The 288,358-nt window shown below is 45.4% G+C and overlaps 1 protein-coding gene across 1 annotated transcript; it reads left to right on the top strand.

Annotated features, from left to right (window-relative positions):
* Nucleotides 1-110,497: 110,497 nt before the first annotated feature.
* LOC147380338 (uncharacterized) lies at nucleotides 110,498-271,950 on the top strand. Its single transcript, XM_086415971.1, has 3 exons — nucleotides 110,498-110,595; nucleotides 115,646-116,389; nucleotides 271,774-271,950. Exons 1-3 carry the CDS (start codon nucleotides 110,498-110,500, stop codon nucleotides 271,853-271,855), a joined length of 924 nt encoding a protein of 307 aa, XP_086272097.1. The 3' UTR covers nucleotides 271,856-271,950.
* Nucleotides 271,951-288,358: the final 16,408 nt, after the last annotated feature.

Here is a 288,358-nt window from a genome sequence, read left to right as displayed (position 1 = left end):
GGATCTTCCATTTCGTCTAAGTGTTTCTACCTCAGCAGTCACAGGGAGAGAGGAAGTGAGGACCCGAGTGGCCCATGCCGCTTGCTTCACCTATGGCCCTCTCTCCTTTCCGTCTCTTCCCATCACGTGAAGGACAGCATGTTTTACTGTCTCCACCTCAGAGGATCTCTGACGTGAGCTACATCAGACTCCCTTGAAGGGCTTGTGAAAGCACTGATGACTCAACCCCATCCCCAGCGCTTCTGATTCAGTAGCTCTGAGATGGGGCCTGAGAAGGTGCACATCTTTTATTTTTTAAGATTTTTTATTTATTTATTTGGCTGCACCGGATCACGGCATGTGGGATCTAATTCCCCAACTGAGGATTGAACCCAGGTCTCCTGCATTAGGAGCACGGGGTCTTAACCACTGGACAACCAGGGAAGTCGCAAAAATGTGCGTTTTTTCTTAAATTTCATGCATTTATTTTATTTATGATTTTTTGGCTGTCCTGGGTCTTTGCTGCTGCAAGGGCATTTCTCTAGTTGTGGTGAAGGGGGGCTGCTCTTCACTGTGGCACACAGGCTTCTCCTGGCAGTGGCTTCTCTCTTGTGGTGCTCAGGCATCGGCAGCTGTGGCATATGAGCTCAGTAGTTGCAGCTCCTGGGCTCTAGATCGAGGGCTCAGCAGTTGTGGCGCATGGGCTTAGTTGCTTCCAGGCACACCGGATCTTCCCAGATTAGGGGTTGAACCCGTGTCTCCTGCATTAGCAGGTGGATTCTCTACCACTGAGCCACCAGGGAAGCCCAAGAATGTGCATTTGTTACAAGCCTCCTGGTGATGTTGTTGCTGCTGGTCTTCTAACCACACTGCAAGAACCACTGGTCTACCTTCTACCCTGATTTCTTGTTCCCCTCAATTTAAAGTGAAATTCTAAGATCTTTTCAGAAGACTTGATACGTGAGTTGTTAGTGGATGCTAAAGGAACTTAAAAAATCCTTTTTCTCAACAAAAATCTTTCTATTGGCCTATAATGTGGGGGTGACTATAATTTATTTGTCCAAACGGGGATACCTTTAATGGTTAGGTGCATTAATATTAATAACAGTAATGCCAAGATCACGAGAGTCATTGGGACTGCCCTAGGCAAACCAGGATGTCTGTTTACCCCATGCTACAGCTCAAGAAAATCGTCTTTGGAACGCAAAGCCATAACTTCCTTGTTCTAGGAGTAAACGGACTCTCCTGGGACAAAGAGGCTGGTGGCTCAAACTTGGAGTTGGAACGCTGCCAGGGAATGTGATTTAAGAGGGAAACAAAAACATAAAGGTTTAATATCTTCAAAACATCATCCCGATTGCATTCATTTGAGTTTCCCACCTATAGCACCAAGGTGACCCAGTGGTAAAGAATACACCCACAATGCAGGATACACAAAACTCAGGTTTGATCCCTGGGTTGGGAAGAGCCCCTGGAGAAGGGAATCGCTATCCACTCTGGTACTCTTGCCATGGAGAATCCCATGGACAGAAAAGCCTGGCAGGCTATACAGTACATGGGGGTCACAAAGAGTCGACCATGACTGAGCTACGAACCACGCACCTATAGCACCAAAGAGCCTGATTATCCTTCAGCCACGAAATAAAAGTCGTTTGCACTTCCTTCCAGGCACAAGCACCACCAGCTCTGTTGGGCATCAGCCCTCTTTTCCATCCCCCAGTGTCCTTAGCTATTTCTGGGCATGCCCCAAGTAGCAGCTCACAGGTGCCCACAAACCAGAATGTCAGTTGCAGCCCCCCACGAGGCCTTCTCCTTCCTCTTCTACTCTGGCTTCTTGTTCCCCTCCGTGGTCCCCAGAGCCACCTGGAGCAGTTTCGCTTCTGCAGCTTCCCATCAAAAGGGCCCCCAGTTCCACGCCAGGATGCTGCCTCCAGATGCTCCCTCGTCTCGGGTACCAGAGTGTGGCCTCTCAACTCCCTGCCGCTCTTTGCGTCCTGGGGCCCAGGGTGGATGAGTTTTGAAGGCAAGGCCAGTAGGAGTTGCTTGATGGTTGGAATACTGGGTGCAAGAGGAGAGAAGTCGAGGATGATTCCAGGGTTTCAATTCACTGTGTGAGATTGTTGTTATTTAGCATGGTTGGGAAGACTGGAAGACTATGGGTGGAGCAGGTTTTCTTTGTGAGGAAAAGGAAAGATCAGTAGTTTCATTTTGGTCATAGTAAAGTCTGTGATGTCACTTGGATATCTAAGATAAGAAAGGGAACAATGGACCTTCCCTTTCAACTTCTACACAGAGTTGAACCGAACTATAAAGATTATTTTCCAATTCCAGCAGGCACTGTTGCCTGCCTGCCTGACGGCCCTGTTTTCTTTTCTCCGTGCAGACTGGCAGAGTGTAGATTTTGCTCCAGTGTCTGACGTCAGCTGTGTGACTGGAGGAAACAGTCTAAACCAGCCAGGTCACCCCATTCTACATGTCACTGAGAAGTAGAGCCATAAGTCTGACACTCAGTTCTGGTCAGTGAGACATGGTGGGGAGCGGGGAAGTCATTTAGGGACTCTGGGGAGTGTTTGCTTTCTTTAAAAAAGATTCACTGGTAGACAGGATATGATAAGGCTGTTGGCACAGATACCCTCACAGTGTGAAGTGCTGTGAAGTTGAAGTTGAAAGGCAAAGTCCATTGTTACCTTTCTTATCTTAGATATCCACAAGACAACACGAACTTAACTATGACCAGGACTTCCCCGGTGGTCCAGTGGTTAAGAATCTGCCTTGCAATGCAGGGGATGCAGGTTCAATTCCTGGTCGGGGAACTAAGATGGAACATGGAGCTAACAGTGTCGTGCTGCAGCGCGACTAACCCAATTGCCACAGTTACAGAACCTACACACTCCCAAGCCTGCATGCTACACCTAGAAAGTACGTGTGCTGCAACGAAAGATCCCACATAATACAACTAAGACCCGACACAGCCAAGTAAATAAATACATATTTTTTAAAAAGAAATGACTTTATTAAAAAAAAAAAAAAGATACATGAAAAGAATTTGGCTTTTCCTCCTGAATGTCCTAGGGCAGCCATCCTGCAAACATGATGTGGGTAAAAGCAAGCTAAGGATGGTCAACCTGAAAGATAGCATTTTCTAGCCCGTTAGTTAACTAACTGGAACCCGTCCCTTCTCTGGATCTCTTCTGCAAGATAATGCACTCTGTGACCAGTTAAGCCATTCTGAGAAGCGTTTTCTTCACTTGCCTGTTAAAGTATCCTAACTGGCACACAAAGCCAGGAGAGAAAGTCAGCCTGCGGAGAACACCTCAGAACCTTCAGGGCAGTGATGAAGATGCCCAGGTGTCACTAGCAATGTCAAGCCGGACCATCCCAGTGCAAGGAACTGACTTGGTTATGAACATGAGCTTGCAGCTGCTGTTTTGTGATAGGTCTGTACTTTTTTCTTTGCTAGAGAGGGCTGGCATTTCACACTGTGAGGGTATCGGTGCCAACAGCCTTATCATCTGTCTACCCAGAGCTCCTCCCTCCTACACAAAACCGTCCTTGGCACAGAGAGTCAAGTCCGTGAATTGCTCTCACACTTCCTGTTCCACTTTGCACTCACAAGCACATGTTAGGAGGCCAGGCAAGTATCATATCCCCAAATTACAGACTGAGAATTAATACTCTGAGGTGATCACAGCCTAGAAATGGCAAAACCCGGACGAGCACCAGGGTCCATTCCAGGCCAGCAGTCTTGGAAGCACACCATGAAATTTGTTTTAAAGTCTAAAATGATGTCTTGTCGTTGTCCTCACTTGGTTATTCTAATTTTGCAGGTGAAGCCTGATTAAAGTGACTAATCGCTGTAAGACTCTCACGTGTCTTGATTCAGACAAAACACATACTAAGTACCTAAGGTCTCTAAGGTCTGTTTGGCTTTCTCTTACTCAAAGTAATAGTAATTTTCCTTCAAATGCCACTTGATCAGGACTGTTTTCCCCCTTACAGTTTTCTTACAAGCGTGTTTTGAGTTTACTTTTAGTGCTGTATATAACAGGACTCATAATCACAGTAATTCCAGAGATGATCAGGTATTTAAATTAATAGAAGTCCTGCTACATATGCAATTAGTTGTGCATGAACCAACATGGTATATATATTCTTTTTCTCGTAAAGCTCTTCATTTGCATGGGAATAAGAACTCTGAACTGGTTTGAAGTGAGAAATTCAGTCCAATTTTACCAGGAAGACAAGTCACACCAGTTCACTTGGTGGGAGAGTGCTTCAATCTGGTTTTGTTGGGAACTAGGTATTTTACCAGGAAGACGAATTTGTTTGCGTAATAGCAGAGAAATTAACAATTTAAGACAAGCACACTATGGCGAACCATAGGCAAGTTCTGAAAAAGTGGTTCTTAATAAGTTAGTTTGAGAGTGACTGGGGAATGTCCTTATTGTTTACTTTTGTTTTGGAGATAAAATGTTCCAGAAATGTTAACAAGCTGGATTTTTCAAAGAGCAAGTCTTTTTTTTTTTTTAATGTTCTAGGAATGTTTGATTTGTCGTTAAGAGTGGTGGGGAAGCGGGTAGATTTTGCCCTGTTTCTCACATCAGGTACTCATCCACCCACCCCTTCCTAGCTCTCCACCTCCAAGATGCTGTACCCCAAATGTCTGGATCGGTGTCGTACTCAGGAGCATTTGACAATGAGTGACTTCCAGCCCCACCTAAACAGCTAGTTAGATATGTGAATCCAATGCCTTTCTTGGGGACTGGGGACTCATCTCATCCCCACCATCACTCTCTCTGGCCAGCAAGCCAGAGCCCTCTGGTCCGAGCATCTAGAACAGGCCTGAGAAGAAAGGAGAGCTTACCAGGACCTCCCCTCCCCCCGACCCAGGCCCTAAACCAAAACTTCCCCTATCAGCTCTGGGGAAGGGAGGTGCTGACTTACCTACTCACCCTTTTGGGCCATTTGAATTTACCATGCTCATGTATTTTCCAAAAATATTTTAGTACATATATCTTTAAATGCTTAACTATTAAAAATACCACTAAGATAAATTTTACACCTCTGGCTGAGGCTGTTTAAAACAAGATAACAGGCCCCCAGTGGAATCGTTTGTGTTAAGCCCCATGTTACCAAGCTGTAATTTAATTAACAGTTTCAGCTCTCCCAGAAATGGAATCTTTAACTAGTCAATCAGGAATTGTCAGATTCCTACACTGGTTAAGGTAGCACTGGTGTGTGCAGAGGGCCTGTGCAATACCCTGCTTTTGCTCCAGCCAAAGCTATGGTTTTTCCAGTAGTCATGTGCAGATGTGAGAGTGGGAACATAATGAAGGCTGAGTGTTGAAGAACTGATGCTTTCGAATTGTGATACTAGAGAAGACTCTTGAGAGTCCCTTGGACTGCCAGGAGATCAAACCAGTCGATCATAAAGGAAATCAGTCCTGAATACTCACTAGAAGGACTGATGCTGAAGCTGAAGTTTCAATAGTTTGGCCACTTGGTTCGAAGAGCCAACTCATTGGAAAAGACCCTGATGCTGGGGAAGACTGAAGGCAGGAGAAGGGGATGGCACAGGATGAGATGGAGAGCATCACTGACTCGATGGACATGGATTTGAGCTGACTCCGGGATAGGTGGTCCAGGACAGAGGAGCCTGGTGTGCTGAAGTCCATGGGGTCACAAAGGGTCAGACCCAAATTATCAATTTGACTTAGCAACTGAATAACAACAACTTAAAAAGTGGCAGTTGGGTTTTTTTTTTTTTTTTTTTTTTTGTCTCTTTGTATCTTTTCTCCAAAATTTGCCCCAACTGCTCATGCAGGCAGTTATTTTTATTTTTAGTCCCATACAGTTTCTTTGAATTTTGTTGCTAGAGGAGAGGTGTGTCCAGGTACAAGCACCGCCACAAAGGGTCCCAGGTCCTAGCCTGTCTCCCTGCCCCCTTGTTTCTGCTCCCTCTGCCTTTAGGACTCTTTCATTTTGTACGGCTCCTCAGAGATGCTCTGTTTCCTAGATTGGATGCTGACTGACTCAAATTACTCTTTGCTCAAATAAACTATTAAAACAGTTAATATACCTCAGTTTAACTTTTCACAAGACTGAGTAAGGCTTTCAGTTCTCAGAGTTTTTCCTCCCAGAACTGAAAAGAATGGGAAGCCATCTCAGAGCGGTGCCTTTCTTCAACTTTCACCTTGCCTCCTTTGCTCATCAGCAAGCCTCCGGTCCAGTCTCGTGCCAGGACACAGGTTCAGTTCAGCTCAGCTCAGTCGTGTCCGACTCTTTGAGACCCCACGAACCGCAGCACACCAGGCCTCCCAGTCTATCACCAACTCCCGGAGTTCACCCAAACCCATGTGCATTGAGTCAGTGATGCCTTCCAGCCACCTCATCCTCTGTTGTCCCCTTCTCCTCCTGCCCCTAATCTTTCCCAACATCAGGGGTTTCTCCAATGGGTCAGCTCTTCACATGAGGTGGCCAAGTATTGGAGTTTCAGCTTCAACATCAGTCTTTCCAATGAACACCCAGGACTGATCTCCTTTAGAATGGACTGGTTGGATCCTCTTGCAGTCCAAGGGACTCGCAAGAGTCTTCTCCAGCACCGCAGTTCAAAAGCATCAATTCTTTGGCACTGAGCTTTCTTTATAGTCCAACTCTCACATCCATACATGACCACTGGAAAAACCATAGCCTTGACCAGATGGACCTTTCTTGGCAAAGTAATGTCTCTGCTTTTCAATATGCTATCTAAGTTGGTCATAACTTTCCTTCCAAGGAGCAAGCATCTTTTATTTATTTTTTTTAATTTTATTTTATTTTTAAACTTCACATAATTGTATTAGTTTTGCCAAATATCAAAATGAATACGCCACAGGTATACATGTGTTCCCCATCCTGAACCCTCCTCCTTCCTCCCTCCCCATACCATCCCTCTGGGTCGTCCCAGTGCACTAGCCCCAAGCATCCAGTATCGTGCATCGAACCTAGACTGGCAACTCGTTTCTTACATGATATTTTACATGTTTCAATGTCATTCTCCCAAATCTTCCCACCCTCTCCCTTCCCCACAGAGTCCATAAGACTGTTCTATACATCAGTGTCTCTTTTGCTGTCTCGTACACCGGGTTATTGTTACCATCTTTCTAAATTCCATATATATGCCTTAGTATACTGTATTGATGTTTTTCCTTCTGGCTTACTTCAATCTGTATAATAGGCTCCAGTTTCATCCACCTCATTAGAACTGATTCAAATGTATTCTTTTTAATGGCTGAGTAATACTCCATTGTGTATATGTACCATAGCTTTCTTATCCATTCATCATGGCCGCAGTCACCATCTGCAGTGATTTTGGAGCCCAGAAAAATAAAGTCTGACACTCTTTCCACTGTTTCCCCATCTATTTCCCATGAAGTGGTGGGACCGAATGCCATGATCTTCGTTTTCTGAATGTTGAGCTTTAAGCCAACTTTTTCTCTCTCCACTTTCACTTTCATCAAGAGGCTTTTGAGTTCCTCTTCACTTTCTGCCATAAGGGTGGTGTCATCTGCATATCTGAGGTGATTGATATTTCTCCCAGCAATCTTGATTCCAGCTTGTGTTTCTTCCAGTCCAGCGTTTCTCATGATGTACTCTGCATATAAGTTAAATAAGCAGGGTGACAATATACAGCCTTGACGTACTCCTTTTCCTATTTGGAACCAGTCTGTTGTTCCATGTCCAGTTCTAACTGTTGCTTCCTGACCTGCATACAGGTTTCTCAAGAGGCAGATCAGGTGGTCTGGTATTCCCATCTCTTTCAGAACTTTCCACAGTTTACTGTGATCCACACAGTCAAAGGCTTTGGCATAGTCAATAAAGCAGAAATAGATGTTTTTCTGGAACCCTCTTGCTTTTTCCATGATCCAGAGGATGTTGGCAATTTGATCTCTGGTTCCTCTGCCTTTTCTAAAACCAGCTTGAACATCAGGAAGTTCATGGTTCACATATTGCTGAAGCCTGGCTTGGAGAATTTTGAGCATTATTCTCTACATGATCACATTTCCCAATCATTAACTCATGTGCCTGCCAAGTTGCTTCAGTTGTGCCTCACTCTTTGTGACCCTATGAACTGTAGCCCACCAGGCTCCTCTGTCAGTGGGATTCTCCAGGCAAGAATACTGGAGTGGGTTGTTATGATGTCCTCCTGTGGATCTTCCCAACCCGGGGACCGAACCTGCATCTCTTATGTCTTCTGCATTGGCAGGTGGGTTCTTTACCACTAGTGCCACCTGGGGAGCCCAATTAACTCTTAAGTCAGCATTTTACTTCAGAAGACAAAGACACAGGGGCTTGTACACGGGTTCAGTATGATAACATAATGAAATAAATATTCGGTCCTCGTCCATTTCCAACACAGAGATCCTAAAATCCTTGCTATTTTCTAGGCAACTAGAGAGATAAAGATGTCCTTTTTTAATAATTATTTGTTTAAAATTTTTTATCTGTCTTTGGCTGCACTGGGTCTTCACTGCTGCACGAGGCTTTCTCTCATCGCCAGGAGTGGGGGCTACTCTCTGGTCGCGGTGCGCGGGCTTTTCACTGCAGTGGTTTCTCTAGTGAAGCACAGGCCCTTGGCGCTTTGGCTCAGTTGTGGCACACGGGCTTAGTTGCCGTGCAGCGTGTGGAATCTCCCTGGACCAGGCTTCAAAACCATGTCCCTGCATTGGCAGGCAGATCCTTAACTGCTGGACCACCAGGGAAGTCCAAGGTGTCTTTTTTTGTTAATGAGATGACTTTTGGTTCCACCTAAGGATGGGAGTAAAGTAACGCTGAAAATTCTCCAAGCCAGGCTTCAGCAATACGTGAACTGTGAACTTCCTGATGTTCAAGCTGGTTTTAGAAGAGGCAGAGGAACCAGAGATCAAATTGCCAACATCCGCTGGATCATGGAAAAAGCAAGAGAGTTCCAGAAAAACATCTATTTCTGCTTTATTGACTATGCCAAAGCCTTTGACTGTGTGGATCACAATAAACTGTGGACAATTCTGAAAGAGATGGGAATACCAGACCACCTGATCTACCTCTTGAGAAACCTGTATGCAGGTCAGGAAGCAACAGTTAGAACTGGACACGGAACAACAGACTGGTTCCAAATAGGAAAAGGAGTACGTCAAGGCTGTATATTGTCACCCTGCTTATTTAACTTATCTGCAGAGTACATTATGAGAAACGCTGGGCTGGAAGAAACACAAGCTGGAATCAAGATTGCCGGGAGAAATATCAATAACCTCAGATACGCAGATGACACCACCCTTATGGCAGAAAGTGAAGAGGAACTCAAAAGCCTCTTGATGAAAGTGAAAGAGGAGAGTGTAAAAGTCGGCTTAAAGCTCAACATTCAGAAACTGAAGATCATGGCATTCGGTCCCATCACTTCATGGGAAATAGATGGGGAAACAATGTCAGACTTTATTTTGGGGCGCTCCAAAATCACTGCAGATGGTGACTGCAGCCATGAAATTAAAAGACACTTACTCCTTGGAAGGAAAGTTATGTCCAACCTAGATAGCATATTCAAAAGCAGAGACATTACTTTGCCAACAAAGGTTTGTCTAGTCAAGGCTATGGTTTTTCCTGTGGTCATGTATGGATGTGAGAGTTGGACTGTGAAGAAAGCTCAGTGCCAAAGAATTGATGCTTTTGAACTGCAGTGCTGGAGAAGACTCTTGCGAGTCCCTTGGACTGCAAGAGGATCCAACCATTCCATTCTAAAGGAGATCAGTCCTGGGTGTTCATTGGAAAGACTGATGTTGAAGCTGAAAGTCCAGTACTTTGGCCACCTCATGCAAAAGGTTGACTCATTGGAAAAGACCCTGATGCTGGGAGGGATTGGGGGCAGGAGAAGGGGACGACAGAGGATGAGATAGATGGATGGCATCACTGACTCAATGGACATGATTCTGAGTGAACTCCGGGAGTTGGTGATGGACAGGGAGGCCTGGCGTGCTGCGATTCATGGGGTCGCAAAGAGTCGGACGCGACTGAGTGACTGAACTGAACTGAACTGAAGGATGGGAGTTGGTTGCCAGGAGAAACTGATCAGAGGTTGGCCCCTCAGGGAGAGGGACTGAAGATTGAATCAGTCACCAATGATGATTTAATCAATGATGCCTATGTAATGAACCAGAGATAGGCTGAGACCTGGGACTCTCTGCTACAGAGTGGCAATGATTGCACCTGGACACAACTTGCCTCAAGCAACAAACAAAGAAATTATATGAGACTAAAAATAACTGCGTGCGTGAGTATACCCATTTGGGGCAAATTCTGGACCCAAAAGATACAAAGAAACCAAAAATCCCACTGCCACTTTTGAGGAGCCTATTCTGGGAGATAGTGAAGGGCAGGGAGGGAAGCCTGCTGTGCTGCAGTCCCTGGGGTCACAAACAGTGGCAAAGAGCCGGCCGGCCAGACCGGACGGAGTGATCAACAAGAGCGAAAGCCTGGTGTTGGGGGGCAAAGCAGGGCACTGCACGTGCCCCCTGCACTCAGCACCACCTAAGGGGTGGGCAGACTGCCCAAGCCACCCCTCTGGCCTGACCCATAGACACACCCCTACCCTCACCCCATATAAGGAACAAGCCTGCTCCCTGGCCAACCCCGGCTGCTCCCAGGCTGGGAGCTAGCAAGCAAGGGAGCCTGTGCTGTTTTCACTCCTCACTGCTGCAGCAGCAGCCCCAATACGCCTTGCCAAAATTTCTTGTCTGGCCTCTAGTCAGTTTCTATTGACTGGGGAAGACCAAGAACTCTGCTCAGTAACAAAGCCTCCAGAAAACCTCCAAAAGATAGGATCTGGAGAGCTTCTGAACTGGTGGACACGTGAAGGTGGGAGAGACAAGGATGCCTAGAAAGGAGGCTCCACGTCCCTTCCGCATGCCTTTCCTCACACGTCGCGTCCATCTGGCTGTTCATATCCTTTTAGGCGTGCGTGCTAAGTTGCTTCAGGCGTGTCCGACTCTGGGCGGACACCCTGTGGGCTGTAGCCTGCCAGGCTCCTCTGTCCATGATATTCTCCAGACAAAAATATTGGGGTAGGTTGCCATGCCCTCCTCCAGGGGATCTTACCAACCCAGGGATCAAACCCTTGTCTTTCACGTCTCCTGCACTGGCAGGCAGGTTTTTTACCACTAGCGCCACCTGGGAAGCCCTTTCCTTTTATAATACACTGATGATTTAGTGAGTTCAGTGTTTCTCTGAGTTCTGTGAGCCACCCTGAAAGTGAAAGTCGCTCAAGCCTTGTCCGACTCTTTGTGACCACATGGACGATACAGTCCATGGAATTCTCTAGGCCAGAATACTGGAGTGGGTAGCCTTTCCCTTCTCCAGGGGATTTTCCCAACCCAGGGATCGAACGCAGGTCTCCCACATTGCAGGTGGATTCTTTACCAGCTGAGCCTCAAGGGAAGCCCACCCTAAGCTACTAGGGTTAGCCACCCTAGTAAATTAATTAAACCCAAGGAAGAGGGTTGTTGGAATCAATCTGCAGCTAATAAACTGACCTTAAGACTGACTTCCCTGATGGCTCAGCCAGCAAGGAACCTGCCTGCCAATGCAGGAGACACAGAAGACTTGGTTCCGATCCCTGGGTCAGGAAGAGCCCCTGGAGGAGGAAACAGCAAGCCACTTCAGTATTCTCGCCTGGAAAATTCCATGGATAGAGGAGCCTGGTGGGCTACAGTCCATGGGATCGCAAAAGAGTTGGATGTGACAGCACAAATGCATGCGAGATGCCCTGACGCTTAAATCTGGAGAAAGATGGGAAGTATCTGACTGGAGTTATGGAGGCTCACGGTGCTTGGAGATCCCCTTTAGGGTGGCCAGAATGGCCCACCCATATTTTGACTGAGTCACAATCACACTGAAGAAATAGAGAAAGAGACAGCCATGAAATGGTGGGTGAACATATCAGGTGTCTGCGATCAATCTGTAGAACTTCAGGTTTGGAAGACGGTAGCAGACCTCCATCTGGGAACACTAGCTGAAGCCCCAAGCCACTAATATGAATGATAGGGGACAGGTCCCTGATATTCTAAAGAGAGATGTAAGGATATCCCCTCATAATTTGCTAAGAGGAGGCTGGACCAATCTTTTGACCTGGAATGCTCCTGTAAACAATATGAGAGAAAGTGAAGAATCTATCAGCCAGATCAGAGTGAGCATTTCTTTGAAGAGCATGGTTGGCTTGGGGTGAAAGGGTATTTTCTACTTCCATGCCCCCCCAAACTCAAGGCAAATAACAGGGCTTCAAGAGAAGCCTACCTAGCTTTGAAAGGATATATGTACCCCAATGTCCATTGCAGCACTGTTAACAATAGCTCAGACATGGAGGCAACCTAAATATCCATTAACAGATGACTGGATAAAGAAGATATGGTACTATGAACAATGGAATATTATTCAGCCATTAAAAAGAATGAAATAATGCCATTTGCAGCAGCATGGATGGGCCTGGAGATGATCATACTAAGTGAAATAAATCAGAGAAAGATAAATCATATTATTATATCACTTATATGCAGAATTTTTAAAAAAAAATGATACAAATGAACATATTTATAAAATAGAAACAGACTCACAGAGTTAGAAAAGGAATTTATGGTTACAGGGGAAGGGAGAGAGGGGGGTTAGATGGGCAGTTTGAGACTGACATGTCCACACTGCTATATTTAAAATTAAATGCCTTTCCATGAAAAAAAGAGAGCGAGGCCTGACTGGAGTGTGGATGGGCTGCCAGGAAGAAAGAAAGGCTGAATATGAGGTTGAGCTTGAAGACATTTAGAGAATGGTTATTGGAAGGCAGAGCCTGGGGGGTGTTGTGGATTGAAGGGGAGTTCTGGGCTGAAAAAGGACTTTGCTTTTCACTTTCACTGTCTTGCTTAATGTGTTCTTTATGAATATATGTTTCTTATCTTCGAAAAAGCCAATCGTACTTACATTCAATTTGTTTAAATGCCACTCTGGCCCCTCATTTAGGAGAGAAAGTCTCAGAATAGTAAGTCAATGCTTCTCAAGCTTCAACATGCATAAAATCCCCTGGAGATCTGGTTGACGATGTATGCTCTGATGCAGTAAATCTGGGGTGTGGCTGAAACTCTGCCTTTCCAACAAGCTCCCAGTGCCCAGAATGCTAATGCGTGGACCACACTTTGAGTAGCAAGGGGTAAGTGACTTGTGCAAGCCTCCCCAGCCAGGGCTAGAATTCTGATTGCCTGCCTTCCCAGAGAAGATGGGCTTACTCTTGCCTTTTACTTTCAGTTTATATTAACTGCCACCATTAATCAGAACCTCATAGGTGGTGGGGAACCACCTGCACTGACTGTTAGGCTTGCTCTTTCCGTGTTGGTGTGGGGAAATGGTTTATTTTATTATTTTTTAACTATTATTGTTATTATTTTGGCTGCACCATGCAGCATGTGAGATCTTAGTTCCCTGACTGCGGCTCGAACCCGGGCCCCCTGCAGTGTGAAGTCTTAGCCACTGGACCTCCAGGGAAGTCTGGAAATGGTTTATTTTAAAGCAATCACAGATGATCCTGTTAAATCTCAGACTTCAGTAGAGCTATGCTTCCCTTAAGCAGTTACATAAGCAGTTATGCAACCGTAGTCCGAGAAAGTGATGTTTTTCTTTTGCCAAGAAGAGCGTGCTAGAAAAGAGCCCTTAAGGTAGTAAAGGCATTTCCTCCTTTCTGAGGCCTCGGAACACCCGAGGGAGCCTTGTCTATCCCACTGCGCTGTCTATCCCCTGGGCCACAAGAACCTTTGCTGTGTGTCTTTCCCCACCCTCTGGGGCCCTTGGTGCCTGACTCTGTGACAACAGTCCCCACAGGCCATCACATCTGGCCCTCCTGACCTCCGTGGGAGGGCTTGTTAGACCCCTTTTACAGATGAGGAAACTGAGGCTTCAATGCATCAAGTATTTGCCTGAAATCACACACCTAGAATTCAAAGCTTTGTCCCTCTGACTCTGGAGTCCACATTGTCACCAGCCCACCATGCTTAGCCTGATGTGGGTCACCACGAGGGTTAGTTAGCCTTGGAGGAACCCCTGGAGCAGTCAACCCAAGGCCTGGTTCTTTTCCCAGCCTTCCCCTTCTGTGATAAGGATTGTGCGTGCGTGCGTGTGTGCTCAGTCGTGTCTGACTCTGCGACCCCATGGACTGTACCCCGCCAGGCTTCTCTGTCCATGCGATTCTCCAGGCAAGAATACTGGAGTGGGAAAAAGGACCCCAGTCGGATGTCAACTAATTACCCTTGGAACTTTCAAAGGTATAATGTGGGGTCTTATGCAAAATTCCAAGCTACCATGCAACATCTTTTAACTGTAATGAGGAGGAGGAATTGTTCCCAACCTTCTTTACATGTTGTGCTTTTTGGTTCAGAAATGCTGAATCTTTCAAGAGATGGTACAACTTTGAGTCCTTGGCTTGACTATACAACTTTGAGCTTCATGGCATGTCAGTTTTGCCATATTTAAAAGAGAGTTATTCTGTGTATAACAGCTCACAGTTGCAAGTACCACATGTGAACAATATGGTAACTTTAAAAAATGTTTGTGTTGTATTTGAAGACTGTTTGCCATAAATCTGAAGTTTGAACTTAATGTATTTCAATTTGGTATGCTAAAAAAAAAGCACTGAATTAGTTTAACAGCCTTTTAAAAAAAAAATCAATACTGTAAGTTTAGAATTTAACTGAAAATATAAAATCCAAATGGTTTCTATATAGTAAATTGAACTGTAAAGATAACTTATGTGTGATTCTGAATACACAGATAAAATGTTTTTAATTCCTCCTTAAAGAAAAAAAAAAATACTGGAGCGGGTTGCCATTTCCCCTACTCCATTTCAACCCAGGGATCAAACTGGCATCTCCTGTATCTCTTGCGTTGGCAGGTGGATTCTTTACCACTGCGCCACCTGGGAAGCACATTGAAGATTGTAGCTTTGTTAATTTTCCTGTGGCTGAACTTAATTTCTACTTTGAACACTCATACCACAAGGTGTAAAAGCAACATCTCAGCCAGTTCAGTTCAAGGCTTACATAGTCCAATCAAGGTTTTTTTCCTCTCTTCCTTCTTAGCTTTGCTTGCTCCTTCTCCTTTTTTTGGTGTGTGTGTGTGTGTGTCTTTATTGAATTTGTTACAACATTGCTTCTGTTTTATGTTTTGGTTTTTTGGCCCCGAGGCATGTGGGATCTTAGTTTCCCTGAGCAGAGATCAAACCTACAACCCTTTCATTGGAAGGCGAAGTCTTAACCACTGGACTGCCAGGGAAGTCCCCTGGTGTGTGTGTGTGCTTTTAATTGATTTATTTGGCTGCACTGGGTCTCTACTGTGGCATGCAGGATCTTTAGTTGTGACACGTGGGATCTAGTTCCCTGACCAGGGATCGAACCCTGGCCCCCTGCGTTGGGAGCGCAGAGTCTTAGCCACTGGACCACCAGGGAAGTCCCTCAACATCACTTTCTTTTTATTTTTTTTTCAACGTCACTTTCTTAAAGACACAGTTCCTGTGCACTTCCACCCAGTCATTCCAGCACTCTTTTACTCCTTGTTTATTTTTATCGGCTGTGTCTCTCTGTCATCACTCCCACGAATGCTTGGCAGTAATGGATGCTCAGTATTAATAAGTACGTGTTCAGTTCAGTTCAGTTCAGTCGCTCAGTCGTGTCCAACTCTTTGAGACCCCATGAATCACAGCACGCCAGGCCTCCCTGCCTATCACCAACTCCTGGAGTTCACTCAGACTCACGTCCATCGAGTCAGTGATGCCATCCAGCCATCTCATCCTCTGTCGTCCCCTTCTCCCCCTGCCCCCAATCCCTCCCAGCATCAAGGTCTTTTCCAATGAGTCAACTCTTTGCATGAGGTGGCCAAAGTACTGGAGTTTCAGCCTCAGCATCCGTGCTTCCAGTGAACACCCAGAACTGATTTCCTTTAGGATGGACTGGTTGGATCTCCATGTAGTCCAAGGGACTCTCAAGAGTCTTCTCCAACACCACAGTTCAAAAGCATCAATTCTTTGGGGCTCAGCTCTTTTTATAGTCCAACTCTCACATCCATACATGACCACTGGAAAAACCATTGCCTTAACTAGGCAGAGCTTTGTTGGCAAAGTAACACCTCTGCTTTTGAATATGCTATCTAGGTTGGTCATAACTTTCCTTCCAAGGAGTAAGCGTCTTTTAATTTGCTAGCTACAATCACCATCTGCAGTGATTTTGGAGCCCAGAAAAATAAAGTCTGACACTGTTTCCACTGTTTCTCCATCTATTTCCTGTGAAGTGATGGGACCAGATGCCATGATCTTCGTTTTCTGAATGTTGAGCTTTAAGCCAACTTTTTCTCTCTCCTCTTTCACTTTCATCAAGAGGCTTTTTAGTTCCTCTTCACTTTCTGCCATAAGGGTGGTGTCATCTGCATATCTAAGGTTATTGATATTTCTCCTGGCAATCTTGGTTCCAGCTTGTGCTTCTTCCAGCCCAGTGTTTCTCATAAATAATTAAAATATCCCCAGGGGGAAGCTACTGGGTCCTCTAGGAATGAGGCACAGGAGGGAAAGTGGGGTTGGGGGGAAGAGCAAAAATCCACTCTTGTCCTTATAATAGGCCCCCAAGGAGGCTTTGGTCACCCAGGCCATTGGGTTTGGGTGTTTTTTTTTTTTACTGCTTGTCCATGTTATGAAGGAATAAAGCATCTGTCTGTGGCTCTGGCTTCCTATCAGAGGAAAGCTGGAGGAGAATGGAAATCCTGAGGACACTGGGGGGCTGGAGAACTTCCAGAGAAAAGAGACTCTCCCCTCCTCCTTCGGGATAGCCCAGGGTGTAGAGAAAACTTGTGAGGTCAAGTGAAAAGGTTTTCTCCTTCCTTCTAGTCCCTTTCTCACCCCTTCCCTATCCCCTGCATCCTCAGGCCCAAAGTTGTCTTCCTTTCCTCTCCCCTCCTCCACCCATAAACAGTAAGACTGGTGGCCCCCATCTATTGAACTTTGTCTGTGGTGCAGGCGGAAGACTTTTTCAAGTGTCAGCAAGGTCCCAGAATGAATAAAGATGTGAACTTCCCCCTCCTGTACAGATTGAAAGGCAGTCTTCATGGTAACATTACCTCACTGGGAAAGGCAACCTGATAGAGACAAGAAGCTTGTTAATCTTTGGGATTCCACCCCTGCCTCCTTTTTAAGAAAAAATGATTTGCTGCTCCAACTGAAAATCGATGCTGACTATGGGTTCTGAATGCAACCAAATCAGAAATGAGGCCAACCAGGCCTGATGCAAGAGCCGTGTGGGATCAGACTGACATTTCTCTTCCATATTGGATGAATAGAGAAAAACGCTGGGGGGGATTTCTCAACAACCAGAGTCTGTTGCACATTTTGTTGCAGACTGGCTGTCCGTGTCTGTTTCCCAGTCCTGCTGTCTAGCCAAGTGGGATTCCTCTTCATGCCGGTTACGTGAGCACAGAGGCTGGCTCTTCCTCCAAGGTCATGAGCAGGTATGAATGTATCACAAGAAAACGGCCCTGTATAATAAACAATTTACCTTTGCCCAGAGAGAGATCTGGTCTTTGCCTTCAGCTCCTCAGAGGTGGTCTCTAAGCCATTGACTCTGATAACAGCAAATGTAGGTCCATTAACCCACAGACAGTAAAGCCAATCTACTGACCCTGCTTGCCATGAAGGAGTTAGGTATTTATTGTAAGGTGCCAAACAAGGAGTCCAGGGCAGCGAATACACAAAATACTCCAACTCAGGGAGGCATTTTAAAAAAATTATTTATTTTAATTGGAGGCTAATTACTTGATAATATTGTAGTGGTTTTTGCCATACATTGACATGAATCAGCCATGGGTATACATGTGTTCCTCATCCTGAACCCCTTTCCCATCCCCCTCCCCATCCCATCCCTCTGGGTCATCCCAGTGCACCAGCCCTGAGCTCCCTGTCTTATGCATCAAACCTGCACTGGTCATCTATTTCACATATGACAATATACATGTTTCAATGCTATCTCTCAAATCATCCCACCCTCACCTTCTCGCACAGAGTCCAAAAGTCTCTTCTTTACATCTTTGTCTCTTTTGCTGTCTCGCATACAGGGTTATCGTTACCATCTTTCTAAATTCCATATATACGCGTTAGTATACTATATTGGTGTTTTTCTTTCTGGCTTACTTCACTTGGTATAATAGGCTCCAGTTTCATCCACCTCATTAGAACTGATTCAAATGCATTCTTTTTAATAGCTGAGTAATATTCCATTGTGTATATGTACCACAGCTTTCTTATCCATTCGTCTGCTGATGGACATCTAGGTTGCTTCCATGTCCTGGCTATTGTAAACAGTGCTGCGATGAACATTGGGGTACACATGTCTCTTTCAATTCTGGTTTTCAGGGAGGCATTTTTAAAGGCCACGTGAGGGAGGGGAGTTACAGGTCTGTAGTCGGCTCATGCACAATTCTCTGGTTGGTTGATTGGTATCAGGGCAGCCTCCCACAGCGGATGGTGGTGGTGGTGACATTACCAGCTGTGAGGTGTAGGTAGGTCTGGGGGCTGAGTGCTCATGTCCATCAAGGAGTTAACATATTCCCTTTGGTGGGGGTTTTTCACATCTGTAAAAACAACTCCAGAAATGTATATCAAATAATGTTATCTTAGTGCTTTGGAGAGGAGCTAAAGCTGAGGACATGGAGGGAGGGGGTCTGTCCCTGGAAAGCCCCACTGAGTCCTGCTCAGTTACATTTGTATTCCTGGACGCCAAGTAGGGACCTCTCCTGACTCCACCCTGTGTGTCTCTTCTCTTGGCTGATTTTAACCTTTATCTGAATGTAATCTAGATTTACATTTAAAGGAGATCATTCCTGGGTGTTCATTGGAAGGACTGATGTTGAAGCTGAAAGTCCAATACTTTGGCTACCTGATGGGAAGAGCTGACTCATTGGAAAAGACCCTGATGCTGGGAAAGATTGAAGGCGGGAGGAGAAGGGGATGACAGAGGATGAGATGGTCAGATGGCATCACTGACTCAATGGACATGGGTTTGAGTAAACTCCAGGAGTCAATGATGGACAGGGAGGCTTGGCGTGCTGCAGTCCACGGGGTCGCAAAGAGTCGGACACGACTGAGAGACTGAACTGAACTGAACCACTAGACCACCAGGGAATTCCCTGGTTTGCTCTACTATCTGTCTTTCCTACTGCCTTTTCTGTTTTTTCTACATCTCAGAAGCACCTAACCCAGTGCTGGAACACTGTTCATGGCTAAGAAATGTTCCCGGAGTTGAACAGATGCAGATTCCCTGCTTTGGAACAAGAACAGTCAGGCTCAGGTTAGAAGAAATAACAGTTGGCAGCCCCAGGGCTAGAACTCAAGTCTTCTGGTCCCTGGTCTGATCCACCTCTGAGCACCGAGGGCCTGACCAGTTTGCTATCACGACCCTGAATTTCTCTCAAACAGCTGTTAAATTTTTGTTGTTAGTGGTGGATTTTTTTTAATTGGATTAATAGCCTTTCTGAGACAAGCTTATTGCAAAGTTAAGTGCAGGAGGGCCTAGAGGAACTATCCCACATTGAAGGTCAGGAAGGGCAGCGGTGAGGAGATACCCCTCATTCAAGGTAAGGAGCAATGGCTGTGCTTTGCTGGAGCAGCGGTGAAGAGATACCCCACACCCAAGGTAAGAGAAACCCAAGTAAGATGGTAGGTGTTGCAAGAGGGCATCAGAGGGCAAACACACTGAAACCATACTCACAGAAAACTAGTCAATCTAATCACACTAGGACCACAGTCTTGTCTAACTCAATGAAACTAAGCTATGCCCGTGGGGCAACCCAAGATGGGCGGGTCATGGTGGAGAGATCTGACAGAATGTGGTCCACTGGAGAAGGGAATGGCAAACCACTTCAGTATTCTTGCCTTGAGAACCCCATGAACAGTATGAAAAGGCAAAATGATAGGATACTGAAAGAGGAACTCCCCAGGTCAGTAGGTGCCCAATATGCTACTGGAGATCAGGGAGAAATAACTCCAGAAAGAATGAAGGGATGGAGCCAAAGCAAAAACAATACCCAGCTGTGGATGTGACTGGTGATAGAAGCAAGGTCCGATGCTGTAAACAGCAATATTGCATAGGAACCTGGAATGTCAGGTCCATGAATCAAGGCAAATTGGAAGTGGTCAAACAGGAGATGGCAAGAGTGAACATTGACATTCTAGGAATCAGCCAATTGAAATGGACTGGAATGGGTGAATTTAACTCAGATGACCATTATATCTACTACTGCAGGCAGGAATCCCTCAGAAGAAATGGAGTGGCCATCATGGTCAACAAAAGAGTCCGAAATGCAGTACTTGGATGCAATCTCAAAAACGACAGAATGATCTCTGTTCGTTTCCAAGGCAAACCATTCAATATCACAGTAATCCAAGTCTATGCCCCAACCAGTAACGCTGAAGAAGCTGAAGTTGAATGGTTCTATGAAGACCTACAAGACCTTTTAGAACTAACACCCAAAAAAGATGTCCTTTTCATCACAGGGACAGGAACGCAAAAGTAGGAAGTCAAGAAACACCTGGAGTAACAGGCAAATTTGGCCTTCGAATACGGAATGAAGCAAGGCAAAGACTAATAGAGTTTTGCCAAGAAAATGCACTGGTCATAACAAACACCCTCTTCCAACAACACAAGAGAAGACTCTATACATGGACATCACCAGATGGTCAACACCAAAATCAGATTGATTATATTCTTTGCAGCCAAAGATGGAGAAGCTCTATACACTCAGCAAAAACAAGACCAGGAGCTGACTGTGGCTCAGACCATGAACTCCTTATTGCCAAATTCAGACTTAAATTGAAGAAAGTAGGGAAAACCACTAGACCATTCAGGTATGACCTAAATCAAATCCCTTATGATTATACAGTGGAAGTGAGAAATAGATTTAAGGGCCTAGATCTGATAGATAGAGTGCCTGATGAACTATGGAATGGGGTTTGTGACATTGTACAGGAGACAGGGATCAAGACCATCCCCATGGAAAAGAAATGCAAAAAAGCAAAATGGCTGTCTGGGGAGGCCTTACAAATAGCTGTGAAAAGAAGAGACGCGAAAAGCAAAGGAGAAAAGGAAAGATATAAGCATCTGAATGCAGAGTTCCAAAGAATAGCAAGAAGAGATAAGAAAGCCTTCCTCAGTGATCAATGCAAAGAAATAGAGGACAACAACAGAATGGGAAAGACTAGGGATCTCTTCAAGAGAATCAGGGATACCAAAGGAACATTTCATGCAAAGATGAGCTCGATAAAGGACAGAAACGGTATGGACCTAACAGAAGCAGAAGATATTAAGAAGAGGTGGCAAGAATACACAGAAGAACTGTACAAAAAGGATCTTCACGACCCAGATAATCACGATGGTGTGATCACTCACCTAGAGCCAGACATCCTGGAATGTGAAGTCAAGTGGGCCTTAGAAAGCATCACTACGAACAAAGCTAGTGGAGGTGATGGAATTCCAGTTGAGCTATTTCAAATCCTGAAAGATGATGCTGTGAAAGTGCTGCACTCAATATGCCAGCAAATTTGGAAAACTCAGCAGTGGCCACAGGACTGGAAAAGGTCAGTTTTCATTGCGATCCCAAAGAAAGGCAATGCCAAAGGATGCTCAAACTAACGCACAATTTCACTCATCTCACACGCTAGTAAAGTAATGCTCAAAATTCTCCAAGCCAGGCTTCAGCAATATGTGAACCGTGAACTTCCTGATGTTCAAGCTGGTTTTAGAAAAGGCAGAGGAACCAGAGATCAAATTGCCAACATCCTCTGGATCATAGAAAAAGCAAGAGAGTTCCAGAAAAACATCTATTTCTGCTTTATTGACTATGCCAAAGCCTTTGACTGTGTGGATCACAATAAACTGTGGACAATTCTGAAAGAGATGGGAATACCAGACCACCTGATCTGCCTCTTGAGAAATTTGTATGCAGGTCAGGAAGCAACAGTTAGAACTGGACATGGAACAACAGACTGGTTCCAAATAGGAAAAGGAGTACGTCAAGGCTGTATATTGTCACCCTGCTTATTTAACTTATATGCAGAGTACATCATGAGAAATGCTGGAGTGGAAGAAACACAAACTGGAATCAAGATTGCCAGGAGAAATATCAATCACCTCAGATATGCAGATGACACCACCCTTATGGCAGAAAGTGAAGAGGAACTCAAAAGCCTCTTGATGAAAGTGAAAGTGGAGAGAGAAAAAGTTGGCTTAAAGCTCAACATTCAGAAAACAAAGATCATGGCATCCGGTCCCACCACTTCATGGGAAATAGATGAGGAAACAGTGGAAACAGCGTCAGACTTTATTTTTCTGGGCTCCAAAATCACTGCAGATGGTGACTGGAGCCATGAAATTAAAAGACACTTACTACTTGGAAGGAAAGTTATGACCAACCTAGATAGCATATTCAAAAGCAGAGACATTACTTTGCCAACAAAGGTCCATCTAGTCAAGGCTATGGTTTTTCCTGTGGTCATGTATGGATGTGAGAGTTGGACTGTGAAGAAGGCTGAGTGCTGAAGAATTGATGCTTTTGAACTGTGGTGTTGGAGAAGACTCTTGAGAGTCCCTTGGACTGCAAGGAGATCCAACCAGTCCATTCTGAAGGAGATCCGGCCCTGGGATTTATTTGGAAGGAATGATGCTAAAGCTGAAAGTCCAGTACTTTGGCCACCTCATGGGAAGAGTTGACTCAATGGAAAAGACTCTGATGCTGGGAGGGATTGGGGGCAAGAGGAGAAGGGAGCGACAGAGGATGAGATGGCTGGATGGCATCACTGACTCAATGGACGTGAGTCTGAGTGAACTCCAGGAGTTAGTGATCCACATGGAGGCCTGGCGTGCTTCGATTCGTGGGGTCACAAAGAGTCGGACAGGACTGAGCGACTGATCTGATCTGATCTGATTATATCCATCAATTTCTGTTCGAATGTGACTTCTCAAATGTTAAATGACTTCTGAAACCTCTGAATTTATTCTTCCTAGGAGCTCCATGGACCCAGTTTAACTTTTGTATAAGAAGATTTTTAAATATTCAGAAAAGTACAAAGAATTTCTTAGTGAACCCATCACTTAGATTCACCAAGGATCGTTTGCCCTCTTTGCTTCTCATTTTTTTTAACGTAATTTCCTGAAACATTTTAAAGTAAATTACAAACATCATAGCATCTCAAACCTAAATAAAAAGGACAGCATCTTTCAGAACCATAATTCTTTTGTCACACATACAAAAATTAATTCCTTAATACCATTATGGACGGAGAAGCCTGGTAGGCTGCAGTCCATGGGGTCACAAAGAGTCGGACACGACTGAGCGACTTCACTTTCACTTTTCACTTTCATGCACTGGAGAAGGAAATGGCAACCCACTCCAGTGTTCTTGCCTGGAGAATCCCAGGGACGGGGGAGCCTGGTGGGCTGCCATCTATGGGGTCGCACAGAGTCGGACATGACTGAAGTGACTGCAGCAGCAGCAGCAGCAGCAGCAGCAGCAGCAATACCATTTTATACACAACCTCTATTTGAATTTTCCCAATTGTCCTTAAAAAACCACTTTATTACAGTTGATTTGAGTTCATGTAGAACAATTCCATGCTTTTTCTTTGTTAAATGTCAGTGTTTTATTGAGACAGCTAGATCAGTCTTTCTGCAAAATGTCTCACATTCTGGATTTGGTTGGTTGCTCCTCATGGAGTCATTTAACCTGTCCCCTTCTTGGGCTTCCCACGTGGTGCTAATGGTAAAGAACCTGCCTGCCGATGCAAGAGACATAAAAGACACGAGTTCCATTCCCGGGTCAGGAAGATCCCCTGGAGAAGGAAATGGCAACCCACTCCAGTTCTTGCCTGAGGAATCCCGACACAGGAGCCTGCCTGGCAGGCTACAATCCATAGCGTTGCAGAGAGCTAGACACCACTGAAGCCACTTAGCACAGACACAGTTCTACTTCTTGTCAACAGTAATGTAGACCTAAAATCCTGCTCAGGCTTAATAAAAATATTAAGCATTTTTGGTAAGAATACTTCAAAGATGATGTCTTGTGCTTTGTGTTTCAACATACCAGGGTGCTCGAAATATCTGGCTGCCCCATTGCTAATATGATGCTAAGATCTGATGAGTTCCGGTAATGAAAGCCTAATTCCTCATGGAAGAACTCTTTCCCTCTTTCAACCAGCAAGTTATCTCTGGCAAGGTGCTTGACACTCTGCTCCCCATCAGTCTTTCACCCAAAGGTTTTCTCATCTAATGATGAGTGTTGCCTGAATCAATTATTTTATTAGAGTTTGCAAAATGGTAATTTTAATACTGTGATTTTTTTACATTTATTAACTGGCTTTTTCTCATTATTCAGGCCTATTTGGTCACTCTGAAATATATTTCCTAAAGTAAAGGCAAGATAAATGTTCAATTATTTTCCTTCAATGATCAATTTTCAGAGTATGGAGCTGGACCCATAGCTACCTCCGATGGTGACAGACACATTATTCTGGAGGGCAGGGAAGGGGACTTCCTCTTTTGATTAATATCATAGTGAGTTCATGGTTTGGGAAGGCAATTATTTTAGGTCTCATTCTAGGGTCTCAAATACAAATAGGATGACAGTTGGCCTCTGTATCCTTGGGTTCTGTATTTGTGGATTCAAATAGCCATGGATCAGAAATATTCCAAAGGAAAGAAAATTCCAGAAAGTTCCAAAAATCAAAACTTGCATTTACTGTGCAACAGCAACTAACATTTACCTTGTACTTGCAACTATCTACACATTGTTTACACTGTATTAAGTTTTATAAGTGATCTAAAGTAAAAGTGAAGTCTCTCAGTTGTGTCTGACTCTTTGTGACCCCATGGACTGTAGCCTGCCAGGCTCCTCCATCCATGGGGTTTTCCAGGCAAGAGTACTAGAGTGGGCTGCTGTTTCCTTCTTCAGGGGATCTTCCCACCCCAAGGATCGAACCTGGGTCTCCCACATTGCAGACAGGTGCTTTACCATCTGAGCCACCAGGTAAGCCCTATCTAAAGATGAATTAAAGTATATAGGAGGATGTGGGGAGTTTATATGCAACTACTACCCCATTTTGTATAACTGATTTGAGCATCCTTGGATTTTCGTATCTGTGGGAGGTCCTGAAACCAGTCTCCTGCAGGTGCGTTCGTTCCGCTTCTCTGGAGAACTCTAATTCTCTTTGCTAACCAGGATGTACCTTCTCATACATATTATGTTGTGCCTCTCTCCACAATGAACTTGATACATGATCGGGTACCTGCACACTGAACTTTCCAGTGTTCTGGGCACTCTCCTCTAGACTGGATGAACTTGGTGCACAAGAGTCTGTGATTCTATACATCCTGACACTGTATTTTCAGGTTTTAAATTTACGGTGCCCCTTCTCTGCCCCATGGCTTTAATGGCTTCCTGCCTCCCTCAGCAGAAAGTCCACAGGAGTCCACGTGTCCCTCCCTCACCTTCTCACGGGCCTGCTGTCTGCCCCACCCACCTCTTACCCTCTAACCGTTCTCTCCTGCTTCCAGTCAGTGGGCTTTCTGCTGCTCCTCAGCCTCACCATCTCCCTCCCACCTCAAGCCCTTTCTCTTTGCTGTTTGCTCTGGGCTCACTCCACAACTCCTCCTCGAATGTTTCTGCAATACTGTGGCTTATAATAAAAAATATATGTTTGGTCTTTGTCCTCATCCCTTGGACAAACTTCCTAAAACCGTTGGAATTTCCTAAGTGATGAGTGATGAAAGAAAAGAAAGTGAAGTCGCTCAGTCGTGTCCGACTCTTTGCGACCCCTTGGACTGTAGCCCACCAGGCTCCTCCATCCATGGGATTCTCCAGGCAAGAGTACTGGAGTGGATTGCTGTTTTCTGCTACAGGGGATCTTCCTGACCCAGGGATCAAACCTGGGTCTCCTGCATTTCAGGCAGACACTTTATCGTCTGAGCCACCAGGGAAGCACCAAGAGGGATAAAGCTGTCTTGCTATTAATAACAAACCCATTTCAACCCTGACTGAGTTAATGAGGTGACGTTTGGAAAGCCCCCAAGGATGTGGGCTGGATGCCAGGGGAACCAACCACGTGCTGGGAGGTTGTAACTGTCAAGTTCTACCTCCCTGACCTCCTGGGAGGGGAGAGAGGTTAAAGGTCACATCAATCACCAATGGCCAGTGGTTTAATCAGTCACACCTGTGTAATGAAACCCCCCATAAAACCCCAGAAGGATGGTGTTTGAAGAGCTTCTGAGCCAGTGAACACGTGGAGAAGCCAGGAGAGTGATGTGCCCAGGGGAAGGTTGGAGTCTACAGCCCTTCCTACGTGCCTTGCCCTCTGCAGTTCTTCCATCTGGCTGTTCCTGAGTTATATATCCTTTCATAATAAACCAGTCATCTAGTAAGACTACAGATGTTAGTAACTTATTATTATCAGTATTAGGTTATGCTATCAGTAATATATTAAGAATTAACATATATAGATGCTAGTAATTCCTAAATTCAAATCTTGGACTGAAAAACATTTTTATAATTGTACGTAGTCTTCAATATCTAGAAACGTATCCAGGGATGAAATTAAAAGATGCTTGCTTCCTTGGAAGAAAATCTGTGACAAAACAAGACTGCGTATTAAAAAGGAGAGACCTCACTTTGCCAGCAAAGGTCTGTCTAGTCCAAGCTGTGGTTTTTCCAGTCGTCATGTTTGGATGTGAGAGTTGGAGCATAAAGAAGGCTAAATGCCAAAGAATTGATGCTTTTGAACTGTGGTGTTGGAGAAGCCTCTTGAGAGCCCCTTGGACTACAAGGAGATCCAACCAGTCGCTCCTAAAGGAAATCAACCCTGAATGTTCATTGGAAAGACTGATGCTGAAGCTGAAGCTCTAATACTTTAGCTTGCTGATGCGAAGAGCCAATTCATTAGAGAAGACCCTGATGCTGGAAAAGATTGAGGGCAAGAGAAGCGGGTAGCCAAGGATGAGATGGTTGGATGGCATCACTGACTCCATGGATATGCGTTTGGGCAAACTCAGCGAAGGACAGGGAATCCTGGTGTGCTGCAGTTCATGGGGTCGAAGAGTCAGACACAACTTAATGAATGAGCAACAAGTAAGACAACTTACAGAGTAAGAGTGCAGAAGTATGTCAGTTACAAATCACAGGAATTGCTGTCGAACATGGTTCGTTTCATCATTTTTCCACACAAAAGTAATTTTAAAAATAAAATCATGATCAATATTATCTCTGTATTAGTTATGTATTCCTGCTGTCAACTGAAAAAAAAACACACTACCTAAAAGTTGAGAATCATGTTGTGTTTGGTGGACTTTCTCAGGACCTCACACCTCTCAGATTACTCTGAGGGACTGCTCAGAAGAAGTAAGGGAGGAGCTGGATTATATGAGAAGCTGAAGTTGAACGGTTCTATGAAGACCTACAAGACCTTTTAGAACTAACACCCAAAAAAGATGTCCTTTTCATTATAGGAGACTGGAATGCAAAAGTAGGAAGTCAAGAAACACCTGGAGTAACAGGCAAATTTGGCCTTCGAATACGGAATGAAGCAGGGCAAAGGCTAATAGAGTTTTGCCAAGAAAATGCACTGATCATAACAAACACCCTCTTCCAACAACACAAGAGAAGACTCTACACATGGACATCACCAGATGGTCAACACTGAAATCAGATTGATTATATTCTTTGCAGCCAAAGATGGAGAAGCTCTATACACTCAGCAAAAACAAGACCAGGAGCTGACTGTGGCTCAGATCATGAACTCCTTACTGCCAAATTCAGACTTAAATTGAAGAAAGTAGGGAAAACCACTAGACCATTCAGGTATGACCTAAATCAAATCCCTTATGATTATACAGTGGAAGTGAGAAATAGATTTAAGGGCCTAGATCTGATAGATAGAGTGCCTGATGAACTATGGAATGGGGTTTGTGACATTGTACAGGAGACAGGGATCAAGACCATCCCCATGGAAAAGAAATGCAAAAAAGCAAAATGGCTGTCTGGGGAGGCCTTACAAATAGCTGTGAAAAGAAGAGAAGCAAAAAGCAAAGGAGAAAAGGAAAGATAGAAGCATCTGAATGCAGAGTTCCAAAGAATAGCAAGAAGAGATAAGAAAGCCTTCCTCAGTGATCAATGCAAAGAAATAGAAGAAAACAACAGAATGGGAAAGACTAGAGATCTCTTCAAGAAAATTAGAGATACCAAGGGAACATTTCATGCAAAGATGGGCTTGATAAAGGACAGAAATGGTATGGACCTAACAGAAGCAGAAGATATTAAGAAGAGGTGGCAAGAATACACAGAAGAACTGTACAAAAAGGATCTTCACGACCCAGATAATCACGATGGTGTGATCACTCACCTAGAGCCAGACATCCTGGAATGTGAAGTCAAGTGGGCCTTAGGAAGCATCACTACAAACATAGCTAGTGGAGGTGATAGAATTCCAGTTGAGCTATTCCAAATCCTGAAAGATGATGCTGTGAAAGTGCTACACTCATATGCCAGCAAATCTGGAAAACTCAGCAGTAGCCACAGGACTGGAAAAGGTCAGTTTTCATTGCAATCCCAAAGAAAGGCAATGCCAAAGAATGCTCAAACTACCGCACAATTTCACTCATCTCACACGCTAGTAAAGTAATGCTCAAAATTCTCCAAGCCAGGCTTCAGCAATATGTGAACTGTGAACTTCCTGATGTTCAAGCTGGTTTTAGAAAAGGCAGAGGAACCAGAGATCAAATTGCCAACATCCTCTGGATCATAGAAAAGGCAAGAGAGTTCCAGAAAAACATCTATTTCTGCTTTATTGACTATGCCAAAGCCTTTGACTGTGTGGATCACAATAAACTGTGGACAATTCTGAAAGAGATGGGAATACCAGACCACCTGATCTGCCTCTTGAGAAATTTGTATGCAGGTCAGGAAGCAACAGTTAGAAATGGACATGGAACAACTGCTGCTGCTGCTAAGTCACTTCAGTCGTGTCTGACTCCGTGTGACCCCATGGACTATAGCCCACCAGGCTCCCCCGTCCCTGGGATTCTCCAGGCAAAAACACTGGAGTGGGTTGCCATTTCCTTCTCCAATGCATGAAAGTGAAAAGTGAAAGTGAAGTCGCTCAGTCATGTCCGACTCTTTGTGACCCCACGGACTGCAGCCCACCAGGCTCCTCGGTCCATGGGATTTTCCAGGCAAGAGTACTGGAGTGGGGTGCCATTGCCTTCTCCGACATGGAACAACAGACTGGTTCCAAATCTGGAAAGGAGTACGTCAAGGCTGTATATTGTCACCCTGCTTATTTAACTTATCTGCAGAGTACATCATGAGAAACACTGGACTGGAAGAAACACAAGGGGAATCAAGATTGCCGGGAGAAATATCAATAACCTCAAATATGCAGATGACACCACTCTTACGGCAGAAAGTGAAGAGGAACTCAAAAGCCTCTTGATGAAAGTGAAAGTGGAGAGTGAAAAAGTTGGCTTAAAGCTCAACATTCAGAAAACGAAGATCATGGCATCCAGTCCCATCACTTCATGGCAAATAGATGGGGAAACAGTGGAAACAGTGTCAGACTTTATTTTTCTGGGCTCCAAAATCACTACAGATGGTGACTGCAGCCATGAAATTAAAAGACACTTACTCCTTGGAAGGAAAGTTATGACCAACCTAGATAGCATATTCAAAAGCAGAGACATTACTTTGCCAACAAAGGTCCATCTAGTCAAGGCTATGGTTTTTCCTGTGGTCATGTATGGATGTGAGAGTTGGACTGTGAAGAAGGCTGAGCGCCAAAGAATTGATGCTTTTGAACTGTGTTGTTGAAGACTCTTGAAAGTCCCTCGACTGCAAGGAGATCCAACCAGTCCATTCTGAAGGAGATCAGTCCTGAGATTTCTTTGGAAGGAATGATGCTAAAGCTGAAAGTCCAGTACTTTGGCCACCTCATGTGAAGAGTTGACTCATTGGAAAAGACTCTGATGCTGGGAGGGATTGGGGGCAGGAGGAGAAGGGGACGACAGAGGATGAGATGGCTGGATGGCATCACTGACTCGATGGATGTGAGTTTGAGTGAACTCCGGGAGTTGGTGGTAGACAGGGAGGCCTGGCGTGCTGCGATTCATGGGGTCGCAAAGAGTCGGACACGACTGAGTGACTGAACTGAACTGAACTGAACTGGGATATATAACGGTTTATGCAACAAAGACCTGGACGTCACAATGAAAAGCAAAAGATGACTGTTAATAAAGAAAACCAGATACCTCAAAGAGTTTAATCTTTTCTGTGTATGGGAAGAACCAAGAGTCTGTGCTCACTGAAATCATTCCTCGAATCTGCACCTTAGCTACCCAGGGCCAGCATCCTGTTCTTTCCCAGGACACCCTGTTCTGAGTCCCCTCCGGCACACGGTTGGAGTGGCCGCAGTGACGGAGCACTTGCCACTGCTTCGTCTCCATCTTCAGGTCCCTTAGGGCTCACTGTCCAGGCAGCTTCATGGTTGCAGCATCCTTTGTTTACTGATCTGGCAGGGAGCCCTTTATCCTTCTCAGTTCTAACAAATCACCTCTTACGTATGCAATGGCTTAAAACAGCAATGATGATGATTTATGATCTTTCAAGATTTCAAGAGTGGCTTGGCCGTGCACTTCTGGATTAAGGTCCCTCTTAAACTGGGGCTTGAGTTACGCCTTGACCAGAGTTACAGGATGGGCTTCCGTCGTGGCTTCTGACGTGGTTGCAGGTTGGCACAGTCTCCACTCCTCTGTGCTTGAGCCTCTACAAGGGCTGCTTGAGCGTATCTTCAGAGCATGGCAGCTGACTCCCCTGAGAGCCAGTGACCCAGGAGAGCAGAGCAGAGCTGCAGTGTAGCTTATGAGCCAGACCTGGAAGCCACATGCCAGATTCACGGTCGTCTATTGATCACGTAGACCGGCCCAGGGTAGAAGGGGACTGCACAAATATGTGGACAGCAGAATGTAAGGATTCATAGAGAGGGCCCGTCTTACAAAGCTGGCTACCAGCCTCATATTATTACAATATAAGAACGTTACCAGAGTTAAACTAGACCTCTGATGATAACCCCAGAACTACTAAAACAAAAAAGAAAAATTAGCTTCATACAAAAAGTCTGAGAAGAAAAATAACAGGACATTTATCAGAAGTTTCCGATCTCTTTTGGTATGCACAGAACTGCACTTGAAATTTTCTTCAGATTCAGAAATGAGAGACGCTAAGAAGAATGAAACTGCCTCTTCCCAGCTAATACGTGTATTGTCTGTATATTTTACATCTCACGTGAGATGCATGTACCAGGAAACTAGGTGGCTGTTAGGAATTGTGGCCAAACTCTTTTGCCAGTGTTGTGAAAAGAAACATTAAGGATATTATTTTTTAGTATAAGCATAACTACTTTTTCATCTCTACAGACATTGATATGCTATATGCTAAAAGTTGATTACATTTGTGATTTTTCAGTAGTGTATAAAGTATATATGCCTGTGTGCTCAGTCGTGTCTGACTCTTTGTGACCCCATGGACTGTAGCCCGCCAGACTCCTCTGTCCATGGGAGTTTCTAGGCAAGGATACTGGAGTAGGTTGGCATTTCCTCATCCAAGGGATCTTCCCAACCCAGGGATCGAACTCATGTCTCCTATGTTAGAAGGTGGATTCTTTACTACTGAGCCACCTGGGCAGTCACATACGTGGTGGCTTCTGTTCACAAAGAGGTCAACTGTTTTATTTTCTTTATTCTTTGGAAGCATTTGAATTTAGACTGATGGTTGCACAGTCCGGTCTGCAATTTTTTTTTTTTTACCACACTGCGTGGTGGCATGTGGGATCTTAATTCCCCAACCAAGGATTGAATCCATGCCCCCTGCATTGAAAGGTGATGTTTTAACCACTGGCATGCCAGGGAAGTCCCCGGTCAGCAATTTTTAAGACAGACTTTCCATGGGGCTACTTATGCTGGCATTTTTGTGTCAAGATCAGAGAGGTCTCTCTCACATTTCTATCCAAACTTGATGACTTTTTTGGGGACAGATATAAAGAGGCCTTATAATGCAAAATCAGGCCACTTTAATAGCACACCATAGTCTCAGGAAATTCGTTCAGTAAATCTGATAGAAACCCAGACCATCACTCTTAATGTACAGTAAAGTCACATCCAACATGCATTTACATATAACTCACATCACATGGGGTTTTCCTCGTGGCTAAGTGATTAAGAATCTGACTGCGGTGAAAAAGATGCAGGAGACATGGGTTCGATCCCTGGGTCCGGAAGATCTCCTGGAGGAGGAAATGGCAACCCATTTCAGCATTCTTGCCTGGAAAATCCCATGGACAGAGAAGCCTGGTGGGCTACAGTCCATGGGGTCTCAAGAATCGGACACAAGTGAGCGTACAAGCACATAGTATCAATTACAAATGCATATTGGGGGCAGAGAGAAACAGAGAGAGAACATGAACTTAACTCATGAAGGAGATTTTTGCCTGCTATCCCTGTCAATAAATATATGGCCTAGAGTAGAAAAAAGACTGGAGGTTTGACTTAAATATTCCTTCAGAAGATCTCAGTTCCTTGGTAACTCTCAGTGTGAGGATCTCACCTTGTGAGTGCGATCCTACTATTTTACGTACATATTTATTTCTGTATAATAAGGCCCTGAATACCCAAGCAATTACTTCCACTGAGGCTCAGCTGAAAACAAGCACACAGAAGCTGCAATTGGCTCATCTCTCGGGACAGGGCAAAGGACTGTTTTGGACAGCTGATGTATCACTCACCAACATACTGTGTCAAGTTGGGCTCTTATTAAGAACTGGAGTTCATGAGGGTAATCTTGGCAATACTAAATTCTAGCCTTCTATATAGCACTTGAAACTAAGTTCCTGGGAAAACAGATTGCTTGATTTTTTTTCCTTTTTTTTTTTTTTAATAATTTTATCTATTTCTTTGTTGCTGTTCTGGGTCTTTGCTGTCAGGACTTTTTTCTATTTGTGGTGAGCAGGCGCCACTCTCTAGTTGCAGCATGTGGGCTTCTCAAGGCTGTGGTTTCTCTTGTTGCAAAACTCGGGCTCCAGGGCATGAGGGCTTCGGTGGTTGCAGCCGCTGGGCTCTAGCGCTCAGGCTCAGTAGTCGTGGCGCGCAGGCTTCGTTGCTGCACGGCCTGTGGGATCTTCCCGGGCCAGGGAGTGAACCCCTGGTGCCTGCATTGGCAGGGGGATTGTCTACCACTGAGCCACCAGGGAAGCCTGGATTGCTGTTTTTATCCTGAATAATGGCTGTATCAGTCAGGGCTCTCCAGAGAAAGAGAAGCAATAGGATGTATGTGTGTGTATATATATATAAAATGAAGGGAAGTCGTTCAGTCGTGTCCGACTCTTTGTGACCCCATGGACTGTGGCCTACCAGGCTCCTCCGTCCATGGGATTCTCCAGGCAAGAATACTGGAGTGGGTTGCCATTTCCTTCTCCAGGGGATCTTCCCAACTAAGGGATCAAACCCGGGTCTCCCACATTGGAGGCAGACACTTTAAGCTCTGAGCCACCAGGGAAGCCCCATATATATATATATATATACATACACATGTATTTAAGTATTTATGTGTGTGTCTTATACATGAAATAGATTGATTTTAAGAAATTGGCTCCTTTTTAAAAATTTATTTAACTTTTTCAAGTACTTTTTAATTGAAATATAGTTGACTGTATCTCTTACATCTCCTGAATTGCAGGCAGATTCTTTACCACTACACCACCACCACTGCTGCTGCTGCTGCTAAGTCGCTTCAGTAGTGTCCGACTCTGTGTGACCCCATAGACGGCCGCCTACCAGGCTCCCCTGTCCCTGGGATTCTCCAGGCAAGAACACTGGAGTGGGTTGCCATTTCCTTCTCCAATGCATGAAAGTGAAAAGTGAAAGGGAAGTCGCTCAGTCGTGTCTGACTCTTCACGACCCCATGGACTGCAGCCCACCAGGCTCCTCCGTCCATGGGATTTTCCAGGCAAGAGTACTGGAGTGGGTCACTACACCACCGGGGAAGCCCTATTCTCTCTCTCTATATATATATACACACACACACACACATACATACATATATACTGTGCTTAGTTGCTCAGTCGTGTCCAACTCTTTGCAACCCTGTGGACTGTAGCCCACCCTGTGAACAGGCTCCTCTGTCCAAGGGGATTCTTCAGGCAGGAACACTGGAGTGGGTAGCCTGTCCCTTGTGGCTCAGCTGGTAAAGAGTCTACCTGCAATGCAGGAGATTCCAGTTTGATTCCTGGGTTGGAAAGAGCCCCTGAAAAAGGGATAAGCTACCCATTTTTCTTGGGCTTCCCTGGTGGCTCAGACAGTAAAGAATCCACCTGCAATGAGGGAGACCTGGGTTTGATCCTTGAATTGGGAAGATCCCCTGGAGGAGGGCATGGCAATCCACTCCAGTATTCTTGCCTGGAGAATCCCCCTGGACAGAGGTGCCTGGTGGGCTACAGTCCATGGGGTTTCAAAGAGTCAAACACGACTGAGTGACTAAGGACGGCATATACATATGTGTGTGTGCACACACACACAGGGCTTCCCCAGTGGTGTAGTTGTAAAATATCTGCCTGCAATTCAGGACATGCAAGAGACGCATGTTCAGTCCCTGGGTTGAAAAGATCTCCTGGAGAAGGAAATGGCAACCCACTCCAGCATCCTTGCCTGGGACATCCCATGAGCAGAGGAGCCTGGCAGCTACAGTCTATGGGGTCGCAAAGAGTTGGACATGACTGAGTGACTGAGCACACAGGCATATATAAAATTAATGCTTTATATGTATATATAATTCTTTATGTATTTATATGTACAACTCTCTAGTTGGGGTGCAAGTGCTTCTCATTGTGATGGCTTCTCTTGTTGCAGAGCGTGGGCTCTAGAGCTCTTGGGCTTCAGTAATTGTTGTGTGTGGGATTAGTTGCCCCACAGCATGGGGGTCTTCCCCAACAGGGGATGGAACCTGTGTCCCCTACATTGGCAGGCAGATTGTTAACCATTGGACCACTGGGGAAGTCCCTTGTGGTTTTAACTTGCATTTCTCTGTTAATTAGTGATGTTGAGCATCTTTTGATGTGGTTATGGGGGCTGTCAAATCCTAAATATGCAGGGCAGGCTGAAGACCCAGGGAAGAGGTCATGTTACAATCTTGAGTCTGAAGTCAGGTTGGAGGCAGAATTCCTTCCTCTTCTGGAGACCTCAGTCATTTCTCTTAAGATCTTCAACAGACTGATTAATGCTCATCCACTTGTGCAGGGTAATCTACTTTATTCAAGGTCTACTGATTTAAATATTGGTCACAACTAAAAAAATACCTCCACAGCAGCATCTAGACTGCTAGTTAAGGAAGCAACTGTTACCATACCCAAGTTGACACATGAAATTAACCACTGCAATGCCTCGAAGGGAATCCATTGAATGACAGTCCCTTCATTGACTGGATTCCATTGTCTGTCATTAAAAGCGATAATTCCTTTTTGACACATTGTTGTTCAGTCACTAAGTCATGATCCTGACTCTTTATGACCCCATGGTCACACATGTCTGACTCTTTGTGACCCCTTCAGCATACCAGGCTTCCCTGTCCTTCACCATCTCTGGAGTTGGCTCAAACTCATATCCACTGAGTTGGTGATACCCCCTCAATCATCTCATCCTCTGTCGTCCCCTTCTCCTCCTGCCTCAGTCTTTCCCAGCATCAAGATCCTGTCCAGTGAGTCGACTCTTCACATCAGGTAACCAACGTATTAGAGCTTCAGCTTCAGCATCAGTCCTTCTGATGAATATTCAGGACTGATTTCCTTTAGGACTGACTGCATTGACTTCTGACATACAAAACTGAAATCCAAAAGATGGAGGAAGATACTAACTCCTTTCCCTTAGAGCCATCAAGACATAGGCCTTGAAACTCTCCATGGACAATACCTGTATTTTTGGAAGTAGGAACAGATGAATTGGGAGCCCGCAGAGAATTCTAAAACAGAACCAAAGGGCGTGATGTCTGCTGACACTTTCCTACAGGAGCTGAAGCTTGGGCCCTATGGGGCTCCTGGGCATGCAGGCCTTTTTGTCCCCTATTTCTTGTAGGCAAAACTCCAGCCTCCATGACCTTCCCTGAGTTCCAAAGAGCAGATTCGAACAATTGCAATCAAGGGAGGAGCAGCCACGAAACCACATGAGGCAAGATTAAAAGGCCCAGAGAACTCATCAAGATTAGGAGACCCGCCACCTGAGACCCTGCGCACACTCTCATCTTGTCAGCAACGCCACCCTTTAGAGATAGTTGGATGGCATCACCGACTCAGTGGACCTGAGTTTGAGCAAACTCTGGGAGATGGTGAAGGGCAGGGAAGCCTGGCATGCTGCAGTCCACAGGGTCACAAAGAGTCGAACACGACTGAGCAACAACTACCCTTTTGAAACTTTGCAGAAGGAAGAAGATTGCAAGAGCGTTAGTTACTGCCTTGATCCTCATCACATACCCTTGCCTGGCTATATAACCTCTTCCTTATTCACCAGGGAGGGGAGCACAGTTCTTGAAGCCCTAGCCTACTCTGTGCCCCCTTTGCCTGGCAAAGAAACAAAACCACTCTTTCTTTCTCCTCTATAACTCTGGCTCTGTATTTCTGTTTGGCCTCAGTGCCCAGAGAACCAAGATTTTGGCAGTGCTAAGGGCAGCAGGCAGAGAAGGCGATGGCACCCCACTCCAGTACTCTTGCGTGGAAAATCCCATGGACGGAGGAGCCTGGTGGGCTGCAGTCCATGGGGTCGTGAAGAGTCGGACACGACTGAGTGACTTCACTTTCACTTTTCACTTTCATGCATTGGAGAAGGCAATGGCAACCCACTCCAGTGTTCTTGCCTGGAGAATCCCAGGGACGGGGGAGCCTGGTGGGCTGCCGTCTATGGGGTCGCACAGAATCGTACACGACTGAACCGACTTAGCAGCAGCAGCAGCAGCAGCAAGGGCAGCTGGAGCAGAAAGCCCGAGGGAAGGAGCGTCTGCCAGATGACAGAGGCTAGGGAGCATTTTGTAAGGGGGTCCTGAGGCCATCCTGCATGGAGCCATCTTGGCAAAGGGGCTGCTAAGGAATCCTCAAATAGGCCCTATTCAATAGATTTGATCCTTTTAAGAACAGAAATTCTAGCGGGAACTCTAGGGTCTCTTTGTAAACTATTAACTACAGCTCAGCAGAATGCAGAGCAGGATGGGTGTGAAACAAATCTGATTCTGTATTTATTAATAATTTATATCTAACTCTGTGTTTGTTGTTGTTTAATCGCTAAGGCGTGTCCCACTCTTTAGGACCCCTCTGGACTGCACCCTGCCAGGTTCCTCTGTCCATGGAATTTTCCAGGCAATAATACTGGAGTGGGTTGCCATCTCCTCCTCCAGGGGATCATCACAACCCAGGGATCAAACTCTCATCTCTCACGTCTCCTGCATTGCCAGGCGAATTCTTTTACCACTGAGCCACCAGGGAAGCCCAATAATTTATATAAATATATTTATTTAACTTTACTTAATTTGTTGTGTGATCTCATGGTGGAATCAGCCTGGTCAAACTTTCACAGATATAAGTATTTGACACCAAGCCAAGAACTCTCAACAACCAATAAAAGGTTGATTTCACCTTTGCCCTAGGATTGGAGGGATTTGTCTCACATTAAAATATTTCTCCTCCACACTCACAACCGTCCTCTGAATCCATCTTCCTATTGAGCAGGCAAATGGAGAAGAATGAATGCATGGAGGAGGCATCAGCCGAGTGGGGCCCCCTCCCAGATCCACAGGGATCTGTCTTCTCTCCTGTAACTGATTGGCATCGGCAACATTCCAATGTTAATGAGGATCCTGCCCTTACCCCGGAGCAGAGCTTTCTTATTAACACTTGGCTATAATTCTGGAGTCCCAGCAGGAAACTGAAGGTACACTCCCTTGGAATTCTGAAATGAACTTTGTAACAAAGCATTGGTTTTGAAGTAGCTACAGGGTTAATGGATGCACAGAGGTGTGGAGGAACCCTGAGAGGTCAGTAACAATAGTAGAGCTAAGGCAAAGAAGAGACATCACTTTGCAGACCAAGGTCCGTGGAGTCAAAGCTCTGGTTTTTCCAGTAGTCATGTTTGGGTGCGAGAGTAGGAGCATAAAGAAGGCTGAGCACCGAAGAACTGATGCTTTCAAATTGTGGTGCTGGAGAAGACTCTTGAGAGTCTCTTGGACTGCAAGGAGATCAAACCAGTCAATACTAAGGAAATCAACCCTGAATATTCATTGGCAGGACTGTTGCTGAAGCTGAAGCTCCAGTACTTTGGCCACCTGATGCGAAGAACTGACTCACGGGAAAAGACCCTCATGCTGGAAAGGGAGAAGGGGGCGGCAGAGGAGTGAGATGGTTAGATAGCATCACCTACACGATGGATATGAATTTGAGCAAACTCTGGGAGATGGTGGAAGACAGAGGAGCCTGGCATGCTACAGTCCATGAGGTGGCAAAGAGTTGGACGGGACTTGGCTAGGGACTGAACAACAACAGAAGGAAAGAAACTGTTACTGAGCCTTGTTGAGAGCTGGAGCCAGAGACAGGAGACACACTTGCTGCAGGAAGTGGGCCCAGGAAAGTGGGAGGGCCAGGAAGTACAGGGAAGAAACACCCTGGCCTCTCTCTCCTCCAGGTCTCATCTCTTGATACCTCCCATGGGCCAAGCCCACAGGAAGCCAGGAGAGAGGGAAACTCAGATAAAGCCCAGGGGTCAGCCCCAGGGCACAGTGTGGGGCTAAGAAAGGCAGGCAACGGGACGGGTCTGGAGGGGCAAATGGAGAATAACCCACACAGCCTTGAAAGTGTTTCACATGCTTAAACACATCCTTAACAACCAGAGTCCTAGTGATTCCAAGCAAGACCTTTTGGGATTCCTGGGCATAAAAGCCTTTCTTTCTTTCTGTCCCTCACTTCTTTCTTTCTGTCCCTCACTTCTTTCTTTAAAAAAAAAAATATTTCTTTTTGGCTGCATTGGGTCTTTGTTGCTTCATGGTGAGAGCTTTTCTCCAGCTGTGGTTGTGGGGTTCTCATTGTGGTAGCTTCTCTGGTCCATGGCGGAGCATGGACTCCCGGGCACTCAGGCATCAGTATTTGTGGTGCACAGGCGCAGTTGTCCCACAGCAGCTGGGATCTTCCCCGACCAGGGATCGAACCTGTGTCCCCTGCATTGGCAGGCGGATTCTTAACCACTGAACCACCAGGAAAGCCCCCCTCCCTGCCACGCCTATTTCTTGATTACAGAAAATAGGCTTCATTCAGCCTCCATGACTGTCCCAAGTTCCAATGGGCAGGGTCAAGCTGTTGTTAATTAGGAAAGGGAGAGAATATGAGACAGGGAGAAACAGTCAAGAGAAGCAATGGTGCAGACTTGGGACAGGATCCTGGTTCCTCATCAAGGGATACACACAACAGTATGAGCTGTTTTGCAGATACTGAAGCCGCCACCAGGTGGGAGAGTTCACGATATGCTGCCCACAAGTATGTAGACCCCAGAACTGTTGGAACCAGAAGATTGATGGTGCTGACTCCCACTTACCTCACCACCAACCACTCAGAACAATGTCCATGGGCTTTCCCGGGTGGTGCAGTGGCTGAGACTCTGTGCTGCCAATGGAGGGGGCCTGGGTTCAATCCCTGGTCAGAGAACTAGAGCTGACATGCTGTAACCAAGACTCAGTGCAACCAAATAAAATAAATGAAAAAAAAATTTTTTTAAAGAACAATGTCCATGAGCAGATCACGCCCTCTTTAAAGTATTACTGTAAAACTTCACTGCCCACTTCAGGGTGAGACAAACAGTTTTGAGGGCATTAGCCCACTGTGGACTGCTCCCCCCTCTTTTTCTGCAAAGAAATAAATCTATTCTTCTTCACCTAAAACTCTGTCTCTGGGATCTAATTTGGTGTTGGGGTGCAGAACCTGGGTTTGGGTTCATTAGGAAGCATCTCCCCTTCCCCCAACAAATCGGCTTAAAGTGGGTTGTCACCTGCATCTGTTCACCTAGAAACAGCGGAATCTCCTAAGAAGGTGTGAGTCTCCCAGTGGCAGTGTCCTTGAAGAGACAGGTTTTGGGTGGGGGGCGGCGCGTACCTTGGGGCCCAGTGTCACTAAAAAGAGTGCCTGCACATCAAAGTCACACATGCAGGGTTTATCAGGGGTGGCTCTTGAGAGAAGAGGAGAAAGAAAAGCAAAATGGGGGAAAAGAAATATTAAATAAAAAAGGGATTCACCACCCCTTGAAGTGTGGGTAGCCTGGACCACTCAAAACCCTCCCCACGGGGAACAGTGAGTGCTACTGAGAATGTGGAGAAACTGGAACCCTTGTTCATTGCTGGTGGAGGTGTAAAATGGAGCAGTCCTTGTGCAAGACAGTGTAACATGGCTTTACCATGTGATCCAGCAATTCTATTGCTGGGTGTGCACCCAAAAGAACTGAAAGCAGATCCTTGTTACCCCAGTGTTCATGGCAGTGTTATTCACAATGGCTGAAGGTATTAATAGAAACACCCCATATGGCCATGAGCAGATGATGGGTCCCTGCACTGGGAGCGTAGAATCTTAGGCACCGGACCACCGGGGAAGTCCCTTTTTTTTTTTTTAACATAAAGAGAGGAAATTAAGCTTTTGAGCGTTGAGGTATCCATTTTAGAAGACATCTTTTTGAACAAGAGTATTGCCTGCTGTGTGACACAGCTATTAGCTAAAGAACCAGATAAGGAACTAGACCCATGCAGGTCCCCTTTGAGAAAACCCTGGACAACCGGGGTGACTAATTGCTTCAGTGACCCCTGCCTGTGGATGAGTGGATAAACAATAGACGATATATCCATACCATGGAACATTAGTCAACTTTTCTAAAAAGAAATAAAGTCCGGACATTGGTAAAGCTCTGGGCTAAGAATGCATGCAGGCACTTGCCCCACAGAAACTTCCCCAATGGGACCAGAACCAGAATTTATTACTCACGGAGGGTTCACAGCACACCACGGCCCATGCAGCAAGCTCATGGGTTGAGAGGGTGCAAGAGACCCTGAGTGCAGACATGGGGTGCTGCCTTTATCAGGGTGTCTAAGGCTTTGCAGGTTCACTCATTGTTGGTTAATTTGAGCAGGAATCAGAAGCTGGCAGCACAGAGGCAGGTCACTAATTAGTTACCCTGGTTGTCCAGGGTTTTCTCAAAGGGGACCTGCATGGGTCCAGTTCCTTATCTGGTTCTTTAGCTAATAGCTGTGTCACACAGCACGCAATATGCTTGTTCAAAAAAATGTCTTCTAAAATGGATACCTCAATGCTCAAAAGCTTAATGTCCTCTCTTTATTTAAAAAAAAAAAAAGGGACTTCCCTGGTGGTCTGGTAAATAAGACTCCGAGCTCCCAATGCAGGGGACCCAGGTTTGATCCTTGGTCAGGGAGCTAGATCCCCAACTAAGACCTGGCACGGACAAATAAGAATTATAAATAAATAAATAAATAAATTATTTTAAATCTCTCTTTATTTAAAAAAACAAAAGCTTAATATTGGGTATTTACACTGCATGCCACAACACGGATAAGCCTTAAAGGCAGTACGCTCAGTGCAATGAGCCAGTCACAGAGGGAAAAATACTGTATGATCCCACATATCCAGGGTACCCAGAATGGGCAAATTCATGGACACAGAAAGTAAAACAGAGGTTACCGGGGCGCTGAGGGGACAGGAGATTGGGCAGTTACTGTTTAACGGGTATAGAGTTTCAGTTTTCGATGATGAAAAGTTCTAGAGCTGGATGGTGGTGATTGATGATGGTACAAGATGAATGTACTCAATGCCATCAAGTTGTACATTTAAAAATTGTTAAAATGGTACATTTTATAAAATGGACATTTTATCACACACATTAAAAAAAAATTAAAATGAAACCTGCCCAGCAGCTTCCAAGACGGATGTGCAGCCAAGTCCTGTCTTCGGGGCAGAAGCCGCCCCAGAGTGGGCCTGCCTTACTCCAGCATCCCCCACCCCCCCGCATGTGGAACCTCTGGGCCCAGGCACTGAACCTGGCTTCCTTCTGTGGTCCCCAACCTGGGCTGAATACACCGGGAAGTCATTAGATCACCTTCTAAAATGGATACCTCAACACCTCAACACTCAAAAGCTTTATGTCCTGTCTTTATAAAAAATAAAAAGGGACTTCCCTGGTGGTCCAGTGGCTAAGACTCCAAGCTCCCAATGCAGGAGGCCTGCGTTCAATCCCTGTGCAGGGAACTAGGTCCCACATGCCCCAGCTAAGACCTGGCACAGACAAATAAAAATAATAAATAAATTATTTAAAATCTTTATTAAAAAAAATCTCTCTTTATTAAAAAAGTTCCCACTTTTCCAAAGTCCTTTGCTTGCTTGCATTCCTGACCCCAGGCTCTTTCTGCTTTCCAAGCCCTGTCTTCCCAGCCTTCCCGCCTCCCTCTCCTCGGCTCAGGTCCCCACCCTGCCAACCCAATTGCCCATCTGACTTTTTATCCCCCAAGCTAGAGCAGGGCTGCAGAAGCCTTAGCTGAGATTTTGGGAAAACCTCTGCCCTACCAGTTGGTAAAAGATATTCCTGCAGTGCGGGAGACCTGGGTTAAATCCCTGGATTGGGAAGATCCCCTGGAAAAGGAAATGGCAACCCACCCACTCCAGGATTCTTGCCTGGAGAATCCCATGGACAGAGGAGCCTGGTGGGCTGCAGTCCATGGGGTCGCAAAGGACCGGACAGACCAACCCACTAACACTCTCACTTTCACTGTTTCCCACTGGTTGCCCCACGCAAGTGGGACTGTGCCTTCCAGCTCACCCGACCCCCTCTGCCCAGAACTCAGTGGCCAACAGCCTGGGCCACGCTGCTCTTCCAGGACTCCCACCATCATCAAAGTGAGCAGCTCAGCAGGGGTGGATCAGAGTGCCAACTTCAGAGCCAGGGGGCCTGGGCTCCACTGCTTCACAGCTGTGCAGCTTTGGGCAACAGTTTAACCTCTCTGTGCCTCCATATTGTCATCTGTGACAGTGCTAACACGTGTGCCCATCAGAGGCTCTCTGTTGGGAAGCTGAGGGCCACTGTGTCATTTGATCCTCTCTGCCCATCCTTCCTACCTGCTGCAGTCTCTCATATCACGGACCGCCCCCCTCCACCAACCCCATCTCCTGTCTGAGTTCCTTACCAACTAAGTACAAACTGTGGGAAAGCACTGACTCCATCGCCCACCTTGCCTCCTCTCTCCCTTCAGTCATCCAGAGCTTTCCCTATCCTTGGAATGACAGCTCAAGTTCCATTTTTTTTTTCTAGACCCTTCCCCAGGCCCTCTAGCAGGGCTGAGCTCTTCCTCTCTGAGGCCCCTCTGCCTTGATGGCCCAGGGGTGCTCCACAAGAGAACTTTTCCTCTTTATTTTGCCTAAGTGAAAACGAACTGCCTGCATGGAGGTTCTGTCCTCATTTACCTTTGCTTCTGTGCCCTCGATCAGAAGATGAAGACAAGGGGCTATAGCAGACGCTGTGGGTGCCCTGCCCCGATTCCCGTGGCAAGGAAAGTCATCCTGTGGGTGTTGACCGTGGTCACATCTAAAGCTTCTCCAGAGAAATGCCCTCCAGGCTCAGGAGCGCAGAGCAGGGGAGGCTGTGTCCCTTCAACCCCACCCCCTCTGCAGCCAGTGATGCCCCCCGCCACAGGCGGACAAAAGGCCAGCCCCCTTGCTGTCAGTGGAACCAGCTCTGGGGTGCCACTCATGGCAGAGCTTCCGGTGGGATCAGCCTGAAGTTAGTCTCTAGCTACAGCCACGCTTTGCTTAGTCAACCATCTCCCTACCCCATCCTGCTTCCCTTGCCCGCGTTCCCTGAAAGCCACTCCCCAAGAAAGCCTAGAACAAGAATCCCTCTCAGGCTCTGCTTCTGAGGAGAAGCAGCAGACATTGATTAACCTGTGCACGCTTTGTGCTAAGCATTGTTCCAAGCACTTTACCTACTCTACTGCATTCAAAGCCCATCCATTAATAATGAACAAGGTCTAAGACTTTGATTTCTCCGTAACCCCTACAACTCAGTGAATTCCTGCTGACTGACTGCAGCTATGAAATTAAAAGACGCTTACTCCTTGGCAGGAAAGTTATGACCAACCTAGACAGCATATTAAAAAGCAGAGACATTACTTTACCAACAAAGGTCTGTCTAGTCAAGGCTATGGTTTTTCCAGGAGTCATGTATGGATGTGAGAGTTGGACTATAAAGAAATCTGAGCGCAGAAGAATTGATGCTTTTGAACTATGCTGTTGGAGAAGATTCTTGAGAGTCCCTTGGACTGCAAGGAGATCCAACCCGTCCATCCTAAAGGAAATCAGTTCATTGGAAGGACTGATGTTGAAGCTGAAACTCCAATACTTTGGCCACCTGATGCGAAGAGCTGACTCTTTGGAAAAGACCTTGATGCTGGGAAAGATTGAAGGCGGGAGGAAAAGGGGACAACAGAGGATGAGATGGTTGGATGGCATCACCGACTCAATGGACATGAGTTTGGGTAAACTCTGGGAGTTGGTGATGGACAGGGAGGCCTGGCGTGCTGCGGTCCACGGGGTTGCAAAGAGTCGGACGTGACTGAGTGACTGAACTGAACTGTATTGACAGCCTTCTATCATTATATCTATATCTAGTCTATGTATTATATCCTGGCTCCTCCATTGTCCATTCTCTCTTTTGGTAAAATTCTGGTCTTCCTCAATCCCTTCACTCTCCTTGCCTGTAGACTGAATGGGACTGACCGGTTCCCCAGATTCAGGGGTGGGCACATGATCCGGGCCTAGCCAATCAGGGCATTCCATTTCTATGGCCGCAGTCATTGGCTCAGGGATAGGCACATGATCCCAGCCAGACCAATAAAAATCAGTTCCTGTCATTTCACTGGACCTACTGGGAAAGAGATGTCATCTTCCCACCAGGATTGGTTAACTGGGAGGATGGGAGGCCAGGGCTACCTGCAGCCGTATTGCACCATGTGGAAAACCTGCTGCTAGGTGAAACCATCCAGGAGGAAAGGAGAGCCAAAGCAAGTGGCAGATATGGATCCCTGTTACTGTCTAAGCGCATGGATCAGCCACTTCAGCCTTTTAGTTTTTAGGCCAATAAATTCTCTTTTCTGCTTAATCAGATTTTGGTCACTCCCACTGAAATTATCCTGATTAGTACAAATTGGTACAAATTAGTACAAATTTCTTAAGAAGATACCAGTAAACATATACGGAACACTATTATGTAACAGGGCCACCCTTACTTATGTTAATTGATTTCATCACCTCGTAAATTTTCAAAATCACTTTGCCAAAACCTCCTGATAACGGTGGCAAATCAATCTCTTTGCTCACATGGAAGAATTTTGAAAAACTGTTGTTCCACCATATGCTTTTTCTGTTGCTGTTATTTCCTTAAAAAAATTTTTTTATTGGCGTATATTTGCTTTATAGTGTTGGGTTAGTTTCTGCTGCACAACAATGCCATATGCTTTTTAAAGTTTTTAGCATTAAAAAAAATCATTTTCATGCTAAGTTTAAGTTTTTGCAAATGTAATTTCTCCCATATTGTTGTTGTTTAGTTGTTAAGTCGTGTCTAACTCTTTTGCCACCCCGTGGACTGTAGCCCACCAGGCTCTTCTGTCCATGGGATTTCCCCAGCAAGAATACTGGAATGGGTTGCCATTTCCTTCTCCAGGGGATTTCCCAGACCCAGGGAGCAAGCTGGAGTCTCCTGCATCAGCAGGTGGATTCTTTACCACTGGGAAGAATGACATTTTCAAATAAAACTCATACATTACTTTTTCAGGTATGAAGTTCCACTATGCAAGATGAATACATTCTGGCAATCTGCCTGCCCAGCAACACTGTAGTTATAGTTAACCATTCTGTATTGTACACATGGCTTTGTTAAGAGGGTAGATCTCACCTCAAGTGTTCTTACCACAAAGAAACAAAATCTCTCAGATCACTTTTATTTTATTATTATCATTATTGGCTACACTACATAGTTTGTGGGATCTTCGTTCCCCAACTAGGGATCTAACCTGGGCCCTCAGCTCTGAAATCACCTGGGTCCTAACCACCGGACCGGTAGGCAAGTTCCTCTCTCTGATCACTTTTAAAAGCATCTGGGGAATTCCCTGGCAGTCCAGTGGCTAGGACTCTGCACTTTCACTGCTAAGGGCCCGAGTTTGTTCCCTGGTTGGAGGACAAAGATCCAGCAAGCTGCAAGGCATGGCCAAATAAATAAACAAATATAAAAGTTGGTGGAACCTTAATAGTGAAAGTGAAGTCACTCAGTCGTGTCCGACTCTTTGTGACCCATGGATTGTAGTTGGCCAGGCTCCTCCGTCCATGGGATTTTCCAGGCAAGAATACTGGAGTGGGTTGCCATTTCTTTCTCCAGGGGATCTTCCTGACCCAGGGATCAAACTCGGGTCTCCCACATTACAAGCAGACTCTACCATCTGAGCCACCAGGGAATCCCTTAATACCCCAGTGATTTAATAACCATCACGAATCATTTACAAAATAGGTAACAAACTCTTTTATTAATGACAGTCAGAAATTTTGCTTCCTTTCCCCCTTCTGTTCCACATCCCCTATAGAGTTCTAGCTATATATTTGAGGATCTTTGTTGAACACCCATCATTTCTCTCCAATGAAATGCGTAAGTTTAAATATCTTCCACTTCCTATGATCATAAGTCTATAAGGTTTAACTTTTCTTTAATTTGTATTACTTTACAATTACTGTGATCAGTAGTATCCAATCAATTAAAACAATATGCAAAATAGTATATAAAACAATATACAAAAATATTGATAATTATGATATAAAACAAAAAATAATTTTATTAGAAATACATAGCTTAGTGAAATGAGTGACTTTATTCGTAACAGTGAATTCGTCCCATTGGTGATAAAAATTCCTAACTGCTAGGGGACTTCCCTGATGGTCCAGTGGTTAAGCTTCCACTGCAGATGACATGAGTTCAACCCCTGTTCAGGGAACTACGTTCCCACATGCCATGTGGTGCAGCCAAAAATTTAAAAAAACATACTGCTGGAATGAGTCAGGCTTTGGCATGAACTCTATCCCCACTTTTCACATAGAAAACTACTGTGGAAAACTACCCAGCAATTAAAAAAAAAATTTTGATTCATGCAACAACTTGAATGAATTTCAAGGATATTATGATGACTGGAAAAGCCAGTCTCAAAACGTCAGATATTGTATAATTCCATGTATATGACATTCTCAAAGTGGCAATATTCAGAGACAAGATGTCAGGGGTTAGGGATGGTAGGGGGAGGGGCGGTCGTGAGGATAAAGGAGAAGCAAATGGAGGTGTTTTGTGGTGATGGCACAGTTCTGTACTGTGATTGTGGCAGCAGTGATGTGAATCCACACACTCAGTAAAAGAGTGTAAACTACCCCACACGACACCGGCATCAATTTCCTGGTTTTGATCTTGCACTGCAGCTACAGAAGTTTAACCACTGGGGGAAGCTGGGTGAAGGATATGTTGAACCTCTCTGTATTACCTTTGCAGCTTTCTATGAATCTATATTAATAATTAAAAAGAAAAAAGATGTAGGGACTTCCTTGGTAGTCTAGTTAAGATTCTGCATTTCCACTGCAGGGGGCAGGGTTCAATCCCTGGTCAGAGAACTAAGATCCCTAATGCCATGTGGTGCAGGCAGATTAAAAAAAAGAAAAAGATGCATGTACTGAGAAGCCAGCTTCACATAAATCAGGAGATGGTTTGGGAGAAGTTTTGTTACAGCCCTGTCATCTGATTCTTTAAATTCCTTCATCACTATTTTCCAGAAATCATTTAGTGACCTTCCATAAAAATCAATTTTAATGCTGTATTAATGGGCAGTTCACTTAGGTCCTTCTCTAATTTTGTGTAAAATAATGCACGGGGACTTCCTTAGAGGTCCCATGGTTAAGACTCTGCACTTTCAATGCAAGAGACCTGGGTTCAGTTCCTGATCAGGGAACTAAGATCCCACATGCTGTGTGGCATAGCCAAAAAATTAAAAAAAAAAAAAAGTTGAAAACAAAACTCAGGCATATTTTTTTAATTAAAATAAAAAACACACACAGTGCATGGGAAGTGACCGGATTTGTCAGGACTTGTGACCCGGGCATCAGTCAGTTCTCCTGGGCCACAGAGACACTGCCGTTTCCCCCTTGTTTGGTGCCCCTGGGGACCCCCTGCTTCCGGGGATGGGGCACTCTCATGAGACTGAGAGTGGCTGACACAGATGTTTCCTCTGTAAAGTAGGAGAGGAGTCATTGTAACGGGGGTGAGAGACTGAAAACCAGCTTGCTGCTTCATCCACGCTAGTGGTCAGGCAGATCAGCCTTGGAGGAGGGAGTAAATGGAAGTTAAAGATCCAGAAGCTTTCTCCCCTTTGGAAAGTTACCAAGACACACCATCACCCCAGGGTAAAGTCGGACCCTACTCAAAGATCCTACTAATAGTCTTGTTTTTATATCAGCGGGAAAGACGTCCTTGTGTGTGTGTGTGTGTGTTAGTCGCTCAGTCGTGTCAGACTCTTCGTGACCCCGTGGACTGTAGCCTTCAAGGCTCCCCTCTCCGTGGAATTAGTCAGTCAAGAATACTGGAGTGGGTAGCCATTCCCTTCTCCAGGGGATCGTCCCGACCCAGAAGAAGTTATAACATGGGTAAGTGCAAAATCAGGCATTGGTTGGCCTCAGAAGTTGCCTTGTATGTTATAATGTCGAACACTGTTAGTACTACCTGCTGAGCACAAAAGTACTGGAAAGGACCACTTGTACAAAAATACAAAGAAAACAACCATCCATTTTTTACTTACCACCCCCACGCAGGGAAGCCTGCAGTCCATGGGGTCTCAAAGAATCAGACAGGACTTAGCAACCCCCAGCAGAGAACTCCAAGTTCAGCTGGCGCAGGATTGCGTGCTGTGACCAGCAGGTGGCAGCACCACTTCACTCTTGGTGGCCTTGTTGATGGCTGACTCATTGATTTGGGGGAAATTCCGAGTGTAGATTAAAATGAAATGGAAGCAAAGTTTGCAGCTCTTTCCTTCTCTCCCACTTCGTCTTTTTTTTTCCCTCAGAGGTGGGCAGCCTCAACATCCAGCTCTCACTAATGTGGTTTCCTTGAATAACACGTCTCTGATGCCAAAGAGGAATTTAGCTTTCAGTTTTGGCTATGAGAGGGTGAAGAATAAATAGATGACTGTAAAAACTCACTGATGGCTCAAGTGCGCCCAGCACTGAGCCTGTCGCCTGGATCACCTCATTCAAGCCTCGCGGTAAGGTAAGGAGGCAAGCTCTGTTTTGACAACAGTGGTTCAGGCTTGGGGCACCTGGATCCCGTTTTATGGATTTACTCTTTTAATAGCTAACCCAAAGTGTTTTGCGAAATGTTCATAAAATGTTACATCATCAGTGTTTCTCATTGGAAGTTTATTGTTTATAAACCTTTATTGGATAATTTGGATAATACCATCTGTTCTGGTTGACTATAATAAAATGGGATGAAAATCAAATGATCCATAACTCTTACGTATGATATTTTCATTTATAACTATTATATACATATGTAATATTTATGGGCTTCCCTGGTGGCTTTCCCTGGTAAAGAATCCACCTGCAATGCGGGAGACCTAGGTTCTATCCCTGGGTTTGGGAAAAATCTCCTGGAGACGGGCATGGCAACCACTCCAGAATTCTGGACTGGAGAATCCCATGGACAGAGGAGCCTGGCAGGCTGCAGACCTTGGGGTCACAAAGAGTCAGACACAACTGAGCGACAAACAAACACGCACATAATATTTATATTTATTATATAAATATATACATGTGTGTGCGTGGTATGCACTGGCTGGCGAGGCCAGTGGGTTCTAATCCTCAGCAGATGTGTGACCTGGCTCCTTCCCAGGTGAAAGGCCATTACCAAATATCACTGCATGGTAAAAGATTACCAAACCCAACAATTAGGTTCACCTGGTAGTACCAGCTAAACCCCTACCATGCAGATAAAGACATCATGATACAAAGAAGTGGTGATTTGAGACTTCCCTGGTGGTCCAGTGGTTAGGACTCCAAGCTTCCAATGCAGCGGGCACAGACTCAAACCCTCGTCAGGGAACTAAGATCCCACATGCCGAACGGCACAGCCCAGAAAAAAAAGAAGTGGTAATTTATTTAAGACTCACAGCTGTTGTTCAGTTGCTAATTTTTGGTAAGTCTTTTTCGACTCCATGGACTCTAGCCCACCAGGCTTCTCTGTTCATGGAAGTTTCCAGGCAAGACTACTGGAGTGGGTTGCATTTCCTTCTCCAGGGGATCTTCCTGACTTAGGGACTGAACCCACGTCTCCCATATTGGCAGACGGATTCTTTACTGCTGAGCCACCTGGGAAGCCCCAAGACATGTAGTAACAGCCTAATTCCCTGTCCCTTCCAGATGTACAGCTCTGACCTTGTGGATTTAAGAAAAAAAGAGAAACTCTGAATACAGGCTTCTCGTTTATTTCTTGATAAATGTCATCTTTCTGATTTGGACTTTGTGACAATTTAGACTTCCTTATAACTATTAAATCTGTCATCTAACTGATAATCTATCAAATGCTGTGCTGCTTAGAAATTTGATAATGTCTTCTATGTCCTCTTCTTTGTGGCCAAGTTTAAGAACAGAGCTTACTGATCGTTCACAAATTTCATTTACGATCATAAGTGAAAGTGAAGTCACTCAGTCGTGTCTGACTCTTTACGACCCCATGTACTGTAGCCTACCATGCTCCTCCGTCCAAGGGATTTTCCAGGCAAGAGTACTGGAGTGGGTTGCCATTTCCTTCTCCAGGAGATCTTCCCAATCCAGGGATCGAACCCAGGTCTCCCACATTATAGGCAGATGCTTTACCATCTGAGCCACCAGGGAAATCCTATTTAAGATCATACTGACACATTAAATGCAGGACTGGTTACATAATTTGTGGGGTCCAGTGCAAAAGGAAAATGTAGGGCCTCTTGTTATTCAGAATTTCAGAATTTCAAGATGGAGACAAAAGAACTGTAAACAAAGGGTGGGCCCTTCTGGGTGTGAGACTCTGCAAGACTACGCAGATCTCACACCCATGAAACCAGCCCTGGCTAAGCTTCTTTTCTAATGGCTTAGGCAAGTGAGATTTTATTCTTTCCGTGATTACACGGAAGATCCAGAGGCAAATTGCAGGACTTCTGCCCTTCTCACTTCTTTCCCACTCTTTTTAACATCCAACTTTCTCCTCCTGACACAGAATAGCTGCAGAACCTCAAACCATTGCATCCACATTCCAAGTGGGAAGAATGAGGCATGACGAAAAACAAAGAGCAAAATGCTTCACCTTTTAAGCATTTGCCTTTTTAATTCAGGAAGCTAAAACCTCTTCGGAGATTTCTGCCTACATCTCTTTGGCCAGAACTATCACATGGTCCCTTAGCTGCAAGGGAGGCTTGGAATAAGAGTGTCGCATTCCAGCAAAAGAGACACAGATGTATAAAACAGTCTTTTGAACTCTGTGGGAGAGGGCGAGGGTGGGATGATTTGGGAGAATGGCATTGAAACATGTATATTACCATATGTGAAACGGATTGCCAGTCCAGGTTTGATGCATGAGACAGGGTGCTCGGGGCTGGTGCACTGGGATGACCCTGAGGGATGGGATGGGGAGGGAGGTGGGAAGGGGGTTCAGGATGGGGAACACATGTATACATGTGGTGGATTCATGTCAATGTATGGCAAAAACCATCACAATATTGTAAAGTAATTAGCCTCCAATTAAAATAAATAAATTTATATATTTTTTAAAAAGTGTGTACCATTCTCCAGCCTCAAATTGAGAATGGGGTGCAAATAACTGTGGGAAGTATTTCAATGATGCATTTTGCAGAACAAATTACCCCAAAACGTCATAGCTTAAAGCAAGAATTTTATTTTTTATAACCTAGAAAGTCAAGCATTTGGGCAGGGCTCAGCTGGGTGATATTAATGAGGGTCATTCAATCTGTGCAAGAGTCCAGAACAGCTTCCCCCATCTATCTGGCACTCTGGTGGTCAGACTTCTTACACGGCAACTTGGGGCCCCCAGAAGGTGTTCCCAGAGACTGTTCCGGTCTCAGGGCAGAAGTTGCACAGCCTTGATGACTGTGTTTTGCATTTCAAGAGGTCACTTGCACTGGGACTCTCTTTTTTAAAATTTTTCATTAGAGTATAGGTGATTTACAATGTTGCATTAGATTCTACGGTACAGCTAAGTGAATCAGTTATACGTATAGATATATCCACTCTTTTTTAGATTCTTTTCCCATGTAGTTCATTACAGAGTTGTTGTTGTTCAGTCGCTCAAGTCGTGTCCAACTCTGCATCCCCTTGAACAGAGGTACGCCAGGCCCTCACTATCCTTCCCTGTCCTTCACTATCTCCCTGAGTTTGCTCAAATTCATGTCCATTGAGTCAGTGATGCCATCCAACCATCTCATCCTTGTCACCCCCTTCTCCTCTTGCCTCAATCTTTCCCAGCATCAGGGTTTTTTCCAATGAGTCAGCTCTTCGCATCAGCAAGCCAAGGTATTGGAGCTTCAGCTTCAGTATCAGTCCAGCCCATGAATATTCAGGGTTGATTTCCTTTAGGACTGACTGGTTTGATCTTGCAGTCCAAGGGACTGTCAACATTACAGAGTATTGGGTAGAACCCCCTCTGTTATATAGTAGATCTTTATTGAAAAGAAAAGTGAAAATGTTAGTTGCTCAGTTGTGTCCGACTCTTGCAATCCTGTGGACTGTAGCCTGTCAGGCTCCTGTGTACATGAAATTCTCCAGGCAAGAATACTGGAGTGAGTTGCCATTTCATTCTCCAGGGGATCTTCCTGACCCAAGGATCAAACCCGGGTCTCCTGCATTGTGGGCAGATCCTTTACCGTCTGAACCACTGTAGCTCTAGGCTTTTATTAGTTTTTATTTTATATATGGTAGTGTGTATGTACCAACTCCAGTTTCCCAAATATTTCCTCTCCCCTACTCCCCTTCCCTCGCTTTCCCCCTTGGTAACTGTAAGTTTCTTTTCTATATCTTTGCACTGGACTCTTAATCAACCTGTCAAATCCAAGAGAAGACATAGGCCCAGCAGTGTAATAAAGCCTGCTCAGACTGGCCAGCAACATTGTCAGAAATTTTGCAAATCAAACACTGACTTGAAATAAGTCACAGTGGAAGTATTTACACCACAGAAATTGGGAAACACTGCAAATCAGGACTTCTCCCTTTAGAAATCCGGTTGTTAGGCATTTAATGGGATAACACTGCATGGACTTTATCTCTCTACAGGAAAAGTATCAAAACATTTTCAGCCATGTTTTATACCATCCACAGCAAGCCAACCTCAGTATCCTCCAGATAAGCTTTCTCTGGTCCAGCCCACATTTCTGTACGGTCCATGGGGATATCATGGAAGATCTTGTCAACTGCTTTCTACAATTCATGACCCACTAGTCTAGGAACTCCATACAAAAACAAAACTCAGCTGTTTGGGGCTCAACTTGTTCCAAAAGAACCATGCCAACTCCTAGCATCCCCACTGTCTTTCCATGTCCTCAGTAACTTGTTCTAGAATTTTTTTATTAGCTTGTTTATTTTTGACTTTATTTATTTTTGGCTGTGCTGCATCTGTGTTGCTGCACAGGCTTTTCTCTAGTGGTGACAAGCGGGGGCTCCTCTCCAGTTGTGGTGTGCGGGCCTCTCACTGTGGCTTCTCTCGTTGCAGAGCGAGGGCTCTAGGGTGCAGGGACGTCAGGAGTTGCAGCACGTGGGCTCAGCAGTTGTGGCTCCCAGGCTCTAGAGCACAGACTCAGTGCTTGTGGTGCATAATCTTAGTTGCTCCTTGGCATGTGGGATCTTCCTAGACCAGGGATCGAACCCGTGCCTGCTGCATTGGCAGGTGGATTCGCTGCCACTGAGCCACGAGGGAAGCCCCTCGAGTCTTTTTTTTTCAAGAATTATTTTGGTGTATGATTCCTAAAAGCCTCCTCTTTAATTTCTCCTCTCTTGAAAATTAAGACAAATTATTTTTTTAAACCTTTAAGTATATGGTATAATACACATACCAAAAAAAGACATAAACTATAAATAATTAATAACCATACAAATCAAACACTCACAGCACTGCCCATAGTCGGTAAGCCGGGTGCTGGGGGACTCCCAGAGACGCCCAGTATGCATCCCTCCCGAGAGGAGCCCCCTTGTGAACCACTTTCCTGGCTTTAGCGGAATGTACGCCTCTGTGTTCTTCATGGTTCCAGCTATTTTCTGCGTATGCCTAAGTCACATCGCTGAATAATTGAATGCTTGATGACTGGAACTAGACTCTGGATAACTGGGACAGACTTTGCCCACATCTGACCTTTCAGGGCCTCGTCCTTTCTCCACAGTTTGTCAAAGATTAATGAGACTGATTTCACAACCGTTGTGGTATAATCTTTCAGAAAATTTTAGGCCCAAACTGTCTAAATCCTGGATGTGTTGTCATGAGATTTCATCAGTACTAAACAAAATGCTAACTTCTCAGGAAATAAGAGATTGAAAATTTAAATATGGTTTCTGCTGAGCTAAGTCTTGGGTTTCTTGATCATCAATCAAATCTACTTAGAGAAAAGAAAAATAATTGTCAAAAGTATTAGAGTATATATAAAACATTATCTATAAATATGTATTATGTATCACACGGAGAAGGCAATGGCACCCCACTCCAGTACTCTTGCCTGGAAAATCCCATGGACGGAGGAGCCTGGTAGGCTGCAGTCCATGGGGTCGAGAAGAGTCGGACACGACTGAGCGACTTCACTTTCACTTTTCACTTTCCTACATTGGAGAAGGCAATGGCAACCTACTCCAGTGTTCTTGCCTGGAGAATCCCAGGGACGGGGGAGCCTGGTGGGCTGCCGTCTATGGGGTCGCACGGAGTCGGACACGACTGAAGTGACTTAGCAGCAGCATGTATCACACATAACTACAGGTATTATACAACACTGTTTATATTTGCATTCTTCCCATATTTAGCCCTCTAGTTCCCACCCTGCGTTTTTGTTTTGAATTTTTGACCACACCCCACAGCCCAGCATGTGGGGCCCTAGCTCCCTGCCAGGGTTGGAAGCTGCACCCCTGCATTGGAAAGCAGAGTCTCCACCACTGGACTGCTAGTTTCACATGCTTCTCAGTGCAGCTGTGTTGACAAAACGCTCTCCTTAACCAAACTTTAGTTTGGTCAAGTTTCTCTGAGCCCTCCTTTCAATGAGGCGTTTACCTTGGTCCCCTCCAGCCCCTCAGTTTTAGCAAGAATCCTACTAAGCCTGCTTGTAGGCTTGCTCCTTGGAAGAAAAGCTATGACCAACCTAGACAGCATATTAAAAAGCAGAGACATTACTTTGCCAACAAAGGTCCATCTAGTCAAGGCCATGGTTTTTCCAGTAGTCATGTATGGACGTGAGAGTTGGACTATAAAGAAAGCTGAGCACTGAAGAATTGATGCTTTTGAACTGTGGTGTTGGAGGAGACTGCTAAGAGTCCCCTGGACTGCAAGGAGATCCAACCAGTCCATCCTAAAGGAAATCAGTCCTGAATATTCATTGGAAGAACTGATGTTGAAGCTGAAACTCCAATACTTTGGCCACCTGATGTGACCTGAGGCATTTGAAAAGACCCTGATGCTGGGAAGGATTGAAGGTGGGAGGAGAAGGGGATGACAGAGGATGAGATGGTTGGATGGCGTCACCAAATCGATGGGAGTAAACTCCAGGGGTTGGTGGTGGACAGGGAAGCCTGGCGTGCTGCAGTCCATGGGGTTGCAAAGAGTCAGACACAACTGAGCGACTTTTACTCACCACTCTAATAGGACCTCATCTTAAAGTGGAGTTGCTCAGTCGTGTAAGACTCAGTGATTGCATGGACTGTAACCCACCAGGCTCCTCCGTCCGTGGAATTTTCCAGGCAAGAGGACTGGAGTAGGTTGCTATTTCCTTCTCCAGGGGATCTTCCCGACCCAGGGATCAAACCACATTGCAGGCAGATGCTTTACCCTCTGAGCCACCAGGGGTTTTAATTTACATCTTTTTCCTTTTCTTTTGACCACGGTCATGTGATTTGCAGGATCTTACTTCCCTGCGTGTGTACTAGGTAGATTTAGCTGTGTCTGACTCTGCGACCCCGTGGACTGTAGCCCGCCAGGCTCCTCTGTCCGTGGGATTGCTCCCAAGATCCAACCTGGGATCCAGAGTCCTGATCACTAGACCGCCAGGAAATTCCCTTAATTTACATCTCAATTTCACAGACAGAGACTGCGTTTCCACAGAAGGTCACATTCACAGACACCCATGCCCAAATCTGTGTCGATTCTCTAGAGCCACCACCACAAAAAACCATAAACTATGAAGCTCAAAGACCAGAAATGTATTGTCTTACTGTTCTGGAGGCTAGAAGTCCGAATTCAAGATGCCTGTAGGGCTGTCTCCTCCTGAGGGCCGTCAGGGAGCAGCCTCCATGGCTCTGTCCTTGGCTTGTATTGGTTTGGCCAAAAACTTTGGTTCAGGTTTTTCCATAACATCCTCCGGAAAAACGGGAACGAACTTTTCTGGCCAACTCACTAGATGGCTGCCTCCTCCCTGAGTCTCTTCACATGGTCTTCCCTCCACGCCTGTCAGGATTCAACAATAACCTTTTTAAAAATAATAATAATGTTATTTATTTATTTCGGGCTGTGCTGGGTCTTCGCTGCTTTTCTCTCGCTGTGGTCCGTGGGTGCTACCCTTCTTTGCGGTGTGTGGGCTTCTCTTGTTGTGGAGCTCAGGCTCCAGGGCGTGTGGGCTTCAGCAGTTGCAGCTCCCAGGCTCTAGGGCACAGGCTCAATAGTTGTGGTACACACGGGCCTAGTTGCTCCGAGGCGTGTGGTATCTTCCTGGATCAGGGATTGAACCCGTGCCTCCTGCATTGGCAGGTGGACTCTTTACCGCTCAGCCGCCAGGGAAACCCCAACATAGCCTTTTGCAGGGGATCAATTCGAGCCTTAATAGTCCTTTGGTGTGGACTTTCAAGCTAAGGTCTTCCCTGGTGGCTCAGCTGGTAAAGAATCCGCCTGCAATGCAGGAAACCTGGGTTCGATCCCTGGGTTGGGAAGATCCCCTGGAGAAGAGAAAGGCTACCCACTCCAGTATTCTGGCCTGGAGAATTCCATGCACTGTATAGTCCATACGGTTGCAAAGAGTCCGACATGACTGAGCGACTTGCACGTTTCACGTTCGTGCTAAGAGGATGTCCCAAGTGCCTACAGCTGACCATCTTGAGAGCTCTGTGCAGGCAGGAGCAGGGATTTATCGTAACATTCTATACAATAATCATAAAAGAAGAAAGACCTGCGGTTTCTGTGCTACCTAATGAGCTATCTTCTTGTTGTTTATTTTTTATGCTGCACAACACACAACACAGTTCACCATACAGAACAGGGCTTCAGTCGAGGTCCGCGGCGCTCAGCACGTTTTATTTTCTGTGTACCCAGGCAGCAGAGTCACTGTCTGGCCTTTATAACAGAGGATGTGGCACAGGCTGGTAACTGGGAGGTTAGACTTTTCCTTTTTTAAATATTTATTTATGTGCCTGTTCCAGGTCTTTGCTGCAGCAGATTCTTGTGAACAAGGCCTTAGTTGCGGCAAGTGCGATCTAGTTCCCTGACCAGGGATCAAACCCGGACCCCCTGCATTGGGAGCACGGAGTCTTAGCCACTGGATCACAAGGGAAGTCCCTAGATTTTCATATTGAACAGACTCGGTGCAAATCCTAGCTTTGTCTTGTTTTGACTCAGTGGCCCTGGATTAATCCCCCAAGCCTCTATTTGCTCATCCATAGAATGAGAACCATAAGGGTATTTACTCCACATGGTTGTTTTGAGGAAAATTTTACTTCATTTCAGTTCAGTTCAGTCGCCCCGTCGTGTCCGACTCTTCGCGACCCCATGAATCGAGCACGCCAGGCCTCCCTGTCCATCACCAACTCCCGGAGTTCACTCAAACTCATGTCCATCGAGTTGGTGATGCCATCCAGCCATCTCATCCTCTGTCATCCCCTTCTCCTCTTGCCCCCAATCCCTCCCAGCATCAGAGTCTTTTCCAATGAGTCAACTCTTCCCATGAGGTGGCCAAAGTACTGGAGTTTCAGCTTTAGCATCATTCCTTCCAAAGAACACCCAGGGCTGATCTCCTTTAGAATGGACTGGTTTATTTAGTGCAGATGCAGTTGTCAGAACTGTGCCTGGCGCCTGCAGGTGCTTACTCAGTGCTGACCCCTGGTGGACACACGTGAAAGCGTTCCCAGTCCAGCGATGTGCTTGAAAGGATCAGTCGCTCAGTTGACTCTGCAATCCCATGGACTGTAGCCCGCCAGGCTCCTCTGTCCATGCGATGCTCCAGGCAAGAATACCGAAGTGGGGTGCCATTTCCTTCTCCAGGGGCTCTTCTCGACCCAAGGATCGAAGCTGGGTCTCCCGCATCACAGGGAGATTCTTTACTGTCTGAGCCACCAGCGAAGCCCTTTCAGTATTTGTGTGGATCATGGAACATGGTAAAGAATCTGCCTGCCAATGAGGAGGCATAAGCGACACAGGTTCGATCCCTGGGTCGGGAAGATCCCCTGGAGTAGAAAATGGCAACCCACTCCAGTATTCTTGCCTGGAGCATCCCATGGACAGAGGAGCCTGGCGGTCTACAGTCCATGGCATTGCAGAGTCAGACACGACTGAGCAACTTAGCACATGCAACGTGGGGCAGTCCGGCTTTTCCTCTGCCAAGTCCAGCCCTCACTGACTTGCCTAGCTGTTAGGCGCACCAGACAACTTTCCCACGATGCTGTGAGCTTGAATGTCATAGGAAGCTCCTCGCTGTATTCATCTGAAGACTGTGTTCATCTCATGGGATAGTTCATTTCTGTGGTTACGAACTTCGGCTTGTTTGATCTTGGAATCCAGGTCTTTGTGACTACAATTGTTTCATGATTAAATGTGAAGAGAAAAAACATCAGAGGGGAGGAAGAGGGGGAGAACCATTTGGCAGGAGACACTCACAGGGAGAGTGAGTGGGTGGGGTCTTGACTACCTAATAACCCCAATGAGAGGGTGGAGAACCTTTGTTCTGCGTCTATGGCAAGTCAGAACACAGAGTGATGCGGTTCCTTGGCAAGATTCCACTGGCTGTGGCAAGGGGACTGGGAGTTAACAGATAAGCCGTTTACATTCCTGATGGGCTGAGTGGATTCCTCACCTACACCACCCCCACCCACCCACACTCTGCAGGAGTCTGATGAGCCTGGATACATAGAGAGCCTGCAGAATAAGTGTAGGGTCAACCCCAGATCAAAATGGATCTTGGCTTCTGAAAGGCAAAGATGAAAGAGGCAGGCAAAAGGGCGCTGGCTCCAGACCCTACGCTGGCACGCTCATCACTTGCAGGAGAACAATGTGACCGGGGCTTGTGGGGAGGATCTTTGCTACACGGGCTTGACTCTCAGATTTCCTGGAAGGGCTGCGGCCAGTGGAGTAAGGGGTCAAGACTGATGGGGCGAAATACAGCTTTGGTGTTTAGTCGATAAGTCGTGTCCAACTCTTTTGTGACCCCATGGACTGTAGCCTGCCAGGCTCCTTTGTCCAGGGGATTTCCCCAGGCAAGAATACTGGAGTAGGCTGCCATTTCCTTCAGGGGATCTTCCCGACCCAGGGATGGAATGTGCGTCTCCTGCATTGGCAGAGGGGTTCTTTACCACTGACCCACCAAAATACAGCTAGTTGGGTACAATTCTCTCACTTTATTTATTTTTAGGCTGTGGGGTTCTAGTTCCCCGACCTGGAATCAAATCTGGACCCCTGGCAGTGCAAGTGGGGAGTCCCAACAACTGGACTGCCAGGGAATTCCCACCATCCTCTCACTTGTTAAAATGATCAGGGTAAGAGTCACTGTTTCTGACTTGCTGTGTCAGGCCCCGAATGAGGTGATTTCGTACGTGATCTCTGGCCCTTATAGCTCACAAGGTGGACCCCATGGGTCCATTTATCTATGATGGTGAAATCAACCAACCCAAAGTGACGTGAAGCCACGGTCACTTTATTATGCTCGAAGATTCCCTGGGTCAGGATTTGGAAAAAGCAGCCTGGGGACTGCTAGTCTTTGCTCTGTCATGTCTGGGGCCTTAGTTGACATGCTCCAACACCAGTTCTTTGATAACCACTGGTGTCCTCAAACACGATTCAGTTCTGACACTACCTACCTGGGGTGAGCACAGATGCTGTGAGTTAAGACCAAAGTCCTTTGCAGAGTCGTCCCCACTCATCAGACGCCAGCCATAAAGCCACCTGCACTTCTGTTCAGCCAGCTACACCTTTGATGCTTCCCACAACCTCCAGAGGTTTGATCATTTTTTTTGAAGCATTTTGTTACTTTATTTATTTACTTCTTGGCCAACTGGTGTGGTCAGCAGGACCACACCAGAGAACTTCTTTTCTCCATGAGTTATTTAGAAGTGTATTATTTAAATTCCAAGTATTTGGGAATTTCTCAAATACATTTCTGGTATTGGTTTATAATTTAATTTCATTGTGGTCAGAGGTCATACTTCATGTAATTTCAATCCTTTTAAACTTACTGAGGCTGAAATCTATTTTGTCTGAAATTGACATAGACACTCTAGTTTTCTTATGATTAGTGTTTTAATGACATATATATTTTTTTCACTTTATTTTTCATTTTTCTTTTAACAGCAGAAATGTTTTGTGTTGGGGTATGGCTGATTAACAACACTGTGATAGTTTCAGGTGGACAGTGAAGGGACTCAGCCATGCATATATGTGTATCCATTCTCCCCCAAACCCCCGTCCCATCCAGGCTGACACGTCTCACTGGGCAGTGTTCCATGTGCTACACAGTAGGTTTTTGCTGGTTATCTATTTAAGTATAGCAGTGTGTACATGGCCTTCCCAAAGCCCCTAATTACCCCTCCCCCGGTGTTTTCATGATACGTATTTTTCACCCTTTTACTTTTACCCTATCTGTGTTCCCGCCAATCCTCATGCTCGTTGCTGTCCTATGTTTTACCCGTACATGTACCCACAACTATTAGTATTGTTTTTGCTTTAGACAGTCATTTTTCTTTTTGGCCTCTTTCCACGGCTTGTGGGATCTGAGTTTTACCGAACAGGGAGTGAAATTTGGGCCATGGCAGTGAAAGCTTAGAGTCCTAATCCCTAGGGATCACCAGGGGCCTCCCTGGAGTCAACAGTTTGCAGCCCAGCATTTCTGCCCCCTCCCAGCTAGGTCATGCCTCTGTCTCCTTCCACGTGAAATCTCTAGGTCCTCTTTTACCCTTTCTTCCCGGCTTGTCCACATCGTCCAAAGCTGAAAGCCTCTTCAGTAGGCTCCCAGTGAGGAGGAAGTTCCCAAGGTGTGCTCCTAGGAGCAGCGACTCAACTCAAAAGCTGTCCTCGTCTTGAAGGGCCGTCGTAACAGAATCCCACAGACTGCGTGGCTCGAGCAACAGAAGCTTCCTTTCTCACGGCTCTGGAGGCTGGGGCCTGGTCTGGATTCTCGGTGAGGGCCCTCTTCCTGGCTTGCAGACCCCTGCCTCCTGGCTTGCAGACCCCTGCCTCCTGGCTGTGTGCTCTCGTGGAGGGGGAGAGAGCTAGCTCTGCATGTAGCGCGTAAGGACACTAACCCCATCACGGGGCCCCACCCTCTCAGGCCACTGTTGTTCAGTCGCTGTCATGTCCAACTCTTTGCAGGTCCATGGACTGCAACATGCCAGGCTTCCCTGTCTCCCAGAGTTTCTCAGACTCCTGTCCATTGAGTTGGTGATGCCCTCCAACCATTTCCTCCTCTGCCCTCTTGTGACCTAGTCTAAATCTCATCAGTTCACAAAGGCCCTGCCTCTACATACCACCACATTGGGAGTTAGAGCCTCGTATACCAGTTTTAGGAAGGCACCGTTTCGTCCACAGCACTGATGGATTCATTTAGAAGCTGACCAAGCTTTTAAGCTGGAGCAACATCTCCTCCTGGACCAGCTGGCAGTACAAATAGGGAAACAATCAATTTTTTCAAAGAGCTTTCTATTCAGATTTCCCAATCTCCCATTTTTCCTTATGCAAAGTAGAATAGAAGGGCTTGAAAGATAGGCGGGTGGTGGTTTAGTCGCTAAGGTGTGTTTGACTCTTGTGACCCCATGGACTGTAGCCCACCAGGCTCCTCTACCCAGGGGATTCTCCAGTCAAGAATACCAGAGTGTGTTGCCATTTCCTTCTCCAGGGGATCTTTCCAACCCAGGAATCAAACTCAGGCCTCCTGCATTTCAGGCAGATGCTTTACCGACTGAGCCACCAGGAAAGCTCTTACTGGCTGTTTGAACCCTGGTCTCTCTGTTTACTAGCTGTGTGACCTTAGGCATGTACTTAACTTCTCTGTGCCAATAACAGTACCTACCTTACAGTATATTGGAGGGAGGGGCCGTTATATGACATAAGAAGGTAAAGTGCTTGGCATTTAACTAGTCTTAAAAAATGTTAACTAGTATTCTTCCTGTCTAATAGTAGAAGTAAGCTGGTTGAAAAAATATAAAATGTAGTCCCTTGTTGAAAGAGTATAAAATGTAGAAAAAGAAAGAGAAAGGGGAAGATTAGAGTGGGAAGGATAAACTGGGGTGGAAGAGAGGTTAGGACAAGTTCCTGGAAGGACTCACAGCCCTGCTCCAAAGCACTGTTATAGAAATACGATGCAATCCCCACATGTGAGCATGAATCTAAATACACGTGTATAATGATTTTAATTTTTCTAGTAGCCACATTAAAAAAGCAAAAAGAGGGAATGTTCCTGGTGGTCCAGTGAAAGACTTGGCGTTTTCACTAACGGGGCTCAGGTTCAGTACCTGGTCGGGGAACTAAGATCCCACAAGCCACACAGTATGGCCAAAAAAAAAAAATGTAAAAAGAATTTGGTGAAATTAATTTTAATATTTTATTAAACCCAATTTCTGTAACCCATTATATAATAATATATTTTATCCAACCCAATATTTAACCTTAACATATTGACTACTGTATGAAATCAATCTAAAATTATTTATGTGTTATTTTACATTCTTTCGTCATACTGTCTTTGAAGTGCAGGGTGTATTTTATGCTTACAGTAGATTTTTTTTCTTTTCCATGATTGTACCAGTGTATTTGCATATTTGAGCTGCTTCAGTTATTTTGCTATTATGAGTGGTGGACATATGGACATCCTTGCACATAAACTGGTCTGCTAATTTCCACAGAAGTGTAATTCCCAGGTCAAAGAGTAGAACATTTTTAGAATCTTTTAGACTAGATGTACATTGCAAGCTGCTTTCCAGAAAACTTTCCTCTGTTTACCTTGCCATCAGCTATGAATTGTTACCATCAAAAAACACAACATTGTTGACTTGAATTGTAGCAAACAGTTTTGAAACTTTGCCTTGTGTCTGCATACTAAGTCACTCAGTCGTGTCTGACTCTGTGCAACCCTGTGGGCTATAGTCCTCCAGTCTCCTCTGTCCATGGAATTCTCCAGGCGAGAATTTGGAGTGGCTTGCTGTGCCCTCCCCCAAGGGGTTTTCCTGACTCAGGGATCGAACCCGCATCTCTTAGGTCTCCTGCATTGGCAGGCGGGTTCTTTACCACTAGCACTACCTGGAAAGCCCTAAAATTTGCCTTCAGTTCAGTTCAGTTCAGTCGTGTCCGACTCTGCGACTCCATGAATCGCAGCACGTGAGGCCTCCCTGTCCATCACCAACTCCCGGAGTTCACTCAGACTCACGTCCATCGAGTCAGTGATGCCATTCAGCCATCTCATCCTCTGTCGTCCCCTTCTCCTCCTGCCCCCAATCCCTCCCAGCATCAGAGTCTTTTCCAATGAGTCAACGCTTCGCATGAGGTGGCCAAAGTACTGGAGTTTCAGCTTTAACATCATTCCTTCCAAAGAAATCCCAGGGCTGATCTCCTTCAGAATGGACTGGTTGGATCTCCTTGCAGTCCAGGAGACTCTCAGGAGTCTTCTCCAACACCACAGTTCAAAAGCATCAATTCTTCGGCTCTCAGCCTTCTTCACAGTCCAACTCTCACATCCATACATGACCACTGGAAAAACCATAGCCTTGACTAGACGGACCTTTGTTGGCAAAGTAATGTCTCTGCTTTTGAATATGTTATCTAGGTTGGTCATAACTTTCCTTCCAAGGAGTAAGCGTCTTTTAATTTCATGGCTGCAGTCACCATCTGCAGTGATTTTGAAGCCCAAAAAAATAAAGTCTGACACTGTTTCCACTGATGCTGATATCTGCATATCATCTATTTTTAAAGTAAGTGCTTTACTGACATTTGATTCAGGTCATACCTGAATGGTCTAGTCGTTTTGCCTACTTTCTTCAATTTAAGTCTGAATTTGGCAATAAGGAGCTCATGATCTGAGCCACAGTCAGCTCCCAGTCTTGTTTTTGCTGAGTGTGTAGAGCTTCTCCATCTTTGGCTGCAAAGAATATAATCAATCTGATTTTGGTGCTAACCACCTGGTGATGTCCATGTGTAGAGTCTTCTCTTGTGTTGTTGGAAGAGGGTGTTTGCTATGACCAGTGCATTCTCCTGGAAAAAAATCTATTAGCCTTTGCCCTGCTTCATTCCATACTCCAAGGCCAAATTTTCCTGTTACTCCAGGTGTTTCTTGACTTCCTACTTTTGCATTCCAGTTCCCTAAAATGAAAAGGATGTATTTTTGGGGTGTTAGTTCTAAAAGATCTTGTAAGTCTTCATAGAACCATTCAACTTCAGCTTCTTCAGCGTTACCAGTTGGGGCATAGGCTTGGATTACTCTGATATTCAATGGTTTGTCTTGGAAATGAATAGAGATCATTCTGTCATTTTTGAGATTGCATCCAAGTACTGCATTTTGGACTCTCTTGTTGACCATGATGGCTACTCCATTTCTTCTGAGGGATTCCTGCCCACAGTAGTAGATATAATGGTCATCTGAGTTAAATTCACCCATTCCAGTCCATTTCAGTTCGCTGATTCCTAGAATGTCGAGGTTCACTCTTGCCATCTCTTGTTTGACCACTTCCAATTTGCCTTGATTCATGGACCTGACATTCCAGGTTCCTATGCAATATTGCTCTTTACAGCATCGGACCTTGCTTCTATCACCAGTCACATCCACAGCTGGGTATTGTTTTTGCTTTGGCTCCATCCCTTCATTCTTTCTGGAGTTATTTCTCCACTGATCTCCAGTAGCATATTGGGCCCCTACTGACCTGGGGAGTTCCTCTTTCAGTATCCTATCATTTTGCCTTTTCATACTGTTCATGGGGTTCTCAAGGCAAGAATACTGAAGTGGTTTGCCATTCCCTTCTCCAGTGGACCACATTCTGTCAGACCTCTCCACCATGACCCGTCCGTCTTGAGTTGCCCCACGGGCATGGCCTAGTTTCATTGAGTTAGACAAGGCTGTGGTCCTAGTGTGATTAGATTGACTAGTTTTCTGTGAGTATGGTTTCAGTGTGTCTGCCCTCTGATGCCCTCTTGCAACACCTACCATCTTACTTGGGTTTCTCTTACCTTGGGCATGGGGTATCTCTTCACGGCTGCTCCAGCAAAGCACAGCCACTGCTCCTTACCTTGGACAAGGGGTATCTCCTCACCGCTGCCCTTCCTGACCTTCAACGTGGGACAGCTCCTCTAGGCCCTCTGGCGCCCGCGCAGCCGCTGCTCCTTGGATGTGGGGTTGGTCCTCCCAGCCGTTCGAAACTTTTAATGGTGGTTTTAATTTGCTTTTCTTTGATCACTAGTGAGAATGAACACTTTAATGTTTATTAGCCATCTGTATTTCTTCTGAAAATTGCCATTCTGTTACTGGAGTATTAGCATATTATCCATATTATCAATTTTGGGTGTATTTTATATATACTCGTTATGGAAAATAATTTCCCATTTTGTGTGGTTTTAAATTTTATTTATATCTATGCTTCTTTACACAAGTCATTTTTATTTACTTTATTTTTGACTGCACTGGGTCTTCATTGTAGCACGTGGCCTCAGTAACTGTGGCATGCGGAACGTGGAATCTTCCTGGACCAGACTGAAACAGGGTCCCCTGTATTGGCAGGCAGATTCTTAACCACTGGACACCAGGGAAGTCCCTATGATTTTTTTAAAAATTAAAGCTTCTTACAAACTTGCAACTAGTAGATAAATAAATTCTGAAGCAGAGACCACAAGACTGTTTTATAAGCTTCAAAGTTGCTAAGAAAACAGAACCTAATTATTCCCACCATAAAAAAGCAAAATAATTATGTGACATGATAGAGGTGTTAGCTAACACCATGGTGGTAATAATGTTGCAGTATATCAAATCAGCACTTTACTTTAAATCTGCACAATATTATATGCTAATTTCCTTTTTTTCTTGGCCATACTACATGGCTTGCAGGATCTTAGTTCCCCACCCAGAGACTGAACCCAGGTCCCTGGCAATGAAATACCGCATCCTAACCACTGGACCGCCAGGAAGTCCCCAATTCAGTTCAGTTCATTAACTCAGTCGTGTCCGACTCTTTGAGACCCCATGAACCGCAGCACGCCAGGTCTCCCTGTCCATTACTAACTGCCGGAGTCCTCAATTATATCTAAATATAAATACATTTCTCAAAAGGAAAAAAAAAAAAGGCTTATAAAAAGTACCTAGCAGAGTATCTGGCATGAATATAATTTCTTTTCCTTTTTAAAATTAACATTTGTCAGAAAAAAGCTAAGGCCTTTACTTTTTTTTTTTAATGTTTATTTATTTTATTTTATTTTTTTAAATTTTATTTTATTTTTAAACTTTACAATATTGTATTAGTTTTGCCAAATATCGAAATCTGCCACAGGTATACCTGTGTTCCCCATCCTGAACCCTCCTCCCTCCTCCCTCCCCATACCATCCCTCTGGGTCATCCCAGTGCACCAGCCCCAAGCATCCAGTATCGTGCATGGAACCTGGACTGGCGACTCGTTTCATACATGATATTATACATGTTTCAATGCCATTCTCCCAAATCTCCCCACCCTCTCCCTCTCCCACAGAGTCCATAAGACTGTTCTATACATCAGTGTCTCTTTTGCTGTCTCGTACACAGGGTTATTGTTACTTTTTTTTAATACAGCTCTCCTTTTCTTTGTGATTTCTCCTGTTTGTATTCTTTGACACTTAGGGGCCATCGGAAGGTCATATTTGCTCTTTCTTCTAATTGTTTCAACTTTCAGGAATTAATTTTGATATATGAGGGGAGGTATCAACGTTTGTGCCTCTACCCATTGCTTCTAGCCAGTTTCCTCACAGCACATTTTCACTCACGCATGCCCAGTTTCAAGGGCTGGTGACTGCATGCGGTCAGCAGGGACCGGATTGGCTAGCCAGCACGGGGCTGAAGTTACAGACATCCTCTCTCCCCTTCCTGAGTATTTACCATGACTTGCAAGTGCCTTGGAGAGAGGGTATTTTTAGCAGCTGTTGACACATCCAGGCTCCAGGCAGCGTCTTCATCATGATGTCACCTGATTTCGTTAAAGGTGTTGGAGCGCTTCTTTTAGCTCCCTGTTGAGGGCTGATATTTAAAGGCCTGTTTTGGTTCCATCCTCAGTTTTGAATGCATGTAACCCATGGCAACCGTGAGGCTCCTGGAAGCTGACAGCTGTGTTCGGTTTCCACAAGGCTGAGCTGAGAAGTTGGGGAGAAAGGAGTTGGCCACCGCGTGCGAAATGGTAGCCGGGTCATGGGGACACCGTCCTCTGCAAACTTCATCAGGCTTGTTAACCACAACACCCTCTGAGGGGCACATGACTCCCTCTCAGAGCTTTCATTAGGGGAAGTGAAAGCAGGAGAGCAGAGTTAACGAGGCCAGAATTGGGGTTGAGTGCCCCATGAGCCGCCTGGCTGCATATGGATAAACCACGTTTTCACAGTCACAGCCTACATCGCCCTCTGGGCCCGCCTCTCAGAACCGTGTTCTTATAATTATGCCTAGGGGATGGCTTGAACACCGTACTGGGTACAGGGCCCCTGCCCAGCGCCAGGAGGTCCCATTTCCATTGCATTTTATAGAGATTGGTGCCCACTAGAATATGTGTCTTCTAGGAATACAGTGAGAAAGGTGCTCCCTTCCCAGTGCGTACAGCCTACATCCCCATTTGAAGAAACAGTTCGGAAAAGGAATCAAGAGACCCAGCTCCACCCAACGCCACCACTGACCAGTTCTCTGACTTCTCTCTGCGGCCATCTCCTCATTTAGTTGATTTGCATTTTAAGGGATGCTTCCCACTGTAGTGCCCTCCAATTCTCTGTGTTCCTTTTTTTTAATATATTTATTTTTTTTATATATTTATTATTTATGTATTTGACGGTGCCGAGTCTCATTGCGGCCCAGGAATCTTCAGTCTTCGTCGCCACGTGTAGGATCTTCTGGTTGAATGGCTTGTGAACTCTTAGTTGCAGCATGTGGGTCTAGTTCCTTGACCAGGAATTGAACCCAGGCTCCCTGCATTGGGAGCTCAGCGTCTGAGCCATCGGACCACCAAGGAAGTCCTTCCGTGTGCATGTTTTTGAGACTAAGTGACCACCCTTCGGAAGACAGCAGGAAAGAGAACAGTTTGGTAGCTGGTATCATCTTCATGTACGTCTTTACAGACTGCCCAGTGCCTACAGGGCTAAATCCCAATCTCACTGAAGGTCCCTAAGATCCTTCACCATCTCCAGACTCATCCGCAGTACCTCTATCCCCTCATCTGGTGCTATAACATCTTTCCAAGGTGTCCGTATCTCCCACCCTGCAACTCTGTTATCCCTCCAGCTCTCTCCTCTTTGTGGAATGCCCTCTTCCCCTTTTCATGTGGGAAACCCTCTTAGAGATCCAGCGTCCATGCTGCCTCCTCCAGGGAGGCCTCTTTGACTCACTCTGGATGAATGAAAGCACCCAAGACACGGACCTTAAATATGATTCCCTCTGTTCCTGAGCGTGGGCGGATGGAACATGTCGGCACAGCCTCATTCCTCATGTCCACGTGCTTCCTAGCTCAACCCCTGCCTGTAGTGATGCTCCTGTGAATTCCAGTTTTTCCAAATCAACTCTGCATTACCTTTGTGTTAAACAAGAAAAGTACAAATGAAGCAAGAAACTATAGGCTCAATACAGATTATACTCAGCAACGGATGTCTAAATAACCCAATCTCAAGTTCTCTTTGAGTTTAGAGAAAAGAACCCAGAAAATATGCTTCAAGCTGCCATTTTATTCAACCTGTTGTTTCCTTCACCTTAATCACTCACTGTAAGCAGTTAGTTTTAGCAAGAGAGGAATGCTAACATTTCTTTTGTATTTACAGATTTGAACATGGATAAGATGTTCAAGCTGGTTTTAGAAAAGGCAGAGGAACCAGAGATCAAATTGCCAACATCCGCTGGATCATTGAAAAAGCTATAGAGTTTCAGAAAAACATCCATTTCTGCTTTATTGACTATGCCAAAGCCTTTGACTGTGTGGATTACAATAAACTGGAAAATTTTGAAAGAGATGGGAATACCAGACCACCTGACCTACCTCTTGAGAAACCTGTATGCAGGTCAGGAAGCAACAGTTAGAACTGGACATGGAACAACAGACTGGTTCCAAATAGGAAAAGGAATACATCAAGGCTGTATATTGTCACCCTGCTTATTTAACTTATATGCAGAGTACATCATGAAAAACACTGGGCTGGAGGAAGCACAAGCTGGAATCAAGATTGCTGGGAGAAATATCAATAACCTCAGATATGCAGATGCTGCTGCTGCTAAGTCACTTCAATCCTGTCCGACTGTGCGACCCCATAGACAACAGCCCACCAGGGTCCCCTGTCCCTGGGATTCTCCAGGCAAGAACACTGGAGCGGGTTGTCATTTCCTTCTCCAATGCATGAAAGTGAAAAGTGAAAGTGAAGTCGCTCAGTCGTGTCCGACTCTTAGTGACCCCACAGACTGCAGCCTACCAGGCTCCTCCCTCCATGGGATTTTCCAGGCAGGAGTACTGGAGTGGGGTGCCATCGTCTTCTCCCAGATATGCAGATGACACCACCTTTATGGCAGAAAGTGAAGAAGAACTAAAGAGCATCTAGATGAAAGTAAAAGAGGAGAGTGAAAACGTTGGCTTAAAGCTCAACATTCAGGAAACTAAGATCATGGCATCTGGTCCCATCACTTCATGGCACATAGATGGGGAAACAGTGGAAACAGTGGCTGACTTTATTTTGGGGGGCTTCAAAATCACTGCAGATGGTGATTGCAGCCAGGAAATTAAAAGACACTTACTCCTTGGAAAAAAATTATGACCAACCTAGACAGCATATTAAAAAGCAGAGACATTTTGCCAACAAAAGTCCATCTAGTCAAGGCCATGGTTTTTCCAGTGGTCATGTATGGGTGTGAGAGTTGGACTATATAGAAAGCTGAGTGCCAAAGATTTGATACTTTTGAACTGTGGTGTTGGAGAAGACTCTTGAGAGTCCCTTGGACTGCAAGGAGATCCAACCAGTCCATTCTAAAGGAAATCGGTCCTGAATATTCATTGGAAGGACTGATATTGAAGCTGAAACTCTAATACTTTGGCCACCTGATGCGAAGAGCTGACTCATTTGAAAAGACCCTGATGCTGGGAAAGATTGAGGGCAGGAGGAGAAGGGGATGACAGAGGATGAGATGGTTGGATGGCATCACTGACTCAATGGACATGGGTTTGGGTGGACTCCAGAAGTTAGTGATGGACAGGGAGGCCCGACGTGCTGCAGCTCGTAGGGTTGCAAAGAGTCAGACACAACTGAGCGACTGAACTGAACTGAACTGAAGCCCTGCCCCTTACATAAAAATAAGATATTAGCTTAGTTAGGTATCTTAAAAATAGGATTGCCAGATAAAATGCAAGACAACCAGTATAATTTGAGTTAAGATATATGACAAATGAATTTCTTAGCTTGCATTAATAGTAAGATCTTATGGAAAAACAGAAACAATCTTTTTGGCCAACCCAGTATGACTGTGCCCAGCGTATAAGGTCCTCACCAAGGGACATACTCGCACTTAAGACGACTTTATTGTTTACCTGAAATTCCAATGTAACTGGTGTCCTCTATTTCTATTTGATAAAGCTGGCCATCCTGCTTGGAAATCATCTCCCCTAACTTCTCTGGCTCCCAACTCCAGTACTCTTGCCTGGAAAATCCCATGGATGGAGGAACCTGGTAGGCTGCAGTCCATGGGGTCTCGAAGAGTCGGACACGGCTGAGCGACTTCACTTTCACTTTTCACTTTCATGCCTTGGAGAAGGAAATGGCAACCCACTCCAGTGTTCTTGCCTGGAGAATCCCAGGGAGAGGGGAGCCTGGTCGGCTGCCGACTCTGGGGGCGCACAGAGTCGGACACGACTGAAGCGACTTAGCAGCAGTAGCAGCAGCAGCAACTTCTCTCCAGCACAGAACCACCTTTGACAACATCACTGATATGTGATCCTCTTGTCCTCCTTAAATCATCCTGCGACCCAGTCTATATAATTCTGGACTTTTCCAACGTTAGAAAGTGCTTTATTATAGCAATTCAGAGTCTGATTTCCATGTTTTTCATCCAGCATTATTCTAGATTTGAAAAAAACCTCATCATTATTTCTTTAATAATAATTTTTAAAAATATGGACAGCAAGGTGATCAAACCAGTCAATCCTAAAGGAAATCAACCCTGAGTACTCATTGGAAGGACTGATGCTGAAGCTGAAGCTCCAATACTTTGGCCACCCGATACGAAGAGCCAACTCATTGGAAAAGACCCTGATGCTGGGAAAGACTGAAGGCAGGAGGAGAAGGGGACGACAGAGGATGAGATGGTTGGATGGCATCACTGATGCAATGGACATGAGTTTGAGCGAGCTCCAGGAGAAGGTGAGGGACAGGGAGCCTGGCATGCTGCAGTCCATGGGATCATAAAGAGTTGGACCAGACTCGGTGACTGAACAACAACAATTTTGTTTACAGTGAAGTTTCTACTCAAAACAGCAATTACTTGTTCCATTCCTTCCCATTCCTGAGCATTTCTTTCTAAACTTTAATTCTTTCTCCTGGTAGATACTTAACACTGCCATTTCTTTTTTATCACTATTTATTTTTAATTGGAGGATAATTGCTTTACAGTATTGTGTTGGTTTCTGCCATAAATCAACATAAATCAGCCATAGATATACGTATGTCCCCTCCCTCAAGAACGTCCCTCCCACCCCATCCCACTGTCTAGGTTATCACAGAGCACCAGACTTGAGCTCCCTGCGTCATACAGTAAACTCCCACTGGCTGTCGAATTTCACATACCGTAATGCATATGTGTCAGTGCTACTCTCTCAGTTCGTCCCACCCTCTCCTTCGCCACCTGTGTCGGCCAGTCTGTTCTCCATGTCTGCATCTCCACGGCTGCCCTGGGAACAGGTTCATCAACATATGAGAGTAGGGAGAACGTTACGATAAATCACATACACCCCTCACCCGTTTCAGCCATGATCAACTCATGAACAGCCTCATTTCACCTATACTTCCAGACCCTGTCCTTCCACTTCCTCCCACCGCTGGCCCCAAGACATCGTATCATTTCATCTAAGAATGCTTCAGACACAGCTGCTTCTTCATTCAGCACCGTGGATCTTGTCTACTGAGTCTATCTTCGTCCCTTAGGGCTGCCATAACAATATAGCACAGACTGGGTGGCTTACAATCGAAAGAAATTTACCTCTCAAAACTCTGGAAGCTGGAAAGTCCAAGATCAAGGCACCAGCAGATGCAGTGTCCAGTGGGGACTCACTCTCCGGGCCAGCTCACTATAACGTCTCCCGGCAGGAGGGGCAGCCGTCTGGGCCTCTGATACAGCACGAGGGCTCCAATCTTATTCATGAGGGCTCCACCCTCATGACCTAATCACCCCCATGTAATAGCATCACATGAAGGGTTAGGATTTCAACATGTGAATTTGGTTGGGTTGCGGGGGCTGGGACATAAATGTTCAGTCTATAGTAGGTCCTAATACTCAAGATCATTCAGCACCTTAAAGCCACCTGTTGTCCCTCATTTACTTCCTTTTACCCTCCCACAAATTGTATGATGATTTTCAGTTAAACCAATATTTCAGAGTTTACTTATTATTATTACTAATTTAGCCTTGCCACATAACATGTGGGATCCCAGTTCCCTGACCACAGATCGAACTTGTTGCCCCTCCAATGAATGAGGAGTCATTAACAGTGAAGAGACTTTAAAAATTTTTTTTATTTATTATTTTAATTGAAGGATAATTGCTTTACAGAATTCTGTTGTTTCCTGCCAAATAACAGTGAGGAATATTAGCCACTGAACAGCCAAGGAAGTCCCCAGAACTTACTTATTATGATCAAATGAAATATCAGTCACTGGGGAGCCAAGTAGAATACCATGGCTACATTTTCTTTCTTGTACAACATTTTGCTCTTTCTGGACTTTATAAGTTCTTTTTAGTAGTAGTCGCCCAGGATCTGTCCTTCCCTTCTTCCTTGTCATAATAGAAATCCCCTAGCCCCTTTGTTACATGGCACACAGAGAAACGGAACCAATAGGAGATATATATTAATATATTTCTGTTATTCAGTCCCTAAGTTTTGTCCAACTCTTTGCAACCCCCTGGACTGCAGCATGCCAGGCTCATCTGTCCTCCACTGTCTCCCAGAGTTTGCTCAAATTGATGTCAGTTGAGTTGGTGATGTGATCCAACCATCGCATCCTCTTCCACCCTCTTCTCCTTTTGCCTTCAATCTTTCCCAGCATCAGAATCTTTTCCAGTGAGTTGCCTCTTGGCATCAGGTGGCCAGAGTATTAGAGCTTCAACTTCAGCATCAGTCCTTCCAATGAATATTCAGGGTTGTGTTCCTTTAGGATGGACTCGTTGGATCTCCTTGCAGTCCAAGGGACTCTCAAGAGGCTTCTCCAACACCACAGTTCAAAAGCATCAATACTTCGGTGCTCAGCCTTCTTTACGGTCCAACTCTTACATCCATACATGACCACTGGAAAAACCACAGCTTTGACTATATGGACTTTTATCAGCACAGTGATGTCTCTCCTTTTTAATGTGCTGTCTAGGTTTATCATAACTTTTCTTCCAAGGAGTAACTGTCTTTTGCTTTTGGAAAAAGCTGTCACTGTCCAAGTGATTTTGGACCCAAGAAAATAAAATCTGTCACTGCTTCCAGTTTTTCCCATTCTATTTGCCATAAAGTGATGGGACCAGAGGCCATGATCTTAGTTTTTTGAATGTTGAATTTCAAGCCAGCTTTTTCACTCTCCTCTTTCACCCTCATCAAAAGGATCTGAGTTCCCTGATCGGGAATTTTACCCACGTCCCCTGCATTGGAAGCATGGAGTCTTGACCACAGGACCACCAGAGAAGTTCCTAAATTTTTTTTAAATTAAGTTATTGAAGCTGATTTACAATATTATGTAGGTTCATCAGTACCATTTTTCTCCATCCCATGTTTCTGTGTTATTATAAAATGTGTGTTTTTCTCTGACTTTTTTCACTATGTATAATAGGTTGAAAGTTTCATAGGTTCATCCACCTCACTACAACTGATTCACATTCATTCCTTTTCATGGCTGAGTAATGTTCCATTGTGTATATGTACCACAATTTCTTTATCCATTCATCTGTCGATGGACATCTAGATTGCTTCTGTGTCCTGGCTACTGTAAATACTGCTGCAGTGAGCAATGGGGCACATGTGTCTTTTTCAACTGCAGTTTTCTCAGGCTATGTGCCCCGTAGTGGGATTGCTGGGGCATGCGTGTGTGCTAAGTCACTTCAGTCATGTCTGACTGTTTGCTACCCCATGGACTGTAGCCCGCCAGGCTCCTCTGTCCATGGGATTCTCCAGGCAAGAATACTGGAGTGGGTTGCCATGCCCTGCTCCAGGGGATCTTCGCAACCCAGGAATCAAACCCAAGTCTCTTATGACTCCTGCACTGGCAGGCAGATTCTTCACCACTGGCGCCACCTCCTAGTTAGTACTTTAAGAAATCCCCATGGTGTGTGCTGTGCTTAGGTGCTCAGTCATGTCCGACTCTTTGTGACCCCAAAGACTGCAGGCTCCTCTGTCCATGGGGATTCTCCAGGCAAGAATACTGCATTGCTATGCCCTCCTCCAGGGGATCTTCCCAACCCAGAAATCGAACCCAGGTCTCCCACATTGGAGGAGGATTATTTACCATCTGAGCCACCAGGGAACTATTCTCCATAGTGGTTTTATCAGTTTACATCCCCACCAACTGTTGTTCCCTTTTCTTCACACCTTCTCCAGGATTCATTGTTTGTGGATTTTTTGATGATGGGCATTCTGACCAGTGTGAGGTGACACCTCATTGTAGTGTTTTAATTGTTTTAATTTGCATCTCTCTAATAATGAGCATTTTTTCATGTGTTTGTTGGCCATCTGTAAGTCTTCTTTGGAGAAATGTCTGTTCAGGTCTTCTGCTCATTTTTCGACTGGGTTGTTTGTTTTTCTATGTATATGTTTTTATTAACTCCAATTGTAGAAACTTAAGTACTATAAGCAATCAGTCTGATTGATGAATTTAGTTAGTTAAATTCTTTTAAGCAATTTAAACTGAATTTATAAAATTACCTGATTAGATTTTCCAAACTAAAAAGTAAAACCTCCCCAGATACTTAAACAACTCTCAAAAATCTAATAAATCAAGCTTCTCATAATGAATTTTCTTAGAAACGAATATTGTTTGCCAACTTAACCCAGTTCTCTAGTAACTTTATATTCAAAATCGAAAGGTAAAGTCAATTACCAAATTATACATTTTCAGATGGAATTGCAGCCTGTTTTGTTATACTCTAATATGCAAATACCCTTCAACAGCACAAACCTTTGAATACTTAATATATACAGATCATCTCAATGAATACAAAATCCTTCCTTTTCCTGACTGTAATAAATATGTATCATTATTAATAATTTGATTTATTTCATCTCTGTATTTAATTAGACATTTTTCTAGGAGTAAAATTGCTGGTTATAGGGTATGTGTATGACCCAGTAATTCAACCGCTTGTTATAAACATAACAGTAAGGCTTGCATATGACCACCAAAAGCCATGAACCAGAAGTTCAGATCAGTATTACACTTAAGGTCTTCCTACTGGAAACTCCAGAAATGTCCATCAACAGTGGATGGGTAATATGTAGTGTGCTCACCCAGTGGAGTGCCCCCCAGCAATGAGGTGAATGATCTGCAACCACACACACCATGGTGACTGGCGGGTGAGAATTTACTGCATGATTCCATTTGTATCGGGTCTAAAACAAATCTGTGTCGTCATAAGTTAGACAGAAGTTGCCCTGGGAGAGAGGTAGTGATGAGAATGGAGTGTGATGGAGCTTCTGTTCTGTTTCTTGACGTAGATTTTGCGCTCAGTTTGTGAAAATTCTTCAAGTCCTACGAGAAGATATGTGTGTGTTTCTGCATGTAGGTTTGTTGTTGTTCAGTCACTTAGTCGTGTCCAACCTTTTGCAACCCCATGGACTACAGTATGCCAGGCTTCCCTGTTCTTCATCGCTTCCTGGAGTTTGCTCAAACTCATGTCCAATGAGTCAGTGATGCTAGCTAACCATCTCATCTTCTGCCGCCCTCTTCTCCTTTTGCCCTCAGTCTTTCCCAGCATCAGGGTCTTTCCCAGTGAATCAGCTCTTTGTCTCAGGTGGCCAAAGTATTGGAGTTTCAGCTTCAGCATCGGTCCTTCCAATATTATACTTTAGTAAATAGTAATTTTTTAAAACTTGGGCAGAAAGGAGTTTTATCATCCCAGGAAAATTGGGTTACCTGCTTAAGGGCAGTAATATTGCATATGAGACCCAAGTTCTTGCTGAGACAGGGATCCAGACTACACGCATTCTGAGCAAATCTTCTCAAACTTTGGAAGAATTCCCTGAACTATTTTTACTGTCATTGAAACAAGGGACTCTCAAGTCCATGCCTTTGATGTAATGGATTGTATCATCTCCTGGGTCACTCCACTCCCCAGTTCTCACCCCACCCCAACTTGACTTGTAACCCCCATTCCTGCTGTGTGCATGCTAAGTCACCTCAGTTGTGTCTGACTCTGTGACCCCATGGACTGTAGCCCGCCAGGCTCCTCTGTCCATGGGATTCTCCAGGCAAGAATACTGGGGTGGGTTGCCATTTATTTCTCCAGGGGATCTTCCAGACCTGAGTGAAAGACTAAACCTGAGTCTTTTGCATCTCCTGCATTGGCAGGTGGGTTCTTTATCACTAGTGCCACCTGGGGGGCCCATTCCTGCTGCATAGAGCTTCCTTTCTGCCTGGGTGCCTTTTCTTTAGCTCAAGGTATCTTACGGTCTTACCATCTGGCATTTCCATTCCAGCAACTCTTTTCCATTCTTATCAAGCCCTGGTTGAATTCTGGATTCTCTCATGGTCTTCCTTCCCTACCAGGCCACTGCTCATCAGGCTGGATGCTGTCTTTCTCTCCCTTTTTAAAACGTTTGTTTATTTGGCTGCTCCAGATCTTCACTGTGGCATGTGGGATCTAGCTCCCTGACCAGGGATTGAGCCCTGGGCCCCCTGCCTTGGGAGCGTGGAGTCTTAGCCTCTGGAGCGCCAGGGAGGTCCCTGTCTCTCTCTTTTGGGCTTGTCTGATTCCCTTCCTATCACACGGCCTGGTTGTGGAATAGTGCATGCTGTCCTTTTCTGCTTGAATTAACTTTATTCAGCAAAGCCCACGCCATGCTTGCTTTGAAGTTGGGGAGGTGGTGGTGGTGCCAAGTCATCCCGTTGAGCCTGAGATTGTAGTAAATGGAACATTCTAGGCCTTTTTTTTTTTTCCTCACAAGATCAGCTATTTCTGTGCACTTAGTATTCTGAACCCGTGGGCCAGACTTTCCATTTATCCTGATTACATTTCAAACGTTAGATTTCATCCATTATTCCAGCCTGTCAAGATATTGTCCAAATCTTAATTCAATCTCCCAGGATCGAGTTTATCCCTCAGAGCTCCGGGTAAGCCTCCATGGCAGCATTCAGCGATGACAATGCCGCCGGGCCAGGACGAGCGCTGGGGATGACGCCTGGGTGCCAAGCAAGGCTGCTCCGCACAGATAGAAACCGAGCAGATGATGGGCGGCAGCCCAATCGAGGATTTGGTATTTAAAAAATAAACTCTTGGATCCTTTTCTCCTTGCCCTTCTGGCTTCCCATTCAGTAACTCAATTCCTTGCACCTGCTCCCCAAAGGCTGTGGACCAGAGATGGACGTTGTAAAGGAAAGTTTCAAACCAGGTTCCTGATACGAGCAAATGGGAGAGGTGGCTTTCTGGCCACTTTTTTTTCTTTTAGTATTTATTTATCTGGCGGTGTTGGGTCTTGATTGCAGTGCTGGGAGTCTTCCTTGCAGCTTGCAGGACCTTTCGTTGTGGCTCTTGGGGCTCTCTAGGTGTGGCATGGGCTGGGTTGCTCTGAGGTATGGGGGATCGTAGTTCCTTGACGAGACGTCAAACCCAGGTTCCCTGCATTGCAAGGTGGATTCTTAACCACTGGCCCACCAGGGAAGTCCCTCTGGGCACTTCTGAGGATTTTCTACTCCTGGAGTCCGCATCAAAGATAACCAGAAGCTGCATTAAGAAGGTATACAGAAACCTGCCAGCTAACTGCCCGAATAGGGAAAGAGGTGCAGTAAATGAAACTCTTCACCTGGTCCTGGGCTGATTCCTGGACGATGGAGCTAGGACTGGAAGCTCAGTCCCTTTGCTCCAAACTGGACCATCTCAATCAGGTGACCTGATCCCTGCCTGCCTTCAGTCCCTAGAGAGCCAGTGTGCCTCCAGAGTTTGGGAGAAAATATTAGTTAAACAAACAAATTATGTATTCATTTATTTACTTTTACTGTTGAAATTAAAAAAAATTTAATTGAAGTATAGTTGGTTTGGGCTTCCCTGGTGGCTCAGATGGTAAAGAATCTGCCTGCAATGCAGAAGACCCTGGTTCCATCCCTGGGTCTGGAAGATGCCCTGGAGAAGGGAATGGCTACCCACTCCCGTGTTCTTGCCTGGAGAGTCCCATGGACAGAGGAGCCTGGCGGGCTGCAGTCCCTGGGGTCACAGAGTCAGACACGACTGAGGAACTAACCCTTTCTGTGTTCATAGTTTGTTTACAATGTTGTGTTACTTTCTGGTGTACAGTGAAGTGATCCAAATATATACATATATATTCTTTTTTCAGATTCTTTCCCATTATAGGTTATTATATGATACTGAATATAGTTCCCTGTGTTGTACAGTAGGACCTTGCTGTTTATCTATTTGATATATACCAGTGTGTACATGTTCATCCCAAACTCCAAACTTCCCTCTTCTTTCCCCACTTTCCCCTTTGGTAGCCAGAAACCTATTTTCTACGTCTATCAATCTGTTTCCGTTTTGCAAATACATTCATTTGGATACTTTTTTAGATTCTACATGTAAGTAATAATATATGCTGTCATAATTTGTATTATTTGTTGTTGTTGAGGTGTAGTTGATGTACAGTATTATACAACTTTGAGGTGTACAACATAGCGACTCACTGTTTTTAAAGGTTATATCCCCCTTATAGTTATATAGCTGTTATACAGTGTTGGTTGTACTCCTTCTGTTGTATTATATATCCTGGTTGCTTATCTATTTTATACATAGTGTTGTACCTTGAAATCCCCTATCCGTTTCTTGCCCCTCCCCACTTCCTTCTCCCCACTGGTTTGCTCTCCATATCTGCGAATCTGTTTCTCTTTCTGTTATATTCACTAGATTGGAAAACATTTGTTTCTTATTAAAATATACAAGGATGGGGCCTTCCCTGGTGGTCCAGTGGTTAAGACCCCAGACTTCTACTTCAGGGGGCACAAGTTTGATCCCTGGTTGAGTAATATTCAACCAGTAATATTCAACCTCACCCACATGCGGTGAGGCAATAAATCAATCAATAAATAAAACATACAAGGATAGATCATGGCATAGAATGCAAAAACCACTTACATTTTAAAGATAAAACAAGATCAATGAAATGTGCATTTACTGATTACTTGCGCCATGGATGCACAGCATATGGGATCTAAGTTCCTCAACTAGGGATCGAACCCAGGCCCCCTGCAGTAGGAGAGTGGAGTCTTAACCACTGGACCACCAGGGAAGGCCCCTATCCTTGTACATTTTGATAAGAAACTAATGTTTTCCAACAAAAATAGATTATCTGACTTCATGGAACGATTTTAAAGCAGAGAAATAAGACACAGCTAACACTACAGCCCTGCTTATAGAGATATCTATAGGAAGTGTCTATGGGGAGGGAGTTCCATCCTTTTTTCCTTCCTGCTGTTGCCATCATCACCCTCATTATCATTAGCTGTTTGTAGACGGTGCCCAGCTAAGAAGCCTTTGTCAGGCTACTGGTATGTCATGGAGTTCTCTCTGTGATAGACAGGTTCATTCATTCAGCTTTATGGGATCAGTCCTCCCAAATTGCAAGGAAGCAAGAAGGACTACCTGACTGACTCATTTCTCCTGGCCGTGGACTGACTTTATTATCTGCAATTAACGGTGAGTAACTCTGGGTACCGTCCTTTTGTAGGCATGAATTTCTAACCCAAGAATATCTTTAAGCTCTGAGCATTGTTGAACTCAATGTTGCTATGAGACTGCAGCTATTTATTCCCCCAAGATGTTTTTCAAAAGAACTGTGATGGGACTCTGGTAACAGAATGTATTTTTCATGGCTACACAATCATTTTTATTTTCTCTTCTTTAAAAAAGAAAAAAAAAAAAACACCGCACCATTTGTAAGACATTTCCTGTGAATACATTAGAATGTTAGAGGGCTGATGTACACCAGAAGTCTTGGCAGGCAGGAGCCCTTTCCACTGTTTAATTTCTGTTTTAATCTGATGATATAGTAGAAAGTAGATTAGCCAAAGCTCATCAAGATTTCACTGAGTGCTCCAATTGTCTGCATAAGGGATTAAAAATATCCTCCTTCTCCTTAACCTCTGAATACCTCTTGGAATAATACATACAGATACATGGTTCTTAGAGCAAATATGTTATCAACATCTTCTTCAATCAGTACCTTGTGGGTGCATGTCTATTTCATGATAAAGATGTATATGGAAAACCACATGGTTTTGCCTGCCAATTAGCCATTCCTTCTTTTTCAGGGGGACCAAGCCCTTTTCAGGGGTGATAGTCCAAATATATAACAACTGGAATGACATGGGTGTTACCATGCCCAACCAATCATAGCAGATGTTGACTATGAAAGTGAAAAGTGAAAGTCACTCAGTCGTGTCCAACACTTTGTGACCCCATGGACTGTATCCATGGAATTCTCCAGGCCCGAATACTAGAGTGGGTAGCCTTTTGCTTCTCCAGGGCATCTTCCCAACCAAGGGATCGAACCCAGGTCTCCCACATAGCTGGCAGATTCTTACCAGCCAAGCCACAAGAGAATCCCAAGAAGATGAGTGGGTAGCTTAGCTAGCGGATCTTCCCGACCCAGGAATTGAACCGGGGTCTCTTGCATTGCAGGTGGATTCTTTACCAACTGAGCTATGAGGGAAGCCCACTGAACACAGCTTTCCTCATTAGATACTTGCTCAGTGAGTCTTGAAAGCAAAAGACTCAGGCTTTCCTTCTCCAAGAGCCAGGCCTGAACCAAGTGAGGTCGAACAGATTCTTCGTCTTGAGAATCTGCATTCTTATCAGCAAAAGCGGCAAGGCTGAAAACAGTGACACAGGTGTGTCCCGAAGGTGTCACCTTGGAAACGTCAGCTTCCTGTCCTTTCTCAGACCTCATTGCTCAGCTTTTCTTTGATTCTATAAGCTACCACTGTATCCATCAAATACACTTTTTTGTTTATATTTCCCTGAATTTATTTCTGTTGCTTGCAAGCAATTACTCTCTAAGACAATAATTCAGAAGATACAATAGTAAAAACACAATTTTTCTGGAATGGGAAGGAATTCTGCTTTCCAGGGTAATTTTATTATTATAAAATTATAGAAATAGTTCTGTGGAAGAAAAAAAAAGCCTTCAAAAGATTAAGTAGAAAATACAATGAAAAGAAAATTCAGAAAATCAGAGTTGCAGGGCAAAGCATTCAGTTTACTCACTGGTGGTGGCAGGGCTTGAACTAAATACAGCACAAGTGCTCAGCTTTCTGAGAGTTCCTATCCCTACACGGGTTTCTTATTTTATCTAATGGCTTCTCTTACTTTTAGAATTCCTCTTTGACCTTTCAGTTCAGTTCAGTTCAGTCGCTCAGTCATGTCCGACTCTGTGACCCCATGGACTGCAGCATGCCAGGCCTCCCTGTCCATCACCAACTCCCGGTGCTGACTCAAACTCATGTCCATTGAGTCGGTGATGCCATCCAACCATCTCATCTTCTGTGGTCCCCTTGTCCTCCCGCCTTCAATCCTTCCCAGCTCAGTGTCTTTGCAAATGAGTCAGCTCTTCGCATCAGGTACCCAAAGTATTGGAGTTTCGGCTTCAACATCACTCCTTCCCATGAATATTCAGGACTGATTTCCTTTAGAATGAACTGGTTGGATCTCCTTGCAGTCCAAGGGACTCTCAAGAGTCTTCTCCAACACCACAGTTCAAAAGCATCAATTCCTCAGCGCTCAGCTTTCTTTATTGTCCAACTCTCACATCCATACATGACCACTGGAAAGACCGTAGCTTTGACTAGAAGGACCTTTGTTGGCAAAGTAATGTCTCTGCTTTCTAATAAGCTGTCTAGGTTGGTCATAGCTTTTCTTCCAAGGAGCAAGCGTCTTTTCATTTCATGGCTGCAGTCACCATCCGCAGTGATTTTGGAGTCCAAGAAAATAAAGTCTGTCACTGTTTCCACTGGTTCTCCATCTATTTGCCATGAAGTGATGGGACCGAATGACATAATATTAGTTTTCTGGATGTTGAGTTTTAATGCAACTTTTTCACTCTCCTCTTTCACTTTCATCAGGAGACTCTTTAGTTCTTCTTAGCTTTCTTGCCATGAGGGTGGTGTCATCTTCATATCTGAGGTTATTGATATTTCTCCCGGCAATCTTGATTGCAGCTTATGCTTCCTCCAGCCCGGCATTTTGCATAATGTACTCTGCCTATAAGTTAAATAAGCAGGGTGACAATATACAGCCTTGATGTACTCCTTTCCTGATTTGGAACCAGTCTGTTGTTTCATGTCCAGTTCTAACTCTTGTTTCCTGACTTGCATACAGATTTCTCAAGAGGCAGGTCAGGTGGTCTGGTATTCCCATCTCTTTCAGAATTTTCCACAGTTTATTGTGGTCCACACAATCAAAGGCTTTGGCATAGTCAATAAAGCAGAAGTAGATATTTTTCTGGAATTCTCTTGCTTTTTTGATGATCCAACGGATGTTGGCAATTTGATCGCTGGTTCCTCTGGCTTTTCTAAATCCAGCTTGAACATCTGGAAGTTCACAGTTCGTGTACTGTTGAAGCCTGGCTTGGAGAATTTTGAGCATTACTTTGCTAGTATGTGAGATGAGCGCAATTGTGTGGTAGTTTGAGCATTCTTTGGCATTACCTTTCTTTGGGGTTGGAATGAAAACTGACCTTTTCCAGTCCTATGGCCACTGCTGAGTTTTCCAAATTTGCTGGCATATTGAGTGCCTTACTTTCACAGCATTATCTTTGAGGATTTGAAATAGCTCAACTGGAATTCCATCACCTCCACTAGCTTTGTTCATAATGATGCTTCCTATGGCCCACTTGACTTCACATTCCAGGATGTCTGGCTCTAGGTGAGTAATCACACCATCATGATTATCTGGGTCATGAAGATTTTTTTTGTACAGTTCTTCTGTGTATTCTTGCCACCTCTTCTTAATATCTTTTGCTTCTGTTAGGTCCATACCATTTCTGTCCTTTATTGTGCTCATCTTTGCATGAAATGTTCCCTTGGTATCTCTAATTTTCTTGAAGAGATCTCTAGACTTTCCCATTTATTGTTTTCCTCTATTTGCATTTATCACTGAGGAAGGTTTTCTTACCTCTCCTTGCTATTCTTTGGAACTCTGCATCCAAATGTGTATATTTTTTCTTTTCTCCTTTCCCTTTCTCTTCTTTTCTATTCACAGCTATTTGTAAGGCCTCCCCAGACAGCCATTTTGCCTTTTTGCATTTCTTTTTCTTGGGGATGGTCTTGATCCCTGTCTCCTGTACAATGTCACGAACCTCCATTGATAGTTCATCAGGCACTCTATTAGATCTAGTCCCTTAAATCTATTTCTCACTTCCACTGTATAATCATAAGGGATTTGATTTAGGTCATACCTGAATGGTTGAGTGGTTTTCCCTACTTTCTTCAATTTAAGTCTGAATTTGGCAATAAGGAACTCATGATCTGAACCACAGTCAGCTCCTGGTCTTGTTTTTGCTGACTATATAGAGCTTCACCATCTTTGGCTACAAAGAATATAATCAATCTGATTTTGGTGTTGACCATCTGGTGATGCCCATGTGTTGAGTCTTACCTTGTGTTGTTGGAAGAGGGTGTTTGCTAAAACCAGTGCGTTCTCTTGGCAAAACTCTGTTAGCCTTGACCTGCTTCATTCTGTATTCCAAGGCCAAATCGACCTGTTACTCCAGGTATTTCTTGACTCCCTACTTTTGCATTCCGGTCCCTGTGATGAAAAGGACATCTTTTTGGGGTGTTAGTTCTAGAAGGTCTTGTAGGTCTTCATAGAACCATTCAACTTCAGCTTCTTCAGCGTTACTGGTTGGGGCATAGACTTGGATTACTGTGATATTGAATGGTTTGCCTTGGAAACGAACAGAGACCATTCTGTCATTTTTGAGACTGCATCCAAGTACTGCATTTCGGACTTTTTTGTTGACTATGAGGACTACTCCGTTTCTTCTAAGGGATTTCTGCCCACAATAGTAGATATAATGGTCATCTGAGTTAAATTCAGCCATTCCAGTCCATTTCAGTTCACTGATTCTTAAAATGTCAATGTTCACTGTTGCCATCTCCTGTTTGACCACTTCCAATTGGACTGAATTCATGGACCCAACATGCCAGGTTCCTATGCAATATCGCTTTGACCTTTAGTCACTAGAGTAAATCTTCCAGAATGTGTTTCTTGAACTCCAGTGCACATATAAATTGCCTGGAGGATTTTTTAATGCAGTATTTTATTTGTTGAGGGGTCGGTATATCCTTCATTTCTTTTTTCTTTAACTGAAGTATTAGTTGATTTATAATGTGTTAGTTTCAGGTGTATAGCAAACCAGTGCAGTCATACATACACATACACATATATACACACACACACACACACACACACATATATACATACACACACACATATATATACACACAAACACACATATATACACATACACACATATATATACACACATATATACATACACACATATATACATACACACATATACATACACACATGCATACACACACATGCATATACACACATATATATACACACACATACACATATACACACACATATACACACATATGCGCACACACATATACACACACATATACACATATACACACATACATACATACACACACATACACACACAAACATATATACACACACATACACACACATATATATACATACACACACATATATACATACACACACATATATATACATACACACACATACATATTTCATATTGTTTTCCCTTATCAGATCAGATCAGATCAGTCGCTCAGTCGTGTCCGACTCTTTGCGACCCCATGAATCGCAGCACGCCAGGCCTCCCTGTCCCTCACCAACCCCGGAGTTCACTCAGACTCACGTCCATCGAGTCAGTGATGCCATCCAGCCATCTCATCCTCTGTCGCCCCCTTCTCCTCCTGCCCCCAATCCCTCCCAGCATCAGAGTCTTTTCCAATGAGTCAACTCTTCGCATGAGGTGGCCAAAGTACTGAAGTTTCAGCTTTAGCATCATTCCTTCCAAAGAAATCCCAGGGCTGATTTCCTTTAGGATGGACTGCTTGGATCTCCTTGCAGTCCAAGGGACTCTCAAGAGTCTTCTCCAACACCACAGTTCAAAAGCATCAATTCTTCGGCTCTCAGCCTTTTTCACAGTCCAACTCTCACATCCATACATGACCACAGGAAAAACCATAGCCTTGACTAGACGAACCTTTGTTGGCAAAGTAATGTCTCTGCTTTTGAATATGCTATCTAGGTTGGTCATAACTTTCCTTCCAAGGAGTAAGCGTCTTTTAATTTCATGGCTGCAGTCACCATCTGTAGTGATTTTGGAGCCCAGAAAAATAAAGTCTGACATTGGTTCCACTGTTTCCCCATCTATTTCCCATGAAGTGGTGGGACCGGATGCCATGATCTTTGTTTTCTGAATGTTGAGTTTTAAGCCAACTTTTTCACTCTCCACTTTCACTTTCACCAAGAGGCTTTTGAGTTCCTCTTCACTTTCTGCCATAAGGGTGGTGTCATCTGCATATCTGAGGTTATTAATATTTCTCCCGGCAATCTTGATTCCAGCTTGTGTTTCTTCCAGTCCAGCGTTTCTCATGATGTACTCTGCATATAAGTTAAATAAACAGGGTGACAATATACAGCCTTGACGAACTCCTTTTCCTATTTGGAACCAATCTGTTGTTCCATGTCCAGTTCTAACTGTTGCTTCCTGACCTGCATACAAATTTCTCAAGAGGCAGATCAGGTGGTCTAGTATTCCCATCTCTTGAAGAATTTTCCAGTTTATTAAGAAGAGATGGCAAGAATACACAGAAGAACTGTACAAAAAAGATCTTCACGACCCAGATAATCACAATGGTGTGATCACTGACCTAGAGCCAGACATCCTGGAATGTGAAGTCAAGTGGGCCTTAGAAAGCATCACTACGAACAAAGCTAGTGGAGGTGATGGAATTCCAGTTGAGCTATTTCAAATCCTCAAGATGATGCTGTGAAAGTGCTGCACTCAATATGCCAGCAAATTTGGAAAACTCAGCAGTGGCCACAGGACTGGAAAAGGTCAGTTTTCATTCCAATCCCAAATAAAGGCAATGCCAAAGAATGCTCAAACTACCACACAATTGCACTCATCTCACACGCTAGTAAAGTAATGCTCAAAATTCTCCAAGCCAGGATTCAGCAATACATGAACCATGAACTTCCAGATGTTCAAGCTGGTTTTAGAAAAGGCAGAGGAACCAGAGATCAAATTGCCAACATCCGCTGGATCATCAAAAAAGCAAGAGAGTTCCAGAAAAACATCTATTTCTGCTTTATTGACTATGCTAAAGCCTTTGACTGTGTGGATCACAATAAACTGTGGAAAATTCTTTTCTCTTATAGATTATTACCAAATATCAACGCTCTACGTTGGGTCCTTGTTCATTGCTTTATTTTAGCGTGTGTATGCTAATCTCAGATTCCTCGTTTACCCTTCCCCTTCCCCTTTGGTAACTGTAAGTTTTGTTTCCTGTGTCTGTGGTGGAGGAACTTATTAAAATGCAGTCTGAATCGACATTTCCATCACGCTTCCAGAGATGCCAGTGCTGCGTGCTGGCCAGAGGACCACAGTTTGAACACTGAGGCTCCAGGTCCTAAGACCTCCCTCCCGCCCGGGTTTCTCAGATTCCATTTAGGGGTTTTAGACAATCGCCCTTTGTCTGGGTAAAGCACACTTGTCATACCACTCCGAGCCAGCAGGTGGCAGAAGCGCCCTCTGAGAGTCCCTGCTGAACTGATTCCTTGCTAAGAACCAGATGATGTATTTCATCAGGATTCAGGGAAAGGGAGGGGGGATATCTTCCCACGTGGCTCAGTGGTGAAGAATTCGCCTGCCAATGCAAGAGACGTGGGTTCAGATCCCTGGGTTGGGAAGATCCCTTGGAGGAGGAAATGGCAGCCCACTCCAGTATTCTTGCGTGGAAAATGCCATGGACAGAGGAGCCCTGTGGGCTACAGTCCAGGGGGTCCCAAAGAATCAGACAAGACTGAGCACACATGCATGCGTGTAAAGGGGGCTTTAAGCATATTTCATAGTATTTGGTTATAGTGTGAACCTTCAAGCAAAATGACCACTGAGGGGGGAATTCTTGCTGAGTATTTTCATAACCCTTCTTTTTCTTTCTGATCTAAAAATCATCAGAGCAGGCCTCACTGTGAAAATCGGGCTCTTCACATTTGTAATCAGAACGTAGGAAGTGTTTTAGCAAAGCCTGCTGCAGTCAGATTTTTAGAGGGCTTTCTCATGCATTGTCTTACTGTTAGAAAAATCTTTAACACCACTATTATTCTCATTTTGCAGATGATAAAACAAAAGCATAGAGAAGAGAATTTAGTGACTTGCCCACTGTAACAAAGAGAGGAAAGAATAGAAGAGATCCAACCTTGAGCTTATGCTCAAAACCTCAGTCTTTACCCTACTGTATATGGAGAAGCAAACAAACCAAAACAAAACCAAACAACACACCTGGGGGCTCTTCTCCATCCAACCTTGCTCTTCTCAACCACACTGAGATTTAACTGAAGTTTTTCTATCAAGGGCTTCCTGGTGGCTCAATGGGTAAAGATTCTGCCTGCAGTGCAGGAGACCAGAGTTCAATCCCCCGTTTGGAAAGATCCCCTGGAAAAGGAATTGGCAACCCACTCTTGCCTGGACAATCCCACGGACAGAGGAGCCTAGCAGGCTATAGTTCTTGGGATCCCAAAGAGTTGGACATGACTGAGTGACTTTCATTTTTTTTTTTTCACTTTCTGTCAAGGGTAATGGTTTAAATTTGAGGAGTTCTTGGGTTCCTGATTAAAGCTGCTGGAAATACAGAATTCTGGGCATAAGTCCGCCCCTACAAACAATGATACACTTTGGATACAATGATCTGCCATTGCAAGGCTCCTACAAACTTTGTATCAGTATTTATTTACTATAGCCATGGAGTCCCTGTCCCACACCTGGTAGCCAAATTCCCTTTGAAAAATTTCCAGGGACATTAGGCATTCACGAAAAGGTAACATTTTGAGTACATTTAGATTAAAGCACAGGCTTTTCTGTGTCTGTGTGGAGGGGAATTTAGGGGAATGGATGGCTCATCTTGGAGAACCTCCTACAGGTTTTGCAGCCACAGTAAACTCTTGGGGCTCCTCCTACCCCCTCTTTTGCCCCTCCCCTTGCCACCCAGTCTAGCGAAAGGAAGTGGCTGTCACCTCAAGGCCAAGCACAGCCAGTTCTTGAGCATCAAATCTCAGGGTGGGAAGGGCTGCTGTGGGTGACCTCACGGAACCTCAAGGTCATCTAGCACTTCAAGCATTTTGCAAAATGGGTTCTGTGGGATGTTAACATGGAGTATTAGAGGGACAGTGTTTCCGTGGTCAAGCTAGTATAAAATACGCTAGTATAAATGAAGTCACAGAAGCTTCTTTTCCACAGGACTTTTGGAGGTGTTCATGTAAGTAGGGGATCTTTCAGAACAGGGTTTGTCCACTCATCTGTCGATGGACATCTAGGTTCCAATAGCCATGGAACCATGGCCATTGGAAAGAGTGCTGCAGTGAACAGTGGGGTGCATGCTTTTTTGTTTGTCTTTAAGATTTATTTGTTTATTTTTGGTTGCTCTGGGTCTTCATTGCTATTCCCAGGGTTTCTCTAGTTGAGACAAGTGGGGCTACTCTTCAGTGTGGTGTGCGAACTTCTCATTGCAGTGCCTTCTCTTGCTGTGGAGCTCGGGCAGCGGGGCTTCAGGAACTGTGAGCACAGCCTTTGTTGCTCCGAAGCATGTGGAATCTTCCCGAACCAGGAATCGAACTTGTGTCCCCTGCATTGGCAGGCTGACTCTTAACCACTAGACCACCAGGGAAAGCCCGACACGTGTCTTTTTCAGTTATGGTTTTCTCTGGATATATGCCCAGGAGTGGGGTTGTTGGGTCACATGGTAGTCCTATTTTTAGTTTTTTAAGGAACCTCCGTACTGTTCTCCATAGTGGCTGCGCCAATTTACATTCCCACCAACAGTGTAGGAGGGTTTCATTTCCTCCACCGCCTCTCGGGCAGGGGCTACATGTACATACATATTCGTACATATTCAGTTCAGTTCAGTCGCTCAGTTGTGTCCGACTCTTTGCGACCCCATGAATCGCAGCACGCCAGGCCTCCCTGTCCATCACCAACTCCCAGAGTTCACTCAGACTCGCATCCATAGAGTCGGCGATGCCATCCAGCCATCTCATCCTCTGTTGTCCACTTCTCCTCCTTCCCCCAATCCCTCCCAGCATCAGGGTCTTTTCCAATGAGTCAACTCTTCGCATGAGGTGGCCAAAGTATTGGAGTTTCAGCTTTAGCATCAGTCCTTCCAATGAACACCCAAGACTGGTCTCCTTTAGGATGGACTGGTTGGATCTCCTTGCAGTCCAAGGGACTCTCAAGAGTCTTCTCCAACACCACAGTTCAAAAGCATCAATTCTTCAGCTCTCAGCCTTCACAGTCCAACTCTCACATCCATACATGACCACTGGAAAAACCATGGCCTTGACTAGATGGACTTTTGTTGGCAAAGTAATGTCTCTGCTTTTGAATATGCTGTCTAGGCTGGTCATAATTTTCCTTCCAAAGAGTAAGTGTCTTTTAATTTCGTGGCTGCAGTCACCATCTGCAGTGATTTTGGAGCCCCCCAAAATAAAGTCTGACACTGTTTCCACTGTTTCCCCATCTATTTCCCATGAAGAGATGGGACCAGATGCCACGATCTTAGTTTTCTGAATGTTGAGCTTTAAGCCAACTTTTTCACTCTCCTCTTTCACTTTCATCAAGAGGCTTTTGAGTTCCTCTTCACTTTCTGCCATAAGGGTGGTGTCATCTGCATATCTGAGGTTATTGATATTTCTCCTGGCAATCTTGATTCCAGCTTGTGTTTCTTCCAGTCCAGCGTTTCTCATGATGTACTCTGCATATAAGTTAAATAAACAGGGTGACAATATACAGCCTTGACGAACTCCTTTTCCTATTTGGAACCAGTCTGTTGTTCCATGTCCAGTTCTAACTGTTGCTTCCTGACCTGCATATAGGTTTCTCAAGAGGCAGGTCAGGTGGTCTGGTATTCCCATCTCTTTCAGAATTTTCCACAGTTTATTGTGATCCACACAGTGAAAGGCTTTGGCATAGTCAATAAAGCAGAAATAGATGTTTTTCTGGAACTCTGTTGCTTTTTCCATGATCCACGTACATATTCATTGTACAGCAAAAACTAACACAACATTGTAAAGTAACTATACCCCAAATAAGGAAAAAAAAATAAAACCAACAGAAAACCCTATGATTAAAAGGAAAATGAATGAGGTTTGTGCTCTGCTTCCCAGATAGGAGATGAAGGAACCTTTTGTTCCTGGAACATCTGAGACTTACAGAACATCCTGTGAAAATCCTGATCTAGTTCACCTTGCCCTGCAGACAGCGCCAGGCTCATGGCAGGCTATTGCACAGTCACAGAACCCGAGATTGCTTTCATGCTCTGCCATCACCATCTTGAAACTCTTAGTAAGCTCTGAACAAGGGGACTCTGTTACTTGAAAACTGAGTTCGCCTGTTGGTAGGTGTTGAGCCAGTGGGCACAACCAAGTCAAAGATAGGGGAAAGAAGGATTTATTACTTGCAGCAGGTAAGAATAATACCTGGGGTCTTCCCCAAAGTAGGGTCTCCCCAAACAGCAGCACTGGGGAAGTTTTAAGCAAAAGGGTATGTGCATATTCATGAAGGAGGTTGAGCAGAGGAAAATTTAGCATAGAATTGGGCCAAAGGTTGACAGAGAGTCCTTTAGTTGAATGAAGTAAGGAGGGTCAAAATCATCCTTCTTTCTTCCCCTTGAGAGGAGGGCTTAGTTCCTACAGAATGCAAGGACCTGTGTCAAATCATTATAGATTTCTATCTACTGATCTGTCTCACTTGAAGAGGAACTAGAACTCTGTTTTATTGCTCAACTGTTGTTTCCTGACAGCTTTTCCTTCCTTCTGCCTTCCCTCACTTCCCTTAAAATCCTTGATTGCTGAGACCTGTTCAAGGGCAAGCACTGGGCCCAGCTTAGATCACAAAATGTCTTAGGTCAAAATGGCTTCTCTGATGTCAAGAAAGCCATGGCTGGTTCCCTTTCTCCAGGGACCACCCCCTCCTACCCTATCTGCTTGCAGTTCCACACTTGGGCTTTGCACGTCTGTGCTAAGTTGCCTCAGTCATGTCCAACTCTTTGTGAGCCCATGGACTGTAGCCCACCAGACTTCTGGGGTTCCTCAGGCTTCAGACTTCATGGTTCTTCAGACTTCATGGGGTTCTTCAGGCAAGAATGCTGGCGTGGGTACTGGGCCCCGTAAGTGATGTGGCTGTCCCTGCCTATGGAGGCCCCAGAGGAGGAGCTCATGGTTCATTTTCTTTACTCCTCATCTCTCCACGTGCTTCTTAGCTTCCTCTTCCCGCATGTGCTACCTCCTCCCCCCTTATCTCCTCCTGCTTCCCTGCTCTCTGCACCATCTTCCCCCTTTACTCTCTGTCTTCTACACATGGACATACAATCTTTTCTCCAGCCCAGTTCTTTTTTATTATTATTTTTAAACTTTATTTATTTTGGCTGTGCATTGCAGTGCATGGGCTTAGTTGCCTCTAGGCAGGTGGGATCCCCGACTGGGGATCAAACCCATGTCCCCTGCATTGGGAGATGGATTTCTTAACCCCTGGAGCACCAGGGAAGTCCCTCCAGCCCAATTTTTAAAAAATCACTGGAATCAAGGTCTCTAATGCTTTCTTAGCTCTCTTTGCACTTTTTCTGTTGGGATGTGCTGCATGTTTTAGCAAAGGTGCAAGCTCCAGAGGGTGATCAGTTATACTGAATTGTGCTGTTGAGATAATCCTGGATATTACTGCTCCGCGCCAGGCACTCTACTTTGTATCTAGGAATTCAGAGAGAGGCGCAGAGCACACAGAAGAAAGCAGGAAGAGAACATATTTTGATGATAATGGAAGCAGCCCTCTCCAAGACTAATAGCCTCTTTTGTCTAAACGTATTACATTGATGGTTTGAAGTGAAATGTTGTTTCTTCCCTTGTGGCTCAGACGGTAAAGAATCTGCCTGCAGTGCAGGAGATTCCTGAGTTGGGAAGATCCCTTGCAGAAGAGAACAGCTACCCACTCCAGTATTCTTTGCCTGAAGAATTCCATGGATAGAGGAGCCTGGCAGGCTACAGTCCATGGGGTCGCAAAGAGTCGGATGAGACTGAGCGACTTTCACTTTCACTTTTCACAGTTAAAGGGGAGGGTGTGCGCAGAACCCCTCAGCGGATCAGCGGAAGAGTCAGACTGAAGCTGGGTTACAGCATCTCTTACTGACAACTTAGGAGAACCGACTCACCGTAACAAGGCACTTTCCCTGCAGGTGTTCCTCAAAGACCACCCATCCTGTCCAAGCCTATTTCATCTGGCTTCCTTACCTTTCAATGCAAATAAATAGAGGAAAACAACAGAATGGGAAAGACTAGGGATCTCTTCAAGAAAATCAGAGATACCAAAGGAACATTTCATGCAAAGGTGAGCTCGATAAAGGACAGAAACGGTATGGACCTAACAGAAGCAGACGATATTAAGAAGAGATGGCAAGAATACACAGAAGAACTGTACAAAAAAGATCTTCACGACCCAGATAATCACGATGGTGTGATCACTGACCTAGAGCCAGACATCCTGGAATGTGAAGTCAAGTGGGCCTTAGAAAGCATCACTACGAACAAAGCTAGTGGAGGTGATGGAATTCCAGTTGAGCTATTCCAAATCCTGAGAGATGATGCTGTGAAAGTGCTGCACTCAATATGCCAGCAAATTTGGAAAACTCAGCAGTGGCCACAGGACTGGAAAAAGGCAGTTTTCATTCCAATCCCAAAGAAAGGCAATGCCAAAGAATGCTCAAACTACCACACAATTGCACTCATCTCACAGGCTAGTAAAGTAATGCTCAAAATTCTCCAAGCCAGGCTTCAGCAATATGTGAACCGTGAACTTCCTGATGTTCAAGCTGGTTTTAGAAAAGGCAGAGGAACCAGAGATCAAATTGCCAACATCTTCTGGATCATGGAAAAAGCAAGAGAGTTCCAGAAAAACATCTATTTCTGCTTTATTGACTATGCCAAAGCCTTTCACTGTGTGGATCACAATAAACTGTGGAAAATTCTGAAAGAGATGGGAATACCAGACCACCTGACCTGCCTCTTGAGAAACCTATATGCAGGTCAGGAAGCAACAGTTAGAACTGGACATGGAACAACAGACTGGTTCCAAATAGGAAAAGGAGTTCATCAAGGCTGTATATTGTCACCCTGTTTATTTAACTTATATGCAGAGTACATCATGAGAAACGCTGGACTGGAAGAAACACAAGCTGGAATCAAGATTGCCGGGAGAAATATCAATAACCTCACATATGCAGATGACACCACCCTTATGGCAGAAAGTGAAGAGGAACTCAAAAGCCTCTTGATGAAAGTGAAAGTGGAGAGAGAAAAAGTTGGCTTAAAGCTCAAGATTCAGAAAACGAAGATCATGGCATCCGGTCCCACCACTTCATGGGAAATAGATGGGGAAACAGTGGAAACAGTGTCAGACTTTATTTTGGGGGGCTCCAAAATCACTACAGATGGTGACTGCAGCCATGAAATTAAAAGAAGCTTACTCCTTGAAAGGAAAGTTATGACCAACCTAGATAGCATATTCAAAAGCAGAGACATTACTTTGCCAACAAAGGTTCGTCTAGTCAAGGCTATGGTTTTTCCTGTGGTCATGTATGGATGTGAGAGTTGGACTGTGAAGAAGGCTGAGAGCCGAAGAATTGATGCTTTTGAACTGTGGTGTTGGAGAAGACTCTTGAGAGTCCCTTGGACTGCAAGGAGATCCAACCAGTCCATTCTGAAGGAGATCAGCCCTGGGATTTCTTTGGAAGGAATGATGCTAAAGCTGAAGTTCCAGTACTTTGGCCACCTCATGCAAAGAGTTGACTCATTGGAAAAGACTCTGATGCTGGGAGGGATTGGGGGCAGGAGGAGAAGGGGACGGCAGAGGATGAGGTGGCTGGATGGCATCACTGACTCGATGGACGTGAGTCTGAGTGAGCTCCGGGAGTTGGTGAGGGACAGGGAGGCCTGGCGTGCTGCGGTTCATGGGGTCGCAAAGAGTCGGACACGACTGAGCGACTGATCTCATCTGATCTGATCCTTACCTTTCATTGTCAATATGTTTGTTTTTGTTTTGCAAGTAATATACCTTTAAATCAAGCCAGTATAAGGAAAGAAAAGGAGATATATTGTTTCCTTTTAACTGAGCAATATAAATAAGGGTTGGGATCGGGCTGGATTCAGGAGTCCAGTTGATGTCATCTAGACTCCTTAACCCCCTCCTTCTCTGTCATCCCTTCTTTTCCTCTGGGACATGGTCTTTGTCCAGAACTCTCCACATGGAGGCCAAGATTGCCCCTAACAGTTCTCAGTTCACACTCTTGATGGCTTATGATCTAGGGGAAAATGTCATTCCCCAAAGTGTTCCCTTAGCAGAACCAGAGGGGAAATTCTGATTGGTCCAGGCAGATTAGGAGTCACTGCTAAGAAGCCTACCTCTCAGCCAATCACAGTGACGCAGAGAATGCAGTGGGCTGGGATTGGCCACTGAGGGTCACTGTGCCCACCCACCTGCTGCAGGTGGTGCGTAAGAATGAACTCTCCTGCAATCAGATGGGATGCTGCTAAGTCGCTTCAGTAGTGTCCGACTCTGTATGACCCCATAGACTGCAGACCACCAGGCTCTCCCGTCCCTGGGATTCTCTAGGCAAGAACACTGGAATGGGTTGCCATTTCCTTCTCCAATGCATGAGAGTGAAAAGTAAAAGTGAAGTCGCTCAGTCGTGTCCGACTCTTCGAGGAACCCCATGGACTGCAGCCTACCAGGCTCCTCCGTCCATGGGATTTTCCAGGCAAGAGTACTGGAGTGGGTGGGTTCTCTTTAAAAAAGAGTTCCTAGTACTCGAAGGAGAGGAAATGTGTGTCCAAAATGACAACTCGGATGGCTCCCCTCCTCAGTTTGTCCCGTGAGTCCACCCTTCTCCTACACTTTGCCTACATCTGCGTGATGGACTTTTTGTGGCTGTAGTGAGTCCCTTTCTCCACTTTAGCAAGCCCAACCAGGCCCGTCAAGGCTGAACCCATAATAACCACTCAGAAAGTGCTTTATGGGTTCTTCGGGGAGCTGATGCAACACTAAAGAAGCTTCACAAGGGCGGCAGATCTTTTGTTGAATTGAAAATAGGTATCCTAGCTATCTGTCTTCATCATGCCTACAAAGGACTCTCTGCTGATCAAGGCTTTTTAGTTGAAAGGATCAAATAGACAGGCGAGTTAGTACAAGTGACAAGGGGTGGACTCTAAAAAGTGGAGAATATCTCCTAGAACCCAAGAACAGCTGGATCCAGGGAACTCAGGAAGACCGGGGCACTGGGATGAGACCAGTCCTGCAGGCGCTCTATCCCGTCTGTCCATCTGCTCTGTGTGCCTCATCTCAGTGGCTGTGGGTGTGTGATAGCTCATTGCTGTGCTCCATGGGAAAGATGGCTGTCCAGCCTGGCACCCGCACTTTTTAATTCCTTCTCCCACCAATAAGCCATGTTCTCTGGGCCCCTTTGCTCGGGTTTCTAGAAACAAAAAAAAAAGACACATTTGGTCACTGAGCAGCCAACGTGTTGCTGTCCTTGGGCATCCCCCACCAGTCTGGTTGTCTGTTCACTAGGGACATGTAGCACTCACACAGTTGTCAGAGCCAATGGTGGGAGCGGGTCTCAGAGGAGGGGGTGTGGGCTGAGCAGTTGCTCCCAAATTTGCCTCTTCTGAAGACTTGGAGCAGCTGTTTCACCAGCTAATCCTATTACAGCTGAGAGACGTTAAACAACTCATGCAAAGCTGTCCAGCCAGAGAGAGGTGACCGGGTGTCTGACTGCTGCTTGGCCACGTCTAATGAAGAGGGGTGCCCGATGCCCTGAGCATGGACCAGCTCCCTGAGGCCGCGAGGCTAAGGGACAGGTTTCAGGAAGGAGGCTGGACTCCAGTGGACCCCATGATGAGCACTGGATGTAGACCCCAGAGTGGAGAGGAGTGAAGACCCTGAGATTGACTGGAAGGGCCTTGGTGGCCTTCAGGGAAGCAGGTTTGGGGGGTGCTGGGAACATGATGGAGTTAAGGGGAGGTGAGAAATGATGGTAGGAAAAGGAATAAAAGGGAGATGCAGATTGTGAGAAACTACAAATGGTGACGCTTTGGTCCATGTTCTGGCATTATGGACTGTGCTCTTTGCTCTGCTGTGTGATAGAATGTTCCAAAATAGTGGCCTGTCCAATCATTAAGTTAAAAATGAGTGGAGGGAAGTCTTCAACGTGGTACCTAGGTAAGCATTAAGTCTGACACAGTTCAGAGAAGCCAGGAAGTATGTGGTCAGTAGGATTTGGGTTGAAAAGGTGCCTGAGATAGAACAAAGTTAACAAGATTGTTAACCCAGGCAAAGCCTTTTTCTAAGTTGTAGGGAATTATCTTATTTTTTGTGATACTAAATGAATTTTGCTCTCCAAAATTCTTCATCAATTAGGAATATTCTTAGCTGCTCATAATAGACCATCTAAATGAATAATAAGAAATATAATAAAATATACATTTAATAAACTAGATAATATACCTCTGTCTCAGCAAAAAAGGCTGGACAGAGGCATTTACATGTACAGAGGTGGCTCAGATGATCATCCATGACATCCAATATTCAGACTCTTATTTTTTATTTCACCCTGGTTGATTTTTCATTTTTGTAACAGTCACCTACCTCATGGTCACAATATGGCTGCCACAGCTCCGAAAGAAAGGAGAAGAGAGGGGCCAGCAGGCTGTCTTCCTGCATTTGTCTCTTTTTATCAGGAAACAAACTATCTTTTTCAAAAGCATGCCAGCAGTTTTCCTCAAGTGTCAGTAAAGAGACTAGGAAACTTGTCTCTTTGCAAAACACTTGGTCTATTTGCAAGACAAGTTGGAAGTCCATCAAAATGGATTGGTATCCTTGCCATGTTTAGCTCAATCATGATCTAACCCCAGGGATGTGTAGGGGTTGGCTGCATTACACCTGAGAAAAATCCGTGTTCCAATGTCCAGGAGGAAAGAGTGAAGGCCACCAAGAACATCTGTCCTCTCTGCTAGTGATACTGTTTTCCTAGGAGGTCTCCTCACAGTGGAGACAAATAATGCTGAAGGTTTTGCACCAGTGGCAGCTCACATATTGAGTTAAGGTGACTAAGATTGGGAATAAGTCACATCTCAACACAAAGCACCAGGGAACACGTCAGAACGCCAACTTGCCGCTTACCTTGAGTAGCTTGACTTTGCAGATAGAGTGCTCTCGAGTAAAAGAGTGATTTTTAAATGTCATGTCTTACTCTTGGTTCATACTAAGGGTTATGATCCACAACAAATATGCAATTACTCTGTAACATGTCATGAGTGTCAGTGATGTTGGTTTTTAAGAACGGACGTGTTACTCATACCCACTAATACCATTTGCTGGGGGATTGCTCTGGACGAAGTATGCCTCACTGGGCTTGATTTCTTTCCTCCTCATTTTCAAATTCATATTTACTACTTAGCGAAGAATGTGTAATTGAGAAATTCGTTCACTGCAGGTTTCATAAAAGGTTAGCTGATTCATCGACATTAAAAACAAAAGAGGGTTAACGTAGGAGTCACGTTCAAATCATTGACTATGTTTCAAAATCTAGCAGTTGCCCAAGCACATGCTCCCAGGGGCTGGAGGCCTGTGAATCTTGGCACATCGAGGGGCTTGCAACATGTCCAATGACTGTGGCCTTGAAGGGGTTTAGGCTGAATCTGGACAGATCTTCTGCTTTAAAAAAAAAAAAAAAATCCAGAAACCTGAATTTTGAAGAATTTTCTCAAATTTTTTAATATTGGCAACAAGTCTCAAAATTTTAAAACACTGAGGGAGGAGGAACGGGCTGGAACCCACTCCAGTGTTCTTGCCTGGGAAATCCCATGGACAGAGGAGCTTGGTGGGCTATATAGCCCATGGGGTCTAAAAAGAGTCGGACCCAACTTAGCAATGAAAGAATGATAAGAACAAGAAGAACAACATCCAGATGTCAGCGTAAAAAAGTGGTTCTAGGTGAATCTCTCTGGAGTCCCTGAGAGAAACACATGCGAAACTAGAAGAATACAACTTCAAACCGAAGCTGCCCAAGATTTCTGCCAGGGACACACTCACAACCACAATCCAGTAATGGCAAAGTACAACAGACGACCAGAAAGTTTAATCCTCCTGAAACTTCAGTATGGAACCACCAGGCAGAGACTCAAAACAGTGTGCTTGACATGATCAAGCAAAAACAACACCAAAAAAGGGACTGAGGGCTTCCCTGGTGACTCAGTGGTAAAGGATCCGCAGGAGACATGGTTCCATCCCTGGGTCAGGAAGATCCCCTGGAGAAGGGTATGGCTACCCACTCATGGGCCTGATTCGGTGAGAGGGCTGCTCCTTTCCCACATCAAGAGGACCTCTCCTTTGAGAGGTGAGATCATGGAAGCCCAGGGCAGAAAGGACAGGACTTGGGGTGCTCTCCTTCACTGAGACGTTAGTGGCTTTCCCAGGTGAGCAGAAGCTCAGGTAAACTCTGGGTTCCCCTTCAGGACGGGAGAATTTTCTCCCCCAGTTGCTGGGAAGTTGTCCACTGACAGCTCACAGCTACGAGCCTTCTTCAGAAGCTGATTTCACTCCAGAAAGTGGCCTCCATGGGAGCCATCCAATTCTCAGGGCAGCTGGCATCCAGTGAGCCTCCCCCTGCACTGCACCCTGCTTTGTCCTGAAGGGCCAGCCCGGCTCTGAGCTCCCCCCGGGTGGGCTGGGCCCTTCCTTGAGACTACACAGCACCCCTGACACCATCCAGGCCGTCTCCTCCAGAGGGGCTCCTGATCCCCAGGGTTCTCCCTGCAGGTTGATCCCTAATGCAGCTCCTGCCTCCTCTGGAAGATGCCCCGTGACCCTTAGCTCCTCTCTATCTCCTTTCTGTGTCCCAAGTAAGTGTATTTTACCTTTTATTTTTTTTTCATTTTTGGCCACAACATGTGGCATGTGGGATCTTAGTTCCCCAGCTAAAGATGGACCCAGTGGCCCCTGCGATGGAAGCGTGGAGTCCTAACCCCTGGTCTGCCACGCAAGTCCTGTAGTTGGTATATTGTTTAGAAGCTTTTTTCTTTTCTTTTTAAAAGATTTTTACTTACTGGTTCCAAATCGGGAAAGAAGTACGTCAAGGCTGTATACTGTCACCCTACTTATTTAACTTCTATGCAGAGTACATCATTGGAAACGCTGGACTGGAAGAAGCACAAGCTGGAATCAAGATTGCTGGGAGAAATATCAATAACCTCAGATATGCAGATGATACCACCCTTATGGCAGAAAGTGGAGAAGAACTGAAGAGCCTCTTGATGAAAGTGAAAGAGGAGAGTGAAAAAGTTGGCTTAAAGCTCAACATTCAGAAAACTAAGATCATGGCATCTGATCCCATTCATGGCAAATAGATGGGGAAACAGTGGAAACAGTGGTAGACTTCATTTTTTTGGGGCTCCAAAATCACTGCAGATGGTGACTTCAGCCATGAAATGACACTTGCTATTTGGAAGAAAAATTATGACCAACCTAGGCAGCTTATTAAAAAGCAGAGACATTACTTTGCTAACAAAGGTCCGTCTAGTCAAAGCTATGGTTTTTCCAGTAGTCGTGTATGGATGGGACAATTGGACTGAGCGCTGAAGAATTGATGGTTTTGAACTGTGGTGTTGGAGAAGACTCTTGAGAGTCCCTTTGTCTGCAAGGAGATCAAACCAGTCAATGGTAAAGGAAATCAGTCCCGAATATTCATTGGAAGGACTGATGCTGAACCTGAAGCTCCAATACTTTGCCCACCTGATGGCGAAGAACTGACTCATTTGAAAACATCCTGATGCTGGAAAAGATTGAAGGCAGGAGGAGAAGGGGATGACAGAGGATGAGATGCTTGGATGGCATCACTGACTGAATGGACATGAGTTTGAGTAAACTCTGGAAGTTGGTGATGGACAGGGAGGCCTGGCGTGTTGCAGCCCATGGGGTCGCAAAACACGACTGAGCCACTGAACTGAACTGTTGTTCCATGTCCAGTTCTAACTGTTGCTTCTTGACCTGCATACAGATTTCTCAGGAGGCAGGTCAGGTGGTCTTGTATTCCCATCTCTTGAAGAATTTTCTACAGTTTGTTGTGATCCACACAGTCAAAGGTTTTGGCCTAGTCAAAAAGCAGAATAGATGTTTTTCTGGAACCCTCTTGGTTTTGATCTTGGCAATTTGATCTCTGGTTCCTCTGCCTTTTCTAATGTTGGCAATTTGATCTCTGGTTCCTCTGTCTTTTCTAAATCCAGCTTAAACATCTGGAAATTCACGGTTCATGTACTGTTGAAGGCTGGCTTGGAGAATTTTGAGCATTTCTTTGCTAGCATGTGAGATGAGTGCAATTGTGTGGTAGTTTGAACATTCTTTAGCGTTGACTTTCTTTGGGTTGGAATGAAAACTGACCTTTTCCAGTCCTGTGGCTACCGCTGAGTTTTCCAGATTTGCTGGCATATTGAGTGCAGCACTTTCACAGCATCATCTTATAGGATTTTAAATAGCTCAACTGGAATTTCATCACCTCCGTTAGCTTTGTTCGTAGTGATGCTTTCTAAGGCCCACTTGACTTCACATTCCAGGATGTCTGGCTTTAGGTGAGTCATCATACCTAGAGTTGTTGGAAAAGGATGTTTTCTATGACCAGTGCATTCTCTTGGCAAAACTCTATTAGCCTTTGACCTGCTTCATTTTGTACTTCAAGGCCAAATTTGCCTGTTACTCTAGGTAGCTCTTGACTTCCTACTTTTGCATTCCAGTCCCCTATAATGAAAAGGATATCTTTTTTGGGTATTAGTTCTAGAAAGTCTTGTAGGTTTTGATAGAACTGTTCAACTTCAGCTTCTTCAGCATTGCTGGTCAGAGCATAGAGTTGGATTACTCTGATATGGAATGGTTTGCCTTGGAAACGAACAGAGATCATTCTGTTGTTTTTGAAATTGCATCCAAGTACCATCCAGGTCAGCATACTGTTTTATGCTCATATATTTTGCTGTTTTGTGTACATTTTGTCTTTGGGATAAAAGCTAGTGTTTATCACATGAAACAATTATTCCTGTTTTTTTTGGACCAGGAGGGATTATTTTGTTTTTTATTAGATGGCTATGAGAAATTACTTACAGGAGTGGGGTGGGAGGGAGGCCCACGAGGGAGGGGAATATATGTATGTTTATAGCGGATTCATGTTGTTGTACAGCAGAAACCAGCACAACATTGTAAAGCAGTTATCCTTCAATTAAAAATAAAAATAAAATCATTCACAGTGAAGAAACAACTTAACAATAATGTCCAAGCTCTTTATTTCCAATTGGGAATTATCTTAGAGTGGTGACTAAGGGAAAAATAGTTGTAAACCTTTTATATTTCCATCAGCTGTCCAAAGAAATAATATAGATGTAATAAGGAAATATATGGGGGAAGACATTTGGAAAAATCATTTGCAATAACAGGTATTCTGAGAGCCTGGAATGTTGCTTCCTACATACCACAAGTTTTGAGATGATCAAAGCAACACTTGTTTCAGAAAGAAAAAAAGAATAATGTAAATGCTGAAAGGAATGAATAGTGCAGCTATGGAAAGGAACCTATAGACAGAGCTGAGTCACAGACATGGAATAATTCGGAATATTCAGAACCCTGTGAGAAAAGGGGACTTTTTCCAACCCGAGACATCTCTGCCTCCTGCCTGGGGCTCCCTCACCCTCCCTGGGGCTCCTACACGTTTTTTATTCTAAAGTTGTATAATCATGATTGTCCTTCACTCTCAGGCTTTTAAAAGAAACACTTTTGGACGTCTCCATGACACGTTTTCCTCTTTCTTTTCAAAAGAAAGGAAAGGCTCCAGAGGGGAGAAGACACCTTTTCAGTGACCCTTGGAACCAACCAAAGAATTAAATTCAATCCAACAAAGGGTGGCTCAGCTAAGAAGACTCAGCCAAACACAATGGGCAAAGGGTGTCAGATGATGATTTTGAATCCCCAGCTGCTGTGTTTATTCTTCACCTTTTAGAGGAGGTGGTGTGAAGCTGGTAACTGCTATGGACTGAATTGTGCAAACCGTCCCCCCGCCACCTGCCCGTGTTGAAGTCCTCACACTCAGGACCTCATTGTGACTCTGGAGACGGGGCCTTTAAAGAGGTGATTCCACTAAAAGGGGGTCCTGAGTGTTGGCCCTAATCCTGTAGGACGGGTGTCCTTATGAGAAGAGGAGGTGAGGTCAGAGCATGAGGCACCGGGGACGCTCACACACACAGGAAAGACCACGTGAGCACACGGTGAGAGGGCAGCCGCCTGCAAGCCAAAAGAGGTCTCAGAGGACAGCAGGCCTGCCCACACCTTCATCTCAGACTTCCAGCCTCCAGAACAGCTGAGAGAATCTGTTTCCACTGTGTCAGCCTGCCGGTCTGCCATGCCCGGTTAGGGCAGCCCCAGAAATGAATACAGAATGAATACAATGCACACTTGGGAAGCCAGACTCTGAAACCCCATCGGAGACACCGCTGTTGTGACTTTGCAGCAGCCCCCGAAGGGGTTCTTGGGTTCCAGCGTGGAAGCTGGATGCTGGCTCCTGCCGCAGGCTCGTTGTTCAGTCCCTAAGTCGTGTCTGACTCTTTGTGACCTCATGGACTGTAGCCTACCAGGCTCCTTTCTCCATGGGATTTCCCAAGCTGGAATACTGGAGTGGTTTGCCATTTCCTTTTCCAGGGGATCTTCTGGATACAGGGGTTGAACACGCATCTCCTGCATTGGCAGTCACATTCTTTACCACTGAATTGCCAGCACTGTCCTTCCAGCCTGGCAGGCAGTATTTAATGCTTGCTCGACCCCTTTGCCTCTTTCGCTTTGCACCTTGGAAGCCTGGGAAGCGCCTTCAACCTCAGATGTAACACAGCACAGAGGAGGCAGTTTTAAATGCTGATTGAATCAGGTACTCAGTCACTCAGTTGTGTCCGACTTTTTGTGATCCCTATGGACTCTTTGCAACCCTATGGACCATAACCCACCAGGCTCTTCTGTCCATGGGATTCTCCAGGCAAGAATACTGGAGTGGGTTGCCATTGCCTTCTCTGTGTTGTCCTCTAAGAAGATGAAAATGGGCTTCCCTGGCAGTCCAGTGGTTAAGACTCCGCATTCCAAGTGCAGGGGCTTCGGGTTCAATCCCTGCTCAGGGAACTAAGATCCCACATGCCATTTGGTGTGGCCAAAAAAAAAAAAAGAGGAAGAGACATCAGAGATCTCTCTCAGTGTGCACACAGAGGAAAGGTTGTGTGAAATCACAGTGAGAAGACAGCTGTCTGCAAGCCAGTGAGAGAATTCTCATCAGAAACCAACCCGGCCAGCACCTTGATCTTGAACTTCTAGTCTCCAGAACTGGAAGAAAATGAATTTCTTTCATCTATTTTAAGTGAAAATAAATGTGTTAGTTATCCCATCTATACTATTCTGTTAATGGCAGCCCAGGATGACTAACACAAGGGCAACTAAGCACAGAGACATTAAGTAACTTGCCCAAGGTCACACAGCTGGCAAGGAACAGAGGCAGGATCCGTCTTAGGGCAGAATCTCTGCTCTTAACCACTAGACTCTGGCTTTAACTGCTGCCTCTCTAGGCAGTGTGTGTGTGTGTGTAGGGGGGCGGGGGGCGGCAGGGCATCACTGTCATGTGGATGGAGACATCTTATTCCAAGGGGAGAGGCTGATTTCTGGGGCCCCACTGCACCGGTCTGCCATCCCTTGAGGCCCTGCTGACTGTTATGCTGAGGTTGCATGGCCAAGCTCCAAGCATCTCGAGGCATACCGTTCAGTGAGACTTCTGCAGAATGGAGAAGAAACGCGTGGTCTGAGGCGGGTGGAGCTGCATACACAGGCTCCAGCGTGTTCTGTCTATTGCATGTTGCCCAGGTGCTGGAGGGTGGGAAAGGCGTTGGCGGTCCCCTACCCACACCCCCAGCGCCATCCCACCCCACCCCCACCCTCACCGGTGGCAGCAACGGTAGGCATTGTTGGTAAGTGAGGAGAGACTCTCAGTAAGCTTCGATCTGGTAAATCATCCAGAGACCCACCACCATACGGTCGGTGTAGTTTGTTTCAAGAAGTGCCTTTCTTCTTTCCCATGTCTTGGGTTGGCTAAAAATTCATTCAGGTTTTTCCCTAACATCTTATCCAGTAGGCGAATTAAAGATCAGGCTGGGGGGACTTGTCTTGGGACAGTTCTTGGGCAAGTTACTTAATGTCTCTGTGCTTAGTTGCCCTTGTGTTAGTCATCCTGGGCTGCCATTAACAGAATAGTATAGATGGGATAACTAACACATTTATTTTCACTTAAAATAGATGAAAGAAATTCATTTTCTTCCAGTTCTGGAGACTAGAAGTTCAAGATCAAGATCAAGCCCAGTGATTAAGACTCTGGGCTTCCACTGCAAAGGGCGTGGGTTCAGTCCCTGGTCGGGAAACTAAGATCCCACATGATGCATGGACAAGAAAAAAAAAAAAAATCAGGCTGGGGCAGGTGGAGGTGAAAAAAAATCAAGTTGGTTTTTATTTGGAGACCTGAGGGTGCATCGCTGGTAACAGTTTTATTTACTGATTTGAAGTATAGTTGATTTGCAATGTTGTGGTAATTTCTGCTGTACTGCAAAATGATTTGGTTATACATATATACACAAACACATTCTTTAAAATTTTTTTTCATTATGGTTTATCATAGGATATTGAATATAGTTCTCTAAGCTCTACAGAAAGACCTTGTTGCTTATCCATTCTGTACGTAAAAGCTTACACCTGCTAACCCCAACCTCTGCTCCATCCCTCTCCCAACCCCCTCCCCCTTGGCAACCAGTAAGACGTTCTCTAGGTTCATGATTCTGCTTCTGTCCTGCTCATTGTTTTTAATTCTCAGCTCTTGCCTTCATTTGGAGGAGGTCTTTTTTTCCCCCCGTCGGTTGTCCCCTTGCCTTGGAGTTTCTGAAACGCTCCACGGTCCCTTCCCTCCTGCCAATTCTGCAGAAGCGCTCTTGCTGCTCAGAGCCTGTTCGCAGCCAAATGCGAGGGTTTCTCCGCGAACTGCCATTTCAGTGAAAACACAGAAAATAAAATGCAATCAAGCACATTACAAAGGGGAGGCTGTGATGAGGCTGGATTTGCCTGGCCCTGCCTCTCTGACCTTGAGTTTCTTTGTGTTGGGTGGGCTGGTTAGTTTGCATATTGAGACTTCCTTGTTTTTGTTTTTTTCTGTAACTGATGGCTTGTCATGACTGGGAAAATGTCCTGGCTTCCTAAGACCTCTTCTGAACCCCTTTTCGCCCCACTCCCTACATCTGTCCTCAGGGAAGAGAGACTTGGTTAAACAAATTCTTTTACTAAGAAGTTACTTTACATACCGTCATTCCTCCCGGGGGATGCGTTTTCCCACAGGGCTGATGTTTCCTAGACGCTGTGGGCACACGACTCACCTGAAGCTTTTACTGGGCTGTATTTTCGGGTTCAGTGTGTGTGGGATGGGGGCCCCCCGAGCCCCTGCATTTCTGATGTTGCTGCTGGTTGGCCGGCCACACTCTGAGTAGACAGGCTTTAGAGGAACACCAAATGGTTGTAAGGGACTCTACTGGGATGGGCATTAGCCAGGGTTCTCCAAAGAAGCAAACCAACAGGGGATAGCTAGATACAGACGTACTCAGACGACCCCATGGACTGTAGCCCGCCAGGCTCCTCTGTCCACGGGATTCTCCAGGCAAGAATACTGGAGTGGGTTGCCGTGGCCTCCTCCTGGGGATCTTCCGGACCCAGGGATCGAAGCTTCATGTCTTATGTCTCCAGCACTGGCAGACAGCTTCTTTACCACTAGCACCACCTGGGAAGCCCATAGATACATGAAGAGATTTATCGCAAGAAAGTGGCTCATGTGATTATGGAGGGTGAGATGTCCCCAGATTTGTAACTGGCAAGCTGGAGGCCCGGGAGGGCTGACTGTGCCGGTGTCCGTCTGAAGACCAGCAGGCTCAGGCCCAAGGAGAGCTGAGGTTTCAGTTTGAGTCTAAAGGCAGGAGAAGACCGATGTCTCAACAGGCCTCATCAGGGAGGAGGAACTCCCTCTTCCTCTCAGAAGGGTCAGCCTTCTGGGTCTACTCAGGCCTTCAGTGGATTGAGCGAGGCCCACCAACATCAGCAAGGGCAGTCTACTTTCCTTAGTCTACTGATCCAAATGTGGATCTCATCCAAAAAACACCCTCCCAGACACACCTAGAGTAATGTTTGGCCAACCGTCTGGGCGCCCCCATGTCCTTGTCAAATTGACACATAAGAAAAATGCTCACAGGATGGGAGTGTGTGTCCTCTGGGGTCTTCACAGTCCCTGGGCTGATCTGGTTCATCTTGGAATTCGCTAATGAGAAGATCCAAGCACATCCGCTTCAAGCACATCCGCTTGTGATCTGAGTGTTCATTGCTGCACCGCCTCTCCAAGCTCCCAAGGGCATCTCTCTACGTAACATTAATGCCTGGCCAAGTCCCATCCATTCTGACAGACAAAGGACAGACGCTACTTTACATTTATGTGCAGCCTCTTTATTTCATTATACTGAGTGCCTTCTGTGGGAAAGGTAGAAGCTGAGGGTCAAGGAGGACCCAGGGCAAGACACCCTGGGGTGGCAGGGGTATGGAAAGGACAGGCTACTTAATATGTGGGGCCAAGAGCAAAAAAAGAAAGTTTCAGTTTCATTGCTCAAAAATTTAGATTTTTCAAGACAGCAATAGCAGAGCAAGAAACTAAGTATGGGGCCCTTCTGAGTGCAGGATGCTGTGAGAGAGCACAGGTCATATGCCCATGAAGCTGCTCCTGGGTGCCGGGGAAGGAAGCGGTATGGTGGAGGGAGGGGAGGGAGGTCAGCTTAGCGGCCAGATGGAAATGCGGGGGTACTGACTTGTGCTTCTCTTTGTTTTTCTTTTTCCTTCTCTTCTTTCTTCCCTCCCTCCCTCCTTTTCCGCACCCTCCTTCCTTTTTTCTCTCCTTTCCCCCCTTTCTTTCCTTCCTACAAGGTATCATACCACTTTCAGTGAGATAATGTGTTCATCACCCACTATATGTGTCATTCCACAGATAATTATAAATTAAACCAGTTTGTGTCATTTTTATGTCATTTCATTTTTCCTTTTATTTTTTATTGACGTACCCACTCCAGTATCTTTGCCTGGAGAATCCCATGGACAGAGGAACCTAGCGGGCTACAGTCCATGGGGTCGAAAAGTGTCGGACACGACTGAAGCGACTTAGCACATGGTTGACGTACAATATTATGTTAGTTTCAAGTGTCCAACGTAGTCATTTGGAATGTATACAAATGACATACAAATCGATCACCCTGGTAAGTCTAGTAAACTTCTGTGCCCATACAAAATCATTACAATTTTATTGACCATATTCCCTGTGCTGTATACTACATCCCCATGACTTATTTATTTTGTAACTGGAAGTCTGTATCTCTTGATCCCCTTCATCTCTCTTACCCAACCTCTCCTCTATGGGAGCCACCTTTCTGCTCTCTCTGAGTCCCTTTCTATTTTGTTTTATTTGTTTTGTTTTCTAGACATATGAACAAAATCATACAGTAATTGTCTTTCTTTGTCTTATTTCACTTAGTATAATATCCTGTAGGTCCATCCATGTTGTTGCAAATGGTGAGATTTTTCATTTTTTTTTCAGCTTAGTATTCCATTGTATATAGATACCACATCTTCTTTAAACATTTATCTATTGATGGACATTTAATTTGCCTCCATATCTTGGCTGTTGTGAATACTGCTGCAGTGAACATGGGGTACCTATATCTTTAAAAATCAATGTTTTTAAAAAAAAATCAATGTTTTCATTTTCTTATGTCACTTTTAAAATTTTGTTGCGCCGGTGGCTACAGTCAGAATCCTATTTTCTAAGGCTGCTGCTCTGTGGTTGGGGGTTGGATGGCAGTCCAAAGTTAGGAGGTCCTTGTAAACACTCAGTTTGGATTTTAAAGTGGTTTTCTAGCTGTTTCTCAGAATACACCATAAAGCTCTAGAAGAGTGACTTTGAAAAGAAAACCATCCCAAGAATGGCTTATGAGGAGGCAGAGATTCTGCTTTGTCTGACCCGATTGTCAGCACCTTGCTATTCATTTGTGACCTGGCTGACTGGTTAGAGAAAAGCTCAGGAAGATAAAAAACAGATGTCCCTGCCAGTCAGATATGACTAACTAGAATTTTCTGATGCTAGTTTTCAACTCAGACTGTCTGCTAATCTTTTTTATTTTTATTTTTTTTTTGTCTGCTAATCTTTGAGGCAATCTATTGAGTCAAGGGAGTTCTTGGTAAGAGACTGAGGGTGACTCAGAGCCAACTCATCAACAGCTGCTTTGGAAAACCAGTCACCTCTTTCCCCTGGTTGCTCCCCAAGTAAATGATAAGTCAACCAGTAAGTTGTTTTGTGGATAATATTTCTTAAAATTTTTTTAAAAATTATTATTTATTCAGTTTTTTACTGTGGTGTGTAGCACGAGGAATCTCAGTTCTCTGACCAGGGGTCCAACCCATGTCTCTGCTTTCGAAGCACGGAGTCTTAACCACTGGACTGCCACAGAAGTCCTGAGACATGTGTGTGTTTAATAAACTGCCTCACATCCTTTTTAAAAGAGGCCACTCACAGATAGATGACTAAGTGCCAAACTCTTCATAGTAGAGAACACAGGAGGCTAATTCATTCATTCTGTAAATATCTACCAAGCAATTACTTTATGCCATACACAGTTCTAGATACCAGAATTACAGGAGGAAACAAGACAGACCTCAGCTCTGCCCTCTGGGAACATCTGTTTGAATGGAACATGGAGGTAGAAACGGGCTACATAGGGCTGCCTAGAGAGGAGGGCACGGGCTCATCCCTGTGGTTTAGACAGGGGGAGACAGTGGTGCTGGAGAACTCGTGAGAGTACCTTGGACTGCAAGGAGATCCAACCAGTCCATCCTAAAGGAGATCAGTCCTGAGTGTTCATTGGAAGGACTGATGCTGAAGCCGAAATTCCAGTGCTTTGACCACCTGATTCGAAGAGCTGACTCATTTGAAAAGACCCTGATGCTGGAAAAGGTGGGAGGAGAAGGTGAAGACAGAGGATGAGATGGTTGGATGGCATCACTGACTCAATGGACATGAGTTTGAGCAAACTCAGGGAGATAGTGAAAGACAGGGAAGCCTGGCATGCTGCAGTCACATGTGGGGTCACAAAGAGTCGGACCCAACTGAGCGACTGAACAACACAACCAGATAGGAGGATTACTTGCTGTGACTTAGCTATGTCATATATAGCCTCATTAAGCTATTAGTGCGGAGAAGGCAATGGCACCCCACTCCACTACTCTTGCCTGGAAAATCCCATGTATGGAGGAGCCTGGTGGGCTGCAGCCCATGGGGTCGCTAAGAGTTGGACACGACTGAGCGACTTCACTTTCATGCATTGGAGAAGGAAATGGCAACCCACTCCAGTGTTCTTGCCTGGAGAATCCCAGGAACAGGGGAGCCTGGTCGGCTGCCGACTCTGGGGTCGCACAGAGTCGGACACGGCTGAAGCGACTTAGCAGCAGCAGCAGCAGCAGCAAGCTATTAGTGAGGCTTTCAGTAAGTGATGGGGAAGAGAATGTTGACTTATAGTTGAAATCAGGGCCATGAACTAGAAACATAATTTCTGTGGGTTCTTTTATCCTAAACCTTCAAGTCTGCCTTTGACCATTCCATTTTTTTTTCCTTTATTGCCAGTGCTATGTTCTTCTCAGATGTCAACAGTGCCCTCAGGAGATGGGACGCCAGATGGCATTTGTCTGTATTTTAATCAAAACGCCCTGTTCTCTTTGCCACGGTGTGAAGCAGCAGCATTTTGTGCTGAGCAGAGACAAGAAATAATAGAGAAACCTGTAGTAACTTTGCAGGATTTCAAGGACAAGAAATGTACCCAAAGGCTAGGTCAGCCCAATTCCAGCTTCTGTGGTACCACCATGATTATGGAAGCAAACCTGTCATAGTCAGCCCCAAGCCGATTCTGTGAGGCAAAGTCCTAACGAGCTGATGTAAGTGGGACTGATGGGGAGAATGATTTACAAAAAGACCCAAACGGTGGTTTCCTATGTAGCCACCTTTCCTTCATGGGCAGGGCTAAGCATTTCTCTTCCACTGGCTCATTCAGGGTTTTCAACCACTTAATGAAATGTTATCCGGTTTTCAAAATGGGGCAACTGTGACTCAGAGTTTAGTTAACTCAGCTAAATCCAATAGCTAACTTTTATGAGTGCATAGTAGGTGCTGTGCGTGACCTCTTTTTAATCCTTGTGGATTAGGTGGTATAACTCCTGTTTCACAGAGTGAAAAAGTGAGGCTTGTGAAAGATTAAACAACTTGCACAAGGCTCCGGAGGTGGAAAGTGGTGGAACCTGGATTCAAACCAGGCAGTCTAACTCCAGGGTTCTGCCTCTTCACCGCTTTTGGGATTTCTTAGGAGCAGAAAGAGCTATGCCCAGGATAATCTGATGGCCTCTCTGAGGACTCCTCTGAGGCTCATCTTGCAACTATGTTACCTCCTTAACAGGAGGGCCATGATGGCAGTAGACCTCAGTGAGGCGGAGAAATAATTTTGCAGGGGGAGGGGGTGCAAGAAACAGAAACTCACTATATTATTTAAATATAATTTCAGCTGCTGTACCAGAGACCCAAGTATCAGAGGCACAATAAAACAAAAATTTCTTTCTCTGACATACAATAGTCTTGGTTTTAGTATTTAAGCATGTGTATGTGTGTGTGTGTGTGTGTGTGTGTGTGTGTATATATATATATATATATATGTATGTATACAGCTGGGCTTCCCTGGTGGCTCAGATGGTAAAGAACCCACCTGCAGTGTGGGAGACTTGGGTTCAACCCCTGGTCGGGAAGATCCCCTGGAGAAAGGAATGACATGGCTACCCACTTGCTTGGAGAATTCCTTGGACAGAGGAGCCTGGAGGGCTACCCCGCCAGGACTCATGGGGTCGCCAAGAGTCAGATATGACTGATCGATTAATACTTTCATATATACACACACACACACACACACACACATATTTTTCTCATATATATATGTTCCCCTTCCATGATGATGGCTTGTAATAGGTTAAGAAATTGTTCTTCCCCTGGGACGAAAAGCTTCACAAAGGAATGACTCTCCACTGAGAAGCTTGGGTAAGTTCTTGGCTTAAGATGAGGTTGTTCTTTGAAAGGGTGTCTTTTGGAAAATCTTTCAAACTTCATTCAACGTTCCTGCAATACCCATTATAGGACTCTGAGATCTATGTGGTTGACCAAAAAGTTCGTTTGAGTGTTTCAATAACAGCCTATAAAAACACTCGAACCAATTTTTTAGCTAACCTGATACTATCCTGATGGTGGATGGCATCACCGACTCGATGGACATGAGTTTGAGCAAGCTCTGGGCGTTGGTGATGGACGAGGAAGCCTGGCGTGCTGCAGTCCATGGGGTCACAAAGAGTCGGACACAACTGAGTGACTGAGCTGAACTGAATGGATACTATCCTAATCCTTCTTCTCAAACAAACGTTTTAGAAACGTTTTGGATCTTTAAAACTCTTGCCTCTTTTTTTGCTCCTCTATAATTCATTGATTAAATATTGTTGTGTACCCCAAATGTGGCAGGTATGGTGGTAAGCACTGGGATAGACAGCGAGATAGCTAAGAATCTGGATACAATGGAGTGCTGTGCCCAAGAGCATAACTAACTGGCAATGTCAGCCTCTTTTAATACAGGGGTTGGTGGGAGCAGAGGGTGGGAGATGTAAGTACATGATCTTAACTGGATACATCAGGTTTGGAGGGTCTTTTAGACTGTATTGATGCTTTTGAACTGTGGTGTTGGAGAAGACTCTTGAGAGTCCCTTGGACTGCAAGGAGATCCAACCAGTCCATTCTGAAGATCAGCCCTGGGATTTCTTTGGAAGGAATGATGCTAAAGCTGAAAGTCCAGTACTTTGGCCACCTCATGCGAAGAGTTGACTCATTGGAAAAGACTCTGATGCTGGGAGGGATTGGGGGCAGGAGGAGAAGGGGACGACAGAGGATGAGATAGCTGGATGGCATCACTGACTCGATGGACGTGAGTCTGAGTGAACTCCAGGAGTTGGTGATGGACAGGGAGGCCTGGCATGCTGCGATTCATGGGGTCGCAAAGAGTTGGACACGACTGAGGGACTGCTCTGATCTGATCTGATCTGATACTGTATGCGGCAGTTGGAGTTTGCCAAAAGTCTGCTGCATGAAGGCACTGGCCGATAAGCTGGGATGTGTAGAATGGGTGGGAATCAGTCATGTGAAAGGAAAGTGGGGGAGTGGGGTGGGTTCTGGGCAAAAGGAAGAGACCCAGAAGTAAGACAGCAAAATGAGATTCACCTGTTTAGAAGGATGATTCTGCAAAGTGGAAGAATAGATTTCAGGAGGCAAGGCCTGGGGTAGGAAGAGATGGGAGGCCTTTGATGTGTTCAGAGAGAGGATCCAGATGTCATTGATTTAGGAGTAGGCTGGAATAGACGGGAGTTTCCCTAGTAGCTGTCGGGGTAAAGAATCTGCCTGCCCATCCAGGAGATGTAGGTTCCACCCTTTGTCAGAAGATCCCCTGGAGGAGGAAATGGCAACCCACTTCAGCATTCTTGCCTGAAGAATCCCATAGACAGAGGAGCCTGGAAGGCTACAGTCCATGGGGTTGCAAAGTTGGACAGGACTGAGAGACTGAGCACACAGAACAGATGGAAGAAGGAGGGAGAAGAAACGGATAACTTTGAGTTTTCCAGTTGGGTTTTGACTTCTAAAGTGAAGTGAAAGTTGTTCAGTCGTGTGGGACTCTTTGTGACCCTATGGACTGTAGCCGACCAGGCTCCTCCATCCATGGAATTTTCCAGGCAAGAATACTGGAGTGGGTTGCCATTTCCTTCTCCAGGGGATCTTCTCGATCCAGGGCTCGAACCCAGGTCTCCTGCATTGCAGGCAGACACTTAACCTTCTGAGCCACCAGGGAAGCCTTCTAGGACACAGGCAATTCTTTTTTGCGGTTTCCTTCTATTTTCAACTGCTGCTAAGTCGCTTTAGTCATGTCTGACTCTGTGCGACCCCATAGACGGCAGCCCACGAGGCTCCCCCGTCCCTGGGATTCTCCAGGCAAGAACACTGGAGTGGGTTGCCATTTCCTTCTCCAATGCATGAAACTGAAAAGTGAAAGTGAAGTCGCTCAGTCGTGTCCAACTCTTAGCGACCCCATGGACTACAGCCCACCAGGCCCTCTGTCCATGGGATTTTCCAGGCAAGAGTACTGGAGTGGGGTGCCATTGCTAACCCCGGGAGCACAGGCCTCCCCACTCCCTAAGGGCAAATGGGTCCTCTGAACCAGCTAGTAAAGAATATCCAGCTCTGGTCTTTGTTCTTAACGGCAGTGTTCAAAGCTCTTAAGATAAGGAGGAAGCATTGGCGGGTGTGGGGACGACATTTCCTTAGAGACTGCCGGTGTCCGGGTGTTGTCTTTCCTCACAACCTTGCGAAAGGTAAAGGGCAAATGTCGTTTCCAGATTTTACAGAAGAGACCAGGAGTGTGTGAACTTAGCTTTCGAGTTGCGTACTTCACAATAGGTGACTGTGAGCACGTGATTTCAAGTGTACCTGCTTGCCAAGGTGAGTCAACCCAGTCAGAGTCCTGCACTCCCCAGAATTCGGTTAAGCCCACCGTGCCCTACCTGGAGCTTGGTTAGCGTCTAACATCTCCAGCATCCAGAGGAAGGGATTACATTAGGGTTTTGTTTTTTTTTCTTCCTCTCGTATAAAAGTTCCCGTCTCCTCCTTGAGTCAGGCACACGCCTCCTAAGCCAGACCACGTGTCGCAGGTACAACTTTCTTTTTTTCTGGGGGGAGTGGGCTCTTCCCCTCCCCCGTTCCTCTTTCCTCTCCGCCTTAGGTGGCAGGAAAAGCCTTTACCTCGGACCAATCCCACCGATGTCGAGCCGCGCGCGCGCCCGCCAACCCGAGCGCCTTCTCTCCACGTCATTGGCCACCTCCACCTATGCAGAGTGACAGGCAGCATCGCGGACCTATGGAGGAAGGAGGCGGAGGCCTCTCGGCCCTCCCAGGGCTGCTTTGTTAGGGGCTTCCTCGCCGTTCCCGGCTCCCTCCTTCGCGCCTCCGCTGGCCTTCCCCTTCCCTCCCCCGGTCGCGCCGCCGGAGGCTGGTGGGAAGGTAGCCCCCGCGCGCGCGCGCGCGCGGGCGGGTGCGAGCATCTCTTAAAGCTGAACGCGCGCGCGCGCGCGCGCGCGGAGGGGAGGCGATGCCGCCCGGGTACCCAGCGTGCGCCTGCTGGAGCGCTGGAGCCCAACTCCGAACGCCCCGCTCCTGTATCCTCCGCCTCTGATTGGCCGGCTGGAGGCGGAGCGATTGTCAGGCGGCCCAATCGGAGCCTGGTTTCCCACGGGCATCCCGTGGCCCCGCCCCCCGAAGCCGCCGGCCGAGGCACCGTGACGGCTCCCATTGGCGGACGGCGCAGGGGGCCCGCTCCGAGCACTGCTGGGCTCTCGCAGCGCCGCCGCCGTCGGGCGCGCAGCTCTGCAGCGCGGCGAACGCCTCGGCGCGCCCGCAGCCCCCTGGAGCCCGGCGGCCCCGCATTGTCCCTGGCCCCGTGGCCGATATCCGGGACGAGCGTCGGGGGGTGAGTACTGCGAGCCTAGGGAGGGAGATCTGGCTGGCTGGCTAGCCGGAGCTAACCGGGAGGGAACGGCGATGAGGACGCCCGGAGCCCCTCTGCCCGTGACGGGCACGTCCTGACCCCAGTCTCCCCCCCGCACATTGGGGCTCCCGGCGGGTCCTAGCTCCCCCTCTGATCGGGCTTTGCTCGTATTGTTTTCACGTTTCCCACACTCGGGGAGGGAGGTGGGGAGCCGGAGAGGGAAGCAAGGGAGACATCCATCGCTCGAGGGAGCAGTCCGGAGGGAGACGGGCAGTGGCGCCCAGGTGCCCGGCGCCGAATGGAAGTGACAGTGTCCAGGCGTTGGCATTCGGTCTTCCCGGCAGCCGGGAGGTCAGCGTTGACCTGCGGCCACGACGGCACTTTGTATGTGTCGGCTGATTTTTTTTTTTTTTTATCAACTTCGGGGAGGGCGTGCGTGTGCTTGCGTGTTTCTCGTGTGTGTGTTTGCGTTCCTGACTCGTGCACCCGCCAGGCCTGGGTTTTCCGCGACGCTGACTGGGCGCTCACCTTGGCGATCGCTGCTACGCTCGGGACCCGACTCGCGGGGCGGAGAGCCTAGGGGATCGGCACACAGGGCCGGGGACCCCCGGCGGACCCGGGAGCAGACATTTACAGCGGCCTTCTGCGCGCGCGCAGACAATGACGGATCCGGGCGCGGGATCCTGGGGTCTGTGCATCGGGTCCCCGCTCGGGATCGCGGTCCTGTCTCGCTCCCCTGCGGGCCCGGTCGTTCGGATGCTGCTGCGCCGCGCGGCTCATCGCCCAGCTGGGGGACCCGCATGGGGCCCCGCTTTTGTTTACAGACCTCGCTATTGGGCAAGAGCTGCGCGCAGCGCTCCCCGGGCCTCGGCCACTGCCGCGCGCCCCCTCTGAGCTAGGAGAAGTTGGTGCATGCTGTCAGGTGACGCCCCCTCCTCAGGCCTCCTGGGCGAGATGCTGCGGGGGAACAGACGCCCAGACGGCGCCTTCGTGCCCTGTCCCCGCTGCGCACCGTGCTCCCAGGCCCCCTTACACCAGAGGCCCTCTCAGTTTGGCCGCCGTCGGGGCGCTGATGGAGGCAAGCTCACCTCCCTTCCAGTAGCATCCTCTAGCCTCATCCCCGAGCCGGCCCAGGTTGATTCGGAGTCTCCCAATTCCTGCATGTTGGCAAGTCTTGAAGGACGCGCGAGCCCTTGGGGACGCTGGCCAGTCGGTGCCCGTTTCAGTGGTATCCACGCGGCCCCGCGGAGCAGCTGTGGAGCATTCCTGAGTCAGAGCAGTCCGGATCGGGTTACCCACGCGTGCTGACTTGGCATCCACTTTGTTTGAGCTGGAGCAGAGATTGAGAGCCTGAGTACTGAGGTTAAAAAAAAACAAAAACAAAAACAAAACAAAACCCTGGCTTCCAGTGCCTGCTCAGCGTCACCCACGAGCTGAGTGATCTGTTCCAGACCGAGCGACTTTAGTCTCCTTGCGTCTCAGTTTCCGGGTCTGTAGAATGGGGATAATGAGTGTCCACGTTTGTGGGGGCGGGGATTAAAGGACAATATAAATCAACTGGCAGTTACGGCCACAGAGGAAACACTGGAAAATTTTTCCCTGTTAGAGGGAATCTACTGCAGAGGATGGCCCCGCATCTCTCACCCTTGCTGCAGTTTTCCATTCTCCCAATTCCTATTTTTAAAACCGTGTAGGATTGCCGTTTTGAGCTTCAAACAGGGCTTGTTTTACTGACCCTAGATTTCACTCTTCTTATCTAATCCCTTAGGGCTTTTTTTTTTTTTTTCATTTCCAATAGGTTTTCTTTTTAAAATTTTTTTCCATTAGGTTTTACTTGTTTCTTCTTCCTTCCTTTTTCCTTGAGGCTATGCTGAGCCCCAGGCCTGTGTTTGGAGGAGGAAACCTTGTCCAAGTGGGAAGCGTCTGCTGCTAAACCAATGGCCGCTGTGCAAAGTGAATAATACCCGGATGGAGGGAGGTTTGAACAAAGAGATACCTGGAGGCAGGGAGGAACACTTCCTGGTAGAAGTGAAATTTGAGCTGAGTCTTGTAGCAGAAGTTTGGTAAACGGCTAGTTTCTGGAGCATGCTCTTTTGTACCCTGCCGTAAAGAGTTCTGCCAGTCAGGTTGTCTTGAAGGGGTAAACACCGAAGTTGCTAGGTAATTATCTTTGCATGGAAGAGAAACATACCTACTTTAGGAGGAGGCTGTTGCCTGACTCGGGAATGTGGAAGAGGAGAACTGATTTCATTGAGTATCTGCAAAATGCTGTCAATGTGTTTTGACTTGTTTTTCCTCTGGTCCACCAGCTGAGCACTGCTGATTTACTCCAGGCGAAGAGACAAGCCACTGTGTACAGGAAAAACAAAAACAAGGAAAAACCTGCCCATAATCAGATGAATAAATAGTTTGAAAAAGACAATCTCGGGTTTGGCTACAGAATAAGATAATGGAAAAAAAAATGCTTCTGGTTTCAACACTCTTTTGCCTGTTGGGGCAAATTATTGAGCTGGGTGCCGTAACACCTCATTTGAATGTAGATCCCAGGGGCCATTACAGGCAAGCAAACAACAAACAAAAACTAAGGGGGGGAGGGACTTTCAGGTTGTCCAGTGGGGGCAGAAGCACACAGGGAATGTTCCTCACAACCTCTGCCCCCCTGGACCTGCCTCTGTCACGCTAAGCAGATGTAGGAGTGTGGCATTATTGCTAGATGCCAAGCATAAATGTTATAACCCATTTGAAATTCCACTTGCAGAAATGATTCTGACCCTTCTTGCACTTGTTCTGGGAATTCTCTGGCCCTTAGGGATGCTTGAAGGCAGCTTTGCCCCCTGCTGCTGTCTGGGGATCAAATCAGTGGGAGGCCTAGACTTTAAAGGGAACACGTGGTTAGGAAATCTTGTTAGCTGACAATTCAACTTCACTCTAATGTGCATCCAAAGAGCTAGCACAAAGACTTCCTCTCCTGTCCCCCTGCAGTTGTCTCTCCCAGCTCCCCACTCTTCCCAGTGCCCCCCCAAACCAGAAAGGAGTCTTGGTGCTCGTCTAACGCCCCCTCCATCCCCCTGCAAATTCCTGCAGTTCTGTGGACAAGCAGATGGAACCCCAGGCCTTCTGGAGTGCTGGGGCAGGAATTTATTCCCAAAGCTTTGCTGAGTGCCAGCTAGCTGTGCCTGTTAACCCCTCTCCCTTCCTTTCCTCATTGCAAGAAGCTTGCTTACTGCCTCTGAGACAGCACTTGAATAGATGGTGAAGTTCAAGCCTGTGCTTTGCCAAATGAGAAAAGCAGGTAAGAGCGTGGGGTGGGAATCCCGTCCAGTTCTTGCCGAGAAGCCAGTGATGGAGGGAAACGTCTGCCTGAGAGTACACAAGGCACGAGGGTGAATGGGCAGAGAGAGAATTTGGTTCCTGTGAGCAGTGTGCAGAGTCCTGTGGAATTCCTGAATCCCAACAGGTGTGGGCTTGTGCTTGAGAAAGATCCTTATTTTCACTCTGTCCAGTCGTTTGGACTCCTGTATCTGTTTTTTTTTATGTTATTAAAATTTTTTAAATTGGAGTATAATTGCTTTGCAATGTTTTTTTCTGCCCTACGACAACGTGAATGGGTCATAATTATAAATAAATCCTCTCTTTCTTGAGCCTCCCTCCCCTCTCCCATTCCCCCTCTCCAGGTCATCACAGAGGACCATGCTGGCCTCCCTGTGTTTCACAGCAACTTCCTATTAGTTACATATCTTACACATGATAGTGTATATATGTCAGTGTGGCCTCCTGTATGTAAAACAGTGTTTCACTGGAAATGTGTGTGTATATATGCGTGTATGTATTACATACATGCACATACATACATACATACTCATTTTCTTTTCTAAATTTAACAAATGGGTAGAATGTTTCTGAATTATGTCCTCCCTTTTATTTCCCCCCTCCATATAGGATGAGAGAAAAACAGATTTGCAAGGTTCCCAGCACAATTCTTTGGTTTTTCATGATTCACATTTCATCTCTAAATATCTGGTTTTATGTAATTAGTAATTCCTATTAAAAATTTTTTTTTCTGTCATCATTGTAGGCCAATCACTTATTTAAAAACTTTTAAAAAAGTAAATAAAGGAGGCATTCAAAAAATAAAGCGATACTCAGGCAGGAACAGAATTTTTGGAAAAGAAAACAATGCTCTAGTGTAAAAGGTACAAAATATTAGCAGGCGGGTTTTTCCCTTCCATCCCCTTCCCAACCTCCACACCCCTCCTGCACAAGACTTTCGCTGTTCCTGTGGTCTCCAGGGAGCTCATTAAGCCATCCGTAAAGGCCTAGACTGTGGGTGTACAGAGATTCCTCCCAGACTCCTGTGAGATTCTTCTAGAAGGCGTTGGAGCTCTTGCTAGGTAGAGAGAGATTCTTCCCTCATTGGGCTGAGGCTGAGTTTAGAGCCTGGCATTTGGCTGCGAGTGGGGTCTCAGTTCATTGAAATAGCAGCAAGAAAGAAGAAAAACAAAACACAAGCAGAACAAAACCCTGGCACAATCTAAGAGCCAGTCAGCTGTGTACATCCGAAGGATGCTGAACAAAGAGTGATGATTCAGTGAGCAGCCCTGTGGGAGGAAAGGTGCTTTTAGAGGAGCACTTTCTGAATAGCCCAAGGCCCTCCGAGTCTTGGCGCAGTCACAGGGTTTCTTTGCATACAGACATTTGGGTGTAGCAGTTTGGAGCCAAGCAGGAAGGTGCCACGTGTGTGCTGGCTCGGGCCACTTTGAAGGAGGAGAGATGAAAGGGAGGGAGGCGTTGTCTTTGGTTAAAATACGAAACAACCCGCCCCCCCACCCCCCGCCCCGATTATTTATTTCCAGCTTCTACAGCAGAATTTTATTACAAACTAAAGGATAAGTATATTGATGAATAAACAGATGAGTGAGGAGGTAAGTGATTGGGAGACTGGACCTGGGACCCAGCTTGGCTTGGGATAGGTGAGGAGTAGATGGGGAATTAGGTGAAGGAGATTCAGTTGCTTGTCCTTAAAAACCCCAAACACAGTTCTCTGTGCCCTGGGAGGAGGCAGGATATCCTGCCTTCTCAGTGGCTGCCCTTCTGTTGCCTGAGTACCCGCCTCCTGGGCCAGGAGGGGCTAACCTTTTAAACTCAGATTCATTCTGGTTCCTGCTCCTGGCTTCCTCTGCCATCTATGGCAGGGATAATGAGCTAGAAAAAGTCACCAGGTCAGCCCCAGAGGAGAGGAAGTCAGGGGGAGTCCTGGGTCTGGGAATCTTCCCTGTGGAGTTGTCAGCACCACGGAAATGGATGGGTGGGGGTTTTTCTATCTGATGCTTGCTTTTCTTTTCTTTTTTAAAATATTTATTATTTGTTTATCTGCACTGGGTTTTAGTTGCAGCGTGCGGATCTTCACTGGTGGCGCATGGGAATCTCAGTTCCCTGGTAGGGAGTGAATCTGGGCAGCTTGCCTTGGGAGCAGAGAGTCTTAGCCAGTGGCCCACCAGGGAAGTCCCCAGTGCTTGCTTTTCAGAAGAGGAGATGGGCCTGAGGTCTGCAGGTTGAGCCTGAAGGGCCCTTAGGAGGTGGAATCTGCCTTGCCCCCCCTTCCCATCCTACCCCCAGAGGTCTTTGGGAGAGAGATTCCAGCCCAAAGCCTGATCATCTCAGGCTCTCTCTTGACAAGATCTCTCTTGACCCAGATGGCTCTCCTGTGTTGGGCAGGGAGCTCTTGGCCGCATTCCGGGCACAAGAAGATTTCAAGCTAGAACGTCTAGAACAGTCAGGACCTTATTAGCTAGTTCCCACTTGCTTTTAGGACAGCGTTTGAGAAGGTGAGAACTGTGGGCTTAGTCTCATCGTGACATTCAGATGTGCATTTTGGTTTCATTTTTGGACTTAACAGGAGTCTGACCTAACTACTGAGCTAATGTGTTCGTTTTGGTCTTTTTTCTATTTTTTATTTTTCTGGCTACCAGGAGTGGCTTGTGGAATCTTAGTTCCCTGACCGGGGGTTGAACCTGGGTCCTCAGCAGTGACAGGGCGGTGTCCTAACCCCTGGGCCACCACGGGGTCCCTGAAATGTACCTCCTGATCTCCTCACATACACAAGGTTATCCTTGGAGTGGGAACATGGGGGTCTAATTATTTCTCGTGCTGTAGCCCCCTAGGATCTGATAACCACAGTGTCGCTTTCTATGCCTATAAGGCCCCTAGATTGCTTGGGTACCCTGGTCACTCTTGGTTGTGCCTGGTCCCTGGCGTCATGGCTGATTCTGCCACCTGCCATTCTCAAAAGTGCCCCGGGGCGGCCACCTGGAATCCAGAGCCCCAAGCGTCAGGAGTTGTCACCCTGAGTATGTTTAAGTAACTGTGGGTCGTGCTTCCCAGATGGCAAATCCTGCTCTGTTCTGGTGGCATCAGCCTCCTTATTCACCTTTTGGTTTTTAAAATGCCTTCACTGCCATGTGTAAAACAGACAGCTAGTACAATGCAGGGAGCTCAACTTGGTGCTCTGTGATGACCTAGAGGGAGAGGGAGGTCCAAGAAGGAGGGAGACATGTGTATACATATAGCTGATTCATTTTAATGTATAGCAGAAACGAACGCAACATTGTAAAACAGCTATACTCCATTAAAAAAAACTAAATAAATGCCTTCAAGCTGTGCAGGGAGAATAATGCCCCATGTGCCTTCTCTCATCTAAGATGTCTTTGGATCCAGAAGTTGTTGAAAGTGAAGTCACTCAGTCGTATCTGACTCTTTGCAACCCCACGAACTGTAGCCTGCCAGGCTCTTCCGTCCATGGGATTTTCCAGGCAAGAGTACTGGAGTGGGTTCCCATTTCCTTCTCCAGGGGATCTTCCCAGTGCAGGGATCGAACCTAGGTGTCCCTCAATTGCAGGCAGACTCTTTACCGTTTGAATTATCGGGTAATCCAGAAGTTGTTAGGACCTTCAAAATACTCTCACCATGGTGAAGCTTTGACCTAATGATGCTTCTTAACTGCCACAGAGAGGGTAGGGACGTGTGTGCTTCTTATTCTCTTAAGGATCTAACATGTTACATTTCCAAATTGGCTTACTAAGGATGCAGTCTTTGGTTGTAAAACTTGAGTCAGTTTTGCTGTAATATATTGAAATCGCAGTTTCACTCACTGATGGTGATCGACCACAGTATTCTTCCTGATGCCAAGTACACTCCTTCTTTCACGTGGATTCTTCTGTTCAAGTAATGCCAAGTTCGATTTGTTTCTAAAAATGATGTGCAAAATAATAATCCCATGTCATATTAGCAGCCTAGGGGAAAAGATGAGCTTGCTGTGAAAAACATGTTCTGTTTGTTTTTTTCCCACCCACTCCTGTACTCTCCAGAAATAAATCACTTTTGTTCATTTTTCTTCCTCTACTGATTATCTTTATATTGCTATATAATCTGCTTATGCCATTTTCATTTGACTTCCTGTTATGACAAAAGACAGTTTAGCTTACTTATTGTGTCTTATTTCCTTTCTTCTCCAGATTTTTGATGCTTGTATTTATGGTTCAGCCTTTCTGTTGCTTGTATGGACTAATTCAGTTCCATCAACCCATGGCAGTGCCCTTTGCCTCCTTTCCCTTTGTGAAATGAGGATGTCACTGTCCTGACCTGCCTTTCCTCTTGACTTCCCTTCCTGTTTTACCTCCAGCTTCTGTCAGATGTCAGGGTTGATGAGACTGTTCTGTAAGCATGATAAGGATGATGAAGTTTTCTGTGCTTTCTCTATTTTTTTTATTGATAACAGATTTATTAAGATATGATTTACTGGGTTGGCCAAAAAGGTCATTTGGGTTTTTCTGTAACATTTTATGGAAAAACCCAAACAAACTTTTGGGCCAACCAATACATACTTCCTTGGTGGCTCAGTGCTAAAGAACTTGCCTGCCAATGCAGGAGATGTGTGTTTGATCCCTGGGTCGGGAAGATCCCCTGGAGAAGGAAATGGTAACCCACTCCAGGATTCTTGCCTGGAGAATCCTATGGACAGACTACAGTCCATGGGGTCGCAAAGAGTTGGACACGACTTAGCGGTGGAACAACAATAATACATACCAAACAATTCAGTTCTTTAAAGTATACAATTGAGTGGTTTTTGGTATACTTGCAGAATTGAGCAGACATCAATTTTAGAACATTTTCATTACCTCCAAAAGAAACCCATACCTGTTACCACTTACTTCCCTTCCCCACCCATCCAGCCAGTCTCCAGTAACCACTGATCTATTTTCTGTCTCTATTTGTTGTTGTTCAGTCACTCAGTCTTGTCTGACTCTTTGTGACTCCATGGACTGCAGCACATCAGGCTTCCCTGTCCTTCATCATTTCCCAGAGTTTGCTCAAACTCTTGTTCATATAGTCGATGATGCCATCCAACCATCTCATCCTCTGTCGTCCCCTTCTCCTGCCTTCAATCTTTCCCAGCATCAGGGTCTTTTCTAATGAGTCATCTCTTCGCATCAGGTGGCCAAAGTATTGGAGCTTCAGCTTCAACATCAGTCCTTCCAATGAATATTAAGGATTGATTTCCATTAGGATGGACTGGTTGGATCTCCTTGCAGTCCAAGGGACTCTCAGGAGTCTTCTCCAACACCACAGTTGAAAAGCATCAGTTCTTCAGTGCTCAGCCTTCTTTATGGGCCAACTCTCACATCCACTCATAACTACTGGAAAAACCATAGCTTTGACTAGAAGGACCTTTGTTGGCAAAGTAATGTCTCTGCTTTTTAATAAGCTGTCTAGGTTGGTCATAGCTTTTCTTCCAAGCAGCAACCGTCTTTTAATTTCATGGCTACAGTCACCATCTGCAGTGATTTTGCAGCTCAAGAAAATAAAATCTATCACTATTTTCATTGTTTCCCCATCTATTAGCCATAAAGTGATGGGACTGGATGTCATGATCTTAATTTTCTGAATGTTGAGTTTTAAGCCAACTTTTTCACTCTGCTCTTTCACTTTCATCAAGATGCTCTTTAGTTCTTCTTTGCTTTCTGCCATAAGGGTCGTGTCATCTGTGTATCTGAGGTTATTGATATTACTCCCGGCAATCTTGATTACAGCTTGTGCTTTATCCAGCCTGGCATTTCACATGATGTATTCTGCATATAAGTTAAATAAGCAGGGTGACAATATACAGCCTTGACGTACTCCTTTCCTAATTTTGAACCAGTCCATTGTTCCATGTCTGGTTCTAACTGTTGCTTCTTGACCTGCATACAGATTTCTTAGGAGGCAGTTCAGTTGGTCTGGTATTCCCATCTATTTAAGAATTTTCTAGTTTGTTGTGATCCACAAAGACAAAGGCTTTGGCATAGTCATTGAAGCAGAAGTAGATGTTCTGGAATTCTCTTGCTTTTTCAGTGATTCAGCAGATGTTGGCAATTTGATCTCTGGTTCCTCTACTTTTTCTAAATCCAACTTGAACATCTGGAAGTTCTCAGTTCATGTACTGTTGAAGCCTAGCTTGGAGAATTTTGAGCATTACTTTGCTAGCATGTGAAATGAGTGCAATTGTGCACTGGTTTGCGCATTCTTTGGCATTACCTTTCTTTGGGACTGGAATGAAAACTGACCTTTTCCAGTCCTGTGTCCACTGCTGAATTTTCCAAATTTGTGGCATATTGAGTGCAGCACTTTCACAGCATCATCTTTCAGGATTTGAAATAGCTCAGCTGGAATTCCATCACCTCCACTGGCTTTGTTCGTGGTGATGCTTTCTAAGGCCCACTTGACTTCACATTCCAGGATGTCTGGCTTTAGGTCAGTGATCACACCATCGTGATCATCTGGGTCGTGAAGATCTGTGTTGTACAGTTCTCCTGTGTATTCTTGCCACCTCTTCTTAATATCTTCTGCTTCTGTTAGGTCGATACCGTTTCTGTCCTTTATTGTGCTCATCTCTATAGACTTGCTTACTCTGCACATTATGTATAAACTGGGTCATATAATGTATGGTCTTTTGTGACTGTCTTTCAGTTAGCATGTTGTTTTCAAGGGTCTTCCAGGTTGTGGCATGTCTGTACTTCATTCCGTTTTTAAAAAAAATATTTATTTATTTAATTTGTCTGCACCAGATCTTAGTTGAAGCACGTGAGATCTTAGTTGCGGCATGTGGGATCTTAGTTGTGGCATGTGGGATCTAGTTCCCTGACCAGGAATTGAACTTGGGCTCCTGCAGTGGGAGCTTGGAGTCTTAGCCCCTGGACTACCAGGAAAGTCCCAGCATTTCGATCTTTTTTACTGATGAATAATGTTTCTTTGTATGGATATATCACATTTTATTTACATCCATTCATCAGTTGATGGGCATTTGGGTTGTTTCTACCTCATGACTATTGTGCGTCGTTACTGCTGTAAACATTAGTTTACAAATACTTGTTGGAATACTTGTTTTAAATTCTTTTTGGTATATACCTAGGAGTGGAATTGCTGGATTGTATGATAATTCTATGTTTGAATTTCTGAGGAGCTGCTAGATTGTTTTCCAAAGTAACTGCACCGTCTTACATTCCTATCAGCAGTGAATGAATGAGGATTCTAATTTCTCATATCCTTGCCAGCATTTATCATTAATTTTTTTGATTTTAGTCATCTTTGTGGATGAGAGGAAATACGGCCTTTTGATTTTAATTTGCATTTCCCTGATACGTAATAATGTTGAGCGTTTTTTCAAGTGCTCATTGGTGAATTGTGTGTTGGACAATTGGACATTGGAGAAATAGATATTGGAGAAATGTCTGTTTAGACCCTTTGCTCATTTTAAAATTTGGTTTCTGTCTCTATTAAATCATACATATTCTTTGCATATTCTTGATAAAAGTACCTTATTAGATATATGATTTGTAAACATTTTCTTCGTTCGGTGAGTCACCATTTCACTCTTCTGATGGCATCCTTTACATATGGTTTGCTTTTGAAAAGCCGAAGGTCAATAAAGATGTTTGCTTAGTTGTGACTCTGACAGTAACTAAGTCAATTTTGTACTCCAGGTTATACTAGTTTTATATTTTCTGTAGTTATACTGGAATGACTTAACTGATAGATTGAGAAAAGAAATACTGGGAACATTTTTAATTCTCTGATTGCACATTAAAAAAAAGCAATTTTTTCATTTACTTTAAAAACTGTGTGAATGACTCGGTTATTTATTTACCAAAGTTGCAGAAGGGTATATTTTTGCAAAGTAATTTGAAGGGAGCTGTCTTGGGTGTCAACTTTTGGGTCATACATTTTTTTTTGCTGGTTGAAATATTTATCACTGTGTTATATTAGGTTCTTATATTAGTTAAGAACTGGGGCCAGTTTTGCTCACTGGGCGACTTTTGGAAATGTCTGGAGATATTTTAGGTTGTTCTACTGGAGAAGTACCTAGCATCTACCTAGCTTCCCAGGTGGCTCAGACAGTGAAGAATCTGCCTGCAGTGCAGGAGACCTGGGTTCTATTCCTGGGTTGGGAAGATCCCCTGGAGAAGGAAACGGCAACCACTCCAGTACTCTTGCCTGGAGAGCTCCCATGGACAGGGGAGGCTGGCCGGCTACAGTCCATGGGGTAGCAAAGAGCTGGACACGACTGAGACTGAGCGCAGCACTGGGGGAGTATCAAGCATCTACCTAGAGACAGAGAGATGTCTGGACTAAGTGCAGCACTGGGGGAGTATCGAGCATCTACCTAGAGACAGAGAGATGTCTGGCATCTCGGCGGTACAAGCCAAGGATGTTGCTAACATCTGCAATGCAGGGTCAGTGCCTCAGACAAAGAGTTTCTGGTTCATAGTCCGAGGTGCTGAGGCTGAGTAACACTGCGTTCAAAAGACACAAGTATTGTTAGAGAGCCGCACATATAAGTTTCTTTACTTAGGATAGTTGCCTGTGTTGTTTCGGTGTTTGGAAGTGAACTATCTTGAGACATCAGATTATTTTGGTTATTTAAAACATTTTGGTCATATTTTAGTGAAAATTAGATTTGAGCATCTTTTTTTTTTCGGGTAGAGAGTTTTAAGATATTGGATAACAATTTCAGGCATTTGGGGCTTCTCGGTGCTTAAGTTCATCTTTTTAATGACTTCCGGATGTTGCTAATGACTGTATCCTGAATTCTGCTGTGCTTCATGTTATGGGAGGAAAAATATTTGCAGGCTGATCATTATAATGTTACTCTTCTTAAGTAATTTATTGAGCATGAAAAATATGTTTAGAAAAAAATGTTCCCAGTACAGTGCAAGATCTACTGTACAGTTTTATTATAGAAAAGTCTTATGAATGTTGGAATCATCTCACTTTGAAATCTTTATGATTAGAAATTATTTCAATTCTACAATTATATCAATTGAACTTTAACATTTCATTGTCATTTAAAAAAGTACAGCCTCCCAACTATGGTTTTTGCTCAACGAAACAATTTAACAATTTTAAAGTAGATTTTAAAACTTCACCCAGTGGTTTTGTTTTTCCTTTTTTTCCCCCTTTTCTTCACTTCCCTGACAGTTAATTGCTTTAATTTGGGGACTGAATGCCTGCAACTTTGGTCCTGTGACCTCTCACCAATTGTATCAAACCATTTAAATTACTTTAAAGAAAAGGTTTGTGGGCGCCTGTGGCATGATTTCAGCTAAATAAGAAAGCACCCAAATGACCTCCTCTTTCTTGGAAGAAATGGGGTCATAACCAGTTGGACTTTTTTGATAGATGTTGTTAGGTTAGTCTTAGGACCTCTGAATCTTTAGAAATCCAAGTGAACGAGCCTTTCTTTAAACTGCAACTAGTTAACAGAGCTTATGTGAGTGAGAAGGGCTAAAATGATTCCTTACATATAGCCTTTGAATTTTGATTTTAATTAATTTAATTTTAATCTGTGCCTTCTTAGCCTGTGATACAGCAGTTCTGAATCCCATCTACATCAGGATAAGTGAATTTATGGGCCTGCTAGCAACCAGCAGTGTATAGTGTCTGGATTCTGTTATAGCATATGGACCCAGCTCCTCCAGTATCCCAAAGCCCAGCCATAGCTAAGACAGCCAAGGGTTACACGTACAGGCCTATACATATAGGCCTTGAGGAGACTGGTACCAAGGCCATAAAATATAGTTCTTGGTTGCTGTGTTATGGTTGCTAGGAAACCATAACTTGGGAAAAAATGGAACTCTTGCAAAAAGATCTTAATGTACCTTAAACATTAAGGTTTCCATCTTGGAAAAGTTATTTGGTAGATTTTTGAACTGAAGAGCTTCATAAGGAGTCAAGTTGAATAGTTTAATGCCTTGAACATTATAACTAACTTAAGGATGCTGTGAGAGTCATGTTTCTGAATTTGCTCTTTTTATTTGAATCAGATCTCTCCGACTTCTGCTGCTGCTGCTGCTAAGTCGCTTCAGTCGTGTCCGACTCTGTGCGACCCCATAGATGGCAGCCCACCAGGCTCCCCCATCACTGGGATTCTCCAGGCAAGAACACTGGAGTGGGTTGCCATTTCCTTCTCCAATGCATGAAAGTGAAAAGTGAAAGTGAAGTCACTCAGTTGTGTACAACTCTTAGTGACCCATGGACTGCAGCCCACCAGGCTCCTCTGTCCATGGGGTTTTCCAGGCAAGAGTATTGGAGTGGGGTGCCATTGCCTTCTCCACTCTGACCTCTAGCAGTGTTAAAATGGTTAATGGCCTTTGATTACCTGGCTCACTGTTGATTTTTCTCAGATGTTCTGTGGGGTTCTTTTCCCTCGCATTTTCTTTATCTGGATGATTCTTCCCAAATAACTTATTCTCAATTTTTTTCTCTAATTATAAAGTATTTCTCTTAATTACATCAGGTAAATATAGCCAAATAGCAACAATGAATGTCTTTTAGTGTTGAAGTTAGGGGGAATCTTATTTTCTTAGGCATAATTTTCTCAAACTGAAAGATTTTATAATCATTAGGGGTTACTTGTATAATCAGAAAATTATATTGATTAAACCCACATTCATCTTTGGGTAGATGGTGACTAGTAGAAGCTTAATCTCCCAAATTGTATTTTTTTGTAATCCATTTAAACCTGGGGATTAAAGAGCAAAGTGCCCTCTCAAAAGTAAGGATCGCAGGACTGTGGATTCTGGCCTGGAATGAACAAAGATGAGAAAGCCCTCGGGGGCAGCCAAGAAGCCCAATGATTAAATCTCAATGGATGGATTAGCCCCATTGTTGACTGATCTTTTCAGGATGGGATTGAACCCAGACCTTCAGTCATCAGAAAGTGGTTGACCTTCGAGGGTTGACTGCTTCCCTTCCTTTATACCCCTTTCCCCTTAGGCGGTGTTCTTACCCCCAAGGTTCCAGTCGTGGCTGTGTCTCATGAGCTCAGTTTTTCTCTAGGATCACCTCCTAGTTCATGTACTATCCATCTTCTCTGAAGGTCCTAAAACCTTGATTAGTTCTAAGTCAAGCTTAATTCATATTTGCGTTCATTTCCTAGGGTTACTAGTAAAAGGTGCCTCGAATGGATGACCGAAGACAAGACACATTGATTCTCTCGTAGTTCTGGATGCTAGAAGTTCAAAATCAAGATGGCAGCAGGGCCATGTTCCCTCTGAAGGTTCCAGGGTAGAATCTTTTCTTGCCTCTTCCAGCTTCTGCTGGCTCTTGGCATTCCTGGGCTTCTGACATCCTGACACTGCAATCTCAGCCTCCTTCTCATGGTCGTCTTCTTTTGTGGCTGTGTGTTTGTTTCTGAATCTCCTCCTCTCTTGTTAAGACACTAGCTATTGGATGTAGGGTCCATCTTAATTCCTATTTAATGTCACCCTAACTTGGTTATATCTGCCAAGATCGAATTTCCAATTAAGATCATAGTCATAGTTACTACAGATCAAGGCTTAAACATATATTTTGGGGGGGACACCACTCAGCCCACAAGTGTGTGCGACCACTCCGTTAGACTGCCTGCTAAAGTCACCTGAGAGTGCGTAGCGCGGGTGTGTACTTATTGCCAAGAAGCGTGACTTTCTTAGAGCTTAGCTCTGATATGTCACCGTGTGTGGAAACTTACAGAGACTCTGTCTAGCCCTATGGCCCCAGCCCTGCTTTCCCACTTCATCTCTCAGGATTCCTTTCTCAAATGCTTAGAGCCAGTGAAGCAGGAGTCCTCTTTGCCTTGGAATACATCCTATTCTCTCTTATATATGTTCACACTGTCTCTAGATATGGACTATTCCTGTTTTTGCTAGCCCTTCTTCCAGGTCTGGTCGAAATCAGCCATCTTTATGTTTCCTCGACGTTTTAGTGTTTAACGGTGCTTTATTTTTATTTTTTGGCTGTGCTGTGTAACTTGCAGGATCTTAGATCCCTGACCAGAGGTTGTACCTGGACCCCTGCAGTCCAGTCGTAACCACTGGGCCACCAGGGAAGTCCTTAGTGGCTTTTTTATATGGAGGCGTTATCATAGTTTGTCTCACGTTGTTTCCTAGACTGCAGGCACTATTCTCCCTCCGCCCCCGGAAATCTTCTCACAGTCACTTCAAGAAAGGTCCTCCCAAGAAAAGCCATGGCTTGGAAAGGTTCATGATTAGCCCAAAGAAATCGAGTGGGGAGGCCCAGCTGGAAATCTCACTAAGTCTTCAGGCTCCAAATGGCAAGTTGTTACCATGGTGCTGGAAATTAGAGGTCATCATACACTCCAATAGCAACTGAAGAGAAGCCCCAAAGACAGAACAGTTACCTAGTTTTCCTGGGAAAATGTATGGATTCTGGGATATACAGAGGGCATGAAGGTAGGGTTGACCTTAGATTGCAGACACTTTGCAGTCAGGATCTCAGCCAGACTGATCTTGGTTTTGCCCATCATGCCTCTGTGGAGGAGCCCCCAGCTTATAACATTCCACAGTCAGTATGCAAGCATGGTTTTCTGTTCTTTGCCAAGATGGTGGGCTGTTGCTATGGATGAGAAACCTAAGGTGGTAAAGGTCTAGACTCAGGAGAGACTTGGGACAAGCATATTCCTTGATGGATGACTTGTAGCATGCAGGGGGTGCAATGTTGAGACCAGAGCATTAATTGCAGATGACCACAGAGGGAGGGATGAAGGCCACTGGCTCTAGGGAAAGTGAAATCTCAAGTTGCTGGTTGAGATCAGATAAGGGTCCAAGTCTCTGCTATGGCATTTCTAAACTATTTGCTAGTTGAGGCCTTGTATTCTTTGCAATCTCATGGACCGTGGCTCCCCTGTTCATGGAGTTCTCCAGGCAAGAATACTGGAGTGGGTTGCCTTTTCCTTCTCCAGGGGATCTTCCCAGACCAGAGACTGAATCAACATCTCCAGCATTGGCAGCCTGGTTCTTTACCACCAAGCCACCAGGGAAGCCCTAGTTGAGGGCAGCAGAGGCTAATAAATGGAGTAGGAAATGGCAACCCACTCCATTATTCTTGCCTGGAAGAATCCCATGGACAGAGGAGCCTGAAGGGTTACAGTCCATGGGGTTGTACAGAGTCGGACACGACTGAAGCGACTTAGCATGCACGAGGCTATTAAAGGAACTTTGCTTGCATGGATCAGCTTACTCTTTAAAGTATACTTTTATTTACTGTATGTTTGTTGTAAGAAACAAACCATGGTTGAAACCGACCATAGTGGGTTTCACCTCCCAACTAAGTCTTGACAGAACAATCAAGTATATTTAAAAAGAAATGTTCTGCATGTTGCTACTATAGGAGCACACTGTTGCTTCTGGTTTTTCTTTGTTCTTTCTTATCCATCTTTTCACGCCCTTTTTACCTATTTGTAATTCTTGCAGAGCTACAGATTTATATCTTCTTTTCTTCGACATTACATCAATTCTATAAAGTAACTACATGGACAAAGGCAAAAAGAACTGTGGGTACACGGGGTACAAACTCCCAGTGCAGATAAACTGACGTGAGATTTGTTCTTTGCAGTGAATGGGAGATCAGTGGAACTTCTTTTGAGCAGGAAGAATTGGCAAAATGTCTGGACCATTAAGAAAATGGATTTTGTGATTAGTTTGAAAACTAGGCCAAACAACAAAGACATACTATATAGTACAGGGAACTATATTCAGTATCCTGTGATAACATAATGGAAAAGAATATGAAAAAGAATATATATATATGTATAACTGAGTTACTTTGCTGTATAGCAATTAAAGACAACATTGTAAATCAATTATTGTACTTCAATAAAATTAAAAAAAATACCAATGGGAAAAGTTAGACTTCAGAAAAGAACATTAGTTATAATACAATTCATTGAATCATACCAGATATGTAAAATTTCATAACAAACCTCACTGGTTGCCACTAAAGGTTACTAGGGCAGCAATGTGTCTGCTGCTGCTGCTAAGTCACTTCAGTCGTGTCTGACTCTGTATGACCCCATGGACGGCAGCCCACCAGGCTCCCCGGTCTCTGGGATTCTTCAGGCAAGAACACTGGAGTGGGTTGCCATTTCCTTCTCCAATGCATGAAAGTGAAAAGTGAAAGTGAAGTCGCTCAGTCGTGTTCGACTCTTAGTGACCCCATGGACTGCAGCCCACCAGGCTCCTCTGCCCATGGGATTTTCCAGGCAACAGTACTAGAGTGGGGTGCCATTGCCTTCTCCAATGTATCTGCAAATTGATAAATAAAAAAAGAATCAGCAAAAAGCAAAAACAAAACCACCAACAAAACTAGGTAACCAACTAGTTTTCCTGCAAATAAGATTTGTAAAGCAACATGTTAATATATCTATTGGGGTTAGTCTTTGTTTTTGACCTAGTTCCCTTCCTTAAATGCCTCTGTCGATCAGTAGGGAAACCAGATAATAATTGTGTGGTATCTGTTTCAAGACATTTTCTTTTCATTTTTATAAAGTAAGTTTATCTATTAAAAAATAAAGCAGCCTTATCATGCCCATGCTTGTGTATGGTGGTCACATGTTCCAGTGAGCCGACCACTTACATAACCACCCTCCTGTAACCAGATATTTGTTGTGTTTCTTTTTTAACCATTATTTTAAGATTCCTTTGAAGTTCTTGATGCACATTTTGCTTTTTTCCTATTTTTTTTTTTTTTTTCCTATTTTTTTAAACTTGTTTTTCTCAGGCTAAATTCTCAGGATGTGATATCTGTTTCAAATATGACATTAAAAAAAAGCTCTTGCTTTGAATTGCCAACCTGCTTTAAAAAGTCTTGATCAGTTCATATGTATGAATGTATTGACCTCACCATGACTGATCTGCTTTGGGTCTTAATTATTATTTTTATTTTATTTTATTTTTTTAAATTTTATTTTATTTTTTGGGGTCTTAATTATTTAATTTAGTTTTGTTATTGTTATTACAATCATAAAGAATCTATCTCTCTCTCTTTGCTTTTCAGGTAGACCGAACTTTTTGTGTCTATCATTTTGAACATTATTTCAAGCTTTTAGAAAACACGATTATTGCCTTGTCTTTTAAATCCTTTACATTCCCTGGAGAAAAATAAGACAGAATGAGAAAAAACTTTTTTGACTTCCTCATCTGTGAGATAATGAGGTAGAAACAAATTGTTCTGAGGGCCTTTCTAGCCTTTCCAATGTCCATAGCTTAGAGTTGATGAATCCAAAGTTTAAAGGGTGAATGGGATGCAACATTAAGTGTTCTGATACATGGACTGGTGAACTGGCTGTAGATGACCTGCTGTGGCTAGTTTTTGGTTTTTGTTAATAGGTTTCGGTTTATAGAGTAGTTTTAGTTCATAGCAAAATGGAGCTGAAAGCTCAGAGAGTTTTCATCTGTCCCCTCTCCCCACATGTGCACAGCCCCATATGGTCAACAGCTCTCACCAGAGTGGTGTGTTGGTTACAATCAGTGAAGCTACACGGACTCATCATCACTCAGATCCCACTGTTTACATTAGGGCTTGCCGCTGGTTGTTACATAAACATTACTTTGCCAACAAAGGTCCATCTAGTCAAGGCTATGGTTTTTCCTGTGGTCATGTATGGATGTGAGAGTTGGACTATAAAGAAAGCTGAGTGCCGAAGAATTGATGCTTTTGAACTGTGGTGTTGGAGAAGACTCTTGAGAGTCCCTTGGACTGCAAGGAGATCCAACCAGTCCATCCTAAAGGAGATCAGTCCTGAGTGTTCATTGAAAGGACTGATGCTGAAGCTGAAACTCCAATACTTTGGCCACCTGATGTGAAGAGCTGACTCATTGGAAAAGACCCTGATGCTGTGAAAGATTGAAGGTGGGATGAGAAGGGGACGACAGAGGATGAGATGGTTGGTTGGCATCACTGACTCAATGGACATGAGTTTGGGTAAACTCCGGGAGTTGGTGATGGACAGGGAGGCCTGGCGTGCTGCAGTCCATGGGGTCGCAAAGAGTTGGACATGACTGAGCAACTGAACTGAACTGAGTGATGTGTGTCTACGTGTATTACAGTATCATGTAGTAGTTTCAATACCCTAAAAATCCCCTGTGCTCTCTTTCCATCTCTCTTTCCCCCAGCCCCTGGCAACAACTGATCTTTTTATCATTGCCATAAACTTTCCTTTTCCAGTATATCATGTAGTTGAGCTCTGGCTGGTTTTGAGGAGGCTGATGTCACTGTTGAGAGTCATTCCTCAGGAATCTTTCCCCACCATTCCCTGGCTTCTACTGGGATCACCTCTAGATTGGGATTTTAGAGTCAGAGGGATTGATAAAGGCCTCCCAACCCAGGAGTCTTCTCTGTGACACCCTGGCTGAGGAATGTCACATGAGCCTTTGTTGCAGTTGTCATTATGCAGCTTACAGAACAGAAGACTCAGAGGCCAAGGGTCTGGGTTCCAGTCCTGGCGCCGACTTGGATTAGCTGAGTCACTTGCCCTTTCTGAGGCTGGCCCTTTGGTCTCTCTGTGGAGTGATGCTGAGTAGTGCCTGCTCCCACGTTATAGGGTTCCTGTGGGCTGGCCTTCGCTAACACCAAAAGAACGTGCATCAGGCAGGCAGTCTGGTCCTTGGTTGAGCAAATGAATTGTTAGAAAGTTGCTCCCTGCAGGGAATGGAGGTCTGCCGTCCTGAAACTTCTTCCCGTTGATGCCAACACTGTCTTTTGGGGGCATAAAGCCAACCCCCTCTGGAGGTGGTGATGTATATACATAACCATTTGTGGTTGGCTGTCGTGCCTCCCCCCACCTCACTGCAGAAACTCTTTCCAAGAAAAATTCTTTGCTTCTTCTGTCCCTCATATCACATAGATTCTCCTCCTCCTCATCTAAATATAAGTGTATTTTAGTAGAGAGAAGTCAATTTAACAAAAAATAGGAAGACTTTTCTGTTTTCAACTCATTTTTCCTTTTTATTGAAATATAGTTAATTTACAGTATTGTGTTAGCTTCAGGTGTACAGCAAGGTGATTCATTTATATATATATGTATTCCAATTATTTTCCATTATAGGTTATTGTAAGATATTGAGTATAGTGCCCTGTGCTACACAGTAGGTCCTTGTTGCTTGTCTCTTTTATGTATAGTAGTGTGTATATGTTAACATCTGTCATACTCCTAACTTATCCTTCCTCCCCTCCTTTTCCTCTTTGGTAACCATAAGTTTGTTTTCTTGATCTGAGTCTGTTTTGTGTATAGATTCATTTATTTGATTTTTTAGATTCCACGTGTAAGTGATACCATACAATGTTTGTCATCATCTGACTTCACCAAGTATAATATTCTCTAGGTCCGTGCACATTGCTGCACATATCAATATTTCATTCTTCTTTATGGCTGAGTAATATCTCATTGTATATGTGATGTCTGTATATCTATATATACATATAGATGTATTTACATATGGTATATCTCTCACATCGCTTTAATCTGTTCGTCTGTTGATGGCCCCTTGAGTTGTTTTCATCACATGGATTCTTTAGTTCTGTGAACACCCAATTCAGCATTTCAGATTATGGTATAAAGAAATGTTATGGGTTTAATTTTGTCCCCCCAGATTCATATATTGAAGCCCTGACCCCCAGGACCTCGGAATGTGACTGACTTTGGAGACAGAGCCTATAAGGAAGTTAGTTAAAATGAGGTCCTTAGGGTGGCCCCTAATCCAGGTGTCCCTTAAGAAGAGGAAGTGTGGACACACACAGAGATGCCAGGGGTACCTGAGCACACAGGAAGGGCAGGTGAGCACACAGGAGGGACAGGTGAGCACACAGGAGGGACGGTGAGCACACAGGAAGGACAGGTGAGCACACAGGAAGGACAGGTGAGCGCACAGGAGGGACAGGTGAGCACACAGGAGGGATGGTGAGCACACAGGAAGGACAGGTGAGCACACAGGAAGGATAGGTGAGCACACAGCAGGGACAGGTGAGCACACAGCAAGGACAGGTGAGCACACAGGGACAGGTGAGCACACAGGAAGGGCAGGTGAGCACACAGGAAGGACAGGTGAGTGCACAGGAAGGACAGGTGAGCACACAGGAGGGACGGTGAGCACACAGGAAGGGCAGGTGAGCACACAGCAAGGACAGGTGAGCGCACAGGAAGGACAGGTGAGCACACAGGAGGGACGGTGAGCACACAGGAAGGGCAGGTGAGCACACAGGAAGGACAGGTGAGCGCACAGGAGGGACGGTGAGCACACAGGAGGGACGGTGAGCACACAGGAAGGACAGGTGAGCACACAGGAAGGACAGGTGAGCGCACAGGAGGGACAGGTGAGCACACAGGAGGGACGGTGAGCACACAGGAAGGACAGGTGAGCACACAGGAAGGATAGGTGAGCACACAGCAGGGACAGGTGAGCACACAGCAAGGACAGGTGAGCACACAGGGACAGGTGAGCACACAGGAAGGGCAGGTGAGCACACAGGAAGGGCAGGTGAGCACACAGCAAGGACAGGTGAGCACACAGGAAGGGCAGGTGAGCACAGAGGAAGGACAGGTGAGCACACAGAAGGGACAGGTGAGCACACAGGAAGGACAGGTGAGACTGGCTACCTTTGACAGATCATTTCCTTTGTGCTGGGCCTTTTTGCTGCTTTACACACTGCCTTAAGAAATCCTTACCAACAAGGACCTACTGATTATAACAGCGAACTCTCAATATTCTGTTTTTTCTTTTTTTCTTTTTGTTTGTTTTTGTCACGCTGCATGGTATACAAGATCCTAAGTTTCCCGACCAGGGAGTGAATCTGTGCCCCCTGAAGTGGAAGTGTCGAGTCCCTACCACTGGACTACCAAGGAAGTCCCTCTATTCAATATTCTGTAAAAACTTAAATGAGAAAAGAATTTGAAAAATAGATACACGTGTCTGTATAACTGAATCACTTTGCTGTACACCCGAAACTAACCCAACATTCTAAATCAGCTATTGTTCAGTTGCACAGTCATGTCTGACTCTTTGCGATCCCGTGGACTGCAGCACGTAAGGCCTCCCTGTCCATCACCAATTCCCAGAACTTACTCAAACTCATATCCATGGAGTCGGTGATGCCATCCAACCATCTCATCCTCTGCTGTCCCCTTCCTCTCCTGCCTTCAATCTTTCCCATATAAAATAAAAATTAAAACAAATAATCGAAGAACAAAAAAAAAAACAAAAAAAACAAATAATCGCAATAAAGGAAAAAAAATCCTTGCAAGGTGGGTATTGCTCTCCCATTTGATAGATCAGAAAGTCCGGAAGCAGAGAGAGATGACATGAGCAAGGCCAGGTGATGTAGATTTCATGTATCCACGAATATCTATGGTCATCAGCCAATGACAACATCTGGGTGGTTACGGGGATGGAAATAGGCTGACTCCACCCCCCTCACCCCAATATTCTTCCTCTATCAAGTCCGCCATGTCCCCCAGCCCCCTCCTCGGAGAATCCAGGGTGCCCATGTGACTTGCTTCACTGAGCAGACTGTTTATTGTGGAATCACCAACCCCACTTTCGTTTTTTCCTCTCATTTAATGCAATCCAGTCGCTCAGAGCACTTTGTCAGAGGTGGTTTATTTGGGCCAGACCATTTAAGAATGGCAGAGATTTCCTGTGCAGAGGTTTTATGTAGGTGCTGTGTGTGTGCTCGCGAAGGCAGATGGACGTTTAAGTGTGTGTAAGACGAAGGACCGCAGACTCTGGAGCCTGGGGACCACGCGGTGCTGTAAGGCTCACCCCCGCGCCAGCTGTGCAGCTCCTCCAGGCCTTCTGCATTTCCCATTTACGGGGCCCTTTTATTGTTATGACACCTGTTTAAGTCTGGTGTTTCCATTACTCGGGGGCCTGGGAGGTGGTTGGAGCTGGTGGCCAGGCAGGGGCTCTCTGCAGCTCCTAAGCTCAGGCCGCTGCCCCTTCTCCCGCCACTTCTCATGGAAAATCCATTCTTGGTGTTTTGTTTCAGTGAGAAAAGCATAAAAATATTTTCAGAGACCCTCCTCCTCGCCGCTCTCCTCCCCAGCCTTTCAGCCTTTGACGAAGGGGACCAAATCCCTTTTGAAACAAAGAAAACACTAGTGAAAACATTGTCTTCACATTGGTTTTAGGACAAAAAAAGGATCATTTTAAAAGCACATTACAAAACCAATACAATATTGTAAAGTGATTAGCCTCCAATTAAAATACATAAATTTATATTAAAAAAATAAAAAAATAAAGCACATTACGTGGACTTTGTCCAGTGAAATTCCATGACATTAGATTTGTCTGGAATGGCTTTCTGTGTCATCTCTCTTAGAATTATCGTTATCATTGAGCCAGGAGAACTGCCGTACACTGGGTGTTGTCTGCTCCCTTGAACAGATAGGAAGCTGTTTAACAAGATTTGTGCACTTAAAAAGTAAAGTGCTATTTCCAAAAGTATAAAAATTGGAATGTAATGTGTATATCGAAAAGTGTACATCATGTTAAGTGTCTAGCTTGATGAGCTAAGCAACACACCTGTGTAGCCAGCATTCAGATCCAGAGTCAGAACGTGCCGAGACCCCAAAACCATCCCCAGGCCCCTTCCTGTCAGCACCCCTCTAACAGCGCCTCAGTCCAGGCTGTTTCTAACCTGTAGAGCATAGTGAAGGATGCATGAAGAAGCCGTGTTCTTGCCCTGCCTCTGTTCACCCCCTCTCTCTTTCTTCCCTTTGGCTTCGCTGGGCCTTGGTTGCTGTGTGCAGGCCTCCTCTAGTTGTGGCCAGTGAGGGCTACGCTCCAGTCGTGGAGCGTGGGCTCTGGAGCACGGGCTCAGCAGTTGTGGCATGTGGGCTGTGTTGCTCAGCAACGTATGCGATCTTCTGGCTGCTTTTCAATATGCTATCTGTGGATATGGAATCAAGATTGCCGGGAGAAATATCAATAACCTCAGATATGCAATTGACACCACCCTTATGGCAGAAAGTGAAGAGGAACTACAAAGCCTCTTGATGAAAGTGAAAGAGGAGAGTGAAAAAGTTGGCTTAAAGCTCAACGTTCAGAAAACGAAGATCATGGCATGTGGTCCCATCACTTCATGGGAAATAAATGGGGAAACAGTGTTAGACTTTATTTTTTTGGGCTCCAAAATCACTGCAGATGGTGATTGCAGCCATGAAATTAAAAGACGCTTACTCCTTGGAAGGAAAGTTATGACCAACCTAGATAGCATATTCAAAAGCAGAGACATTACTTTAGTCAAGGCTATGGTTTTTCCAGTGGTCATGTATGGATGTGAGAGTTGGACTGTGAAGAAAGCTGAGCACCAAAGAATTGATGCTTTTGGACTGTGGTGTTGGAGAAGACTCTTGAGAGTCCTTGGACTGCAAGGAGATCCAACCAGTCCATTCTGAAGGAGATCAGCCTTGGGATTTCTTTGGAAGGAATGATGCTAAAGCTGAAACTCCAGTACTTTGGCCACCTCATGTGAAGAGTTGACTCATTGGAAAAGACTCTGATGCTGGGAGGGATTGGGGGCAGGAGGAGAAGGGAACGACAGAGGATGAGATGGCTGGATGGCATCACCGACCTGATGGACGTGAGTTTGGGTAGACTCCGGGAGTTGGTGATGGACAGGAAGGCCTGGTGAGCTGCGATTCATGGGGTCACAAAGAGTTGGACACAACTGAGTGTCACACACTGAATTGTGCCAGGGCTGGACTTCAGACTCTCATGGCAGCTGAAAATCCTTCTCTGGGCACCTAACTGCCCATGAGAAGGTGCAGGGAGCATCTAAGCTCTAGTGAGATCAGGGTGATGGGAAGAAGGAAGAATCTGGGTGGATAACCAGCTTGCGACTTGCCACCCTGCCAAAGTTCCTGTGAGATCTCAGAGGCCTGGGTCTTCATTTTTTACATGTTTTTGACCAAGCTGCCCTGCTGTGGAATCTTAGTTCCCTGACCAAAGGTCAAATCGAAGCCTTCAGCAGTGAAAGCACAGAATCCTAACCACTGGACCATCAGGGAAATCCCTATTTTTATTTACTTTTAAATTAAAAAAAAAAAACACCCCAAAATGAACTTTTATTATCTTGGCTTGAGTTTTTAAAATGACTGCCTTATGTGCATTAATCATCGGGACCCCTGATGATCACGCTACACTACAGCGATCAAGTGATGACTGATGGTTGGGAGGCTATAAGAAATTGGTGGAAAAGAGAAACATTTCATCCTGAGGCCTTTATATTCTGACCGGTTCCTTGCAGGGTTCATTGAGTGAGGAAGGTGGAGTGTCCTGGGTACTTTGCACCCGGGCTGGGTGGGCATACGCGCTGTCAGAGGTTGTCCCTATGAACAGCCCTTCACGACTGTGCATCTTGCTAGGAGTCCAACTCCTTGAAAATTGGGACATGGAGAAAACTGGGCAAAAGGGGAAATGTAAAACAGAATGTTGGAAAAGGGGAATTCTTGCTCTGGAAGTGCTCCCTACATTTTTTTTTTTTTTTCATTTTCAGAGTCTTTATTGAATTTTTTAATAATATTGCTTCTTTTTTTTTAATATTTTATTGAGGGATAATTGCATTACAGAATTTTGTTGTTTTCTGTCAAACCTCAACATGAATCAGCCATAGGTATACATATATCTCCTCCCTTTTGAACCTTCCTCCCATCTCCCTTCCTATCCCACCCCTCTAGGTTGATACAGAGCCCCTGTTTGAGTTTCCTGAGCCATACAGCAAGTTTCTGTTGGCTATCTATTTTACATATGGTAATGTAAGTTTCCATGTTACGCTTTCCATACATCTCACCCTCTCCTCCCCTCTCCCCAACGTCCATAAGTCCCTTCTCTATGTCTGTTTCTCCACTGCTGCCCTGTAAATAAATTCTTTAGAACCATTTTTCTAGATTCTGTATATATGCATTAGAATACGATACTTATCTTTCTTTTTCTGACTCACTTCACTCTGTATAATAGGTTCCAGGTTCATCCACCTCATCAGAACTGACGCAAATGCATTCCTTTTTATGGCTGAGTAGTATTCCATTGTGTATATGTACCACAACTTCTTTATCCATTCATCTGTCGATGGACATCTAGGTTGCTTCCATGTTCTAGCTATTGTAAAAAGTGCTGCAATGAACATTGGGATATGTGTGTCTTTTTCAATTTTGGTTTCTTCAGGGTATATGCCTAGGAGTGGGATTGCTGGGTCATATGGTGGTGGCTCAGAGGTTAAAGCATCTGCCTCCAATGTGGGAGACCCAGGTTCAGTCCCTGGGTCGGGAAGATCCCCTGGAGAAGGAAATGGTAACCCACTCCAGTATTCTTGCCTAGAGAATCCCATGGATGCAGAAGCCTGGTAGGCTACAGTCCATGGGGTTGCAAAGAGTTGGACACGACTGAGCAACTTCACCATCACCACGATGATGGTTTTATGCCTGGTTTTTTAAGGAATTTCCATACCGTCTTCCATAGTGGCTGTATCAATTTGCATTCCCATCAACAGTGCAAGACTGTTCTCTTTTCTCCACACCCTCTCCAGCGTTTATTGTCTGTAGACTTTTTGATAAGGGCCATTCTGAACAGTGTGAGATGATATCTCATTGTGGTTTTGATTTGCATTTCTCTAATAATGAGTGATGTTGAGCATCTTTGCATGTGTTTGTTAGCCATCTGTATGTCTTCTTTGGAGAAATGTCTGTTTAGGTCTTTTTCCCACTTTTTGATTTGTTTTTCTGTAGGAGCTGCTTGAATATTTTGGAAATTAATCCTTTGTCAGTTGTTTCATTTGCTGTTATTTCCTCCCATTCTGAGGGTTGTCTTTTCAGCTTGCTTATAGTGTCCTTTGCTGTGCAAAAGCTTTGACGTTTAATCAGGTCGCACTTGTTTACTTTTGTTTTTATTTCCGTTACTCTAGAAGGTGGGTCATAGAGGATCTTGCTTTGATTTATGTCATCGAGTGTTCTGTCTGTTTTCCTCTAAGAGTTTTATAGTGTCTGGTCTTCCATTTAGGTCTTTAATCCATTTTGAGTTTATCTTTGTGTATGGTGTTAGGAAATGTTCTAATTTCACTCTTTGACATGTAGCTGTCCAGTTTTCCCAGCACCACTGATTGAAGAGGCTGTCTTTGTCCCCTTGTATATTCTTGCCTCCTTGGTCAAAACTAAGGTACCTTATAGGTGCATGGGTTTATTTCTGGGCTGTCTCTCTTGTTCCTCCTACATTTTGTGGGGGGCATGCTGCACAGCCTGTGGAATCTTGATTCCCCAACCAACCAGGGATCAAACCCATGCCCCCTGAGGTGGCAGTGCCGTGTCCTAACCCCTGGAGCACCAGCGAAGTCCTGTTCCCTGTGGGTTGTTTGTGCAGCATTCCACTGAAGAATGGGCCATGGGATGCTTGAGGGTTTGGCCACCCTGTGATGCTGACCTGGGTGATAGCGGCAGCTGGGGTGAGTGGGGACCCGGATCTGTCAGTGGGTGGGCCAGGCTCATTCCTAGCCTCACGGGTCCTCAAATAGGGTCCTCTTCCCATGAAGCTCCGTGAAGCTTGTAGTTCAGTGTTGTTCAGTTGCTCAGTCGTGTCTGACTCTTTACGACCCCATGATCTGCAACACGCCAGACTTCACTGTCTTTCACTATCTCCCAGAGTTTGCTCAAACTCATGTCTATTGAGTCAGTGATGCCATCCAACCATTTCATCCTCTGTCGCCCCCTTCTCCTCGTCTGTTGTCCCCTTCTCCTCCTGCCTTCAATCTTTCCCAGCATCAGCGTCTTTTTCCAATGAGGCGACTCTATGCATCAGGTGGCCAGGTACTGGTGCTTCAGCTTCAGCATCAGTCCTTCCAGTGAATATTCAGGGTTGACCTCCTTTTGGATTGACTGGTTTGATCTTGCAGTCCAAGGGACTCTCAGGACTTCTCCAGCACCACAGTTCAAAAGCATCAATTCTTTGGCACTCATACCTTTCAGGAATTTTAAGGAATCAAAACTAATTTAATTATGCTTCAGTTTTAAGATGATATAAAAAAAAATTGGGTCAAGAAGAACTTCGTACATTAACTTAAAGCAAAAACTACCCTGAGAAAGTGTCATGCACTGCAGATACCCTGACAGTGATTGTTCTTTTAAGATTCTTTGGATCGTAAAGACTCAGTGATGGGCAGACAGAAATTAAGATTACTGAGTGCTGATTTTGGATACTTTGTTTTGTCCTGGAATTTAGAACAGAGCTGGTTATTAACACAGGGGGCTCAGTTTCCTGTAGTTAAAGATGCTTGCTCTCTCAATGCAGGATTTAACGACTTTTTAATAAGGCCTGGAGATCCACAAAGAAAAATACCTCCTGGCCTGCCTGTTGTGCTTAGAAGTTAATAGTGAGTTTGGACATGTTTTGTTTCAGCCCCTACTGTGATTTCTGTACCTAGGAGTACTCAATAAATACCCTGTGTTTTCTGTTCTATTGAGGGGTGTTAGGTTTGTGGATATGAAATCCAGGACCCTGGAGAGGTTCTCCTGATTCTGGGTGGCTATTTCTGATAGAACAAAGGGTGTGTCTGCCCTTGAATGGGAGCTGTGTGAAAGAAAAGTTCTGCATATCCTGTGATTAGGCATTTAAGAAAGATCAGGAATCCTTTATACTTCAGAAATTTTTTATCTAAACCTCATTCCCAACTGGGCACACATAGAGCATCTGTAGCTGGACTGCCCACCCTGGTGGCCACTAGCCACTGGGGCTACTGCTCTTGAAAATGGGTAGTCTGATGGTGACTGCAGCCATGCAATTAAAAGACGCTTACTCCTTGGAAGGAAAGTTATGACCAACCTAGATAGCATATTCAAAAGCAGAGACAGTACTTTGCCAACAAAGGTCCGTCTAGTTAAGGCTATGGTTTTTCCAGTGGTCATATATGGATGTGAAAGTTGGACTGTGAAGAAAGCTGAGCGCCGAAGAACTGATGCTTTTGAACTATGGTGTTGGAGAAGACTCATGAGAGTCCCTTGGACTGCAAGGAGATCCAACCAGTCCATTCTGAAGGAGATCAGTCCTGGGTGTTCTTTGGAAGGAATGATGCTAAAGCTGAAACTCCAATACTTTGGCCACCTCATGCGAAGAGTTGACTCATTGGAAAAGACTCTGATGCTGGGAGGGATTGGGGGCAGGAGGAGAAGGGGACGACAGAGGATGAGATGGCTGGATGGCATCACTGACTCGATGGACATGAGTTTGGGTAAACTCCAGGAGCTGGTGATGGACAGGGAGGCCTGGCATGCTGCGATTCATGGGGTCGCAAAGAGTCGGACACGACTGAGTGACTGAACTGAACTGAACTGATGTCTCCCAAGAAGACAGACAGATGGCCAACATGTACATGAAAAAGATGCTCAACATCACTAATTTTTAGAGAAATGCAGATCAAAACTACAGTGAGGTACTGCCTCACACTGGTCAAAACAGTCATCATCAAAAAATCTACAAATAACAAATACTGGAGAGTACTCTTGCCTGGCACATCCCATGAATGGAGGAGCATGGTGGGCTACATACAGTCCATGGGGTCGCTAAGAGTCGGACACGACTGAGTGACTTCACTTTCACTTTTCACTTTAATGCTTTGGAGAAGGCCATGGCACCCCACTCCAGTACTCTTGCCTGGAAAATCCCGTGGATGGAGGAGCCTGGTAGGCTGCAGTCCATGGGGTTGCTAAGGGTCGGACACGACTGAGCGACTTCACTTTCACTTTTCACTTTCATGCTTTGGAGAAGGAAATGGCAACCCACTCCAGTGTTCTTGCCTGGGGAATCCCAGGGATGGGGGAGCCTGGTGGGCTGCCGTCTATGGGGTTGCACAGAGTTGGACATGACTGAAGTGACTCAGCAGCAGCAGCAGTGTGGAGAAAAGGGAACCTTCCTACACTGTTGGTGGGAATATAAATTGGTACAGCCACTGTGAAAACAGTATGAAGGTTCCTCAAAAAAACTGGAGTTGCCATATGATCTAGCCTTCCCACCCCGGACAAAACTCTAATTCTAAAAAGATACACACACTCTTATGTTCACAGCAGCACTATTTACAATAGCCAAGACATGGAAAAAACCTAAATGTCCATCAAGAGATGAATGGATAAAGAGATGTGGTATATGTATTCAATGGAGTACTACTCAGCCATCAAAAGGAATGAAATAATGCCATTTGCAGCAACATGGATGGACCTAGAGATTACCGTATATTTAACCTTTTCACTTTTTAAAAATGTAGCTACTAGAAAATTTAAAATCATGTGTTTTATTGAGGAGCCCTGGTGGAGGGAATGGGTTCTCCTTTATCTTCCCAGGACCACCTGCTGGAATAGGTGGTAGTAGTGGTGGTTTAGTTGCTAAGTCGTGTCCGACTCTTGGAAGCCCGTGGACCTGCCAGGTTCCTCTGTCCACAGGATTTTCCAGGCAAGAATACCAGAGTGGGTTGCCATTTCCTTCTCCAGGGGATCTTCCTGACCCAGGGATCAAACCCAGGTTTTCTGCATTGCAGGCAGATTCTTTACCGACTGAGTTACCAGGGAAGCCCAGAGTAAGTGGAGTCTCTCTTATTTAAGGAATCGCTTAGTTCTGATGGGCTGTCTGAAGTGTGTTTTGAAGCCAAGGTGTGGGGAAAATGACAGTTTGAAGGGAGAGTGACTTACAAACAGTGCGTTTTCATAACCAGCTCCCTGGAAGGACAGAGGAATTTTCTCTGCAGCAGAATTCGTTAAGGCAAATATAGATGATCAGGTAGACACGATACCAGCACCTATTATGAATAATAATAGCTCTGCACATTTAATTGCCTGACTTCCTTCTAAAAGCTTAAGAGTAAAGAAGAGTAGTCACAGGAACCCTAAAATAGTTTCAGAAAAACTAATCAAGAGCCTGGAAGCAGTAGAAAAGGAGGGGCGGTACAGCGTGGGGAGATGAGATCTCATCCGTCGCTTTGTCGTATCTGTAATGGTCCGTCAGCATCAGGCTGTTTGTGTGGGGGCCTCCTGGATTGTGCCTGGTGGTAGCTGGTCCAGAGAGACGTTTCTCTCATCTCCGCTCCTGCTCCATCGCCAGAATAATTCGTTCGTCCTTGCATCATTAAATCGCATGTAGAAAATGAACTTCATGCCTATTTACATGGCTTGCCGTTGGTTTCATGTTTGTTTCCGTTGCTGCCCGTTGCTGATTTGTTTGCTCTGATGGATGCCAAAATCCTTGCAAGAAGAGACCTCGTTTTACATGTTTAAATCCTGTGTTGTTGAACAGAAAATACATATTCAGTTTGTTAATGGCTATAGTTAGTGGTTCATTAGGAAAAAAAAGCAGATCATTCATTTGGCTTCTCGTCTGTTTCCCCTTCTTGCCCTGCTCTCTCCATTTCTTTCACCCTTCGCTCCTTGCTTTTTTTTTTTCCTTCTAAGGTATAGGTCACATGGAGAAGTCCTAAAAAAATGTGTGTTCAGATGGCCTGTCTGCACCTTTTTAAAAAAACACAGAACAATAAAGCCTTGCCTTCACTGAGTGTCACTTCATTTATTTTTTATTTGACCACCTCTGCCCTTCCTTCTGCATAGTCTCCTGGCGCTAAGGCACCCCCAGGGCTGGAAGGCACTCACGTGGTACCCAGTGGCTGGCTCACAGCACAGACTCGCCTTGGACAAGGGCCAGACCCAGGCTTGGAGCTGGGCAAGCAGTAATGCACCAGGGAGCAGACTGGAAGGAGGCCCGGGGTGGAGTCCCCACGGGCTCAATGGAGGCCTGGTTTTACTTAAGATATTCCAAACAGTGAAGGGGGAGTAAACAGTCCGCTAATTAAATCTGGAGGTGGCAGCAAACCTGGAGGTGTTGCAAAGCCCTCCGCACACAGAGGACGTTGGGAAAACACACGGAGCCGTTGAAAGGGGAGGCCAGGCTCGGGGAGATGAGATTCTGCCTGGAAAAGTACAAGCCGCCATCTGGAGAGAAATTAGCCATTGGAAGTGCGCTCTGTGGGGCGTAAGTCAGTGGCGCTGTAATTGACTCAGAGCCAGAACTGTGAAGTTCTGTTTCTTGTTCTTGATAGTCAGTAGTAATCGTTTATTTTTTTAACCCCTGAATTTATGACTCAGGGGTCAGGCCAGTCCTGCTCTGTTTATAAGGCTCAGCGTTAAAGGTAAACTGATAAGAAGGGTATTCCTCCAAAATCATTTGCCCATCTGCTTCCATTTTATTTCGCCCTGGACCCCGAGGGTGGCCAGGGGTCCAAGATCTTGGAGGCTGGGTCTGGGAACTGGAGTGTGTCTGACCAGCCGGTGGGGGCAGCTGCCTGCTCAGTGTGGATCAAGACGTGCCCCGCTTCTGGGTGTGTGTCCGCCAGGAGGGAGCCTGCGATCGGTCTCTGGGGTACCTGACGGTTAATAGGTTCATGGTTCTCCAGTCTTCATGGCCCTGCCGCTTCCTAGGAGCCCTTTAATCACACACAGATGCTTTAGTGCTTTGAGCCGGCTTCCATTTGCCAGTTTGAAAACCTGCACTCATTTTTTAAAAATTGTGGGATCTTAGTTTTCCGACCAGGGATTGAACCCAAGCCCGCTGCAGTGGAAGCGCAGATTATATTAACTGCCAGGGAAGCCCCCCCAAACTACACTCTTATGGTGGAAAACAGGATTGCGTCGAGGGTAAAGAGCAGTGATGTGGGAAGTGAGATGTCTGTTCGCGTCTCTGTGCGATTTTGGCCAAGTTGTTTCATTTCTCAGCCTCAGATTCCTTATCTGTAAAATGGCCCCAGAAGGTTAAGGAGATGTAGATGGAGACCTTTGCTTGGGAGTGGACTTCAGCTGCGAAAGTCTTTAGCGTCCCTGAGCTAAGTATAGATCATTTTCAGAACCTCTTCACTAGGAGTTCAGAGGAGACCCTAGCAGCTGAGGGTGCCCTGGGAGATGGCACTGACCCTAGACAAGAACTGGGAGAGAAATGGTGACATCAGGCCCAGTGGGGCTAACACAGGACTTGTTCAGTTGCTGCGTCGTGTCTGAAATCTTTGTGACCCCATGGACTGCAGCACACCAGGCCTCCCTGTCCTTCACCATCTCCCAGAGTTTGCTCAAACTCAAGTCCATTGAGTTGATAATGCCATCCACCCGTCTCCTCCTCTGTCGCCCCCTTCTCCTCCTGCCCTCAGTCTTTCCCAGCATGACACAGGATGGAGGTTGAGTTTTCTGATATGGTTGCTTTGTCACCAAATTATCTTCTTGCCTTCTGACATGCTAGAGTAAATAAACGTTTATTGGGGGTTTACGAAGGCAATGACAGGTCTTTACTTAAGCAAAGATGCTGACCAGTAAATGATGATGGGGGTGTGTGAAACTGCCGGGCCGCAGAGGGTCCAATCTGCCCTCTGAGAGCATCTTGCCCTGGCTCTCGTGGGTGCTCCCTGGAGAAGGAAGGGGCTTGAAAGAGGCTTTCCATGGAATTGCAGGAGGAAAGGTTGGAGGCTACAGGCGTAGAGTTTATAAACACGTCCACAGAGCGGTTTTGCAATGCCTGTTATTCTGTCCTTTTGAAGAGGAACTATTCCGGGGAGAGGAGCATTGTTGAATGGGTGACCTAATTTGTTTCCTCTGTTTCCTTCTGGCCTGAACTGGGCAGGTGGCCCTGACCCACAAGGTCTTAGACCGGCTGAAAGGAAATCCATTTGCTGATAGAGAAGATACACTGTGAGATAAAGAAGGGAATGTTTTGCTGACAGCTTCCTCCTCTGCCTGACTCTGGCTATAGTCTAAGTACTAATGAACTGGTGACTGAACCACACTCCTTCAGTTTCTGAAATCTTACCCTTGGAACTCCAGCTAGCCCATAATCGTTTTCTAATTGTTTTATGTGCATTTGTTTTCTCTCCCTAATTCTAATCCTGAGGACCCTTCGAGAACAGAGTTCAAGACTATTTTCCACCATGATTGGACTCAATAAATACCTGGCTGAAGAGTTAAAGAGGGGTTTAGTTTTCATAGTTTATGTTTTTCCTGTTTCCCAAAATGACATGATAAATATAACTTTTTCTGTGTGTGTGTGTGTGTGTGTAGTTGTGGGGCTTATGGGGTTCTAGTTCCCCGACCAGAGATGGAACCAGTGCTCCCTGAAGTGGAAGTGTGGAATCTTTAACCACTGGACCACCAGGAAATTCCCAGAATATTACTGACATTTTATCTGAAGAAATATCTTAACTAAAAGTTGATATACAGAATTGTATACCAACTTTTTTTATTGAATACCAATACATTGGTATTCCTGCTAACTCTGGAGAAAATATCTTTATTGATCATTGCCCACTGCACCTCCCCCTTTAGTCCCTACTGTCCCTAGTTACCTATTTCTGTGAATGAAAGACTGTTGGTGTCTAAATACTGAGGCCTCATCCACCCGTTTTTGTGCTCAGTTCAGTCGCTCAGCCGTTTCGACTCTGCGACCCCATGGACTGCAGCACGCCAGGGTTTCTTGTCCATCACCAACTCCCGGAGTCCACCCAAACTCATGTCATGAGTCGGTGATGCCATCCAACCATCTGATCCTCTGTCGTCTCCTTCTCCTCCCGCCTTCAGTCTTGCCCAGCGTCAGGTTCTTTTGCAGTGACTCAGTTCTTCACCATCAGGTGGCAAAGTATTGGAGTTGCAGCTTCAGCCTCAGTCCTTCCAATGAACACCCAGGACTGATTTCCTTTAGGATGGACTGGTTGGATCTCCTTGTAGTCCAAGGGACTTTCAAGAATCTTCTCCAACACCACAGTTCAAAAGCATCAATTCTTTGGCTCTCAGCTTTCTTTATAGTCCAACTCTCACATCCATACATGACTACAGGAAAAACCATAGCTTTGACTAGACGGACCTTTGTTGGCACAGCAATGTCTCTGCTTTTCAGTATGCTGTCTAGGTTGCTCATAACTTTCCTTCCAAGGAGTAAGTGTCTTTTAATTTCATGGCTGCAGTCGCCATCTGCAGTGATTTTGGAGTCCCCCTCCAAAAAAAAGTCTGTCACTGTTTCCACTGTTTCCTCATCTATTTGCCATGAAGTGATGTGACCAGATGCCATGATCTTAGTTTTTTGAATGTGGAGTTTTAAGCCAGATTTTTCACTCTCTTTTTTTCACTTTCATCAAGAGGCTCTTCAGTTCCTCTTTACTTTCTGCCATAAGGGTGATGTCATCTGTGTATCTGAGGTTATTAATATTTTTCCTGGCAATCTTGATTCCAGCTTGTGCTTCATCTAGCCCAGCATTTCGTATGATGTACTCTGCATATAAGTTAAATAAGCAGGGTGACAATATATAGCCTTGACGTACTCCTTTCCAGATTTGGAACCAGTCTGTTGTTCATGTCTGGTTCTAACTGTTGCTTCCTGACCTGCATAGAGATTTCTCAGGAGGCAGGTCAGGTGGTCTGGTATTCCCATGTCTTGAAGAATTTTCCACAGTTTGTTGTGATCCACACAGTCAAGGGCTTTGGCATAGTCAATAAAGCAGAAGTAGATGTTTTTTCTGAAACTCTCTTCCTTTTTCAGTGATTCAGCAGATGTTGGCAATTTGACCTCTGGTTCCTCTGCCTTTTCTAAGTCCAGCTTGAACATGTGGAAGTTCACGGTTCATGTACTGTTGAAGCCTGGCTTGGAGAATTTTGAGCATTACTTTACTGGTGTGTGAGATGAGTGCAATTGTGTGGTAGTCTGAGCATTCTTTGGCATTGCCTTTCTTTGGGATTGGAGTGAAAACTGACCTTTTCTAGTTCTGTGGCCACTGCTGAGTTTTCCAAATTTGCTGGCATTCACAGCATCATCTTTGAGGATTTGAAATAGCTCAATTGGAATTCCATCACCTCCATTAGCTTTGTTCATAGTGATGCTTCCTAAGGCCCACTTGACTTCACATTCCAGGATGTCTGGCTCTAGGTGAGTGATCATACCATCGTGGTTATCGGGGTCATGAAGCAATTGATACCTGGAGTAACAGGCAAATTTGGCCTTGGAGTACAAAATGAAGCAGGGCAAAACCTTACAGAGTTTTGCCAAGAGAATGCACTGGTCATAGCAAACACCCTCTTCCAACAACACAAGAGAAGATTCTACACATGGACATCACCAGATGGTCAATACTGAAATCAGATTGATTATATTCTTTGCAGCCAAAGATGGTGAAGCTCTATACAATCAGCAAAAACAAGACCAGGAGCTGACTGTGGCTCAGATCATGAACTCCTTATTGCCAAATTCAGAGTTAAATTGAAGAAAGTAGGGAAAACCACTCAACCTTTCAGGTATGACCTAAATCAAATCCTTTACGATTATACAGTGGAAGTGACAAATAGAGTCAAGGGATTAGATCTGATAGACAGAATGCCTGAAGAACTATGGACAGAGGTTCCTGACATTGTACAGGAGGCAGTGATCAAGACCATCCCCAAGGAAAAGAAATGCAAAAAGGTTGTCTGAGGAAACCTCAGCTATTTGTATAGCTGAGAAAAGAAGAGAAGCTAAAGGCAAAGGAGAAAAGGAACGGTATACCCGTTTGAACGCAGAGTTCCTTGTGTGCCGGTAAGCTTAGTCATCCCTGTTTGGGGCTCCCCATCTCTGCTAGATTAGTCTTGCCGTGTGTCTATCAACCACGGCCCCCCTGGCTGTTGAATGAACAGAGAGGAGCTTCCACTCTGTTTATGTAGGCAATGGAGACATTTCCTTGGGGGAGAATTTCTTTCTGAAGGATTGTGATGGGTTTGGTCAGAGACTTGGGCAATGGGAGAGTGTGGACCACCAGGAGCTTAAGAGGGTGGAGACTGGGAGATGCGAGACGGGAGATTTCAGTTTGGGATTGGGCTTGGTGACCTCTGAGATCATTTTGGTATCCTCAGGTTTTGTGATAAGTGGCAGGGTGGGGATAGGTCACTGACAAAGTGATTTCCGTCTGGGAATGTCAGCACTTGCCCAGAAGTCAATGACTAACGTTTGGGCGAGTCAGCTCTGAGATCCATCAGGGTAAAGGGGGAAATGGCAGAAATGCCTGGAGATCTGCATGCTCTTTGTTTTTATTTTTTAATTTAATTTTTAACTTTTATATTGGAGCATAGTCCATGAAGTGTTAGTTTCAGGTGTACAACAAAATGATTCAGTTATACATATATCTATTCTTTTTCAAATTTTTTTCCCATTTAGGTTACTGCAGAGTACTGAGCGGAGTTCCCTGTGTTATACAGTAGGTCTTTGTTGGTTATCTCTTTCAAATATAGCAATGTGTACACTCCGTGCTGTTGAATGTTTTATTCCTCTTGTCTTGCTCTTAGTAGTTTCTCAATAACTGTTTGTTATTTAAATAATAAGCTGTAGCTTTAAATTGCCTCTGCCAGGAGTCATTAAGACCCTTTAGTTTTAAAACTTTCCACTAGAGATTGTAAATATGGCATAAGTTTCCTACCAATGTTGAGAGGCAGGTAACTTTCCGAAAGAGGCTTATAATTTAGGTTATACCCATCCTCCCTTTACAAAAACTTGGCTTTCTAGAAAATGCCTCCGTCAGCACGAGAGCATTCCAATGGGTGTAAGAGGAGTCTCAGTTGAAAGTGAGGCCAGGGACACCAGACTTCTGGGTTAACAAGGGCAGGAGGTATGAGGAATTTGGGGGGTGGGTGTGTATTGCTTGGGGGGAGCTTGTAGCCTGAGCTTCTTCCAGGATGACTCTACCTGAGCTGGAGTGTGTCAAATGGATTCTCTGCGCTGGAAGCCTGATTCTCAGGTGTCTCCTCCTGAACGGGTGGCCTGGACATCTTTGGAAATTCTTAAAGGCTTGACGGAAGGTCAAGATCAAGAAACGCGGAGACCACGAAGCTTTTGCGATCCCCACAGAGATGCTATGAAGGTAAAGCACACGATGAGCTCTGTGACCCCCAGACTCACCGGAAGGATTCCCTCCTATGGCCTCGAGGTCTGAGAAGCGTCTTGGATTGTCTGAGAAGCGTCTTCGGATTGTCTGAGAAGGAAGGGCAGTCATGGGCCCTCCCTGGAGGACTTCCTCGCCAGGTGGTCTAGTGAGCAGTTCTGTCTCTATTCCCGTTGACTTAACAGGCTCAGAAGGTCTTTACTTTGCTAAATGAACTCGGCTCTTAGAGCCCCCAACCACAGATAAAATAGTTAACCGTCGGCTGGTCTAACCGTCGGCTGGTCTAGAAGGTTCTAGAAGTTTCTGCGATACCCTGTGCATTCAGCAGAGTCAGTGAAATGGCTGATTGGGCCTTTGAGCTCATTTGGTTGTGCTGCCTGCTCTGCTCTGCCACCACAGGCTTCCCGTCCTGCCTCCTTCAGCCTGTTGCTGCGAGAACACGGATCCGGTCCTGTTTGGTAACTCACCTGCCTGGGCCCAGTGGTGTCACGTGGGCGTCACCTCTGCCAGCTGGGCCTTAAAGCTCAGCTTGGTGGTCAGGGCCCAGGTGATGAGGTCAGGCAGACCAGGTTCAGAGTTACCAGATGATGAGGTCAGGCCAACCAGGATCGCTTGGGTGAGCTGTTTACCATCCCACCCCTCAGATTCTGTCTTCATCAGGAAGATGGGTGGTGATGAGTCCCTGGTGTCGGAAGTCGGGATTAAGAGCACAGCTCTGGGACCAAGCTGCCTGGGTTTGAATTCACCCATGACTGCGAGCTGTGTGATTTGGGGCAGGTCACTTGACTCTGCCTCAGTTGGCTTATCTGTAAAATAGGATTGCTGGGGGGAGTAAGTGACTCCTCCCAGATATGGACCTTAAGTGGTGTGTAAGTTTTTTGCTCTAATGAATTACCTAAAGGGGCATTCCAGGATCAAATGGAGTATAAAACACTTGGGCAGAGTGTGGGCTCAATGCATTTTAGACTGCTTATTAATCTTGGCAGAGAATGAACTCCGATTATATTTCACGATTTCACACTGGATTATCCATTTTCTTATTGGAAAGCTCTCAGGATCAAACCCATCACCAGCAAAAGGAGAGAAATCTTGGCGCTCATTGCCATGTAGCAAGGAAAGAGCACTGGGCTGTGGAAGTAAACAGAATCGACTTTTGAGTCCTCATTCTGGCATTGACTTGCCATGGCATTGACTTTGACCCTGAGTCTTAGGTTTCTTCATCTGAGCAATGGGAATCAGGATGCCAGGATAGGAAGCTGGGTGTGTATTACTGTCTCTGATTTATTGGTGAACAGAGACGTTCAGAGATTTGCCCACAGTCACACAGTTAGCCTAGAAGCTCTTTGGACTGTGTCCAGGGTTGTCCCAGAGTCCTTCATGCCCTTGCTCTGAAATAATGGTCTTTCCCCCTCATTTTCAAAGGAGTCTTAGCTGGGTGGTTCATGTGACTTGTCCTTAGTTGAGAAGAAATGCATTGTGTTCCTGTAAACGTCTCTTAATTGCACTATTTGGAACTTTTTCTGCAAAAGTTAATGAACTATTGAGTTCATTAAGCTATACTTAGTGAAAATTGCACCTACGAAAGTTTGAGGGTGCCCTTTTTTATGTCTTGGTGCTGTAGTCCTGTTGTTTGATTACATTTGTAGAAAGAAAATAAATATAACAGATGTTTTATTTGATTTAGTTCCCTTGGTTGGTGCTTTTGGTAGGGTGAGAAAAGTTGAAAAGGGAACCCTTACTTTGCAGACGAGTCACTGCTGTTCGGAAACATGATGTTGGCTGCCAGGACAATGCTGTATAAACCCTGAATGGTGATGGTCTACTGAGAATGATCAGTTCAGTTCAGTTCAGTCGCTCAGTCGTGTCCGACTCTTTGCGACCGGGAATCGCAGCACGCCAGGCCTCCCTGTCCATCACCAACTCCCGGAGTTCACTCAGACTCACGTCCATCGAGTCAGTGATGCCATCCAGCCATCTCATCCTCTGTCCCCTTCTCCTCCTGCCCCCAGTCCCTCCCAGCATCAGAGTCTTTTCCAATGAGTCAGCTCTTCGCATGAGGTGGCCAAAGTACTGGACTTTCAGCTTTAGCATCATTCCTTCCAAAGAAATCCCAGGGCTGATCTCCTTCAGAATGGACTGGTTGGATCTCCTTGCAGTCCAAGGGACTCTCAAGAATCTTCTCCAACACCACAGTTCAAAAGCATCAATTCTTTGGCGCTCAGCTTTCTTCACAGTCCAACTCTCACATCCATACATGACCACAGGAAAAACCATAGCCTTGACTAGACGAACCTTTGTTGGCAAAGTAATGTCTCTGCTTTTGAATATGCTATCTAGGAATGATCAAGTATGTGCTAAAATTTTAAAATTTGTTTTACAGATGGAGGGGGAATTACAGCAATTGTGAAACTGATTAATTTCTTAACAATTAGAGTTAAATGAGTAATTTCTTAACAATTAGAGTTAAATGATTAATTTCTTAACAATTAGAGTTCTTACTCACCTTTACTTCTTAGAAGCTCAGTTGCCCTGTGTGTTTCGCATCATGCTTTGGGATGTGCAAACTGAGGCTCAGAGAGGGCAAGTAATTTGCCCAAGGTCACACAGAACTGAGTACTGGAGCCTTCTGTTTTCTGGAATTCCAGAATACGAACTTTAAGAAAAACTCTAGAAACTTTTTTTTTTTTTTTTTGTGGGGGTGGGGGAAGGGACTAATTTAGACTAAGACTTCCAGCTTGGTATTTTGCCAGCTTTCTCTTATTTATGGTTATCTGACCATAAAACAGAAAGCCAGCCTCATTAATAATTTTAGGACAAGGGTTTCTTTTTCAGAGATGGTGGCAGATTTGAGGTAATTAGGAGTCAATCTAGCAGTCTATTCCTTCCTAAGAAGTTCAGGAATAAGCAGGCATGAAGCCCTTTGAGGTATACATTTGTGTAGTTTGGGAAGGAGAGGAAGCAGGCAGGCATCGTTTATTAAGCACCTGCTCTGTGGCGGGCTGTGTTCTCTCTCTCATGCTGTGTATAAACCCCTGGTATTAGTAAGGTGTGGGTCCTTTCCAGGATTTATTGTCTCGTTATGAAGCAGGTGTTCCTTCACCCATGCAAAAGGCAGCAGGAGCCTGGGGACTTTTTAATTGGTCCAGTGCAGGGAGTTGGTGGGTGAAGCAGGTCTTGAATTCATCTTCTGGTTCCAAGACCAGAGTTCTCTCTCCTGCCCCACAGCTTATGTTACATAATGTTTCTTTATGTCCATGTGCAATATAAATCTCTAGTTGGACGGCTGGGAAGTGCTTTTGGCTGGCTTTGTCGCTTCAGCTCTCTGAAGGGAACGGCTTTCACAAACATGGATAGGGATTTGGATTTTCACGTTGTGATCATTTATATTCCAGAAGTGGGAAAGGTCATTCCCACGGGAATTCCATGAAACCCCGGAAGCGGTGGATCCGAAATGAGTTGGCTTGCCCTAGGATGGTCACATTTTTTTCTTTTTTTGATATTTAATACCACACATACCTTTTACTCTTGCCTGGAAAATCCCATGGACGGAAGAGCCTGGTAGGCTGCAGTCCATGGGGTTGCAAAGAGTCGGACACGACTGAGCGACTTCACTTTCACTTTTCGCTTTCACGCATTGGAGAAGGGAATGGCAACCCACTCCAGTGTTCTTGCCTGGAGAATCCCAGGGACGGGGGAGCCTGGTGGGCTGCCGTCTATGGGGTCTCACAGAGTCGGATACGACTGAAGCAACTTAGCAGCAGCAGCAGCATACCTTTTTTTAAAGAAAAATTTCATGAATGAAAGGTTGAAGTCAAAAGAAAGGCAAAATAAAACCTCACCCACAAACTCATCATTCTTTGTTTTGTTTTTGTTGAAGTGTATTTGATTTCCAATGTTTCAGGTGTACAGCAAAGTGATAGTTATGTATTAAACTCATTCTTTTTTTGACTTGATTTTAAAAAAATAATTGATTTTTTTACTTATTTTTCTTTTGGCTGGGCTGGGTCTTTGTTGCGCACGCAGGGCCTCTCATTGCAGCGGCTTCTCTTGCGGCGCACACGCTCTAGAGGGTGCAGGCTTCAGTAGCTGTGGTCCGTGGGCTTAGTTGCTCCATAGCATGTGGGATCTTCCCAGACCAGGGTTTGAACCTGTGCCTCCTGCATTGGCAGGCAGATTCTTACCCACTGGACCACCAGAGGAGTCCAAACTCATTATTCTTAAACAGCTTTTGCTAGTGTTTCTTTCTTCTTTTAGTTGGTGTTGTATGATATAACGTTTACCGTGTTAACGATTTTTAACCTTTTCCATTCACACTGTCGTGCACCTGCCACCACCGTCCATCTCTAAAACTTTTTCATCTTCCCAAACTGAAACTCCATACCCCTTAAACCGTAGCTCCCCATTTCTCCCTCCCCCTAGTCCCCGGCAACTACCATTGTATTTTCTGTATGTACGAGCTTGACTGTTCTAGATACTTCATGTGAGTGGAATTGGATAGCGTGTATCTTTTTGTGACTGGCTTTCACTTAGCATGATGACATCTGTGTTGTAGCATGTGTCATCATTTCCTTCCTTCGGGGCTGAGTAATACTCCACTGTATGTGCACGTCACATTTTCTTTTCTATTCGTCTGATGATAGTTTGTTTTCATATTTTGACTCCTGTGCAAGCATAATGCTGGTACAAACATTAGGTACACATATCTGTCTGAGTCCCTACTTTCAGTCCTTTTGAGTAGATAGAGACTCAGAACTGAATTGCTGGATCATTCATGATAATTCTATGTTTAATTTTTTGAGGAACTCCACATTGTTTTCCATGACGGCTGCACTAATTTACATTCCCATCAGCAGCGCACAAGGCGTCTGACTTTTGAAGTGATATCTCATTGTAATTTTGATGTGCGTTTCCCTAACAATTAGTGCTGTTGAGCATATGTTCATGTGTTGTTAGTGTTTACAATATTATTATTATTTGACAATATTATTGTTAGTGTTTATCCTTCCAAGTGTTTACCTTGGCATTTGTTTCTCTTTCTTTTTATTTCCAGACTGTAATCATAGTCTATGCAAAACTATGTTTGAAATACTCCGTATTTTCCACCAAGTGTCATCATCAATAGGTCTAGACTTGCAGCAGAAGTGCACACTCACCCAGTTAGTGCTGTATTTCGTGATGATTTTCACCACCCCAAACTCTTCTTCTTAGGAAAGCCAAGATGACTGGGATGTTAGCAGCTATCTGTCAGTAGGACCACGGGGCCCTGCACGTGGTAAATGCTCTTCTGGATTCCAAGTAAAGGCTCTGAGGTTTATTTTGCAGTGGAAGGAGTCTTCAGATCAGATCAGATCAGATCAGTTGCTCAGTCGTGTCCGACTCTTTGCGACCTCATGAATCGCAGCACGCCAGGCTTCCCTGTCCATCACCAACTCCTGGAGTTCACTCAGACTCACGTCCATCGAGTCAGTAATGCCATCCAGCCATCTCATCCTCTGTCGTCCCCTTCTCCTCCTGCCCCCAATCCCTCCCAGCATCAGAGTCTTTTCCAATGAGTCAGCTCTTCGCATGAGGTGGCCAAAGTACTGGACTTTCAGCTTTAGTATCATTCCTTCCAAAGAAATCCCAGGGCTGATCTCCTTCAGAATGGACTGGTTGGATCTCCTGGCAGTCCAAGGGACTCTCAAGAGTCTTCTCCAACACCACAGTTCAAAAGCATCAATTCTTTGGCGCTCAGCCTTCTTCACAGTCCAACTCTCACATCCATACGTGACCACAGGAAAAACCATAGCCTTGACTAGACGAACCTTTGTTGGCAAAGTAATGTCTCTGCTTTTGAATATGCTATCTAGGTTGGTCATAACTTTCCTTCCAAGGAGTAAGCGTCTTTTAATTTCATGGCTGCAGTCACCATCTGTAGTGATTTTGGAGCCCAGAAAAATAAAGTCTGACACTGTTTGCATTGTTTCCCCATCTATTTCCCATGAAGTGATGGGACCGGATGCCATGATCTTCGTTTTCTGAACGTTGAGCTTTAAGCCAACTTTTTCACTCTCCACTTTCACTTTCACCAAGAGGCTTTTGAGTTCCTCTTCACTTTCTGCCATAAGGGTGCTGTCATCTGCATATCTGAGGTTATTGATATTTCTCCTGGCAATCTTGATTCCAGCTTGTGTTTCTTCCAGTCCAGCGTTTCTCATGATGTACTCTGCATATAAGTTAAATAAACAGGGTGACAATATACAGCCTTGACGAACTCCTTTTCCTATTTGGAACCAGTCTGTTGTTCCATGTCCAGTTCTAACTGTTGCTTCCTGACCTGCATACAAATTTCTCAAGAGGCAGATCAGGTGGTCTGGTATTCCCATTTCTTGAAGTATTTTCCACAGTTTATTGTGATCCACACAGTCAAAGGCTTTGGCATAGTCAATAAAGCAGAAATAGATGTTTTTCTGGAACTCTCTTGCTTTTTCTATGATCCAGTAGATGTTGGCAATTTGATCTCTGGTTCCTCTGCCTTTTCTAAAACCAGCTTGAACATCAGGAAGTTCACGGTTCACATATTGCTGAAGCCTGGCTTGGAGAATTTTGAGCATTACTTTACTAGCGTGTGAGATGAGTGCAATTGTGCGGTAGTGTGAGCATTCTTTGGCATTGCCTTTCTTTGGGATTGGAATGAAAACTGACCTTTTCCAGTCCTGTGGCCACTGCTGAGTTTTCTGAATTTGCTGGCATATTGAGTGCATCACTTTCACAGCATCATCTTTCAGGATTTGGAGTAGCTCAACTGGAATTCCATCACCTCCACTAGCTTTGTTCGTAGTGATGCTTTCTAAGGCCCACTTGACTTCACATTCCAGGATGTCTGGCTCTAGGTCAATGATCACACCATTGTGATTATCTGGGTCGTGAAGATCTTTTTTGTACAGTTCTTCTGTGTATTCTTGCCATCTCTTCTTAATATCTTCTGCTTCTGTTAGGTCCGTACCATTTCTGTCCTTTATCCAGCTCATCTTTGCATGAAATGTTCCTTTGGTATCTCTGATTTTCTTGAAGAGATCCCTAGTCTTTCCCATTCTGTTGTTTTCCTCTATTTCTTTGCATTGATGGCTGAAGAAGGCTTTCTTATCTCTTCTTGCTATTCTTTGGAACTCTGCATTCAGATGTTTATATCTTTCCTTTTCTCTTTTGTTTTTCACTTCTCTTCTTTTCACAGCTATTTGTAAGGCCTCCCCAGACAGTCATTTTGCTTTTTTGCATTTCTTTTCTATGGGAATGGTCTTGATCCCTGTCTCTTGTACAATGTCACGGACCTCATTCCATAGTTCATCAGGCACTCTATCTATCAGATCTAGGCCCTTAAATCTATTTCTCACTTCCACTGTATAATCATAAGGGATTTGATTTAGGTCATACCCGAATGGTCTAGTGGTTTTCTCTACTTTCTTCAATTTAAGTCTGAATTTGGCAATAAGGAGTTCATGGTCTGAGCCACAGTCAGCTCCTGGTCTTGTTTTTGCTGAGTGTATAGAGCTTCTCCATCTTTGGCTGCAAAGAATATAATCAATCTGATTTCGGTGTTGACCATCTGGTGATGTCCATGTATAGAGTCTTCTCTTGTGTTGTTGGAAGAGGGTGTTTGTTATGACCAGTCATTTTCTTGGCAAAACTATTAGTCTTCACCCTGCTTCATTCCGTATTCCAAGGCCAAATTTGCCTGTTACTCCAGGTGTTTCTTGACTTCCTACTTTTGCATTCCAGTCCCTTAGGACAAGTTTTAATTTTTCCTTCGATTCAAATGCCTGTAAGTTTTGGGGACAGCCTGTCTGTGACGTGTATGACCTCATAACTCGGACCCTTCAATGAATGGGTTAATTGCATGGCCTTGATTTCTAAATAGAGAATAGTGTTTGTGTGGTGAGCACACCCTTCTCTCCTGTGGGTCTAAACGTCCTTTTGTCTTTTCTTTGGAATCTTTAGAGCATTTTTTAGAGAGACAGTGTTCTGGGGTTGACTTTCCCAGGCTGTCCCTAAGGGCCAGGGAACCCACGTGTCAGTTCACGTGGAAGACATGCTGGGAAGATCAGACTGATGGAGTCTGCAGCTGGCCCTGCTCCGTCCCTGTGACTGGTCCACACCACCGCGCCCAGGTTTCCTCATCCGTAACATGGGGATAATATCTGCCACATGCACTGTTGTGGGGGAAAAGGAAATGAACTGATTAATCAGTGGATTAGTTTCCTAAGCCACAAATTTGGTGGTTTAAAACAGCACCAATCTCCCTCCCAGTTCTGGGAGCCAGAAATCCAAAATCAGGCTCACTGGGTAAAAATCAAGATTGTAGCCCCAGGCACACTTTCTCTAAGACGCTATGGGAGAGCCTGTACCCACTTCTCCCGGCTTCGGGTGACTGCCCGAGTTCCTTGGCTTGTGGCCGCATCACTCCTATGTTTGCTTCTGTGCATGCTCTCCTCTTGTAGCTATGAATCTCCCTATGAGTCTCCGTTTTGTTAGGATAACCATGACTGCATTTTGGTTAAGACCCTCAACTATATCTCTTGACACGTAAGGTAATGTTCACAGATTTTGGGGATTAGAGTTTGGGACTGTCTGAGGGGACATTTTTTAGCCTTCCACAATCAGCAAAAATAGTAACGGTATTCTCCACAAGTGATTTTGTGTGATTGGGACTGTCTTCAAGTTTCTTACATGGATCATCTGAGATCACAGGGTGGGTCAGGGAACAGTTGTGGCCTTAACCCCCATCCTTTGACTATTTCAGCCTCTGGTGTAGTGCCTGGCAGAAGACGGGAGCCCAGTACCTGATAGCTTACTGTATTTCCAATAATTTTCTGCTACACTGTGCTGTCTCTCATTCAGTTTTATTCTAATAACCCTTTTTTTTAAAAAAAAAAAATTAATTTGTTTTTGGCTGGGCTGGGTCTTCATGCTGCTCAGGCCTTTTCTCTGGTTGTGGCGAGCGGGGGCTACTCTCTGGTTGCGGTGTGCGGCTTTCCATTGCAGTGGCTCCTCTTGTTGCGGAGCACAGGCTTTAGGGCAGGTGGACTTCAGTAGTTACAGCACGTGCGCTCAGTAGTCGCAGCTCCCAGGCTCTAGAGCACAGGCCCAGTAGTTGGGGGGCACGTGGGCTTAGTTGCTCCACGGTCTGTGGGATCTTCCTGGATCAGGGATTGAACCCGTGCCTCCTGCATTGGCAGGCAGATTCTTTATCACTGAGCCATGAGGGAAGCCCTGTCCATCTTTTCTTCTTCTTCTTCTTTTTCAATCATGGAGGACTTAAGTTGTGTCGGCACCAATAGCATGTTGAGTTTTGCAGGGTTGAGCTTGGGATCCATAGCTCTGATGAGACAAGAGGACACGATGTCAAATATGGGTTAATCACACCTGGATATTAGTAGTTCCCTTCCTTTGGCACCCACGGGGACGGTTCAGTGGAGCCAGTGAATACCTCTTGTGGGACACAAAGCCGTGTCTTTCCCAACATTCCTGAATACGTTTTCACCTGCTCAGTGAATCTTACCTTGGATTGTGGCTATGACTGGGAGCTCGATGTTCATTTTTCTTAAATCACTTGTTTCATGGAGATGTTACCCAATTCCAGTTTTACTCTGTAGGAATGGGTGTTGCTAGCATTATGTGCCTGAATGTATGTAGTGGCGGAGGTTTGATAGCCTGTAAAGTTGCTGATTTCACACTGTCTCTTCTGGTTTTAGAAGCGGTTCCTTAGGTTAATTCAACAAGTAGGTGTTTATTGCATGCCGGGCTCTGGGGGGCTTGCCAGATGGAACTCCTAAGCTAAGAGCGTAGAGGTGGAATAAAGTGTTGAGCGTAATCTACCGCAATGGAAGCCAAGGTTGAACGGGCATCAGAGCCTGATTTAACAAGAGACCTTGTTAAAGCACAGATCGCCAGCTCAGAGATAGAGATTCTGATTTAGCAGATCTGGGGTGGAGGGCAAGAATTTTGATATTGATGCTGCTGATCCAGGGACCACACTTTGAGAACCACTGTGCATGGGAGTCATGGATGACAGACTGTCTAACCCAGCTTGAGGTCAGAAGGGCTTCCCAGAGGTGGAAGGGCTTCAGCTGGCCTTTGAAGGATGGGTTGGATTTTCCTAGATGGAGAAAAGAAGAGGGGGCATTCCAGGGAAGCGTGGTGTGTGTGGCAGGGTAGGGAATGGAAAGCCAGGTCATGATTTTGGAGGGGTGGCCCGTAGGTGAAGCGTGAAGAAAGATGCAAAGGCTGAAAACAAATTCCTGTGCCCTTGGAGCCAGCGTAGACCCCTTGAAGGGGCTTTTTTTTTTTGTTCAAGGATACAAGGATCTTACATTTCTGTAAAAGTGCAGTCATGTCCGCAGAAAGCGAAGTGCCTGTTGGCGAACCTGACGAGGTCCTTCTGTCCACTTCTGTGTCAGTATCTTGAAATGGGTTTGGAGGCTCTGCAGGTACACGTGTGATATGAATAATGAGGGTTGGAAGCAAGAAATAATGTGGCTGTATCTCACTTTCTATCTCTCCCGACCTGGGACACAAGCTTTCCACTTGAACAAAATCAGCTTTGTTCTGTGATTCTCCACCCCACCCCATCCCCTTGCCAGCTTCAGGCCCCAGGAGGCCTGTTTCTTTCAGAGAGGGCAACTCAGCCACAGGGGTGGGGACCACACTGAGACCTACAGGCAAGGGCTCTGCATTTCACGTCCTGGAGGATTCCAGGACTGTGGTTGCATCAAGACTGAATCTTTTTACTTTCTTTCTACCTTGCAACACTTTCAGCCTCTGCATTCCTGACCCTGTGTATTGGTAGCTCACCTTTAGAACCCCAGAAGCAAGAACCTGGAATTTGCAAATTTTCTTGTTCAACCAGTTTGGTTGGATAATTGCCTTCTCGGTTGAAAGCAGTTTTTACTTTCTTGAGACCTGGGTTTGTATTATGTTTGGGGGCAAACATCTTTGATTCTACAGTGGTGGGGGGGTCGGTTTTTCATTTCTGCTCTCTGATTATGAGGTGGAAGGAATTGGGGGATGGGGTGGAAGAAGGGGGCTGTCAGAGAAGCTTTTGAGATACAAGGGGATCACATCCTCCCCGCCCCCTCCCCCCCCAGTAATGTCCCTCTGTTGCACTCCTTTGGGGGAGTGTGCTGGAACATCGTTTTTACAAACAGATCTGGTTTGATGTAAAGATAGCACCGAACAGGCATGACCCTGTATAAGAGACAGACTCCTTTAAAACAAATTCAGAATTTAACTTTTCCAAGACAGGTGTGTCTGGGTTTCTAAGGAGCTTATTTTGACAGTCTGATTCCACTGTTAAAAAACATGGAAGGAATGACTAGTACTGAGAGGGTGACAGTTTGTGGGTCACCTGCTCTCTTGGTGGCTGAGCTGTAGTGATTCAGAGTTTGCATGGTGGTGATGGATGTTAATGAGACTTATTGTGGGGATCATTTGCAATATACACATACACGGAATTAAAGATATACACCTGAAACTAATATAATAATGTTGTATTCAATTATATCTCAATTGTTGTTGTTCGCTGTTCAGTTGCTGAGTCGTGTCTGACTCTTTGTGATCCCGTGGACTGCAGCATGCCAGGCTTCCCTGTCCTTCACTATCTTCGGGAGTTTGCCCAAATTCATGTCTGTTGAGCTGGTGACCATGTGAAATCACTCTGCTGCTACTGCTGCTAAGGCGCTTCAGTCGTGTCCGACTCTGTGCGCCGTCGTGTTCAACTCTTTGTGATCCCATGAGCCTACCAGGCTCCTCTGTCTATGGGATTTTACAGGCAAGAATACTGGAGTGGGTTGCCATTTCCTTCTCCAGGGGATCTTCGTGACCCAGGGGTCGAACTTGGGTCTCCTGCATTGCAGGCAGACGCTTTACCGTCTGAGCCATCAGGGAAGCCTAAGTTGGTGATGCCATCTTCAATTAAAAATGAGTAAAGCAAGTTAGCCTTTTGCAAGATGGTAGCATTGAAACTCAAAAAGCAATCTGCTTAATGATGAACTCGGGCAACTGAAGTGGTGAGAAAACTGATGAGGAGAGCAGTCTGAACTGTGTGGTCTAGTGGGGAAGAGTGAGGACGTCGGTTGCCTGGGTTTGAATTCCAGCTCTAAGACCCTGAGAAATCACGTGTCCAAAGTTAAGTGACATCTCAGGCCTTAGTTTCCTCATCTGTAAAATGGGTATAATACACATCCATCTCACAGGATAGTCATAGAGATTAAATGAGTTATTTGTGAAGAGCTTAAAATAGTGTCTGGTGCCTGGTACGTGTGTATGTATGCTGCTGCTGCCGCCTAGCTCCTGAAGTTGTGTCCGACTCTGCGACCCTATGGGCTGCAGCCTGCCAGGCTCCTCTGTCTATGGGATTCTTTAGGCAAGAGTGCTAGAGTGGGTTGCCATGCCCTCCTCCAGGGGATCTACCCTACCTAGGGATCGAACCCGGGTTTCCTGCATTGCAGGTGGATTCTTTACTGCTGAGCCACCAGGGAAGCCCACGTGTATGTATGGAACATATATATGGTACATGTGTATAAATGTTTATTACAATAAATCGCTCTCTAGGACATAAGAATAATGTTGAAAAAAGTTAACGATAAACTTTTCTGACTTTTTAGCACAGAGCTTGTAGCCCACTTGAAACTCTGCTTTAATGTCCAGTTTTTTATGTAGTTTGTTCTAGAACATTCATGTTTTCTCTGTCATTATCTTAGACTTTGGAAAAGCAAAGAAGGCACTGGGAGGCTTCCTCAGAATTTAGTCCCTGACGTTAAATAGTGTGGGAAAAGAAAGCGCTGGAAGACTCTTGCAGAGGGTTGTTGCTATGGTTTCCCAATGGTGGGTTATAGAGTATTTGTTGGTTTATTTAAGACAGTTGTGATAACATTAAAGAACTGAAGTAGAATAAAAAATTTCAGTGCAGCCCACCTGATACAGTCGGTGCCGTGTGAGACATTTTTTGTGTTGCGTACCTGGGTGGGCTGGGTTTACCATTAGACCCTAACTCACAGTCCTTCTTGGTCTCCACCTGCCAGCACGCTGTCTCGTGTCTATATCTGCCGGTCGGTTTGCACTGCCCATCAGTTTCGCATGGATTCTTTTTTTTTTTTTTTATTGGTTTTGTCCATCTGACAACCTCCAAAAATTAGGAGCTGTGCAACCTGAATTCCTAACTGAACCCAGCTGCATTCGCATGGATTCTCAAATGAGATTTTCTTAAAAATATTTTCTCCTTGTCCTAGCAACCAGATGTTAAGTTTAGGGTTTTAATACTTTTGAAATTTTTCTTTTCTTTAGTGTTAAATTTTTCCATTTTGCTCTTCTCTTCCTGGAGCTTTGGTGAATTTTGATGTTGCATGTGATCAGTCTAGACTCCGGGAGGCCTGATCCAAGAGTTTTAGGACTGTCACACATAACTGAGAGATGTTTTGGTGACATAACTATTTGTGAGGATCAATCAAACCTTTTTACAGCTTTGAGTCTGTACCAGGCATATTATACTTTATAAGCATTGACTGATTTGATTTAATAGTACACGCTAGATGATATCATCAACATCATCCCCTTTCTACAGATGAGGAAAACTGAGGCCCCAAGGGTATGACTTGGCCAAGATTGAGTCCTGGTAAGTGACAGGGCAGGGATCTAAGTTCAAACATTCTGGCTATAGAGACAATACTGACACTCTCTATGCTGAATTATAAATCAATTTTTGAATTTTATTTGAAGCTAACTTGTGCGAGGAGATCCAACCAGTCAATCCTAAAGGAAATCAGTCCTGAATATTCATTGGAAGGACTGATGCTGAAGCTGAAACTCCAATACTTTGGCCACCTGATGCGAAGAACCGACTTGTTGGAAAAGACAATGATGCTGGGAAAGATTGAAGGCAGGAGGAGAAGGGGACGCCAGAGGATGAGATGGTTGGATGGCATCACCGACTCCATGGACATGAGTTTGAGTAGGTTCCGGAAGTTGGTGATGGACAGGGAAGCCTGGCGTGCTACAGTCCGTGGGGTCGCAAAGAGTTGGACGTGAGTGACTGAACTGAACTGAATGTGTGCATGTGTGCTAAGTTGCTTCATTGTGTTCAACTCTGTGTGACCCTATGGACTGTAGCCCACCAGGCCCCTCTGTCCATGGGATTCTCCAGGCAGGCATACTGTAGTGGATTGCATTTCCTCCTCCAGGGGATCTTCTCGACCTAGGGATTAAACCCATGTCTCTTAAGTCTCATGCATTAGCAGGTGGGTTCTTTACCATGAGCGCCACCAGGAAAGCCCTTAAAGCTAACAGTTTGTTTGAACTGAAGTTTAGTTGATTTTTCGGAGAAGGCAATGGCACCCTACTCCAATACTCTTGCCTGGAAAGTCCCATGGACGGAGGAGCCTGGTGGGCTGCAGTCCATGGGGTCACTAAGAGTCAGACACGACTGAGCAACTTCACTTTCACTTGCTTTAGTTGATTTAGAAAGTGAATAATTTCAGTTGAGGCTTTCTCGTTATTGCTAAGTGGCTTCAGAGGTCTAAACCTTCAGTGCCAGCTGGGGCTCCTATGCTTAGTTCCTATGATTGCCCTAACAAAATACCACAGACTGGGTGACTTCAAAGAACTCAGATTTAGGGGACTTCCCTGGTGGTCTGGTGGTTAAGAATCCACCTGCCAATGCAGGGGACACAGGTTTGATCCCTGGTCGAGGCACTAAGATCCCACATGCCACATCCCACATGCAACTAAGCCTGTCAGCAGCAACTACTGAAGCCTGAGTGCCGTAGAGCCGATGCTCCGCGGCTGGAGACGCTGCTCCGCGGCTAGAGACGCCACCGCAATGAGAGGCCCGCACACCACAATCAGAGAAAGCGCGAGCCAGCAACTAAGAGCCCAGGCACTGCCACGATGACCCGGTGCAGCCAAAAACAAATAAATTAATAATTAAAAAAAAATAGAGAAAAATTCTGTGCTTTAAAAAAACGTTATGAACCACCCCCTGCCCCCCCAAAAAGCCCTGAGATTTATTTTCCCACTGTTCTGGAGGCTGCAGGTTCAAAGTCAAGGTGTTGGCAGGGCTTTGCTCCTGCTGAAGGGTCTAGGTAATCTCTTCCTTGCTCCTAGATGCAAAGTTGCCGACAGTCCTCAGTGTCCCTTGGCTTGTCGGTCCGTCACTCCAAACTTTGCCTCTGTTGGAAGGACCCAGTCACGCTGGATTAGGAACCCACTCTCCTCCAGTATGTCCTCATCTTAGCTCACTACCGCTGCAGAGACCCAGCTGTAAAATGTAAATGATTTACAGATAAGGTCACTGTTACAGGCTGGATTGGGGGTGTGTGTCCCCCATCTTTGGGTTTCCCTGGTAGCTCAGCTGGTAAAGCATCTGCCTGCAGTGTAGGCCCTCCATCTTTAAGGGCTGAAGCCTTACCACGCAGTAATACAGAATGTGAGTGTACTTGGAGACGGGGCCTTTAAAGAGGTGTCTGTGCTCAGTCCCTCAGTCGTGTCTGACTGTTTGCGACCCCATGGACTGTAGCTCACCAGCCTCCTCTATCCACGAGATTCTCCAGGCAAGAACACTGGAGCGGGTTGCCAGTTTCTCATCCAGGGGATCTTCCCGACCTAGGGATCGAACCTGAGTTCAAGGTAATGAAGTTAAAATGAGGCCCTTAGGTGGGCCCTAATTCAGTCCGACTGGTGTCAGTCTGAGAAAAGGTGATTTGGACACACTTACATGAGAGATGCATGGACACAGGAAGACACGGTGAGAAGGTGGCCATCGACAAGCCGTGGGGAAACCAGCCCTGCCGACATCTGGATCTCAGACCTCCAGCCTCCAGAACTGTGAGAAAATAAATTTATGCCATTTAAGCCCCATAGCCTATGGTTCTTTATTATGACAGCCCTAGAGGACAGACGGCAAAGCATCTGCCTGCAACACAGGATACCTGGGTTCGATCCCTGGGTCGGGAAGATCCCCTGAGAAGGAAATGGCAACCCACTCCAGTATTCTTGCCTGGAGAATCCCATGGACGGAGGAGCCCGGTAGACTATAGTCCATGGGATCACAAAGAGTTGGACACGACTGAGCGACTTCACTTCACTTCAGAGGACAGATAGTCATATTCACAGGCATGAGGCTTAAGACTTCAGAATACTTTTGGGAGGCACAGTTGAACCCACAACGCCAGGGTTAGTCACTCAGTTATGTCTGACTCTTTGTGACTCCATGGACTGTAGCCCTCCAGGCTCCTCTGTCCATGGGATTCTCCAGGCAAGAAGACTGGAGTAGGTAGCCATTCCCTTCTCCAGGAGGTCTTCCTGACCCAGGGATTGAACCCAGGCCTCATGCATTGCAGGGAGACTCTTTACCTTAGGATGCTGGTTCTGGTCTTGGATTATATGGAAAGGCAGCTTTTGGCTTCTTTCCAGCTCAGCACTGATATATCTGCCTGAAAGAAATAAACACTCCTCTTGTGCCGGGGAGGGCCCTGGAGGCAGAACGCAGAAGCTGTCTGACTCATCCTCCAAGTTTGGGGGCTTTAGAGGCACCTGGGAACTTGCTGGTGGCAGGAGCTGTCAGCCTAGGTCTCCTGGGAGAGGGACACACAGGGCTGCCTTCACTGATTTCGAAGAGCCTCCAACTTTATCCCTTCTAAAGAGTCTCTGCCTCAGAGGCCACAGACAAAGCTCTGGGCGTGGACCTGGCACTTCCTCCCGGCCCCGCCCCTCCTCGGCGCCCCTCCCCTTGTCTTCGCCCCTCCCCTCCCCTCTGCTCCCCTCCTCCCGGCTCTCTGGAGTCTCAGGCCCTCTGGGGATGGGAGAGGCGCTTAGCTCCCCTGGGGAAGGGGATGAGGCATCGCTCTGAGACGCCTGGTTATTTTTTTTGCTTCCTTCCTGGGTGTGGGCGTTTGTGTTGACAGCGGCGGAGGAGGCGCGGTGACGGGCGCTTGGAACACTTGGGTGCTGGTGGAGCGGGTGGGAGGTGGTGCCCGTGCCTGGCAGGTGACTTGGCGCTCACGTGGCCCTGGGGGTCCAGCAGGACGGTGGCAGAACCGGAAGTGCTCTTCCGGGCTGGGGATCCCATAGCGTCCTCCGTGTCGCACGAAGGGGCGCTGCCTGCTGCTCTTCCGTGGCTCCCCAAGTGGGAGACTCTGCAGGCACCCCTGTCTTTGCAGGCAAGCCTTCGTGGCGGTCCTGAGAGTCGGGCCAGAAAGAAAGCTGAGCGCCAAAGAATTGATGCTTTTGAACTGTGGTGTTGGAGAAGACTCTTGAGAGTCCCTTGGACTGCAAGGAGATCCAACCAGTCCATCCTAAAGGAAATCAGTCCTGATTATTCATTGGAGACTGATGCTGAAGCTGAAACTCCAATACTTTGGCCATCTGATGCGAAGAACTGACTCATTGGAGAAGACCCTGATGCTGGAAAAGATTGAAGGTGGGAGGAGAAGGGGCTGACAGATGATGAGATGGTTGGATGGCATCACCAACTCGATGGACACGAGTTTGAGTAAGCTCCTGGAGTTGGTGATGGACGGGGAGGCCTGGTGTGCTGCAGTCCGTGGGGTCTCAAAGAGTCAGACACGACTGAGCGACTGAACTGCACCTGGAAACTGTAGTGGGGAGTGCTCTCCTTTCCCACGATCTCCATCAAATATCCTCCAAGTGTATTCAGACATAAAGCTTGGGAAGATCGGAGTACTGTCTGGAACACCAGGTGGGGCTCAGCTCAGCACCTGACTCCACTAGAAATATGTGTGTTCTTGATGTTGGAGGGAAAGGGGAGTGATCAAACTCACCCTGTTTGCTAACCCTTCTTCCGCATGTCATAACTCACGTGTCAGGAGTGTCTCTGTTTCCTCTGGTATTTAGACTCTGGAATTGCCCCTGGTGAAGTGGTTTGAAGAGGCCCCGCCCCCTGCCCTGGGGTATTGAAACGCAGGCACCTACTTATCCATCAGATTTGGAAACTGAGATTAAGGTAAGCAGGCCTGGATCATAACTGGGTACTTGGATAGGAATTTCAAGATGAAAATCTACCTCTGTTTTTCTTTCTCTCCGCTCCACATCCCAAGAAAAGACACACAATAATTCCAGTCTGGGGCTTTTTCCACATTCTACCCTGTATCAGTTTCCAGGGGCTGCGGTAAGAAGCTATCTTGAACTGGGTGGCTTAAAACAGTGTACAGATTTATTCTCACAGTTCAGAAGGCTAAGAAGTCTGAGATCAAGGTGTTGGCAGAATTATGCTCCCTCTGGAGGCCCTGGGAAAGAATCCACCCTAGCTTCTTCCTAGTTTTGGGTTCAGTTCAGTTCAGTTGCTCAGTCATGTCCGACTGTTTATGACCCCATGGACTGCAGCACGCCAGGCCTCCCTGTCCATCACCAACTCCGGGAGCTTACTCAAACTCATTTCCATCGAGTCGGTGATGCTGTCCAGCCATCTCATCCTCTGTTGTCCCCTCTTCCTTCCACCTTCAATCTTTCCCAGCATCAGCGTGTTTTCCAACAAGTCAGTTCTTCACATCAGATGGCCAAAGTATTGGAGTTTCAGCTTTAGCATCAGTCCTTCCAATGAAAATTCAGGACTGATTTCCTTTAGGATGGACTGGTTGGATCTCCTTGCAGTCCAAGGGACTCTCAAGAGTCTTCTCCAACACCACAGTTCAAAAGCATAATTCGGTGCTCAGCTTTCTTTATAGTCCAACTCTCATGTTGGACTCATATCCATACATGACTCCTGGGAAAACCATAGCCTTGACTATATGGACCTTTGTCAGCAACGTAATGTCTCTGCTTTTCAGTACGCTGTCTAGGTTGGTCATAACTTTTCGTCCAAGGAGCAAGCGTCTTTTAATTTCATGGCTGCAATCACTATCTACAGTGATTTTGGAGCCCCCCAAAATAAAGTCTGAGACTGTTTCCACTGTTTCCCAGTCTATTTCCCATGAAGTGATCGGACCAGATGCCATGATCTTAGTTTTCTGAACGTTGAGTTTTAATCTAACTTTTCCACTCTTCTCTTTCACTTTCATCAAGAGGCTCTTTAGTTCTTCTTTGCTTTCTGCCGTAAGTGTGGTGTCATCTGCATATCTGAGGTTATTGATATTTCTCCCGGCAATCTTGATTCCAGCTTGTGCTTCATCCAACCCGGCATTTCTCATGATATACTCTGCATGTAAGTTAAATAAGCAGCGTGACAATATACAGCCCTGATGTACTCCTTTTCCGATTTGCAACCAGTCTGTTGTTCCAGGTCCAGTTCTAACTGTTGCTTCTTGACCTGCATACAGGTTTCTCAGGAGGCAGATCAGGCGGTCTGGTATTCCCATCTCTTTAAGAATTTCCATAGTTTGCAGATTGATGTCATCATTTGCAAAGACCCTATTTCCAAATAAGATCATATTCCTAGGTACCAGGGTTAGGACTTAAGTATATATTGGGGGGGTATAACTGGACCCACCACACCCCCCCCCACCACTTCCATTGCATTGCCGTCCTGAAATGCCTTCCTATTTGATTGATGTTAAGGACACGACTGCCTGCATCGATTTTATTATTATCTGTTTCTTCCCTCTTCGTTTGACCTAATTCTTTCTTTTTTTTAATTTGGCCATACCTTGTGGCATGTGGGATCTTAGGTCCTCAACCAAGGATTGAACCCGGACCTCTGCTGTGGAAGCATGGAGTCTTAACCGTTGGGCTGCCACGGGAGTCCCCCATATCACTGTTTTGATCATGTCTCTCCCCCTACTCCCTTGCCCTACTCTTCCCTGCTAAATGTCTCTTGTTGTTATTCTTTGCTTTGTTGAGCCTCTGATGACAGCACACTTCTGCCTGGACACTTCAGTTTTGTGCCTTTCTGGAGGACATACACATTCTCCAAAGATTCTGCATGGTATTCACCTTGGGAGAAATACAGATAATTTGTCTGAGATCTGATTCCTGTCTGTTCCACTAGACTGGAAAGCCTATCAAGACAAGGGCCCATGACTTTAGCTCATGAATGATTGTAACCTTTGTACTGAGATCAGTCCCTGGTTCAGCAAGATCCCACATGCCTCAGAGCAACTAAGCCCGTGTGCCACAACTACTGAGCCCATGCTCTAGGGCCCTCGAGCTGAAACTACTGAGCCCAGGTGCCGCAGCTACTGGAGGCCCCGTGCCTAGAGCCCCTGGCCCACAGCAAGAAAAGCCACTGCAGTGAGAATCCAGTGCGCGGCAACAGAGCGTAGCCCCTGCTCCCCGCAACCAGAGAAAAGCCTGCACAGCTATGGAGACCCAGCACAGCCCCCCTCCAAAAAACCCAGTAAGTAAAAAATGAAATAAAACAGTGGTAAAGGTGATACATGTTTTAGTGTTTGCTTATTTTTGGCTGCTCTGGGTCTTCGTTGCTGCGTGTGAGCTTTCTCCAGTTGTGGTGAGCAGGGGCAGCTCTTCGTTGTGGTTTGTGGGCTTCTCATTGTGGTGGCTTCTCTTGTGAAGCACAGGCTGCGGGGCCTCAGTCGTTGGGCTTGTGGGCTCTCGAGCACAGGCTTAGTAATTGTGGTGCACAGGCTTAGTTGCCCCCAAGGCACGTGGGATCTTCCCTGACCAGGGATCGAACCCGTGTCCCCTTCATTGGCAGGTGGATTCTTAGCGACTGGACCCCCAGGACAGTCCTGATACATTTAATGTTCTGTGTAGAACACTAAACCTTAACACTGCACATGTGCAAAATGTTATGGAAGGATGCAAAAAAAAAAAAAAAAACAACCCCAAAATCAACCCAATTCAAACCACATTTCTGTGCATGGATTGTGTGTGTGAAAGAGTGAATGGGTTTGGAGAATGTTCCAGAGGAAAGGCAGGGAGAGATGAATGGGGAAGCAGCCAGAGGGGCTGGTGAATGCCTGTTGAGAGGAAAAGCTGGACTGGGGGGAAAGCGTCTGGGTAGTTATCAGTGCCTGTGGTTGTAATCAGAGCTCTGTCTCCAGCTAGCTGTGGGATTTTGAGCAAATCAATCGGTTCCCATTGTGGGCATCTGGTTTGAAAGGGAGCTGGCATAGTAACCTCTGCACATCTTTCCAGCTCAGAAAACTTCAGAGTTTTGAAGCATCTAACAGGGTATCACTGAGTCACTCATTTTTTTTTTTTTCCTTCTTTCACAATTCTCTGCAATGTCTACACTCGGTGCGGGCTCTTCTGATTTCTACTGGCTTCAGGCAGTGCGTTTGAAGGAATCACCTTTTGGTCAAGAATCTCGTTTTTTTTAATGTCATCAGTTCATTTGGTTAAGAACACATTTAATTTTTTCTGAGTTTTTCTTCACTCCAATCCAGTTTTCATGTTTCCTAGTTTTAAAATTTTCCGTCACAGATGTAGAAAACAAACTTCTGGTTACCAGGGGGAAGACCTCTGAGAGGAGAGGTAAATTGGAAGTTTGGGATTGATGTGTACATACTACTATATATAAAATAGATAACTAATAAGGACCCTGGTGGCTCAGCAGTAAAGAATCCACCTGCAATGCAGGAGACCCACGTTCCATCTCTGGGCTGGGAAGATCCCCTGGAGATGGGAATGGCAACCCGTTCTAGTATTCTTGCCTGGAGAATTCTGTGGACAGAGGAGCCTTGTGGGCTACAGCCCGTGGTGTTGCAGAGTCGTACACAACCGAGTGACTAAGTCTTTTGCTTTCATTTAGCACAAGAAACTCTACTCAATACTCTGTTATGACCTATATGGAAAAGAATCTAAAAAAGAGGGGATTATGTATACGTCTAACGTTCACTTTGCTGTACACACGAAACTAACACAGCATTGTAATTCAACTATACTCCAAGATAAATTTTTGAAAATGAATAAATCGTCACCCTAAAAAAATTTCCTTGGCCTTTTATTTGTGGTTCTTGGTCTTCTTGGATTCTAATAACTTATGCTGATCATAGTAACGCCTGTATATAGCTACGCTTTTTGCGTGCATTCAGTCATCGGAACCTTATGTCAGCACCGTGACGTGGATTCGTGGTTTCTGTTTTGTGGATAACGGGAAGCGAGAGGTGAAGGAGCTTGTCTGGGCTCGCGGTCGCCCCGCGGGGCAGTGGCTGTGCTGTGCCTGCGCCTGGCTTGTTCTGAGCTGTGTGCACGCCATACCCTCTGCGCTAGGCTAGTGCAGCTCTTCTGTGTCCCAGGGCCCTGGATGGCAGGGCCATTATCTTCGTGTTTTTGGTCCTTCTGAGGTCTCTAGTACAGGCCTGTCAGAGACCAAAAGAAGTTTTTAGAAGGTACTTTCTAGTTTCTTTGAGAGGAATCATTCCTGGGAATTCCTTGGCAGGCCAGTGGTTAGTCAGCGGGACAGCAGCACTTTCATTACTTGGGGCCTGAATTTTGATCCCTGGTCAGGGAACTAGGGTTAGGGTCGAGGAACTTAGGATCCTATAAGCTTTACAGCTCCACGAAAAAAAAAAGAAAGAGGAATCATTTCTGTCTCACTGTGTCAGGGAAGGAATAGCTCTTGTGCTGAGCAGAACGCAGTAGTCAGGTTCTTAGCTTCTGGGGAGAAGAGTTGGCTTCCTCAAAAATTTCCTTTATAAACTCAAGAGGGGCTATTAGTGAGTGTGGTATCCTGTGAAAAATGCAGCCTAATTTAACATCTGAAAGGATGACTCAAGATCCGAGCATAGAAAAGCCACGCTGGGTTCATGCATTTCCCCTCTGCTCCAGAACTCATCAGTAGCCCCCGTTTTGCATCCAGGGACCCTCACATGGAGAACTAGCCTTAGGGCCGCTGCTCTGAGCTAACTAGGCTTCCCTGATAGCTCAGTTGGCAAAGAATCCGCCTGCAATGTAGGAGACCCCTGTTTGATTCCTGGGTCAGGAAGATCCGCTGAAGAAGTGATACGTTACCAACTAGAGTATTCTTGGGCTTCCCTGGTGGCTCAGCTGGTAAAGAATCTGCCTGCAGTGTGGGAGACCTGGGTTCGATCTTGGGTTGGGAAGGTCCCCTGGAGAAGGGAAAGGCTACCTACTCCAGTATTCTGGCCTGGAGAATTCCATAGACTATAGTCCATGGGGTCTCTAAGAGTCTGACATGTCTGAGTGACTTTCACTTTGAGCTAACTAGGAAGTAGGGCATTTCCCAACTCTGGAATCATGTTGCTGTGTTCTCAAACCTAATCTCTCTTCTCTTCCTCTGGAGAGAGGTTTAGATCCTAGCCACCTATCAGTTCAGTTCAGTTGCTCAGTTGTATCAGACTCTTTGAGACCCCATGGACTGCAGCATGCCAGGCTTCCCTGTCTGTCACCAACTCCCAGAGCTTGCTCAAACTCATGTCCATAGAGTCAGTGATGCCATCCAACCATCTCATCCTCTGTCATCCCCTTCTCTTCCCTCCTTCAATCTTTCCCAGCATCAGAGTCTTTTTGAATGAGTCAGTTCTTTGAATCATGTGGCCAAAGTATTGGAGTTTCAGCTTCAGCATCAGTCCTTCCAATGAATATTCAGGACTGATTTCCTTTAGGATGAACTGGTTTGATCTCCTTGCAGTCCAAGGGACTCTCAAGAGTCTTCTCCAACACTACAGTTCAAAAGCATCAATTCTTTGGCTCTCAGCTTTCTTTATAGTCCAACTCTCACATCCATACATGACAACTGGAAAAACCATAGCTTTGACCAGATGGACCTTTGTCGGCAAAGTAATGTCTCTGCTTTTTAATATGCTGTCTGCTGCTGCGCTGCTAAGTCGCTTCAGTCGTGTCTGACTCTGTGCGACCCCATAGACAGCAGCCAACTAGGCTCCCCTGTCCCTGGGATTCTCCAGGCAAGAACACTGGAGTGGGTTGCCATTTCCTTCTCCAATGCATGAAAGTGAAAAGTGAAAGTCAAGTCGCTCAGTTGTGTCCAACTTTTCGCGACCCCATGGCCTGCAGCCTACCAGGCTTCTCCGTCCATGGGATTTTCCAGGCAAGAGTACTGGAGTAGGGTGCCATTGCCTTCTCCGAATATGCTGTCTAGGTTGGTCATAGCTTTTCTTCCAAGCAGCAAGCTTTTTTTTTTTTGTACGTAAATGAATTTATTTATTTTAATTGAAGGCTAATTACTTAATGATATTGTAGTGGTTTTGCCATACATTGACATGAATCAGCCATGGGTGTACATGTGTTCCCCATCCTGAACTCTCCTTCCACCTCCCTCCCCATCCCATCCCTCTGGGTCATCCCAGTGCACTGACCGTGAGTGCCCTGTCTCATGCATTGAACCTGGACTGGTGATCTGTTTCACATATAATAATATACATGTTTCAATGCTATCTCTCAAATCATTCCACCGTCACCTTCTCGCACAGAGTCCAAAAGTCTGTTCTTTACATCTGTGTCTCTTTTGCTGTCTCTCATATAGGGTCATCGTTACCATCTTTCTAAATTCCATATATATGCATTAAAATACTGTATTGGTGTTTTTCTTTCTGACTTACTTCACTCTGTATAATAGGCTCCAGTTTCATCCACCTCATTAGAACTGATTCAAATGCGTTCTTTTTAATAGCTGAGTAATATTCCATTGTGTATATGTACCACAGCTTTCTTATCCATTCATCCCAAGCAGCAAGCATCTTTTAATTTCATGGCTGCAGTCACAATCTGCAGTGATTTTGGAGGCCAAGAAAATAAAGTCTTTCACTGTTTCCATGTTTCTGCCTTTATTTGCCATGAAGTGATGGGACTGGATGCCATGATCTTAGTTTTTTAAATGTTGAGTTTTAAGCCAGCTTTTTCACTCTCCTCTCTCACTTTCATCAAGAGGCTCTTTAGTTCTTCACCTTCTGCCATAATGATGGTGTCATCTGAGATTATTGATATTTCTCCCAGCAATCTTGATTGCAGCTTGTGCTTCATCCAGCCTGGCATTTTACATGATGTACTCTGCATGTAAGTTAGCCACCCATATTGCTTTCATTTCTCAAACCAGCATTTTTGAACTTGGAGGGATGGGGCTTATTCTTAGGGTGGCTTCTAGTAGAGATCTTGCCTGCTTGGAGCCGCCTTCTCTTTGCCAAAATATAGCCCATCCTTGGAAAGTATAAGGATGTGAGTCACCCCAAAGGAGTGGATTCTTTGCTCTTAGCTGACCTGCCCAGTCTTCCAGATGTGCCCTTGCATCTCAGTGAAGATTAAATCAAGCTCTTCCTTTGCCTGCAGATGCGACTAATGCAGCTGAGTCAGATGGCTCAGTGGTAAAGAATCTGCCTGCAAATGCAGGAGAAGAGAGTTGGATCCGTGGGTCAGGAAGATCTCCTGGAGAAGGAAATGGAAACCCATTCAAGTTTTCTCATCAAGAGAATATCATGGACAGAAGAACCTGGCAGGCTACAGTCCGTGAGGTCTCAAAGAGTCAAGACATGACTGAGCATGCATGCGAAACACAACTCATCTCAAGCTGATTGGTTTCTCAAACATGGTTGTTTGCTGATATTCCAGGTTGCCCTGTGTTGCCTTGGTAGGCAAGCAGGGACCTGTAACTCTCCTGGCAAGTCAAGACAGACAGCAGGCCAACCATCAGCTTGCTCAGACCTCACCTGGAACAAAGTCAAGCTTCCTTTGCAAGATTCAGACTCTTGTTTGCTATTGGATTGGGCGTGGATCAAGAGGAGAGACACTGAATCTTTTATCCATTTGCAAATGATACGTGATAGGCATTAATCAGAGATCTGCTCTGGGAAAGGGGTGGGCTGATCCAAACTCCTTCATTGGATTACCTGGAGCACTTGGTGCATTGAATCATCATGAGCGTTTTAGAGTTGGAGGGGGCCACTTCGGCTTTCACATTTGATAGTTGACAAAACATCAGCTCTCTAGCAGTTTGACCCAGACAAGTTCTATCATGGGAGTAGACTGGAGTGAGCACTCCCTGAGGTTATGGGCCATCTGTCCTGGAGTGAGGCCACTGAGATGGAAAGACAGCCTTCTAAAAACTTGGAGTGGTGGTCGAGGAAGAGGCATATGTGTAAGATTCAAATAATAAGGGAAGGACTAAGCTGCAAGTCCTCACCCACAGAGACCCCTGGGTCACTGCCCACATCTGCTTCATGCTCAGTGGATCTTGGTGTCTTGCCCAGAGCCTGGGATTGGTCCTTTTAGGGTGATGTGTGGAATTGTTCATTTAAGACTCTGCAGAACAAGCCTGGTGGAGGCTGGTGGTGTGAGGGCACAGCCTTAGGGTGTGAACCCTCAAGACAAGGACTGTGCCTCTGCCGGGACCATGGGCATTGGGCCTGCCTGATCTCTCAAAGCTCAGCGTTAGACTCTGCAGTGTAATTGACCTCATTGCCCCCTTCCCTGAATGCATGTAATCAGGACATGACTCCTGTCCTCGCACGGTGGGCCACAGCTAGCAAAGCCTCTTCTGATGTTCGTTTTGTCTTTTAAAGACTCACCTTACATGGGTTTGGTCCTGAGTTGTGAGCAGGCCTCCTGTCATACCTGTGTGCTCATCTCGCAGGTGGAGCAGGGTACGGAGTGGCCTGATGGGGGAAGGAGGGCTGATCAATCGATGAGCAGGAACATTTTATTTTCTTGGCTGCACAAGGCTTCTTTGCTGCGTGCTGGCTTTCTCCAATTGTGGCAATCTGGGCCTCCTCTCTGGTTGTGGGAGCTTCTCGTGTTACAGCTCATGGGCTTAGTTGCCCCGTGGCCTGTGTGACCTTCCTGGACTAGGGATTGAATCCCCATGTCCCCTGCACTGGCAAGCAGACTCTCAGCCACTGGACTGCTGGGGAAGTCCGACAGGAACCATTTTTGTGACTTGAGATCATTTTCAGTGCCTGTGTTCTTGTCTAGCGTGTGTGCTTCAGTCATGTCTGACTCTTTGTGACCCCATGGACTGTAGCCCTCCACACTCCTCTGTCCATGGGATTCTCCAGGCAAGAATACAGGGGTGGGTTGTCATTTCCTTCTCCAGGGGATCGTCCCAACTCAGGAATTGAACGTGTGTCTCTTACGAACAAGTATAGAATCCAGGATCATCTCCAGCAAGGCAATATTCAGGTTGTAAGATTCTTGGAATTTTCTTTCTGAGACTTTTCTTTTCCTCTTCTTTCAAATCCTCCCCTTCCCCCCCCCCCCCACCCCCCCCATTTTGAATTGGTTCCTGCCAAGGCAAATTCATCATCCTAACTCTGCTAAGGGGTTTGAATATGAGGATTCCTTGCTTGACTGTTTGCTTTTCCTTAAGCTTCCTTTGCCCTCCCTCACGTGGAGATGCTCCCTAGCAGAGAAATGGCAGGCAGCCAGAGTTGGAGATTTCTGCCACCTGGATTAGCAATCCTTGAATAATTAAGATCCGAGTGTAAAGGGAAACTATGAAATGCATCAGAGGTGCATGCCAGGGTGAACCAGGAAGCCAAAGACAGATGATCTGGGTGAGAAGCATCGTAAGGCAGCTTCCTGAGTTGAGCAGAATCTCCTCTCACCTGACTCACTATCTCAGCATCACGGTTTCCTCTTTCCCCCAGCGGGAACCCCACCCCTCGTTCTGCCTCCTGCCCTCACGCTTGGTGCTGCCCTGGATTCGGGTGGTGCCAGTCCTGGTGGCCAAGGAAGAAATCAATGCTTTTTTCTTGCTTCCTGGCTGGGGTTGTGGGTCCCAGAGTGAACCATCTGGTATTTCTCCCTTCACTGTTCTAAGACATGTCACTTGGTGGACTGGTTTGGTGACCTTATTAGAACCAGCGCTATGGAGTCATTACTTATTGCAGTTTCATTCCTTGACACTGGAAATTTCCCCTAAGCCCTCAAAACAGCTAGGTGAAAGCTGGAAAATCTGGTGGAACAGAGAAGGGAGAAGAAGAGAAACAATGGCCAGAGCTGAGCCCGCTCCTAGTTTCACTCCGGTTGGATTTTATCAGATGGCTGATAACTGTGCCTGTAGCCAGTTATGGGAGTTTGGACGCCCATATCCAAACAAATGGCTTCTTTGTTCCTGGTTCAAACCACAGAATGGATTTTGTGGATTCCAGCGAGAATACCATTGGTGTTAATGGAATAGTAGGATTGTCTTAGTCCATTTGGGCAGCTGTAGAGAAATACGAGAGACTGGGTGCCTTCAGAACAATGGATATGTGTTTCTCACAGTTCTGGAGCCTGGAAGTCTAGGTTTGGGGTTCTGGCGAGGTTCCTCTTCTGGGCTGCAGGGTTGCCAGCGCCTTGCTGTGTCCTCTGATGGAAGGGCCAAGGGAGCTCCATGGGGGTCTCTATAGGGCACTAATCCCACTCAGGAGAGTTCCACCCCCATGATCTAAACACCTCTCAAAAGGCCCTGTCTTCTAATGTTACCTTCTTAGGCATTAGGATTTTAAGATGAGTTTTGAGGTGACATAGATGGTCAGACCACAGGTAGAGAGGGAAGACCAAAGAGGGGATTTCACGTGGCTAACGTGGGTTGGTTAAGCCAGACTCATGCATCATTTCTATTCCTTCTAGCTACATAGACTTTAAATATTTTATTTTAAACCTTAAAAAAAAAAAGATTTTTTTCTGCCCCATGTAGGGTGTGGGATCCTACTTCTCTGACCAGGGATCAAACCTGTGCCCCCTGCATCAGGAGCACAGAATCCTAACCACTGGACTGCCGGGGAAGTCCCTACATAGGGATTTAGAAAGTGATTTTCTGCTTTTCTGGTTTGACTCTTCTTTGTCTTCTTTCCATCCCTGTGGTTGACTGCCAGCAGATTGTATTAAAGAAAAAAAAAATCCAGGCTCTCCTCCTCTTTGCTACAAAACATGGTCACTAGTCTGAAGGAAATGGCAACCCACTCCAGTGTTCTTGCCTGGAGAATCCCAGGGATGGGGAGCCTGGTGGGCTGCCGTTTATGGGGTCGCACAGAGTCGGACACGACTGAAGCAACTTAGCAGCAGCAGCAGTCTTACTGAGGGGGGCGTGTTTCAAGGTCTCTGGGGAGGTGGAAAGTGTGTGGGCTGTGACCCTGCCTCTGCAGTGGTGAGGGTTCATCGCTCTGACCTTCTGGACTGTATTAGACAGTCGTTCTTAGCGTGTCTTCATCCCTCTGGGAAGAATGAGGAACCGCAAAGGGTGGCTGCTCCCAGAAGGAGCGGGCAGAGAGCAAGAGGAGGTAAAAGGGAAGGAAGACCAGTAAGACGCCTCTGAATTTCTCGTATTTCTCCTTCTGCAGAGGCTTTTTACCAAAAATTACCTTTCCTGGGATGTTATTTATTATTTATATTTTAAAAGTGTCCTACTTCTTCAGGCAAGTCAGAAATTTCATTTTTCCTTTAAGAGGATGGAGGGAAGGAGGATAAATTTCCTTTCCTGGGGCTGTTGTAACAAAGTAACAAAACTAGGTGACTTTAAGGTACCATTTATTCTCTCATCCATCTGGAGGCTAGAATTCCAAGGTGGAGGTGTCAGCAGGGTGGGTGTCCCCAGGGCCTCTTTGGGACAGTCTGCTCTGTGCCTCTTCCCAAGCCCGTTGTTCTCCTTGGTGTTCTCAGCTTGTACACACATTATTCCAACCTCTGAAAGCAACATACCCTTTTTGGAAATTGTTAGTCGCTCAGTCGTGTCTGACTCTTTGCACCTTCATGGACTGTAGCCCACCAGGCTCCTCTGTCCATAGGATTCTCCAAGCAAGAATCCTGAATTGGGTAGCCGTTCTTTTCTCCAGGGGATGTTCCCCACCCAGGGATCGAACCTAGGTCTCCTGCATTGCAGGAGGATTCTTTACTGTCTGAGCCACCAGGGAAGCCAACCCCCCAAACCAGGGCTTTGTGTGTTGAGTCTGATGTAAACAGAAGGAGAGGAAAGCTTTGTTGGCCAGGGGTCTGCTCCCGTGGTAGGCGCTGTTAGGCACTTTCAGCTTCACCTGCGAAGTTAATTTCATCGTGAGGACACTTCTGCAGGTAGGTGTAGTTTCTTCCATTTTACGGATGAGGAAACTGAGTCTCAGAAGATGTTACTGGCCCAGTCACCTACAGCTTGTCAGGGAGAGAGCTGGGCTGAGATCCAGGTTTCTGGCAACCAGGTGCTCTTTCCATGTGCTGTGTGCCCTTCCTTTCCTCCTGCCTTTGTTTAACTTTTTATTTTTGAGCATAGTTGATTAGCAGTGTGCCCGTTTTCGTTAGTGGTGATCACCCACATGTGGACATGCCTTCTTAAGACACAGAAGTAGGGCTGCAGGTGGACGGATATGCACGTCCTTACGTTATTTGTAACGAGACTTCGTTTCCCTCTGCTGGACTGGGAGTTCCTTAGTCCATTATCTGTAAAGTTCTGGGGCAGAACGATCTTTAACTCCACTTGTGTCTTGCTTTAAAAAAATTTTTTTTAAAATTTATTTTGGGTCTCCCGGGGCTTTGATGCTGCGTAGGCTTTTCTTTAGTTGCCAGCTGCAGAGGCCACTCACGAGTTGTGTTGCGTGGCGTTCTCATGGCCCTGGATTCTCTTGTTGCAGAGCTCAGGCTCTAGGGCCTGTAAGGCTCCTAGTTGCCGCCACTGGACACAGGCTCAGTACTGTGGCTCCGGGGCTGAGTTGCCCCATGGCACGTGAGATCTTCCCAGACCAGGGATAGAACCTGTGACTCCTGCATTGGCAGCTGGATTCTTTCCCAGGAGCCACCAGGGAAGCCCTTGTCCTATTTTCTTACTTTTTCCCTACCCCTGTTCAGATGCAAGTATCAGTTACATTTCTCATCACAGTTCATGTGGCAGTTTCAGACACAAACAGCAAAGGTAGATGTGCTCACATAAATACTAACCCCCCCCAGCCCCCAGCACTAGAGACTGAATAGTGGAGCCGAGGCCTTGGCTCTGAGAGCAACTGTGTGTTTCCTTAAGGGAGATAGACGTGCCCAGGGGTCCCCTGCCTGGTGTTCTGATAGCCAGAAAGAAAGTCAGGTGAGCTCTGGAAGGTACCTTCTTTCTCTGGCTTCCCCAGAGGTTGTTGTCTTATCTTTCTATTGTTTGAGAACTCGCTCAATCCCCATGAAGTTTAACAGGGGCTGAGTCTAGACAGGTGGGAAGTTCCATTTCCCTATTCTGAATTGCTGTCCTCTGCAATCTTAGATGAGCATCTTGGAAAGTCTTAAAAATATCGTTCAAGAATGTCTTTCCACAAGTTCTCAAAGAGGCGTCATGTTCATAAGAGCCTTACAAGAGCCAAAAAGCAGAAACCGCCCGAGTGTCTCTCAGCGGAGGAATGGCTCCACGAAACCTGGTGTGTATGTGCGGTGGAATGGTCTTTAGTCTTGAAGAGAACGCATGTCCTGGAAGAGGCTACAATATGGATGGACCTTGAGGACATTTTGCTGAATGAAATAGGCCAGACACAAGAGGACAAATACTGTATGATTCTACTCAGGTGAGGTGTCTAGTGGCGTCAGATTCATAGGCCAGGAAGTAGAATGGTAGTTGCTGGGGTTTGGGCGTGAGAGTTGTTCAGTGGGGACAGACAGGGTTTCAGTTTTGCAGAATGAAAAGAGTTCACAAGGTTGGTAACACAACAATGTGAGTGTCAGTTCAATTCAGTCACTCGGTCGTGTCCGACTCTTTGCGACCCCATGGACTGCAGCACGCCAGGCCTCCCTGTCCATCCCCAACCCTTGGGGTTTACCCAAACTCATGTCCATTGAGTCTCCAACCAGCCAACCATCTCATTCAACCATCTCATCCTCTGTCGTCCCCTTTTCCTCTCCCCTTCAATCTTTCCCAGCATCACTTGGTACTGAACTGTACACTTAAATATGGTTAAGATGGCAAATTTTAGGTTCTGTGTATTTTACCATTTTTAAAAAAACTAAAAACTAAAAACCAAAAACCAGACTGTCTTTCCTGCCAGTGACACAACCTGTGAATGCCTTAGGCATTATCTCCAAGGGCGGGCGCCTTGCGGATGAAGGCAATTGGATGTTGTTTATATTTGGTCACATCCTGCTGAGCATGGGTTTCTGTCAGCTGCTGGAGCTGTTCACCAGGGCTTTGCAGGCTGTGGTGGTCAGATGCCGGACAGATGGACCGTGTGCCAGATAATTAAATATTAGAATGAGCAGTATCAATGTGGAGAACAGGGCAATGGGGAATTGTCTGTTGGAAGTAAATTACATAGTTTATTTTAGGGGAAATTCCTATCCAATTTAGGCTGCAACTTGATAGCACGTGCTTTCCAAGCCCCCAGCTCTGCTGGTCTGGAACAACTCCTTTCTAAACAGGCAGCTCTCCAAGCACAGCGGCCTGTGAGGTTGCATCTGGGCAGCACCCTGCCAGGTGGTCCTTATTCCATTTTCTGTGCTCCTCTGTTCTGAGCTACCCCAAACCATATGCTTGCCCTGTTATTTTCCTTTAGCATCTTTTTAAAAGGCACTTGTATTTTGTTTATTTATATATTTGAATAGGTAATATATTCACATAGTTCAAAATGAAAAATATGTAAGTGAGTTTATAATGTGAACTCCCCTTTACCCTATTCCTCCTACAGAGAAGCTCCGAATGCTTCCAGTTCTTGTATGTCAGTGCAGATATGTAGAGACAGCTACACATATGTGTGCATATCCATATCTATCTGTGTCTACACGTGTGTGTTGGTTGTTCAGTCCTGTCCGACTCTGTGAGACCCCGTGGACTGTGGCCTGCCAGGCTCCTCTGTCCATGGAATTCTCCAGGCAAGAATACTGGATTGGGTTGCCATTCCCTCCTCCAAGGGATCTTCCCAACCCAGGGGTCGAACCCAAGTCTCCTGCACTGCAGGCAGATTCTTTATCATCTGAGTGACCAGGGAAGCCCATCTATGTCTGTCTATCTATATATTTATCTCCCCTTCCCCTTTTTCCTCTCTGCCTTCTATACAGATGGTAACATTCCATTTATCCCATTCTGGATCTTTTTTTTTTTTTTCTCATTTAACAATGGATTTCAAAGATCTTATCAATATATAATTTCCTCTTTCTTGCAACTTTTAATTTACATTTAGAATTATTTTATTTAGTTATTTTAAAATAGCTGCTGCTAAGTCACTTCAGTCGTGTCCGACTCTGTGCGACCCATAGACGGCAGCCCACCAGGCTCCCCCGTCCCTGGGATTCTCCAGGCAAGAACACTGGCGTGGGTTGCCATTTCCTTCTCCAGTGCATGAAAGTGGAAAGTAAAAGTGAAGTCGCTCAGTCGTGTCTGACCCTTAGTGACCCCATGGACTGCAGCCTTCCAGGCTCCTCCGTCCATGGTGTTTTCCAGGCAGGAGTACTGGAGTGGGGTGCCATTGCCTTCTTCAGTTTTAAAATAGCGAGTATGTTCATATGGGCCAGAATTTGAAAGGAGTTATTGTGCAATGTCTTTTCCCAGCTACTTCACTCCCCTCCCAGGGGAAACTAACATGGTCACTGTCTTGTATAAACTTTCAGGGTACCTAATACTTGTTCAGCTCTATGTATTACTTTTTTTTTTTTTCTTTTTTTTTTTTTTTTGTGTTTTTCTCTAATTTTATTTTATTTTTAAACTTTACATAATTGTATTAGTTTTGCCAAATATCAAAATGAATCCACCACAGGTATACATGTGTTCCCCATCCCAAACCCTCCTCCCTCCTCCCTCCCCATACCATCCCTCTGGGCCGTCCCAGTGCACCAGCCCCAAGCATCCAGCATCATGCATCGAACCTGGACTGGCAACTCGTTTCCTACATGATATTTTACATGTTTCATTGCCATTCTCCCAAATCTTCCCACCCTCTCCCTCCCCCACAGAGTCCATAAGACTGTTCTATACATCAGTGTCTCTTTTGCTGTCTCGTACACCGGGTTATTGTTACCATCTTTCTAAATTCCATATATATGCGTTAGTATTACTTTGACAAAAGTAAATTTAAAAATGTTTGTTCGTTTACTTGTATGGGTCCTTGTTGCTGTGTGCAGGCTCCTCTTTAGTTGAGTTGCGTGGGCCTCTAGTTGCATCGCATGGGCTCACGTTGCAGTTGCTCCCCTTGTTGTGGAGCACGGGCTCTGCGGCACGTGGGCCCAGTAGTTGCAGCTCCCAGGCTCTAGAGAACAGGCTCAAGAGTGGCACACAGGCTTAGCTGCTCCGCGGCAAGTGAGATTTTCCTGGACCAGGGGTCAAACCTGTGTCTTCTGCATTGGCAGGTGGATTCTTCACCACTGAGCCACCAGGGAAGCCAGGCCAAGTCAGTTCAGTGGCTCAGTCGTGTCTGACTCTTTGTGACCCCATGGACTGCAGCATGTCAGGCCTCCCTGTCCATCACCAACTCCCGGAGTTCACCCAAACCCATGTCCGTTGAGTCGGTGTTGCCATCCAATCATCTCATCCTCTGTTGTCCCCTTCTCCTTTTGCCTTCAGTCTTTCCCAGCATCAGGGTCTTTTCCAGTGAGTCAGTTCTTTGCATCAGGTGGCCAAAGTATTGGGGGTTTCAGCTTCAGCATCAGTCCTTCCAATAAATATTTAGAACTGATCTCCTTTAGGATGGACTGGTTGGATCTCCTTGCAGTCCAAGGGACTCACAAGAGTCTTCTCCAACACCACAGTTCAAAAGCATCAATTCTTCTGTGCTCAGATTTCCTTATAGTCCAACTCAGTCACATCCACACATGACTATTGGAAAAACCATAGCCTTGACTAGACGGACCTTTGTTGGCAAAGTAATGTCTCTGCTTTTTAATATGCTGTCTAGGTTGGTCATGACTTTTCTTCCAAGGAATAAGCGTCTTTTAATTTCATGGCTGCAGTCACCACCTGCAGTGATTTTGGAGCCCAAAAAAATAAAGTCTGTCACTGTTTCCACTGTTTCCCCATCTATTTGCCATGAAATGATGGGACCAGATGCCATGATCTTAGTTTTCTGAATGTTGAGCTTTAAGCCAATGTTTCCACTCTTCTCTTTCACTTTCATCAAGAGGCTCTTTAGTTCTTTGCTTTCTGCCATAAGTGTGGTGTCATCTGAATGTCAGAGGTTATTGATATTTAGCCTGGTCAGAGTAAAATAAAAACACTTTATGACAAAAAAATCTTCAGTGACTTGAGAAAGACACTTGGATGTGAACCCCTGCCATGCCTGTTACTGGCTGTGTATTCATGTCTCTGAATCTCATTCCTCAACTAAAACAGGGAAAATTTCTACCTCCCAGGGCTTTGGGGAGAATAAAATTCAATTGAGAGGATAAAATACACATCACAGTGGCTGCCTGACATGTTCTTCCTAACTTGAGCCCTGGGGCCGTTGGTGGGTGTGCTGTTTATAAGATAACCTTCTCAGAAAACTCCCAGCTGGGACCTGGACTTCTCTGGACACCCTGCGTGGGCAGGACATTTCCATCCACTTCTTGGTTCTTGAGTTCCGGTCATCGAATCAGACAGCAGTTCCCGTATTGTGTGAGTCACTTAAGAGGACCCCTGGCATCCCTGGAGTGCAAATGACAAGCACCTTGGCCAGGGCTCAGGATCCTCCTTACCCAGGGAAGGGTGGGATTGGCCCTGGGCAGCTGAGTTTGGGCCCAGACATCTGGGTCCTGTATTTTGCAGGGACCCCCCAGTGATGGAAGAGGCCAAAACCTTATGATCAGCAAGTGAGAGGGACTTCCTTGGTGGTCCAGTGGTTAAGATGCCACACTCCCAATGCAAACTGCACAGGTTTGATTCCTGATCGGGGAAGTAAGGTCCTGAATGCTGTGCAACATGGTCTTTTTATATGGAGGAGGAAATGGCAACCCACTCCAGTATTCTTGCCTGGAGAATCCCATGGACAGAGGAGCCTGGCGGGCCATAGTTCATGGGGTTGTAAAGAGTTGGACATGACTGAGCAGGCGCACACACACACACACACACACACAAAACTATTTGTCTTGATGTTACTTCAAAGTTCCAGAAAAGTTGCAAGAATGGTATAAGAAACTTTCTTTGGTCCTTTACCCAAATTTAGCACTGATTTGCATTTTGCCCCATTTGCTTTTATAATTATCTCTCCATGTGTTCTTTTCACACACGTTTACATCTGTACACATTTATCATATATACATATATATACCTAAGCACATTTATACACACACACACACACACGCACATTTTTTTCGTGATCCATTTGAGAGTCTGTTGGAAGCATCATGTCTCTTTGTCTCGACATCCAGCGTGTCCTCCCTAACAATGCAGATACCCTTTCATATACTCTGAGAACCATATATTCTGAGAATCACTTTGTACTTTAACTGCACTTTTCTCCAAGTCTGATTTTTTTGTTGATTATATGGGCATACGTTTTTGTTAATTTTTAGGGCCAGTCGGAGTGTAGGAGGATAATGCATGTTATTTCATATTGTGCCCATGAAGTGTTCTTTCTTGGATTCGTAGCTCTTCCCTACTCTGCCTTTCCTGATCTTTTGTAGAATTAACCACAGGTATGATTCAACCAGTCTAACCTGCAGCTGGTTGAATGTGAGGATGGCCAACAGCGGATACGGCAGCCTGAGTGTATTGTGGTGTTTACGTGAGCGACTTGAGCGTCCTGAATTTTGGTGTCTGTAGGAGTCATGGGGCCAGTCCCCCACGGATGCTGAGGGACCACTGTACTTTCCTAATGTTTGCTCCGGGACAGAGAACATTCTTTATTGGGAATGGGAAGACAAGAGTGTTTCTCTTGATCTTTGCTGCTTTATCTCTCTTCACTTGTAGCAGAAGATGAGCAGGGGGAGCCTCATTTAGGGGACAGTTGGCATCATTATTTAGTGCCTAAATGTGCATTAGGAGCGTGTCAATAGCTCAGAAAAAAACCAGACCTATCTGATCCCTTCAGACAAGAAGTCTAATTCAGTTTAACAGATATTTGTGGAGCTGCCCACTCCATGCAGGCATGCTGCCAGTCCTCGGGCTATACACTGTGCTTCTGCTCTGAGTTAGCCCAGAGGTCTCCACTCGACCTTCTAGCTCCAGACCTCTTTGCCCAGGGCTGTCGGATTCGTTTTTCTAAAGTGCACCTCCAGTGTGTCACTGCCAAACCCTACTTCACCCCACCTTCCCTTGCCTGTCAGAGCAAGGCAGGTGCCTCAGCCTGGTGTCAAGCCCCATCAGGTCTCACTGTCTATTTTTCATTTGTTAACTCATGATTGGTCTGTGCATACCCTGTATTTCTGACTTCCCACGTGGCTCAGTGGTAAAGAATCTGCCTGCTAATGCAAGAGATGCAAGTTCGATCCCCGGGTTGGAAACATCCCCTGGAGCAGGAAATGGCAACCCACTCCAGTATCCTTGCCTGGGAAATCCCATGGACAGAGGAGCCTGGTGGCTACAGTCCATGGGGTCGCAAAGAGTCGGACACAACTGAGCACACACACACCTTTCATTTCAGCCCAGTTTGACACGAAGCAGTGTTTCCGGAATTCTTGGAGTTTTTTGTTTTTTTTTGTTTTTGGTTTTGCTTAAGCTGTTCCAACTGTCTGAAAATCCCATCTACCTAATTCTTCATTCTTAAAGAGCCACTTGTAGTGATACCTCTCTTGTGAATCCTTTCTTGAAATTCTCAACTCAGTAAGATCTCTTCTTTTTTAAAAAGACTTCTGTCATATTATCTCTTTTTTTCATATCGCTTTCTAATCATTGGTTGTGTGCTTTATATAACTGTGTTTTTACCCCTCTTATACTCCTCTCTCTTTCTGATTAGATTACACATTCTTAAAAGGCTCACTTCATCTTCCTTCCCACTCTCTCACTTCCCATGTTCTAGAAAGAATTCAAGGCCACCTGGGTTCTATCTGAAACCTGGCTGAATTCTCAGACCTACACTGCACCTGGCATGCAGTTGGCTTTCAGATATTTGCAGTATTGAGCTTCCTTCTTTAAAGGAAAAAGGTCCCTGAGTGGTATTGGTAAATTTACAATTGCAGAGAGGCATTCTGTGCTGGCCCAGCGGTTAGGATGCTGGCCTTTAACTGCCCGGATTCAGTCCCTGGTTGAGGAACTGAGATCCTGCAAGCCTTTTGGTGTAGCCAAAAAAGAAAAAAATTAAAAAATTGTAATTGTGGATGTCTGAGGATGTTCATATATTTATTAACAATGTAAAAACTTCATTAAAAATGTGCACATATTCACCAGCTACTTAACTTCATACAAAAGGCAACTTCATTAAAACACATCTCAAGGATCTTTATCTTCCCAAATGCATTGCTTGTCTTCTCACTGAGCACTTGTGCACTGTTTTTGGAATCAGTATATATGTAATGTGATACATGGATTTTTTTCTTTTTCACTTAACATTTCATATTATACATTTAAAGGTAATTATTTTTAATGCCTACAGGAAACAAGTTCTTGAAGAATAAACCTGCAGGCAGATAGAAGAGAGACCTTCTGTCTAATGAGATGCTGTTATTATTTGTTATATGTCTGTTTTCTGAGAATAGAAAACCTCACATGAAATTCACATCTTTAACAAGATGATTTAAGTACTGACTATTATCTATGGCTTGTGCCTCTCACCAGCCTCCTTTCCTGAAAAAAATTGCCTTGTTAAGTTTTCTTTTCTGCAAGCCTTAAAGATTCATGAGTCAGTTTATTTAAAGTCTAAATTCGGAGAAGCCTTTTAGCAGCTGGTACTCTGTGAATTGCTAAAGCAGAGGAGATAAATGCGTTCAAATCCTCACTTTCCTTACTCCTCTCATCCTAGAGCACCCATTATCTACCTCTTGAATATGTCTCAAAGGATATCAGCTGCTTAACTTTTTGTTGCGGTGAGTTACAGTCAGGGTGCAGAGGAGGCGAAGTTGGGACACGGATTGGTAATTGACAAGAAGTCATTATAAAGGTTCCAGCCACATGTTCTCCCACTGTCTTGCTGTGGATCTCGTCCCTACCATTGGACACGTTCTCTTTCAGCGTTGAGGAATTGGTAGGACCTCAAACTCTTAGAGAGCCTGGGTGTAGGGGTCTATCAGTGAGGATGTTTTTGATTGCTAGAAACAAAAGACCACTGAAACTTGGAAGGGGAGGATGGAGGGAAGCTCAGGAGGGAGGGCATATATGTATACCTGCAGCTGATTCACTTTGTTGTATAGCAGAAATATAGTTGCCTTGTAAAGCAGTTATACTCCAAAGAAAAGAATCAAGAAAACAACACACAAAAAAACAATACGGGGGTTACTATTTCACATGATGGTTTCAAGGTTAATTCAGCAATTCAGTGCTGGCCTCAGAATTGAGTTCTTTGGGTCCATTTTCCTGCTTCACTATCCTCAGTGGATTTGCTTGTGCGTGCATGCTAAGTTGACTGTTCAGTCATGTCTGACTCTTTGTGACCCCAGGCTGCTCTGTCCATGGGGATTCTCCAGGCAAGAGTGTCTTGCTTTAACCCAATCACAGGCAAGGAGGAGTAGGATGCACCTGATTGCTTCATGTCAGGCCTATTTCAGGCTGGGGAAAGCTATTCTCCAGTCCAAGTGTCCTGAGAATGGTGACTTTGAGCAGCCAGCGCTCTGTTGGCCAGGAGGGAGGCACCCAGCCGTGGTTCTTGGGATAGCAACTAAGGATTTATTATTATTAATTTTTAAAGATAGACCTAGGCCTGCTGATGGCCTTAAAAATTACTTCTTGTCTTGCCCAATGGTGACATTTGGATGTGTTGAATCTCTGCATTTGGGGTGTGATATCTTCATGAAACTTTAGGTGATATGTAAGATTTTTTTATGGCTATCGAACTACTTAATCATTTTACACAAGGTGGGGTTAGAGAGGGCCTCATGATTATCCCCGTGTTATCAGGAGAGGGGATAGAATAACCAGCCTTTTTTTTTAGTTAACAGTAAGGATAACAAGGATAAGATAACAGTAAGGATATCAGGGGCTTCCCTAGTAGCTCAGCTGGTAAAGAATCTGCCTGCAGTGCAGGAGACTCTGGTTTGATTCCCTCTGGGTTGGGAATATCTGCTGGAGAAGGCATACACTACCCACTCCAGTATTTTGGGGCTTCCCTTGTGGCTCAGCTGGTAAAGAATCTACCTGCAATGCGGGAGACCTGGGTTCGATCCCTGAGTTGGGAAGATCCTTTGGAGAAGGAAATGGCTGGTAACCCATTCCAGTACTCTTGCCTGGAGAATCCTGTGGCCAGAGGAGCCCGGTGGGCTACAGTTCATGGGGTCACAAAGAGTCGGACACGACTGAGTGACCAACAACCAAGGATAACAAAAACATGCAGTAGGTACTGGGCATCTGTGTGCTGTGTAGGTTTTTTATGGTGAAAGGGACTTTAAGATAATGTGCATACAAATTCTATGGGAAAAAATAGGAAAAGCGAATTTTTCAGTGTTCTTAGAATTCTTTCCCTTCCCCCGCCAACCCCCCCACCCAAAACAGGCTTTCACAATCTTTCACATTAGGCCCTAGGTTTAAAAAAAAAAAAAAAGATCTTTTTCTCTCATTCCTACAGGTTAATAAACTGTTGAAAGGAAATTTTAATGATCTGGAAAGCTTGTTTTTCCCGAAGCCGTCTTTGAGTATTTCGAGCGTGGAGACAGTCAGGCGTGGCAGAGGGGGGTCTGACCTGGTGGTCCGTGGCTCTCTCTCTCTGGGCCCTTTCCACTCTGAGATGGATGAGGAGCTGACAAGCTGTCTCAGACTCAGGGTGGCGTCTTTACTCGGGAGCAGATCCCTTGCAGGTGTGCTGTGCACAAGGCCTCTGGGGCATGGCTTCCCTGTACTGGTTGTCATCGAGGCTGCCGTGGGCCCGAGCGACCCAGGGTGTGCCTGCATGTCCTGCCAGGCGGGGGTCTGCATCCTTTTCCCCAGCGCAGGGATTGTTACCTTATAGATGGGCGTGACTCTGGTGCTGCCGGCCGTCTTGACATGTGTGCTTGGCTGGAGTTTTTGTTTTCCTCATTGTTTCTTTTCTGCCCGTAAAGGCATTTCTGTGGTTGAGAATGTAGAAATGCAGGAAGGTACAGAGAAAGAGGGCATCAGAGGATGAGATGACTGCATGGCATCATCAATGCAATGGACATGAACTTGGGCAGACTCTGGGAGATGGTGAAGGACAGGGAGGCCTGGTGTGCTGCAGTCCACGGGGTTGCAAAGAATCGGGCACGACTGGGCGACTGAACGACAACAGCAGCAACAGAAGAAAAGAAGTCGCCTGCGTTTCATCACTTATTTAGAAAGAGCTGCTGTTGACATTTTAGTCCCTTAGCTCATACATTCTATGTCCTGTCTCCCTCCTCCCTCTCTTTCTGCCCGCCCCCCCTTTAAAAATCAGCACATAAAGAGGACCACCCAGAATACAGATACAATGTTATACTTTTTCCCTAGTTAACAGACTGTCTGGGATTGGACTGATTGGACCACAGTCCTCGACTGAGCAGTGTGTGACCTCTTTATGCCTCAGTTTCCTGGTCTGTAAAAGGGGATGATGGTTATTTGATGACTCATTGTAAAGATCTCCGTGAAACGCTCAGTCTGGTGCTGGTGTTAATGTCTTTTGGCTGAAGTTCCTTTTTATCTCAGTGATCAAACGCCATCACACCTTTCCACAAAACCCAGACTGCTGGGACTGTAAAGAAGGGTTGAAAACCGTAGCTTCTGGCAAAGGGAAATAGGATGTACTGCGTAGCGTAGAGCAGGGTTTCTTCACCTTGGCACTACTGACCTTCAGGCTTGATGCATCTTTGTGGTGAGGGGCTGTCCCATGCCTTGCAGGGGAGGCTGTAGTATCCCTCCCCTCAACCCCAGGCCCCGTCAGAATCGCCTTGGGTTGAGACCCCCTGGGCTGATGCCTCAGGATTTGTAACCTGGGACTGCCCATGGGCACCTGGAGCAAAGCTGATGGGCTACCAGCATATGCAGCCATGAAGGTCGGGCACAGGGTTCGCCTGCCTCCTTCCTCAGTGTCTGAACAGCTCTCATGCATTTGGTTTGAAGCTGCAAGATCCAGCAGTCTTAGAGTCGAAGGAAAGACCTGCCCCTGGCTGTGCCCTCTGTGTGCCTGGTGAGAGCTTACGGCATTTGGTGAGCGGCGCTGCTGGACTCGTGGTTCCAAAGAAGCTTTAACTCAGGGACCAAAGACAGTCTCAGTCTCTCAGAGCTTTGTGTAGATTTTTATTTAAAGTGAAAGTGACAGCAAAAGCTTCCGACATAGACATCAGAAGAGGGTAGGAGGGTACCCCTCCTCACTAGTTTAAGCAGGCCATTATGTACTTTTCTGCTAGCTGCTGAAAATAGATACAAAGAATACCTCAAGGTTTGTAAAAGTGCCACCAGACCCTTTCCCAAGGCGTACATCCTGAGATAACTCCAGCACAAGATTAGCCGAGGAGAATGGTTCCAGGGCGCCAGCTCTGGGTGAGATATACTGTTGCTATGTAATCAGGGGTACAAGTCTTGAGAAATAGGTTCCCAGCAAGATTTGTTACAATTATAATAATTATTAACATGGAGTCTAAGCAGAGCATTTCCATGAGTAAGACATTGGGCTGTGTGGTCATTAGCTCCTTAAGAAAGGCCAGTTCTAGGGCAGGATTGTTGCACAAGGCTTCAGGAAAGCATGAGCTAGAATGTTCACCTCCTCCTTAAAGGGGTCTGGACTGGCTCAGCTTTAACTCTCTCACTGTCCTTTCTGGGCTCCATGTTGAGATGCCTGCCCCCCTCCCTACCCCGACCCCCGGGATCATTGGGTGAAGGACCACACAGCAGGGAGGTTCCCCCAGCAGTGATATGGTTCCCATTCCATCTCAGGCTGTGGGCAAGGCACCTTTGCTCACAGGGCTGCTGCTCCCAAACTCCTCCAGATCAAAGACCATCCGGCTCTGATGGTCCTGGAGCTCCCAGGAAGGGAGCCAACCCATCCCCTTCTCTGCCCAGAGCCTGGCCAGACTGCTGAGCACAATCACGAAGAGCTGTCGAATGTAACGCTGCACGGTTCAAGCACACTGCTGAGCCCAGCAGAGGTCGGGACCCAGTGTTTGTCAAGCATCAGTGCAGTGCTCGGCACATCTCGCTGTGGGTGCCTCCTCGGTCCCTCTTGTCTTGACCCTGAAGGATGTTTCGCCCATCTGTGGTTCCCCAGTTCAGTGGTAGATTGGTAGTGACACAGATGGCCTTCAGGGGGCAGTGGGGAGTTTTTATACAATTACTGTAAGTTACTTTCCATTTACAGTTATTACAAAATATTGGCTGTATCCCTTGTGTTGCACAATACATCCTTAAGCCTGTCTTATACCCCGTGGTTTGTCCCTCCTTCTTCCACAGTCCTATGTTCCAGCATACCCCTGCTGCTGCTAAGTCACTTCAGTCGTGTCCAACTCTGTGCGACCCCATAGACGGCAGCCCACCAAGGCTCCCCCGTCCCTGGGATTCTCCAGACAAGAACACTGGAGTGGGTTGCCATTTCCTTCTCTAATGCATGAAAGTGAAAAGGGAAAGTGAAGTCGCTCAGTTGTGTTCAACCCTCAGTGACCCCATGGACTGCAGCCTTCCAGGCTCCTCCGTCCATGGGATTTTCCAGGCAAGAGTACTGGAGTGGGGTGCCATTGCCTTCTCCGTCCAGCACACCCCTATCCTGTCATTAATAGTTCGTTCTCTATTGTTTCTTTCTGTTTTATTGACTAGTTTGCCGTCTTTTTTTTTTTTGGAATCCACACCTAAGTGATATCATACAGTATTTGTCTTTCTCTGTCAGACTTATTTCAGTTAAGTGTGTGAGCCCTCCGCACTTAACAAGTCCATCCATGTTGCTGCAAATGGCAAAATTTTGTTCTTTTTTATGACCAAGTAATATTCCACAGTACATACCACATCTTCTTTATGCATTCATCTGTTGATGGCCACTTAGGTTGCTTCCGTACCTTGGCAGTCGTAAATAATGCCCCTGTGAACATTGGGGTGCGTGTGTCTTTTTGAATTAGTGTTTTTTTGAATGTATGCCCAGGAGTGGAATTGTTGGGTCATATGGTAGTTCTGTTTTTAGTGTTTTGAAAAACCTCTCTACTCTTCTCTATCGCGGCTGCATCAATTTGCATTCTTACCAATAACACACAAGGGTTCCCTTCTCTTCACATCTTGAGGTCTCAATTTTGACTTGTAATTCCACAGTTAGCCTTTTGGCTTCCCCCGGCCTCCCATTTCCATACTGTCAGGCAACAGTGATATTAAACACTTCTACTTCTTTGTCTCGAGATTTCCATCTGAATTTCATAGACTCCTAGAAAATGCCTCAGTGACCTGAGAAATGTTGACCCAACAGCACAACCTCTTGGCGTCTGAATCCTGGCATGGTCTCAGTGTAAGTGATGTGAGGATTAGAATGACCCGGTCTGAGAAGCACCTGGGGCTGCTCTCCTGGGACCAGTGGGAATACACGCGGGTTACAAAGGAAGGCTGGGAAGGCAGCTCGGTGTCCTAGACTCGGTTTTGACTGTTTCTCTGTGGCTTTTTCACCCCAAGGGAGGCCTTCAAGGCACACAGCCTGCCTTGTAGTCTCTTCTCTAGCTTGTGGAAATGGTCTTACCTGCAGGCTCTGTTCTGGGGCTGCCATACATGAAAAGTGAAGTATCATTTTCTAGCTCTTGACCTGGCTGTTCCTGGGAAGGCCTTGGCTCATGGTTGGGGTCAGGGTCCTCCACAGCCTGTATGGTCCCCATCCTGGGTGAATGGAAATCTGAAATTTCAGGACACACAGCGCTGTGAGCTTCATGCTGTGATTGATAGCTGGGTCTTGAGTGGGTTTGTGTTAGTCACTCATGTCCGACTCTTTGCGACCCCCGGGATTGTAACCCACCAGGCTCCTCTGTCCATGGGAGTCTCCAGGCAAGAATACTGGAGTGAGTAACCATTCCCTTCTCCAGGGGATCTTCCTGACCCAGGGATTGAACCTGGGTCTCCTGCATTGCAGGCAGATTCTTTACCACCTGAGCTACCAGGGAAGCCCATGGATGAAGGGCTTAAAGCAGTGGATGAAGGATTTAAAACTCACCGATTTCCGCTCCTCCAGACTTCTGCAAATTCTTTCTTTCTGTTCCTCTCCCTGACTTTCACACTGGTTCAGAAGAGCTACTATACACGGTAGGTCCTCGTTCAGAAGCAGCTGGGTTTGGAGGCCACCCACGATGCCCGCTCCACAGTGTTACTTCAGTAAGCAGGTATTGAAGTCTTCACGTATTAGGCCCATACCTGTTGAATATGTGCCTGTGGATGGAACAGGAACTAAAGCAGACCCTGTCCCTACCCTGGCCGCTTCCTGCTGGAGTCCGTGGGGCCATGGAGAGAGTCAGGTGGCTGGGATGCCGCTGCTGCTGTGAGTCGCTCAGTCGTGTCCGACTCTTTGCGACCTCATGGGCTGTAGCCTACCCTGCAGGCTCCTCTGTCCATGGGATTTCCCCAGCAAGAATACTGGAGTGGGTTGTCATTTCCTCCTTCAGGGGATCTTCCTGATCCAGGGATTGAATCTGCATCTCCTGCAAGCCATCTTCCCAGATGGCTTCCCAGATGGCGCTAGTGGTAGTAAACCCGCCTGCCAATGCAGGAGAAAAGAGATGTGGGTTCAGTCCCTTGGTTGGGAAGACCCCCTGAAGAAGGAAATGGCAACCCGCTCCAGTAAGCTTGCCTAGAAAATCCCGTGGACAGAGGAGCCCGGTGGGCTATGGTTCATAGGGTCACAAAGAGTCGGACATGACTCAAGTGACTTAGCAGTTAGCACTCCTGCACCGCAAGTGGGTTCTTTACTGCTGAGCCACCAGGGAACCCCAGGGGTTGGGATACAGTGTGCTTGCGGGGTTTCCTAACTCCTTTTTCAACACTAATCAAGGGTCTGTAATGGCTGCTTCACTCCCGGTTTCCACGGCCGCCCCAGTTCTGCTTGGAAGTTCTCCTGCTGGACTCAGCTTGCCCACCTGCTGGGGACACGAGGAGATTGTTTCTGGTTCTCCGTGCATGTTTGTTGGGCTGCTCCTCAATGGGGCGTGCAGACTCTCGCACTGCTGACTAGTTTACAATCGCTGCTCCCCATTCTTGATTCTGCCACCCTCTTGAGTAATGGAAGGGTCCCCTGTGCCAGTGCCCTGGGTGTCACCGGGAGCCTTTGCCCCCGGGTCTCCTCTGGCCGTCCCGGATGAATGCTCGAGGCTGTCACAGGGAAGCTGCTTCTCCTCGGAGGCGTCCACAAAGCCAGAAATGAGTCTCACCATGTTGCAACTGTGACATGTGTTTGAAAATAAAGTTTTAATTAGAAGGAGCATTTCTCAGCCTCAACCTGGTGCTGGCTGTCTTAACACTGAGACTAAAATAAACCAGCTCCTGCTTCTTGGCACCAGACCCACTCCGCCACTTACACACTGACTCTTGCGGGTGGAAACATGTGGGGTAGTGGCGTGTGTGTCTTTTCAAGACCTCCGGCTTCATCCGCACAGGAGAGGGATGGTGTTTGCCCCCAGGGTGGTGGGGTCTGCAGCGTCGTTTGCTTTGGACTTAACTGGTTTTGGTCTATTTGCGTGCATACATGCTAAGTTGCTTCAGTCGCCACCCGGGAATCCCTTTCGTCTACCTCATTTCTTTTTATTTTCTGCCCACACCTCAAGGCTTGCAATATCTTAGTTTCCCAACCAGGGATTGAACCTGGGGTGATGCTGGTGAAAATGCCAAGTTTGGACCTCTAGACCGTCAGCGAACCTCCTCCTTAAAGGAGCTGGCATAAGAGGCAACATGGTCTGGTGTGAGGCCAGGGCCATGCATGGCCTTGGAGCCAGATACATATGGGTTCATAGCTTTTCTTTATTTTTTTAAAAAAATATTTATTTATTTGGCTGCTCTGAATCTTGGTTGCAGCACATGGCATCTTTAATCTTCCTTGCAGCATGCGAACTCTTAGTTGCGGCATGTGGGATCTGGTTCCTCGACCAGGGATCGACCCCAGGCCTCTTGCATTGGAAGCATGGAGTCAGCCTCTGGACCGCCACGGAGGTCCTCATATCTTTCTTTGTTAACTAACAGCATGGCTTTGGCAGACCACTTAGCCTCTGAGCTTTTGTACCCTCGTTTTAATATTGGTACGTCACCTTCTTTACCGATTTGACACTGATGATTATAGATGATACCTGCACCGAGCCTGGCTCTGTAGTTGCTTGATAAATGATATCCATTATTATTATAATTTAATGGTATAGTCCTTAACTTGCACGGAGTCACTGCCAAGGTCTCCCACGATGTTTTCAGCCCTAGGCTGGTCTTGCCTGGGGTTGCTTCTGCTTTGGTTAGGGACTGGTGAGCCTGAAATGAACTTGGCCAGGTGAACTCGGGCTGGCAGGTGGGTGAGTCCCTGAATGTCAGCCTACACATTACATCACCCTTCGAGGCGCTTCTGTGCTCCTGCCTGCACTTGTTTCTCCCGCCTCCCAGCATCACCAGATAGAAACGAAGGAGACTTGAGAGTGTAGGTTCTTAAAAAGAATCTCTTTCTTGATTTCCTCATGCTAGGTACATCCCAGGTGCCTGGAAGGACGTATCTTTAGGTTTGCATGCAAGTCCAGGTGCGTGATTAACCAGGAGGTCCCCCAACAAGGAGCTTAGGGCTGAAGTTGGAGGTATCAACACTGCCTGGGGGCTTTCCTGGTGGTCCAGTGGTTAAACATATGCCGGCCAGTGCTGGAGCTGCGGGCTTGATCGTTGGTCTGGGAAGATCCCACATGCTGTACAGGAACTAAGCCCACGTACCTTAGAGCCTGTGCGCTGCGACAAAGGAGCTGCCGCAATGGGAAGCCCCTGGCCCACTACTGGAGAGCAGCCTCCACTCACCGCAACTAGAGAAAGCCCTTGGGTGGCAACGGAGACCCACTGCAGCCAAAAATAAGAACGAGCAAACAAGCATGCCCTGGGGTCTGGGTTGGATTTTATTGTTGAGCTGAGAAGGACATTGTGGTCATCCAAACTCACTTTTGTCTTAATGGTGAGTCTCTCGGTCATGTCTGACTCTTTGCGACCCCGTGGACTGTAGCCTGCTAAGTTCCTTTGCTAACTGCTAAGTCACTTCAGTCGTGTCTGACTCTCCATGTAATTCTCCAGGCAAGAATACTGGAGTGGGTTGCCATTCCCTTCTCCAGGGGATCTTCCCAACCCAGGGATCGAACCGAGGTCTCCCACGTTGCAGGCAGATTCTTTACCATCTGAGCCACGAGGGAAGCCCCTGTCTTAATGGAGGGTTTGCTTTTAGGACATCTGTGACTGTGAGTGTCTATCTGTCCCCTGAATGTTACTAGAGATCAAAATTTTTATCACTGAACAGTCTCTGCGTCTTGGGGAGGCATCTCTAATTTTAGTTATATTGAGCTGAAATCCCCTCTTCTCATGCCTTCACCTGGCATGAGGGCCCTCGAGGATCTGAAGACTGTTGCTGTGTCTTTCCTTTTATCTCTCTTTCCAGTTAAAGTTTGCCATTTCCTGTAACTCTCATCCCTTGGGCTTTGTTTTTAGGCCACACAGGATTCTTCCTACTTTCTTTTCTAGGTTGTTCTCCAGACTATCAAAGACCTCCTTGAAGTGAGTTGGGTTATCTAGAGCTGATCCGTTTTTCCAACTGAACTTTGATCAAGAATCTTCATTCTTATAGGTTTTCCTAGCTTTTAAAAAAAAGTTAAAAAACTTTTTTTTTTGGTCTGAGCCCCAGCCTTTTGGGGGAAGTTAGCTTTGTAAAGAGGTTGATGTCAAAACACTCACACCGGAGCTTACTGTTTTTTTTTACCTTGGCTACACCAACCGTCATGTGGAATCTTAGTTCCCTGACCAGGAATCGAATTAATTGCAGTCACATGACACTTTAATTGCAGCCACATGACACAGTCATCTCCTTGAGCTTTCTGTTTTCTAGATGGTGTGGAATCACATTTGTTTGAAATGTTTTCAGCTTTTGACCATTGAATATGATGTTAGCTATGGATTTGTCATATATGGTCTTTTTTATGTTGAGGTATGTTCCCTCTATGCCCCCTTTCTGGAGAAGTTTTTAAAAATCTTATCATAAATGGGTGTTGAATTTTGTCACAAGCTTTTTCTGAATCTATTGAGGTGATCATATGGTTTTTGTTCTTCAGTTTGTTAATGTGGTGTATCACATGGATTGATTTGCAGATATTGAAAAATCCTGGGATAAATCCCACTTGATCATGGTCTATGGTGGCTTAGCTGCTAAGTCATGTCCGCTTCTTGCGACCTCATGGATTGTAGCCTGCTAGGCTCCTCTATGGGATTCTCTAGGCAAGAATACTGGAGTGGGTAGCCATTCCCTTTTCTAAGGGATTGAACCCGGGTCTCCTGCACTGCATGTGGTCTCCTGCATTGCAGGCAGATTCTTTACTGATGGAGCCACCAGTTGTTACTGTTTAGTTGCTAAGTGGTGTTTGACTGTTTGTGACCCCATGGACTACAGCACTCCAGGCTTCTCTGTCCTTCACTATCTCCTGGAGTTTACCCAAACTCAAGTCCATTGAGTTGGTGTGAGCCACCAGGGAAGCCCATTGATCATGGTCTATGATCCTTTTTAATATGTTGTTGGATTTCATTTGCTAGTATTTTGTTGAGGGTTTTTGCATCTGTGTTCCTCTGTGATATTGGTCTGTAATTTTCTTTTTTTGTGGTGTCTTTGTCTAATTTTGGTATCAGGGTGATGGTGGTCTTACAGAATGCTTTTGGGAGTAGTCCTTCCTCTGAAATGTTTGGGAATAGTTTCAGAAGGATAGGTGTTAGTTTTTCTCTAAATGTGTGTGTATGAGTGTTTAATAATGGCAGCTCATTGGAGCGCACAGGCCAACATTGTGTTCGAGTAATTCTGGCTTGGTATTTAAGTGGAACTATACTTGAACCGGTCTTACTAATAAGCCTAAAATTGTCAGAGTTTCCCCTCAGCATGGAAAAGATGTTCCTCTTGGGTACATTAGTAGGTGACTAAGTAGTGTTTGGCTGCAAGACCCCAGACCTAGTCATTTTTATTAGCTCTCATTGGTAACCAACTGGATTTTCTCTTCTCCTTTTCTTAAGAACTTTAGCAAAGACTTCTACCTTTTTTTTTCTTGTTGTTGAATACTTGCTTTGCTCTAATGAGTCCAAAAAGGGGTTCTTATTGAAACAGTAGGCTTTGCTGTCAGAAGATGTGGGCTGGACTCTTGGCTTCCTACCTACCTAGTAGTCCTGGGACTATGGTCAAGAAAGGAAACCTTCACGAGTCTCAGCTGCTTCCTTTGTTTGTAAGAGAGTGGGGTGTCATGAGAATTCAGCGATGGAGCTCTGTGAAGGGCACTGTCAAAGTTTGAAGGATGGTAATTAATCACCCCCCTTCTCACCCCAGTGTTTAGCACCAGTTGATGAGTATAAAAGAGAATTCAGACAAAAGGGAGGTCAGGATATCATCATTATTACAGGAAAAAGCTGGTTGGAGAATAGGTTTAGAGGTGAGGGCCTAATGGGCTTGCTCACCTCCCTTGCAGAGCTGGTCAACCCTGAGAACAGGACAGAGAAGGAAGTGGTATGTCCTGAAAGTGATCAGTTCCAGAAGACAGAGTCCAGAAGGTGTCAGGCATCACGTGTTTCGTATCTTCTCCCAGTTAACCTGATGGCTCAGCAACAAAGAACCTGCCTGCCAATTCAGGAGACCCAGGAAGACACAGATTCAGTCCCTGGGTTGGGAGATTCCCTGGAGGAGCAAATGGCAACCCACTCTAGTATTTTTGCCTGGAGAATCCCATGGACAGGTGCCTGGAGCACTACAGTCCAAGGGGTTGCAAAGAGTCAGATGTGACTGAGTGACTGAGCACATGCATAGCCCAGCCCAGTCTGCCAAAGAGTCCTCTTCTTCTTGGGGAGGAATGAGTTAGGGGATGTGGAAAGAGCTTGTATTAGTTTCCTATGGCTGCCATAGCAAAGCATATTAAGCTGGGTAGCTGAAACAACAGAAATTTGTTGTCTCATAGTTGCAGAAGCCAAAAGTCCAAGGTCAAGTTTTCTCCTGAATGCTGCGAAGGAGAACCTGTTTCATGCTTTCTTCCCCAGGTTTTGGCAGTTTCCTAGCAACCACTGGGTGTTCCTTGGCTTGTGGAATTGTCACTTCAATCTCTGCCTTCATCTTTACATGATGTCCTCCCAGTGTGTTTGTCTGTGTCCAAAATCCCCCTTTTTAGAAGTGACAGCTTACGTGGATGGTGTCGGATTTGTGATCTCTGAAGAAGATTTAGCTTCCGGATCAGGGACCATGCTTGATCGCTCAGAGCTTTTCTGTGGCAGAATTTTTATTGAAGTGAAAAAGGACAGTGAAAAAGCTTCTGACATAGACATCAGAAGGGGGACAGAGAGTGCCCCACTTGCTAGTCTTATCAAGGACTTATATACCTTCACCAGACCCACTCCCACAACATGCGTCTCAAGGTAACAGGATTAGTTAGAAGGTTCTTGTTAAGGAGAAACATATCCCGGAGTAAGATACATTGTTGTTATATAATCATTAGTACAGAGCTTAAGGAAAAACAGCCACTTGAGCAAGATGAGTTGTTTTGTTGTATAATCATTACCTCTAGGCTTAAAGAAAGTTAGTCTTAGAGATTGTTGTCATAACAACTCTCAAACTTTAAAAAAAAAAAGCATCTTATGTGTCTAAGACAAAGCAATGTAGAAAAAAAGTTTATCCTTTTCTCTTCCTTGAGAGCCCTGGATCCCTTTCTTCTTGAGAACCCTGGACTCCTTATCAACCTACCTAAGAATTAAAAGGTAGAAGAGAAGGCAATGGAGAATGCAATGGCACCCCACTCCAGTACTCTTGCCTGGAAAATCCCATGGACGGAGGAGCTTGATGGGCTGCAGTCCATGGGGTTGCTAAGAGTCGGACACGACTGAGCGACTTCACTTTCACTTTTCACTTTCATGCATTGGAGAAGGAAATGGCAACCCACTCCAGTGTTCTTGTCTGGAGAACCCCAGGGACGGTGGAGCCTGGTGGGCTGCCGTCTATGGGGTCGCACAGAATCAGACACGACTGAAGCGACTTAGCAGCAGCAGCAGCATGAGGTTTTGGGGGTCAGGACTTTGACATGTGAATTTGGGTGGGAAACATAGTTCAACCCAGAATGGAGGTTTTTTTTTTTTTATTCCAGGAGAGTGAAGAAAGATTCTTTCCTTTGTGAAGAATAGTATTTTTAAGAAAAAAATCTTAATTTTATTTACTACTTTGACTGGGCTGAGTCTTAGCTGTGGCTCGTGGGATCTTTGTTACAGCATGAAGGATCTTTAGTTGCGGCATGTGGGGTTTAGTTCCCTTTGTGTGTGTGCTAAGTCACTCAGTCGTGTCTGACTCTTTGTGACCCTATGGGCTGTAGCCCACCAGGCTTCTCTGTTCATGGGTTTCTCCAGGCAAGAATACTGGAGTGGGTTGCCATTTCCAGGGGATATTTCCAACCCAGGGATCAAACCTGTGTCTCTTATGCCTTCTGTATTGGCAGGTGGGTTCTTTACCCCTAGTGTTACTTGTGAAGCCCCCTAGTTCCCTGACCAGGGATTGAACCTGTGCAGTGGAAGTGTGGAGTCTTAGCCACTGCACCACCAGAAAAGTCCCCAAAACAGTAGGCATTACTATCCAGTAGGTGCTGAGTAGTTTTCTTTTATGGTCTGAATTGTGGTCCCCCCTCCTCCAAATTAGTATGTTGAAAGTCTACCCTTCCTCTTCCCCCCGTGACTGCCTTTGAATATAGTAAGCCTTTAAGAAGATGGTGGTGGTTGTGGTTTAGTCGCTAAGTCATTCCCGACTCTTGTGACCCCATGGACTGTAGCCCACCAGGCTCCTCTGTCCATGGGATTCTCCAGGCGAGAATACTGGAGTGGGCTGCCATTTCCTTCTCCAGGGGACCTTCCCGACCCAGGAATCAAACCTGGGTCTCCTGCACTGCAGGCAGATTCTTTGCTGACTGAGCTACCAGCAGGGAAGCCCCTTTAAGAAGATAATTAAGGTTGAATGAGACCCAAAGAGTAGGGCCCTAATCCAACAGGGATAATGTTCTTATAAGACGAGGAACAGATGCCAGAGCTCTGTCCAATCTGAGTACCCTACTGGCACCTTGATCTTGGACTTTCAGCCTCCGAAAGTGTGAGACAATACATTACTGTTGTTAGGTCACCCAACCTATGGTGTTTTATTATGGCAACCCAAGCAGGTGAAGTGGCTTTCAAGGTGGCACTGGTGGTAAAGAATCTGCCTGCTAGTGCAGGAGACATAAGAGATGCAGGGAAGATCCCCTGGAGTAGCAAATGGCACCCCACTCCATTATTCTTGCCTGGAGAATCCCATGGACAGAGGAGCCTGGCGGGCTGCAGTCCATGGGGTCACAAAGAGTCGGACATGACTGAGTGTCTGAGCAGGCAGATGAAGACACTTGGGCTTCCCCTGTGGCTCAGCTGGTAAAGAATCCACGTGCAATGCTAGAGGCCTGTGTTCAAACCCTGGGTTGGGAAGATCCCCTGAAGAAGGGGAAGGCTACCCACTCTAGTATTCTGGCCTGGAGAATTCCATGGACTGTATAGTCTGTGAGGTCACAAAGAATCGGACATGACTGAGCACCTGTCACTTTCACTTTGGGCTTCCTTGACGGCTCAGCTGGTAAGAATCTGCCTGCAATGCAGGAAACCTGGGTTCGATCCCTGGTATGGGAAGATCCCCTGGAGAAGGGAATGGCTATCCATTCCAGTGTTCTGGCCTGGAGAATTCTATGGACTTTTCCATGGGATAGCAGAGTCTGACATGAAGGAGCAAATTTCACTTCCCTTCACTTCCTTTCTTCTGATGGTGACAGCTGTGTGTAGTTCCGCTTGCGGTACTGTTGGCCATCGTTGAGGTCAGGGTTGGTGAGCCTGCCTTTATGGTGGCATAGGGCAGGTGTAGCTTCTGGTCTGTGTTATATTTAGTCTTCTGTCTCCAGTTAATGGATTGGGTAGCTAAGGATGAGAAAGCTTAAGCAGTTTGCTGGAAGCCACTTTAGTAGATTAGGCAATGGGGCCCGAGGGTGAATCCCGATGCTCTTAGAACTCGCATGGGTAAATCCAGGGCAAATATACTTAATTCTTTATTTAAAAATGCAATTCATAGTGACATGTGGATGTCATTGACGAGCAAAGAAATGAAACAAAGTGGGTCAGTGACACACTGCACTGTTTTGTGATAAATGTAGGTTAACTGATTTAATGGAAAACCACAATCTAGGGAAAAGTGGACTTGAAAAGCTTAAATCCTTGAAATATTTCCAATTATCCAGTTATGACTGGGAGAGAGTAGGTGCAGCTCTTTGAGGCTAAAACCTTTTGCAGCAGACACTTTGCTCTGCCTTGTGGTTATAGCTGCCGCTTTAGTTCAGAATGTACTCATTGGGTGGTGACTGTGCACCTGGTTTGTGCTGAGCACTGAGCACCAGGGACTACAATGCATAGTCGCTGTTCTGAATTAGCTGATGGCTCAGTTCAGTTCAGTCGCTCAATCATGTCCAACTCTTTGAGACCCCGTGGACTGCAGCACACCAGGCTTCCCTGTCCAGCACCAACTCAAGTTTGAGCTTGCTCATACTCATGTCCATTGAATCGGTGATGCCATCCAACCATCTCATCCTCTGTCGTCCCCTTCTCCTCCTGCCTTCAATCTTTCCCGGCATCAGGGTCTTTTCCAATGAGTCGGTTCTTCGAATCAGGTGGCCAAAGTATTGGAGCTTCAGGTTCAGCATCAGAACTTCCAATGAATATTCAGGACTGATTTCCTTTAGGATTGACGGGTCTGATCACCTTGTAGTCCAAGGGACTCTCAAGAGTCTTCTCCAACATCACAGTTCAAAAGCATCAATTCTTCGGCACTCAGCTTTCTTTATAGCCCAACTCTCATATCCATACATGACTACTGGAAAAGCCATAGCTTTGACAAGATGGGCCTTTGTCAGCAAAGTAATGTCTCTGCTTTTTAATATGTTGTCTAGGTTTGTCAAGCTTTTCTTCCAAGGAGCAAGTAACTTTTAATTTCATGACTGCAGTCACCGTCTGCAGTGATTTTGGAGCCCAAGAAAATAAGATCTCTCACTGTTTCCATTGTTTCTCCGTCTATTTCCCATGAAATGATGGTACCAGATACCATGATCTTCGTTTTTTGAATGTTGAGTTTTAAGCCAGCTTTTTCACTCTGCTCTTTCACTTTCATCAAGAAGCTCTTTAGTTCCTCTTAGCTTTCTGCCATAAGGGTGGTGTCATCTGCATACCTGAGGTTGTTGATATTTCTCCCAGCAGTCTTGATTCCAGCTTGTGGTTCATCCTGTCTGGCATGTCACATGATGTACTCTGCATTTATGTATGTCACCCCTTAATAAGCAGGGTGACAATATACAGCCTTGATATACTCGTTTCCCAATTTTGAGCCAGTCCGTTGTTCCGTGTCCGGTTCTAACTGTTGCTTCTTGACCTGCATACGGATTTCTCAGGAGGCAAGTTAGGTGGTATGATATTCCCATCTCTTCAAAAATTTTCCAGTTTGTTGTGATCCCCAGTCAAAAGCTTTGGTGTTGTTCATAAAGCAGAAGTAGATGTTTTTCTGGAACTCTCTTTCTGGCTAAATGGACGGTGTTGTTGTTGTTCAGTCGCTCAGTCATGTCTGACTTTGCAACTGCACAGACTACAGCCCACCAGGCTCATCTATCCTGCAGTGTCTCCTGGAGTTTGCTCAGATTCTTGTCCGTTGAGTCTGTGACGCTGTCTCTGTATTGTAGGTCTTCCCTGCGATGGCAGAGGGAGGCCATTCCAGCATCTGGTGAGAGCTTGCAGGGGGAGGACAGTGTCTCACACAGACTACAGGATGCTTTCCTTAAAGCATCCTCACTCCCAAAAGAGGTGATGCTTGAGCTGAGCTTTGGGCAAGTTCCAGTTATTCAGGCAAAGCTGAGTAAAGGTGTTTCAGACAGAGAAGAAATTAAGTGTATCAACATGGAGATAGTGGGGGGACAGCCCACTTGGGGAGCAGTGTACACACAGGAACTGCTCTATTGTCTCTTTTTTCCTCTTATTTTCCTTCCTCTGTCTACTCCTTCAGTGTTTGGCGTTTTGGTAAAGAGATTTCAGGGTTGAATGAAAAGGCCTACTTTGTAACATTTGCCAGTTTCCTTGGTGTAAATAATCCCGCCATGACTGACTCCAAATTATCAAGAGAACGTCAGTTGGCCCACAGACTTAGAACATTTTTTAACAATTAGTCATAAGTCTGTGAAGTCCCACTCAGTAGACAACTGCTTCCCTTCCATTCATTATCTATTTATCATCCATCATTCATTCGTCCATGATCCATCCATCATCCATCCATTCATACACCCATCATCCACCCATCCTTCCATTTATTCATCCGTCCGTCTCCCATTATTCATCCACCCATCCATTCATCGTCCGTCCACCCATCTATCCATTCATCCATCTATCTGTCCTCCCACCTGCACAGCCACCCATCTACCCACTTATCCCTCTGTTTTCTGTCCATCCATCCATCTATCCATTCATTCATTCTTCCATCCATCCATCCACAAACATAGTTTAACCAAACAGAATCATCAGAATCAGTCATGTTAAAGATTTCAGAGTTCCCTTAGTCAGATCCTCTCATTGTACGGACAAGAAACTGATACCTGGAGAGAGGAACTGACTTACCTAAAGTGGACTTGTAAAATTGAGGTTAAGACTGTTGGCTTCAGAATTTATGTCTGCATCTGCTCCCTTAAGTAAAGAAAATATAATCTCAGATATGACTTGGTAACTCCTGAGTTGGGGCAGCGTGGAATTCATGATGCACACACCAGAGTTCTGTCGCTCTGCACTTTTCTGTGACAGTCCTATTGCTCATGAAGCTGTTTTTGTTGTTCCTTGTCTCAACAGTTGCTGGTTCTCAGCAGGTTCACAACTTCCTTTGCAGGCGGTTCAGAATGTCCCTGTTGGAGTAATATTCTTCTTCCAGTTTGTAGCAGTGGGCTTCGGAATTTAATTTAGCAGTTGGTCGTTGGTACTTATTCAGTCTTTGATGTTTCTGGGTTTCACTTTTCTCTCTCTCTTTGTGATATAGACGTCTCTCCTCGGAGACTCCAACTCAAGGCCCCCATTTGTGGTGCCAACCAGACTTTTCTTGGGAGCCCCCTTTGTGTTGGGCTGAATTTCCGGCAAGATAGCTACTGATCTGAAAGGTTTTTTCCTCTTTCCTGGGCTTCTAGAAGTCTGTCTTGGAGATTTTAGGAAATAAATAATTGATACTGCTTTGATGGTCTCTATTTTCTTTCTTTTTAATGAAGTGTAGTTGATGTGCAATATTATGTAAGTTTCAGGTATACAACATAATGGTTCACAATTTTTAAAGGTTATATTCCATTTATAGTTATTATAAAATATTGGCTGTATTCTTTGATGGTCTTTAAATTGTTGTCAGCTCTGAGTGAGGAAGGCTGACTCTTACTATCCAAGAAGCTTTATTTTGAAACTGCGGACAGATGGTCTGGTGAATTGAATACTCCAGAGGACTCTGTTTAGAACTATCTTCTTATGTTGTAATGTTGAGTGAAAAATCCAAGATGCTGGGATGTGTCTAGGATGCCACTTTTGTTAAAAGCAAGTGAACAAGTGGGCTTCCCAGGTGGCACGGCGATAAAGAAACTGTCTGTCAATGCAGGAGACATGGGTTTGATTCTTGGATCAGGAAGATTTCTTGGAGGAGGAAATGGCGACCCACTGCAGGATTCTTGCCTGGGAAATCCCATGGAGAGGGAAGTCTGGTGGGCTGCAGTGCATGGGGTTGCAAAGAGTCGGACACGACTCAGTAACTGAGCTGGCACCCCCCCGCTTCCCGCTACCATACATGTTGCTGCTGCTAAGTCACTTCAGTCGTGTCCGACTCTGTGTGACCCCAAGTAAACAAGTTGGCACGTCCCTTTGGGCAGTGAAAATGAGGGCAGTCATGACTTCAAGAGAAAACTTCCCACCTTTACCTTTATATGTATGTTTCTGTACCGTTTATTATTGCTTCCAGGTGGTGCTAGTGGTAAAGAACCACCTGCCAACGCAGGAGACACAAGAGATGGGTTCAGTCCCTGGGTCGGGAAGATCCCCTGGAGCGGGGCACCCCACTCCAGTCTTCTTGCCTGGAGAATCCCATGGACAGAGGAGCCTAGCAGGCTACAGTCCATGGGGTCATACAGAGTTGGACACGACTGAAGCGACTTAGCACACACACTGTTTATTATTTCACTGACTTTCCCGGAGCAGCATCTTGTTCTGAGATACCAGCGATCCTGCCTTCCCATTTCTTTCCCCTTAAAGCAACTTCTCTTCTTAGTTGGCAGTTCTGTCCTTATCTTTAGGATGTCCCCTGGTGTTTCTGATCTCAAATTAGGAAAAATAAATTGAGTCCCATTCCAGTGCTCCGAGCACTGGAAAAGTCAGGGAATGTGTGAATTACTGTACGAGAGATCGTCAGATCGGTGTGGGATGGCCTAAAATGGAAAAAGAAATGTGACTGCTTTTTCAGGCATTTGCAAAGTGATGCAGGCTGCCTCTCCCAACTGTCTCCTGTAAAAACAGTTTCCAGAGATGTGTGGACTAGGTAAATGATATGTTACTGATACAGAGCACAATTGTAATTATAATAGCCGAGGATTATGGCTCCTGTTTTACAGTGTACATGAACCTCTTTTAAGTTACTCGGTTGAACCATATGAATCGCCATTGAGCTACCAAAAGGGTAGCTCAGTTTCATCCAATTCAACCTAAGAGAGCTTATTTGATGAGTTGGAAGATACGGGAAATAGGTGTCTTCATAAGGAAAAGAGCATGAGATGGACGTGCTTTCAAGACCCCAGACGTCCTGTTTTATTTGAACCTGTTAGTAGTCACTTAGTTGATACTTGGTTGTTGCCTCACTAGCCTTCGGAATATATCTAGAGCAAAATTGGTTGCCTAGCAACACGTTCCAGCCCAGGAGGGTTGGCGAATGGGTCAGTGATGAACAATTATGTACAATCAAGTTTAAAAATGCATAGCCGTCTGTGACATCCATGCTCTGGACCACCAGGAAGTATGAGTGTTCTGCTGGCCTGGGTTTATGGCTACTGTGTGTGAACTGATGGCAGCTGTACCCTGGATGTCCTGGTTGCAGTTTAGAAAAATTTTGCACTGGACCGAAATTGGCTTCTGGCGCTCCTCTGTGCATGGGTCCGTTTTTTCAGAGGCTTCTAGCACACTCATCATTTGGTTGGCTGCCTATCAGAACTCTCATCCCTTGGGAAAGTGAAAGAAAATGAAGAATTTGGTTCTTTGTGATTGTTTTCATCTCAACCAATTGTCCCCTATTAGTGACTCTGTAATTTGCCAAAGAAGAAGGACACACAACGTTAGTGACAACGGCTCCCTCACTCCACCCAAATCACTTTTTCAAGAATTATGGTTGCTGGGCAGATGCTCTTTCTGAAATGACCCAGGCCCTTCATCGTCTCTCTCCCTTCCATTCCAGTGAAAGAGAAGACACATTTTTGCATCATGCAGCCCTTCCTTAATCTTTCTGTCAGCACACACATCAAGGGTGTAAATCTTGAAAGCGGCAGGAAAGCTGGGAGGCATTTTTATCACTCTGGCAAAGGGAACAGAGCACATTTCATTGTTCAGAATCATTGAGTTTAATTGGCAAATCAATTTTTAGGTCCTTTCCATTGGTATTTTGTTTAATCAACAAAAATAAATCGCCCTGCCAACCTTGAAAACTCCAAGTTGGAAAACGGTGGCAGATATTTCGTGCGTCCTGCCAGAAGTGCTTTCCAACAGCCGCGTCTTAATTGAAGCTGATTTATATTCAGACGTGGATGTTTTATCATTTGTCTGAAGAAGGAAAAAGCTGCGTAAGCAAGTAGCGTGCAACCGTTTTGGGCATTGTTTTCTGACATTTATCTACATCCTATCCCTCAGACGTTTCTAGCCCTTGCCTAATAATTCAGGCTGACGTAGCTGTCAAATAGCCCCTGTAACCTTTGGTGAGAGGTTTTTTCCCCGAGGAGGACTTCCAAAACCTAGGCCTTTTCCCCCTTTCTTGCAGGGATTAAAATAAAAAAATTGTTTATTTTTGGTTTCGATGATTCTTTGTTGCTGTGAGGGCTCTCTCTAGTCGCACAGAGCAGACTTCTTGCTGCGGAGCACGGACCCTGGAGATCAGGCTCAGTGGTAATGGTGCCTGGGCTCAGTTGCTCTGAAGCACGTGGGATCTTCCCGGATCAGGGATCGAATCCGTGTCTCCTGCATTGGCAGGCGGATCCTCATCCTCTGAACCACCAGGGAAGTCCCCTCTGCAGGGTTTTACTGGCCTTTGGTAGGAAATGGCTGACCTCTTAGTGCTGGAAGGTGGGCGACCTGAGTGGGGCACAGGGAAACGTCTGGCTTTGTTGGTAGGAAAACCTCACTCGTGTGCCGACCACGGGGTCTCAGTGTTGGCTTCCGCCGCCTTCTTCGCTCTCCAGGAAAGGGGGAGAGATGACAAGAAGTGCTATTTATTTGATGTCTACACAGCGTGTTCTCATTTCTCATGAAAGAAACCCTGAGAGCCGAGGAAGCCAAACCCCGGGTACCTGGTGGGCACGCTGTGGTTCAGAGAATATCAGTCACAGTTTGTGCGTGGGGTGGCTGCTGCTGGAACCCTGTTCTGTTTGTCTCCAGCCGGCTTCCCGTTTCACTGGTACTGTGTGCTGTGCTTAGTCGCTCAGTCGTGTCCAACTCTGTGTGACCCCAGGGACTGTAGCCCTCCAGGCTCCTCTGTCCATGGGATTTCTCCAGGCAGGAATACTGGAGTGGGGGATCTTTCCAACCCAGGGATTGAACCCAGGTCTTCTGCATTGCAGGCAGATTCTTTACTGTCTGAGCCACCGGGGAAGTCCTTCACTGGTGCGGGGAGCTAGCAAACACTGCCCCCACCCTGATACCCCGGTTTCACTGAACCTGGTTCTCCCCGGTATGGCTCCTGGGGCTCAGATACCATAAACTGATGGTGGCTGACGGTCTGTGGGTGCTTGTTGTGGGCCCAGCATGTTTCCAAGAGCTTCATGTGTGCTCGTAATTCCTGTCAGCCTCACTCTCCTCTTAGCTACCGCCTTCCTCATCTTACAGATGAAGAAACTGAGGCACAGAGTGGCTAGGGGATTGGTCCAACGCCACATGGCTAATGACTGGGGACGTCAGGATCTGAATCCAGGTAGTCCACCCCAAGGCTTCCCTCATGGCTCAGTGGTAAAGAACCTGCCTGCCAATGCAGGAGATGCAGGTTCGATCCCTGGGTCGGGAGAAGGTTCGAGATGCAGGTTTGATCCCTGGAGAAGGGCATGGCAACCCACTCCAGTATTCTTGCCTGGAAAATCCCATTGACAGAGGAGCCTGGCGGGCTACAGTCCATGGGGTCACAAAACAGACATGACTTAGTGACTCAACAACAACAACACAGTTGAGACTCTAGTTACATGCTGAATGAGGGAGTAGGGGCCCTTCTAAGACCCCAGGTCCACACTCTGACCTGCACCTTACTCAATGGGCAAAAGAAAGGAACCTCAAGAAACCCAGAACCACATTCAGCAACTTAACGATGCTGTGTAAGTTATCAGATGTACAAAGCTGAAGGGATGGTAAAAATCAAGCAACCACCTGAAATTGTGTATGTCTTTTGGGTTTATTAGGGCCCCGCCCCACCTCAAGGGCTTCCTTGGTGGCTCAGTCCATAAAGAGTCTTCCTGCAGTGTGGGAAAGCTGGGAAGATCCTCTGGAGAAGGAAATGGCAACTCGCTCCAGTACTCATGCCTGGAGAATCCCATGGACAGAGGAGCCTGGTGGGGCTTGCAAAGGGTCGGACATGACTGAGTGATTGACCCTTTAACATACACCCTCAGCACCTTCAGGTACCAGGTATCCAGTGGCCCTCAGATTAAGAGAGGAGTGAGGGAGAATTCTTACAGTCTCTTGGGATGGGAAAGGCCTCCAGCAGGTTAGATCATTACCAAGGGGAACTTGCCTGTGGTTCAGTGGCTAAGACTCTGTGGTCCCAATGCAGGGGGCCTGGGTTCATCCCTGGTCAGGAAACTAGATCCCACATGCCTCCACTAAGACCTGAGGCACCCAAATAAAAAAATATTAAATAAAAAATAATACTGAGGTAATACCTGTAGAGAACAATTTCTGATGCCAAGCCCTATTTAAAGTGTTTCACACATACTAACTTTTAGCTGGATGCTGTTGCTATTCCTAGTTTTCAGATGAGAAAATCCACTACAGTACATGTATATTGTGATGTTGGGAATGCGAAAATACACAACACATCTTAGAATCAAGGATGTATGTGGCTCGTGGGCGTTGGTGGTACCTGTATCTGACTGCTCGTCAGAGCACAGGTGCCTTCTTATGAGATGGGCCTGGTAATGAGCTGAAATGTACGGGGCGACACTACAGCCAGCGTTTATTGAGTGACCACTGTGTACCAACCTTGAATATCCATTGGAAGGACTGATGCTGAAGCCGAAGCTCCAATACTTTGGCCACCTGATGGGAAGAGCTGACTTATTGGAAAAGACTTATTGGAAAATCTAGGAAGGATTGAAGGCAGGAGGAGAAGGGGATGACAGAGGATGAGATGGTTGAATGGCATCACCAACTCATTGGACATGAGTTTGAGCAAGCTTTGGGAGATAGTGAGGGACATGGAAGCCTGGTGTGCTGCGGTCCATGGGTCACAAAGAGTCGGGCACGACTGAGCCACTGAGCGACAACTGTGTGCCATACGCTGTTCTAAGAAGTTTACATGAATTTTTAACATCCTCACAAAAAGATGGGTGCTCTGATTATGGTTATTCCTGATTTTTAGATGAGGAAGCTGAGTCAGTGGGGTAGTCTCACTTGCCCCCGGTCCCCAGGCAGTACGTGGCAAGGCTGAGTGTAGGCTGAGGCTGTCTCTGGGCTCTGGCTCCTGGCACAGCCGGGAAAGGAAATGGATACTCACGGGCTTTGTGTGGGATGGAGGCTCTGGATGCTCTCAGGTGCCCTTGCCCGAGTGATCGCCACACCCTTTTGGCACCCGTCTCGTTATGGAATCTGAAGTTGATTTTTTTTTTTTTAATCAGTCCTTTGTATGCTTCTGTTTGTTTGTACGTGAGATCACCTCCTCAGTCAAGGAAATGGATAAGAGCTCTGATGTGAATCCTAAAGCCTACCCAGAAGGCATAAAACACCCTGGAAGGCATTTCCTGGGTTTAAGAGGAATTTTCTTTTTGATCCCCACAACGCCTCTATGAAATGCATTTTTTTTTTTTTTGTTTTTGTTTTTTAGTCACTCGCTTGTGTCTGACTCTTTTGTGACCCCATGAACTTTAGTCCACCAGGGTCCTCCGTCCAGGGGATTTCCCAGGCAAGGATACTGGAGTGGGTTGCCATTCCCTTTTCCAGGGGACCTTCCCCACCCAGGGATCAAACTTATGTCTTCTACATTGGCAGGCGGATTGTTTACCAAGAGCCACCAGGCTTCCCTATTCTGAAGGGTAAAGGGGGTAAGTGTGTGAGGCTCAGAGAGGGTGAGCCACATATCCTCAGCCACACAGCAGGTGAGGGGCAGCGCTGGGTTCAGGCCTTGCAATATGTGTCTGTGAAGAAAGGGGCTGACACCACAGTGGGGGTCACCCCTGCCTAACTCTGGGGCATTTCCTGTGGGGTCAGCTCAGCTCTACTCCTCTGTCCCTTTCTCTGCTCCTGTTCTTCTGCACACACTTTGCTTCCACACTCTTCTGGCTTCCATGCTCCGAGCTTCTCAGAACAACAGGACAAGATTTTCCATAGCCCGGAACTGTTTTTTGTTTTTTTGCTATTACTATTGCATCCAAGCACCTGCTGAGCTGATGAGCTTTTGAAATGTCACTTGACTATTGGGAGGGAGCCGTGAGTGATTCTCAGGAACACACCATTCCAGCTGCCTTCCTGGGGTGGGTGATGCTGGGCGCAGGGGAGGTGGATGTCCCTCCTCCAGTCTGGCCGCTCGGAGACTGTGTTCTGCTCCCGTAGCTGGCATGGGTACCTGCTGTCAGCCTGGTCATTTTTCTTCTCCTGGGTGGCAGTTTCTGTGCTGTTTTTCTCTTAGAGCATTGACTTTCCATTTTTAGGTCAGTTGTGGAGAATTCAGGCTTCTCTCGTGGCTCAGATGGTAAAGAATCTGCTTGCAATGCTGGAGACCTGGTTTGATCCCTGGGTTGGGAAGATCTCCCTGGAGAGGAGAATGGCAACCCACTCCCATATTCTGGCCTGAAAAAATCCCCTCCACAGAGGAGCCTGGTGGGTGATGGTCCATGGGGTCGCAAAGAGCCAGACACAACTGAGCGACTAACGCTTTCACCTCACTTTACTCTTAGGACACAGAACTAGTGGAAAAGATGGGGAGTAATATAAAGCGTAAGCAGAGAATATTTAGTTTGTTGCCATTCAGATTTTTTTTTTTTTTTTGAATTAGAGTATGATAGCTTTACAAGGTAGTGTCAGCTTCTGCTATACAACTGAATGAATAAGCTGTATGTATACATATATATTCTGCCTCTTGGACCTCCCTCCAACCCCCACCCTCATCCCATTAATCTAGGTCATCACAGAGCACCCTGTGCTTTATAGCAGGTTCCCACTAGCTATCTGTTTTACACCTGGTAAATAACTTATCCTGTAGATGGTACTTTCAGGAGACCAGGAAGCGGCTCTGTCATCCGTAAACACTCTCCCTGGGGATTGGGCATCGTGGAAAATTGCTGAGCTCGTGCTATGGAGGTTTTGTAATCCTGTTAGGGATTGGAAGCTTCCTGCTCTTTTCAGATGCTTTGAAATCCAGTCATTTATTTTTTCTCTATTTTATTTGTATGCCTGTTATTACACAGAGTGAGTGAGTGCTCAGTCGTGTCTGACTTTTTGCAACCCCATGGACTGTAACCCTCAAGGCCGCTTTAAAAGGCTTCATTTTGCCTCATGATGATGAAGCAGTCTGCTTCAGCATCGCAGAGGAGTGCCTATCAATTACTCACGTGGAATTATTTTCGAAGGTAGTTTCCCCCTATTTAAGGTAGCTTGATGTATAGAAATGAGCATTTCTGGAGTTTACAAGCAGAGAGATTATATGAGGAAGCAATTGCAAAGTTAAAAAGTGTTATGCATTGTTATGAGGCTGTGGGTGTAAGTGATGTCACCGAGCTTGGATCTGGGCAGTCTGGGATTGAAGAGCAGACTTGCGCTCCTCTGAGTTCTATTTTTGTCTGGATCTGGACCTTGGTCCCTGTCCTGTCTTTTCTCTCCCTAGTCCCATTTTAGCAAGAATCTGAAGTCAGTCTACAGAGGAACTTGGGCCACCTGCCCCGCTTCGGTATGCGATCATCCTCAATATCTGGTCACCCAGGGCTGCCTTCAGCAAAAATCCTATGGCTTGTTTGTTTAATGGGCGTCTCCCTACCCGGATGTCTCCTCTAAGTAATTTTCTGACTACTGACCACCTCAGTCTGTTTGCTGTGAATCCTCAGCTGTCTTTGCTACATTCCGAGTTGAGCCTCATCCCCCTCCTATTTTACAATAGCTCTGAAAAAAGTCTTTTTTACCATTTTAACAAGCATCAGAGTAGTTTTTTTTCTTAAACTTTACCCACCAGAAACCCTTGAAATTGCTCCAGATCATCTCAAGGACCTCTGGTCCAACCTCACCCAGTGTTGAGAACCACAGGGAGCTCACTTTGAGGGGTTCAGCACCTCCGGACAGCAATCGAGGAGCCCCATTCACTCCCTTGGGGGCTGCTTTTCATTGTTGGGAAGCTCTGCCTCCATTTCAAGCTCAAAGTCTGTCTTCGCTTTTTCTCATTGACCTCAATTCTGCCTTTTTGTAAAACCTGATCTCTCTATTAAGTGGATAGTTTAGCTTCTTAAATTGAACCATCTTAATGAAGATAATTTTAAGCAGTGTCTATGTTGCCTTTCTTGCTTTCTTTAGCAGGATGCTGAGCCTGTGTGAGCCTGTGCTGCCAACTCTGGGGTATGGTTCCTTTTAGAAGGCTGCGTTGGGCTGATGCCCTGGGGTTTTACTCTTTGTGGACTCTGTCTTTATCTCGTGAACTGCACTGCCCTGCTTCTTCTCTAAGTCTTTTGTTTCTTTTCTTTGGAGTTAGCTCTTTCTTATGCCTTGTTTGATACAGTTTCATGAATGATGTGCTTCTTTTTCTCTCCTGGAGTAAAGTACATAGGCTTTGTGAAAGCTCTTTATCACTCAGAAGTCTTTTTTTTTTTTTTTAAATTTCCAGATTGATAGCTGCTTTCCAGATGTTAACATTATCAGAAGCCTGACCTCCACATGGTATATATGCTCTGAAGGACCTTCTAGGTCCATTAAGGGTATATAAATATATTAGTCTTTTAAATTTATCTATCATTTAGCCTTAAGTCTGTCTTTCATATGTATTGATTTTCACCCTCTTTTCTTTCTGCATCACCCCATTTATGGGTATATTTGAAAAGCAGTGACTTCTGCAGGATCAAAACAACCAGATTTGTGAAAGAAGAATTTCAGGATGAGGATTTAAAAGGAAAATCAGATTTATTTATACATATTTCAATATGACTCTCTGAAAAGATAGGCATTCTTTTTGTTAAAACAGCAACACAATACTATTATTACACATAAAAAATGAACAGTGACTCATTGCTTAATATCACTGAATATTCATGTTCAGATTTCTTTGATTGTCTAAGAAATATCTTTTCACAGTTAGTTAAAAATACCTTAGAGCAACCGAGGGATTTAAACACAGTCCACAGAGTGCGTTTGGTTGATGTCTCTTAAATCTCTGTTTTTTGGCTGTGCTGGGTCTTCCTTGCGGCAGGTGTTTCTCTAGTTGTGGTGAGCCCGCGTAGTTGCTGCAAGGCATGTGGGATCTTAGTTCCTTGACCATGGATCGAACCCTTGTCCCCTCCATTGGAGTGTGAATTCTTGACCCCGGGACCACCAGGGAAATCCTTGAAGTCTCTCTTAATTCACAGGCTTCGTGTCCCTCTCTTGTCCTGTCTTGTGATATATTTGGTCAAAGTAGCTAGATCTTTTCAGACTTTTGAATCTGGATCTGTATGGTTTCCTACAACGTAGATTTTATTGCCACCATTCTGGTGTTGCCATTTAACATGTTTCTTTGTCCCCAAAGTGTCATGTAAACTAAAGGCTCGCACAGATTTAGGTTCAAATTTTGGGTCCAGAATAGTTGACACGTGATAGCGTAGCGTGTTCTCTCAGCCAGTTTGGAAAACGAGCCGTATGGTAGGGTAGAAGCTGACTCTGTGAGTGGGGAACTCGTGCAGTTTGAGAACAAAGGTTGCTGAGAGATTCCTACCTCGTGTATTGAGATTTGAATTTGGTCTTGAAGAATACTCTTGAGTGTGAGGGGCTGTGCTCAATGTCTTGGTGGGTAGTTTCAGATCTGCCTGCTGTCTTTGATTATTCCTGCCATTTCCTTCTTTCTTTTTAAAAAAATATTTATTTATTTTATTTATTGACTACACCATGCCATAGTTGTGCAGCATGCGGGGTCTTCAGCTGCGACATACGAACTCATTTGCGGCACGTGAGCTCTAGTTCCCCGACCAGGGGTGGAACCCAGGCCCCCTGCACTGGGAGTGTGAAGTCTTAGCCACTGGCCCACCAGGGAAGTCCATTCCTGCCGTTTCTTACAAGAGTGTCTTAAGCGTGCTCTGTCTCACCCCGCTTTCTTAGAGCACAATGAGGGTGACAACAGGAGTAGGTGAAATCACAGCCCACGATTCTGTTTTTGTAAATAAATTTTTAGTGGAACGCAGCCATGCCTGTTTTTCAATGTATTGTTGGTATTTGCCTTAGTACTGCAACGGCAGAGTTGAGTATTGGCCTGAACAAAGCTTGAACTATTTACTGTTTCGCCCTTTACGAAAAGAAAGTTTGCTGACCTCTGGGCTGGAAGGAAAGCAGAGGATAAGGCTTTAGCCTATGGATCAAACAAAAATAATTCCTCATCACTGAAATGTCACTCAGCCTTAGTACTTGTGAATGTGAAATTCCATGGCTCACAGATTTTAAGTTGTTAAAATAATTTTATTTTTCTCTGTTCATTTTTCTAACCATTAGATGACATCATCCTTCTACTTACTTGGAAATCTAATTCAACATGGGTAGGTTTGCATTAAAGAATGGTGTCATTTTACTGGGCCGATAATTGATTATTAATAATCTGCACATTCAGCATTTGACTCTTGATTTGTTATGCTTTCTTCCTTAGCTAGTATAAAGCTTTCTCTTCTACCAGTGTACTCTTTTGTGGTTTGTTTTGCCTTTGTTTGAGGAAGAATTCTGTATCCTTTCAGCAAATGTCTCATGTTAAAAGTTTTCAAAATAAGTAGACTTGCATTTTTTCCCTTAAATGGAACTCAGCTAGTTTTATCTAAGCTATTCCTTTTTTTTTTACGATTATAAAAATTTATTTAACAAAAAAGTTCAGTAAGAATGTACACGACCCAATTTTTATCGTAGTAAAATATGGAGAGGCGATTCATGAAAGTAATTGATTTCTCTGGTGAACACAGCCATTGTTCATACGCATTCCAGGGCTCCTAACGTGAAGATTCTATTTCCTCATATTGCCACCACTCAGTATTGTTCTGTTGCTATTTGCCACCTCCACACAGTCATCTATCACAAGATACATACAGGGATCAAATCCTCACAATATTCCTTGGACATGTCTGCCACCATTTAATTTCAGTGATAACTTCTTGTCCATCAGATCAGATCAGATCAGATCAGTCGCTCAGTCGTGTCCGACTCTTTGCGACCCCATGAATCACAGCACGCCAGGCCTCCCTGTCCATCACCAACTCCCAGAGTTCACTCAGACTCACGTCCATCGAGTCGGTGATGCCATCCAGCCATCTCATCCTCTGTCGTCCCCTTCTCCTCCTGCCCCCAATCCCTCCCAGCATCAGAGTCTTTTCCAATGAGTCAACTCTTCGCATGAGGTGGCCAAAATACTGGAGTTTCAGCTTTAGCATCATTCCTTCCAAAGAAATCCCAGGGCTGATCTCCTTCAGAATGGACTGGTTGGATCTCCTTGCAGTCCAAGGGACTCTCAAGAGTCTTCTCCAACACCACAGTTCAAAAGCATCAATTCTTCGGTGCACAGCCTTCTTCACAGTCCAAGTCGCACATCCATACATGACCACAGGAAAAACCATAGCCTTGACTAGACGAACCTTTGTTGGCAAAGTAATGTCTCTGCTTTTGAATATGCTATCTAGGTTGCTCATAATTTTCCTTCCAAGGAGTAAGCGTCTTTTAATTTCATGGCTGCAGTCACCATCTGCAGTGATTTTGGAGCCCAGAAAAATAAAGTCTGACACTGTTTGCATTGTTTCCCCATCTATTTCCCATGAAGTGATGGGACCGGATGCCATGATCTTCTTTTTCTGAATGTTGAGCTTTAAGCCAACTTTCTCACTCTCCACTTTCACTTTCATCAAGAGGCTTTTGAGTTCCTCTTCACTTTCTGCCATAAAGGTGGTGTCATCTGCATATCTGAGGTTATTGATATTTCTCCCAGCAATCTTCATTCCAGCTTGTGCTTCCTCCAGCCCAACGTTTCTCATAATGTACTCTGCATAGAAGTTAAATAAACAGGGTGACAATATACAGCCTTGAAGTACTCCTTTTCCTATTTGGAACCAGTCTGTTGTTCCATGTGCATAAGTTTCTTCAAGTCGGGAGGGTGAGCTATGCTCATGTTGTCTACTTGGTGAGCTCAAGGTTGCCTCCCTAAGCCATTCCTTTTGTATTTCGGCTGTATTGTATGCTACATTATTACGGATGGCTTTGAAATTCTTTGTGTAAAAAAAAAAAATGGAGATAGATTTAAAATACAAAGGAGTTTTTTTCCCCTTCATTGCATCTTCATGTATTAAAAACCAGAGTGTAATTATTAAAAATGAAGGAAAGAATTAAAACAATAAAATTGCTTAGCATAACTCCTGTTTCATAATACATTTGGAAATAATTGGTATCATAATGTGTAATTAACAATCCTTCTTTGAAGTGTGAAGCTTAAGCTTGGGTGTGCAGGGAACCTTTTAGGAAGTGGTGATATCTGAATTAGTTCCTACAATAGCACTTCTGAATCTGTGCAGAGATTGTAGCATCTTGTCTGCCGTATTAAGTGCTGTGTGTGTGTGTGGTAGAGAGAGATACTTACTAGAGGAGAGGTTAGGACAGAGAGTCCTCTAATGCTTTACCATAAGCCTCCTACTGCCTTGCTGATTAGGGAAGAGAGGAGAGAGAGACTGTTTAATATGGGCTGTGGCTTTAGCTTAGATCACAGGGTACTTTCCTGGGGAGTTGATATAGACCAGGTAGAGGACCTTTTTGCCCAGGTAGTGGACCTGCCACTAACCCCAGGCAGGTTAGCCTGGGGTTTATGTTTCAATCAGGCTGAGAAACCTCCTTAGTTTCTCTAGACCCATCCCCTAATCTAGCCCCGAGGATCAATCTTATTGCTGAGATGGCCAGAGATGATGAGTCCTAGAAGAAGCACCACCAGGAAAAAGAGGGGAAGGGGTTGGCCTCCCAGACTCAGGGCCTAGACCTCAGTTTCCCTGTGGCTGGGCAGTTAGTTCCCTGAGGACTGGGAGACAAGATCATACAAGGACTGAAATAAAGGCACTGGGAGAGAACATTGCAGGCAGACCTGAGCTTTTACAATTTAATTTATTTATTTTTATTGAAGTACAATTGATTTACAATGTTGTACCAATCTCTGCTGTAGGGCAGACTGTCCAGCACAGTGACTCAGCTATAGACAAATAGACATCCTTTTTTAAAATATTCTTTTCTATGATGATTTATCACAGGATATTGACTCAAGTTCTCTGTGCTGTATGATAGGAAGGCCCTTGCTGTTTATTCATCCTATATGTAATTTTATCTGCTAATAAAATTATATCTGCTAATCCCAGATGGATGTGAGAGTTGAACCATAAAGAAGGCCAAGCGTCAAAGGATTGATGTTTTCGAATTATGGTGCTGGAGAAGACTCTTGAGAGTCCCTTGGACTGCAAGGAGATCCAACCAGTCCATCCTAAAGGAAGTCAGTCCTGAATATTCATTGGAAGGACTGATGTTGAAGCTGAAACTCCAATACCCTGGCCACCTGATGCAAAGAGCTGACTCATTGGAAAGGACCCTGATGCTGGGAAAGGTTGAAGGGCAGGAGGAGAAGGGGACGACAGAGGATGAGATGGTTGGATGGCATCACCTACTCAGTGGACATGAGTTTGAGCAAACTCCAGGAGATGGTGAGGGACAGGAAAGCCTGGTGTGCTTCAGTCCATGGGGTCGCAAAGAGTCGAATACCACTTAGGGACTAAACAGCAACAGCAATCCCCAACTCCCACCCCAGTCCCCCTTGGCAGCTACAAGTCTGTTCTCTGCTAGACCTGAGCTTTTATTTGCTCCTCCTTTGGTTCAAGCATTCCTTGTCCAGGACCCGCCGTATCTAGGCTTCTTCTCAGAGCAGTGGTGGTGGTGGGTGCTGTTCACTGCCCTTGGTGCTGAATACCTGAGGCCCAGCTTGTTGGGGGAGGTTAGCTCTGTAAAGAGGTTGAGGTCAAAACAGTCACACCAGAGCTCATCTTTTGAAAGAGTTACCTCGGAGGTACAGGTCTGAGGGGGCAGCACTGCCCAGTATACTTAATTTGAAGGAGACTCCTGCTGTTCAGAAGTTTGGGGCTTCCCTGGTAGCTCAGACGGTAAAGCCTCTGCCTGCAATACGGAAGACCTGGGTTTGATCCCTGGGTCGGGAAGAGCCCCTGGAGAAGGAAATGGCAACCCACTCTAGTACTCTTGCCTGGAAAATTCCATGAATGGAGGAGCCTGGTAGGCTACAGCCCATGGGGTCTCAAAGAGTTGGACAGGACTGAGCAACTTCACTGGTTCACTGGTTTTTGAAAACAGCTTTTAGAGTCTGGAGTGTATTGTTTGAAATATCTTCATCAATAGCTCTTTTTTCCTCTATTTTGATGGCTTTAGTTTTTATTAAAATTCTTTCTTAAAAAATGCTTTTTCTTATTAAATTTTTTTTTTCAGTTAAGATTCAAATATCGCCTGCCTGAGCAAGCCTCCAGAATTGAATATGAAGTAGCAGCCCCTCGTTACACACTCTGCCCATCCCATCAGCAACCCCTGTCTCACTGCTCTGGTCTCATGATAGAATAAGGGCCCTCGGAATTTTCTCATTCATTGGCACGTTCTTTGCCTGTCCTTTCCAAGGTCGCCAGTGGCCCATGACCTTAGTCAGACGCTGCCATACCCCTCATTCAGAGACGAGTCTGCTATGCAGGGGAATTCTTCAGGTGGAGAGTGTCTTATAAATAGTTTTCCAAGGTGACTACATTGAGGGAATAATTGAGATTCAGAAAGATGTGTTCTGACCTATCTCAGTGAGCAAACTAAAGCAAGACAGCTTCCTTATCCAATCTTAAAAAATTAAAAAACTATTTATTTGGCTGCACTGGCTTTTAGTTGGGGCACGTGGGATCTAGTTCCTTGACCAGGGATGTAAACCAGGACCCCCTGCACCGGGAATGAGGATTCTTAGCTGCTGGACCGTCAGGGAAATCCCTCCATATCAGATCTTGTGTGTTGGTGTGATCTGCATCATGGAGGCTTAGATAGGGGGCAGGTTTTCTTATCTAACTGTGGTTTGAGAGCTTCCCAGTTGGCGCTAGTGATAGAGAACTCACCTGCCAATGCATGAGATGTAAGAGATGCAGGTTTGATCCCTGGGCCAGGAAGATTCCCTGGAGGAGGGCATGGCAACCCACTCCAGTATTCTTGGTGGAGAATCCCATAGACAGAGGAGCCTGGCGGGCTACAGTCCATGGGGTCACAAGATTGAAGCGACTAAGCACAGAGCATACACTGCCGCCCCTCTCTCTACCCACCTCTTCCCAGCGCAGTTTCACTTGGGTAACAAGATTCCCTCAATCAGCATCTCTCTACCTCAGAACTGCAGACACTTTGGGCTGAATACGTCCTTGTGAGGCAGGCTGTCCTGGGCTTTGTAGGCTGCTTAGAAGCATTCTCAGCCTCTTCCCACTAGAGGCTAGGACCCTGCCCGACCTGTGACAACCCAAGTGGCTCCAGACATTGCCAAAGGTTCCTGGGGAAGCTGAATAAAATTGCCCTGGTTGAGAACCATGGGTCTAGTGATACACTCTTATACCCAAGACTCTACCATTAACTTCTTACTCCATCGTGAATCATTTGTCGGTTCAGTTCAGTTCAGTTCAGTCGCTCAGTCGTGTCCGACTCTCTATGACCCCATGGATTGCAGCACACCAGGCTTCCCTGTCCGTCACCAACTTCTGGAGTTCACTCAAACTCATGTCCATTGAATCAGTGATGCCATCCAGCCATCTCATCCTCTGTCGTTCCCTTCTCCTCCCACCTTCAATCTTTCCCAGCATCAGGGTCTTTTCCAGTGAATCGGTTCTTCCCATCAGGTGGCCGAAGTGTTGGAGTTTCAGCTTCAGCATCAGTCCTTGCAATGAATATTAAGGACTGATTTCCTTTAGGATGGACTGGTTGGATCTCCTTGCAGTCCAGGGGGCTCTCAAGAGTCTTCTCCAACACCACAGTTCAAAAGCATCAATTCTTCTGTGCTCAGCTTTCTTTATAGTCCAACTCTCACATCCATACATGACCAGTGGAAAAACCATAGCTTTGACTAGACTGACCTTTGTCAGTTAGTATGAATCAAATTTGCTAATGTATAAGAAAGTGCTTTGAGAAAATGGCTTGTTGTTCAAATTTGGATTATATTGATGACTGAAGTTTTGTTATCCACTTTAGTGGTCTCAGTTTCTTTGTCACCACTGTCCCTAGTTTTTCTCTTTTCCCCTAGTTTTCCCCATTGTCATTGGTGAAATAGTCTCCTCCTCCCCCTACTCCCTCCACCCTTTATCCACCTAAGGAGGTTGTCATCCTTTGCTAATGCACTGTGTTATTGCCAAAGACCACAGTCTTGGCTGGAGGGAATCTTGGAGGAGCTTTGGGCAATGAACATCCAATTAATGCCAACATCATCATTTCATCATTGTCATCTTATTTATTCCAGTTATTCTAATGGTGGAGAAACGAAGGCCCAGGAGGGACCGTGATTCACCTAAGTTGTGGTTAGCGGCAGAGCCATGACCGTATGGGTGTTTCTGGGGAATTTTCTTACACTTTGGTTTTCTGTGTGGTTGATGCTGTGATTGGCAGAGTTCTCTAGGGGCTCCTATCTCTCCTGTGAGCTCCCTGCTGGAGCTTGAACATTGAGCATCTGTACTAGGGTGGTCAGAGAGCTTGGCAGGGAGCCCTGGTTAGATCCCTGGTCAGGGAACTAGACCCTACATGCTTCACCTAAGATGAGGCACAGTCAGATAAATAAATTTAAGAAGTGATCTAGTAGAAAAATGGTTCTGAAAAACTTATTTACAGGGCAGCAGTTGAAGAAACAGCCATAGAGAATAGACTTATGGACATGGGGAGAGGGGAGGAGAGGGTGAGATGCATGGAAAGAGGAACATGGAAACTTACATCACCGTATGTAAAATAGACAGCCAATGGGAATTTGCTGTATGGCTCAGGAAACTCAAACAGGGGCTCTGTATCAACAACCTAGAGGGGTGGGATGGGGGAGAGATGGGAGGGAGGTTCAAAAGGAAGGAGATATATGTATACCTATGGCTGATTCACGTTGAGGTTTGACAGAAAACAACAAAACTCTGTAAAGCAATTATCCTTCAATTAAAAAAAAAAGTGATCCAGGAGGAAATTAGGGGGTGGAGGTCACAGAAAGGGCAGACAGAAGAGTGCTTTAAACTGTGTAGACATTAAATGGAAATGGGAAAATGGCGAGAAAAACAGCGTAAAGGCAATAAAAAGAGGAAGAAAAGGGGAATTTCTGATGAAGAAACCAAAGAATTCAGTCAACCCACTGCAGTGTGTGGATCCTGCTTATATGTTGATTTGAATGGACCAACTCTGTGTGTGTGTGTGTGTGTGTGTGTGTGTGTGTGTGTAAATAGGATTGAATAGTTCAATTGAATTATGGGTCCATGGGGATGATGTCCTCATAAGACAACTTTCCATAGTAAGTTAAATGGCAGGTTGATCGATTTCAGTAAACTATTAACTTCTTTGCAATGACAAAAACTATAAATAGCATGAGCTATGTGTTATTTGAAAATCTTACCCTCAGGAGTGTCTTCTGAGCCCTGCAGGCGCTCTCTAGTTTGCTGGGCTGTGGGAAGGGGTGCTGGGGGGAGCTGTCCTCAGCAGTTGGGCGGGCAGGCTGCCTTTCTGTGGGCACTGGGCTGCTGGTCTCCACCAGGTCTCCCCCATTCTGTGTGCCAGCAGAGACCCTGCTGGGGAGCTGTGGTGCCTCTGGGAAGGAAACCCAAGGCCTTCCTCCCTGATTGTCCATCCATCCCTTCAGCTCTCTCCCAGAAATGGTCTGTGGGCCAGCTTATTTTTTTTCCCCATGTACATTTCACTATTAAAATATTAGGTAAGTAATATATGCTCTTTGTAAAAGCCATGTGGGTGTTAATAGAAATGAACGTTCCTGTCCTTCACTCTTCCCCGTTTCATTGATTTCATCGCCTTTTCCAGAAATACATAAATATTTATTTGCTTCTTTGGGACTTTTTATTTTGTACTGGGGTATTGCTGATTAACAGTGTTGTGATACTTTCAGGGAAATAGTGAGGGCACCCAGCCACACGTATACATGTATCCATTCTCCCCCAAACCCTCCCTCCCATCCAGGCTGCCACATAACACTGAACAGAGTTGCATGTGCTATACAATAGGTCCTTGTTGGTTATCCATTTTAAATATAGCAGCGTGTACATGACCTTCCCACACTCTCTAACTGTCTGTTCGCCCTGGCAACCATAAGTTCATTTTCCAAGTCTGGGAGTCTCTTTCTGTTTTGTAAGTAAGTTTATTGCAGAAATACATAAATATTTATAATAAAGTGATGAGGAGTCTTCTGGTCTTTTTGGGGTTATTACCAGCATGTTAGAGTTTTAGCTCTTTAATTTTTAATACTGCAAAAAATGTTTTAAGCAGTCTCAGAAAGTTGGGAGTGTAGCCTGAAATAATTTTATTTCCTCCACCCCACCTTCCAATCATTTTTTTTTCCTTTTTGGCTCTTGTTCTCATAATGTCCTTTATAAGCCAAAGCGTCTAATTCCAAATGAGATGTTGCATTTAGTTGTCATGTTTCTGAGTGCCTGTTATGAGGTATGTCTTGTTCTAAACTCTGGAAATGTATATCAGTGAAAAGTATAGACGAAGATCTGTCTTTTTGGAGCTTCTAGCAGGGGAAACAGAAAAACAATAAATATAACAAACACTGAATCGTATAGAATGGTAGAAGGAGATAAACACTATAGGTAAAAGCAGGGTGCAAGGGCATTGGGGTACCATTTAAAATACGTTGGTCAGGACTTGTTTGATGAGAAGGGGCTTTTGGGCAAACACTGAAAGGAAGTGTGTGTCTAGAACATTATGGAAGAAATAATAAGAGCCAGTGCCAAGGCTTTGAGGAGGGAGTATCCCCGTGTGTCTGAGCAAGGAGGCTGGGGGGGCCAGGTCATTCAGTCTTTGTAGGCCAGTTAATTCCCCCCTCCTTTTTTTTGAGCGGACCCCTTTAAAAAATATTTTTTCATAGTTTATTTAGAATTACAATTATTAAGAATAAAAGATTTATGCATTTCTTAGTTAACGTAGCAGTTTAGCTAAATATAAACTCTGCACCAAAGTTCTGCAGTGCCACAAGATGAGCAAAAAATATGGAAGCATTTTTAAGCTCTCCACAAATTTCAAATGGAGAGTAATCTTGTTTCAGTTTTATTACATCAATACATTAGCATATACAAAGTTTCATTTTATGAGACATCTAAAAGAATCAAAGCCACTTCTACAGCTATATTTTAAACTCCAAGTCTGAAAGCCATTTATTATACTTGGACTTTGTAATATTCTAAATTAAAACCAAATGCACACTTTATGGAAATGTCTGCATTCTGCTACCGCCCTCTCACTTGATGACTTTTCCTTGGTCCCCCCTTTTCTTGTATGTCTTGACGTTCCCCATCGAAGTTCTGCCGTCCTGAGGAGTGAGGAGTGAGATTCTGGACTATGATCTTGTTCATCCTCCTGGCCTCTTCCTGTCTGACTCTGCTTTCACTGCCCCTGGTCCATCTTTTTTCCCCTGCTTGCTTATTGCTTTACCTTTTGCTTCGCCTTTCTTAGCACTTTCTGCCTTTGAGAATTTAATCCACCCTCCCTCCCCCAGTAGTGCTTACCCTGGCTGCTCCTAAGTCACTTTAGTCGTGTCTGACTCTGTGCAACCCCATAGACAGCAGCCCACCAGGCTCCCTCGTCCCTGGGATTCTCCAGGCAAGAACACTGGAGTGGGTTGCCATTTCCTTCTCCAATGCATGAAAGTGAAAAGTGAAAGTGAAGTCGCTCAGTCGTGTCCGACTCTTAGCGACCCCATGGACTGCAGCCCACTAGGCTTCTCCGGAGCAGGTATTATTCTAAGTGCTGAACAGTTATTAATTTAATCATGCGTAACAACCTTGGATGATAGGTACTCTTATTTCTTTTTTGAACTTTATGAATGAGGAAACTGAAGTACAGAGCGAATACATAAATCACACAGCTAGGAAGCGCCGGGGCTCAGCCCCAGGCCATTTGCTTCGAGCACGTGGGCTCTTATCCACTGTGTGATGGACTTATGTCCACACCTGATCTCTCTACTGATCTTCAGCCCAGTTGCTCCAGTTTCCGGGGGATTCACAACAAACCCCCACAAATTTAGGGTCTTAACACACACTTGTGTTCTCACAGTCCTGTGAGTCGAGTCTGGGTGCACTTGAGTGGGTCTTACAAGGCTATTCCCTGGTGGCTCAGGTGGTAAAGAGTCTGCCTGCAAAGCACGAGACCCGGTTTCGATCCCTGGGTTGGGAAAATCCCCTGGAGAAGGGAATTGCTACCTACTCCAGTACTCTGGCCTGGAAAATTCCACGGATGGAGGAGCCTGGTAGGCTACAGTCCATGGGATCACAGAGTCGGACACGACTGAGCAGCTTCCCTGGCTCCCGTATTCTTGCCTGGAGAATCCCATGGACAGAGGAGCCTGGCCGGCTATAGTCCATGAGGTGGCAGAGTCGGATGCGACTGAGTGGCGAGCACACTTTGATAAGGCTGGCATCAAGGCTGCACTCTCATCTAAGAGGCTGGGGAAGAAACTGCCCCGGAGCTCTTCCCTGTGCTGCAGAATTCATTCCTTTCCTCTCAGTTGTGGGATGGATCTGCCTGCATTGCTATGGACATTAGCTGGAGGTCACTCAGTGCCCAGGGGTTGCCCTCTGTCCCCACCACGCGGCCCCCTCCTCAGGCAGCTCGCAACCTGGAGAGCTTTCTTTTCGAAGGCCCAGCCTGCTAAGGTGGATGTCTTCATAATGAACTGTCCTCAGTTGGGGACATCCCAGCGCCTTTGCTCTGATATTCCATTGGTCAAAGTCCAGTTACAGGCCCTGCCCACAGTGGAGGGGAGGGGCTGGCACAGGGGTGCGGGTGTTTGGGGCCTCACTGTGAGCATGACTCACTGATCTGGAAAGTTCTCCCTGAAGGCAGAACTCACCATTTTGCCCCTTCCAGCTTCCTGGTAACTGTTAGTGTGGGCACTGGTCTTCCAGCCACCAGATTTTCAGTCCGAGTGTTAACACTGACACCTCTTTTTCTTTGTCCTTTTCATTTCACTGATTTCGCATTTCACCTTTCGCTTTTTAAGTCCTCTCTAATTTTCTTTGAAATGTCCTTGAAACCTATCTTCCTAAACATGGACTTGAATCTCTATCTCTCTGTGTCTGTGACACACACACACACAGAGACTCTGGTATTTCATTTCTCCTAGAGTCTGGTGTACGCCTAATTGTCCAACCTGTTCCTGAAGAGCAAGTTGCTTCTCTGTCTCATTTTCTGATGATGTCTGTCTCGTTTTCGCCCTGTGCATTCAGAGTGTGTCTGTCCGTCTTATAATGTCCTCAGCTCCCCTTTTCCATTCTTTCCCAACAGATTCCACATCATCCCCTTGCCCCCCAGCCCCGAGCCCCCTGATTCCTCCTTTCTCTGAGCCCTCCTGAACACCTAGCGTTTACCACCCCGGCTTTGTGTTGGATTCATCAAGGTCACTTGAATTGGATTACTCAACCATGGATAGGCTTGGCAAAGGTCCCTGCTCGCAGAGCATATATATATATTTTGTTAAAGTAATGTGGGGTGAATTATCTGAATTTAAAACTGCATGAGAAAAACATGATCTATTAAATCATGCATGCGGTCTGTTTGGCAGTCTGGGTCACCGGGTGCGCCTCTCCCTTCGGCTGGCTCTGCCTGGGGTTGGGTACCCCCCAGATATCAGCAGGCCTGATGCATGGGCAACGCCAGGATGCCTGTGGCCCAGTCGACTGGCCGCGCCTGCTGCTCGAGGCCTGATTTATGTTCACTTCGGAGCTGCAAATCACCGCGTGGTATAACACAGATGACAAGGCCTGTCTTAGCTTGTGGGGCCTCAGCCCTATCCATCTTGTGGGAACTTTTTTCCTCTTAACTTCTTAGTTTGGCTTCTGAACTTAATTGACTTCTGGATGGATTAGGTGCAGTTTAATGATGTCTGAGGCCCGCCAGGCCTCTTCTGATGGACTCTCTAAGGGGAAGAGGTGGTTCTCTGCCCCTGGTCCCGCTGTGGGTCAGCACTCCTCTTGGTTAGGGTCTTTTGGGTGTCTGCTGTGTGCTCTGCACACATTCTTAAGCCCTGGGAAGCAACATGCAGAGAGAAAGCACTGGTCCTGCCTTGAAGACACTTAGATCTGGGCGACAAGCAGGGTGCCTGCGAGAAAAAGCCAGTCTTCCTAACAGGGGTTCTAGAGGACGGACCTGCGTGGTTACGTGGGGACCCAGGAGACAAGTGGGAGAAGTATCTTGGACTCGCTTTTCTGGAACAGGAGAGAGGCTCTGGTTGCTTGTGTTAGGGAAGGCCTAAATGTGCCTCTTTGAAAGGAGGTGGTTTGGGAGGATTCCAGTTCTTCGGGCTGGATATGGAGTTGGCTTTATATTCTGGGAGGGAGGGAGTTGCGTCCTCCCCCTTCCTTCTTCCTCCACAGCCAGTGGGCAGAAGGGCAGTGTTGCTCCCCGCGGGCCAGGGCGTCCTGCCTTCCACAGCGGCTTTCTCCACGGGCATCTCCTCTCATCATCTCATAAATACTTCGGAGGGAGCAGGCTGGTTGTGTGGTTGCTGCCTGATACCAGACTGGTGGCCCAGAGGGAGTCCCCGGGCCCCATGCACTTTCCCTCTCTTTTTTTACAGCCCGCCAGATATTTGCTTTTCTGCCTAATCCAATTATGCCCGGGTGTGGGCATTTTTTGCCCAGTCTTGGTCAGTTGGCAGGGAGCGCTCCTGGTACTTTATATAGTAGGTTGCCCTGATGCCAAACCCAGTCCTACCGAAGAAAGAAAAGGGAGTTGTGTTATAACAACTGCCTGGCAGTTTTCACGGTGGAAGTAGCTGGTATTTTTCTGTGGAATTGTTGTGGAGGGAACTAGCAGTCAATTAAGAAGCAAAGCAAAATAACAGCTACTATTTTTTTAAGCACCTACTATGTCCAGCCTTGGACTGAGTCCTTAACGTCATTGCTTCCTGGAGTGTCCAGAACAGTCTGGGTATGTGAATGCTCTTGGCTCACTTACTATTACAGATGGAAAAACCAAGGCCAGGAGAGGTCACGTACCTTGGTCACAGGGGTTTTTAAGAGTAAAAGTCAGGGGACTTAACTGGGTAGAGCTGAAAAACTCGTGCCCAAAACTTGGGTGTCTGCTAGCCCCTCTTGTAGAAGGTGTCCATGTCTTCTCAGATTCCTGGGCCACACGGAAGTTGCAGACTGAGGTCAGAGGCGGAGTTGAGGGTGAGTTTATAAAACACCTCCACCATCGGCCCCTGTTTTGGGGCTTCTCCACTTGGCATTTCTAGTTTAGATTCTGTCCTTGAATCTCGGCCAGCGTCGATGTTTTAGGAGTTACCAGTGTTTCTCATGGGTTTATGTTGGATCCTGCTAACACTTGAGTGTTGTGATGGTTACTCTTCTGTGACATCTTGACTGGGCTACCCAGTGCCCAGATGTTTGGATAATTCTTTCTTTCTTTCTTTCTTTTTGGCTGTGCTGGGTCTGTATTGCTGTGTGTGTGGGCTTTCTCTGGTTGCGTCAGTGGGGCCTGCTCTCTGGTTGTAGCGCACAGGCTTCCATTGTGGTGGCTTCTCTCGTTGCGGAACATGGGCTCGAGGGCATGCAAGCTTCAGAAGTTTGCAGCTCATGGGCTTAGCTGCCCTGCCACATATGGAGTCTTCCCTGACTGGGGATTGAACCTGTGTCCCCTGCATTGGCAGGAAGATTCTCAACCTCTGGATCACCAGGGAAGTCCTTTTTTTTTTTTTTCCCAGCCATGCTGCATGGTTTGTGGGATTTTAGTTCCCCAGCCAAGGAGTGAACCCAGGCCCTTGGCAGTGAGAATGTGGAGTCCTAACCATTGGACCACCAGGGAATCCCCTCTAAGGATGTTTCTGAATCGACTGAATGAAGCAGACTGCTCTACCCAGTGTGGGTGGGCCTTGTCCAACCAGCCAAAGGCCTAAATGTACCAACAAGTAGATGCTGTCGCCATAAAGGGAGAATGCCTCCTGCTTGACTTTACCACCGAGCTGGGACACTGGCCTCTTCTGCCTTTGACCTTGGGCTGGAGGTATACCCTCAGCTGTCTTTGGTCTTCAGCTTGCCACTTGCAGAGCTTGCATTTGTCAGCTTTCACAGTTGTAGGTGGACCAATTCCTCATACAGAATCTCCCTGTGTGTTTCTCTATATATGTCTATATAGATACTGCAGTTGCTGAGGGTCTGGGTTCCTTTAATTGTAAATACAGACAACTTCCAGAAAGGCAAAGGGAAGCTTAATGTCTGCTTAATGTGCCAGATGTATATATGTGTGTGTGAATGTGTATGTGTATTTTTCTTTCCTGTGTCTCTTGGGAACTCGGACCGACATAAGTGCCCGAACCAGGTCTCTGCCTGTCTCCATATTTGTCAGATCAGCGGCCGTCCGGCTACAGCTCCTATCTGAGCCATAGTCTTTACTTCCATTTGATTTCCTTTGTTCTTTATCTCTGAACGCACAGCTCAGTTTTTAACACAGGTAGCTCCTTCTTACAGTCTTCTTCCTTTTCCAATAATTTTTCAATGACTTTAGGAAAACTTCTTCTTCCTTGGTCTACTTTCTTCCTTTCCTCTGCCTTTTCCCAATCATTGTCTCTTCTTTCCTTCCCACTCCTTGCTTTTCTTTCTTACTGTTAACCTAGCTAGGATCCAAAATGACCTGAATAACTGTGGTTTGTAAGGTCCAGGGCAGTATTGATATCTTTAGTTTTAACACGAAATCCTTCATAACAAGCAAATCCACCGGTCTCTCAAGCCCAGCCTGGAGTTTCCAAGAATGTCTCCAGCCACCCTGTCTTTTTTTTTTAATTAAATCTAGTTTTTTTTTTTTTAAGCATCAGGTTTTATGCTGAATAAATTGTTTCCTTTCGAACTAAACTGTTTTGCTTTGATTTTACTGCAGGGGTTGCAGCTTTTCCGTTCCTTGCATTTGTTCTCATTGAAAACGAGCAGCGCACTGGTTGTAGTGTGGGTTGAAAAGGCTTGTGCGCCTGCGGAGAGTGGCCGGGATGCTGCCGTGGGGCCCTCCACTGTCTCGTTACCTGAGTGTGGTCAGTGATGACCTGCCATTGCTGCGCTGGGGTGCTCTGCATTTCTCTTCTTTTTCCTTTGCCTTCTCTGCACCTCTCTCACTCACACTTCTTCATGCCCTTGTCTTTAAGTAATACCCAGGCACTTGCAGTCCTGTGTGGCCCTCGTGCACCACGAAAGCCAGGATGCGGACTCGCGGCCCGGTGAGCTCTCTGAGAGTGAGCGTGGGACGGAAGTGGTGCGTGTTACCTCTGCCCTTGGAATGGGTGTCTGCGTCATGAGAGATGGTAGAGCCAGACCTCACATAGTGGTTTTCAATAGATACCAGCACCAGAGGTTGCTTCTAATTGTCAGCTGCAGAAATTTCTGCTAAAGGCTGAGTTAAACAACACCCACTGCACCCAAACCACCCTCCCCCAAACCCCAACCAGAAGTGCAACTAACAAAACCCCTAATCTCCCCTTTGCTCCCAGCTTCCCTGAGACTGTATTCCTCTCCCTGTATCAGGAAGGCTAGGTGATAAATTCTCAGCGGGTATATTCCGACTCAGGAAGCAATGGATGGTAGTCTTAAATTAATTCTTGGCGTTTACAAGAATTTGGGATATCCTATGTCTCCTCTGAAGAGAACAGGATTTCAGACGTTGCCAGGAGATTGAGTGTCTGAGATCTTAGCCACGTAGGCTGTGGTGGGGCAGCCTTTGTGACAATAGCCAGAATTCTGTGCAGTTGCTAAGGGCCTGAGTTTCTTTAATTGCGAATATAGACAACTTCCAGGATGACAAGGGGAAGCTTTACATCTTGATTTGTCAGATTATTTTCCACAAAACTTAATGTTGCACGAAGGAGTCTTTTGGAGTGAGCACTGTACCTCCTTCAGCAAAACCCAAATGTGATAAGAAAGAACTGTGGTTAAAGAACATTCTAGAAGACCCTTGTACTACCCGGAGTAAAGTTTATCATGGTGTTACAGACTGTGAAAGCCAGCAGGGGTATAGCGGTAAAATGAACTCGAGTTTTTCTTGATACAGATTAAGAAACTGAGGCCCTGGATTAAGTGTTTTGCTCAGAGTTAAGATTCGCTCATCACCATCATCACCATAGACCATCTTTCACGTTAGCCTGTGACATTTGTTTGGTGTTACATCCCATATGCCACGGGACATTTCCCATGGAAATGATACCTGTTTACTGTCAATAAAATAGTCTACAGCAGAAGCGGTAGTTGTGTTTGCACCCTCTTATTCTTAGAAAGGATTGCTGACATATTTCTTTTATTGTTACCTATTTAATGGCAGTCTCCAGTTCATTCAGATATTAGATCGTTATTTATCCGAGGTCTTGATAAATAGCCCAGCCTCTTTTTCCTCCAGCTGACAAATTTCACTTCAGTGCTTTTGGGGAATGTAAATATGAAATTAATATTGCAGCAATTAGTCATCTATTCTGAATTTTCCCCTTGTAAATTCCCAGAACATAAGCATGAAATTCATTAATCCAAATCCCTCATGCTTTTAAAACCATTGTGGCATTGTAGATACTTCCATTCCTCCTTTGAAATTTAATGCAATAAGGAAGTTAGTGGAAACCTGCCTTCATTAGTATTTGTAAGTCAGGCAGCTGTATATTCCTTAGCCGCTGTCTCTATGAGCTGGCTGACTCAGCACCACGCTTTTCGGTGACAGGAAAGCCAGTGCAAATTCTAAATCATAGCCTCTTCTTCAGAGAGTGTATGAAAAGTTGTTTGATCACTCCTGTTGTCATTTTCCTGGGAGAGCTTATCTTCAATGCTGTCCTTATAAACACAGGCCCCATTGCTGGGAGCTAAAGAGGTTAGAATTGATTTTCATGAAATTTTTCACTTAATGAAATCTCATCAGTTTCTATCCTCCCAGGTATTTAAATTTGAGACTGAGGAGGGTCTAGGGATGAGGAAGTTCCAGACTGTGCCTTCTCTTTGTCTGTAGGGAGGCTGCACTCCATGAAGTCCAGCTCTTATGAACTATGCTCTAAATGACTGGCAAGGGAGTTGGCTCTGTCTGATGTTCTGTGTTGCATAACTGGTCAGATTTATGTTGCCTGCCATGCCGTCCAAATTGGGATTTGCAAGAGGGGTAGGGATCCTCTTAGCTGACTTGAGATCAAAGACTTGGAAAACCAGAATCATTCAAGGGTCATAGAAACCATGTTTATAAAATATGATTCTTTTGGTCCCAAATAAACATATCAGAAATGATACTTCAGATGCTAAAAGAGATTCACAGCTTGGCCCACAGGCATCTCAGATCTGGGGATTTTATTCCAACGATTGGGCCAGTGGGGAAAGTGAGATTTCTTCCAAGGGGGCATTTAAATGGGGCTTGATGAACAAGTAGGGCTTCCAGAAGCAGATTTGCCAGGTCAGGCAAAAGAGGTTAGAAGCAGGAGAGTGAACGGAAGGAATATTAACTCTAAACTCTGCCTTGATTTTTTAAAATAATTTTTATTTAACTCGGCCCCTCTGGGTCTCTGTTGCTGCACATGGGCTTTCTCTAGTTGCGGCAATCGGGGGTTACTGTCTAGTTGCAGTGTGGGAGCTTCTCACGGTGGTGGCTTCCCCAGTTGCAGAGCACAGGCTCTAGGGTATGTGGGCTTCAACAGTTGCAGTGTGCAGGCTTCAGTCCCGGTGGCACATGGGCTTAGTTGCCGTGGCATGTGATATCTTCCTGGACCAGGGATCGAACCTGTGTCTCCTGCATTGGCGGGGGGGATTCTTCACCACTGGACCACCAGGGAAGTCCTGCCGGATTATTTTTTAAAAATCCCTTTCCAAATAACCAGGTCCTTTGTTTAAGCATGAATAGACTCTGAACCCAATTCTAAGAAGTGTTTGGGACCATGGGGACATCTTTGCATCTCTGGGGAGTTGGCCCTGAATTCTCTCTTCATTATTTCTTGCCTGTTACTAGCTAGCGGGTCTAATTATTCCCAATGACTGCAGGCAGCTGGGGAATCTGACAGGCCTGGCCATGCCCCTTGTTAGGCTTTTTGGTAACCCATTCCTTCCCATCCTTCTTTTCTTTAGTTTTTCAGAGTTTGAGCTATGAAAGGAAAGATGAGAGTCCATGTTTTCTATATTTTCAGTAGGGATGCTTTCTGTTTAAATTGCTCCAGGATCATTAAAAGTTTGTTTCAATCTTGGATAAAGTACATGCATAGAGATACCTTTGAACTTGTTATTTAGTTATTATTTCATTGAAACACAGGATCAAACCTGCAGACAGATCTCTTGGAGACTTCTAGTCCTGGCTCTTTCCAGTATTTGCCTGTGTGGCCTGGTGTAGAGTATCTTTCCTGTGGCTTATTTTCTAATGAGATTGGTAAAGTGCAGAATTCCAAGACCTTCCATTGACAAAGCCTCTCTCCTTGACCAAAGTTTAGTCAGGCTCCTCTGAGCCCTCTTTTCAGCTAGGAATCGTCTTTGGCCTCTGGTTCTCTTTTTGGTCAGCTGGGCCCAGTCTTAGCAAAGTATCCTGCTCATTTATCCCCTACCCTTGATATCTGACCACTCTTGATATCTGATCAAATTCCTCATCCCCTACCTTTGATGTCTGTACCCTTGGCCTGTCTTTAGCAAGAATCCTGTTAGGCAAGTTTGGCAAAACCCCCCCTACTCTTGATATTTGCTGTTAGTAATTTTATATCCACTGTGACTTCTCACCCTACACCGTGGCCATAAATCCCTACTTGTCCTCCTTGCATTCAGAATTGAACTTGATCTCTGTCTTCTATTATTATACCCTTACCATAATAGTCTAGGTCTTCCTTACTGTTGTAAAAAGTGTCAGAATAAATTTTTTCTTTAACAAGATTCTGGATTCTTATCCTGTTGATGTCTAAGAGGGAACTCTTTGCCCTGGCTAAGACCCTGGCTCCTTCCTTATTGTGGCTCTGCCATCCCCATCAACACCTTCCACGATTGGCACGTGAGTCAAGTCATGGAAGGGCAAAAAGCCTGAAGGCTTGCATGAGGGAGGGCACATCTCTTCATTCACTCACATTCCACTGGCTAGGATCAAGTCATATGGTCACATCTCTCTTCCAAGGAGAGAAATATAAACCAGAGGCAATATAAGCCAGATGAAAAGAGAATGAATTTGTGGAACACCAACCCATGAATCTGCATTTTAAACAGTTTGCATGTAATTCTGATGTAGGGGGATACTTGGATCACACTTTGAGAGATGCTTTCTATAATTGTTGCTAAATATTCCCCAGCCCTGATAGTCTATGCTTCTCTTGTGCTGGGAGAAGAGTTTTCATGGGAGAAGAGTTTTTTCCTTTTTACAAGGAAAACAAATGCAGGCAAGTGCTTCCAAAGTGAAAAGGGAAGTTGAACAATAGTAATCGATTCTTCTGCCTGTATTCTAGGTTTGGAAATACATGTTGAACTCTTCAGATCAACTGATTAACAGGTCAGGGTTGTCATCCCTTCTTCCCAGTGGCCCCAGAAGCATCTTGTTGCAGCTCTTCTGCTTCATGGAACACACCAGGGTATTTCCCTGTAATACTTCATTATATGGGGCTTCCCAGGTGGCTCAGTGGTAAAGAATCTGCCTGCCAATGCAGGGTTCGATCCTGCATGGGGAAGAGCCCCTGGAGGAGGAAATGACAACCCACAGCAGTATTCTTGCCTGGGAAATCCCATGGACAGAGGAGCCTGGTGGGCTACAGTCCATGGAGTCACAAGAGTTGGACATGACTTAGCGACTAGACAACAACAAGCTCCTTACATAATGGGGTCCTGGGGACCAGAATGCAGAGCACAAGAACTATGCCTGCTTTCCTTATGAGCTAGCAACAGTGGATGGTTTGTCTCTTTAGACCCACTGAAGACTTTCAGTTCAGTTCAGTTCAGTTGCTCAGTCGTGTCTGACTCTGTGACCCCACGGACTGCACCACGCCAGGCCTCCCTGTCCATAACCAACTCCCAGAGTTTACTCAAACTCATGTCCATTGAATCGGCGATGCCATCCAGCCATCTCATCCTCTGTCGTCCCCTTCTCCTCCTGCCCTCAATCCCTCCCAGCATCAAAGTCTTTTCCAATGAGTCAGCTCTTCTCATGAGGTGGCCAAAGTACTGGAGTGTCAGCTTTAGCATCATTCCTTCCAAAGAAATCCCAGGGCTGATCTCCTTCAGAATGGACTGGTTGGATCTCCTTGCAGTCCAAGGGACTCTCAAGAGTCTTCTCCAACACCACAGTTCAAAAGCATCAATTCTTCAGCGTGCAGCTTTCTTTATAGTCCAGCTCTCACATCCATACATGACCACTGGAAAAACCATAGCCTTGACTAGACGGACATTTGGGTTGTCCCTGTTTCCTGTGGTCATATATGGATGTGAGAGTTGAACTGTGATGAAGGCTGAGCGCCGAATAATTGATGCTTTTGAACTGTGGTGTTGGAGAAGACTCTTGAGAGTCCCTTGGACTGCAAGGAGATCCAACCAGTCCATTCTGAAGGAGATCAGCCCTGGGATTTCTTTGGAAGGAATGATGCTAAAGCTGAAAGTCCAGTACTTTGGCCACCTCATGCGAAGAGTTGACTCATTGGAAAAGACTGATGCTGGGAGGGATTGGGGGCAGGAGGAGAAGGGGACGACAGAGGATGAGATGGCTGGATGGCATCACTGACTCGATGGACGTGAGTCTGAGTGAACTCCGGGAGTTGGTGATGGACAGGGAGGCCTGGCGTGCTGCGATTCATGGGGTCGCAAAGAGTTGGACACGTCTGAGCGACTGATCTGATCTGATCTGAATCTCTTCTGATTAGATTGAGACCATGAAAACTCTGACAGTGTCTGCTACTGACTTGGTCCTTTATGTTGTGAGTTTCAAAAAGGCCAAGGATTTGGGTTTATTTTATGTCATGCTGCTGCTGCTGCTGCTGCTAAGTCGCTTCAGTCGTGTCCGACTCTGTGCGACCCCAGAGACGGCAGCCCACCAGGCTCCCCCATCCCTGGGATTCTCCAGGCAAGAACACTGGAGTGGGTTGCCATTTCCTTCTCCAATGCATGAAAGTGAAAAGTGAAAGTGAAGTCGCTCGGTCGTGTCGGACTCTTCGAGACCCTATGGACTGCAGTCTACCAGGCTCCTCCTTCTGTGGGATTTTCCAGGCAAGAGTACTGGAGTGGGGTGCCACATTGTTATACTAAAAGCAGACATAGGGTTAGGGAAGGAAAACATAGTGATCTGTTTTCCTTAACTCCACCCAGTTAGTGGAGTGAGAAGACATTTGGATCTGCATGAGATATGGTTTGAGCAAATCGCAATTGTAAAGAGCAACTGGATTGTGAGTACAGAGGCTTTGGGTCATACTTTTTGAGGTTTTTAATTTCTCAACATCATCAGTTGCTAAGTTATAGGCAAATATGAGAGAGGCTAGTGGATACCTTCTAGCTTGAATTTAGTACTGACACCAAATGATCTCAGGCTTCTTAGGTGGCACAGGTGATAAAGAATCCACCTGCCAGTGTAGGAGACAGAAGAGGTGCTAATTCAGTCCTTGGGTGGGAAGATCCCCTGAAGGAGGATATGGCAACCCACTCCAGTATTCTTGCCTGGAGAATCCCGTGGACACAGAGCCTGGTGGGCTACAATCTAAGAGGGTCACTGAGAGCTGGACATGACTGAATGCATGCGCGCACACACACACACACCAAGCAATATCAACTAAGAAAATCTTAGTATATGGCCTTTGTTATGATCTTATATCCTCATCCTAACAACACAAGGAAGAGGTTTTACCAGATGCAGGAAACAGAGACTAAGGCACGTGGTGGTTCAGTAATCATTTGAAGTTACATTGTGGGTAATCAAAACCTGTTGATAATCAGAAAGAGACGTAATCCATGGTTTTGTTCCTTCTCAGTTTGGTTTGTTCTGCACTAGCCATTATATTCTTGAACAACCAGTGGTTTTTGGAGACAGCCCACTCTCCCTTTCTCTTTACACATAGATTATATGGTACAGAAGCAAGTGGTTCTATTTCTTTCATGAAAATTATGGTTTCTGGGTTAGCATTCAGTACTGCCAGCTTTTTGAGACTGTGGATGCAGTCAGCTCTATTTCTTTCCAGCCTTCAATGGTGTACAGTGTGCTCAGATAGCAGAAGAAGCTTATAAATATTAATGACTGGCCAACTATGAATTCTTTTAGGTATCATTTCAGAGAACGTTACCAGTCAGATGCATTCGAAAGAATAGAGGGACTTCCCTGGTGGTCCAGTTGTTGGGAATCTGCTTTCCAACGCAGGGGACGTGGGTTCCATCCCTGGTCAGGGTCTTCAGATCCCACATGCCACGAGGCAACTAACTCATGCTAAGCTGATGCAGCAAGAGAAGCCCGTGCTTCACATCTGGAGAAAGCCTGTGTGCCACATTGGAGATTCAGTGCAGCCAAAATTAAAAAATAGTAATACATTAAAGGAGAAAAAATAGAATGCTTTTAAGCTTTCTGTTGCTCCTTTTATGGAGTCAAGGGAAGATGATATCGGATCTCTCTGTAGCCAAGTCCAAGTTTAAACACTGTGCCCACTACTTCCTTCTGTCCAGCTGCTTCTGGTGAGTTAATGGAGATGGCAAACTGCCCTTTCCCAGTTGGTGGCGGACATCCCTAATCGATGTGGCACTGTACTGGGGGTATGAAATCAGCCAAGTACTTCCAATTGATCATAACAAATTAGTTGACACTTAGGTTTCAACTCTGGATGACCATGAACCCGCCTTTGTTATCAAATAACTAAATGATTGATTTAGATCATCAGTTCTCAACTGGAGATTGAGTCGTTCTCCAGGAGACATTTGGCATTGTTTGGTGTTATTTTTCGTTATCTCAATGTGGGGTTTGCTGCTGGCATCTAGTGGGTAGAGGTGAGGGATGCTGCTAAATTAAGTATTCTACAATGCGTGGAACCCCTCCACCCCGCATGACAAAGACTTAACCCAGCTCCAATGCCAGTGGTGCCAGAGTGGTGGTGGTGATTGTTGTTCAGTCGCTAAGTCATGTCCGACTCTTTGCAACCCCTTGAACTGCAGCATGCCAGACTTCCCTGGAGAAGCCCTGGTTTGATCTTTGGAGGATTTCTGAACAGTTAGTCAGGGGTAAGATGTAGTTTATAGACAAGAACTTGGGAGAGAAAGAGTAAGATATCTGGAAGAAAAGGAGACGAAGCATTTACAGCTTGACACATATGCTTAAGGTAGGCTTGTGTTTGTTGTTATTTAGTCGCTAAGTCGTGTCTGACTCTTTGTGACCCCGTGGACTGTAGCTCGCCAGGCTCCTCTGTCCATGGGATTCTCCAGGCAAGAATACTGGAGTGGGTTCCCATCTCCTTCTCCTGGGGATCTTCTGACCCAGGGATTGAACCCATATTTCCTGTATTGGCAGGTGGATTCAATGTACATATTTTAGAGTTGGCTGCAAGTATTTAGAAGTTTCTGTGTTTAAAATAATTGAATACATCATTTGAGATAAGGGTTATTTATCGAGTGACGGCTACCACCAGAGATAGTGCTAGACATATCAGAGGCCAGGAAATGAATGGCTCCTTCCACTGTGGAGGAGTAAGAGCTGATGTGGGGATGGGAATAGAGTTCTCTGGGACAATAGCAGGTGGAATAGATAGGAAGGAAGGCTTCAGTGAGGAGGTGGCATGTGAGAAGATCCTGATGCCAGGGTAGGAATTTATGAGGTAAAGAAGGGCTGAGAAACACCAGACCAATTAAAAAAATTTTTTTTTATTGAAGTATAGTTGCTTTATACAGTTATATCTGCTCTACAGCACAGTGAATCAGTTACACATGTACATATATCCCCTCTTTTTGGATTTCCTTCCCATTTAGGGCACCACAGAGCCCCGAGTAAGAGTTCCCTTTGCTATACAGTAGGTCTTTATTAATTATCTGTTTTATATATGGTAGTGTTTATATGTCAATTTCAATCTCCTAATTTATTGCCCCCTTCCCTCCTGGTAACTGTCAGTTTTCTTTATCTGTGTCTCTATTTCTGATTTTGTAAATAAGTCCATCTGTGTCATAAAATTGCTTCTGAACAATGAATGGGAGTTGCTCATCAGTTCTGTCCCGTAATCTGTAAATTGCTATGTGAAAGAGAGTTATTATTATGGTTTTTAATAAAGTCATTGTAATGCTACTTAGAGCAGAAGTATGTGACTCAGGGCTTTCTTCCCATTGGTCCTTTTTATATGACAGTTAGATGGGTCATTTTCCATGCTGCTGCTAAGTCGCTTCAGTCATGTCCAACTCTATGTGACCCTATAGACAGGAGCCCACCAGGCTCCCCTGTCCCTGGATTCTCCAGGCAAGAACATTGGAGTGGGTTGCCATTTCCTTCTCCAATGAGTTAATTACAATTTGTTTACATTGCTTGACAAGGCATTTTTTGGCCTTAGAGACACATATGTTTAGAGTAACGTTGCATTCCTAGGACCATAAAAGAGCCCTACCTTGTTGCTTTAAACTCTTGGTCTAAGGGCCTTTCAGAGGCTGACTTGAATGAAGATGGATGTTAGTTTTAGACATGGAGATTGTTTTCAGATTGAAATCTGAAATCGCCACTGTAGAACCGTGGATTCCATTGTTCCTCTACCAACGGATTCAGTATAGTGAGTGGGGCCCAATAATGAACGTTGGAGATTGCTTTTCGAAAGCAGTCTCCTTGGTACAGAAGGATGTCTGACTGGTCTGGTTTAGGCTGATCCAAGCATGAATAGATTAGAAATTCGGGAAAGAAGGTACTTGCGACTTTTAACCCTGGTGAATCATTCATTTGTTAATGAATGAATGAACGGATGAATCCAGCAGTTCTTCATTGTGGACTAGGTGGAGGTCACCTGTCTGGCAAACTGTACCCCGCAGAACACAGACCATCCGAGAGGTCAAACTGCTAACCCAGAAGATGTAGCAGTCCCCGCGCCAGTGCTCTTGGCTTCATTCTGGAGGATCGGGGCGGATGTGGGACAGAGCCTGCCGCTGGGGAGTTTGGGGTTTGGGAGTCATAAGAATGGAAGGTGCAGTGAACTATTACCTCAACGAAAGTACATCATCTGAGAGCTGGTGTTAGGTGTGGTAGCAACCTGTTAGGAAGAGAGCAGATCCAGTACAAGAGCATGCCTGAATTTAAAGACTTCAGTGGTGTTGAGAAGAGATATTTCTAGCTCCTAACCATGGTCTTCAGAGTCTTCACAACAAAATAATGGGTGACCCTTTGTCATCAGGAAAACAAATGGTTCTGCATTCGGGAAACTCTTTGCCATGCTCGTTTCAAATGGCAGGGTGGCATGTAATCTATTTCAGCTCCTCTCCTCCACCCTGGGAGACCTTGGGCTCCTCCTGGGTTCCCTCTCCTGGGACTCGTTCGGTTCACCTTCTCTGTTTGCAGCCTAATAGAGGTCACTATCCTGTGCTCCTGCTGTCCAAGGTCTCAGAACCATTGTTTCATATATTTTGTCCATTTTTAAGAATGGGTAAAATAGAGTTATCATACGATTGTGCAGTCCCACTTCTGGGCATATATCCAGAGAAAAGTATAATTCGAAAAGATACATGCACCCCAGTGTTCACAGCAGCACATCTGCAATAACCAAGACATGAGAGCAACCTAGGTGATATATATATGTGTGTGTGATATTACTCGGCTGTGAAAAAAGAATGAGACAATGTCGTTTGCAGCAGTATGGATGGACCTAGAGACTATCATACAAAGTGCGGTATGCCAAAGACAAATGTGCAATCTGAAAAAAGATACAAATGAACTTATTTCCGAAACGGAAATAGACTCACCGACATAGAAAACAAATTTATGGTTACCAAAGGAGAAAGAGAGGTCCAGAGGATGGGTCCAGAGGTTGGGATTATACTACTGTATATAAAATAGATAACCGATAAGGACCTACTTTATACCTTAGGAAACTATTCTTAGCATTTTGTAATAACCTGTAAGGGAAAAGAATCGGCAAAAAATTATGTAAAACTGAATCACTCTGCTGTACACCTGAAAGGAACACAATACTGTAAATCAACTATAGTTTGAAAAGATAGTTTCATTTGGGTTTATAGATCTGGTCTGTTATTTCATCTTGGCTGGATATAGAAGTTATGTAACATTTAACAATGCTTTCCTTCCCTTTCAAAATAGATTTTAAGAAATTAAACTAACTTTGCTCATTTAAAAACATTAAGCTTCAGTTAACAGAGACGATTCACATATATGAGTAGCATGTGCCCTGACAATCTTAGTTGATAATTAATTTGTTTCTGTGTATGATCTTGGAGTTACGATAGATCAGTATATAAGCCAATTATCTTCCTCATATTTTTTTATTTTTTAAATTTTTATTGGAGTATAACTGCTATACAATGTGTAATTTTCTGCTGTTTACCAGTGTGAATCAGCCATACGTATACACATTAGTCAGTTCAGTTCAGTCAGTTCAGTCGCTCAGTCGTGTCCAACTCTTTGCAACCCCATGAATTGCAGCATGCCAGGCCTCCCTGTCCATCACCAACTCCCGGAGTTCACTCAAACTCAAGTCCATCGAGTCGGTGATGCCATCCAGCCATCTCATCCTCTGTCGTCCCCTTCTCCTCCTGCCCCCAATCCCTCCCAGCATAAGAGTCTTTTCCAATGAGTCAACTCTTCCCATGAGGTGGCCAAAGTACTGGGGTTTCAGCTTTAGCATCATTCCCTCCAAAGAAATCCCAGGGCTGATCTCCTTCAGAATGGACTGGTTGGATCTCCTGGCAGTCCAAGGGACTCTCAAGAGTCTTCTCCAACACCACAGTTCAAAAGCATCAATTCTTCGGCGTTCAGCTTTCTTCACAGTCCAACTCTCACATCCATACATGACCACTGGAAAAACCATAGCCTTGACTAGATGAACCTTTGTTGGCCAAGTAATGTCTCTGCTTTTGAATATGCTATCTAGGTTGGTCATAACTTTCCTTCCAAGGAGTAAGCGTCTTTTAATTTCATGGCTGCAGTCACCATCTGCAGTGATTTTGGAGTCCAAAAAAATAAAGTCTGACACTATTTCCACTGTTTCCCCATCTATTTCCCATGAAATGATGGGACCAGATGCCATGATCTTCGTTTTCTGAATGTTGAGCTTTAAGCCAACTTTTTCACTCTTCTCTTTCACTTTCATCAAGAGGCTTTTTAGTTCCTCTTCACTTTCTGCCGTAAGGGTGGTGTCATCTGCATATCTGAAGTTATTGATATTTCTCCCGGCAATCTTGATTCCAGCTTGTGTTTCTTCCAGTCCAGCATTTCTCATGATGTACTCTGCATATAAGTTAAATAAACAGGGTGACAATATACAGCCTTGACGAACTCCTTTTCCTATTTGGAACCAGTCTGTTGTTCCATGTCCAGTTCTAACTGTTGCTTCCTGACCTACATATAGGTTTCTCAAGAGGCAGGTCAGGTGGTCTGGTATTCCCATCTCTTTCAGAATTTTCCACAGTTTATTGTGATACACACAGTCAAAGGCTTTGGCATAGTCAATAAAGCAGAAATAGATGTTTTTCTGGAACTCTCTTGCTTTTTCCATGATCCAGCGGATGTTGGCAATTTGATCTCAGGTTCCTCTGCCTTTTCTAAAACCAGCTTGAACATCTGGAAGCCCCTCTTTTTTGGATTTCCTTCCCTGTGCTATACTGTAGGTTCTCATTAGTTATCTATTTTATACATAGAATCAGGAGTGTATATATGTCAGTCCTAATATCCGAATTTATTCCACCCTCTCTTTCCCCACTTTTGGTGTCCATACATTTATTGTCTATATCACCATCCTCTTAAAGCATAATTAAAACCTCTCTCCTAATCCATTTGGGGATTAATTTCCTTCTTTAATTTACTGCCTTTTTTTCTTATGTGTTGGGAAATTGTTCTTATAGAAAGGCTTGAGTTTTGAAAGTTTAGTAGGAATTGTTTCTTCAAACTCAAAGTACAGACTGTAAAACCTAATCGCAGTTGAAATAGATACCAAATTGTTGTTGTTGTTCAGTCGCACAGTCATGTCCGACTCTTTGCAACCTCATGGACTGGAGCCCGCCAGGCTCCTCTGTCCATGGGATATTCTAGGCAAGAACACTGGAGTGGGTTGCATTCCTTTCCCTAGGGGATTTTCCCCACTCAGGGGTCGAACCCACATCTACATTGCCAGGTAGATTCTTTATCACTGAGCCACCAGGGAAACCCAGATATCATATTACTTGATCTGTTCTCAGAGGTTGAAGTTATCTGTGGCAGAACCGATGTGTGTGTTTTCATTCTCTTTCTACCAGTTTGCTCAGTATAATCAGTTGTGTGTTGTTAATTTGGGATTAAAGTGCATTTCAGAAGATTTTGGCTGTTAAAGAGCACGGTAAATTGAGCTTTTCTGCAAAGGCTTCATGACCCCAATAACTATAAATGGCGCTGCTCCTCCTGGTGAAGTCTCTCTTATCTTTAAAGGTCAGGATCAAACCTCCAAACACTTGTCTGGCTCCCTTGCTCTGAAGAGGTCTAGCTTTTGATTTCTCTGGTCCTTATTGCTTCAATTATTTACCTGCGTTATTTCTGAAATGAGAGATTGAATGGAAAGAGAATATAAAAAGCCTCTACTTCACAGTTGGATCAAGAAAGGCATACCGGTATATAAATTGTAGTTTGCTTCATGTTTCCTTTGCCGGTTCACTTGGCATTTCTCTGAGTATCAGTAACACAGAGCACATCTCCTCCAGAGCCTCCTTATTTTGTTTTTTATTTTATTAAAAGAAAAAAATTTTTAACTGTGCCATGCGACACATGGGATCTTATGTCCCCAACCAGGGACTGAACCTGTGCCCCTTGCAATGGAAGTACGGAGTCTTAACCACTGAGCCGCCAAGGAAGCCTGCCCCCTCGCCCCGCTAGCATCTCCTTATCATCCGTTCAGCCACCAGAATTGTTACCCAACATGTAGATGATCACTCTCACTCCCCTTTGACAGGAGTTACCGTGTCCACATTACAGACCCATCTTTGTGGCGTGGTGTTTCAGACCCCAGCGTCTCCTCCAGGTGTCTCTCTGTCGCACGTTATGTTCCTGCTGTTGGGCTCTCACTGTCGCTGGGACATGCTGTGTATTTAACACCTCTGTGTGTTTGCTCCCCTTCTCCCCCTGGAGAGCCTTTCTCCCTGCGCCTTCCCCTCCCAAGTCATGTGTGTTGGGACATCTTCCCAATCTTGGCATGTGGAATTGCTTCTTCTCTTGCCTGGATTCCAGTAACCTTCTCACCAACTGGCTTGAGGGTGTGCCTGGGAAGCTGGTGGTCACTGTTACCAGGAAGGTCGTGAGTAAGCCTTGAAGGTCGGGTGACCCGGGCACTGCTCCTGGGTTTAGCACTGCCAGGCCACCCTGTCGTTGTGTGGACAGGAGAGACAGAGTTAAAAGCCCTGAAGGGAAAACAATCTCGTCTTTTAACACTGAAAACGTGGGAGCCAAAAGAGTAGCCAAGTATCTTCTGTCCATCTCCACCTGTGTCTGGCTTTATCTCCTGTTGCCTGGAGTAACAGAGAAATTACAATGGTAATGTAAAACGTGGAGAGCTTTTCACAAAGAGTGTGTATGGGGAAATAAAAACCTTGGATTTTTCACATTTTCACCTTGTATTTATTAAGGTTTCCAGATTTCATAAAGGTATAAACAAAAAAAATAGTCATCAGAGTCCATGTAACTGCACATCATGTTAGTGAGGTTAGCCACGTGTAGGGGAAAGGTGTGTTTTTCTTTATTTTTGTTGAAGTTTCATTGATCTATAGTGTTATTTATATATGAGTCACAGGTGTACAATATAGCGATTCACAATTTACAGAGATTATACCCTGCTTATTATCAAATGTTGGTTATGTTTCCTGTGTTGTACAGTATATCCTGAGAACTTATTTAATACTTAATAGTTTGTCCCTTTTACTCCCTTACCCCTATGTTGCCCCTCCTTGCTTCCTTCTCCCCAGTAGTTTGTTCTCTGTATCAGGGTTTTCTTTATTTAAAAAGGTAAAATAAATACGGTTGCGTGTGTGCTAACTCGCTTCAGTTGTGTCCGACTCAGTGCGACCCAATGGACTGGAGCTCCTCTGTCCATGGGATTTTCCATGCAAGAATACTGGAGTGGGTTGCCATGCCCTCCAGTTCTGAACACTGCTACGTGCCAGGGACTATGTTTGAGCCTTTGAGATGCAAGGGTGAGTAAATCATAGGCCCCACCATCAAGGGGTCTCTTAGTGCTAACTCAGCCGCTCTCACAGTGTGGTCCTCAGATAAGCATCATCATCACCATCTGGAATTGTTAGAAATGCTCATTCCTGGGCCCTAACTCAGCCCTGCTGAATCAACACTCTGGGGGTGGGGCCTAACAATGTAAATTTTAATAAACTCACCAGCTGAAGTCTGGTTGTTGTCCCTGAAAGCACATTGCGTGTATTAAAGAGTAACTGGGGAGTTAGAATTAATGCCTTTGGAGAGTTAGATAGGCCTTTAGACAAATGATGTTCAAGTGAAGTCTTAATTGTTGAGTAGTTGTTCTTGAGATGAATAAGGGCTAGGAGGAGAGCATTATCAAGAAAGCCACATGCGTTACCACTAACAAAGCTAGTGAAGGTGATGGAATTCCAGCTGAGCTATTTCAGATTCTGAAAAATGATGCTGTGAAAGTGCTCCTCTCAGTATGCCAGCACATTTGGAAAACTCAGCAGTGGCCACAGGACTGGAAAAGGTCAGTTTTCGTTCCAGTCCCAAAGAAGGGCAATGCCAGAGAATGTTCAAACTACTGCACAATTGGACTCCTTCCATATGCTAGCAAGGTAATGCATCTGATCCCATCACTTCATGGCAAATAGATGAGGAAAAAGTGGAAAGAGTGACAAATTTTATTTTCTTGAACTCCAAAATCACTGTGGACGGTGACTGCAGTCAAAAAATTAAAAGACGCTTGCCCCTTGGAAGAAAAGCTATGACAAATCTAGACAGCATGTTAAAAAGCAGAGATATCACTTTGCTGACAAAAGTCCATGTAGTCAAAGCTATGATTTTTCCAGTAGTAGTGTATGAATGTGAGAGTTGGATGGACCATAAAGAAGGCTAAGTGCCATAGAATTGAAGGTTTTGAGAGGACTCTTGAGAGTCCCTTAGAGATGGAGGAGGTCTGACTAGTCAATCCTAAAGAAAATCAATCCTGAATACTCACTGGAAGGACTGATGCTGAAGCTGAAGCTCCAGTACTTTGGCCCCCTGATGCAAAGAACTGACCCATTGGAAAAGACCCTGATGCTGGGAAAGATTGAGGGCTGGAAGAGAAGGGGGTGACAGAGGATGAGATGGTTGGCTGGCCTCACCGACTCAGTGGACGTGAGTTTGAGAGACTCGAGATAGTGAAGGACAGGGAAGACTGGTGTGCTGCAGTCCATGGAATTGCAAAGAGTCAGAGATGACTTAGCGACTGAACAACAAGAACCACATGCAAAAGTACAGAGCAATCAAGGGACTTGGTCCCTTCTGGGGATCACAATTGTTATTGTCATTGTGTCCTTCTTTACGACTATTATTCTTATATCAGGGTCAGAAGATGAGCTAAGCTGGTGAGATCAGTGGCCAGATCTTGCTGAGAAGTTTGGCTTTTCTCCTGGAAAATAACTGAATGGTTTTGTGGCAGTGAAGTGAAATAAGATCAGGTTTGCAATTCTGTTGAATATACACAGAATAACAGAGCCCTTTACAAATTAGAAAAAACAAGTTTTTGTGGTATGTTTGAAACATAAGCTGAGAGTAAAGGAGGAAAAACATAAAGAATTCAGAATTTAATTTTTACTATTTTTATTATTAATGATTCTTAATTAAAAAGTATGATAGCCTTTTTTTTTTTTTAAACAGCAGTTTTAGGTTTATAGCAATACTGAGCAGAGCGTTCAGAAGTTTTCCCATATACCCATGGCCTGCGCACATACATCCCCTTTCCCTTCATTAGCATTCACAATTAGATGGATACATATGTTACAATTGGTGAACATAAATTAACATATCATTATTATCTAAAGCCCCTACTTATGTTAGGGTTCACTCTTGGTCTTGTACATTTTATGGGTTTGGACCTACTTATAATGACATGTTTTTACCACTGTAATTATCGTACAGAGTCATTTCACTGCCCTAAAAATCCTCTGATTATCTTGCTTCCCTCTCACAAGCTCCTGCCAACCAGTGTTTCTTCTACTATCTCCATAGTTTTTCCTTTTCCGGAATGTTGTATAGCTGGAATGGTATGGTATGTTGAATTCACAGACTGGTTTCTTTGCTTTAGTGATAGGCATTTAAAGTTTCCCCATGTCTTTTTGTGGCTTGATAGCTCATTTCTTTATAGAACTGAATATTATTCCCTTGTCTGGATGTACCATAGTCTTATTTGTTTATTCACCTGCTGAAGGACATCTTGAACTTCTAAATTTTGGCAGTTATGAGTAAAACTGCTGTTGATAAGTGTGTGTAAGTTTCTGTGTGTATGTAAGTTTTCAGCTCCTTTGGATAAATACCAAGGAGTGTGGTTACTGAATTTTATGGTAAGTGTATGTTTAGTTTTGTAAGAAACTACCAAATTGACTTCCACAGTGGCTGTTGTTGTTGTTCAGTCGCTAATTCGTGTACAACTGTTTGCAACCCTATAGACTGCAGCAACCAGGCCTCCCTGTCCTTCACTATCTCCTGGAGTTTGCTCAAACTCATGTCCTTTGAGTCCATGATACCATCCAACCATCTCATCCTCTGTCGCCCCCTTCTCCTCCTGCCCTCAATCTTTCCCAGCATCACGGTCTTTTTCAGTGAGTTGGCTCTTCACATCAGATAATCAAAGTATTGGAACTTCGGCAACAGTCCTTCCAAGGAATATTCAGGGTTGACTTCCTTTAGGATTGGCTGGTTTGGTCGTCTTGCTGTGCAAGGGATTCTCAAGGGTCTTCTCCAGCACCGCAGTTTGAAAGCATCAATTCTTCGGTGCCCAGCCTTCTTCGTCCAACTCTCACATCCATACATGAGTACTGGGAAAACCACAGCTTTGACTGTGTGGGTCTTTGTCGACAAAATGATGTCTCTGCTTTTTAATATGCTGTCTAGGTTTGTCACAGTTTTTCTTCCGAGGAGCAAGTGTCTTTTAATTTCATGGCTGCAGTCACTGTCCACAGTGATTTTGGAGCCTATGAAAATAAAATCTGCCACTGTTTTTATTTTCCCCACATCTATTTGCTAAGAAGTGATGCGACTGGATGCTGTGATCTTTGTTTTTTGAATGTTGAGTTTTAAGCCAGCTTTTTCACTCTCCTCTTTCACCTCAAGAGGCTCTTTAGTTCCTCTTCACTCTGCCATTAGGGTGGTGTCATCTGCGTATCTGAGGTAATTGATATTTCTCTTGGCAGTCTTGATTCCAGCTTGCGTCATCCAGCCAGGCATTTTGCCTTATGTATTCTGCATAGAAGTTAAATAAACAGAGTGACAATATCGAGCCTCGATGCATTCCTTTCCCAATTTTGAACCAGTCCATTGATCCAGGACCGGTTCTAACTGTTGCTTCCTGACCTGCATGCAGGTTTCTCAAGAGGCAGGTCAGGTGGCCTGGTGTTCCCATCTCCTTAAGAATATTGCAGTTTGTTTTTCTTTCACAGTGTCCGTACTGTTTTGCATTCCCAGCAATAATGAATGAGAGTTCCTGTTGCTTCACAGTCTTGTCTACATTTGGTATTGTCGTCATTATGGATTTTGGCCATTCAAATAGGTGTGTAGTGGTGTCTCACTGACGTTTTGGTTTTCGTTTCTCTGAAGACATCTGATGTGAAACATACTAATTTACATTCTTCACATACTAATTTACCATCCATGTGTCTTTTTTGTTGAGGTGCCTATTAAGGCCTTTGGCCCATATTTTAACAGGGTGGTTTGTGTTCTTACCATTGAGTTTTAAGAGTTCTTTTATAGTGTTCCTATCATTGAGTTCTAAGAGTTCTTTGTATATTTTAGGTAATAGCCATTTATCAGATGTGTCTTTTGCAAGTGGTTTCTCTCAGCTCATGACTTGTTTTTTCGTTCTCTTGAAATTGTGCTATGTAAAACAGAAGTTTTTAATTTTAATGAAGTCCATCATATCAGTTCTTTCTTTCATGGATCATGCTTCTGGTCTTGTATCAAAAAGTCATTGTGGTAGGCCAGGTAATCTAAATTTTTTTGTGTGTTACCTTTTGTAGTTTCATCTTTTTGGTTACAAGTATACATTTAGGTCTGTGATCCATTTTGAGTTAATTTTTGTAAAGGGCATAAGGTGTGTATCTAGATTCTTCTTTTTGCGTGTGGATATCCAGTTGTTTCACTGCAGATGGTGACTGCAGCCATGAAATGGAAAGACACTTGCTCTTGGAAGGAAAGTTATGACCAACCTAGATAGCTTATTGAAAAGCAAACACATTACTTTGCCAACAAAGGTCCATCTAGTCAAGGCTACGGTTTTTCCAGTGGTCATGTATGGATGTGAGAGTTGGACTGTGAAGAAAGCTGAGCACTGAAGAATTGATGCTTTTGAACTGTGGTGTTGGAGAAGACTCTTGAGAGTCCCTTGGACTGCCAGGAGATCCAACCAGTCCATTCTGAAGGAGATCAGCCCTGGGATTTCTTTGGAGGGAATGATGCTAAAGCTGAAACCCCAGTACTTTGGCCACCTCATGGGAAGAGTTGACTCATTGGAAAAGACTCTTATGCTGGGAGGGATTGGGGGCAGGAGGAGAAGGGGACGACAGAGGATGAGATGGCTGGATGGCATCACTGACTCGATGGACATGAGTTTGAGTGAACTCTGGGAGTTGGTGATGGACAGGGAGGCCTGGCATGCTGCGATGCATGGGCTCGCAAAGAGTCAGACACGACTGAGCGACTGAACTGAACTGAACTGATCCAGTTGTTTCAGCACCATTTGTTGAAAAGACTGTATTTTCTCGGTTGTATTTCTTTTCCTCCTCTGTCAAGGATCCATTCTGTTTATTCAGATCTGTTTCTGGGCTCTCTTATCTTGTCTCACTGATCTTTATGTGATTTCTTTTGCAGATACCACTCTGTTTTGATGACTGTAATGTAGAAAGTCTTGAATTGGTTAGTGTTAATCCTCCAACTTTGTTCTACTTCTTCCATATGACTTTGGCTCTCTTGGGTTTTTTGTTTCTCCACATAATCTTAATTTTAATTCTAAAAAATAGAGAAAATGCATAGAAGACTTAAAAATTAGAAAATATCAGAAGAAAGAAACAAAGGCTAATTTCTAATACAAACTAGATTGAACTCTTTACCTTTCAGTTGTACTTTGATGTAGCATTTTTTTCTGTCTTGTGTTTGTTTATTATTTATAGTATGTGTAATAAATTAATTTAGATTCTAGCCTGTTATTTCTTCTCATTTACTGGGAAAAATCATTGTGTTGCAAGTATGCTTAAGTGCTTTGTAAATATCTGTTTTAGCAAATGTTTAACATTCTATGGAATGTTGTACTGAGGTTTACTGGAATCTCATTTGCATGCACTGATTACTTATCAGTTAAGGTGTGGTGAGTGTATTAGAGTTCTCCAGAGAAAAAGAACAAGCCAATAGAATCTATCTATTTATCTATTTGTCTGTCTATTTGGATGGCTTTCCTGATGGCTCAAGTGGTAAAACATCTGCCTGCCATGTGGGAGACACGAGTTTGATCCCTGGGTCAGGAAGATATCCTGGAGAAGGAAATGGCAGTCCACTTCAGTATTGTTGCCTGGTGAATTCTTGCATGGACAGAGGAGTTTGGTGGGCTACAGTTTATGGGATCGCAAAGACAGACATGACTGAGCAACTAACACACACACACACACGTCTATGTGAAAGGGCAGGTGGGCACTGAAATTTATGGTAGAAATTGGTTCATGCAATTATGATTGCAGAGAAGTCCCTTGTGCTGCCTACTATCTGCAGGTTGGAGACCCAGGAGAGCAGCTGTGTGGTTCAGTCTGAATCTGAAGCCTGAGAATCAGGAGTGCCGGTGTCCCAGGGCAGGGGAAGATGGATGTATCAGCTGAGAGAGAGAGAGAGAGAGAGAGAGAGAGAGAGAGGGAGTTCCCTTCCTCCATCTTTTTGTTGTATTCAGGTCTTCAGTGAATTGGATGATGCCTGCTTACATTAGAGACGGTGATCATTTTTACTCATCTATTGATTCAAATGCTTATCTCATCCAGAAAAACCCTCACCGACACATCCAGAAATAATGTTTTACTGACTCTCTAGGCATCTGTTTGCCTAGTCATGTAGACACATAAAGTTAACCATCACAATGATGGGTGTGAAATAGGGATTCCTCATGGGAAGTTGACTCCGTGTACTTGTGGGCGCTGGAAGAAGTCTACTGAAGGCTGTTCAGGAAAAACAGCTGCAAGAGTAGGAGGAAGAGCCAGGACACATTGAGGCCCAAGTTTTTCCCTGCCTCCCACCTTGATGATGACGCGGGGTGACTTGCAGAAGAGGCTTGCCGCTGACCTCGGAGCTGCACGTTTGTCTGGCTCAGGAGCTCCAGCGTCTGTCCCCACTACCGTGCCATACAGAGCTCACCACCCTGACCCTACCTGCTTCTCCACTTGGGCTTTCAAGTTCAGTTCAGTTCAGTTCAGTCGCTCAGCCGTGTCCAACTCTTTGTGACCCCATGAGTTGCAGCACACCAGGCCTCCCTGTCCATCACCAACTCTCGGAGTTTACTCAAACTCATGTCCATCGAGTTGGTGATCCATCCAACCCTCTCATCCTCCATTGTCCCCTTCTCCTCCTGCCTTCAATCTTTCCCAGCATCAGAGTCTTTTCCAATGAGTCTGTTCTTTGCATCAGGTGGCCAAAGTATTGGAGTTTCAGCTTTAGCATCAGTCCTTCCAATGAACACCCAGGACTGATCTCCTTTAGGATGGACTGGTTGGACCTCCTTGCAGTCCAAGGGACTCTCAAGAGTCTTCTCCAACACCACAGTTCACAAACATCAATTCTTCAGTGCTCAGCTTTCTTTATAGTCCAATTCTCCCATCCATACATGAGTACTGGAAAAACCATAGCCGTGACTAGATGGACCTTTGTTGGCAAAGTAATGTCTTTTAAAGTAATGTCATTTCAGATGTCTTTGAAATGTGCTTTCAGAGCCTGAGTAAACTCCCCTGATGGCTGATTCTAAACAAGTAGCTCCTAGGAGAGGGGATTCTGGGAGGTGTAGTTCCTGCTTAGCTCCAGCGACAGGGTACATGCCTCCCAGTGCTCGTCTCTGGTGCTCTTTCTGTTGTGACGAAGTACTCAAGAGGATGTCTTTATATCCATCTGGTGCTTTTTCTGAATTTTGGAGCATTTCTTGACAATAGATCATCAAAAGAGGAATCGTTCGGTTAAAAAGTCTAAACACTCTAGAGAGCACATGTTGCCAGTTTACACAGTAAGATTGTGCCGGTGACACCACCAGGGCAGTGGGTGAAGCGTCTTCTCTGACTGCTCTGTGGCTGATCCTGACTACTGTATTCTTTCTCCTCTAACGTCTTGAGGTTTTCGTTTGAATTGTTTATAACTGTCCTTTCAGATGAAGTGTTTTTTTTAAGTTAAAATGACTTGGCAATAAGTAAAGACTAGTGGCAGTTGTGTCTCTCGAGGTTGAATCACTTAGTAGATCTTGTGAGTAATAGATAAACCACCCTTTCCTGTTTTGGGGACTCACTAATTGTAACAGCAATAAAGTGCAAGGGTTAATTAGTTGAAACAGGGGTATTGAAATGGGTATTAGCAACTGCAGTGAAAGTTAGAAGCTCATTTGGTGTCAGGCTGCAAAGTTCTCAGAAGTCATGTGTCAGACTTGCTGTAGAGTATTTTGGGACAGTTTCTGATTGCAGGGAGTCAATTTTTTGCCTTCTCTTTTTAAGAGAAGTGTCCTATAAGAATACTTTTAATTTTAATTGGTAACCTCTGATCCTGAAAACATAATCTGTCATTTTCATTTCTCTTGGTTCTTGTCTGGTGCTTTAACATCTGTCCTCTTGATTATAGGCTCCGGTCCTCACAGACCTCTTGTCCCTATGTAGATGAGTTTCCTTCCTTGTTCATTTCTATTGGGAAATGGCAGGAAAACCAAAACTTCATGAACATCAAGGTTAAAAAACCATGTTGTAGGGCTTCCCTTGTGGCTCAGTGGTAAAGAATCTGCCTGGCAATGCAAGAGATGGGTTCGATCCCTAGTCTGGGAAGATCCTGCATGCTGCGGATCAACTAAACCCGTCTCCCACAGCTGCTGAGCCCCTGTGCCACAATTACTGAAGCCCGAGTACTCTAGAGCCTGTGCTTTGCAACAAGAGAAGCCACCACATTGAGAAGCCCACGCACTGCAACTAGCGTTGCCTCTTCTCTCCACAACTAGAGGAAAGCCTGTGCAGCAACAGAGACCCAGCACAGCTGTAAAAAAAAAAATAAATAAAAATTAAAAAAAATTAAGAAAACCAAAAACAAACCCAAACTCCTATTGTCTATGACCCTGTGTAGAACAGAATGTTTCAGCTCTCTGTGTGTTGTGGCTTTTTCCAGTATGGTTTACCAAGGCACGTTTATGAATCAGATATTAGACCACATTCCATCGACTTTGGAATTTTAAGTCATATTTAATATTCCCTTTAAAGAGTGGACCACAGTTGGTTTCTTACCCATGCCGCCAACAATCAAGCAGTCAACCCACTGACTCAGTTTTAGTGTAAATCAAACCTGCATTTTCAGAAACCACAAAATATGTGGGTTTTCTAATTCAGACTGAAATGAACTGAAATATACTGGCTTGTGATGGGGGTACGTACTTCCGCTGAAAGTGGAATGTTGCCATGGAGCCTTCAGCCCATGAAGATAGCTTCTCGTCTGGGGAGAGGAATGTGGTGTGGAGTTTCATCTCCATTCTGGCCACTTGGAGTGGGAAAGAGTGGTCCCTGGGACCAGCATCATACCCCCGTCATCTGGGCACCTATTACAAATTCAGATTCTCAGGCCTCACCCTGGTGAGCCTGCATTTTCAGAAGGTCTCTGGTTGATTCTATGCTCAGTTTGGTCTGAGAAGCCCTGTCCTGGAGAAAGCTGTTTGAGCTGCTCTGCCACCATCACCATCACCTTCTGGCAGGGCTTTGTTCTGGGGAACACTCAGACCTGTGGAGTGGACTCTATTTTATTGATCTGTGTATTGATTGGTGTTGCTGAGGTTTGTTAAAGTTCCTGAAATTCTTTGGAAGCAGTCCCTTGGAGAGATTGACTTCATTTCTCCGTCGTGAAGTGAGATGGAGCAGAATGGGCTTTTTCTACTTTTCATCTGGTCATTTTGCTGGATCTGAGAGCGCCATGCTGCAGGGTGTGGTTAGGATAAGTGTTGGGAGACTTGAGGTTTGATCTCTCTCTTTTTATAAAAATTTATTGTAAATTTGTGATAAAATATGTGCGTGCCTGCTATGGCTTCAGTCGTGTCCAACTCTTTGTGACCCCATGGGCTGTTGCCCGCCAGACTCCTCTGTCCATGGGATTCTCCAGGCAAGAACATGGAGTGGGTTGCCATGCCCTCCTCCAGGGGATCTTCCCGACCCAAGGATGGAAGCCAAGTCTCCTGCAGCTCCTTCATTGCAGACGGATTCTTTACCACTGAGCCGCCGGAGAAGCCCTGGTACATTCGTATTGTGTGTAATCAGTTTATAGAACCCTTTCTATCTTGCAAAACTGAATCTGTACCCATCAAACAACAGTTCTGCATTTTTTCCTCCCCCAGCTCTCAATAACCACCATTCTACTTTCTATTTCTGTAGATTTAATTATCCTAGGTTCCTCACATAAGCAGAATCACAGTATTTGTTCTTTTGTGTCTGACTTCTTTGTCCTAGCGTCATGTCTCCAAGTCCGTTCCTGCTGTAGCACGTGGCATGGTTCTTTCCTTTTGAAGGCTGAATGATATCCTTTTGTATGTATGTATCACATGTTTAACCAGTCATCCGTCCGTGGATCCTTGGGTTGCTTCCGTCTTTGGATTGTTGTAAATGATGCTGCTGTGATTGAGCGTGGACCTTCAGTTACTACAAGCTGGAGGCGAGATCTGAGACAAATCAGTGAACTTCTGCATCTCATTTTCCAGTGCTTTGAAAGTAAGGAATTCAGATGCTTTCCAGAAATAGAGACGCAGATGCAGAGAATAAACGTGAGAATACCAAGGCGGGAAGGGGAGTGGGGTGAGTTGGGAGATTGATACTGTATAAAATAGGTAACTGATGAGAACCCACTGCAGAGCACAGGGAGCTCTGGTCAGTGCTGTGGTGACCCTGAGAAAGAAGGGCACGTGTATTCGTATGGCTGATTCACTGTGCTCTGCAGCAGGAAACCAATGCAACATTGTGAGGCAACTATGCTTCAACAAAAATTAGTACAAAAGGAAAGTCAGATGCTTTCCAACATTCTCTTAAGTTCTAGTTATAGGATACTAAATAAAATCTATATCTATTGAGTGACTAAGCACACTCACTATTTAAAAAAATTATATGCGTTCTAAGGATTTCCATGGTTCCTCCTGATGATACCATGTACCTTTCTTGAGCTGACTTAATCTTTGAATATCCTTGACAGTAGAATTTGTGCAACTTTTTTTTGAACAGCTTTTTTGGGCTCCAAAATCACCGAAGATGGTGATTGCAGCCATGAAATGAAAAGACGCTTACTCCTTGGAAGGAAAGTTATGACAAACCTAGACAGCTTATTAAAAAGCAGAGGCATTTGCCAACAAAGGTCCGTCTAGTCAAGGCTATGGTTTTTCCAGTGGTCATGTATGGATGTGAGAGTTGGACTGTGAAGAAAGCTGAGCACCGAAGAATTGATGCTTTTGAACTGTGGTGTTGGAGAAGACTCTTGAGAGCCCCTTGGACTGCAAGGAGATCCAACCAGTCCATCCTAAAGGAGATCAGTCCTGCATGTTCATTGGAAGGACTGATGCTAAAGCTGAAACCCCAATACTTTGGCTGCCTCACGAGAAGAGTTGACTCATTGGAAAAGACCCTGATGCTGGGAGGGATTGGGGGCAGGAGGAGAAGGGCACGGCAGAGGATGAGATGGCTGGATGACATCACCAACTTGATGGACATGAGTTTGAGTAAACTCTGGGAGTTGGTGATGGACAGGGAGGCCTGGTGTGCTGTGATTCATGGGATCGCAAAGAGTTGGACACGACTGAGCGACTGAACTGAACTGAACTTATTGAGATATAATTCATATACTGTTTGATTTACCATGTAAAGTTTACAAACTAGTGTTTTTCCCCACCACGTTCTCAACGTTGTGCAATGGCCAATCTCCGAACATTTTTGTCATCCCCAAAAGAACCCCTGTACCCATCAGCAGTTACCACCCATTTTCCTCCAGCCTGCTGCCCCCCAGCCCCCATTCCAGCTTAGACAATCACTAATCTATTTCTGTCCCTGTGGATTTGCCTATTCTGGATGTTTCATATAAGTGGGATCATAAATATGTGACCTTTTATGACTAACTTCTTTCACCCAGCATAACGTTTGCAAGCTTCGTGTGTAACTTTCCAAGGTGTCAAGTAATCTCACATGTGAGGGGTTCATTTATTATCAGCATCATATTTCTCCTCATGCCAAGAACCAGCTGTCGGACTGGGGCTGAAGACATAGCACGAAATACCCAACACATCCCCTGGCTCTAAAGAGCACCCTGTCTTGTGGGCAAGATGGGCATTAAGTGAATTCAACATAGATGTTAATCACAAAGTACTGGGTTCTGTACTGGAGAAACTTCGGGTGCTTTGGAGGGTATACCGGGCAGAAGGTGAGGGGAGCTCTGACTCAGTGCCCTCGTCTTCAGGATGATTTCTGTCCACAGAGCTCACGGGGGGCATCAGGGTCTACTATGTGACTGTTGGTGATGATGATATGGTAAAAAACGAGACCCCATTTGTGTCCTTGAGAAGCTCACCCTGTCACAGGTCAGATGGCCAACCACGCTGATGGATGGTTCAGAGTCTGGACTGTGGGTGCTGGAGCTTGGGTGGACCTCCCCAAAACATTCAAGGGAGTCTTTAGGGAGCCACTGTGATGCTTGAATGGAATTCTGATAGATGAGTTCAATGTCTTAGGGAGCCTCCCTGTGCGTGGAGGGAAGGGACATTCTGAGCAGAGGTCATGAGTGCAAGTGTAAAGATACTCGGAGTGTTCTTTGGGGATGGGGCATCAAGGAGCCTGGTGTGGCCATGGCGTGGGGACCAGCTAAAGGAAGGAGGCAGGGAGGGTTGTGAAGCATCTTAGAGCAAAGGTTAGCAGCTTTATCCTCCACGTCTCAGGTTTGCATCCTTTAGTTCTGAGGACCTTCACCCCCATTTGGGGCTGTCACTGCATCCCTTTCCTAAATGTGACTCGCCACAAGGTGGCATATTTTCCAGTGGCTTTTCTAGACAGCACCAGAATCCTCTGCAGGGAGCTGTCTCCTCTGCAGTGTCAATGCTGAAGGCACCGGAGCTTTGAAAGTAGTGAAGGATCAAGCCACTCTTTTAGTTTCACTGGGACATGGGAACATAAGAAGTTGGGAGACAGGCAGGAAGTTGAATGGAGCCATCAGCTGCAGGGTATAAAGTTTTTCTGGGCCCATATTATAGGTGGAGAGGGATTCTGTGAGCTGCCATTTATGGATAGTACCTGTCATGGCTGGTAAATAGATGTGAGATTATGGGCCAGTCCATCATAGCTTTAGGGCCTGTTTCATCATACATCACCTACCTTGATATCTAGGATTCTACACGGTGATCAAAAATGTTGTGACATGTAAGGTCCAGCCGTCTAATCATTTCCAGGCAATCTAACCATCATAGTGCATGTTTTTATTGAAGTAAAGTTGATTTACAGTATTAGTTTCAAGCACATACTGTGTTATATTTTTAAAATAAGTGTTTCTTTATGTATTTATTTAGCTGTGTCAGGTTTTAGCTGTGGTACGTGGGCTCTTTCTCTGCAGCACACAGCTTCTCTCTAGTTGCGTTGCCAGGGCTTGGTTGCTCTGCGCCACGTGGGATCTTAATTCTAAACCAGGGATTGAACCTGAGTCCCCTGCATTGAAAGGTGAGTTCTTAACCTCTGGACTGCTAGGGAAGTCCCAACTGTGTTACATTTGAATGCATTCTTATCCAGGACCACTGAGGCAATCAGTGCAAAGAGATGCAACCCTTTATTCATCCACCACTACATTTATTGCATGCTGATAGCTATAGCTTATGTGCATTCAGCGATTGCATCTCCACGCTGGAGTGCCCTACACCGTAATCAGGGAGGTGGCCCAGGGCAGCAGACTGTGAGTTCAGGTGTCAGCAGGCCTCCCCCGCATGTTGATTTCATGCAGTTGTCTTGGTATTGATAATGAACGTTGTCATCCTTGTTCCTACCTGGGCTTGTGGAGCTCTTACCTGTGGCATCTCTCAGAATTTCTGTGGATTCTCAGAGGATGGCGTCTAATGGATCCAAGGCTGATCATGATTGGTCACACGAGTGTCTGCCTTGTGCTTCTTCTCTTGATGTGCCTTCATCCGTCAGTCACCTGCTCTAATATCTGCTTGAAGAACTGTCTTACTCGAATCTTTATGGTGAGAATAGCTAAGTTCTTGCCAAGGGGCATGTTGCATGCAGAGATGCTGGAGAACGACTCTCTGACATCTGAGATTTTTGTCACCTGGAAATGAACATGTCAGATCCCTGAGACTGGCCAGGCCTCATGACACAGTGTCTTCAAGGTTTACCCCAAATAATCCTCCCCAACCCCACGGTGTCCACCCCATGATACAGTACCAGGTTACTCTCTCAAGGTACCCTGCTTATCACTGTATGTATCAGAATCTGAACTTATCTTGTTTATTGAATAGAAATGATCTTTTATTGCACTCTTGCAAGTACCCACTGGCTGAATCCTGGCAGCAGCCCCAAGAGGGGCTACAGCTTATCCCAGGATTTTAGGCTAGGCAGTCTGGTTCCAGAGACCAGCTCCTAGCCATTATGTGTGTGTTGTATCTTTACCAATAAGAATATCAGTTCTGTTGAGCCTGTTTTTCTTGGTACCAGGAACAATGGTTCTTCATAGGCTCTAGAGAATGGTGAAGGAATGAGTGCGTGGTCAGTTCCTGGTCAGGAAGAGTTCCTGGAGACATTCAGGTCTGTACTGTGCAGGAGTAGCCAGCCAAAGGCGGATGCAGATGGAGGTACAGGACATTCCTGGCAGCAGTCATGGATGGTGTGAGCTCAGACTTAAAGGGTTCCTGTGCTCCTGGGTTGTTGGAGAGAGACTTGAGACACCAGGCTGGAGAGGTAGGTAGATGGGAAGCTCCAGAGAGGATGTTTCTGTTACATGTCTTGTTGAATCCTAGCAGAGTCTTTCAAAGTATGATCAGGAATCCAGCTTTGTCAGAATGTGAGTGAAAAGTGAAAGTTGCTCAGTTGTGTCTGACTCTTTGCAGCCCTCAAGGACTCTAGACCACCAGGCTCTTGTGTCCATGGAAGTCTCCAGGCAAGAATACTGGAGTGGGTTGCCATTCCCTTCTCCAGGGGATCTGCCTGAGCCAGGGATCCAACCCAGGTCTCCTGCACTGCAGGCAGATTCTTTACCATCTGAGCTACCAGGGAAGCACAAGATTGGTTGCATCAGGGTCTGGGGTAGGGGACTGAGGAATCTGCATTCTAATGCTCTTGCTGGGTAATGCTTATGCACACAGATGCTTAGGGATCACTGCTCTGAGAAACAAGATAACTGCTAATAAAGTTATAACATTATTTTTATCTTGCAACTTTTCTTCATAACTGTCCCCCAACTCCTATGCCCAGGAGGATGGAGCTGTGAAGTAATGTATGTCCTAAGAACACTTTCCTTCTGTTGATCCTGTCTTAGTCAGCTTGAGCAGCTATAACAAAAGCATCATAGACTGGGTGGTTTAAACAAGACACATTTATTTCTTACAGTTCTGAAGCCTGGAAAGTCCAAAGTCAAGGCACTGGTGAGAGTTACCTTCCTGACTTAGAGAGGGACATCTTCTGTTGTATCCTCTGATGGCAGAGAGATTCTCCCATTACTCTTCTTGTAAGGGCATTAATCCTGTTCATGGGACTCCACCCTTATGACCTAATCACCTTCCCAAATGCCCGCCTTCAAACACTGGGGATTAGTGCTTCAAGACAGTGACAGACTTTCTTTTCTTGGGCTCCAAAATCACTGCAGATAGTGACTGCAGCCATGAAATTAAAAGTCACTTGCTCCTTGGAAGAAAAGCTACAACAAACCTAGATGGCATTTGAAAAAGCAGAGACATTACTTTGCCGACAAAGGTGCTAAAGTCAAAGCTATGGCTTTTCCAGTAGTCGTGTATGGATTTGAAAGTTGGACCATAAAGAAAGCTGGGTGCTGAAGAACTGATGCTTTTGAACTGTGGTGTTGGAGAAGATTCTTGAGAGTCCATTGGACTGCAAGGAGTCAAACTAGTCAATCCTAAAGGAAATCAATCCTGAATATTCATTGGAAGAACTGATGCTGAAGCTTTAATACTTTGACGACCTGATGTGAAGAACCACCTCTTTGGAAAAGACCCTGATGCTGGGAAAGACTGCAGGTGGAAGGAGAAGAGGGCTTAGAGGATGAGCTGGTTGATGACATCATTGACTCAAAGGACATGAATTTGAGCAAACTCAAAATCTGGGAGATAGAGAAGACAGGGAAGCCTGGCATTCTGCAATCCATGGGGTCCCAAACAGTTGGATACAACTGAGAGACTGAACAACAAATAATGAATATTTTCATTCCATGGCAATCCTTCTTTGTGTGTTTATCTTCTTTTGTCTTTGGGACTTCTGCTTGTACACTGTATTATTAGAGTACTAGGGCTGCCTTAACAAATGGAAAAAGCACCACTGATTTGATGGTTTACAACAGAATTTCGTTCTCTTGCATTTCTGGAGGCCGGAAGTCCAAAAGCTAGGTGTTGGCTGAGTCATGCTTCTTCAGAAGGTTCTAGGGAAGAACACCTCCTTGTCTTTTCCTAGCTTCTGGTTTCCTCTGGCAGTCTCTAGCATTCCTTGGCTTGTAGCTGCATCAACCAGTTTCTGCTTCTGTCTTTACATGACCTTATTCTCTGTGTGTCTTCTCTTCTTTTAATGTTACCAGTCATCAGATTTAGGGTCATTCTAATCCAACGTGACCTCATCTTAACTTTATAACATCTGCAAAACTCTGCCCTAATAAGATCACTTTTTGGAGTTATGTGGACATAATTAGGTGGTTGTGAATTTTCAGGGACACCATGTAACTAATTACATAGAAGTTTGTGTTGTGAAGGCCATTCTGCATTGTCAGACAAAGATTTGAGAAGTATTCGGTCAAAATTTGGTCAAATGCACTTCCACCAATAACAGTAACAACAACAACAAAACAAGTCAGGTGGTCACTTCAATTCTAAATTGGTGCAACATCTTGGTGCAACATGTAAACAGTCTTGCGTGCTTTACTCAGAGCCCATGTTGGGTTTGTTTATCTTTGTAATCTTTAAGTTGACTTCCATATAGGATGCTGGAAAATTCTTTCACAAATATCCCTTTAGTAAGCCTCCCTGAACTAACTGTTTTTCACACTCAGTTGCTAGAGATTTTTGGAGCTTGAGTTCACTGGCATCCAGAGAGGGTGTCAGCAAAGTAGAAGGAACTAACCCTGGGGTCTGTCCAAGGGCAGTGGCTGATGTCACTAGCCTGGACCATGCTTTTGACTCCAAGGAATTTTTTTCCTTTCAAAGCCTGTTTTCTGTATCATGATGTATTTTTACGTGACAAAGTCAAGTGTGTGCTTCTAATCCAGTCTAATCCATTTACCACATTCTCAGGGAGCTCAAGCTTTCCTGTAGATGTTTTTCCTAAAGTCACCCTTTTAAAATTTGCATGTTTTCTTTCTTCTAAGGATGTGACCTGCTTTAACTTGTTTCTTCTGGTTCCACTTTTAGTTTTCCAGTTTCTGACTTTTAGTTGCGGGATCTGTAAACTTCCTTATGTGTGAATCTTTGCATCTTTTATTATATCTCTAGGTTAAAAAATCTAGACACAGATTTACTGGGTTCAAGGGTGTGAACTTTTAAATGCGTCTAATGCATTTTATTGCTGAATTTGTGTCCAGAAGGAGTGTTTTAAATGCTGTCATATCAGTGTCTAAATGTGCTCATTCTAACAGTTTCCTTGCAAGTACAGATGATGTTTATCTGTTTATTAGGGGTCAAGATCTTGGGGAAGGTGGGTCTTCTTTTCTGTATATACATGGGCCCATCAACAGCCTGGTGGCTCAGATGGTAAACAATCTGCCTGCAATGCAGGAGACCTGTGAGAAGGGAATGGCAACTTACTCCAGTATTCTTGCCTGGAAAATCCCATGGACAGAGGAGCCTAGCAGGAGGAGCCTACAGTCCATGGGTTGCAAAGAGTTGTATACAACTGAGCAACTAAGCAGATCGAATTACTACATAAGATGTGTTACCACCTTGTTTTTTAAAAAAGTTTATTTGTTTAATTAGTTGTGGGCCTTGGTTGCAGCAAGTGGGATCTAGTTCTCTGACCAGGAATCGAACCCAGGCCCCCTGCATTGGGAGCATGGAGTGTTAGCCACTGGACCACCAGGAAAGCCCCATTCTGTTGTTTAATGCTGATACGTCTCTTGCTTATTGGTGCCAGCTTATTTAGATCTTCTCATTGTTTTACCTCCAGTATTCTTGCCTGGAAAATCCCATGGACGGAGGAGCCTGGTGGGCTGCAGTCCATGGGGTCGCTAAGAGTCGGGCACGACTGAGCAACTTAACTTTCACTTTTCACTTTCATGCACTGGAGAAGGAAATGGCAACCCACTCCAGTGTTCTTGCCTGGAGAATCCCAGGGACAGGGGAGCCTGGTGGGCTGCCCTCTATGGGGTCACACAGAGTCAGCCAATAATTAAATTTGTCATGTATGCATGGACAGGTTAAGAGAATTAGCAAAAGTAACCCCAAGAATGATTCTTCCTGTGTGTGCCATCCAGGTACAGGTTGCATTCATGAATGATCTTTGCCGTTGTTTAGTTGCCTAGTATGTCTAACTCTTCACGACTCCGTGTACTACCCCACTCCAGTCTTCTCTCTCCCTCACACCATCTCCTGGAGTTTGCCCAAGTTCATGTCCATCTCATCTGTGTTTTCCATCCAGCTGTCTTGTCCTCTGTCACCCTCTTCTTCTGCTCTCAATCTTTCCCAGCATCAGGGTCTTTTTCAATGAGTCCGCTCTTTGTATGAGTGATCTTACTTAAGGACCATCTAGTCAAAGCTATGGTTTTTCCAGTGGTCACGTATGGATGTGAGAGTTGGACTATAAAGAAAGCTGAGCGCTGAAGAATTGATGCTTTTGAACTGTGGTGTTTGTTGGAGAAGACTCTTGAGAGTCCCTTGGACTGCAACGAGATCCAACCAGTCCATCCTAAAAGAGATCAGTCCTGGGTATTCATTGGAAGGACTGATGCTGAAGCTGAAACTCCAGTACTTTGGCCACCTGATGCAAAGAACTGACTCATTGGAAAAGACCCTGATGCTGGGAAAGATTGAAGGTGGGAGGAGAAGGGGATGACAGAGGATGAGATGGTTGGATGACATCATCAACTCACTGGACGTGAGTCTGAGTAAGCTCCGGGAGTTGGTGATGGACAGGGAGGCCTGATGTGCTGCGGTCCATGGGACCGCAAAGAGTCGGACACGACTGAGCGACTGAACTGACTGAACTATCATAGAGGCGAAGAAGGAGAGGGCCAGAGGTGTTCAGTGACTTGCTGGAGGTCTCCGACGTGATTGGTGCTGAGCTGGTTGCAGGGTTAGGGCAAGTTCTGGCGGGAATGCCGTGGGTACCAGCTGAGTCTGGGGGAGACAACGGGAAGGGGTGCAGAGAGCGCTTTTCTTGTACCTTCAGCCTTGAGTTTGTGGAGAGGCGGGAGGCCTGGGAGACAGCTGAACTTCAAAGCCACCTGAGTGTGTAACCTTGACCCCCTTTCTTTTGTTCAGCTGCAGGCAAAGAAGGGCCAGTTCTAAGAGGTCTTGCTGCACAGCTCTCTCCGAATGGCTGCTCTTTGAGACCGAGTTCTGAGTGGAGTCCTGTGCTGTCGGACTGGCGGCTGCCTTTCTTCTCTGGCGGTGTGTATGTTCTCCATGTTTCCAGGGGAGCTCTCATAAAAAGGTTGGTCTCAGTTTCCTTTTCATTTGGGGTGACCTCTCTAACTCTCTGGGTTTAAAGCTGCACGGAGTTCATTGCCTGCCTTTCGTCTTGGAGCTGCCCTGTGATGCCGAAAGGGCTGCGGGGACCTCTCCTTTCATCCACAGTCTCGCGCTCTCCCTCACCAGGGCCGTTCTGGTGCTCCTGTCTGAAGCCGCTGGGGTGGGTGAGGGGGACACCCCTGGCTGTCCCTAAATCCATGTTGGTAGCCGGTGCAAAACCCCTCACTCAAGATGACAGCTGTAGTCCATGCAAGGATGCTGTGGAGACCTTTCTAGAACTGGCCTCTCTGCCCTCCCACCTTAGCATGCATGCTCAGTCGTGTCTGACTCTTAGCGACTCTCGGGCAATTCTTGGGACTGTAGCCTGCCTGCTTCCTCTGTCCATGGGATTCTCCAGTCAAGAACACTGGAGTGGGTTGCCATTTCCTTCTCCAAGGGATCTTCCCTACCCAGGAGTCGAACCTGCGTCTCCTATGTCTCCTGCATTGCAGGTGGATTCTCTACCACTGAGCCACCAGCATCTGCCCCTACATAGTACCCAGAGGGCAGCTGTTAGGTCAGATGCTCTGCTCAAAACCTTCCTGTGCTTTTCAGCAGCCCGACCCCTCCACCCACAAGGCATCAAAACCAAAGTGTTAGCAGTGGTTTCAGGGCCTGGCAGGAGCTACCCTCTCCCTCTGTGGTTCTCCCATAGCTTCTTCACTCTGGCTATGGCTTAGACATGCCAGGCAAACCCCTGCCTCAAAGCCCTCATCCTGGCTGTTCTCTCTGCTTGGAGCCCTTGTCCCCTAGTAACCACATGGGGTGCCCTCCAGCCCTGCGGACGTGGGTCTATTGCATCTCCTTTTCAGTGAGACTGTTATCCCAGGTGAGCCCATTGAAAACCATCGCGAGTGTGTCCCCCGCATCCCTGACTCTGTAGGTAGAGTGTGGCTGAGAGTGTTGCAGGCCGTCCACAGGGACTGGAGGTGGACCGGCCTGTGTGGGTTCTGGCACGGATGCGCCTGTTCCCGCCTCCTCGGTGGCAGGAGGCTATCTTGCATGTTTTGGCAGAGTCTCTTTTAGAGACCATTCCTGTTTCATTCTTGGGTTTCAGGCCATTCCACAATTTCAATCTGTTGTGGCGATTCAGCCCCTGATCGGGGCCTTTGCTTGGGTCATATTTAATGTTTAATGTTTCACTTCGGAGGCCACTACCAGCTGTGGCCAAATAGTCCCCCAAGTTCCAGTAGTGTCCGGAGAGCTCTCCAGTTTCAGTTGCGAGACCCACTCAGGCTGTTAAGTCCGCTTGTAGGAATTTAACTAATTAGTGATGGCTGGTGGTGAGACACGTATTTAATAAATCCCTGAGTTTATCTCGGCTTTATGGAAAATCTCTAAGCCTCGCAAACCCATAGAAGGTTAGTACTCCTTGGTTCAGGAGTCCAGGTGTCAAATCGAATGAGAACATTGCTTTATGAATCCCAGGGGCTGGCGGATGGCTAAGAAAATCCTTACTGCTCCAAGCAGCTGTTTACAGTGGGTCTGATCAGGTTCCAAGGTGAAGGGGAGGGTGCATTTAGACTCCCTGTTCTTCCCAGTGTGTAAAAAAGTTTTTTTTTTGAAAACATTTTTTTGATTGTGCTGTGTAGCATGTGGAATCTTAGTTCTCCAGCCAGGGATCAAATCTGTGTCCCATGTATTGCGAGCATGGAGTCTTAACCACTGGACTGCCAGGGAAGTCCCTTCCCCAGTGTTTTAATTGCATTTCCGATCTTGGCCTGTATCCATTGCTCTTTTACTGTGTGTGAAGCAGCAGAGTGGGTGCTGTGCCTGCTGGGGATGATCCCTGCTTCAAGGAGTTTATAATCTGCCAGAGAAGATGAACGTGATGATCAGTTATTGTAACATAATGAATCTGCATCAAAGCATAAGCAAAGTGGGGCAGAAGCCCTGAGCAGGGGCCCCTTTTGTCTGGGGACTAAAGATCCCTTTGTGGGAGGCACAGCCCTTGATGTGGATCCTGGGGGGTGAGTAGAAGATGAGCAAGGGTTGAGGGCTACAGCGCCAGGGCAGTGATGGGACGTGAGCTACAGGCCTCAGTGGCGGCAGGGACTTGTCCTGTGAGGTTGGTGGACAGGGTTTGTGGGGGCCAATGTGGAGGGGGAAAGGGAAAGTTCAGAGGGGCATCGTGTTGTGGAGGCCTTTTAAAGATGGCGAGGGCTTCCCTCATCGTTCAGTTGGTAAAGAATCTGCCTGCAATGCAGGAGACCCCGGTTTGATTCCTGGGTTGGGAAGATCTGCTGGAGAAGGGATAGGCTACTCACTCCAGTATTCTTGGGCTTCCCTGGTGGCTCAGCTGGTAAAGAATCTGCCTGCAATGTGGGAGACCTGGATTTGATCCCTGGGTTGGGAAGATTCCCTAGAGAAGGGAATGACTACCTACTGCAGTATTCTGGCCTAGAGAATTCCATGGACTGTATAGTCCGTGGGGTGGCAAAGAGTTGGACATGACTGAGTGACTTTCACTCTCACTTTCAAGGAGTTTGAATAGTACTAGCAGAAAATAAAAACCTCCAGCAAGTCACTCAGGAGAGGAGAATGACACTCATCATCTGTCTTGTAGAGAAATCCCTTGAGTATCGTTGGGAAGGCTGGTTGGCCATTGAAGGTCTGAATGACATGGAGGCTTGTTAGGAGCTCGGTGGGAGGTGAGCTTGGCCTGGGCGGTGGCCAAGGGCCAGACATGGACAGGATGGATGGGAGAGGCGATGTGAAGACAGCATCCTGTTGGTCATGGCCAAAAACAGAGGCTGACATTCTCTGTAAATCACTCAGGAGCTCAAGAGACCGCATTCCCTTCCATGGGCAGTAAAACGAGTCACAGAGCCCTTGAAAGGAAAGCAAGGTGGAGAACATGGAGGAAACACTGAGAATGTCTAACCCAGAAGAGGCTATGGCAGTCCCATCATTGCCCCGTGTGATGGAAGAAGAAAGGTCTTGGTACCAAGAAAAGCAACCTGGGAGCGGGCAGGGTGGTGCATTCTAGCTACATTGGTTTCTAGCATTAATAACTGATCACCCACATTCCTCATTCCTGGATTAGAAACTTTTTTTTTACCTGTCAGTGACTGTTTATTGACAAAATGTACCGCCGGAGTCCCTTGTGGCTCAGATGGTAAAGAATCCGCCTGCAATGCGGGAGACCTGGGTTCGATCCCTGGGTCGGTTGGGAAGATCTCCTGGAGAAGGGAAAGGCCACCCACTCCAATATTCTGGCCTAGAGAATTCCATGGACAGTCCATGGGCTCCCAAAGAGTCGGACATGACTGAGCGACTTTCACTCACTGCTGGAGTAAGCAGTGGCTTGGAGTTCAGTATAACACGTGGGTAATAGTGTTAGTGACTCAGTTGTGTCCAACTCTTTGTGACCCTACGGACTGTAGCCTGCCAGGGTCCTCTGTCCATTGGATTCTCCAGGCAAGAATACTGCTGTGGATTGCCATGCCATTTTCCAGAGGATCTTCCTGACCCAGGGATTGAACCTGGATCTCCTGCTTTGTAGGCAGATTCTTTACCATCTGAGCTACAGGGAAGTCCTGTCATATGTGGGTGGATATGTGATTTTCAATATCAGAACTGGAACCTTGTGAATGGGGCCAAGTCCTGGCCTGCCCTCTTCCGCGGCCATCCTTGACCCGCACATCTCCACTGCTCCCACTGTGCAGAGGAGCAAACTGAGGCTCAGAGAGGAGAAGCCACTGGTCCAGAGTCACACAGCTCCTCTTCATCTCGCTTGCAGGTGAGGGCAGGAAAGGAAAACCCCAGGGCTGGTGTGGGGGAGGGGGGTTTGTTGGGCCACAGACTGAGGGTGAGCAGGTTGACAGGAGGGTGGGGGTGTCATAGCTTAAAATCTGGGTGTGAAGGGGGCAGCTCCTCAAGAGATCTCTACAGAGGGGAGGGTGCAGGGGTACCGACCAGGATAAATTCCAATTTTTACACACAGGTGTGTGGACTTTGAGAAAATATCTTCAATGGATACGATTGCAGTAAGTGATTTTAAAATATATTTTTTTATTGTGGTAAAAGTCACATAATAAACACATACTATTTTAACCATATTTAATTATACAGTTTGGCGGCACTAAGTACATTCGCATCGTTGTGCCGCTCTCGCCATCATCCGTCTCCCGAATTTTTCGCCTTCCAAAACTGAGACTCTAACCCCATTAAACACCAACTCCCCATCTTCACTCCTCACTGCCCTACCTACACACCCGCCGCAGCCCCCGCCTGCCTCCCTAGTGAGTGATCATCTCTGGGAGGAACGCATGCTTCAGCAACAACCACAAATATTAGTACTGGTGGTGTTAATATGATAATCAGTAACTGTAATATGGCATAAATTCTAGCAAACTTTACTAACAGTTCCCAGCCTTCTGCTTATTCAGAAGCGCGTTATAAGGAGGTGTCTTCGATGAAGCAGGATTCTCTTTCTTTGGGGACCGAAGGGTCAGAAAGACCTTGTAGCACTGAGGCTCTCCCACGTGTTTCGTATCATGTGTTAATTTCACGTGAGTTTTAGTTTCACGGGTGGAGGGAGTCACACGTGGCTGGCAGGGTCACCCAGGACACTGCCTGTCTCATGGGGGCTACACCTCTTCTTGCGGCTTCCTGCCTTCATGGAGCTGTCTGTCGAACCAGCTGACCATGTCGGGCTTTCTCGGGGCCCCTTGCAGGAAGGCTGCCTGGAGGAGATGGCCCCTGCATGTCAGGGTTCACTCTCTCCTCCTTTCGCGGGCGGTGTGCATGTCCGCTTGCACACTCCGGGGCCTCTCAGTCCAGTTGATAGATTTGTTTGGACGTGACCTTTCCCAGTTCCTCTTCCCTGGGCTTTTGCCTGCTGAGGAAATGATCCTCGGATCCCATCCATCTGCACTGGTGGCAAGAGAAGAGAGAATTTCTCTTTTCTGTGGTTCAGGTCCAACCGCGAGGACACCTGTCCTTCGGAGGCTTGTATTGTTCTGCGTGGTGTTGCTTCCTGCCGCAGAGACGTTTTATATCCTACTTCTGGAAGTCATCAAGTTGGACGAGAGACAGGAGGAGGTGGGGGAGGGTCCCTGGCTGACCTGGGCTGGTCTTTTAGGCTGTGTGTCCCGAAGATGCTTCTTCTGGACACATAGGAAGAGCTGTTTCTCCCCACCTCTGTCCACCCATAACTGGTCCTGTTAGGAAGCGTTTCCCATGTGTGGGTGATTCATTCTGAGACCTTTTCATGTCCTCGGGCTTCTTCACTGTTGGATTTGAGAAAAAGGGCAGCTTCTCTTTTAAGTGTGATGAAAACCATCTGAGCCACACATGTGTACATCGGCGGTCGATTTATGCTTTTTGTATGGACACTCAGCGGCTCCCCTGGCTGCTAAGGAAATCCATATGAAGAAGGGAGCCTGGACCTTGGGATTCTCAGATCACACCTCCTAATGTTACCAAGCAAATGAATCCTGACCATTTTTGAGGCATGTCAGAGTTTTTCCTTTGTGGCTCTGGAATTTTCTCTCTTGTGCCTGGGCTCCTGGGACCTTTGCTCTGGAGAGGAGGTAGCTGATGTGGGTTGAAGGGTGGAGGTGAGGAGCCAGATCAGAGCTCTTGTTTTAGGGCTTGCCATCTGTCCAGTGTTTTGTTTGCAGTCCCCACGAACTTGGAAGACGGCTTCCTGAGCCCTGCTTCCATCCATCCCACCAGGGTCCTTCTGTGGATTTCCAGATGTTGACCTTAGGCAGGTGACGTAACCGCAGCTGGTGTTGCGGGGGCAGGGGGGCCGGCCGAGTCAAGCTCATGACTTCGGGATTCAGTCTCCACTGCATTTAGAGGCGGGAACCTTGTGGAGGGAGATGGTGCCAGGATCGTCGCTTTTTTTGCCCATGCCTTCCCTGAAAACGAGCTCTGGACCTGGCGTCAAGTGTAAGCATGTGTGATGAGGGGACTTGCCAGTTCCAGACAGTACATTTCATCAGCTTATTTTGAAGAAGCAGGACGATAATCTGTTTTATAATATCCCTTTCTCGAGGGCCGCCTGCAATGCAGCAGACATAGGTTCGATCCCTGCGTGGGGAAGATCCCTTGGAGGAGGAAATGGCTACCCACTCCAGTATTCTTGCCTGGAGAATCCCATGGACAGGGGGAACTGGTGGGCTACATACAGTTCATGGGGGTCACAAAAGAGTTGGACATAACTGAATATGTGCACACTTTTCTCAGGGGCACAGGAATGAGGGCTTGATGCAAGGGAGAATGATGAGTGTGCAAATGAAGGGCACGGCTTAGTGTATGAGGGCAAGTTGTACCAGCCAAACACAGGACTATCTGAGGAAGGAATATTATGGTCTTGATCATCATCTTGTTTTTTAAAAGGGGCAGATGAAACACACTTTTTAATGCTGCCCAATTTTGCATTCCATATGTACATGCGTACACTTGATACTTGGCAGACCAAATCTGACCTACTACATGTTTTCATAAATTCAATTTATTGGAACATGGCCATGCCCATTCCTTTATTTCAGTGGCTGCATGTGCGCTTTTTATGGCAGAATTGATGGAAGAAATGGGCCCCAAAGCTTGAGAGATTTCCATCCTGTTTTCTTATAGAAAGTTGCTGATCTTTGTTCTTTATCCACCTTTATCTAAACAGATAAACACATCACCTTGCATTTGACATGTACTATTTTCAGTTCAACTCATAGCTCCTCCTTGCCCCTCTCTTCTTGTTGCGTTCAGTCACTCAGTCGTGCCGACTCTTTGTGACCCCATGGACTGCAGCATGCCAGGCCTGCCTGTCCTTCACAAGTTTCCTCTCCCCTTAGCTCTTAGATTACTTAGAGTTTTCGTTTTCGGTGGGATGCTGTTTTCCTCTTGAACATATTTGAAATTATGGGGTGGGAGGAGCTTTTGCAGTTGGGAGCCATCACTGTGTTGCCGGGGCAGGAAATGGTTTGAAACAGCCCCCAGTCTGTAGGACTGCCCAGCTCTGTGTCCAGAGCACACTCATTTTGAGACCTGTATACTTACCTGGGTTTTGTTTTTGTTTGGGGCTTAAAGTTTTCCAGGGGATCTTGGCACCGTCTCTCAGGGGTGAGATGATTCTTACTCTTCTCTGCTCCTGCTGCTTTCCTGCTTTTTGTGTAAGTTACCATCAGACACAGGAGACCATCTGGTAACTTTTCTGCCTGCCACTGACAGGGAGAACTCATTTGGACTACATCTGTTTCTTTCTTCTCTCCAAAGAGGTAACATTTATTTATTATTTATTTATTTTTGCATTTACAAATTATTTATTTGTTTGGCTGCTCCAGATCTTAGTCGCAGCGTGATATTCCATCTTCCTCGCAAACATACGATATCTAGTTCCCCAGGGATCAAACCCGAGCCCCCAGCATTGGGAGCTCTGAGTCTTAGCCATTGGACCACCAGGGAAGAGCCCCAGCCTGTCTCCTCTCTCTCTCTGTTTCATGTTTTCTCTCTGTCTCCCCTGTGTACACTTATGCACGCCTACACCCTCAGTGTTCCTTTCTGTGACTCTAAAGACTCTGCTTCAGTCAATTCCCAGGACAGGATGTTCCTCATTTCTCGTGCTTGTGTAGTGCTGGAGAAAACTTGGATCTCCTTTTTTGTCTCATAGGAATCACTAGCCTTTGTTAATCCTGCTTTAAAAAAAAAGAAAAATCTTCCTACCTCTTCACCTTCCCCCAGCTGGCCCTCTTGGCTTCTGGGACCTGGTTTATTATTTTCAGTGGGAGATAGCTAGCAGGGGAGCCCCCGCTGGAGAAGGAGGCCTGGTGAGGGTGGGTGTCTCCTCTGGCCCATAGACAGCAGTGAGGCTCTCAGAGATGGAGCGGGCAGAGGTGTGACTACAGGTTGGAGTAAGCAGTTCCAGGTGGCACTAATGGTAAAGAATGTGCCTGCCAGTGAGGGAGACATAAGAGATGCGGGTTCGATCCCTGGGTCAGGAAGATCCCCTGGAGGGAGGGCATGGCAACCCACTCCAGTATTCTTGCTTGGAGATTCCGTGGACAGAGGAGCATGTCCGGCTATGGTCCAGGGAGCTGCAAAGGGTCAGACACGACTGAGCAACTTAGCACACTCAAAAAAACAACTTTTGAGCTCAGGGTGGGGTGTGATGGTGGCCCATGGGTAGAGGACCACTGTGCTCGGTATCTGAGTAGCATACAGAGTCAGTGCAGAGTGATGGTGGCCCATGCGACTTCCGTCGTCTCACAGAGATGTGGAGTAGCAGCTGGAGCAGAGGTGGCCTATGAGAGGCGACCAATTTTGAGACTTTCAGAGACATCTAAGCAAGGGGGCAGTCTGAGTTTCTGCCATTTGCAAGGAGGGTGATGGACGTGGGTGAGTAGGGTGGTGACATGTCTGAGACATCCTTAGGACCACCACCCTGCTGAAGCCTAGGGGCTATTTGAATGACACATACAAGGGGGTTTCCATGGCCTGAAACAGTGGTACCCGAACTTGCGTGTGAGTCAGAATCACCTTGTTAAACCCAAGACCGCCCTGCCCCTAGCGTTTCTGATTCAGTAGGTTTCCAGCGTTTACTGTGATCAGTGCGTTCTCTTAACAAAACTCTGTTAGCCTTTGCCCTGCTTCATTTTGTACTCCAAGGCCAAACTTGCCTGTTATTCCTTGACTTCCTACTTTTGCATTCTAATCCCCTATAATGAGAAGGACATAATTTTTTGGTGTTAGTTCTAGAAGGTCTTGTAGGTCTTCATAGAACCGTTCAACTTCAGCTTCTTCGGCATTACTGGTTGGGATATAGACTTGGATTACTGTGATAGTGAATAGTTTGCTTTGGAAATGAACAGAGATCATTCTGTCATTTTTGAGATTGCATCCAAGTAATATCACAGTAATCCAAGTCTATGCCCCAACCATTAATACTGAAGAAGCTGAAGTTGAACGGTTCTATGAAGACCTACAAGACCTTCTAGAACTAACACCAAAAAATTATGTCCTTCTCATTATAGGGGATTAGAATGCAAAAGTAGGAAGTCAAGGAATAACAGGCAGGTTTGGCTTTGAAATAGGGAATGAAGCAGGGCAAAGACCAATAGAGTTTTGCCAAGAAAATGCACTGGTCATAACAAACACCCTCTTCCAACAACACAAGAGAAGACTCTACACATGGACATCACCAGATGGTCAACACCGAAATCAGATTGATTATATTCTTTGCAGCCAAAGATGGAGAAGCTCTATACACTCAGCAAAAACAAGACCAGGAGCTGCCTGTGGCTCAGACCATGAACTCCTTATTGCCAAATTCAGACTTAAATTGAAGAAAGTAGGGAAAACCACTAGACCATTCAGGTATGACCTAAATCAAATCCCTTATGATTATACAGTGGAAGTGAGAAATAGATTTAAGGGCCTAGATCTGATAGATAGAGTGCCCGATGAACTATGGAATGAGGTCCATGACATTGTACAAGAGACAGGGATCAAGACCATTCCCATAGAAAAGAAATGCAAAAAAGCAAAATGACTGTCTGGGGAGGCCTTACAAATAGCTGTGAAAAGAAGAGAAGCGAAAAGCAAAGGAGAAAAGGAAAGATATAAGCATCTGAATGCAGAGTTCCAAAGAATAGCAAGAAGAGATAAGAAAGCCTTCTTCAGCGATCAATGCAAAGAAATAGAGGAAAACAACAGAATGGGAAAGACTAGGAATCTCTTCAAGAAAATCAGAGATACCAAAGGAACATTTCATGCAAAGATGAGCTGGATAAAGGACAGAAATGGTATGGACCTAACAGAAGCAGAAGATATTAAGAAGAGATGGCAAGAATATACAGAAGAACTGTACAAAAAAGATCTTCACGACCCAGATAATCACAATGGTGTGATCACTGACCTAGAGCCAGACATCCTGGAATGTGCAGTCAAGTGGGCCTTAGAAAGCATCACTACGAACAAAGCTAGTGGAGGTGATGGAATTCCAGTTGAACTATTCCAAATCCTGAAAGATGATGCTGTGAAAGTGCTGCACTCAATATGCCAGCAAATTCAGAAAACTCAGCAGTGGCCACAGGACTGGAAAAGGTCAGTTTTCATTCCAATCCCAAAGAAAGGCAATTCCAAAGAATGCTCAAACTATTGCACAATTGCACTCATCTCACAGGCTAGTAAAGTAATGCTCAAAATTCTCCAAGCCAGGCTTCAGCAATATGTGAACCGTGAACTTCCTGATGTTCAAGCTGGTTTTAGAAAAGGCAGAGGAACCAGAGATCAAATTGCCAACATCCGCTGGATCATAGAAAAAGCAAGAGAGTTCCAGAAAAACATCTATTTCTGCTTTATTGACTATGCCAAAGCCTTTGACTGTGTGGATCACAATAAACTGTGGAAAATTCTTCAAGAGATGGGAATACCATACCACCTGAGCTGCCTCTTGAGAAACCTATATGCAGGTCAGGAAGCAACAGTTAGAACTGGACATGGAACAACAGACTGGTTCCAAATAGGAAAAGGAGTTCGTCAAGGCTGTATATTGTCACCCTGTTTATTTAACTTATATGCAGAGTACATCATGAGAAACGCTGGACTGGAAGAAGCACAAACTGGAATCAAGATTGCCGGGAGAAATATCAGTAACCTCAGATATGCAGATGACACCACCCTTATGGCAGAAAGTGAAGAGGAACTCAAAAGCCTCTTGATGAAAGTGAAAGTGGAGAGTGAAAAAGTTGGCTTAAAGCTCAACATTCAGAAAACGAATATCATGGCATCCGGTCCCACCACTTCATGGGAAATAGATGGGGAAACAGTGGAAACAGTGTCAGACTTTATTTTTGGGGGCTCCAAAATCACTGCAGATGGTGACTGCAGCCATGAAATTAAAAGACACTTACTCCTTGGAAGGAAAGTTATGACCAGCCTAGATAGCATATTCAAAAGCAGAGACATTACTTTGCCAACAAAGTAGTCAAGGCTATGGTTTTTCCTGTGGTCATGTATGGATGTGAGAGTTGGACTGTGAAGAAGGCTGAGCGCCGAAGAATTGATGCTTTTGAACTGTGGTGTTGGAGAAGACTCTTGAGAGTCCCTTGGACTGCAAGGAGATCCAACCAGTCCATTCTGAAGGAGATCAGCCCTGGGATTTCTTTGGTGGGAATGATGCTGAAGCTGAAACTCCAGTACTTTGGCCACCTCATGCAAAGAGTTGACTCATTGGAAAAGACTCTGATGCTGGGAGGGATTGGGGGCAGGGGGAGAAGGGGGTGTCAGAGGATGAGATGGCTGTATGGCATCACTGACTCTATCGACGTGAGTCTCTGTGAACTCCGGGAGTTGGTGATGGACAGGGAGGCCTGGTGTGCTGCGATTCATGGGGTCACAAAGAGTCGGACACGACTGAGCGACTGATCTGATCTGACTGCATTTTGGACGCTTGTTGACTATTAGGACTACTCCATTTCTTCTAAGGGATTCTTGGTAGATATAATGGTCATCTGAATTAAATTTGCCTGTTCCGGCCCATTTTAGTTCACTGATCCCTAAAATGTTGATGTTCACTCTTGCCATCTCCTGTTTGACTGCTTCCAATTTACCTTGATTCATGGGCATAACATTCCAGGTTCTTGTGCAATATTGTTCTTTACAGCATCCGACTTTACTTTCACCACCAGACACATCCACAACTGGGCATTGTTTTCACTTCGGCTCAGCCTCTTCATTCCTTCTGGAGCCATTTCTCCTCTCTTCTCAGTAGCATATTGGGCATCTACTGACCTGGGGAGTCCATCTTTCAGTGTCGTATCTTTTTGTCTTTTCATATTGTTCATGGGGTTCTCAAGTCAAGAATGCTGAAGTGGTTTGCCATTCCCTTCTCCAGTGGACAATCCTTATGGCAGAAAGCAAAGAAGAACTCAAGAGCCTCTTGATGAAGGTGAAAGAGGAAAGTGAAAAAGCCGGCTTAAAACTCAACATTCAGAAAACTAAGATCATGGCATCTAGTCCCATCACTTCATGGCAAATAGATGGGGAAACAATGGAAATAGTGACAGACTTTATTTTCTTGGGCTCCAAAATCACTGTAGATGGTAACTGCAGCCATGAAATTAAAAGACACTTGCTTCTTGGAAGAAAAGCTGTGACCAACCTAGACAGCATATTAAAAAGTGTAGACATTACTTTGCTGACAAAGGTCCATCTAGTCAAAGCTGTGGTTTTTCCAGTGGTCATGTATGGATGTGAGAGTGGGACCATAAAGAAAGCTGAGCGCTGAAGAATTGATCAAAGCCGTCAATCCTAAAGGAAATCAGTCCTGAATATTCATTAGAAGGACTGCTACTGAAGCTGAAGCTCCAATACTTTGCACCTGATGTGGCAAACTCTTTTCCAACTCATTAGAAAAGACCTTGATGTGGGGAATGATTTGGGGCAGGAGAAGGGGACGACAGAGGATGAGATGGTTGGATGGCATCATCAACTCGATGGATATGAGTTTGAGCAAGCTCCGGGCGTTGGTGATGGGCAAGAGAGCCTCGAGTACTGCAGTCCATGGAGTTGCAAAGAGTCGGACATGACTGAGCCACTGAACAACAGCAACACGTTTCCCATGGAGGCTCAAGCATTTTCATTTTTAACAAGTTCCCAGGACTTCCCTGGTGGCTTGGTGGGAAAGACTCCGCCTGCCATTGAAGGAGACAGGAGTTCAATCCCTGATCTGGGAAGATCCCACATGCCGCGGGGCAGTTATGCCCTTGCGCCACAGCTACTGAGCCTGTGCTATAGAGCCCAGGAGCTGCAACTGCTGAAGCTCATGTGCCCTAGAGCCCCTGCTCTGAAACAAGAGAATCCACTGCAGTGAGATGCCCATGCACCTAGAGAATAGCCCCAGCTTGTCGCAGCTAGAGAAAAGCCAGTGCAGCAATGAAGACCAAGTACTGCTGCTGCTACTGCTAAGTCGCTTCAGTTGTGTCCGACTCTGTGTGACCCCAGAGACAGCAGCCCACCAGGCTCCCCTGTCCCTTGGCTTCTCCAGGCAAGAACACTGGAGTGGGTTGCTATTTCCTTTTCCAATGCGTGAAAATGAAAATTGGAAGTGAAGTCGCTCAGTCGTGTCCGACTCTTAGCGACCCCATGGACTGCAGCCTACCAGGCTCCTCCATCCATGGGATTTTCCAGGCAAGAGTACTGGAGTGGGGTGCCATTGCCTTCTCTGGAAGACCAAGCACAGCCAAATATAAATAAAGAAATAAAATTATAACTTAAAGAATAGATCCCTTTCCTTTAAAAAAAAAAAAAAAAAAAAAGAACATATTCTCAGGTGATACTGCTGCTATGGTTCTGGAAACCACACTTGGAGCACTGCTGGCTTAAGTGTAGAAGACATGGTGAAATCTGTTTAGTTCAGTTCAGTCACTCAGTCGTGTCCGACTCATTGTAACCCCATGGACTGCAGCATGCTAGGCTTCCCTGTCCATCAGCATCTCCCGGAGCTTGCTCAAACTCATGTCTGTCGAGTTGGTGATGCCATCCAACCATGTTATCCTTTGTCATCCCCTTTTCCTCCTGCCTTCAATCTTTCCCAGCGTCAGGGTCTTTTTCAATGAGTCAATTCTTCCCATCAGGTGGCCAGAGTATTGGAGCTTCAGCTTTAGCATCAGTCCTTCCAATAAATATTCAGGACGGATCTCCTTTAGGATGGACTGGTTGGATCTCCTTGGAGTCTAAGGGACTCTTGAGTCTTCTCCAACACCACAGTTCAAAAGCATCAGTTCCTCGGCACTCAGCTTTCTTTATAGTCTAACTCTCACATCCATACATGACTACTGGAAAAACCATAGGTTTGACTAGATGGATCTTTGTCTGCAAAGTGATGACTCTGCTTTTTAATATGCTGTCTAGGTTTGTCATAGCTTTTCTTCCAAGGAGCAAGTGCCTTTTAATTTCATGGCTGTAGTCACCATCTGCAGTGATTTTGAAGCCCCCCCCAAAATAAAGTCTGTCTCTGTTTCAGTTGTTCCCATTGAATTCTGTTAGTGTCTACAAAATAGAACTAAACTAAGATATGATTATAAGATGGAAAATAAAGCTGATTGTATCTTAAGAACAGTAGCTTGTCCCCATCTGGTTGATCATTGTGTCAGAACTGAATTTTAGAAAGAGTTAAGCTAGTTTTGCCAAAATGTTATTGAGCAAGAACATGCTAGTAGAGACTTTCATTAAAATCTAATTCCTCTCTGCATTTGGGGAATATATTCACTATAAACAGGAAGAGTGTTTCAAAACTGAGTTTTGGCTCTTTCTAATTTTGAATCCTTTTAGCTGACTCAGTAAAGAGAGTGCCTCATGTGAACTTTTATTTATAAAAGAAGGTAATTCTAGGGTCTGAGTGGCTTCCTTCTTTCACTGTCTGGTTTTGTTGTCTCAATATCAGGAAGACCATTGGATGTCAGTAGGACTACATTTTCAATCGACAGACTCCCATTTCTTTTTTAAAAATTTTGAATATATTATACTTGGTATAAGATTTGTACACAAGTGTAAAAACATCTAAAATATAAATAAAAAAGCTCTAAACCGTCAGATACATAAAAAACAGTATAGCTGTATGCTTCAAAAATACCCTGGATTGTTCTGGAGTAAACTCTAGGCCTTTTTTTTTTTTCCTCCTGAGCTGAGGATTATTTATTGGGAATTTAGTAAAATTGCATCCTTCACATGATCCACAGATACATTTCCTTTGTACTTCATGTAGCTTCACCATGCTGCAAATTTTCTGTATAATCTTGGAAATGAATCTAATATACATTTTGGCTGAGTACCAAATGTTAAAATCAGTTTTCATTAGAAGTAAATTCTGCAGTTGAGTATCACCATGAAGATATAAAAGATCATATAAAAGTTAACAAAAAAATTTTATTGCAGGTACTAAAAATTATAATTATTTTGTTAAAATTTGGCATATTCTAGGGTAATAATCATTCTCATTCTCTGTTCTTCTTTGTTCAGTTAGCACTGTTAAAATGATCCTCACTTTCAATCGAAACTCTAGGTCTTTAAAAGAACTGATGTGTGTGGCCTAAATTAGGATCTACTTTCTTTAAGAGACATATCAAAACTGCCAGAAGCCTTTCAAAAAGCAAATGTGCAACTTTGAGAAGATCTCTTAATTCCTTCTTTGTTCACATTAGATGGATCTGTCACCCACTGAGTCCTTATAAGCCCTTATGAGAATTAATTTGAGTGCAGGTGACTCCCTTGAAAAGGAAGGCATTGAAAACCTTGACCTTAGAATTGGAGCCTGCTTCTTCATGACTCAGTCCACTGACTTTTGATTTTACCCTGGGTATTCGCTTGGTCCTGCCTCAGCCCTAGTGGTAGCAATATAGCTTGTGACTGAATAACATTCTGGGTCCTTCCAAGCTGTATTTATTTACACGTTGTTAGGATTTCGGCCAAGGCTCTCAGTCTTTTCATGTGAGGGTCTCACCATCTGTGAACCCCACTGATGGTGTGTAAATTAATCAGGGGCTCTGTGAGCCCACTTTTGAGGTGCCAGGAAGAATCATAATAAATAATATGAGACAGCTCCAGGGATTTTAGCAAGTATTTACAATTTTGTCTTCACACACTTAGGGATTTGTAATTGTTCTTTTCATAAAACCAGCTTGAAAATCATACATCAGCCTTCCTTTATGTGATTTGCAGTGTGTCAGAAACCCTGGGGATCCCTGCTTCTCAGAATTGTGTCTTGCAAACCCTGTCTCTACGGATGAGAACTCTGCCCCATGTGAGACCTTCCTTTATGAGGAATGTCTCTTTGTCACAGGGACACTGATGGTGGGGGACCACAGATGTGTCCTCTGTGGAAGAGGGCCAAGTTGGAAAAAGCATGACTAGGTCTTTCAGTATTTTAGGGGTGTGTTTTAATAAAATTATCTGCAGAACTTGAAGAACTTGTCTGACAGCCCAAGTTTTATGAGAGACTGGGCACCATTTGGGGAAATTTGTTGATTTTAAGGTGAAAGGTGAACAAGGGAAGGGCATGGTGGTACATACCCCCATGATTTTCACAAGTCTGCCCTTTTGGGGTTTGTCCAGAGCTTTTGATTTCTCAATCTTGGGCCTTCACCATCTGTGCCTCACGGTTCTGTATGTAGCATTCAGCCTAAAAGCCAAGAAAGGTGTTTCTTTGAACTGGGAGCACCTGCAAGGTCTCATCCTTCTATGTCCCCATATTTGGTAATATATGATCCTTGCAGGATAATAGTAGCACCTTCTTTTTATCTTAGATTCGTAACCTTTGGGACCTAGGCGCTCAGTATAAATTTATTGCAGCAGCAACAATGACAACAATAATACTGTTAGACCACCCTGG

This window comes from Bos grunniens, chromosome 1 (genome assembly GCF_055505025.1).
Source record: "Bos grunniens cultivar Pamir isolate PY7600 chromosome 1, Bosgru_T2T1.0, whole genome shotgun sequence".
Lineage (NCBI taxonomy): Eukaryota > Metazoa > Chordata > Mammalia > Artiodactyla > Bovidae > Bos > Bos grunniens.
The sequence above is the reverse complement of the archived record's forward strand: the minus strand, read 5'-3'. Positions and strand labels throughout refer to the sequence as shown.

Coding starts and splice junctions, on each gene's coding strand:
- LOC147380338 (XM_086415971.1), top strand. CDS start 110,498: ATGGAGGTAGAAACGGGCTACATAGGGCTGCCTAGAGAGGAGGGCACG. Junction 110,596..115,645: donor ACAGTGGTGCTGGAGAACTC/GTGAGAGTACCT, acceptor TCTCCGCCTTAG/GTGGCAGGAAAAGCCTTTAC. Junction 116,390..271,773: donor TCCGGGACGAGCGTCGGGGG/GTGAGTACTGCG, acceptor TCTTTTGTTCAG/CTGCAGGCAAAGAAGGGCCA.